Source organism: Notolepis coatsorum (genome assembly GCF_963971535.1).
Source record: "Notolepis coatsorum genome assembly, chromosome: 1".
Classification (NCBI taxonomy): domain Eukaryota; kingdom Metazoa; phylum Chordata; class Actinopteri; order Aulopiformes; family Paralepididae; genus Notolepis; species Notolepis coatsorum.
Window position 1 is genome coordinate 138251103 of NC_140165.1, and position 288358 is coordinate 138539460.

Sequence of the window (288358 nt, forward strand, 5' to 3'; positions counted from 1 at the left end):
TGAAACTGTACAGCAGTTTGTGACGAGGCTTCGTCAGGCTGCCAGAGACTGTGCGTTTGCTGCGGACATTAGCAATCAAATAAGAGATGCAGTGCTGAGCAGGTGCACGTCAGACTATGTACGGAGAAAGTTGCTGGAGGAACCACAACTTATGCTGCCGCGCGCTTTGGAAATAGCGTCGCAGTGTGAACGAGTGGAGCTGCAAATGGCGGCGATGAAGATGAGTGACGGCGCTGAGGGGAGAGAGACGGTGAACCGTGTCTTCAAGAAGGAGGGGCAATTCCAGAAGTGGAAACCATCGCCTCATGGAGATCGTGGAGAAGGAAAAGAGAAATCCAAATCCGACAAAGTGTGCTACAGATGTGGACACGGGGATCATCTGGCCAATGATTCTGCATGCCCAGCAAAAGGACAAACATGCAGGAAGTGTAATGGAAAGGGCCATTATGCCAAAGTCTGTAAATCCAAAGGTAAAGAAAGACAGACTGTGAGATGTGTTGAAACTGAAGACCAGAACACTGGGAACAGAGACTATGCATTTATGGTTGAAGATGATTCAAATACTGAGAGGGTCACATTTGATGTTGGGGGAGTAGATCTACTTATGCTAATCGATTCAGGTGCATCAAGTAACATTGTAGATGAGAACACATGGGAAATGCTTAAGAGTAAAAATATTAAATGTGTTTCTACCAAGGCAGCTAACAAACCGCTGTATACATACTCTTCCAAGGTGCCTCTTCCAGTAATAGGTGTATTCAAATGTCATGTTAAGGTGGGAAAGTGTGACACTGAAGCAGAGTTCACTGTAATACAGGGACGGGGGGAGCCACTGCTAGGCAGGAAGACTGCTATTGAGCTAGGTGTACTGAGGGTGGGCACAAACATAGAAGCAGTGACAGATGCTAAATCTGAAATACAGAGGCAGTACCCCAAACTGTTTAAAGGTGTTGGTAAACTAAACACAAAGCAAATCAGTTTGCATATTGATGAGAGTGTAACACCAGTGGCACAACCCCTGAGGAGGGTGCCATTTCACCTAAGGGAAGCAGTAGAGAAGAAAGTAAATCAGCTGCTAGACATGGACATTATTGAGAAGGTTGAGGGACCTACACCGTGGGTGAACCCTGTTGTAGTTGCACCAAAAGCAAATGAGGACGACATCAGGATGTGTCTAGACATGAGAAGAGCTAATGCAGCTATTATCAGAGGGAGATATCCAATACCCACAGTGGATGAGCTCTTACAGGGAATGAACGGGTCTGTCATTTTCAGTAAACTAGATTTGAAATGGGGATACCACCAATTAGAGCTCACACCAGAGTCCAGAGGTATCACTACGTTTGCAGTACACACAGGTACATACAGGTACAAGAGCTAGTGAACAGTATCAACATGAGATTGCCACAGCTACAGCGGGCATTGAGGGGGTAGAAAATATCTCCGATGACATAATTGTTCATGCCCCAGATCAGGAGACTCATGAAAAACGACTCCATGCAGTTCTGAAGAGATTAGAGGACTGTGGGCTGACTCTAAACAAAGAAAAGTGTCAGTTTAACATGGACAAGTTGATTTTCATGGGCATGTTACTCTCACAGAAGGGCATAGGCCCCACCACAGAAAGGGTGAGAGCAGTAGCAGAGGCACGAGAGCCTGAGAACGCCTCTGAGACCCGTAGTTTTCTGGGCCTAGTGGGGTATAGTAGCCGTTTTATACCACAGTTTGCTAGCATATCAGAGCCACTGCGGAGGCTGACCAAGAAAGACACAGCTTTCATATTCGGGCCAGAGCAAAAACAGGCATTTAGAACGCTGAAAGAAAAGCTAGCTGAGGCCGGCACTCTGGCATATTTTGACAAAGATGCCCCTACTAAAGTCATAGCGGATGCAGGACCAGTAGGAATAGGAGCAGTCTTAGTACAACAACAGCAGCAGGAAATGGTGCCCATATGTTATGTGAGTAGGAGCCTGACTGATTGTGAAACAAGATATTCACAAACTGAACGAGAAGCTCTCGCCTTAGTTTGGGCGTGCGAGAGGCTGCACCCATACATATATGGTAAAAAGTTTGACCTAGTAACAGACCACAAGGCTCTGGAGGCCATCTACAGTCCGACCTCTAAGGGCCCTTTCTCACTCACTCATTCTGTCCGTACCGGTCGCGTACCGCCCTCATTCCGGGTCAGAGTGCGAACCTCCCCCCTCTCCCCCCTCTAGTTTGTGTACACACTGCAGTCTTGGTTCGCTTCGGGTTCTGTTTACGGTTTGCCTTTTGAGCATTTACGCTTGCCGTAGGCGATGATGTCACGTTCAAAAATTTAAACAGGAATGTCTTAACACGACTGCGGACTCTGGATGCTGATATAAAATGAACAAATTGCCAATAAATATGAAGTTATATTGAACCTCTGTTGTCAAGCCTTGTCAATATAACCCACCCCATTTTATCACGAATGGATGGTGTTGTAGAGTCCGCTTTTGAGCGTTTTAACGATAGCGCTAAGCTAACGGCTAAACGCTAGTTAGCTTAGCCTTTACTAGTAACATTGCTGCATCGATTATATGCATTATATTGAATGTCATTGATCTACTGGTCGACCACGGCCGACTGGTTGGGCACCACTGGTCTAATAGAAATAAATGCATTCGAACAAGAAAGTATAGTATACAGCAATGGCTAACGGCTAACGCTAGTTAGCTAGCCTGTTCAGAAGCTAACATTATCCCATCGCTTGTGGCAATTATATTGCATGTCATTGATCTACTGGTCGACCACGGCCGACTGGTTGGGCACCACTGGTCTAATAGAAATAAATGCATTCGAACAATGTATAGACATAGCAATGGCAAACAAAATTGCCAGGCCTAACCGCCCCCACTAGTGCGCACCTGAGACCACCTATTTCACCGGCCCCAGTTCAGCGCCCCCGGGGACGAATCAGCGGGGGGCGGGGACGGGGGACAGCATTCTCACTCAGACAGACACACCCTTTTCTGATGCAAGCCGGGTCTGATTCGACACAGAGCAGTGAGTGAGAAAGGGCCCTAAGCCATGTGCCCGTATTGAGAGGTGGGTGCTGAGGCTCCAACCGTATGAGTTCAGAGTAATCCACATACCTGGAAAGGACAACATTGCAGATCCCCTGTCGCGACTGCTGGGAGAAAGCACGACAGACGGAAACCACAAGCACGGAGCGGAGGAATACGTGCGGTTTGTAGCCACACACGCTACGCCACGAGCACTGACTACCAGGGAGGTAGAGGAAGCCTCAGCAACCGATGAGGAACTCAGTGACCTGAGAAGTGCAATACAGAGTGGATGTTTTGACAAATGCCAAGTGTATGCACGCATTGCATATGAACTGTGTGTAATTGGACAGTTGGTGTTGAGAGGGACACGCATTGTACTGCCACATGCACTCAGAGACAGAGCCCTGGAGTTGGCTCATGAGGGACACTTGGGGGTTGTAGGTACGAAGCAGCACCTCAGGAGTAAAGTGTGGTGACCAGGTATAGATAAGGCAGCAGAGAAGTATGTGAGGTCATGTCACGGATGCCAAATAGTGTCGAGGCCTGATGTGCCTGAACCTTTGAGACCTATAACACTTCCAGATGGGCCGTGGCAGGACTTAGCCACTGACCTACTTGGCCCATTACCGACAGGACACTCGATATTAGTTGTAATAGACTACTACAGCCGGTATTACGAGTACGATATCCTGCAGTCGACCACTGCTGAAAAGGTCATTAACAGCCTGGAGAATATCTTCAGCAGACATGGACTACCTATTTCCATATGGTCAGACTGTGGACCACAGTATAAGTCTGCCCAGTTTCAAGCATTCTGCCAGGAGAACGGAATTGAGCATGTGAAAACCACACCCAAGTGGGCACAAGCCAATGGGGAGGTGGAGAGACAAAACGCTTCACTGATGAAGAGGATTCGCATCGCACAGTCTGAGGGGCTGGACTGGAAGAAGGAGCTACGCAAGTATGTGACCATCTACCGGTCTATTGATCACTCCACAACAGGGAAAAGTCCTGCAGAGCTCCTGTTCAAGAGAAAGATCAGAGGAAAGCTCCCGGACATCATGACACCACAAAGAGACCTGGAGGTCAGAGACACTGACGCCGAGAGAAAAGGAAAGTCAAAACTGTACACAGACAACAAGAACAGAGCAAAATACTCTGATGTGTCAGTGGGAGACCAAGTCTTACTCAAACAAGACAAAACAGACAAGTTTACAATAGTCAGGGGGCCAACACTGATATTGCAACTTAAGTAATCGCTTTTGGGTAGAAGCTGTCAACCTATCCAGTATTCATGTTTAACCCCTTGACATATGGCCTAGCTATGTTGACATCTTTGAAATTGATTTTTTTGGTAATTTAATCATTCTATCATTGTAAGTGGTAAAATCGGAAATGTTTTCACAATGCTGCCAAATTAGTGACAATTTGCTCTGTAATTTCTAACAACTTTGTAATATTATCCCTTAATATATCTCATGTGAAAGTATGATCTTAACTATTGATTAAAAAAAATCAACCAATGGTAAAACAATATCATAGCCCACCACATGGGGTGCTGTGAGTTGATACAGCAAAAAACAGCAGCAATGTCAGTGAAGCAGAGGTATACACTTCAAACTAATGGGTGGTAGGAAGTGGAGAAATGGAAGCAGCTTCAGCATGCTATGAGGAACTTGTGCTGAAAGTTGGGGAGATTCAAGATCTCCTTGTACAGTTTGACAAGGCCAATGAAAACAAGCCAACCTTTACTTTCTGGAGACAGTACATGGACCTTGTGTCTATTCTCCTTGCGTTCATCCGGGCACTGAGATGTGGTGATTGGAAACCTGTACATGTCAGCTTTCAAGAGCATGATGCCTTGGTTTGCTGCATATGATCACACCCATTACACAAGATGGGGTGCTGTGTTCATAGCAGACATTGAGCAGCAGGCACAGACAGCACCAGAGGTCTACCAGGGCTTCCTAGATGGTGATTTTGTAGCCAAGGAGACCAAACACAGCTTCAACGAGGTGCCTTTCGGCCTTCGCCTTGAACACATCAATAAAACGGGAAAGGTTGCTGGAGGATTGATAGGCATCACTAGAAATTATCCAGCAAGAAATCGTTGGTCCATCACCTATAATGAACGTGCATCCTTGGCAGAGGATACCAGATCCCTGTTTGGACTGACACGATGATGAGGAGACACACAAATACTGCCTTCAGTCAAGAATCAAGGGGGATAATAACGATGTCATTAAACTTGTTGATCAGTTTCAGAGATACAACGTCTTCCAACAAGCGCATATGTATGATTTAGTGTCCCTGACAACTGGTGATGTTGCCTCAGAAGAGATACTGAATGACCTTACACATGCTGCAGAGTCTGGCAAAAAAAACAATCACTGAGTTGGTGAAAAACCAACTGGGCATAACGAACACAGACTTCCACGCCAGTCTCACCAAGAGAAAACCGAAAACATTCTCAAGCCTATACAGCACAGATACCAAACTTGAACAACTCAGATCCAAGTGTGTGAAGCCTGACAGGGATATATTGTGCCACATCATTGTATCCATGGATAGTGGCAGAGAGGTCAACATGGATGAGCTTCTCCAAAAAGAACTGTGTGCAGTCCCCCTGTCACTTGCCACCAGGGGTGTAAAGTACTTGAGTACTTTTACTTTGTTACAATACTTAAGTACTGTTTTGGGGGATTTGTACTTTACTCAAGTATTATTAGGTTTGTATACTTGTACTTTTACTCAATTACATTTCAGAGAAAAAAAACGTACTTTTTACTCCTTACATTTTAAATGCAGACCTACAAAGTACAAATCTCGCAGGTCCAACCATTTTAATTAGTATATTTGTTTCTCTGACAGCACTAACGCTAACGTTATTAATCCTGCGGCCGCGCTTTATTTAAAAACAGCCAATCAAATCCCCATCATTGGAAAATTAACCCGCCCATACCCATGCTGATTGGTCCTTGTGCAAGACTAGAAAGCGGGAATCTTTGATTAAACACCTGCTATCAGAAGAATAGACCGCCAGAGTGACAAGCTACAGAAGATGGCCACAAACGATAGTACGAGTGATGAAGAGGACGAAACGGAACATTTCATTGCCCCGGAATAAAAATAAGTTTTTACTTTTACTTTTTAGTACTTAAGTACATTTAAAAGTAGACACTTTTTGACTTTTACTCAAGTGTGTTTTTAGCCAGATACTCTGACTTTTACTTGAGTACGATTTTGAGACGGTACCCATACTTTCACTTAAGTATAATTTCTGGGTACTTTTTATACCCCTGCTTGCCACAACAGATTCAGTGCTCAGGCCTACAAACAAAGCTTACTTAGCCACCATACTACAAGCTTGGGAGGAAGGAAACAGAGCTCAGTCCATCTGTTATGAGAACATGCACCATCATTGATGGAATGGCCTTAGTAAGAGCCATGGGAAAACCTCAAAATGCATCAACCTTCGGGGAATATGCAGATGTGTACACACAGAGAGTGGCATCTAATCTACATGGGAACGTCACCAGAGTGGATATAGTGTTTGATCTGTACCAAAAAAAACTCTATCAAGAGTGGAACAAGAACACAACACAGCACTACTCAGCGAAAGGTTCGCACAATTGTGAGTAGAGATGTAAAGCTACCTGCTAACTGGAATAGCTTCATTGAAATGGATGAAAACAAAGCCAACCTTACCCATTTCCTATCAACTGTAAGATTCTGATCAAACTGGCCAGTATCACGTCTTCGTCTGTTTGGCCCTCCATCCAATTCCTCTGCGTTGTGTACTTTTAATGGTCCTGACGTCTCCGATACTGGTAGATAAGATCCTTATCTCCCCCCGTTAGTGCAATCCATAAACCATAATAATTCTCCACCTCCGTAAGAATTCGACACTTCGACAACGTGAAATACCTTTTTTCTCTAAACTGAAACCTCAGCTCAGATGTTAACAGATTGTATTGTCCTTGAAGAGTCTATTTCTCATGATCTTTCGGTGTGTTCGTCTATCGTCCTTTTGTTATTCAGTCCAATAGTGTTCAGGCCTGGTCGTCAGCCTAACCCTCCTCGTGTTAGCCGAAGCTAATGATGTCGTGGCATTCTTCCTCCTCCCCCCCCCCCTCCGTGATAAGAGGAGAGAGAGTCTCTTCTGGTTTCTTCCCTCTTAGTCTCAGTCAGATTTTAGTCTGCCCTCCACCCGGAAACACCGTTCGACTTATAGATGTTCGTCGTCGCAACGACGGCCCCGCCTTCTGGTTGTCATGCGACGTGTTGTCATGACAACTGCTAACCTTTCACCCATTAAACGTTTCATTCACTGTGGCATTAAAGAGGTCACACCTCTCCCTCGCTCTGTACCGCTCCTTATCTCAGATGTTCTCACAAGGAATGTCAACAAACACCCTCGCTGGCAGTGTATTCAATCCACTGGTCACCGTTCTATCACCGTCTTCCATGCACATTTCACCGTTTTAGCTGTGGTCACCTCCCCCCAATCTATACATCACATACATTGAATAAACCCCGTTTTCTCTCATTCCCCCCTTTGATTCTCAATCAACTTTCAGAATCAACAGACTACTTGGTTTTTCAATTAATTATACACCAAAAATAGACTCATAACAATTAGGGCCCCGCCGTCTGCTGTTCCATTACCCGCATCACACCCAAACCAGAAAGGATAAACAACGGTCATGGAGGAGAGAGAGAGAGAGAGAGACAGAGAAAAACACAGATTGCAACTTTTCAGACGACACACCTAAAACCCTTCGGCCCCCCTATTAGGTACCCCACGTCCAAATCAGAGCGCTCCCTTCCCTCTTACAGTACACCTCCCATCTTGGGCCGGTCCCGTCTTCTAGGGCAAGGGCCCCTTTCAGTGACGGTTCCTTTCCTGAGCTGGTCCCCCTCCCAGGGCGCGGTCCCCTAGGCAAAAATGTCTCCCCTGGTCTGCTACTGCTCAGTGTCTCTGGCTGTCCTCTCCACATCTGCTCCTCCACCGCCGCCATCTCCTCCCTCTCGTCGTGGATCATCTGTGTACCAGGCTGCGGTGCCTGGCCCCTGCTGCTTCCTCCTCCTCCAGTCTGTCTCCTGATCATCTCCATCGCTGTCGGTGTCATTCCCCCCTTGAAAGCAGAAACACAACACCGGCAGTCGTCTGTACATTCGACTTCCCTTGATTTGCTATTAGTCTACCACCTTCTCCACACCTATTATCTATCTTACAGGGCGGTTCCCTGTTTGTTGTCTTCCGGCGTGACACTTGCAGTTTCTGATACCCACTCCGCGCAACTCTTCATCCCAGTTTGACCCCCAGCGCGCGCCAGTTCTTCTGGTAACGTGTCTTCTGAAGACCCTGCCTATCTATTAGGTGTGAGAAGGCCCCACTGGAATTCAAACTCCCTCCTTATTCCATAATTAACCCATTCAAATAACTGCACCATCTTTCTGTGCAATTCTTATTTAATCCATTGTATAATTAAACTCTATATCTAATATTATTATTATAATAATAATCCACTCTCTGTGCTCATTAGATTCACTATTGAATCACTCCCCCACTCCGCCACTAGATGGTAGTATAGGCCTATATCTAAATATTCCCCTATGGGTAATGAAAACTCCCCAGCACTACCCCCCCTCCGCCACTAGGTGGCAACCTACTCCTCCTCGATGGTGTTTTAGTTGACGTGTCACTTCCTGGTTCTTTATCTGTTGTTATCCTAGTGGCCCACGGCCATCTTGTATCATCCTCCTCGTGGCCCCTTTCGCGGCCATCTTGTCTCGCTCATAATGGCTACTCTCTCAAACAAACAAACGCTGCCCTCCTTTTTCAAGGCCTAACAACAAAACAACTGTTTTCTTAGAGTCTCGTCGGCCAAACAGGTCATAATGTTGTCTGCAGGTCACATGACAATAGATGATCTACTAACATGCAAGTACTGAACAGGTCAAAAATAGACTGAATGCCAAATGACGGTAGGTCTGAAAAACGTAGGCAGATTCTCCCGACTCACAGTCCCGCGTTCCCGCCTCTTGCGAGGAAAACAACCCTTATATTACAGACCAACAAAAATGGAATTAACCCCTTAGAACACTGCCTTCCTTCACCGGCCCATTTGTTTTTCATTCCCTGTAGATAAAACCCATCTTGGTTTTTCAAAACACCATGGCTCTCTGCTCATATTATCACAGCTGGCTTCTCTGTCGCTACTTATTTACGGATACACTATCTGTTTGTTTTTATTTGGCTTAAAGGTCCCATGCATTATAAATGTCATTTTTCAGTCTCTAGCATTGTATTATAGTAATAGGAGTTCGTATCAATGTGTTTTAGGGTCTAAATACCATATAGGCGAATTCCTCCGTTTCAGCCCAGCCCCTCTGTGCCTCTAGTAAATCGGGTCATTTTGATTTGAAGTCCCTGAGCACGTCACTGGGCGCTGTGGATAGACACAGTGATGCGATTGGCTCTGTGGTTGGAGCTAATGCCCGCCCCCATTCTACCTAGACTGACTGTACACAGCGAAACCATTTCCTTATACTCGAGAGGGAGAGAAAGGAAGAGAGAGGGAGAGAGAGCACTTGGGGGGGGGGGGGGGACCTGCAGCGAGCCACACACGCAAACGGGAGATTGAAAGAAAGAAAAAAAGAAAAACATTTCCTCATACTCGAGAGGGAGAGAAAGGGAGAGAGATAGAGAGCACTTGGGGGGGGGGGGGGGTGGGGGGGACCTGCAGCGAGCCACACACGCAAACGGGAGATTGAAAGAAAGAAAAAAAGAAAAACATTTCCTCATACTCGAGAGGGAGAGAAAGGGAGAGAGATAGAGAGCACTTGGGGGGGGGGGGGGGGGGACCTGCAGCGAGCCACACACGCAAACGGGAGATTGAAAGAAAGAAAAAAAAAACAAGCTGCCGGCGGACTGTCTTTTTTTTCTCTCTCTCTCTCTCTCTCTCCCACCCCTCCCTCTCTCTCTCTCTCTCTCTCTCTCTCTCTCTCTCTCTCTCTCTCTCTCTCTCTCTCTCTCTCTCTCTTCCCCCCCCTCCCTCCCTCCCTCTATCAGTGCAGACTGTGTGGCACTGTCACTCAAAGTGCTTATGGGCGGAGCCAGGCCATAACAGCCTGATTTCTAGAGGCTGAAAAATGATGGTTTCGAGTACTTGATTAGAAATATAAAACAATGCATTTTTTTGAAAAAAAACTTACAAATGTCTTCAATAGACCAACAGGAATTGTGTAAAGTTGCCCAAATAGTGCTAGGAATAGCACTGCATAGCACCTTTAAGAGATCAAAACAACCATGTGTGCACAGTGAACTCACATCTTTCTCCGGAGCGCTGTTTCTCCTACAGCGCTGGTCCGCCTCATGACCGCTCAACTCGACGCTCTCTCCCAGGGCTGGCCGGCCTTGCTTCGATCATGATTCTCCCACACATTGATGACTGTTGTCCACTGTCGCCCCATTATTGAAAAAGTCTTTATCCGTTGTTCTTATCTCTTGCAAATCCGGCTGTCATCAACAACCAACTGTTCCCGTTGTTTTAATCTCTTGCAAATCCGGCTGTCATCGGCACCAACTGTAAGATTCTGATCAAACTGGCCAGTATCACGTCTGTTTGGCCCTCCATCCAATTCCTCTGCGTTGTGTACTTTTAATGGTCCTGACGTCTCCGATACTGGTAGATAAGATCCTTATCTCCCCCCGTTAGTGCAATCCATAAACCATAATAATTCTCCACCTCCGTAAGAATTCGACACTTCGACAACGTGAAATACCTTACAAGGAAAAGCGTGGTTTTATTTCTCTAAACAGAAACCTCAGCTCAGATGTTAACAGATTGTATTGTCCTTGAAGAGTCTATTTCTCATGATCTTTCGGTGTGTTCGTCTATCGTCCTTTTGTTATTCAGTCCAATAGTGTTCAGGCCTGGTCGTCAGCCTAACCCTCCTCGTGTTAGCCGAAGCTAATGATGTCGTGGCATTCTTCCTCCCCCCCCCCCCCTCCGTGATAAGAGGAGAGAGAGTCTCTTCTGGTTTCTTCCCTCTTAGTCTCAGTCAGATTTTAGTCTGCCCTCCACCCGGAAACACCGTTCGACTTATAGATGTTCGTCGTCGCAACGACGGCCCCGCCTTCTGGTTGTCATGCGACGTGTTGTCATGACAACTGCTAACCTTTCACCCATTAAACGTTTCATTCACTGTGGCATTAAAGAGGCCTCTCCCTCGCTCTGTACCGCTCCTTATCTCAGATGTTCTCACAAGGAATGTCAACAAACACCCTCGCTGGCAGTGTATTCAATCCACTGGTCACCGTTCTATCACCGTCTTCCATGCACATTTCACCGTTTTAGCTGTGGTCACCTCCCCCCAATCTATACATCACATACATTGAATAAACCCCGTTTTCTCTCACAACTGAACTTGAGAATCATGTGCAGCTTTATGATGAGGAAATTGTTATCAGTGGAGGGTTTGAGGATCCTGAAAAAGTCACATCAGCAGCTGGGATTGATGTATCTCCCCTACAAGCTACACATGAAGAAGCGGATACACACATACTACTACATGCAGCTGATGCAACAACAAAAGGGTTTCAGAGGCTCATCATTCAGTGCCGAGACACAGATGTGTTGCTGCTACTACTTGTATTTGCAAACCAACTAAGCCAAGAAGTTTGGATGAAAGCGGGAACAGCTAACAAACCATGATACATCAAAGTCCATCAAATCACACTACCAAATGAGATGCTCGATGGTCTGTTGGCATTTCATGCCATCACTGGATGTGATACTACGAGCTAGTTCACCAGAATTGGAAAAAGGACAGCATGGAAAGTGTTCCAGCAGTACCCGCATCTTCTCCACAACTTTGGTGAGGATAAAGTACCAAGTACCACTTCCCTATCCTTGGCAGAACAGTTCATATGTAAGCTGAGCTCTATGACCTTAAGTCAACCAGCAACTCGATACAAGAAGTTTGCTGTACTCTCTTTCGAAAACTTAAAGCCAATGTTGATACATTACCACCAACAGAAGATGCATTGTCAATGCACCTCAAGAGGGCCCACTACCAAACGAGGGTTTGGAAACAGTCACTAGCGACACATCCACAACTCCCCTCACCAATTGTGGTTGGCAGATGATGAATGGTATGCTGGTCCCCATGCTTCTTACCAAGGAACCTGTACAATCCACATGCGTACAGCTGACAGTGTGTGGATGCAAGGAAAGTGAAAGTCAGTGCAGTACCAGACAGTGTCTCTGTCGCAGAAGAGGACTGTATTGCAGTGGGGCGTGTGGATGTGCTTGTGCAGCGTGGTGCATGAACTCCAATGTCATTCAAGAGACTAACGGTGAAGAAACCAATCTTGATCTGGATGTTGTGGTGCGGCCGCCAGAAAAAAGCACATCAACAACGAGATCTTCAGTGTGCGATGCTCAGCCCTCCACATCAGCACGTGCACTGAGGGCACAGGGGCGTACAGATCGCCGTCTGTAACCAGCAAACCTTGAGTCTGAAGAGCCTTCTAGGTCCTAACGGTATGTACCTGAGATTCTAGACTTACCAAGTTTATTACCTTGCTATGCATCCAGTTGTTGTGCCATTCTGACCTTGTGTCTCTTTCCTCCTCAGTGTCTCCTGTGCCCCATTGGATTCCTGGGCCTGTCCTCATCCTCATAGACACCAGGATTCTAGTGCCCCATGCTGCCTTGACTACACCTTGTCTCATGCCATAGCCTACACGCACACTAACAACACTTCCAACATTCCCATTCTGCACACAATATGCACTACACACGCTTTGCACTCATACACATGGTCAGGGACACATTTCATATCCAGAATTCCAGTTGCACCATAAACGTCCCAGAAATGTCCCTCCCTCTTCCAAATAAACAAGCATTTTGGCTTGAACATGCCTAACCCCTGAGTTGCTCTGGTTCCTTCCGACCCTAACACTGGATACATTTGATTGTTTTAGTTTTTATTTATGTTTTATGTAATATTTTGTATACATACAATGGTTCCATTACTGGGAAGATGATCCTCAGTAATCCACAAAAATATTTTGTCTTAAATCAAATCAAATCAAATCAAAAAGCGGGGCGGCTGGGTAGCGCAGCGGTCTAAGCGCTCGTCACCAAAGCGTGAGACACCGGTATCGAATCCGGCTGTCAGCGTTGCCTCCGGCTTGGACCGGCCGTCATACTGACTCAATTGGCAGAGTCAGTGGGAGGGGAGTCAATGGGTGGTAATCTGGTCATTGTAAACAGCGACTCCTACAGGTCGGTCAGGGTGCCTGCACAGCAAGGACGGGAGATGTCGAGGGTAGTGTGAGCCTCCCACACGTTACACCTTGCTAATGAGAGTCCACGCTGGCAGGTGAAAAGAAGTGGCTGGCTGACTCTGCATGTATCGGAGGGTACATGCAATAGATTTTTCAACCCTCCCTAGGACCGACCAGTGGGGGGCACATGCGAGCAATGACCAAGACAGGGGAGGGGGGAATTGGCACGACTAAATTGGGATGGGAGAAAAACAAAAAAAAGAAGGAGAAAAAGTGGATCAAGAAAAAAATAAGTCAAAAAGCATCAGCACGAAAGGTCACTTCGAGAATCATATAGATTTCCGCTTGGACATAACCTGTGTAGTATTGCACTGTATCAAATTAGTGTGCTCTAACTTGGCAAAAGTACCTAGCATACATTGGAGTCATGATTCCTTAATTATTTGGGCTACTATCTCATGTTTCCAAGCTGATATTCACTCTAAAAACATGTTTTCTTTTAGGCGGAAATTGAATTTTGGACTTTTTTTCAATGGTCTAGCTCTATTTTATCTGACACAGTAACATCCATTTACATTCTGACACTTCTGCAGCCATCCCACTGCTGTCACCTTTCTTTTGATACCAGGATTATCTATATGGCCCTTGTGATTGGGGAGATATTCTATATTTATTGTGGGCATGTCATTTCGGGGAGGCAATCTGAAAAATTTGCCTGAAATGTCCTCTAAAAGTCACAAAATAATTTTTCAAACTTGTCAACCACCCTAGAACATCTTACATAGGTCCCCTCTTACCAAAAAAATATGTTGACAGCTTCTACCAAAACATGGCAGCAAAAGTGTTAACGGAAGCACTTTTCAGGATTGGCCCCCTGACTACAACAGCCTTTGACAAGACACCACACAAGGTTATCAGTAAAGATGGGAACAATGTGGTTGTTCAATCACCAAGTGGAGCAACCTATTCTAGGAACACCACATTCGTCAAGAGATACTACACAGAGGATCCCGCTCCACAATCGTCCAGCAAGACGCAATTAACATGGACTGAGGGTGAGGAGAAAGAAAACACACCTGACACAGAGTCCGATGCAGAGACTCACACTAGGGTGTCCACAACTCCACACCCAAAGCCACACCGCCTATGGCTAGGTATGAGAGACCCCACAGGCAGACCAAAATGCCTCAGAGATTGATGGATTTTGTCATTAAGTAAAATGAGCCTGTCTGGCACACAAAAAAAAAAAAAAAAAAAAAAAAGGTGAATGCCAGATATTGTTATGCATTATTATTCATGTTCAATAATGTTTACATGCATTTACTAATTTCAAGGTGGAGTTTTGTTCATGGTGAACCTTTGTTTATTTTTGATAACAGGTTTAACAGAATTGAAGTATATTCTGTAAGTGAAAAAAAAAGTTATTGAATTCACAGATATTTCTGTATGGTACCTTGGAGTTTATGTCCTAGTAAGGAGGGGATGTTGTGTACTGACGTACCACGCTGTTACGTGGTTACGTCATAGGAGCTGACGCTGTGCGGGAGAATGCAGGCGGAGAGCATTCCGACCCTAACAACACGCACGCACGCACGCACGCACGCACGCACGCACACACACACACACACACACACACACACACACACACACACACACACACACACACAACACACACACACACACACACACACACACACACACACACACACACACACACACACACACACACACACACACACACACACACACACACACACACACACACACACACACACACACACACACACACACACACACACACACACACACACACACACACACACACACACACACACACACACACACACACACACACACACACACACACACACACACACACACACACACACACACACACACACACACACACACACACACACACACACACACACACACACACACACACACACACACACACACACACACACACACACACACACACACACACACACACACACACACACACACACACACACACACACACACACACACACACACACACACACACACACACACACACACACACACACACACACACACACACACACACACACACACACACACACACACACACACACACACACACACCACACACACACACACACACACACACACACACACACACACACACACACACACACACACACACACACACACACACACACACACACACACACACACACACACACACACACACACACACACACACACACACACACACACACACACACACACACACACACACACACACACACACACACACACACACACACACACACACACACACACACACACACACACACACACACACACACACACACACACACACACACACACACACACACACACACACACACACACACACACACACACACACACACACACACACACACACACACACACACACACACACACACACACACACACACACACACACACACACAACACACACACACACACACACACACACACACACACACACACACACACACACACACACACACACACACACACACACACACACACACACACACACACACACACACACACACACACACACACACACACACACACACACACACACACACATCCAGATTCTCACGCTAATGGCATTGAAGAGTTAATAGGGTTTGGATTGAACGTCCAGTACAGGGTTTAGGCCATCTGAATCAGAACACAGTGTTTAGAGTGGGCCTCAGGTAGGACGTCTAGGGACGAAAGAGTATGACATACTGATGAGATGGAATGGTGATACATTTGTAAGGTGCATCCCACCATAATCTATCCTACAGTCGATCCACTTCAGTTACACAGATTCATTCAACATCCTTTTTTTTTATTTATTTATTTTTTGTAAAACTCAAACTGTATCAAAATGCCGAGCAGTTATGAAAAAAAGGGGGGGGTATCTCAGCACCAACATTATATGAAAATACATTTATTTTCAATCATTAATTGGCTATTTAATTTATTTATTTATTTATTTGATAACGATATTATTTAATAAAATCAGTTCACCGATGTAGGGAAAGAAACATGGACGCCTGGTCCAGCTCTTTATGAAACACGGTAGCATGTTATTAAGACACAAAGCACATGTTAACACTGTTAATGGAAATATGCATTTCTGACTCAAAAGAAAGATTTCTTTCTTTTTGTGTTATGAGTGCCTGATTAATTAGAGCTATCCATTGAAAGACCTCCGAGCATGGGAAGGAAGACACACACACATGGACACACACATGGACACACACATGGACACGCACGCACGCACGCACGCACGCACGCACACACACACACACACACACACACACACACACACACACACACACACACACACACACACACACACACACACACACACACACACACACACACACACACACACACACACACACACACACACACACACACACACACACACACACACACACACACACACACACACACACACACACACACACACACACACACACACACACACACACACACACACACACACACACACACACACACACACACACACACACACACACACACACACACACACACACACACACACACATCCAGATTCTCACGCTAATGGCATTGAAGAGTTAATAGGGTTTGGATTGAACGTCCAGTACAGGGTTTAGGCCATCTGAATCAGAACACAGTGTTTAGAGTGGGCCTCAGGTAGGACGTCTAGGGACGAAAGAGTATGACATACTGATGAGATGGAATGGTGATACATTTGTAAGGTGCATCCCACCATAATCTATCCTACAGTCGATCCACTTCAGTTACACAGATTCATTCAACATCCTTTTTTTTTATTTATTTATTTTTTGTAAAACTCAAACTGTATCAAAATGCCGAGCAGTTATGAAAAAAAAGGGGGGGGTATCTCAGCACCAACATTATATGAAAATACATTTATTTTCAATCATTAATTGGCTATTTAATTTATTTATTTATTTATTTGATAACGATATTATTTAATAAAATCAGTTCACCGATGTAGGGAAAGAAACATGGACGCCTGGTCCAGCTCTTTATGAAACACGGTAGCATGTTATTAAGACACAAAGCACATGTTAACACTGTTAATGGAAATATGCATTTCTGACTCAAAAGAAAGATTTCTTTCTTTTTGTGTTATGAGTGCCTGATTAATTAGAGCTATCCATTGAAAGACCTCCGAGCATGGGAAGGAAGACACACACACATGGACACACACATGGACACACACATGGACACGCACGCACGCACGCACACACACGCACACACACACACACACACACACACACACACACACACACACACACACACACACACACACACACACACACACACACACACACACACACACACACACACACACACACACACACACACACACACACACACACACACACACACACACACACACACACACACACACACACACACACACACACACACACACATTACACACACACACAAGAAAACAGAACCCCGCTCTCAGCAGTTGAAGGCTTTACAGGAGGCTCCCACTCCCTTTTTATCAGCCTTCAACAGGACAGGTTTTTGTTGGTTTTAGTTTTGCACCTCAATCAATCGCTAACAGGAAGAGGTTTAATCAGGGTTTTAATGTGTCTGTACAAGAGGTGGGCCGGCCCATTGTCCCCGCCTGAAAGGCCCAATGGAGGGGAGTCCTCTCGCGTTTCTTTACATTCACCTGCTGGGCTCTATTGGGTCTCTTTCAGGAAGAAAAGGACAAGGGATATGAATAAAGAACACAGGCAAAGTGTGGGTCCATGGGACAGGCCTATGGGTTAATCAAGGGTCTACTTGTCATCTCCATAGAGGCTCACAGTGCAGGCGGGTTGTAGGCCTATTAAAGCGCCCTGCTCGCTTTCCCATGGCAATTCAGACCCGCAGCGCGGCACAGACAGGCCCAACAACAGCCGGACAGAGTACAACTATGAGCTAATCATATGCTACTCTAATTTGGGTGTGTGAGAGAGAGGGGGTGTGTTACTGGAAGAGAGAGAGAGAGATAGAGAGAAAGAGAGAGAGAGAGAGAGAGAGAGAGAGAGAGAGAGAGAGAGAGAGAGAGAGAGAGAGAGAGAGAGAGAGAGAGAGAGAGAGAGAGAGAGAGAGAGAGAGAGAGAGAGAGAGAGACAGAGAGAGAGAGAGAGAGAGACAGAGAACAGAGAGACAGAGAGACAGAGAGAGAGAGAGAGAGAGAGAGAGAGAGAGAGAGAGAGAGAAGAGAGAGAGAGAGAGAGAGAGAGAGAGAGAGAGAGAGAGAGAGAGAGAGAGAGAGAGAGAGAGACAGAGACAGGGACAGGGACAGGAACAGAGTGACAAGGAAAATAGAGACACGAGAGACAAAGAAATAGAGACAGATAGATGGACAGACATAGAGAAAGAAAGAAATGCCTTACAAAGGAAAACAAATGGAGTATCTATAGAGGAAAACCCAGGGGAGGGGGCTAAATGAAAAATAAGATTTAACATCTAACATTAAATGTTTATGTCTGTGTGAACTTGTCTTTTTAACAGGCCCACAAAACTACCAGTTACAGCCACACAGGGCTGCTCTAGTGGGGCTGAGTGTCCAGACACACCACACACTGCAACACTGCCATTTACAAGACTTAGACCATATATTGTTTTCATGTTAGTTATTTATATAAATAAATCATTAGCTATGTTTCATGTTAATAAACATATTGAATTAAAGTGGAAAACGTGTTTAAAACACACTCACACGGAATGACGTATGGTTTGTGCATTGTAAAGGTTTGTGTAGCCTATTAGGCCTGTTTGATCAGACCAAAATATGAATCTTATTAACTGTGAAATACAAAGTATTTGAGAGTTTTTTTTTATTCTTCTATAAAGTAATTAGACAATAAAGAATATACTCCCTGATTCTTGTGTATTCAGTCTCATTTAATGATGCTCTGATGCCATCTAGTGAACAACATTGGTAATGCACCTAATCACCAGTGTGTCTTAATAATTCTGGGTGTTTGCGCGCATTCAAATCAGCCAAATAAACTAGGCTTGATTTAAAAAATAAATAAAAAAAAACATATCAACTCCACAAGAGGGCAATACATTATCAAGATGATTGTGGGTACATTTTAGACTACAAATAATTGATGTACAGCCGAATGTAACCTTTTCCTCTTTAGAATATATTTGTTTGTATTAAGTCTATAGCTATTATAATATCTGATACAGAACTGCATGGAGACAAACCTGAAATATTACAGACTGAAGAAGATGAAACCATTAAAATACCCATGAGCTTAATTTTTTTATTTATAAAAACACATACATTACAACGGCAATGCTCTTCAGAATTCCCAATGTGAAGCTGTGCACAAAATAAGTTATGTGGAAATTATAGTAGACCTATATCATAGTATTAATAATAATCATTGGAAATTCAATCATTTTAGCACTTTATATTTATTTGATTCAGATTATTCATTTCCTGCATATTTGACTTAGTAAGGGTCCAATTCAAGCCTATCCACGTTTCCTCACGAAAAGGTTAGGGGCCCACCTTTTATGACATTTACTGGATAAAATGCATGTAATTACCAGGGCACAAAGACTGCTTTGAAATTACAAGAGTGTACTATAAACGTCACATTTGTCAACCTTGTCAGAGGGAATGTAGACTGGTGACTAAGTGCTGATCCACCTGACAGGGTTTTTTGTTGAAGTCCACAGGACGTCTGAAGCTTCCGTGGCTTTCAAGCAGGGAATTGTCACCCTCACTGGAACGCTCTCTAACAAATGGGATGGCAGCAATTATGAGGAATGGGAGAAGGGAGGGTGCTAGTGGTAGTGATAGCACCTCAATACAACACCTCAGCACCCCAATACAACACCTCAATACAACACCTCAACACATCAACACCTCAATAACTCAATACAACACCTCAACACATCAACACCTCAATAACTCAATACAACACCTCAACACATCAATACATCAATAACTCAATACAACACCTCAACACATCAATACCTCAATACAACACTCAACACATCAACACCTCAATAACTCAATACAACACCTCAACACATCAACACCTCAATACAACACCTCAACACCTCAACACCTCAATACAACACCTCAACACCTCAACACCTCAATACAACACCTCAACACATCAACACCTCAAACCTCAATACAACACCTCAACACATCAACACCTCAATACGACACCTCAACACCTCAACACTTCAATACAACACCTCAACACATCAACACCTCAATACAACACCTCAACACCTCAACACTTCAATACAACACCTCAACACATCAACACATCAATACAACACCTCAACACATCAATACCTCAATACAACACCTCAATACATCAATACCTCAATACAACACATCAGTAACTCAACACCCCAATACAACACCTCAACACCCCAATAAAACACCTCAACACCCCAATAAAACACCTAAACACCTCAATACAACACCTCAGCACCTCAACACATCAACACATCAATACCTCAATACAACACATCAACACCTCAATACAACACATCAGCACCCCAATACAACACATCAATACCTCAATACAACACATCAACACATCAACACCCCAACACAACACCTCAATACAACACCTCAACACCTCAATACAACACCTCAGCACCCCAATACAACACATCAGTAACTCAACACCCCAATACAACAGCTCAACACTTCAATACAACACATCAGCACCCCAATACAACACCTCAACACATCAGCACCCCAATACAACACCTCAACACATCAACACCTCAATACAACACCTCAGTAACTCAACACCTCAATACAACACATCAGTAACTCAACACCTCAATACAACACATCAACACTTCAGCACCTCAGTACCTCAATACAACACCTCAACACATCAATACAACACATCAACATATCAACACATCAACACATCAACACATCAACACACCAACACATCAACACACCAACACCTCAACACACCAACACCTCAACACCTCAATACAACACCTCAACATATCAACATATCAACACATCAACACATCAACACACTAACACATCAACACCTCAATACAACACCTCAACCTATCAACACATCAACACCTCAACATCTCAATACAACACATCAATACAACACATCAACACCTCAGCACCTCAACACATCAGCACCTCAACACAATGAGGGGAAACAATGGAGGGAGAGTGAAAATTAGTATTATTTATTTATTATATATATTTTTTAGGTTTATATTTGAGAAATATCTAGGAATACTAATATTAATTTTAAATGCAGCTTAAGATAATTATATTTTCACAAGTAACATGATAATGGCCCATATTTTGGCATTGGCTTAACAATTGGCTTAACGTCTGTCAGTGAGAGCTATTTTCAAGAGTACATTATAGGCAATGTGGAAAACAATCTCTGATAAAAAGTTATTGGAATTGATGATTCGATTAATCATAATTATTTCATTTGGACTCCTTTCAAGCATGTTTAATTAACTTAATTTGCTGAGGGGGAATGCTCAGGGGCTTATTGTGTTTACCTTCACATTCACAAAAGAAACATGGTTCTTTTACATTTTTCTTTTACTGTTCGCAAGGTATATCAGTCCACAGCATGCCAGGGACTTGCTTCAGATGTCTAGAAATTCACCTCATGAATGTAGAATTGTCAATGCCTAGAAGCTTGAGGTCCTTGAGGTGTATATCCAACAGTCTTGATTAAGCCAGCAGGCGCCTTAGAATTTTATGCAGAGAGCCAGATTATTAAAGCTTAGAGGTATTTTGTATGAGGAGCAGGGTTGCTATGCAACCTGACTTAATAAAACAGGTTATCCCTCCCCCACTTCAAGCTCATCGTAGCCTATATCCAAGCTATTCCATCTATTCTGTAATTAGATTAACATGCATGTCCCAACCCCCACCTCCACCCTCCAACACACGCATGCACGCACACACACACACACACACACGCACGCACGCGCGCACGCACGCACACACACATAATAACTGAGGATGTAGCCAATGCAGCCAAAAACTACAAAATGTTTGGCAATAATTAACAGCAATTAAAATGTATCAAATTACTCATATTTGCGCACATGCATGCACACATGCACACATGCACACACACACACACACACACACACACACACACACACACACACACACACACACACACACACACACACACACACACACACACACACACACACACACACACACACACACACACACACACACACACACACACACACACACACACACACACACACACACACACACACACACACACACACACACACACACACACACACACACACACACACACACACACCATATTTCAAGCAACTGGGGCAAAAAAACAATACATTGAAACACATTAGAATTGTTTTGGTGTGATTTAGTGCCTTTTCATCCACATCTACAAGTTACAGCCAACCTGGTCTAACCCCAAAGTAGCTAATGGTTTCTCAGTTATTTCAAGTATATTAGAAATCAGTCAAATCAATTAAATCTCTCTCTCTCTCACACTCACACTCACACACACACACACACACACACACACACACACACACACACACACACACACACACACACACACACACACACACACACACACACACACACACACACACACACACACACACACACACACACACACACACACACACACACACACACTCCATACTGCTACATTCTACTCATACAGTAACTACATTAAGTCTTATGAACACCTCTTTGTGACCAATAAATCAATTATTTCAATTGTTATACTATTCTGCTAAATACTACTGCAAAAACATCTCAAAATCATTGTCGTGTTCATTATGTTTTACACAAAGACAGAAAGACAGACATTCACACGCGGTGACACACACACAGTGTACATGCATGTAACACACTAGTTGATGTGCACACATACATACATACATACATACACACACACACACACACACACACACACACACACACACACACACACACACACACACACACACACACACACACACACACACACACACACACACACACACACACACACACACACACACACACACACACACACACACACACACACACACACACACAACAGATGTGCACATGCATGATGATGTTACACACTAATGTACATGCACTGACTAGTGCACGCGTACACACACATACACACAGACACATCGACTCTAAGACAAAGAGAACATTTTGCCCAGACAGGCTATACATTACTCAGCCTGCAGCCTCTACCTGCATCCATCCCACAGAATGGCCTGGCTATTTGGAAAGGTGAGGACATGGCATATTGATATAAAGGGTCGTTTGGAGGACTTTGCTGGGGCTGTGTACTGTGAAGGATTGAATTTTCACTTGAATGCCTGCTCTCTCTCTCTCTCTCTCTCTCTCTCTCTCTCTCTCTCTCTCTCTCTCTCTCTCTCTCTCTCTCTCTCTCTCTCTCTCTCTCTCTCTCTCTCTCACACACATCTTTCTGTTCTGTCTCTCTCTTTCACTCAGTGATGAGCTGCTTGAATGATAAAGCACAACGTGTGTTCCAGCCATAGTTTGCTGTAGACACCCACACACACGCACACACACACACAAAAAGCATTCCAACCCTGGTGTTGTAAAACATTTCCGTCTGAACTTGAGGGTAAAAAAAGGAAAACAGGAATAAATTAAGTAAAACTTAAAAGGGGTCGTCAGATTCCATCCGATTCTAACTGGTGCCACGGTTGGAGAACATCTTGTATGCATATTTTCCACCAAGAACCATTGGATTTGTCACAAAGAGCGTGCAGTTTCTGCCGAGCCTTGAGCGAGGGCTCTGATTGAAACCTGAATTGAGTTGAAATGTTACAAATCCTGGCAATATCCTAGAAATGCCGGCCGCAGGGCTTCAGAGTTCCCGTTTAGGAAATGCTTAACGCAGTCCATGAATGTTATCTAATATCGGCAAGGTCTGTATCAAAACCAACACAAAGGGGCAGGCCAGTCAAAGTCAAGACCAGGATCAAAGCAGTATAATTCCGGTCCAATACCACAACGGTGGTCAAATCTAGTTAGGACAGTGCTACTGACAGTGTTCTTCAGTTAAATCAATACATACCGGGTCTCACATAATTCTTCGATACCTTTAGAGCACTCAGAGGTAGAGTTAGAACACTACATATATATATATATATATATATATATATATATATATATATATATATATATATATATATATATATATATATATATATATATATATATATATATATATATATATATATATATATATATATATATATATATATATATGTAGTGTTCTAACTCTACCTCTGAGTGCTCTAAAGGTATCGAAGAATTATGTGAGACCCGGTATGTATTGATTTAACTGAAGAACACTGTCAGTAGCACTGTCCTAACTAGATATACATACATATATTCAAGACAAGTTCAAAACAAAGACATAAGGTATATGTCCAAGACAAAAATCCAAGCTTTGTTAAATTAAAGTGCAGTATGCATCCTCAACGACTGGCCTCCAGACCAAGACCAGATCGGAGCTCTAGAGGTATTACATCTGGATAATCCATATGGAATCGGCTCCTGTCTTGAATCACCGTCATCATTCACGTCACATTCAGATTTTCAGAATACACGGCCACGTATCCTGTCACATCAAACACTGAGCTCACAGAGGAGGGGAAAAAAGAAGAAAATCAAACAAATCACCACTACATCAAGGCAGTGCCTGTCTGGCTCTGAATCCATAGAAAAATAAATAACAGTCTGTGATTTGATTGTGCCAGCTTCCCTTCTCTCCAGCCCACCCCTCCCATCCTCTGTGTTTTCAAGGTAAAGCAAAGGCCTGATGTCCCCGCTGATTAGTATGCACGTCACGTAAAGTGGGTCTGTGTTCCTCATTTAGTGCCATGCTGTACAGCTGGGGAGTATGCAAATGAAGCTGGATTTGAATGGAAAAGGAGGTCGACACAAAGCTCAATTAGAGAGAGGGTTGACAGGGGAGAGCCGGGAGTCTGGAGGTGAAGAGGGGGGGGGGGGCCTTGGCTGTTCAATGCCAACCTATGTACACATTCAAACACACAGGCATACGCCCAGTCGCGAGGACATTCTGTTTCATCACGCGAGCGAGCCGAATGGTCTCGGAGAGACGCCGCACAGGGGAGTGGCCATTTTGTTCTCGGGTGTCGTCGGACGCTCAACAGCAGTACAGGATATATCACCTGACCCGCTGTCTGCACAACTGTCCTTGCAGGAGCCTCTGACATCAGCGCTACCACCTCTGGTCACCATGGCAACCGCAGTGAAGTAGGGGGTGGGGCATTTGAATGGAATGAAGGGCAGAATAATTAATATTTCCATATATGGTACATTGCTTTAATGTGTATTGTTTTTGGCGAATGAAGTCTAAATGGATTAAGGTCTCCCGCGTGGCACAAATGATGATGAGGAACATGAAAGAGAGAGAGAATAAAATAAATGAATTTGAAGTAAAAATACACAGTAAGCATCACACTGTAATGTACCTGTACTTTATACGTGACAATAAACTACTACTACCACTACAGTAGGTTTGTTGACCAATTAATTACATTGTATCCTTTTCAAGGTTATTTCCAAAGTCAAAGTTGTTGTTTTTTTATGAAGAAGGGTTAGATCATCATCATCATCGTCATCATCATCATCATCATCACCACCAAAACAGGCCAAAGCAGGCATGCACGCCCCCATCCATATCAACGGGACTTAGAACAAGCGTGTCTCCAGCTTCAAATTCCTGGGTGTCCACATCTCTGAGGACCTCTCAACATTCTCAACAGGACCCTCAACACCTCAACCCTGGTCAAGAAAGCTCACCAGCATTTCTTCTTCCTGAGGAGACTGAGGAAAGTCTCTGTCTTCTCAGATTCTGGTGAACTTCTACCAATGTGCCATAGAAAGCATCCTCACTAACTGCATCACAGTCGGGTACGACAACTGCTCTGCCTCGGACCGGAAGGCACTGCAGAGGGTGGTGAAAACCACCAAACGCATCACTGGTATACATCACTTCCTGTAATTGTGGCGGTGCAGCACAAACTGTGTCTGAGGAAGGCATGCAGTATCATCAAGGACACCTCTCATCCAAACCACAAACTGTGTCTGAGGAAGGCATGCGGTATCATCAAGGACACCTCTCATCCAAACCACAAACTGTGTCTGAGGAAGGCATGCGGTATCATCAAGGACACCTCTCATCCAAACCACAAACTGTGTCTGAGGAAGGCATGCGGTATCATCAAGGACACCTCTCATCCAAACCACAAACTGTGTCTGAGGAAGGCATGCGGTATCATCAAGGACACCTCTCATCCCAACCACAAACTGTGTCTGAGGAAGGCATGCGGTATCATCAAGGACACCTCTCATCCAAACCACAAACTGTGTCTGAGGATGTGATTTCATTGGATGTGCACTGTCAACTAATGCTTGTATATCTTATCGTGTGTTGTCATGTTTGTTTATGTGTTTGTTTAAAAAAAATCATAAAAAAATAAAATACAAAAAACTGTGTCTGAGGTATACAATGCTTGTATATCTAATCGTGTGTTGTCGTGTTTGTTTATGTGTTTGTTTAAAAAAAAAAAAAAACTGTGTCTGAGGAAGGCATGCAGTATCATCAAGGACACCTCTCATCCCAACCACAGCATGCAGTATCATCAAGGACACCTCTCATCCCAACCACAGCATGCAGTATCATCAAGGACACCTCTCATCCCAACCACAGCATGCAGTAGCATCAAGGACACCTCTCATCCCAACCACAGCATGCAGTAGCATCAAGGACACCTCTCATCCCAACCACAGCATGCAGTATCATCAAGGACACCTCTCATCCCAACCACAGCATGCAGTATCATCAAGGACACCTCTCATCCCAACCACAGCATGCAGTATCATCAAGGACACCTCTCATCCCAACCACAGCATGCAGTATCATCAAGGACACCTCTCATCCCAACCACAGCATGCAGTATCATCAAGGACACCTCTCATCCCAACCACAGCATGCAGTATCATCAAGGACACCTCTCATCCCAACCACAGCATGCAGTATCATCAAGGACACCTCTCATCCCAACCACAGCATGCAGTAGCATCAAGGACACCTCTCATCCCAACCACAGCATGCAGTATCATCAAGGACACCTCTCATCCCAACCACAGCATGCAGTATCATCAAGGACACCTCTCATCCCAACCACAGCATGCAGTATCATCAAGGACACCTCTCATCCCAACCACAGCATGCAGTAGCATCAAGGACACCTCTCATCCCAACCACAGCATGCAGTATCATCAAGGACACCTCTCATCCCAACCACAGCATGCAGTATCATCAAGGACACCTCTCATCCCAACCACAGCATGCAGTATCATCAAGGACACCTCTCATCCCAACCACAGCATGCAGTATCATCAAGGACACCTCTCATCCCAACCACAGCATGCAGTATCATCAAGGACACCTCTCATCCCAACCACAGCATGCAGTATCATCAAGGACACCTCTCATCCCAACCACAGCATGCAGTAGCATCAAGGACACCTCTCATCCCAACCACAGCATGCAGTAGCATCAAGGACACCTCTCATCCCAACCACAGCATGCAGTAGCATCAAGGACACCTCTCATCCCAACCACAGCATGCAGTATCATCAAGGACACCTCTCATCCCAACCACAGCATGCAGTATCATCAAGGACACCTCTCATCCCAACCACAGCATGCAGTATCATCAAGGACACCTCTCATCCCAACCACAGCATGCAGTATCATCAAGGACACCTCTCATCCCAACCACAGCATGCAGTATCATCAAGGACACCTCTCATCCCAACCACAGCATGCAGTATCATCAAGGACACCTCTCATCCCAACCACAAACTGTGTCTGAGGAAGGCATGCAGTATCATCAAGGACCCCTCTCATCTCAACCACAGATTGTTTGCCCATATCCCTCTGGGGAGGTGCTACAGGAATCTGCTTTCTCCCCTTAGCTGTCCCCTTGCTGAACTCTGCACCATGGTGACAGCCATGTACTCATATACTCCATATTAGGGCTGACCCGATTAGTCGAATAGTCGACTAATCGATCGAAAGGAGCCGTAGTCGACTGCCAACATCTTAGTCGAATGCAAAACAATATATATATAATTTCGAATTATTTTTTTAATACAAAAATTATAATTATCATTCTTTCCAAAAGTGGCTAACGCTAATGGCGTGCATGCCAGAGAGGCTAACTGCCTAAGAAATGGGCACAGAGGCACTGAAAGAGGATTTCATGCATCTAATGAACACACTAGACTAGACAAATATCAAGATGTATCCATCAGTGGACCAATTGCATGCTTTCGCAGAGGACAAGAGACCTTCAGTCGACTCCTTCAGACATTAAGCACCCCCACAGCCCAAATGGAATGCAAATAAATAAATAATAATATTAAAAAAATTATAATAATAATTATAGTCGACTACCAGTCGACTATCGGCAAATTTCGGCAAATCAAAGTCGACTATACAAATCCTTAGTCTGGGACAGCCCTACTCCATATATACACGTTATACTAACTAAGGGGAAGGAGATCAGACGAACAATTAAGTAAAAAAGAAAAGAAAAGAGGGGAATCAGGCAGAGTCATTAATACATTTGGTGAAGAGGTGAGATTTGAGTTGAAAGTCCAGAGTCCAGGGATGTAGCATTGCGGATGTTGGTTAGATGCCAACTTAATTTCATTGTACTCTGTATTGTGGTTGTGCAATGAAAATAAAGTGACTATAATCTCTAATCTATCGCAACAAATTGTTAAAATAGTCATGTACAGCCTATGAGAAACCCCAGCAGGGCATCAGTACAAATTCAAATTTGTGTCTATGAAAAGCAATCATGTGTCAGTGGCTATAAAGGTTTCCATGTGGCTGAACCACACAAACCTCTTCACTCTGAAGAGAAGAGACGTGAAGGCAGTCTTGATTCGGGGCAGATCAGACTAACTGGATCAGGAGGACGCTGCCATCATTCAGATCATCTGCTGATGCACTTTGATTCCCCAGAACACATAGTCTGTCAGAACACATAGCCACATCATTTAGTCACTTAGACAGTAGCCCAACGTGTCTTCTCTGAAAACCATCTCTCTCTCTCTCTCTCTCTCTCTCTCTCTCTCTCTCTCTTTCTTTCTTTCTTTCTTTCTTTCTTTCTTTCTTTCTTTCTTTCTTTCTTTCTTTCTTTCTTTCTTTCTTTCTTTCTTTCTTTCTTTCTTTCTTTCTTTCTTTCTTTCTCTTTCTCTCTTTCTCTCTCTGTCATGTCATCAACAATAACAAATTATGATATACATGACCTGTGTACACATACCCTTTACACACACACACACACACACACACACACACACACACACACACACACACACACACACACACACACACACACACACACACACACACACACACACACACACACACATTATCTCTCTCGTCATCAATAATCACCAACTAATAGCATCACTCCACAAATTTAATTTAATTTATATAGAATGTCCTATTTCAGATATTTTTGGAAGGAAGTAGCCTACATTTAATCACTTGGAGCATTTAGTGTCTTATCATATTTCAAGACTAGAGCCTTAAAAAACTATTACTATTACAAAAAGCCTTCATGGTCATGTTCATTATTTTAATGCAGCAACCAGTAAAGCCTATGTCACCAATCTTAATTGATTACATATAGCATTCCACTTGCTTATTACATAAAAAAACAGGAAATTATGGACAGTTCCTCTTAAAAGTAAAAAGAGAAAAGAAAAAGAAAAGTTAAACATTTAACAAATTATAAATGTTGATTATTTTCAATTAAATAAAAATGTATTCCCTGAACACAGCCTAGGCAACCCTTTGCTGCGGACTCTTGTGAAAATGTAAAAGAAAGGCTTTTGGTTTGACAAGACAAGCACACACAGATGCACGCGCTATCCGTGCACTCGAGCGTGCATGCACACACATACAGTAAATGTTGCAATGGTCTCTCATCAATAATGCATTGGCACTTCATGTTTATGCAATTTACAGGGCGATACCGAGCGATGGATACTGTAGATGTAAGCCTCTTGTACATTATAGCATTCCACTATAGCCTATCACAGAGAGAGCTCAAACGTAAAAGTTATAATATTTTCCGCATATAGAGAAAGAGATGAAGATAGATAAGTCGCCAGCACATACCTGTTATATCATTATGTCTATGCAGGCTTGAAGGGCTTCATGATAACACCGCACTAAGGAAATAAAACTGTAGCACTGCTGATATGCAAATTAATGGCTCCCGCCGAATGCAAGTACATTTATTATTCATAAATTACTCATGTTTATGCAAATGAGGGTATACGGAAAGGCTGGGTGGGGGTTGGGCTTTCTAAACATACAGTGTGATTCAATTGCTGTTATGTTTTCTTCAATACTAGCACCAAATGACAGTTTTAGCATATCACCAAGCCAATAAGAGAGGGCGGGGTGACTACCCTTCTGAACTGGAAGGCAGGATGGGGCATATAAACATGGGAATAGGCAAATCCACATTTTCATGGCTTAGTCACTGTTGAAATTCCCTGTTGAGTGGCAGGATAGTGTAAGCAGGTAACATGCCTGCAATAAACACACCTTTGTTTGAAGCTTTCATGACTTTTAAGTGACAGGGCAAAGGGGCTTAAAATGCATGCGCACGCACTCACAAACACACACACGCACTCACTCACTCACACACACGGTAGCCTACATGGTTCATAATGTACTACCACTGTGAAAGTCCAGTACTTATATAATACATTCGTTTGGTTTCTGAGGGGGCAAGGTCGTAATTTCGCCTAATTATTTTTGCTTAAAATAAGACGACGACGACCACGGCAACAATAAAAACAACAACAACAACAACGGCAAAACAAAGTATTACTGTTCTCGTTGTAAAACACACACGCGCACGCAGACACGAACACACGCACACACAAACCTGATGGTTGGCAAGTGTTGTGTTGCGCACTGTACCACGCGTTACGGTAAAACCATTGCGTCATTACTAGAGGACGATGACCAGCCAGAAATGCGACGCACAGTTAGATGTTGTCAGATAGAGCTCTCTCTCTTCTAGTTTTCTTATATTGTTTTTGCTGTTCTCAATTTGCAGGTCTATTGACGTTACTGTTTACGCTATCGATACTGTCGGTAACATTATCCTCTTGTCTTTTCGAGTGCTAACGTGTAGCTTATTAGCTGGCAAAATAAAGTAATTTGTGCCACTGCTCGTCATTTATGTTGATGTAAAATCAAGTTAGCTTACTGGGGTCTGTTATCGCCTATTGAGCTAAGAATCTGCTCGCTTCTTTGCAGAACCCATCATGTTTCATAATAGCTCACAGAAAAAGTATTGGATTTTCAACAATGAAGACAGTCTGGATGTGTTGAGACGTGAGGCCAATAAAAAATACCGCGAGAAACTAATTGAAAGTGGGAAGGTAAGCGGGGGGAGAGACGTCGAAGCGACTTAATTGTAAAAAAAAAAAAAAAAAAATTGCTAATTCTCTCGCCTCTCTCTGTATATATCTCTATCTCTATCAAGCCAATTGACTCCTTGTTCGTTCTTGGAACCCCGTGAGGAAGAGGTGCTCTTCAGACACTATGAGAAGAGACTGCTGGACTTGTGCAATGTTTTCAAGCCAGTGATGCCCAAGTCTGTTGTGGTGTGTGTCCTTTCAGTTCAGTGTGTTTGGCTCCATAGGGATTATGACTGAGTGGTGTCTAAGTCACTGCTGTTTTCCTCTACAGGGTACAGCCATCATGTACTTGAGGAGGTTCTTCCTGAACAACTCGCTGATGGAGTACCACCCTAGGATTATCATGTGAGTGATGTGAACCATGGTGTTCTAGTGTGTTTATGTTGTGGCATAATTTAGTGCAGTTTTTTTTCTTCCACTGTCCAACCTGGGACTCTAATTGAAAAAACATGGTGGAACCAAACTCATGAATTACAGTATGTCGTAGATGGATCTTTATGATCAATATAGGTTTAATAGTGAAAACATATAGTACAAAGTACATATAGATTAAATTAGCTTTGCTGAGAGGAGTGTTTTCCAGTGGCCACCTGGGAGAACACTGAGGGAGAGAAGGGGACACTGAGTTTAAGAATAGAGAGCTATTGTTTGGGGCAACCAAAAGGGATTCCTCAACAAAAAAAACATAATTAAAACAAAGACCAATAGCAGGTTGAGTCTTACAAGTTCTCAGAAATACATGGAAGACATACTATAACAAATACAATGGATAAATACTATGGATTAGTGATAGACAGATTAATAGGTTCAGCCCATATCTTGTCATTTTGAAACAATCAGCATTGGCCGATTAACAAAAATGTTAGCTTGTGTCAATCACGCAAGTGTCAACTGAATTTTTTATTTTTATTTTCAATAAATTTATTTAGTTTGATTCATTTGTTCAATAATAAGTGCAGAGTGAAGATCTACTAAGAACATAACATTTATGTGTCTTGTTTGTTGATATTTAGTATTTTATCTATGCAAATACAAATATATTTCCTTTTTATTAAGTCTTTCCTTCCATTCTTCCTCCCGACCTTCCAGGCTGACTTGTGCATACTTGTCCTGCAAGGTGGATGAGTTCAATGTGTCCAGCACTCAGTTTGTGGGGAACCTTCTGCACGAGACCCCGGCCGGCCAGGAGAGGATTCTGGAGCAGATCCTGGAGTTTGAGCTCCTGCTCATTCAGCAGCTCAACTTCCACCTAGTGATTCACAACCCCTACAGACCCATGGAGGGACTGCTCATAGACCTCAAGGTGGGTGGACTACTGAATAGGGATGGGTACCGAATCCGGTATTTTTAAGGGTATCGACGTCGGTACTACAGAGTACCGATTCACGTGAGATCCACCGGTGCCACATTTCGGTAATACAACTAAACAAAAACAACTTTTCTTTTAAGTCCGATGATGTCAACATTTAGTTTACTGCGAAACAAAACCTATGAAGTGTGCTTCACATCAACGTTCACGCGCACAACACACTCTTACCTAGTATTTGACTTGATTCAACAACAAAGCAGTCGGGGCAATGGCAAGCCGAAAACGGTCGCAAGTGTGGTTACACTTTACAAAGCTAGATGCAGACAACGCTTGCTGCAATATTATATAATTATATATATATATATTAACACATTTTTCAAAATAAATAATACTGATAATAAATTATTTGAAGTTTTGACATCTTTTACAACTGAGTTAGGTAGATTACATTTTTAGAGACTAAAGTACCGAAAAAAGGTAGCATTGGGTACCGGGTTCAAATGTGAACAGTACCCAACCCTACTACTGAAGAACCTGGCTTTAAAGGATTCACCAGTCTTAACCAGTGGTGAATTACCTATGCCTAGTGACTTTAAAGTTCCATGGAGTATATATCCATTCCTTTTCAACATCAATGGCAGTGTGAATGGTAGGCTGAGATCTACCAACACATATACTTTAGTTTATACACCTATGAACACAACATTAGTTAAAGACGAGGACAGTCTCTGGTAATGGTGAGAAGTCAAAATTACAGCGGCCCTTTAAAGTTGAATTCACAAAGTGGGAACTTTTCCCATCTAATGACCTCAGAACTCTCACCTCCTTCTGGTGCTTAAAGGGATAGGCTAGTTCACGTTTTTGGAATCTTAGCCCTGTTTCCTACTTACCAATGATGATATTGCTACCGATCAAATGTTGATCAAATTCTTTCTCAGCACAATCCAGGCTGTTCCTCATACTAGCTCCAGCTAGTTAGGGGTCAATGGGCCTCATTCATGAAGCGATATAAGAACAGATTTCGTTCTTAACTAGCATTTCCTCTTATTTTGTTCTTACCTGGGACTCGGCAATGTTTTCTTATTGTTGCTTTTCTCTCAGGCAAGACCAAATTCTAAGAGTGGTCGAGAGCACTCTTACCCAGATAAGAAACATTTAAAAAGCCTACCATTCATAATAATAATAATACAGATCAGATTCAGATTTATATAGCGCTTTTCCTAATGCTCAAAGACACTTTACAAAACAAACAATATAATACAATAGTTTTAGTAGATAAAATAAAAAAATATATATAAAAAGGTGAGAGAGGAAGGAGTTCATGGGTTGAAAGCAAACCATTGGTCAATTGCCCCCAAATACGACTTTATAAACCCAGAACTTTTCAATAATAATTATTATTATAACTTATTGCATGCGTTCTGCTTCTGAAATGGATTACCGTACTTTTCGGACTATAAGCCGCGGCTTTTCCCCCCATTTTTCGACCCTGCAGCTTATATAACGGTGCGGCTTATATGTGACTCGACGTGACCAATCCCGAAAATGTAAAAATCTAAATATTGCTTTTTTGACTGCATTGAAATGTTATTTATCTGTTCCCTTATTTGCTAAACTTGATACAACTTGTAAATGAGTTAATTCTTGTTATTTGTCCGACAGTATTGTGTCCCAATGCTAATTACATATGGTAATTAAACATTAAAACACCTGCAGCTTATAGTCCAGTGCGGCTTATATATGTACACATCATTCAATTTAGCTGCTGTGGCTTATATTCAGGTGCGGCTTATAGTGCGAAAATTACGGTATATATTGCTGTTAGAACAGTTAGATGCTGGCTGCCCAGAGAACGCATATTTACAACCTCTCTTCTCTTCTCTGCTCTGAGTTCACACATACAAGTTCTGAGCACACTCGGGGGTTTAGCCACAGGGACCTTTCAGAGAGAGATGACGGGTGACAGATCCTCTGTATTTCCGAACCTACTGCGCGATTGGTTCTTGACAAGCGCACAGTATTGACAAAGCCTACTTTGCTGGAACGATTTATTTCGCACTATACAGTACGTATACGTATAAGTCTTTATTTGTCATCAGATTAACACACACACACACACATGCGATGAGCGACCCACATGAACACACACACACACATGCACTGAGTCGCGAGTCGTCGTGAGACGTGTGTGTGTCATTTTGAGATCAGTCGCTAATCGCTTCCTGTTGAATGGATCAGACAGGGTTCAGATGCTGAACCACGGCTATTTTACACACGCCTCATTCGCCTTATAAGGAGGTGGCAGGCGTGTCTGTATGCAAATGAATTGAGCGTGAACGCGCATTTGCGTTTAAGAATGAGTGGAATTCATCATGCAATACACCTGGGTAAGCACAGATTTGGACGTTAAGAACGGCTTGATGAATGTGGCGGTGGCTTTTCTTATTGTTCTCTTAACAGACAGGTAAGCAAGAATATAAGAGAAATAATAAGAGAGTATTGTTGAATGAGGCCCATTCTCTTCCGCCTGTACAAGTTGACTGAAGGTAACGTAAGGTTATGTATATAACCAAGTTCTGTGAGTTATGGTGCGCTCAGCACCAGTTGCACTGTACTTCACTTCGTGCACATGCACTGAATAAAAAATTCCACCATGTACCTTTACATCCCAACATTAGCAGGGCATCCCGCCGACGAGTCAGAGGTTCTTCTCCAACGTCTTCAAATGAGGCGCCCCAAGGAGACATCTCACCCCCCTCCAGTGTTACCTGGACGGGCGGGATACCTGTCTCCACCGGGCCTTCAAATAAGAACCCGTCCGCCTCTACCATGTAATCCTCTGTTTCCATCGGGCATGTAGAGACCGACGCATCCTCACTGGGCTCCAGCAACTCACCCCCATCTGCTTACCTTCATAACCAGGTGTGTGGTCACCTACTCGCCTCCTTCCCAAACTTTCACCACAAGGCGAGATCAAGGGCAGCAGCGGCGTCCTGGTGCTGAGCGCACCATAACTCACAGAACTTGGTTATATACATAACCGTACGTTCTGTTTCGTTATGGCTTCGCTCAGCACCAGTTGCACAACAGGAGCTGAGCGGGAGCCATAGCCCGACAAATGTACCCCGCTGAGGCCCCCCACAACCATCAGACCGGGGAGGACCGAGCCCCCCGACCCTCCCTAATGGAGGATACCCCCCCTATTGGAGGCTTACGGGAGGGAGACGGATCCGACCGGGCGAAGAGGAACTCAAGCAACTCAACGCACAGGGTGAGCAGATTGTGGCTTGACCCCACGACTACACACACGCACAACCCGCATGCCACCAGGGAACGAACGAAAGGAACAAACCTTGTTACTGCCCCCAAAATCACGGGGTCAAGAGCAACCCCAACCCCGTGGCAAGGCCGTAGCAGCGGAGCGCGAAGGAAGACCCAGTCCCACTGAAGGGACTGGATCCCCTGGAAAAAGGGGGCCTGGAGAGGTCAATGACGCCAGGCATCAAGACCCCACCAGGTGGTCACTTAGTGACACCGCCCCCCACATCGCCAGCGTATTCGGATAAGGCCCCGCAGGGCTGTACGCTAAGCTTTTTCACTAGGGGCACACTTGCCCCTAAATGAGAAATTTAGGGGCAAAAAATATTTTTTAGGGGCAAATTTTTAAATAACAATTTTACCATTATTTATATCGATTGTTTTTGATTTAAAAAAAAAAGAAAAAAAATTATTTTATAATTTTTTTTTAATAAAATATATATATTATATAATCATACTTGTAGTTGTATTATCTGCGAGACATCGCCACCACGCAACAAGTCTAAATGCTCGCTATATGCAACCAGCCCCACTGTCTGTGTGTACTGAGTAGCCTCCAGCTACGGCCAGGATTCTCCAGAGCTGCAGCTGGGCCCTATACTGTAGCCTCCAGCTACGGCCAGGATTCTCCGGCGCTGCAGCTGGTCCCTATTGACTATTCAGCGTGCCCTCAGCTCGAATACGCATCGACTCAGTGTTATAAGACATTGATATCAGGACGGAGCTATCTGAACTATTTAGTTTAATGGGACGTTTCGTTTTGAACAGTAAGCTAACGCAAGCTATCATGCACTACTAGACTTACTGGAGCATTTGTTGATAGCTATCAGTAGCTAGCCGGCTGGCAGGCTCACCGAGGTCCCAGTGTCCCACTAGAGACTAGTGTTTACAACAGCCACACGGAGACGCCGCAGCTCTCTCCGTGTGTTTGAGTTCAGTTCAGTTCGGCTCACTATAGGAGGTCGCGCGTCGAAAATATGAAGCAATACTAACGTTACTTCATAGCTAAATCAGCCAGTCTATCAGAGTGAGTGCTCAGTCGATTGTTCCCGCTGATCATACCTGCTGAGTGCTCACTGCTCAGCTCGCGTGAGTGACGGCATCGCGTCATCACACGCCTTGGATAATTTAGGAGTGAAATGCGAATCCAAGGCTTGAAAGCACTACTCGCAAGCCCGCCCCCAGATAATATTTACCAATCGCAACGGCCAATTAAAGGGGCAATTCGCGACGATATCATCGCACTGTACAGCCCTGCCCCTCCAAGAGCGGGCCCTTTCCCCCCAATAGCACACCGCCTGGCACACTGACCCTGCAGAACAGGCAGTCAGCATGGCCGTAAGCACTCAAAAGGTTAACCAACGGAAGCAGGCAGCGCACCGGGGAAACCAGGCAGCAGGCTGTAACCTGAGCCTGGAGCACTGCGGACGAGACAGGCGCCAAAGGAGTCAGCGGAAAACAGCCCCCCCGGCGGAAGGGGCGTATACTGGCGTTGTTGATGACCATGACAAAGCCTCCATTAAAAAAAACCCACCCAGAGGGGTCGAGGCAGAGAAGGCTGACATGATTGGCAGACGTCATGAACGTGCAGGGGCACACTCAACCGGGTAACCCGGGAGTTGACTCTGCTCCAACACACCAGGGAATCAACCACCCCCTTGGTACCATATGCGGTGGTTGTTCCTATAACCCCTCAAGAAAAAGGGTTATCCCAGGTCTACGGTATCAACGAAACGTTACTTCGGACCGGGCCCGGCGGCTCGGGAAGCACACAGGGTTACCAGAGGAGGTCCAGAAGACCACCCCAACAGCCCTCTCTCCGCCATGCGTGAGAGAGGAGCGAAGAAAAAGAGAACCAGCCCCTTATGATAGTGCCAGGTACAAAAGAGTACCCAACAAGGGTCTCCATAACGCCTAACCTTGTGACACCCCGGGCCGACCCGGCATTTCCCCCCCGAAAAAAGCCCAAGTCCCTCAGGGTACCAGAACTGCAGATCTGCATCCCCGGCGGACAAACGGGTTAACTGACCTGGACCAGCGTGACCAGAACCAGTCCCGTGCCCTAACCACGCCGACATGCCTACTCCGGGAGAAGGGGCAGATATGCGTGTCGATCAAAAAACATGAAAAGAGGGCGCCACCCAGACGGGCCGATGTGAACCGTGCTCGGTGGCCCACCTCAAGGGCGTGAGACCCCTCTACCTATGTTCTGATCTATTCCGTTAACATCCCCCAGATATGAACGAGAACCCGTCGAGAACCAGTAACAGGTTCTCTGAAGAGGACAAACCCTCCATCCCAGTTGCTTTATAAAAACGCTGTTTTAACAACAAGCAACCAAGGCGTACTAGCTACCCGCATGATTCTTATCAGAAACCCCCCGAGCTAGCACCATGCATGCGTCGGGACACAACCACATCAATGAACAGGCTAATTTAGACCCTTCATTGAATCCTCAAGGCGCCTGGGAGAACCATTTGACACAGCTGAGGATAAAAACTGTTCACATTTTTATATCCAGTCACCCCCACCACAGAGGATTAGACGGAACTCCCCAGAGAGACTTCCCACGTGAGTCATAGAGTGAAAAAGCCATGGCAATCTTGAGTCATGTGACCAACCGACTCAAGTTACACATATCGAGCGTAGTGGAACCCACGCTCTATCCCGACACAGACACGTACATACAGGTCTAACTCACAGAAGCCATCGTCAATAGCAACGTGCGTAGTGACGTGTGCTATGACGGGGGGAAACCCAACACTCAACGCCTGTTTAATAGGAGCAGAGTCAGTTCTTCCTCGAAGGACCAGCAGTGGCGGTGGTGGCAGCAGCAGCCACGGCGGAAGACGCTCGACGACGTGGCAGCCGTCTGACTCCACCGGTGACATCGGGAGGGGGGAAATGAGGTTGGAGCACGGAGCGTTCCTCCTGCATCTCTCTGCACATCGAGGTCATCAACTGCAGGGCCTTCCCGAATAGTCCAGCATCAGATGCAGGATAGCTCCTGCCGCCTGGGAGAGCTGGTCATGTTGTACATCACTCTGCTCCATGCCGCCCGTCAATATCCCGGACATGAATCTTGCCAGCTGTGCGATGTTAGACGCGGCAGCTAGAGATTGTGTTCCGGAGATAAATGACTGGTCGCTCCAGTATGCCAACCGCCTAGCCGATTTCCCTTGAGGAACCGGCTTCCGTAACGGCTCCCACACCACCTCCGGACAGAGGAGCGCGGCCATCGGCCTATCAAGCCGTGGCACGCCCTCCCTCATACCGTCGACCAAACCCGCGACCCGCGTAACTTGTACGTAGGCGGGGGTGAGGCCTATGATGTGGGACACCACCTGGCTCTGACGAACATAGGCCCCCATTGAGGGGAAAATGGGTAGACAACGTCCACCCCTCTCACCGGGCGACGCTGCCATAAATGACCTATGAGATCATCAGGGACAGGAACAGGCAGTGGCTGCGGCAGCGGCACGCCGTTTGCGACTGCCGCCACCGCCATGAGCTCGGGAAACAAAGCCCGCAGTTCCCCCTGCAGACTTTCCTCCACCGAGCCCGCATCCCTCACATACAGCAGGCTTCCACTGGTCAAGGAGCCACACTCCGATGTGGCTGATAGCAGGGCATCCCGCCGACGAGTCAGAGGTTCTTCTCCAACGTCTTCAAACGAGGCGCCCCAAGGAGACATCTCACCCCCCTCCAGTGTTACCTGGACGGGCGGGATACCTGTCTCCACCGGGCCTTCAAATAAGAACCCGTCCGCCTCTACCATGTAATCCTCTGTTTCCATCGGGCATGTAGAGACCGACGCATCCTCACTGGGCTCCAGCAACTCACCAAACCCGGGCCGTTCGCGTCTGCAAGCCACCATCTTGCGACGGGAGCGAGCCGACGCAAAAAGTTTGCTTCTCAAATCCCCTGGAACCAAAGGAACCGGCCGCCCAACAGCGGACGATTCCTCGGAAACAGAGGAACCAGAGCCAGGCCATCACATAGGCGACGGCACCGGTGCACTAGCTCCTTGGAGAGGCAAACTACCCATCGGACGCCTACCGGGCATGGCTGTCAACCACGAGAGAGGCAACAGCCCCGCTCCAGGACGTACGACGGAGGCGGAAATGGAGAACCGCTGGTGGAGAGTGGCGCTGTGAACACGACTCTCCGGAGTAGACATTATGACTTAGGTTTTTCTATCGAATATATGAGAGAAGAAAAAAATAAGCACAATGTAAACACGTCTCAACTTTCTTCAGCTAACGACCTCGTCAAGTGGGGATCTACCGAAGGCACTTCCTTGTGGTGAAAGTGAAGGAGGCGAGTAGGTGACCACACACCTGCTTATGAAGGTAAGCGGATGGGGGTGTGGTCAGACGAATGTTGGGATGTAAAGGTACATGGTGGAATTTTTTATTCAGTGCATGTGCACGAAGTGAAGTACAGTGCAACTGGTGCTGAGCGAAGCCATAACGAAACAGAACTGACAACTACCTTTTGTGCGCTGTGGAGTACATTTCAGTTACACTCAGCTTGTACAGACAGGAGCTAGGTCCCATTGACTTTGCATTAGTTTGTGGACAACTAGCTGGAGTTTTCGCAACATCATTGCAAACAAGAGCTTGCTCTCAATAGGGAGGTGTAGTCTGACGTCACTGGTTGTTCCACCCGTATAGGGATTTATCATTGGGAAAATGGATTATCGGCTATTGTAACTTCTGCCGCATGAACATTGGCAAGCTTTCCATTTTTGCACAAAATGAGTTCCCTTCTACCACTAACATTATTTTTTAAGCATTTTTGGTTGAAATAAAGGTAGTTTTTTAATTTGTCGTAAAAAAAGAACTACATTTACCAGTAGGCAGCCTGTTAGGCTGTCGCCAAACAACGTCATGGCAAGCTGATATCAAGCTAGCTAGCTAGCTAGCGTTAAGATTACCTAGCTAGACGTTAGCAATGTCTACTGTCGTGAACCGTTTTAAATTGGGGCATGTGGAGGAGTTTCGGGAATGAGTAAAATGTGCAGGTCCTCTTCTCAGACCTGTGGGGCAAGCACTACACACGCATCATGCCGGCTAGCAAGCTAGCTAGCTACACGTCACGGCCTGTTGATACCACGATAGCTAACTAACGTTAACGTTACAAGCTCAAAAACCTTATAACTACTACTACTGTAGCAATCCCTCGAATTAAAACAGGATTCTCAAACTGATGTTCACCATTTATTTTCCGTTCCTTCCATATGATCATTTAACACCGTAAGAACTGTGGTACACAAGCAGAAAAAGGGGCGGGTAATCAGACAATATTCTCCGTCACTTACACCCACACACACGTTAGCTACCGGCAGCTCTAAGCTAGGCTAATAACGTTAGCTATAAAAACAGAGCCAACACGGTTAGACACACAATATCAATGTTACACAAAGTTCACAACACACTAACATACCTTTTTGCTTCTTAGTAACTAGAGAATGTTTATAAATATACTTGAAACTTTTCACGCCACCACAATCTCCTTCAAGTAACGCTTCATTACAACGTATTTTCACTCTGACCAAAAAGCCGGGAGCCAAACCGGATGTTAACGTTGCCAAATTGCCGCACAGTACAGTACGTATGTACCAAGCTTCCGCTTTAGTTAACAAAGTAAAGGTCCCCATAACTAAACGGTACAGGAAGTAAGAAAATACAGATAATTAATTAATTACAGCATTGGAAATTTAAGTTCCTTTTTAAATTACAACTAGGAAACTAAATTGGATCCTTTACAACTACTGTCGTGTCCATAAGTTCTCTGGCAGAATACTTTGTGAGGACAAAGGTATACAAAGAGGAGAGAACCATTTTAAATCGGGGCATGTTTTGGGAATGCCGGCTAGCAAGCTAGCTACTAACGTCATGTAAAAAACAATAACGTTATAAATGGGGATGCTCGATATTGGCTTTTTTACCGATATACCGATATTGTCCAACTCTTAATTTCCGATACCGATATCAACCGATACCGATATATGCAGGGTTTCCCCCCCCCCAAAAAATGGAATAATTTCAGGTAATTAACATTACATATCTCTTGTTGTGGAATTAACACAACATTATGCATACTTTTGACAATAAATTAAATCACAATTTGTTCTTACTTGCTTGCCTGGGTAAATAAAGGTTATAGAAATGTAAACAAAACAAAAAAATATATATATATACGGTATATATATTTTTTAAACCGATACCGATATTTTCCGATATCACATTTTAATGCCAATATCAGCTGATAATATCGGTAGGCCGATAATATCGGACATCCCTAGTTATAAACTATACACAATATTGGGTGGCGCAGCGGACATTGCACTCGTCACCAACGCAAGAGACACCGGGTTCGACTCCGGCTGCCGGCGTTGCCTCCGGCTTGGGCCAGTCGTCATACTAACTCAATTGGTAGAGTTAGCCGGTGGAAGTTGATGGGTGGTAATCTGGATGTTGTGGACAGCGACTCCTACAGGTCGGTTGGGGACGCCTGCACAGCAGAGACAGGAAATGGCGGGGGTAGTGTGAGCCTCCCACACGTTACACCTAGTCAATGAGAGTCCACGCTGGCAGGTGAAAAGATGTGACAGGCTGCCTCCTAGTGTATCGGAGGGGACACGTGATGCAAGGCTTCTATCCTCCCTACAACCGGCTAGTGGGGGGCATATGCGAGCAACGTTCAAGACAGGGGAGGGGAGAATTGGCACAATGGAAAAATAGAAAAAGTAGAAAAATAGAAAAAGAGAAAAAGTGGATAAAAAAAATGCTTTTGCAGAGGACAAGAAGCCTTCAGTCGACTCCTTCAGACATTAAGCAAATGGAATGATAAAAAAATTAAATTATACTTTCTTTTTTTAGTCGACTAATGGTCGACTAACAGCAAATTTTGGCCAATCATAGTCTACTATCCAAATCCTTAGTCGGGGACAGCCCTAGTATTTACAGTGATTTAATATGCAGCGAAATAACGTTATACGATTTAAATTATAAATACAAATATGGTAACGTGGTTGTGGCTTTTACAAATAGTGGTTAGCTTTAGAGATAAATGGCTATGATCACCGGAGCACTAGTGTTGGGTGAAACAGATACTAGCCACAGATTCAGGGTCAGTTATTTTCCCATTGTACGAATTGTTAAGCTTTTGGGAACACGTCATTGGCGATTAAAGGGTTAATCGTAAAGGTAGCAAAATAACAACGTTTATGTTTTTGTTCGCTGGGAAACTACACTGCTATTTGGCGCTGCTGACTGACGTCACCACAGCGTAGCCTCCTGCCTGTAGTCACACACAGACCTAGGATCAGATTTCCTAGGTCTGTGTGTGACTACAGGCAGGAGGCTACGCTGTGGTGACGTCAGTCAGCAGCACCAAATAGCAGTGTAGTTTCCCAGCGAACAAAAACATAAACGTTGTTATTTTGCTACCTTTACGATTAACCCTTTAATCGCCAATGACGTGTTTAGACGTCATTCCTCGCCATGCGTAATCTGCCAAATGACGTTTTACAGCGTCTTTGAGATCAATATTTCAAAAATCTGTCATGGCAATCATATTTCACCCACGGAGATTTGACGGGTGCTGTAGATCTCCTCTCAACTCTCCAACGGTTCAAGACCGCCATCTGGTGGCCGATCGGCGAGGTGCCAAAACCGGAAGTGAGCGGCCGGAAGTGGTGCTCACCCATATTTCGTCCGGCCACTCACTATCGCTCGCGGGACTCCATCTTGATACACTGGATATCGATCCGTTGCCAATAACTCGATAAACAACATGATTTGGACGTATATAGTATTATACAACCTGGAACTGGACCAACTAGATCGACATCCCATAATAACGATCTTTTTGCTCCACGCTGATCGCCCAACGCTACGAGGAAGCTGCGGTGAGTTTCAGCGTGTTTGATTATTATTATTATACATACAAACTGCTCTGATCTATATATCACCCATACTACATAAATGATTTAACGTCGGCCACGGACTTATAAACACCCCCCCCCCCCCCTCCGGTCACCAGCAGATGATGAGGCATGACGTTTAGGACCTTGTACAATTGAAATTTTTTATCTGACGTCAATCGGTATCAAACTACATTTGATGATATAATATGTATTTATGGCTATAACTCGCGTTCTATGGAATGCTGCAGAAAACGATAAAAACATTTATACTTTAGACCAGGGGTCAGCAACCTTTTTGACATGGAGTGCCTGTTTGAAATATAGTTGTAACTAGTGTGCCTCAACAATATTCCATGCATCGTAATTTTATTTTTTCATAATCAGGTCTTTTTAATGATAATTTTTACATTATTACATCATTATTGTTATTATTAACAATATTATTATGATGGTTGTATCAACCCTAAATCTGAGTTGGGGGAGGGGGGGGGGGGGGGAATGCAATGCAGACAAACAGCTGCATACAGTGCGACCATTTCACTCACATTTGCCCATTCATTTTTGGACACATCACACACCATCGGTGTGTGTGTACTGTACGTGTGCTGTCATAGCTCCATCTACAGGCCTAATGGAGAACACCAGGATGTGAATGGAGGGTGAATGTGAGGTATATCGTGTAAATAAGTTTTGATTGATCGCAAGACTATAAAAAAATTAATAATAATAAGTTACCAGAACTTAAAAATAGAGTTCAGTTACTGTGCATTAAGGTTTTCAGTTTTCAATCCATAATAAGTTAACAGAAAAATAAGTACACAACCACATTATTTCAACCTAATAAAACTATGTTTATTGTCATTGTTTTAAGAACACAAGTTGACTTGGTAATACTCACATTGAGTAAAAAAATTGCTTTTAACATGTGCAATGTTCAATGAAATAGAAAAATAAATAATACAATTTGTTGATTAATCCCACTGGTCACAATGGTGACCGTAATAATGTTTTTGTTATAAGGCTCTGCAAATGTTACTGAATGATGTAGCAATGTATTTCCAGCTAAATTGAAATAAACAAAAAAAGGGTCTCAATTAAATATGTGGTAGTAAAAAGAACCTGTGGGAGGATTTCAACAAGATAAATGCGACAACAGTGCAAAATATTTCACTATAATATTTCAAAGCAATTTTTTTTTTCTTTTAATGCTGCCCCCTGTGCCTATGCAAATTCCCCCGCGTGCCTATGCAGGCACGCGTGCCTAGGGTTGCCTACCCCTGCTTTAGACGGTATTTTAGTATGAATGTGTGAATGAAAAAGTAGAACGTTGCTACATCCTAAACGATAGATACTTGATGTTGAATGGGCCATAGTAATGTCAATTTAGCAATACAATTTAAAAAGTTATAGCCCTGCAAAGAAGGGGAACATCTCCATAGACTTACAGTGGTGGCAGAGAAAGGATTAAAATCAGAATAATCTCTGGCAGATAAAGGGTTAATTGCGAATATTTTCATGTTGAGCTATAGATTGTGGATAAATACGCACAGAAAGGTACACCATGCCAACGTTAATGCTTTATTTATCTAAAACAAGCCGATTTAGAAATGGTCAATGGGGAAATACATTAAGTGGAACAGAGGGTGGAACAGGAAAAAATTTAAATGACGTAACCACTACACCTCCCTATGATCCATTGAGATTAAATAAAGATTGAATGAGTATGAGGAACGAAATGGATTGTGCTGAGAAAGAACTCTTACCAATCAACAACATCATTGGTATGAAGGAAATAGGGCCAGGATTCCAAAAATCTGAACTATCTCTTATAAGCATTCAAGTGAAGTAGGTTGTGGTAGCTACTAGCAAGCACATATCTGATCCAGCCACCAGAGGTTGCTATGACTACTGCTACTATCATTTCCAGTTGTAGTTTGTGTTGTAGTATATTTTCACCTCACTACAGCAATTCAAACAGCTGAAAGCATGTAGCATAAACACCCAAAACACAGCTGTTTGAAAACCAGACTACAAATGCCACCATGTTTTTATCTATTTATTTAACCTTTAATTATCCAGGCAGGTCAATTTAGAACAAATTCTTATTTACAATGAGGGCCTGGCGAGAGAGCAAAAGGGCCTCTCGAAGGGTAACAGGGAAAGGGGATAAAAAAATAATAGAAAAGAGATAGACAATACATAAGGGAAATAATTCAAAGTAAAACACACATCAAACAAAAAACCAAATAAAATGACAAGGTATGTAATACATGAAGCAGAACAGACAAATTACAGTTAAAAGGCTGGGTGTGTAAAATATTCTGCGATAAGAGTCCTTGAAAGTAGAGAGGAGGATCAATTTGTCAATTTTATTAGTTTTCTGCATCTCGTTCCAACTTCGAGAGCAGCCAATTGGAAGGAGGATTGGTCAAAGGAAGTGTTAACATGGGGAACATCTAGCGAGACATGGTGAGCAGCTCTGGTGTTCTAGGGAGTAGATGACAATTTTATTAAGGTATAAAATAAGGAGGGGTCAGACCAAGGAAGTTTTGTAAATGAGTGAAAGCTAAAAGAATTGAGAGTAATGATGGCCAATTCACAGATGTGTATAAGTCAGAGTATTGTTAATGTGACATCAAAAAAGTAAAAAAAAAAGTTGGGGTGGCGTGGCTCAGGGGTAGAGCGGGTTGTCCAATGATCGAAGGGTTGGTGGTTCGAATCCCGCTCAAGCCCATGTCCATCCCACTGCCGTTGTGTCCTTGGGCAAGACACTTAACCTACTTGCCTCGTATAAATGAATGTGTATGCATGTGAATGAATGTTGGTGGTGGTCGGAGGGGCCGTAGGCGATGATTATTCGCCACGCTTCCGTGAGTCTGCCTCAGGGCAGCTCTGGCTGCAATTGTATCTTACCACCACCGGTATGACTGTGTATGAACGAATAATGGACTCTGTGAAGCGCTCTGGGTCTCATGAAGAGCGCTATATAAATCCAAGTCATTATTTATTATTAAAGTCAGAGATAATGGATGCTGTAGAAAAACCCTGACTTTCCCATTCAGAGGTGTGAGTTCCATGTGGCTGGGCGGCTGCTCAAAATAAAATGTTCCCACTTGGATTTCAGTTCCGACTTGTCATGGATGCAGCTTAATCACCATAGTTGCGTTCTTGCAGTAGCATACCTGCATGCCACTGCTCGCAGAGGAAGTGGTTTGAATGGGGAGGGAGAGGAGTTTTGATAATAAATCGGGTAAAATAATAAATAAGGTAAAGTATATATTCAACACAAGTTGAGAGATGTATCTTATCCTAATGATGTATAACTTATGGGCCATTAAGTCTCTAGATCTAGAGTGTGTTTTAGGCGGACTTTGAAGGTATTGGGAGCTACCAAGTAAATTAAACTTCAATGCAGAGCCACAGAACTTAATGGGGAACACCACTCAAATTAAACATTTGAATGTTATTTCCATGGCCTAAGTCAGACAGTTCAATCAATATTTGTGAACATGAGCTGCTCTCTCCCAAAGCCAGAAACCAGAGAAGTAAAGGTGCTCCCATGTTCGAGCGGACTGTACACGGACTGGACTCTGCAGAGGTCCGCTGGACTCTTTGAGCTTTCATAGTCGAGCGTACCTCAGCGTACCAATTTCCTACATGTCTCGCGCCAGTTTACACAATTTTTCCCACGCTGTTCAACTTCTGTCATGTCGTCGATATCCGATGTCAATAAAGAGTATCTTATCTCCGTTTCCAATATTTCGATAATAAAACTGGCAGTTTTACACACCATTTAGAAAAGCCATTCTCTTTTGCGAGTGAAAAAGCGAGTGGTCAGTGTAAAATGCAGATCGGCGTCACATTAAATGCAGGTCGATGTCAACGCCGATCAGCGTTTTGTGTGACACCAGCGGCGCGGACGTCCGCGCATTAGAAAATTGGACCTTCGCACTTGGAGTCCGCTTTGAGTCCGGTCCGTGTACGGTCCGCTCGACTATGGGAGCACCTTAAGACTCAAACTTGTGATGTTATCTGGTATAAAGTTTGGAGCTGCTTCATTGACAATGAATGGGAGGCAGATTTCTTGTACGTAGTTTGTTGTCTTTTTAAAATCCAAATGAGCTTTATTATATAATGGTGTTCTCAGTTCTGTAACAGAACATGTACCTATGAACATTCCCCTGCGTGCTTTGCGTCATCTATAACATCTTTCCCAATGTATTGCCCATGGAGCAGAGGACGTTCTACTTGATGCCATCAAGTTTGAGTTTTAGCACTCGTTTTTGGATTTGGGATAGTTGCTCATTTTCAGTAGTATCCCCTTTTTTTTTTTTTTATTGGTCTTTTTCCCCCTCCATTTTCCTCCGATTTTCTCCCATCCCAATGTTAGTCGTATGCCAATTCCCAGTCCCTTCCTGGTCGCTGCGCTTTACCCCCCACAGTCAGATCATTTGGGAGAGTGGAGGCTACCACGTGCTTCCTCCGACACACGTCCAGCCAATCACCGCTTCTTTTCACCTGGCAGCGCGGATTCTCATTGAGAGGGCGTAGCGTGTGGGAGGACCACACTATCCCCCTCACGTCCAATCCGCGCTTAGCAGGCGCCCCGACCGAACTGTAGGAGTCGCTGTTTACAACGACCCGGACCCACCCCGCCAGCTTCTCCCACCCTCTGATACAGCCAATTGTATCAGTGCAGACGGCCAGCCAAGCTGGTGACAACCCCGGAGCTGTGAGCTGGATTCAAACAGGCGAACCAAGCTCACAGCTCCGGGGCTGGTGACGAACGCAATCTCAGCTCGACCACCTAACCGCCCAGTAGTATCCCCTTTGTAAGAGCCAAACTGGATAGAGATTCTATATTATTATGAATATGTAGTCAACAGAAAAACTACTATAGGATTAGCATTCCTGTTGAGCCTCTAGTGTCATTAACTCATTAATTGCCAAACCCGAGATAAGTCAGGTTAACTCGACATGCGTTGGCTACCATGCGTTGGTGGGTTTTGATCGTTTTTATTCGATATTTTTATTCATTATTCATCCAGGGACCTTGATGTTACCATAGGGAATGAGTCTGAGATCAGATCGGATTGAGAAGCGTCAAATGCTCTTGATGCATGATGTGTGGTGGATTATGTTGGCGTGTATGTGTAACGTTACTCCACAACGTATGCTGTTGGTGACGATCAAAGCATAAAAAAACTACCCCCCCCCCCCCTTTCATGCATTCATGATGAAACATAATACCTACTATATAGATCTGATTTTGGGAATAGTAGCGTGTCCAGGCAAGAAACACAAACAGTTATAGTAGAATTGACATATAAGCCTATTACTCAGCCTTTCGGGAATTACCCCAGACCACTCTAAAACCATACTTATATTCACCACGGTATAACACGGGAACGTATGGATGAAAAAATGTATTCTTTTTCACATACTGAACGATAGATAGTTGATGTCAAATGGGCCATAGTATTGTATCCATAGCTATAATATAGAATAGTTATAGCTCTACAAACCAGGTGACGCACTCCTATCTTTTAAAGCGTGGCATTGCTATGACGGGCCCGTCTAATAGCAGTCAATGAGTTAATACCATATGCACATCAGGCATATGGCACATTAGTATGAAATGAAAACCAAATTTACACTGGCTTTCCATTCAGGCCAGATCGGACTTTTCACTACTACTCTACTCTTACAACATTTTAAATGGTTTCGCACCGCTCTATCTATCCAATCTTATTTAACGATACTTGCCTGCTCGTGCTCTGCGTTGGCCACAGAGCCTTTGCCTACCGCGCTCCCTACCTGTGGAATAAATGACCCGCCGTCGTCAGGGGCGCCTGCTCTTTCGAAGCTTTTAAATCCTCGCTAAAGACTCATCTTTTCTCTCTTATTCAGCCTACCCTGATCGGGGATAGACCCTTATCGGTCTAGTTCAGTTAGGAATGATGGGTTACTTGCTCCTGTGTCTGCTTTTTGCAGATAGAGCATGCCCATGGGGGCATTACCTTGTGATTTCGGACTTTACAAATAGATTTGATTAGATTTTAAGAAGCAACATTTTATGCTCCGAAACTTGTATGTGGCATATTGTGTTTGAGATCATAGGGATAAAACATTCTAGATATGGTGTAGATTTCTCACCAGTGTGTCGAATACAATTTGTCACCAGTGTGTAATATGAATCACATTTGTCACCAGTGTGTAGATGAATCACATTTGTCACCAGTGTGTAGATGAATCACATTTGTCACCAGTGTGTAGATGAATCACATTTGTCACCAGTGTGTAGATGAATCACATTTCCCCTCGAGGATCAGTGAAAGTGCAACTTGAGACTTAATTCCTCCACAGACCAGATACCCTCTGCTGGAGAACCCAGAGTCGCTGAGGAAGAGTGCTGATGACTTCCTGAACCGAGCGACCATGACTGACGCAGGGCTGATGTTCCCCCCCTCGCAGATCGCCCTGACAGCTATTCTGAACAGCGCCTCGCGGGCCGGCCTCAGCATGGAGAGGTGGGTCAGGGGAGAAGACGAGGGCTGGTGTCTGCAGTTGTACTTCTAACAGGGAATCTAGATAAAGCTGTATTATCGAATGTGGTCTACTGAGAATGACCGCTTATTAAAATGAAAGATTTGAAATTGACATTTTCCATTTTAGTGAATTGGAACCAATTTAGTCTCCATTATTCTTAAAACAAAATTCATGTGATCAGGATATTGAGCATATTACTTTATATTCATTATCCTATGTGTTTTTATTTTTAATGTAACTTGTAGTTATCTGACTGAATGCATGGGACTCAAAGATGACAAAGAGACCCTCTCCAAGATGTACGACGGCATGAGACGTGAGTAAGCTGCAGTTACACTATCATACCACAAGATGGCAACACAGAACTACGTTTCTATCTATAATGCTGAGCAGTTGTGCATGAAATGCTTTAAATATTTGCAGAACAAAATGTGTAAATCACTTTGTCTTACCCAGGGATGAAAAACCTCATAAAGAAGTATGAACTTCCTAATCCGGAGGAGGTGAATGCTTACAAACAGAAGCTGGAGAGGATCCATGCAGAACTTGCCTCAAGCTCAAATAAGTAAGATATGAACTGTATTCATCCTCTCTGCGAGGCAGGGGTTGGGTAGATAAAGATCAGGCCTGCTGGTGGTTGAATCTGCTAAAAATACAAAATTTGCCGAATCATGAAAATGTTGGGACTAGGGACAGTATATTGTGATGACATAATGTGTTGTCGAGCTAAAGTGTTGTCTGTGGAATGGAAATTAACAGCTGGGTAACAAAATTCACATATCTGTATCACAATATAACACTCTGGTAACGAGACATTGTCCTCTATCCCTTTGATTTCTCATATAGAGTAATGGCCAACTTTGTTTTAATTTCAACTTCATTGCAGATATTGTGACATTTTATAAATCCTTTATAATGAATTTAATCTTTAGTCGCGCCTACAGTCACACCTATAATCTGTAAGTCTTTATAGTCGAGCCATATGCCACACCCATGAAGTCACACAAAACTCCCCATTTATCGTACATACTAACAGTTTTATTTAGCCAGATCGTATCTAAGATGCAAAAAAGATTCAAGGTTCAGTATCCGGTAGAAAAATAAAAAAAGGAGCACATCATCAGCTATATGAAATACAGAGAGGAAGAACAACAGCACACACTCCTATCACAGCTGAGGAGGAGACGCAGGTCATACCGTCCCCAGTAGGCTGTTAAAACACTTAGTGAGGTTGGTGAGGTCCGTGTTTTTCATCTTCAGTGCATCGACAGTAAAACCGTTTGGTAAACTCTTGGACGACGACGGGTGGCACAGATCCACGCGTCTTCCAGCCACTCGGAGCGGTCGAGAGGCCGACCCCTTATCAGAGTGATCAGACGGATCAGATCCGCACGCACCGTGACTCACCAGGAGTGAATGTAGAATATGAACTTGGTCGTTGTGGCGGCGACACCATTGACGGCGCGGGTGATTGCATCAAATGCATGAAAGCTTTCATTCACATTCCCAGGCTTAAAGGGAGATTCCGTGAAGTTTCTTAAGAGCAGCATATATGTAGGCCCAGACACTACAGCAGTTTCCATTTAAGGGTTAAACACATGCACAGGACAGGTTACAAATATTTTCTACAAACTCTTGTTAGAGACTAGTGTACAAAGTTTACTATGATTCAACTCTGTTCAGATATCGTACACAAAGCACTTTTACTTCCAAACAAGTGTATAATATCAACAAGCAAAGCAGCATATAAAAGATATAACAAGTCGTCTCAGTGCTATGTGGTGGTTTTTAATACACAGACGGTGCGCGTTGTAAATGGTTGCGGTTTGAAGGAAGAGGTTGAGTCGTGTTGTAAGATCAAGTGGAGTAGGCTAGAGGGTGGTGTGTAGAAAGGGAGTTAAGGCTTGCATCGTCTTGGAGAGAGGTGCTACGTTACAATTCCCTGATGATGCTCGATAATGCTACAATGCTTTGGATTACCTCTCCTCCACTGTCCTAGAAACTGTCCTAAGTAGGTTCCATTGCAGACGAGGTTGAGAAGGGGCTTCAAACTATTTATCCCGGTCCTTCATATCGATGCACCTCAGTGTTCACTGATTGTAACCAACCAAACGTTGGAGAGTGAGTGGAGAAGGTCCAGAATCTTCTTGATCCTCCAATCACAGCTGTTGTGTCCCTTGTTTGTTCGAGGGAACCGACGGTTGTGGTTGGAGGATCAAGAAAGGAGGGTGGGGGTTTGAGATAGGTCCATTGGTCCATTCTGTGGCTGCCTCTAGCTTAGCAATCAACTGGATCTCGGGCCAGGTGCAGTCTTCAGAGTCACCCGTTCAATGCGAAATGCCACTCATCCAAGCTTGACCTTGGCTCAGGTTACCATATTGTCAAGCATTTAGGGAAGGGCTTTGGAAGGAAAGTTGGTTCTCACATCTGCATCAAGACCCCCTAAACAAGGGGCAATGTAAGCCGTATTGCGATTAAACTGCCAGAAATCAAGGCTACATGCTCATCAATACAAACTTGCTTTAGTCTTGGGTCCAGCGATGCATGTGGGCTGGCTTTGGCTGCCTGGCTGTTTGGTTGTCCTCTTTGACTGTTGATATTGGTCCACAATATAATTTACATGACCTGGATGGCAGCAGCCAGTGACAATATGGTGCACTCCGTCCTGCAGAAGATAAAAGTGGACATGTTTGTAAAAGGCAAGCTGATTGGGCATTTCACTGAAATGCCTTTGTTGTGTGTATTGATGTATGACGTGAACTACTCGCTACATGATGTTACAACACAATTAACTGTTACAGCGACGGTACTATATGAACAGGCATGCAGCTACAACTATGCATGGTGTTGGTCATGAGGGTGTTGTGGAAACTAATTGTCAGACAGACTTACTATACCTAGGTGACACAGGACTGTTGACAGTGATGGACTTGGAGGGAGGGGTTGGTGATGCAGGGAGAGAACGTAGAACAGACTTCACCAGTAATGGGGGACTATTATGTATTGCTGCCCCCTCTTAAGAAAAGTGTCTAATATCCACATCTGCCCAGTGTTATGCTAACATGTGCTACCAAATATTAAGAGCTGCTATGTCAGCTACCAAATGTTACAGCCAACGCTAGCGTTAATTTAGTCTTTGATTTAACAAGTGTTAACTGCAACATTTGGTAGCTGTCATTAGCTCCTATTTTGGTAGCAAATGTTTGCGCTTATTCTAGCCAACAGCAAAATAGGATGTGTAAGACGGTTTTGCATTGTGGGGTAGATTAGGAGGACTGATGACATAACATGGGGGCAGCCATATAGTCACCCATTGCACCCTGCAATTCGAAGACAAACTTTGCTTCATACTGTAGATTTTAAAAGATGTGACTGAATATGAATCTATATGCTGTTCTGGAGTAATACGGAAATGTTTTCTTTTTTTTCTCAATGTACTACAGCAAAAGAAAAAGAGGTTATGAGGACGATGAGCATGTTGTGAAAGAACCCCGGATGACTGAAGAGGTAAAACTGATCAAATCCATTTTCAAGCAGCAATATTAGTGTTGGGCACGATTGATTCAATCTCACGTTTCAGCTACTGGATCACAATGGTCTAATTTTGACCTGCTGCTAAATACATTTGTTGGTACTAGTCTATTACCAGGTGTAATTACATTTGTTGGTACTAGTCTATCATCAGGTGTAATTACATTTGTTACTAGTCTACTATCAAATGCAAGTCTTTTGGACTGTATATATAGAATTGTACTACCGTACTTTTCGGACTATAAGCCGCACCTTTTTTCCCCATTTTTTTACCCTGCGGCTTATGTGACTCGACGTGACCAAACCCGAAAATGTACAAATCTAAATATTGCTTTTTTGACTGCATTGAAATGTTATTTATCTGTTCCCTTACTTGCTAAACTTAATACAACTTGTAAATGAGTTAATTCTTGTTATTTGTCCGACAGTATTGTGTCCCAATGCTAATTACATATGGTAATTAAACATTAAAACACCTGCAGCTTATAGTCCAGTGCGGCTTATATACCGTATGTACACATCATTCAATTTAGCTGCTGCGGCTTATATTCAGGTGCGGCTTATAGTGCGAAAAGTACGGTACTCATAGCTTGCAACCATATTCACACGGTGGCCATTTTGCTCTTATGTCATGCTCAGGTTGGCATTCCTTTCCTAACCCTGAGTGGAAAATAATCCTGTGACATGAGCAAAATGGCTGCTGTATATGGTCAACAGTCAGCCATTGTACCATAATCATTAGAATATCCAGTTCTCAAAATTCTAAATCCCATGATAGTTAATGCACCTGAAGAAGGTTAACACAACTTTCTCTCATTCTAGGAGGAGTGGACCGACGAAGACTTGTTATGAATGATCCTGGAGCCAAACATATTACACTTCCTGAGGACAATATATTGAGTTGTCAGCTGTAACGACACAAGGAGGACCAAGACTGCCATTACATAGGATCCACTTTATATATTTTGTTTCACATGATACTGAGGTCATTTTTACGTTTGCTAGCTTGGTTTGCTTTTTTTTTTTTTGAAAAAAATAAAGATATTTTTCTACATGTTTTATTGTGACGTATGCTCCTTTCTGCAAGGTAATAACAGTTCTTATATCAATATGGCCTGAATGTAATGCATCATATATACCTATGAATCAAACAAAACCAACATGATATGGCACTGTATTCAAATACAAATTTCTCCCATTTTTTTGACAAGGAATAAAGGGACAAGGAATAACGCCATTTACTTTACACAAAAAAAACCTGTTAAGTAAGTGCATGCATGTCAATACAATCTAATATTCAAAAAAATTATAATCTACCGTTGTAAACACTTTCATTAACTTGGCTTCTTTGATTATGTGTCTGGCATTGAGAGGTTTCACGGAAGACCGAAGCAAACTACAATAATAAAAAAAAAAATAACAAAAGCTGATACAATTGTTTTAAGAAAAAGAAAATGCACTCATCTCAATTATATACTCATGATTCCAGCAAGAGAATTTATTCTTGATATAAAATAACCATACTTTCTGAAATAATTTTTTCCAATCTAGAATACAAAGAAAAACAAAACAACAAAAAACAAATAGATATAAATGCTAGTTTCAGCTCTTTGTGGGTATTTGTCACAACCATAAAATAAATCAGTCACAAATTACAGTATAAAAAGCATTATCGCTCATAATCCAGTTATAAGAAAAAGACGAGGCGGCAGGAGGGAGAACTAGCCTCTCTTCATGTCAGTTTACTGTCCTCATATTGACAGAGGAGACGGAGACACTTTGGCAACCTGTGCTGTCCACACACACCTCAGGAACGAGAAGCTTCTATTTGAAATCATAATATATTTGGCCTCCGTTGATGAAGGGAATGAAATGTAATGTACGCAAGTCATAGAAATCATGAACAGAGAAAAAAAAAAAGCAAAGGAAATCTTTCCTGTGCATACAGCGGTCAAAGTCACCGTTTTATTTCCTGTTTATAGGTACTGTGTTGGTTTTACGATGTTCGGCAGCTTATTGTTGCATAGCTCTGGTGGTGGAGACAAGGTGGTGGGGGGAGGGCTATCGTAGGAGGAGATGATGGAGGGTGGTGGAGGTGGGGTTGCCATGGTGATGAGGGTAGGACATGCTAGGTTTCCCCTCCGCATGCTCCACTCCGGAGGAGGAGACTGACGGAGGGATGGAGGGAGGAGAGGAGTACTACCTGTTGCTGTTGGATACAGCATAGTGAACCTGCCTCTGCTGGAGGAGCTCTGTGATGGCCAGCAGCTTTTTTAACACATGCTGCGGACAGAGACATGAGACAATTATTAGACAATCGATAATAAAAAAATATCAATAATTTATTTTTTTTAATTGTGACCTATAACAGGGACAGTGGACAGACTTGTCTTTCTTAATTATAATTAAAATAATTATCGATATCAAGTGATATGATAACATTATCGTTATCGTGATATCATTTTTGGCCATATCGCCCAGCCCTAGCTCCACGTCAAACTAAATTTCAGCCGTGTCATGCCGCATGTTGATGTCATCCTCTTGTCGAACATCCTCTCGTCGAACTTTGTGTTGCTAGCGACGAGAAGGATGCATTGCTCCTTGCACTCTTGTTCCCTGTGTACCAGTGACGCTCCACAACCACGTGGTTATGAACAAGAAGCAACCAATCTGATCATGCCCTCAAAACCGAGATTGACGTTTGCTTGCCGACAATAGAATGTTCATTCTCATTTACCATACACTCGTCAATAGGTTGGATAATATGGACCTTTCATGCCAAAAGTTTCCAATATTTTGATTTGAAAGAAAGTGCAGATGTTAAAGTTGGACATAATTTGCAGTTGAAAAAATTTAATATATCTTGATATTACAATAACGTGACTCTAGTCAGAGTAAGAATTCACATGTGTTTTTCCTGTGCTCTACGACATCACTCGCCACTATTTTTTCGAGCGACAATCGCACAGCAAGTTCACAATGAGGAAATAACATGACTTCTACTGATGTATCATTTGTAATATAAATTAATTGATCAATACATTCATTGATCAATAACCTACGTATTATTACCATGCTATCTATGTTAGTTATTAATTAACTGTCTATTTATCTATACTCCCATCAATCGACAATCATGACATTGCATTACTGCTCATCAGCACGCCTTTCAGATTAACTGGTGAAAAAAAAAGTTTAATTGGTAACGTTAGCAAGCTATAATCTCCAGACATGTTTTGGCCATTCGAGATCGTTTTCAAATGTCCAATCTAATACATTTTGTTTGCTCACAAAATGCTTAAAATGTTAAATGTGATTATAATAGACGACTGTTAATGTATAGCAACATGCACAGGGCCGACTGCCTGCAGACAGGCCGTCGGAATGTTCATCTGGGATGAATAAATAATAATGGGTTTATTTATTTATTTCTGTTGTATTGTGCTTGTGCTGCATGATGACATACATAATCAAATGTAAAAAAAAGAATTGCAGACCTGTCCATGGTGCTGAATCTTTAGACCGAAGTTAGGCACTGTGCCAGTGAGAAAGTTGCATTTAATGTTAGTTAGTTAAGAGAATAGAACCAAAATGATCATATACTATATATATATATATCACCAACACGGTGCCTGCGGGCACCAGGTAGCCCCCAAGGACCACATGAGTCGCCCGCGGCAAGCCATGCGCTTCTAATCAAATTTAGCCTCTTTCATTTCTCCATCACCGCAAATCCGCCCCTCAATTAATATCGCCGGGGGGGGGGGGGGGGGCATAATCCCACGGGACAATGCATTGGGAACTTGTGTCCCACGATGAGATCTACTCGTATTATTGCAATATTATTGCGCGGATCAGAATACGGGCGCATGCGTGGGAGCTCGTGCAAAATCACCCAAATTTGTCCATGTCGCGCCACTTTGCTCTCGTCTGCTGGCTCACACCAGATTACAATACACTGGTGAACAGCATGCAATGCCAGTCTTCCCACAAACAAAGAAACCAGATGTTGTCAGTGGCAACATGGCAGGCAAAGTTGAATACAATATTTAAATAATAAATAAGATTGTATGGGATCTCTGGGTGGCTGGCTCAATATCATCCTTGATTTCATCGAGTAGATCAAGAATTGCTTGAGGTGGCAACCTGTGTCTCCGGTTGATTTCGGTCTCGCCTAAATCAAAAAGTGATATTCTCATTCGAAATATTCTTTCACGAGCACGCCTGGCATTACGATGCCTTCGCCTGGCAACAATTACTGCTGCCTGCCAGTGCCATGATCACCTGAAACGCTGGCAATGACGTCCCTTTATAAATGCGCTTAGTTACCACCAGGTCTCTGAAGACGTAAATAGCTTCACTTTAAAGGGGACATGCATTGCTATTCCTTGCACTATTTGGGCAACTTTACACAATTCCTGTGAGTCTATGGAAGACATCTGAAAGGTTTATTTAAAAAAAAAAATCATTGTTTTATATTTCTAATGGAGTACTCAAAAGCATCATTTTCCAGCCTCAGGATTATTGGATGGGCTCCGCCCATAAGCGCTTTCAGTGACAGTCACCTACACAGCGTGATCCATACGAGAGAGAGCGAGAGAGAACAAGCAAGTGAGAGGGAGAGAGGAGAGATGCGTCCCCGACACACACGCAGTCAAGTTTGTGTGTAATGCTCTGACGAGGGAGAGAGAGAGAGAGGAGAGATGCGTCCCGACACACACTCAGTCAAGTTTGTGTGTGTCCCCGACGAGGGAGAGAGATGGCGCACACACATTTACACACACTTGTGCAGTCCCTCCCGCCATCCCTCTCTCTCTCTCGTTCTCTGCCTGTCCAACCCTGTTTGAGGAAGTGTCGGGTTACGATGCGGTCTCTGGTCTCTGCACAATAATGGTTGATGTGGGCGGTGGAGGTGAGTACAACCAGGGGCGGAGCTATGCAAATCAATGCTATATTAACGTCACGGAAACCGTAAAAATCAGAACAGTTGTGAGGGAGGATCTTGTGAACTCGAGACTAGACTGATGAGTCAATATGGTAATTAGAGACACAGACCCATTGATACTAACCTGTATTACTATAAAACCATGCTAAACACAGAAAAAAGGCATTTATAATGCATGTCCCCTTTAACTGCACATGGCAATTAGCGCTGGCCTTTGTGTGTTTTTGACGAGGCTCATTTGCATAGAAAGGGGAACATGTTCCACCCATATTACCTCATTTAAATACCCGCAAATAGCACCAATGCACCGAGACGCAATGTTGCGAGGCATCGCAGTTACCCGTTGCGCTTCCTTTGTGAATAGCAAACTGTGTTTCAGAGATATTTCCGCCGGCATAGCGTCAGAAAAAGCCATGCAATCCCTTTGCCAATTCACCCCTGGGTGTGTCACATATTTGGATTTTATGGTGTTTTTTTTGGTTTTTGATCTCTTGCGATGTTTCTTCTTGACTTGTAGAAGAACTTCTATAGCCCATGGGGGCTATTCCATGTGATCTCGGGCTATACAAATACATTTTTAATTGTATTAGTTTCTTTTCTTTAAAGTGACCTTTTCTTTTGTGTTTAAAGTGACCTGTAGTGTGTTTGTGTGTGAGATAGTGCTTGTGTGTGGAGAGATCAGTGTTGAATGTTCTGATGGCCTGGGGGAAGAAGCTGAGCCTGAGTCTCTGTTCTTGCTGTGTGTATGCGGAGGCGCTTGCCTGACCGCAGCTTGAACAGGCTGTTGTTGGGGTGGTGAGGGTCCTTCATTATTCTGCAAGCTCTGGATTTGCACCTCCTATTGTATAAGTCCTGCAGGGGTGGTAGTGCAATACCTGTAGTATGCTCTGCTGAGTGCACCACTCTCTGTAGAACCTTCCTGTCCTGGGCCGGCCCGTGCAGTTGCCAAACCAGGCAGTGATATTCCCAGTCAGAATGCTCTCTACAGCCCCGGAGTAGAAGGACTGGAGTATCTTCCCCGATACTCTGTACTTCCTTAATTGTCTCAGGTGATAGAGGTGCTACTTTGCCTTTTTTACCACAGTGTCTATGTGTGTTGTCCATGTCAGGTCCTCTGTGATGTGGACTCCCAGGTACTTAAAACGGCTCACCCTGTCCACGATAGCCCCATTAATCCACAGTGGCGTGTGTCCCCTGCTGTATTCTCCTAAAATCCACGATCAGCTCCTTGGTCTTACTAATGTTCAGGGATAACATCAACCTCCTCCCGGTAGGCCTTCTCGTGGTTGTCAGAGATCAGACCCACTACCACTGTGTCGTCCGCAAACTTCACTATGGAGTTGGAGCTGAACCTGGCCACACAGCAAATACAGCAGGGGGCTGAGAACACAGCCCTGGGGGGACCCGATGCTCAGGGTGATTGAGTTGGAGGTGTGTCCACCCACCCTGACCGCCTGGGGCCTGTCGGTCAGAAAGTCCAGGATCCAGGCGCTCAGGGTAGAGTTCAGACCCAGATCGATCAACTTGTCAGCCAGTCTGGTGGGGACTATGGTATTGAAAGCTGAACTATAGTCAATGAACAGCAATCTCACATAGCCCCCCTTCTGACTGTCAAGGTGAGAAAGGGTGTTGTGCAGTACCTCGGAGACCGCGTCGTCAGTGGACCCATTTGTCCTGTATGCAAACTGCAATGAGTCCATGGTACTAGGGAGGGAGGCACAGATGTAATCCTTGACCAGCCTCTCAAAGCATTTCATGACCACAGAGGTGAGTGCCACAGGTCTGTAGTCATTTACAGGGATTAAAGCAAAAAAAATTCTCCTGACTGAACTTTTTTTCAGGCCAAGTCATTATTATTTTAACCTCCACTGTATTTTTTTTTTTTAATAGCGTTAGCGTTTTAAGGGAGCCTACTGTCCTGACTGACTATAGACCCTACTGTTGTGGTTGTTGTGCCAGGCAGGGAGGCTGTGTGCTGGAGAGCGTGAATGCAAGTCTTGTGGCTATCTTCTGATTGATGGCGAGCTAGCACCCTTTTCCCATTACTTTGAACCATGAACTAAACTAGAGATGTTCCGATACCATTTTTCCCTTCCCGATCCGATTCCGATACCTAAGCTTTGGGTATCGGCCGATACCGATACTGATCCGATACCAGTGCATACATAAAAAAAATTAAAATAAAAAATTATAAATTTTTTTTTTATCGATTCCGCACGGACGTTATATGTTGTTGCACTCCAGAACAGGCTCCGGTAACTTCAGTTAGTAGTAAAGGCGCTGTTGTGACTTTTGCAAATATTCAACATTCTCTTTTGAGACTCCGCCTCAGACTCTTATCATTTGGCACTAAAAGCTAAACATTGTCACCGATATGGCTGTCCGCAACATGTCATTAATTGTGTGCGAGAGGTCGATCAGTGACGACGTTAGCGTGAGCTAGGTTAACGTGAGCTAGGTTAGCCAGTTAACGCGAGCTAGATGGAAACAAGACAATGTAACGTTACTGGTGAAAAGTGATTTACCTTGGAATACTCCTGTGCCAACTTGCTGTACTTTGCTTGCAGGTCTGCAGCCATTATTGCTGGATTATGAATAGCCCAAACTTTAGCCAAGGTAACGTTAAAGCTAAAACTAGCTTTTCGGTTAGCTCTACAGCTAATGCTAATAACACCAGCAAGCGAACCCATCAGAGCTCCCCGTCAACACCCCTCTCTCGGGACGATGGCATTTAAGAAAGTATCTGCTGTTAAAATGACAAACAGCATTGACACTTTCATTCACGGTAGATTAAAAACACGTTTGTTTTATAATGCTCACTCAGCAGACCGCATGTGTTGTTGATAAATTACGTCATATGGTATCAGAGCGCAGAATTAGAGGGTACTCCTGTCTCTCGAGTCGCTGAGTGACAATGACTGCTTGGCTCGGCCGCGCCGCGATAGAAAAAAATTCCCTTTTTCATGATATTTGGCACCTCTGATTGGCTAAATTTTGTTTCGATCTGTATGCATCTACAAATCATATTATACCAAGGTAGCCAATTCCGTCAGACTGCGAATCAAATTGACGGATCTCCCCAATCAAATTGACGGAAATCCGTCTAGAGACGGAACGCTTTAATGCCTGCATTTAGGCCTGCTGGGGAGGAGTTTTTTGGTACAGGGAAGGATTATAGTGGACACCTTGAAGCAGGCAGGGACCACGGACTCGGCCAGGGATAGGTTGAATATAGTGGTGAACACTGGGGCTAGCTGGTTAGCACAGGATTTAAGTATTCGCCCTGTTATCCCATCTGGGCCTGCAGCTTTCCTAGTGTTCACCCCTATAAACGCTCTCCTCACGCTGTGCTCCGTCACCGAGAGTGTGTGTTCCTCCCAAGCGGAGGAACTCCCTCCCGTTGCGGTAGTCAGTGACGTCGCTAGCCGATGAGCTAACGTCGCCACTGCCCGACCCAAACCGCGCGTAAAAGGAGTTGAGCTTGTTCGCTAGGGAAGCATCAGCACTCACGATTGAGGAGGGGCTGACCTGTAATCAGTTATTGTCCATAGTCCCTGCCATAAGCCCCCGGTATCGTTTTGGTCCATCTGTGTCTCCAGCCTGCTCCCATATCTCCGTTTAGTAGCCTTTACCTCCATGCGCATACTATATGCTGCTGCCTTGTACTCGTCCATAGCGAGGGAGAGAGAGTGTCCAGGGCTCACTGACCTGCTGTGCTCCCCTCTCGTTGCTCAGAGTGCGGAGTTCGTCTGAGTGTGTGACACAGAGCTCGTGGAGCGCTGCCAGGTCCCGGGACAGATCTGTCCTAAAGTGCTCTGTGGCTTCAGGGAGGTCAGGGACATTCTGGAAACACACACACATCCATACATTTTCGTAAATAGAGTGGGCTCGATGTAGACAGAAATGTATTTGTCAATCTCCCTCTTTTTGTCTACCTCTCTGCAGGTCTCTTTATAATCTCATGCTCAAGATTCATATTCCAAGCGATCTAAAAGCTGTCCAGAGGTGGCGTTTCAATTTCACGACAACCCCAATGGATTTTAACCGTATGTCGCAGACACACTTGAAACAACAAACCACACACAACTCTCACAGGTAAAATTTATAAATATTGCACGCAAATAAATGGCACAAACTCCGTCCATAGTGTTTAAACACTGAACTAATGAATTCAGATTGATGATAATTTCACAGCAACCTTACAGCAAATGGAGGCTAAGACTTTGAACATTCAACTTTCCTGCACACACATTCCTTATGCTAACCCCAGAATCTCTGGCACAATACACAATGTCCAGCGAGAGCTTCTGGGTTTAAGTCAAGTCAAGTCAAGTCAAGAGTTTTAATTGTCACAGCATACAAGTATACAATGAAATGCGGGTGGTCTTGCCCGCGACGATGTGCAATACAGTGGTACAACATATAATAGAATCCAATAAAAAAACAGTGGTACAACATATAATAGAATCCAATAAAAAAACAACATTGTGCAATAAACAGGTAACAGGTAACATGGTGTGACATCTCGGTATCTGTACATAGTATTTACAGAGCATATAGGACATGCTAGGTAGCTTTAGTAGTGCAATACACTGTTCCTGTTGTTATACTAATTTAAAGTAGAGATGTTCCGATACAATTTTTTCCTTTCCGATCCGATTCCGATACCTAAGCTTTGGGTATCGGCCGATACCGATACTTATCCGATACCAGTGCATACATTAAAAAAATAAAAAAAATATTATATAAATTATAAAACGTTTTTTTTTTTAATACAGCTACTGTTTTATATATACTGTTTTTTAGTAATAACTATAAAGTAATGGTATTTATTCAACAGGTGATTGTATAGATTAGTATTAGTATCAGTAATTGAAAACTATCTCAATGAGTTCACCCACGGAAAGGTTGTTGGCACATTAGTTCCACACGGACATTATTCGTTGCTGCACTTGCTTCCACAAGAAGGCTCCGTTTAGTACCAGAGGCTCTGTTGTTGTGATTTTTGCACAATAAATATTCAACATTCTCTTTTGAGACTCCGCCTCAGACTCTTATCATTTGGCACTAAAAGCTAAACATTGTCGCCGATATGGCTGTCCGCAACATGTCATTAATTGTGTACGCGACGTGCAATTGTGCAATGACAACGTTACCGTGAGCTAGGTTAGCTAGCATGAGCTACCGCTATATGGAAAGACTGTAACGTTACTGCCGGTGACATTGTGATTTAACTTGGAATACTCCTTTGCCAACTTGCTGTACTTTGCTTGCAGATCTGCAGTCATTATTGCTGGATTATGAATAGCCCCAACTTTAGCCAAGGTAACGTCAAAGCTAGCTTTCGGTTAGCTGTTCAATGCTAATAACACCAGCCACCAAGCGAACTCATCAGAGCTCCCCGTCAACAGCGCTGTCGGGACAATGGCATTTTAAGAAAGTATCTGCTCTGCTGTTAATGGCAATTGACACTTTAATTCACGGTCGATTAAGCACACGTTTGTTTTATAATGCTCACCCAGCGAAGTATGAGTATATAAAGTATCTACAGAGCCCAACGTCCGCAGTGTTGTTGATAAATTACGTCATATGGTATCGGAACGCAACATTAGAGGGTACTCGCCGATACCGATACCAGCATTTTAGGCAGTATCGGCGGCATTTCCGATACTGGTATCGGTATCGGAACAACTCTAATTTAAAGTGGCCTTTCCTCTTGGCCATAAGTGTGCGTGTGTGCGGCGTGAGTGTGTGCCCGCTCGTGTTAAAGTGGCTGCTAGTGTGTGAGCGTGCACAGCGTGCGTGTCGTGTGTGTGCTCGTGTGTGCTTGTGTGTGGATAGTTCAGTGTTCTGTGGCACTCAATGTTCATTGTTCATTGTTCATTGTTTCACAGAAGACTTGAGTAATTACATTCTGCATGACACGATTTCCATAGATATAATGTATGTAAAAAAGATGGTGACTCACCCCCAACTCATCCAGAAACATGATCATTCTATGTTTGTTGTTTTTAATGAAGGGGTTCACTCCCTCCATGTAGGGTTCCTGTGAGAACAGACACATGCATCAGTCTGACAGGACAGATTTAGCAGTACTTTTAGTAACCTGTCCTGACCACAGCTGGAATGAAAATACATTATGACGTGATATATGAACCAATATATGATTATGATCAAACATGACAAGATGTATCCCTGCACTCCTGACAACCCTCGAAAGTTATAAAATACATTTCTGCTAGGGATGTCCGATATTATCGGCCTACCGATATTATCGGCCGATATAGGCATTCAAATGTGATATCGGAAAATATCGGTATCGGTTTTCAATTTTTTTTTTTATTTACCCAGGAAACCAAGTAAGAACAAATTCAGATTTTATTTATTGTCAAAAGTATGCATAATGTTGTGTTAATTCCACAACAAGAGATATGTAATGTTAATTACCTGAAATTATTCCATTTTTGGGGGGGGGGGGGGAAACCCTGCATATATCGGTATCGGTTGATATCGGTATCGGAAATTAAGAGTTGGACAATATCGGTATAGGTAAAAAAGCCAATATCGAGCATCCCTAATTTCTGCAAATCAATTGAGAGCAAAACTCAAGTGACAGAATGATTCCCTAAGCCTTGACACAGGAGCCTTTGGAAGTCTGCTCATATATCAGTTGTTGTCTCTCCCTGAAGGATCTGTGTTACTTGGCAGAGAAATCACCCTACTAAAAGTCTGTAATGAAAAAACAATGTCGAATTTCACTTACTTTGTGTTTCACTTGTCCACTTTCATGGCAGTAACAGGCGCTACATCTCCTATGCACAAATAAACCTTTAGATGTATTTAAAGAGAATCATACTCCAGATCAAAGATGGCCATGACTTCCTCTCGTCAGCATATTGCTCTGAAACACGACATCACTCACGAGGAGAAGGCGGGGCCATATGCTTGCTCGAAGACGTCCCGGCCATCGCTGAGTTCCTTTACACTGAGATTTTGGGGACTTGCCTTTAACTATGTTCATGAGTTTATTTGTGCACAGGAAAAATGCCCGTCACCACCCTGAAAGACAACCAACATTTTGTTTGGGTAAGTTAAATTGAATGTAGTTTATTTTCATTATTATTATAGACCTCTTTTTTTTTGAGTGAATGCTCAGTGTAGCTAGACAGGAGACAAGATGGGCGAGCAGTGTAGCTAGACAGGAGATAAGTGAGGCTAGGCAGGAGACAAGTGTAGCTAGACAGGAGAGAAGAGTAGCTAGACAGGAAAGAAGAGTAGCTAGACAGGAGAGAAGAGTAGCTAGACAGGAGACAAGTGTAGCTAGACAGGAGAGAAGAGTAGCTAGACAGGAAAGAAGAGTAGCTAGACAGGAGAGAAGAGTAGCTAGACAGGAGACAAGTGTAGCTAGACAGGAGACAAGTGTAGCTAGACAGGAGAGAAGTGTAGCTAGACAGGGGAGAAGTGTAGCTAGACAGGAGAGAAGACAGGAGAGAAGTGCAGCTAGACAGGAGACAATACGGGAGAGAAGACAGCTAGACAGGAGAGAAGACAGGAGAGAAGTGTAGCTAGACAGGAGACAAGATGGGAGAGAAGTGTAGCTAGACAGGTGAGAAGACAGGAGTGAAGTGTAGCTAGACAGGAGACAATACGGGAGAGAAGACAGCAAGACAGGAGAGAAGACAGGAGAGAAGTGTAGCTAGACAGGAGATAAGTGTAGCTAGACAGGAGAGAAGAGTAGCTAGACAGGAGAGACATGTAGCTAGCCAGGTGAGAAGTGTAGCTAGACAGGAGACAAAACAGGAGAGAGGTGTAGCTAGACAGGAGAGAAGACAGGAGAGAAGTGTAGCTAGACAGGAGACAAAATGGGAGAGAAGTGTAGCTAGACAGGAGAGAAGTGTAGCTAGACAGGAGAGAAGTGTAGCTAGACAGGAGAGAGGTGTAGCTAGACAGGAGAGAAGAGTAGCTAGACAGGAGAGAATTGTAGCTAGACAGGAGAGAAGTGTAGCTAGACAGGAGAAATGTAGCTAGACAGGTGATAAGTGTAGCTAGACAGGAGAGAAGTGTAGCTAGACAGGAGAGAAGTGTAGCTAGACAGGAGACAAAACGGGAGAGGTGTAGCTAGACAGGAGAGAAGACAGGAGAGAAGTGTAGCTAGACAGGAGAGAAGAGTAGCTAGACAGGAGAGAAGTGTAGCTAGACAGGAGAGAAGTGTAGCTAGACAGGTGATAAGTGTAGCTAGACAGGAGAGAAGTGTAGCTAGACAGGAGAGAAGTGTAGCTAGACAGGAGAGAAGTGTAGCTAGACAGGAGAGAGGTGTAGCTAGACAGGAGAGAATTGTAGCTAGACAGGAGAGAAGTGTAGCTAGACAGGAGAGAAGTGTAGCTAGACAGGAGAGAAGTGTAGCTAGACAGGAGAGAAGTGTAGCTAGACAGGAGACAAAATGGGAGAGAGGTGTAGCTAGACAGGAGAGAATACAGGAGAGAAGTGTAGCTAGACAGGATAGAAGTGTAGCTAGACAGGAGAGAAGTGTAGCTAGACAGGAGACAAAACGGGAGAGAAGTGTAGCTAGACAGGAGAGAAGTGTAGCTAGACATGAGAGAAGTGTAGCTAGACAGGAAAGAAGTGTAGCTAGACAGGAGAGAAGTGTAGCTAGACAGGAGAGAAGTGTAGCTAGACAGGAGACAAAACGGGAGAGAAGTGTAGCTAGACAGGAGAGAAGTGTAGCTAGACAGGAGAGAAGTGTAGCTAGGCAGGAGAGAGGTGTAGCCAGACAGGAGAGAAGAGTAGCTAGACAGGAGAGAAGTGTAGCTAGAGAGGAGAGAAGTGTAGCTAGACAGGAGAGAAGAGTAGCTAGACAGGTAGGAGATAAAACGGGAGATAAGTGTAGCTAGACAGGAGAGAAGTGTAGCTAGACAGGAGAGAAGTGTAGCTAGACATGTGATAAGTGTAGCTAGACAGGAGAGAAGGGTAGCTAGACAGGAGATAAGTGTAGCTAGACAGGAGAGAAGTGTAGCTAGACAGGAGAGAAGTGTAGCTAGACAGGAGACAATACGGGAGAGAAGACAGCTAGACAGGAGAGAAGACAGGAGAGAAGTGTAGCTAGACAGGTGAGAAGACAGGAGAGAAGTGTAGCTAGACAGGAGAGAAGTGTAGCTAGACAGGTGAGAAGACAGGAGTGAAGTGTAGCTAGACAGGAGACAATACGGGAGAAGACAGCAAGACAGGAGAGAAGACAGGAGAGAAGTGTAGCTAGACAGGAGATAAGTGTAGCTAGACAGGAGAGAAGAGTAGCTAGACAGGAGAGACATGTAGCTAGCCAGGTGAGAAGTGTAGCTAGACAGGAGACAAAACAGGAGAGAGGTGTAGCTAGACAGGAGAGAAGACAGGAGAGAAGTGTAGCTAGACAGGAGACAAAATGGGAGAGAAGTGTAGCTAGACAGGAGAGAAGTGTAGCTAGACAGGAGAGAAGTGTAGCTAGACAGGAGAGAGGTGTAGCTAGACAGGAGAGAAGAGTAGCTAGACAGGAGAGAATTGTAGCTAGACAGGAGAGAAGTGTAGCTAGACAGGAGAGAAATGTAGCTAGACAGGTGATAAGTGTAGCTAGACAGGAGAGAAGTGTAGCTAGACAGGAGAGAAGTGTAGCTAAACAGGAGACAAAACGGGAGAGGTGTAGCTAGACAGGAGAGAAGACAGGAGAGAAGTGTAGCTAGACAGGAGAGAAGAGTAGCTAGACAGGAGAGAAGTGTAGCTAGACAGGAGAGAAGTGTAGCTAGACAGGTGATAAGTGTAGCTAGACAGGAGAGAAGTGTAGCTAGACAGGAGAGAAGTGTAGCTAGACAGGAGAGAAGTGTAGCTAGACAGGAGAGAGGTGTAGCTAGACAGGAGAGAATTGTAGCTAGACAGGAGAGAAGTGTAGCTAGACAGGAGAGAAGTGTAGCTAGACAGGAGAGAAGTGTAGCTAGACAGGAGAGAAGTGTAGCTAGACAGGAGACAAAACGGGAGAGAGGTGTAGCTAGACAGGAGAGAATACAGGAGAGAAGTGTAGCTAGACAGGAGAGAAGTGTAGCTAGACAGGAAAGAAGTGTAGCTAGACAGGAGAGAAGTGTAGCTAGACAGGAGAGAAGTGTAGCTAGACAGGAGACAAAACGGGAGAGAAGTGTAGCTAGACAGGAGAGAAGTGTAGCTAGACAGGAGAGAAGTGTAGCTAGACAGGAGAGAGGTGTAGCCAGACAGGAGAGAAGAGTAGCTAGACAGGAGAGAAGTGTAGCTAGAGAGGAGAGAAGTGTAGCTAGACAGGAGAGAAGAGTAGCTAGACAGGTAGGAGACAAAACGGGAGATAAGTGTAGCTAGACAGGAGAGAAGTGTAGCTAGACAGGAGAGAAGTGTAGCTAGACATGTGATAAGTGTAGCTAGACAGGAGAGAAGTGTAGCTAGACAGGAGATAAGTGTAGCTAGACAGGATAGAAGTGTAGCTAGACAGGAGACAAAACGGGAGAAGTGTAGCTAGACAGGAGAGAAGACAGGAGAGAAGTGTAGCTAGACAGGTGAGAAGTGTAGCTAGACAGGAGAAAAGTGTAGCTAGACAGGAGAGAAGTGTAGCTAGACAGGAGAGAAGTGTAGCTAGACAGGAGAGAAGTGTAGCTAAACAGGAGACAAAACGGGAGAGAAGTGTAGCTAGACAGGAGAGAAGTGTAGCTAGACAGGAGAGAAGTGTAGCTAGGCAGGTGATAAGTGTAGCTAGACAGGAGAGAAGTGTAGCTAGACAGGAGAGAAGTGTAGCTAGACAGGAGAGAAGTGTAGCTAGACAGGAGACAAAACGGGAGAGAAGTGTAGCTAGACAGGAGAGAAGACAGGAGAGAAGTGTAGCTAGACAGGAGAGAAGTGTAGCTAGACATGAGAGAAGTGTAGCTAGACAGGAGAGAAGACAGAAGAGAAGTGTAGCTAGACAGGAGGGAAGTGTAGCTAGACAGGAGAGAAGAGTAGCTAGACAGGAGACAAAACGGGAGTGAAGTGTAGCTAGACAGGAGAGAAGTGTAGCTAGACAGGAGAGAAGTGTAGCTAGACAGGAGAGAAGTGTAGGTAGACAGGAGAGAAGGGTAGCTAGACAGGTGATAAGTGTAGCTAGACAGGAGAGAAGTGTAGCTAGACAGGAGAGAAGTGTAGCTAGACAGGAGGGAAGTGTAGCTAGACAGGAGAGAAGAGTAGCTAGACAGGTGAGAAGTGTAGCTAGACAGGAGAGAAGTGTAGCTAGACAGGAGAGAAGTGTAGCTAGACAGGAGAGAAGTGTAGCTAGACAGGAGAGAAGGGTAGCTAGACAGGAGAGAAGTGTAGCTAGACAGGTGAGACGTGTAGCTAGACATGTGATAAGTGTAGCTAGACAGGAGAGAAGTGTAGCTAGACAGAGGAGAAGAGTAGCTAGACAGGTGAGAAGTGTAGCTAGACAGGAGACAAAACGGGAGAGAAGTGTAGCTAGACAGGAGAGAAGTGTAGCTAGACAGGAGAGAAGTGTAGCTAGACAGGAGAGAAGTGTAGCTAGACAGGAGAGAAGTGTAGCTAGACAGGAGACAAAACGGGAGAGAAGTGTAGCTAGACAGGAGAGAAGTGTAGCTAGACAGGAGAGAAGTGTAGCTAGACAGGAGAGAAGTGTAGCTAGACAGGAAAGAAGTGTAGCTAGACAGGAGAAAAGTGTAGCTAGACAGGAGACAAAACGGGAGAGAAGTGTAGCTAGACAGGAGAGAAGACAGGAGAGAAGTGTAGCTAGACAGGAGAGAAGTGTAGCTAGACAGGAGAGAAGACAGGAGAGAAGTGTAGCTAGACAGGAGAGAAGTGTAGCTAGACAGGAGAGAAGACAGGAGAGAAGTGTAGCTAGACAACAGACATTTCTATTGCATGTTTCCTTGATTGAACCACAGGTAAAAAGGTAAAGGAGCCGCACCTTGGCACCAAACTCCACCAGGTTGGCCAGGTTCTGGACCGACTTAGCCACCAGCGTGAGCGTTCTGCCCGCGGTGGACGACGGAGGGTCTGGAGAGAAACAAGACACACATCAATACAACCTGCAGGGATGTGATCGGCACGATTCAACACAAAAGCACAGGGAATAAAGTAGCAAAACAGGAAGTGTGTGTGTCCTAAAAAACTGGAAACGTTAAAAAGAAAAACAAGTTTCACAGGAAATAGGTTTTGTCTGTGGTGTGTGTGTACATGTGTGTGTGTGGCTCACCAGCGATGATGTTGAACATCCTGGGGTTGAGGATGGCGGGACAGATCAGTCTCAGGAAGACAAAACCACTGGAGGAGCAAAGTGAAGTGTCAAGTTTGACCAATGCAGAGATATTCTACTTTGTCACAATATCACAGATTTAAACAATAACTAAGTGAATATTGCAAGGTTACATTTTATAAAAGCAGAATTATAGCACATCTCATAGTTTTGACAACTCTGTTCAATGTCAAAACCATAATTACAATGAAAAGAAGAAAATAAATAAATAAACTATAAATTGCCATGAAAATGTGTGTGTGTGTGTGTGTGTGTTTACCTGACGACTCTGGTCCTCATGGTGGTGTTTGCGGACCATTTCTGTTGCACAGACTTTTGCAGACAGCCATAGATGAACCTCAGTGTCCTGGATGGAGAAACGATTACTGCTGGGACGTGGAATCGCCTGTACTAACCAACTGACTTACTGCTTGGACGTGTGTGTGCATGATGAGTGTCTGCAGAATGTGTGTGTGCATGATGAGTGCGTGCATGATGAGTGTGTGTGTCAGGGTTTCCGTTAGAGAAAATTGTTGCCGGTCTCCGTGACCTGCAAGATTTCAATCTACCGGACAAATGAGATTAATTCCGGTCATAGTTTATTGAGCGTTAAAACAATTGATAGGCAGGCTATATAAAGAATGTCATCCTCAAGGCATGTAGATTTATAATAGTATTACTTAAAACTAGGCTACTTTTGCGTATACAGTCATTAATATATTCCAAATAAAATAAGTCCCTCGATACTCCGTGCTGCTGCTGACTTGAAATAAAATAGGCCGCGTATGTGGGCAGTCGGTCCGACACTAAACAGCAGTCTGTTATAATCACATTTTTATGAGCTAACGAATTCCGTTATATTGGACATTTGTATTAATTATATCAAGCGAAGAACTGAGAAAGCAGAGAGACGGCAACATTATCGTGGTTTGCGTGACGACTCTCTCCACCTCGCAACGACTTATTTGCAAAGAGTATGGCGCTGCAGAGCAGCTCATTCAGCTGTTATTGGCTCTTTTCTGGGAACCGCACAGCAGCGCCCCCCACCCAACATTGGCTGAAAATGGCTGAATTGGAGTACTGCTGGAATACTGCATTGTGCTGTTGTTGCTCTGGCTCTGCAGCTTCACAAAAGTTCGCACACCCAGCACTAAGCTCTCGCTGACAACGTCGTTGTCATTATTAGAAGCAACGAGGAAACAAATGTAATGATCGTTTCGTTCATCGCATAGGCTATTTAATTTTAGCCTATTTTAATACAATTCAAATAATCAAATTGTGCTTAGACTCAGGGAATTATTTTCACCGGACATTAAGACCGGAGAGATTAAATGTGTCGGACTTCAACAGATTTTGCCGGTCAAATACCGGTAATTACCGGCTAACGGAAACGCTGGTGTGTGTGTGTGTGCATAAGTGTCTGCATAATGTGTGTAAGACAGTGTTTCCCCAAACACAAACAAGTGTGATTTCAAGGCATTCATTCTAAACATACTTGTTTGCGAATTGGAGGGAAATGGGGCTGAAAATAAATAATTCAATGATGACGATGTGTCTGTACCAAACAATGAGTTTTCTTTCCATTAATTGTACAACAATATAACAAGGAAGGCACTGGTGTAGCGTGTGTATGACTGTGTGTAACTGACTGTGTACTTACGGGGGCAGGATCTCAGCGGCCATGAAGATCTTCTCCACCAGCTCATGCAGGATGTTGAGGAGATGAGCCAAGTTCAGGTTCACATCCTCATTTTTCTCCAGTTTAGAAGGATTCAACTAGAAGATGGATAGAAAGACAGGACAGAGAGAGAAGAAAGAGAGAATGTAGACAACTATAATATAATTAGCGGTACGATAAACTTGTAAGTGAAAGTAAATGAAAGTTGTGGAAATAAAATTAGATTGATCTGTGAAATTGATCATTGATATAATAATCAGAATTGACTATCTATTTGATTTCCTAAACATGATGAAAAGTGACGGCTGGAGAATGTGTGTGAGGTAAGAGGAAAATGAGTCTGTCCCGTGGGACTCCTGAACAATATGAGCAATTTACGTGCAATTAAAACCTTAAGAATTAGTTTACTGTAGCATAGATCAAATACATAATCTATTCAGATTATTTCAATTATCAATTTTACAGATCAATCCAATTTAATTACCACAACTTCAATGTCAATCTCAAAGCACAATATATTTGTATATATTATTAATTATTTTCTTATCTCAAGCTGAAGCAATGTTGACGTGTCACGGTAACATTGTTACCATTGCGTCTAGCCGCTGGGCTTGTGGAGCCAAAGCACTCATACATAACAAATGTCAAATGAAAAAACTACTTCCTGAAGACGACTTTCTCTCTGTAACTGCTGCCATGTAAAGGACTTAAGGTTAGTTGAGGTCGCCTCTACTGCACTTAAAAATACTTCCCACATGGAAATAGTGTATAATATAGTAATAGAGTGGTAATAGAGAGTGTGTGTGTGTGTGTGTTAAGGCTGAGCCCGAACGTTCGAACGTTACGCTGGCATTCGGATTTTAATTAACACTTTAATCGCCAAAAACGCCGTATGACGTCTTTCCCCGCCATGCCGTACCAAGTCTTTGATATCAATATTTCAAAAATCTGTGATCGAAATCACATTTCTCCCCCGGAGACTTGAGATCTACTGTTGAGCCCCTCTCAACTCTCCAACGGTTCAAGAGCGCCATCTGGTCGCCGATCGGCGGATCGCCCAGAGCGGAAACAGGAAATGGAAGCTGGTGCTCATTTCAATTCGGTCCGATCACTCGGTAATAGTCCCAGGACTCGAGCTAGACACAACGGATAGCAATCCGTTACCAATAACTCGATAAACAACATGATTTGGACGTATATACTATTATACAACCTGGAAATGGATCGCATATTTCTACATCCCATAATAGGAATATTTCTGTTCCACGCTCATCGCCCAACGCTATGAGGAAGCTACGGTAAGATTCAGCGTTATTTTTTAACGTGTTCAATACTAACTGCTCTAATGATCATATCACCCACACTACATGAATCATCTAATGTTGGCCACGGAATTATAAACGACCCCCCCCCCCCCATCCGGTCAACATCAGATGATCAGTAGTAACTTCTAGAAGCACGTCCATTTGAAATTTTTTATCTCGCGCAGATTCTTATCAAACTGTATTTCATCATCAATATAATGCATTTGGGGCTATAAATCACGTTCTGGAGAAACCTGCAGAAAACGATAAAAACATACTTATACTTTAGGCCGTATTTTAGTATGAATATGTGAATGAAAAAGTATAAGGTTGCTACACCCTGAACAATAGATATAGGAAGTTGAATGGGCCATAGTAATGTCAATTTAGCAATACAATTAAAAAAGGTATAGCCCTGCAAAGAAGGTAAACATCCCCATAGACAAATAGAGCTGGCGTGGGATGGTTTATTCTGAATTTAAGCCTGGCGATCAAAGTGTTAATGGGTTAGAACGGTAAAAAAAAACAAAAAAAAAAGGCGAGTCGAGTCGAGGTGAAGAGGCGCGTCCCTGCGGCGCTCGGCTCAATTATTCAATCATGGCAGCTGCAAGAAGTGGGAAGACGTCACCTGTGTGGAAACACTTTAAATTAACGGAGGATAAGGCAAAGGCTGTGTGTCAAATGTGCGACAAGCACTTGGCATTCCACGGTGGCACATCCAACCTGGCTGCTCATTTAAAAAATGTAAGTATTGGGCCCTAATTAGTAATTAGAAATATCGCCATTCGCCACGTGCAGGCTGCTGGCCTAGTGGCCTGGCCGCCTGGCAGCCTGCTGCGCGAAAGCATGATGCCCTGTTGGCCTGGCCTCAAATAAATATAATAAGAACAAAATTATATATGCTAATAATAATAACAAATTCATTATTTTAGGTACATAAACTGGATCTGGACGGCGGGCCCACCTCCTCAACCACGCAGACACTACTGCAATTTGATGCAAAACCAATGAGCGAGAAGAGAAAGAAGGAGTTATTGGACTCCATTGTGGACTTTATTGCATTGGATATGAGGCCCATAAATGTAGTAGAGGGTGAGGGATTCAGGAGAATGGTTAATGTGATGGCGCCGGGTTACACCATGCCCAAAAGATCCACCGTTTCCAACAACCTAACTCTGAAGTACGGGGCCGTGCGGGAGAAAGTCTCCTTTTACATTGACCATGCCACAGCGGTGGCATTCACAACAGACGCTTGGACGTCGGTGGCGATGGAGGCGTACATGGCAGTCACCTGTAATTTTATTTCTAACGAGTGGGAACTACTGGGATATGTCTTGGAAACGAAAGAACTGGAGATAAAACATTCTGGAGTAAACATCGTGCAACGGCTGGGTGAAGTGGCTGGCGCGTATGACATACCCAACTACAAAAGAGTGGCTGTTGTGCATGACAATGCCAGCAACATGAAGCTGTGTACCGAGACACTTACACAGGACCCAGAAAATTGGGGCAAGGTCCAGGGGGTCTGCTGCTCGGGACACACATTACAGCTGTGCATAAACTCCTCCCTCAAACAGAGCACCATGCATGAAGGGCACGAAATTTACTTTTTGACTCACCGGCCAGTGGCGGGTAGATGGGAAGAATCTACCCGCCAAGCATATTTCTTACCTGCCAAATTTTTTTTGATTAAAAATATATATATATATATTTTATATAATTTTTTTTAATAAAATATATATTATAAAATCATACTTGTGGTTGTATTATCTGCGAGACATCGCCACCACGCAATAAGTCAAAATGCTCGCTATCTGCAAACAGCTCCACTGTCTGTGTGTATACTTGAGTAGCCTCCAGCTCCAGCAAGGATTCTCCGGCGCTGCAGCTAGAACCTATATTCAGCTAGACCCTACATTCAGCATGCAAGGATTCTCCGGCGCTGCAGCTGGACCCTATTGGTATAATGTTATGGTTCTTTGGTCAAATCACATTCAACATGCCCTCAGCTAGAATACGCATTGAATCAATGTTATAAGACATTGATATCAGGAGCTATCTGTAGCTACTGCTAGCCCGCTAGATAACGTTAAGACAATTTAGTTTACTGGGACATATAGATCTAACGTGAGCTAGCTAACGTGAGCTAGCTAACGAGGGAACGGAGGTATTATGCACTCGAGTCGACTATTGCTGGAGCATTTGTTGATATCAGCAGCTATCAGTAGCTAGCCAGCTAGATACCGTTAGACAATGCCTCGTCATGTATTAAACTAAAAGTGAATAGTTGACTGGGTCATTGTTTAAACAGTAACGGTAGCTCATGGAGGTCCGCTCTAGACTAGAGCAGACTGCCTCTGTGTTGATACGAGCAGAAGCCAATAGTATCCCGCTGCAGGGCTGGGCGGATATGACTCGTTGCCACGTTTTTTTTCAAAATAAGAGTATCATACGAACCGAATGTTGCTAACTGCCGGAGCCATCGATATTATGACTGGAGCTGCGCTTGGGGCGGAAATGAGACCAGCACAGATTTTCAAAATAAGAGTATCGTTATGAACTTGATTGATTGATTACACGCCACACGGCAGGCAGACCTCTCAGTGGGAGGCGCCAAACGTAAAAACTGAGCGCCAATGGCGGGTGGCGGGCTCTAAATTCGCCCCCTGCGTGCATCGCACTGTTGCAGCGGGCAGGAATCTGGTAGCGCATTTTAAAAAGAGCGCAAAAGCTACAGCTGCTCTGAAAGCAAAACAAGAACAGTAGAACGTCATAGCCCACAAATTAATCCCAGACGTTGCCACTCGTTGGAACTCCACATTGTCAACGCTGGATCGCTTGGTGGAGCAACGATGGCCAAGAACAGCCGTGTTGTCCGACCCCACCGTCTCCAAAAAGGCGGATGTGTCCTTGTCGGCAACCGTGCCCATGTTAACGAATCTTAAAAAACGGCACTTGTCACCAGATGAGTCGGACAGCCCTGCGATAAAAGATCTGAAAAAGTCCCTGGTCCATGAGATTGATACCAGATGGGAACTGCAACACCTGGAACCTGCCAGTATCTATCTCCTTTCTGCTGCCCTGGACCCCCGGTTCAAACATCTCAAATTCATCGATGATGAGATGAAGGACAACGTATATATCCAGGTTAGACTATTGACTAATATATTCAATTATTAATTAAACTACTCTGAGTCTGACCGATATTCACACAACTATCTTATCATGCCACATTGTAGCCTGCACAAGGCAAGCACAACATCTTCTCCGATTTTAATTATTAATACAATATTTTATTTCCAGGTTGTTCTCCTTGCTGACCACTTGCAACAGCGTGACGCAACCGTGGAAGACGGTGCAAGCGAGGAAGAGGGAGAGGAGACTTGGCTGGACCCCCGCCAAAAAAGAAAAAGAAAACATGAAATAGAAATGTTGCTTCAGTCGGGGGATGAGGAGGAGAGGGAGGAAGGTGGCGGATCTGCAAAAAAAGAGATGGAGCAATACCTCCAGGACAAATCCAAAGTTAAGTCCGGCGGCCCGCTATTGTGGTGGAAGGCCAATTCTGACCGCTACCCAACACTGTCACTGGCAGCAAAACACTGCCTTTGTATCCCAGCCACTTCCACACCATCGGAACGAATCTTTTCTAAGGCAGGATACATTGTCAATAAGATGAGGAGCTCCATCTTCCCTGACAATGTGGACAAACTTATATTCTTGGCACACAACATGAAGAGAGTTTAGGCCAACTGCCGACCCGCGTGAGGCAACGTTTTATTGTTTGGTTACTTATTATTTATCTGCATTGGTGGGCGGTCAGGTGGCGTAGCGGAGATTGTGCTCGTCACCAATGCAAGAGGCTGCGGTCTCGACTCCCGGAGAGTCAGCATTGCCTTGGCTTGGGCTGATCGCTATACTAACTCGTTTGGCTGAGTTAGGGGGAGGGAAGCCGTGGGTGGGTCCTGGGCGTTGTGGACAGCGACCCCTACAGTTCGGTCGATGCGCCTGCACAGCGAGGGTAGGATCTGGAGAAAGGTAGTGTGACCTTCCACACGTTACACTCTCCCGGTGAGAATCTGCGCTGCCAGGCTGGCTGGCTGCCGGCTGGCTGCACATGTGTCGGAGGAAAACATGTGACAGTCTCCGGCCTCCCGGACCAACAGTAGGGGGGAGTGCGCAACAACCAGGAAGGGGGTTGGGAATTGGCATAACGACTAACAGTGGGATGGGAGAAAAATCAAAAAAAAAGGAGGGGGAAAAAGATAATAAAAATTATTTATCTACATTGCTTTGTTAAAAACGACTTATGCAATAAATCCCACGTTTGTTAATTATTATTATTATTATTGTTAATGTATATTTTAAATGTTACAAGTTGTTAATGTTCAGAGTTGAGTGCCGACTTGTTGTTAATGTTTCAATTACTGCGCCTGTTTTTTTGTATGATTGTTTATCTGCATTGCTTTCTTGTTAAACTAATTGTGCAATAAATCCCGCTTTTGTAAATAACTTATTTGATCCTTAAATCAAAAGGTAGAATACCTATCGAATATTCGATCGTAATTTATTTCAGTTGTTTTTTTCCAGGGGTAATTAATCCATAGTATACAGGTGCCGAGTGTCTAGTCAACATTTTTTATTACGATACTAGACAGTAAAGTTAAAATGCACAATAACGTGTAATATATAAAAAATGTTTATGCTTCCTGTTCATCCCCCCCTCTGTTCTGACTTCTGAGGCAATAGAAACATCGCCAAGTGCGCAACGCTCGAACGAAGCCAATTGAAAAATGCACGTAGCAAAATGAATGCAGCAATCAAATGTTGAAATGTATAAAAAAAAAACTATATATATAGATGGGATTATGATATCACAATACTATCCAAATATGCACTGGATAAAATGTATATTACGTTCACACTAATATAACTGTTTAGAATAGAATAGTCTATTGGGTGAGTGCGGCTGGCTTTCGTGTGACATCACGTCCGGGACCGGGAGCGGGAGAGTCAACCAGGAAAATCTATAATAATCACAGATACATTCAGTCAATACTGGATCTAACAAAATGGATTCATGGATTGGATAGTACACATTTATGGAAATTTCAAGCCCGCCAGACCAGAAAGCTTCGGTTATTCCAATTCATACGGCGATGTTCTACCGGGACAAAAAGTGAGTGCGTTATTATATGATATGATGTTTGACTGCCGTCTTTTCCCTTTATTTTCTTCTGAGTGCTTTGTTTAATTACATGTTTACATGAACAGCCACCACTGTAAACAACATTTTTTTCACCGATAGACTATGCAATGCCGCCCTCCGTAGGATCTATAATAATAAAATTAATTAATAAAAAAAAACGAACGTTCGAAAAACCCTGGCGAACGTTCGAACCCTAAAAACAGGGTTCGGGGACAGCCTTTGTGTGTGTGTGTGTGTGTGTGTGTGTGTGTGTGTGTGTGTGTGTGTGTGCGTGTGTGCGCTTGCACACTTTTGAACTTTCTACCTAAGGATACAAAGATGACATATCCACATAAGACATGCTGACCCGGTGCTCACTTTAAAGCCACTTTTTAGCCATTTCAGGGTTAAAGGTTAGGATTTAAATTAAGGTTACGTCTAGCCATGTAATGGTGAGGGTTGAGGCCGAGACAGAATTCTGCAACCTGTGTGGAGGCTGTGTTGTCAGCCGGGGTGCAACAGTGGGAACTCATTTCAAACTAATTTCACCACACAGCACAAATGCCCACTTTGCTGTGGGGCTTACAGTGATGTGCTTGTCAATCATCCTTATTGATCATCAACACTACACAGAGAATGTCAATTAAAAGCATGCACACCATTTTGTTCAGTTGTCTGAAACAGCTCACAAAACAGCCATGGAGCCATTAGCCTGCTTCAGAACATTATTCCCTGGGTCTTTCTTGGGCAGTATTGTATGTCCTTTGATAATCCATGACCAGCCAATCCTTTGATAATCACCAGCCTGTTGATTCTTCTGACGTTTTTCCACCGTGCTGCCTACTTCACGCTGCTACAGTACTTCACATTCATCTTCCCCATTGACGCGCACATACAGTGTAGTGAAAGGTCTTGAGATATGACTTTTCAGGAGAACTAGACAGGAATCCTTTACTCCACATTACTCGTGCCGTCATGTGTTCACTTTATTTACAAATTGTACACATTCACCCTATAAAATGAATACAAAAGAAATAATATATATAAAAAAGATTTGCCATTAAGATTATCCAACTAATTTAACCCTTTAATCGCCATGGACGAGTTAACACATCATTCTCCGCCATGCTTAATCTGCCAATGACGCCGTAACACGTCATTGAGATCAATATTTCAAAAATCTGTGATGGCAATCATATTTCACCCGCGGAGACTTGAGATCTCCTGTTGATCTCCTCTCAACTCTCCAACGGTTCAAGAGCGCCATCTGGTGGCCGATCGGCGGATCGCCCAAACAGCAAACCGGAAACAGAAAGTGGTGCTCATCCAAATTCGGTCCGCCACTCGCTATAGCTCCCGGGGCTCCATCTCGACACACTGGATAATCAATCGCTCGCCCTAACTCAATAAACAACGTTATTTGGACGTATATAGTATTATACAACCTGGAAATGGTTCATCTAGATCAACATCCCATAATAGGAAACTTTCTACTCCAAGCTGATTGCCCAACGGCCCGAGGAGACTGGGGTAAGTTTCAGCGTTTATTATTACCGTGTTCGATACAAACTGCTCTGATGATCATATCACCCACACTACATGAATCATCTAATGTTGGCCACGGAATTATAAACGACCCCCCCCCTCATCCGGTCAACATCAGATGATGAGTAGTAACTTCTAGAAGCACGTACATTTGACATTTTTTATCTGGCGCCGATCGCTATCAAACTGTATTTGATCATCAATATAATGCATTTAGGGCTATAAATCACGTTCTGCAGAATGCTGCAGAAAACGCTAAAAACATATTTATACTTTAGACCGTATTTTAGTATGAATATGTGAATGAAAAAGTAGAACGTTGCTACATCCTAAACGATATATAATTGACGTTGAATGGGCCATAGTAATGTCAATTTAGCAATACAATTAAAAAAGTTATAGCCCTGCAAAGAAGGGGAACTTCTCCATAGACAAATAGAGCTGGCAGAGGATGGTATAAGGATGTACATAAGCGTGGCAGAGAAAGGGTTAAAACAACTACCGGATATCCTTGCACATACGTAACTGGTAGAGTCCTTTCTAAGCAACACCCACGCTGCTCCTCACACTAGCTCCGGATAGTTAGCCACAAACCAGTGCATAATCAATGGGCTCAAGCTCCTGTCTGTACAAGCTGACGAGGCTCGCCGACATTTACCTTGTGTCGACTGTGGAGTAAATTTACCTTGTGTCGACTGTGGAGTAAATTTACCTTGTGTCGACTGTGGAGTAAATCTCAGTGAGCCTCAGTCAGCTTGTACAGACAGGAGCTTGACCCCATTGACTTTGCACTGGTTTGTGGACAACTAGCCAGAGCTAGTATGCAGTAAGTATTGAGGAACAGCATGGAACTGGAATGGAAAGGACTCAAATCAACACCAATATTGGTAATTAGCAATACAGTAAATCAAGTGTAGTCGATAGTCCTCGATAGTATAGCAATGCAAGAATGTGTATGGATATGTGAGTGAGTATGTACAGTATGAATGTGTGTATATGTAAATGTATGTGCATCTATGTGTGTGTGTGTGTGTTTGTGTGTATCTATGCGTGTGTCCCTGTGTGTGTGTGTGTGTGTGTGTCTGTGTGTGCCTGTGTGTGTGTACTCCACTCTTGTGTTACCTCGCAGGACTGCTTGCTCTCCATGATCTTGAGGATGGTGTCTTTGAGTGCGTGGTGCACAAAAGGCGTGGCGGTAGCCTTCATGTACTGCTCCATCAGCGTGCTGGCCAGGGTGGTCGCTCGGAACAACGTCGTCGCCTCGTCTGGGAACAGCACAGGGACACCTCTACTTCAAAACCACCATGTGTGTACAGGGGTTTAAGGATATGGTTGGATTCATTACATTTATCAACAAGACCTCCATGCAAATCAGGGGCGTCAGCGATACATTGATTGGGATCAATACAGTTTGCGTCATAGTAAGTTACAATATTGTATGTATATTTTCAAACCTTTCAATAAATCTAACTTCTCAACCAATTCTCAGTTATCTGAAGAGTGTGTATCGGAGTGAGGAATTCTTGATGAAAGTATTCGTTGTTTATAGACCTATATTTAACCTAATTCTGACGCCCCAACGTAACCTCAACTAGAGGTGAAAATGTCAACCAAAACGTCCTGAGCAACTGTATGTGTGTGCTCATCGTACCCTCCATGTTGATCTCCTTGTCGTTGAGAGTCCTGAGTAGGGGAGCCTCCACCTTCTCGTGTCTGAAGATCTTGAGCAGGAGGCCGGCCAGTAGGGAGCGGTCCTGACCACACACATGAGCCAGAGCATAGATCACATGGAACTCCTTCTGGAGGACCATCTGTGGAGGGAGGGAGGGACACACGCACACACACGCGCAGAGAAAAGGGGAACAGTGTCATCTGAAGTGGATAATAGAGCAGACTAGTTTGCAGCAGTGGACATGACTTCCTCAGAAGCGACTCGGACCTCTTTAAACTCGCTGTACTCCTCCTCCGGCATGATCTTCTCCATGGAGTAGCGGGCGCGCACACGCAGGGAGCCAGGCTCGATGCCCTTCAGAGGCACATGGGAGCTGAGAGGGAACCACTCATCTATCATCTGACCCTTCTGGAGACGACTCAGCTGGCAGCGCATGAACACTGATAGGGAGGGAGAGAGGGGGGGGGAGAAGAATAGCGTAGGTAAGAATAGCGACATCACTCAAAGGAGGTCAAGACAAAATTTGCAATGTAACTTAAAAGTATTTTCAAAATTTTAAGACAGGCTCACAGATGTCACTCTCTTTGCTCTTCTTGGTCTTGTTGCTCAGGCTGATTTCAAACCTGTTGATTTCACTGGACAAGTCACTGAAACCAGAGCAGAAAGATAAACACAGTTACAAAACTAAACCATGAAGTATCCAGGAAAACCAGTGAGGAGAGACACTAGGTGAGATACACTAGTAGCGGAGGGGAGATGAAGTGGAGGACGGAGAGAGGAAGATAATGAGGAGGAGGAGTAGGATGATGAGAAAGATCAAGACGTGATGAGGAGGAGGAAGAGGAGGAGCAGAACGGGGGGAGGGAGGAGGAGGTAGGAACCCACTCGAAGATGAACTCCTCTGTGAAGACAGGGTTCTGGCCCTCTCTGGGGTGTGTTTTGGCCACTTGGACGCTGTTCAGGTAGATGTTACAGTAAGGTTGGTTGAAGTGCTTCACCGGCAGCTTGTGGGCCTCCTCCACGTACAGGACCAGGCTGCTCACCTGAGACGAGACAGAAGGGAATGACTGATCTGTCCTACTAGAGTAACTGTAGTAACTAGCCTAAAATAGAGAAGCTGCGGGGGGAAATGCCTTCAACGTTTATCTCCTGCCCAAGGGTATTGTTGGTACAAAAGTAGTCTAACATGCCTATATATACTGTATGTATACTATGGAACCACACACTATGAATGTATTACATGGCCCATGTCATGATGGTTTTATATAATACCAGTTGAGGCATCACAGAGAAAAAAGTGGCTGGCGACTATCAAGAGGGCACACAGACGCAGACGGGAGAGTTGACCAAAGCAGACACTGGTCCCCCAAGTCAAATCATACGTATGTCTGCTCTACCCATTTCATAACAGGTGAGAATAAGGAAAAAATATTTATATCGTAAATTAATTATTGGCTGTGAGGCTGTAAACAGCAGATACATGTTAGCTGCTAGCTACTTCACCATAATATGGTATAGTCCATTCTCAGTGTATGTGCACTGGAGGCTTCAAGTAGCTTACATGCCTTTTTCGTTCTTATGTTATTACTATTTAAGGCGAGACACTGCAGGTGAATAGTCAAATATACTTTTTTTGTTGATTTTGAGATTTTGTTATATTTTGCTTCCTAAACATGTCTTCTATGAAACGAGTGACAATAAAACGTCAATAACACACATTTAGTTGTTTATTTTACATCATTTTGCCTTATTGCATCCATAAATGTGCACATATTTAATGGGGAAGTGCCTCATTTACATATATAACATACATTTCAGAAAACTTGCAATATATTTTTTCTTAGTTTATATGTACATAACAAATTGGGAAAGTTTCATAGTGATATCTATTCAAATATGTTTTGCCTATTAGGGGGGTACTACACTGTACTACACTGTTTGTAGCCTGTGTGTAGTTCTGTTCAGTTCAATAACATCATTATTATTATTATTCAGTTATCAGGCATGTGTTTAGGTTGTCTATTACTAATGGTTTGATTAGGTATTGTGTTTGTAAATATCTGTTTAAAAAAAAAAGTATGGCATTTTACAATACAGAACTTTGAAGGCGTTTTCCCAAAAATGAGTTTTAAGAGTTTTTCCTCATACTCTGAGCCAGAAATCTCCACTTCAGTAGCACTCACATACACCAAAGCTTCCAGTTCTATTCATATCTATGTTCTGAAGGTATTTACAGAAGGGTTTGTTGATATCGCATTCATACACTGATTTATATCACATTTTATTCCTAAAAACATGGCGAAATATGGAATTTTACCATAAAAAATTACTGAATGGAGTATTTTCTGATTTATGGAGTGATAAAAAGAGATATCCAAAATCCCCTCTGTAATAACCTTTGGCTCTAATATGTCAACAAAATGAAACTATAATTTTGAAAATGGCTTTATCCAATGTTCAGATTTCTGTCCTGGAATTATATGCAAATTAGTGCATATTTAAGTAGATCATGCCTCATTTGCATATTTAAACATACAATTTCAGAAAACTTGTAATACAAAAAAGTCTTGTCTTAATATAAGTAATCAACTGGGGAAGTTTCATTGTGATATCTATTAGTTATTTTTTTTACCCTATTCACCTGCAGTGTATCCCCTTAAAAACGGAGCTCACTATTGCTCGTACACACCAGTTTGTTTACCCCCAAACTAAGATGGCAGCAGTCTCGTGACGTCACAATGTCTTCGAGAATTTTAACGGATCCATGACCGCCACAACCCAAACACAGATACACAGGCAGTGAGAGCCAGTATATCACCTGGGTAGCTCTCATTGCCTACGATACACACATGCAGAACCTCCTTGTGTTATCCCACGTCGAAAACTACTATTCCTGATAACAACATCACACATGAAACAAACAGAGAATAAAAGGAATACCCTTACCCAATAGGTTACTTTGGACCCCAGCTGACATTATTTCTCCTCAATCCACTGACTTCCTTCCTTTCAATGCTTTTTCTGACATCTAATTTACTGGCTTTTCGCAAACTCTTCCCACAAATCCCCAGCTCTCCTAATAATGATGAAGTCGGTCATGATATAAACCCTCTGCATCCCACTTCTACCCGGACGAACCCTAGCTTTCCATCCTCGCTGTTCAGTTTCTGCTGCCAAATCTGCATATTTAAGCCTCCTCCACTGAATCCTCCCAAGGCACAGTCAATTCTATAAAATAAACTATCCGCCGACTCCCATACCATAACATTAGGTCAGGCCTCAAGTTCGTGCTAACTATCTCTCATGCAATGAGTTTTCCTCCCAAATCTATCTGCATCTCCCAATCATTAGCTCCTGTGGGGGAATCTCTTTTGGTTGCCCCAAACAAAACTTAACTTACACCTAAATGAGAGTCAAAGGGCTATGACCGCCACCCCTCGCTACACTTAAGCCCAGTGTCCCCTTGTCTCCCTCAGTGACCTCCCAGCGGCCATGACGAGAGCACTCCTCATTTATAACCTACATGTACCTGGTATATGTGTGTAAACCTATATTGATCACGAAGTTCCGTCTACGACATAATTGACAAGTTGGGTTACACCACAACACTCCCTTTAGGTGGCCTGACTCATGCCTGCCTAAAAACCTACCTCCTCTACATTTCACTCCCTCACGAACAAATTGAATAGCTGCACTCTCTACCCTCTTACATCCTGAACTCACCTGAACTCTTTCAATTCCTGCTGCTAAGCTTTTCAAAACGTCGCCATGTACATGGAGCTTGAAAAAGACTATGCACTATCAAAGTTGCCGTCTCTGAACACAGTGGACCCGATGGGTCCCCATTTAGCCACTGTTGTAGGTGATGGCAAATTGGCAACACATCATAAGTAGCCCTTATCAGGAATTGTATATGATTTTCCACCCAAATACAACTGTCTGACACACATAATATATCTGTAGATGGTATGCATTGTGAACCTGTCTGAGTCTCTTGTTGGTGGTGGGTTGGGTAGGTTTCCTTAGGTTACTGCAGAACGTTTGCAGGCACTTCATCCAGTCCTGCAATTGGGAGAGGAATCAGGCGTTTACATACACCAACCCATAAGACAGATGACTGATATTCATGTGATGTAAATGCACCCAGAGAAAGACAAGAGACCATACCTGCGCCTGCTCAGGAGTTTCTCCTGCGAAGTAGAAGATGTACTGTTCCTCACTGAAGTGCTGTACCACGATCTGGAAACAGTTTGGCCTGAGAGGAGAGAACATACAGCATTAAGGAGAGGAGGAGGTGAGAACAGAGAAGGAGTGGAGGAGGTGGGGACAGAGAAGGAGTGGAGGAGAGCAGAGGAGGTTGGAACAGAGAAGGAGTGGAGGAGGTGGGGACAGAGAAGGAGTGGAGGAGGTGGGGACAGAGAAGGAGTGGATGAGGTGGGGACAGAGAAGGAGTGGAGGAGGTGGGGAAAGAGAAGGAGTGGAGGAGAGCAGAGGAGGTTGGAACAGAGGAGTGGAGGTGGGAACAGAGAAGGAGTGGAGGAGAGCAGATGAGGAGGTGGGGAACAGAGGAGTGGAGGAGAGCAGAGGAAGAAGTGGGGACAGAGAAGGAGTGGAGGAGGTGGGGACAGAGAAGGAGTGGAGGAGGTGGGGACAGAGAAGGAGTGGAGGAGAGCAGAGGAGGTTGGAACAGAGAAGGAGTGGAGGAGGTGGGAACAGAGAAGGAGTGGAGGAGAGCAGATGAGGTTGGAACAGAGAAGGAGTGGAGGAGGTGGGAACAGAGAAGGAGTGGAGGAGAGCAGAGGAGGTTGGAACAGAGAAGGAGTGGAGGAGGTGGGGACAGAGAAGGAGTGGAGGAGGTGGGGACAGAGAAGGAGTGGAGGAGGTGGGGACAGAGAAGGAGTGGAGGAGAGCAGAGGAGGTTGGAACAGATAAGGAGTGGAGGAGAGCAGATGAAGAAGTGGTGACAGAGAAGGAGTGGAGGAGGTGGGGACAGAGAAGGAGTGGAGGAGAGCAGAGGAGGTTGGAACAGAGAAGGAGTGGAGGAGGTGGGAACAGAGAAGGAGTGGAGGAGAGCAGATGAGGAGATGGGGAACAGAGAAGGAGTGGAGGAGAGCAGATGAGGAGGTGGGGAACAGAGAAGGAGTGGAGGAGAGCAGAGGAGGAGGTGGGAACAGTGAAGGATTGGAGGAGAGCAGGGGTGAGGAGATACTTAAAAAAGGCAAGTCTAAAAATACAGCAATACAATTGTAAGATGAAAAATTAAATAAAAGAAACAAAAAACAACAATACAATAAGATTTTTTAATTTCATCAGATTCCATTCTTCACAACTGGCCTCAGGGTAAAAGTCAGGAGGCACACACTGTCTTATCAGTGATCCAAATACCCATCTTAACCTCCAGGGCCCTCATTTATCAATGGTGCGTACGCACAGATATGTGCGTAAACTGTGCGTACAATCATTTCTAAGCAAAGTGTGGGACTTATCAAAATGAACGTGTGCTTGAGATTGTGCGTATATCAGACCGTGCGTACATGTCACCAAGCGGTAGAATATGAAGACTGCAACATGAGGCGGACTTTCTTGCATTAGTTTGACTGACGTGTTCTGTATGACCCGTAATTCATTATGTAAAATAGCGACAGTAGTGTAAATATTGTCAAAACCTATAAATAGCATTTGGAATAGGTCTTTCTTTCCGAATGAATGCAGCATGGTTTATCTATATAGCGTTATCGGAATACTACAGGGTGCACTGACTGCGCTCCGCAGGGAGCTGTTTTCAGAGATAATAGATAAATACATGTCGTTGCTGGTGAGTGTGGTGACACCCATCTCCAAACGCGATTAAATATTGTTTAAAATAAAAAGCAAAATACTATAATTTTGTGTGTCATGTTTCCAAATAAGATTGGTCACAACGAAATGATCGTGGAGGACTCGCTCTCAGTGAAGTTTCAGGTCCGCTTAGTCCATTATTCTACATTCCATGGGGGTGTTTCATTACCATATATGGTTAATTATGGGCAGTTCAGTATGCAAATGTAATTACAATAATGCTCGAACATAGACGATAAGAACATTGGTATTTATCAACACGGAGTGTGCGCACGACCTGTGCATGCATGGTTGTCGGTTGATAAATACAGATTTTTCTGTGCGTAGAGACATTCTAAATTCCGTGCTTAGGAACGAAAATAGAACACTTTCTACGCATTATTGATAAATGAGGGCCCAGGTGTTTCATGTGATGGCACTCTGTTCATGTAGACAATACTCGTAAATTAAACACCAGCTCTGTTTGGTACTTTCAGGACCAATGACCAATCAGAGCTCAATGACGGCACGTTTAAAAAGTCTATCCATTTAACCAGTCTAGCCAAAATAAACCAATCACATAATTGTTTGCGCCATACCTGCCAAACAGACTGTCATGCACGCCGTACACGGAGCACACACTTAGGTCGATCAGCCCTTTGGGTTTGGTGGCTCTTTTCTCACTCTCAAAGTAGATGAGCTGGGCGTCATTACCCTCCAGGATGAAGTAAAGGTTCTTCCACCGCTTGCCTTTGCCTGGAGGCAAGAGAAACCAGACCAAAGCTCATCATGATGGTAGCAACTTGCTGGTCCTCAGGGCTGTTTATGTAGATATGCTTCATATGACATGTTCAGTAACAATGTCGCCTCCCGATTGTCATACAATTGACCCAACTCAAACCCTGCCCTCTTTTCTTGATCCTCAGAGGGGAGCGACAGTTGTGATTGGAGGATCAAGAAAAGAGGGTGGGTTTGATATAGGTACATTTATTTTATTTGTACTCTGAGGCATTCTATTGTACCTGAACATGTAACCCCTGAAATAGACTGGAAGCGGAATGGACAGCTGAATGGCACCCACTTCATTCTGGCGACCATGTTAACGGCCACAGACTGTCCAACACTGGACACGCCCCGGCATGGAGCTCCACGCACGGAGGGGTAGCATCGGTGTCATGGCTATTTTCTCACCAGCCACACAGACTCTATAGAAACACTGGGAGATGAGGAGCAGCAACGCCAGAATAGTCTAAGACACTGTGCCTGGTGTGGCTGCTCCAGCGCCAACATATAACTCTGGCATCCTGCTTCTTCCCATGTCAGCGTTTCAGAGGAGAATCTGTCTGCTATCAGGATGCTGACATCTTGCATTCGTTCACGTTCAAAAATCGCTATTCTCGTTTAAAAGTTACATTTTGTTCAACTCAAGATGTCAAGACATCCAAACAGACAGAATCCATTTGAGATTCTTCAGAAAATATCCACTATTATTTTGTATTCCGTCTTTAAGACCAGAGGAATAACGTAGTTGAATTCTTAATTTGGGTGGTGTTCCCCTTTAACCATGATCAATGTACTAGCTACTAGCTCTTTGCATGAGGTCCTGGGGCACAGGAGGAGTAAGGAAAGGTGTGTATCTTAAAAGGGAAATGCCACCCACTTTAAAAAGGGACACATCACCGAAAAACAGCGCAGATTTATTTTGCACATGATCTCATACATATCCCAAGGCTCTCAACGGTTTTGCACGCATTCATTTTGTTTTGACAGTTCAGATATGAGTTTGAATATGTCCTCCAGTGATGTCATCAGAGGACATGTTGTGTTAATTACAGCTCAATGAAATGAAGTATATGAAAGAAAATAGATATGGATTACAGTAGGGATTGCTATTCTTTCATCTACATCATTTCATTGAGCTGTAATTAACACAACACAAGGATGTGTTGGGATATGTGTGAGATTATGTGCCGATTATAGGGATGCACCGAATGGGAAATTCTTGGCCGAAACCGATACCGAAAATAGAAAACAGTTGGCCGAAAACCGAAAGGCCGAAAATGATTCATAGAATAGAATTTTTTTTACCAATGTTGTGGAACATTATGATTATGGAAAAATATATGATTATGGCAAAACTTAACTTAAATAATAAATAATCACTATTATGGGTCCATAAAACATTTATTCAGCACTTCTGAATGCATACAGTACATTAATTCCATCTTTTCTCTGGCTGCGCAGCGGACATCTGTGCTCTACTGAGCGCACCTTTCTAGTCCCCAGCTGAATGTGCTCGCTTGACTCGGCACAGTAGACGCGCGACAGACAGACAGCGTCAATGTGAGAAACACAATCCCCCCCCCTCTCGCTCTGAATAATATGCATATTAGATCACTCAGTGATTAACCGCGGCATATAGTAAATAAGGATATAAAGCATGTTAACACTTTCTATGCCGGGAAACGTCTTTAGACGTCATTCCCGGCCATGCTCAAGTTGCCGGAGGACGCTTTACATCAATATTTCAAAAATCTGCGATCGGATTCATATGTCCCCTCCGCTGGCCTGAGATCCACCAGCAGGACCCACTGAGCTCTCTGGCGGTTCAGGAGCGCCATCTGGTGGCCGATCGGCGCAATCGCTTAACAGGATGTGCCATAGAGGTTGTGCTAGACGTCCGTAGTACTTCCGGGCACTCGCTATAGGTCCCGGGACTCTGGCTCGTCACGCTACACAGTGATCGATTGCCAATAACTCGATAAACAACATGATTTGGACGTATATACCATTATACACGCTGGAGATGGACCGGGTAAATTTACATCCCATAATGATAAGACTTCTACTCTACGATGATCGCCCAACGGCGCGCGGAGACTGGGGTGAGTTTCAGCGTGTAACGTTACCGTCTTCGATACTAACTGCTATTATCAACATTTGACCCACATTAGATGATTGGTATAACGCTGCCCACGGAATTATAAACGCCCCCTAGCCCATCCGGTCAACATCAGATGACGTGTAGTAACTTCTAGAAGTACGTCTAGTTGGAATTTTTTATATCGCGCTGATTGCCATAAAACTGTATTGCATCATCAATATAATGCATTTGGGGCTATAGATCACGTTCTGGAGAAAGCTGCAGAAAGAGATGAAAACATACTTATACATTAGACCATACTTTACTATGAATATGTGAATGAAAAAGTTTAACGTTGCTACACAATGAACAATACATATAGGACTTTGAATGGGCCCTAATAATGGCAATGTAGCAATAGAATTTAAAAAGTTATAGCCATGCAAAGAAGGGGTACTTCTCCATAGACAAATAGAGCCGGCAACCTATGGTATATCATGAATTTAACCCAAGGCAACCAAAGTGTTAAAGACGCATTTATTGGACGCGTTGCGCGCAGAGTTTACATAGAAACAGCGCGACTCCCGACAGCGTGACATCATCACAAAAACATGTGAGGTTGTTAGGTTGTTTCTGTTTCGGTGATATATTTTCGGTGAAAAAACTCTTCCGGCCGAAAGCCGAAAGGCCATTTTTTGCCATTTTCGGCCGAAAACTTTCGGTGCATGCCTATAAATCAGCATTGTTTTTCGGTGAAGTGCCCCTATACACATCTTTGCTATAAAACGCTGATCCCTTTAACCCAGAAATACACGGTTAAAGGAACAACAATTCATAGGAGGTGTGAATGCGGTCAGTCAGGATATACACAGTAGATATCATAGTACTTCCAAACCAGCATGTGATGTGATACCTGTATACACTATGTATCTGTACTATTGTCAAAACAATATATATGGACAGAGACAGAACCTACAACGTCCACTAGAGATAATCTGTGTGTAAAGACACCATGTACATCCTGTGTACCTTTGTTGAATAGGATGTAGCCTTTCTTCACAATGTTTTTGTAGAAAGCATCTTTTGTCTTCCGTCGGATAGTGTTATAGATTTCCTTTCCATCCACTATGTCGATTACTTGTTCTTGGTGCTAGAATACAATTTTGGAAACAAATCAAACCATTAAACGTTTACATATGAAAGATCTTTCTCAGGATGACCTTACATTATCCAACTTAAATTATTTTTAACTAAGAGCCATAATTTCCATCCTAGAGTAATTTTATAGATTTGAGAGAAAGCCTCAGAGAAAACCTCTGAGAAGAGCTGTGATGTGGGATTTTCACCACAATCTTCCTACATTTGCAGAGAATCAGTCAGTCCAACCCGCAGTGAAATATCCCGGCTTCTTTCTCTGGGATAACTGATGGGAGCTGATGTTGACATTTGAACATTGTGGGGTGGGTAGGTATGATAAAAGTAACAATCACCAGGCAAGGATACAGATATCCTTATGGGCCTAATCTGGTGACAGTGGTCAACCTATAAATATAAATGTATATTTATAATAAATGAATCCATACAGTGATGTTAGCCTGGACGTAGACTTACCTGTACTGAGACAGCATCTTTCAGGTTGTAGCCTTCAACAATCTGTTCCTTCTTGTAATGCTCAATAATGTCATCAACACTGCCGGGGAGAGAGGGGAAAGGATCCGTTTTCACCAGTGACTCACATCACTGAGCCCATCAGTCTCTTAGTCACACTAAGTGCAGTTGACTATCATTCACTGTACTCTTTACAAAACCCAAACTACTGGTACAAATAATCAAGTTAGCAGAACCCTAAACAACTTTTTAGTACATTTGTGCTTAGTCTTTCTCTTTTTATTTTTCCCTCCCATGTTCTTGAAGAAGTTCTTTGCTGAAAATACCATGCATTCTAGCATGTCTCTATACCCCTTTGTTTCAGTCCTGCTCTCGACAGGCTGTGTATGCGTCTGTAGCTTTAAATGCAAATGAGTTGCTGCTCCCCAATGCCGCACTCCGGAACTGTGCGTGAACTCCGGCAAAATTCAGATCAGAAGCCCAGAAAAATCTAACTGGGTTGTGTTATTTCACAGTCTGAGTGTTAGTAGGTCCATCAGAGACCCAACTGTATGTGCACATATGCACTAAAAAGGTGAGTTTTTCATAATATATGAGGGATCTACATTCCTTTGCAGGAAAACAAGTCATTGGGTAATATATTCTCCTTTTGCAATACTATTATGCAACAAATACTATTCTGTTGACGTAACTGCATGGAAAGAAGGTGTGCCACAACCCATACCTGTTGTAGTACCTGCCCCCCATCATGTACTGATTGTTGGGGGTGGGGCAGATCTTAAACCTTTGGATGTTTTCATTGGTGCGAAAAAAGAGGGAGTAGTCCCCAGGCGTGTTGTCAGACGGCCGGACCAGGAAACTGCACACCTGGCCAACTGTAGGAGGGAGGGGGAGAGAGAGACAGAGACAGAGAGAGAGACATAGAGAGAAAGGAGACGGGTGGATGCATACTCAGTGGTAACACTGTGATAAACTGATCCTGATGCTCCAAACATAATTTTTTGCATGACAATGTCACATGTGATTACTAACCACTTGGAGGGCTATTGGTAGGAGGAGAGGGACGGTACCCACCGGTCATCAGCAGGTTGTAGGCCTCTTGCTTGCTGATCTTTCCGTGATACCAGCTGCTCAGGAGATCCAAGAAGAGCAATACATTCAATTAAGTGATCAAAATAGATCCATAACTTTTATAGGCCCGATGTATAATCAAAAATAGAATGAAACAAAAAAAATTGATTTTTTTCATTCTCTGGTTGATTGACAAGAGCTTGTGATATAAGGACACACATTGGAGTTCTGTTCTAACCTAGAGACCAAACTCATTATGTATATATTAGTTATATTATATTATATTATATTAGATCATGGCGGAGAGAACAAAACGTCTGGGTACACTTTACGAAAGTCGATGCCGACAATGCACGTTGCCACAAGTGCAATAAAACATTTGCAAGTATGGGTGGCAATACAAGCAATTTGTCAAAACATCTGTTGTCAAAACATAACATTAGTCTGGAGAAATGCGCAGTTTTCGACTGCTTTGCTTGCAGTGTTCCATCTCCATGCACGTCCACTGCAGGTAAGCCAAGATAATACGGAGTTAGCTAGGCTAATAACGAATTATTACGAATAGGCTAATAATTAAAATATAATTGTTTAGCTACAAATATATTTGAAAGATGACAGCCCACGCCTCCTCCCTCTCCCTCCACCACCGAATACAGGCGTCCCAGCCAAGCCAAGTCCCTTCACCCTAGCAGCTAGGAAGGATGACAGAGGTAGGGGGGGGGAGACGAGTGTCACAGGGCTGTGACCCAGTTTGTTGTCAAAGGCCTGCACCCCTTCTCTACAGTGGAGTCCAAGGGCTTTAGGTAACAACTAATCATTCAGTGTATATATTTTTTTTTATCTTACATTTGTTGTTTATTATAAAAAGTCTATAATTCAGACACATTTAAAACATTGTTGCTGCTGTTGCTGAAGAAATTATATTTATTTATTATATTTATTTATAAAGTTATATAAAAGAACATTGCTGCTGCTGTTGCTGAAGAAATAACATTTATTTATAAAGTTATGAATAATAAAGCAATGTCGATAAAGTACCGAACCGTTAAGCAGTATCTATAATAGTAATATCGATAAAATCCTAACAATACCCATCCCTAGGTAGAACACACATATTTTGAATGCCTTCGGCAGACTTCAAATGAGCCATTTTAATCTAGATTAACTCCAGGATTGCAGATAGATTAATCTAGATTAAAAAGATTAATCTATGCCCACCTCTAATATATATACAGTACACGTAATATTTATATGGTCACAAATAACATGGGTTGGGGGCTTTAGCATAAACACATTTTCCATTGTGAAAATTATTCTCGTCACTCTGACCCACAGGCACATCAGTCTTGAGATTTACTGGGCAGGAGGATGGATTACGTCAGCATATTCATTCATACACAAGTGTTGTCTGGCTGCTGCTCTCACTGAAGCACAACATGAAGACATCATCCATAACTAGGGGACATGGTGAGCATGGGCTGCGTGCTCGGAGACAACCAGAGAGGCTGTACTGACATAATGAACCTCTAATGATAGGTTGTCTAAAAATATCAACTAAGCAGGCATTTTCTTCATGAATGGCGCTCTCTTTTTCAGTCACTGCAGGCATGCAGCGTTAGCAGTGAGGAAAGTATGCATGGAGAACATACATCATTCCACACACCATCCGTAGCGATCAGTTATTGGGCCACTCAAAAGAAAAATAGCAAATGATGAACTCAACACTTACACTTTGCCCTCGTGTGGATCCTCCTCCCGCCCCTGAAAAAAAAGAAAACGGGTCAGACAAATTACTATGTTTAACAACAAAATGCTCAAGTCAAAATGATAGGAAATGGGGTATGACAGTCATTGCCATGGCAGACATTTTATCAATGATGATGCCACCTCTGTGTATTATAGACAAGTCTCTAGATGTTGATGATGTATATCTGGTGCAGAGCCTACTGTAAATAATCCACTTTGAAGTACAGTATCAGGTGGACCCTTGTGAGTATATTTCACATAAGTCACAACAGTGCATTCGGATCAGTCCTGTGCACTGTGTTGTACATTTACATTAGAAGGACTTAGATGCTGGTGTATTGTACCCTGACTTGAGTTCTGACCTTGACCCCAAGTGTGCTGTACTCACTGAATCAATACATAACATTGATCTCTTGGGTATGATATCATAGAATCATGGTACAAAATGTTGTCTAAATTGATGCCAACAAGCAAATATTGAGTCCAATGTCTCACAAAACGATCTAAAATATTTAAGGATGCCAATTGACCCGTCCTCTTTTCTTGATCCTCCAATCACATCTATTGCTTCCCGCTGACAAACCTAGCTTGAAGCAACAGTTGTGGTTGGAGGATCCAGTAAAGAGGCCGGGGTTTTAGATAAGCCAATTGAAAATACGCTTTCAGTTTGACACTATATCACACGTGACGTCTCCACACAGTTCAGTGAGATGAATGGACATCGATGATGTCGTTTATCTAACATGTGATATAGTCCTTCTGAATGTCATGATGCCTCCCCCATATGACTCACCACCTCCTCCACCAGATCCTCCACGATGAGGCCCTGCTCCTCAGTGCGGACATTGGTCACCCACATCCAACCATCATCCAGTTCATTGTGAACGATAAACATGTCGCCCTTCAGGAAGCTGCAGTGACATGGTTTACATGTGGATAATTATGAGGAGAAGACATGACCGAGCATATAGCAGGCTGGCACACAGATCGACTGATAAAACTGACGCCACACTACACTGTGGCCCTCTAGACACATCTCAAACTGAAGGTAAAACACCTGTTGCTCTTAAAACAACTTAAACCGTGGACATTTCTATCTGCCTGGCTCACGTTTGGGTAGTAGTGTCGTTTCAGCGCCAGCAGGGGTCACCTTTGAGACACACTAACATCTAGGTAAAGATTGCATGTTACATGTTAAGCCTGTGGCTGGTCGGTGGACAAAGGGTCATGTTTCAGTGTTTGGCTTCAGACAGATGTTTATCAGATTTGGGGAATGAGGGATAACCAGGACCATCAGGAAGCATGGCGGCTGTAGCTAAACGACAGGATTCAGGTGATGTGAAGGGAGTGGGCACTGGGAGGCCTGGGTGAACACTTCACATGCCAGTTTGACGTACAAGAAAATACAAGGAAAAACTAGGCCACCTTTTCAGAGTAATACAATGTCTTAACCTAATGTCTGTATGCTCAGGAGGACAACTTAGAAAACTTGTGTGTAGCTGAATTGTCGCAAACCAGGTCATGCTGATAACATTATATTGGAACAGTGACTGGCTGGATAAGCAAATGTCACACAACAAGTGTTTGACAAGAACTTAAATAAACTTTTGTACAACACGCACACGCACACACACACTGAATGAGTTATTTCCTCAAAAATGATAAGCACGTCTCTAGTGAGGACTAGATTTAAAATGATAAGCACGTCTCTAGTGAGGACTAGATTTAAAATGATAAGCACGTCTCTAGTGAGGACTAGATTTAAAATGATAAGCACGTCTCTAGTTAGGACTAGATTTAAAATGATAAGCACGTCTCTAGTGAGGACTAGATTTAAAATGATAAGCACGTCTCTAGTGAGGACTAGATTTAAAATGATAAGCACGTCTCTAGCGAGGACTAGATTTAAAATGATAAACACATCTCTAGTAAGGACTAGATTTAAAGTGATAAGCACATCTCTAGTAAGGACTACATCTATATATTGAGAAGTCCTATAACTAACGGTTTCAACTTGATCTAGAACTTGTAGTGTTTGCTAATATCAATATCTGATAGGAAATAAACCTGGGTCAAAGCTGTCCCCAAGCAACGCAATTCTACAGAAACCTTCTATTGGTCAAGTTCAGGCGACACCGTTGGCAACACTTTAATGACACAGAATGGCTTCATTCAAGGACGCACACACACACAAACTCACCTGATCTCATCCGTTTCCGGCACTTTGGTGTATGGAAGGATGGCCCTCACTCGCCTCCTGTCCTCTACAGGCTGTGGACACAAAGAATAACAAACGTATCCTTTACCTCAACCTTTCAGAAAACACCCGTATTAAAAACCTCCCAATTATCTCACAGAATCAAGTATTCCAGGGCTCTACTGGAAAGACAAACCCTCCGGGCGAGTTCACACTCTCTCCTCCAAACAGCTAATTAGCATTAACCCCAACCGTGCTTAAACAGTTATCAGTATCACCCTGAAGGCAGAGGATGAGAGGAACGTGAAGGGAAGATCTGCTCAGTGACTAATAAAAGAATCCGGGCTGCCTTCAAGCCATCTCAAAACATTTGAAATAAAAAAACTTTAAATAACAACTCCCTTGTGGCTCTTCGTTGACCCCGCTAACAGATTATTTCCATCAGGTTGAGCACAAGTTTCCCCCCCAGAGACGTTCTGTTTAAATCGGGCCTGTCCGTCATAAATAATGAATGTTATTAAAACTTCAGAGAAGAGAAGTTCAACGGGACAACAGTAACATTGAGCCTCACCTCCGGGGGAGCCACCGGCGACAGCAGCTTCTCTCCTTTCAGCAGGCACGACACGTAGCTGTAGTAACCGATCAGGTCGGACAGGGACGAGAACCGCCGCCCGCCAATGTAATAGTCTCCGCACATGGCGATTATCCTGCGGAAAGAGGACACACACAACCATGACGGACGAGACGGTGAGGTTACTGGTGAATGTGAGCCGGTCGAAGTGAAGGCACTCAGCCGCCGCGGGGCAGGAATTGACCCGACTCGACTGCTCCAGCATTGGCTTTTTTATTGATATTCATCCAAAAAAACTAAAAAAGTGTTGCGTTGCATTAAACTACCATGACTCTATAGATAACAGTCATTTGTGGCTCGGCTGAGAGCCTGGAAAGTGCTCCAGTAAATGATGACAAGGACAGCGATACGAGTACAGCTCTGTGCCAGCTCCCAGCGGGGGGCTAGTAATCCTAATTCTCCACTCATCTGCTGAGTGGATCTCTTGATTGTGGGGTAATAATAAAACACACTCTCTGCTGCTGCTGCTCCTCGCTTGCGGTGGCAGTAGACGGCCAGAGGCGACGCAGCTGCAAAGAGGAGCCTTCCAAGGACAACTACCTATTGAGATTTAGCTCCATGCTATTAACCTTGTACTCCTAATCCCCTCACACACAAGGGCACCTTCCTCCGAGAAGCAATGATATCATGTCTCTCTCACTCTTCAGACAGTAAGAGAGTGAGTGAGTGAGAGTGTGGCGATGATGTCATTGTTGCTTAATAAAATGCAGCCTAATGAACAAATCCAATGAAATGAGGAAGGATAAACTTGCAGAGCCGTAATGGAGATTGAGATATAAGCCTATGGAGTATGATGTCACCATGGTCCCATTTGCGTTGAGGTATGATATCATCGGACGTGGGTAGGATAATGACACTGTCCTGTGCCGGCATTGTACCTGCTGTGATCCCTTAAAGAGGCAGGTAACCCCAAAATTATTATTTATAAAATATTTAAATGTTCCCCCTTACACAGAGCGCTATCTATCCATCCAGATAGATTTTGTGTGGTTAGCCTAGTTTGAGATATCTGCCATAGAAAAATCTGCCATAGAGTTATCCGCCATAGAGATATATGGCATAGAGATATCTGCCATAGAGTTTTCCGCCATAGAAATATCTGCCATAAAGATATCTGTCTTGGAGTTATCCACCATAGAGATATCCGCCATAGAGATATCTGCCATAGAGATATCTGCCATAAAGATATGTCTTGAAGTTATCCACCATAGAGATATCTGCCATAGATATATCTGCCATAAAGATATCTGTTGTCACTCCAATACAATTGTACTTTGTGCCAAAGTACAAAAAAATACATTTGAGAAATTCTAAATTTCTGGTCTCTTTCCAGAAATCATGACCCAGTTACTCCACAGATCTGGTTGTGAGCAGTTTTATGTAGGAACTATTTTCTACTGAAGTACATCCGCCATACATTATTATAGGGGTGTACTGTAGAAAATAGTTCCTATATGAAACTGCTCACAACAAGGTCTGTGGATTATCTTGAGTAACCGGGTCATTGCTTTTGAGTTTTTCAAATGTATTTCTGAACACCACAAACGGAGCCATTCAGCTCCATTGTACCAAAACTAGGCAAATCACAACTATCTGGATGGATAGATAGCACTCCGGGAGAGGAGGGTGAAGTGCCCTTTTAACTCTTTAAGACTCATGAAACCAGATTGAAGGAGAGAAATTGTGTGTGCATGTGTGTGTGCGACTGTGCGTGTGTCCTCTCAGGTGTAATGTTGAGTGTGTTATTACACTGAGGCTAATGTATCCTGTGATGTTCGGTATCTTGTCTGATGCAATCCAATCCACTCTTGACAGTGAGCAAATGGACAGACGTGTCCTGTCTGTTTGTCTGTCTGTCAGGTAATAAGACACTAAGTATTGTTGTCTGCCGTTTTCTCTCTTTTACTTCTCTTAATCCTCTTACTTTTACTTCCTACGCACCTTTTTGGTCAAAGAACAGTGTCCTTTGCTCTGCTTCCACCCACACACCACTATCTTCTGCTCAACTTTATATAAGGGTAGGGATATATATATTAGGGATGTCCGATATTATCGGCCTACCGATATTGGCATAAAAATGGGATATCGGAAAATATCGGTATCAGTTTTCAACTTTTTTTTTACATTTATCGTAATTTTCGCACTATAAGCCGCACCTGAATATAAGCTGCAGCAGCTAAATTGAATGATGTGTACATATATAAGCCGCACTGGACTATAAGCCGCAGGTGTTTTAATGTTTAATTACAGTCTTCCCACCAGCATTGGGACACAATACTGTCAGACAAATAACAAGAATTAACTCATTTACCAGTTTGCATACCGGACCAACAGGTCAGTAGAGGACGCCATCAACCTGGCTCTCCACCACACTCTACAGCACCTGGAAACCCCCAACACCTACACCCGTATTCTGTTTATTGACTTCAGCTCAGCTTTTAACACCATCTCCCCCAATAATCTGTTCCATAAGCTACAGGACATTGACATCAACCCCACCATCAACCACTGGATCCTCAATTTCCTCACCAATAGAACCCAAACAGTCAAAGTAAACAACAAATCATCCCGCCCTCTGAGCCTCAGCACTGGGGCCCCCCAGGGCTGCGTCCACTCCTTTCCCCTTGGCTCTTCTCCCTCTACACCAACCAGTTCACCCCCCTGGACAGCTCAGTCAAGGCCTTCAAGTAAGCCGACGACACCACCATCCTGGGCCTCATCTCCAACAACGACGAGTCCATTTACCGGCAGGAGGTGGACAGAGCAGTGAGGTGGTGTGCATCCAACAACCTCCTGCTCAACACCTCCAAAACCATGGAAATTGCCATAGACTTCAGGACTTAAAAAAAAACACCCATACTCCCAATAACCATCGCAGACCAACCCATAACCCTAACTGATTCATTAAAGTTCCTCGGCACCCACATCAACAACAAACTCAAATGGGACATTAACACCACTGCCATCATCAAAAAGGAAGTACAGAGTCCAACAACACCTGCTGGTCCAATTTTACACTGCCATAATTCAAAGTATCCTCACCTCATCCATCACAGTCTGGTACGGTTCCACGGACAAACACACTAAACACAAACTCCAACGCATCATCAAGACAGCCTAGGGCTGGGCGATATGGAAAAAAATCATATTGCGATAACGATATGATAATGTTATCATATTTCTCGATATCGATAATTATCGAATTGTTATAAGTATTTATATAAAAAAATATATATATATGTACCGGTATGTTTATTTTGCAGCAATTCTTTGTCATTGCTGCCATCTTTAGTGTTACATCCCCTCACACTCCAGTTCTCAGGCTGCAGCTGGTTTAAAAGCTAAAGTAAACTGGCTTCAGGGGAGTTGGAACAGTTCTGGCTCTGCTAGTTTATTTTCGATCTTTTGGCGCTTTTTTTGGTGACTGGAGTCTAGTTCTGCTAGCACACATAGCCTACTGTGTACAGACGGTTTCAAACTGTATTTTAAATTAGAAAGCAAACAAAATAAATGGACAAGAGAAAAATATATCTCAATTTGGTCAGTATTGTCATTTGGACAAGCAAAGCCATTACTTTAAGTTGCAGGCAAGAAAGACAAGTCTGTCCACTGTCTCTGGTTTTAAAACTGCCCTGTTGCAGGTCAAAAAAAAAAAAAAAAAAAAACGATTTTTCGATTTTTTTTTATTTAGATATTCGATATCGATTATTAAAATATATCGCAATATTTATCGTTATCGTTATATCGCCCAGCCCTAAGACAGCCTCCAAAATAATTGGCTGTCCCCTCCCCTCTCTGGACTCCATCTACACCTCACGCACAGTCACCCGCTCTGTTAAAATAGTCAACGACCCTCTCACCCAGCACACCACTTATTCCAGCACATGCCCTCAGGTCGCTACAGGTCCATCCTAACCAGACACACACGTTTCACAAACAGTTTTTTCCCCACAGCAGTCCGAACACTGAACACCCTGGCCCGCCCCCCTTTGCACAAACGGGCAAGCATCTGTCACCGACCGACACTGTTACTGTAACTGAGGGGTACAATTCCCTGACTGTATTGATAAGTATGGTATCATTAAACCACTACCGCTTTATGTACTTTAATTACTGGCCATACAGTACATGATATATAAATATGATGAACACTTCCCACAATGAATCTGTTCCACACAAAGGTGTAATCAAGTATTTATTGCAGCAAAAGGTACATAATATACTTCTCTGTATTTTACTTTGGATGCGCTTATAAGGCAAAGGAATGTGCGTAGGCAAATCAATAATGAATGTCCATTCTCTGGTTACGCAGGAGGTAATTATACAACCTGAATCTTAGGGAATTATATCTATGGTACACTAGTAATATATAGCGGGAGATACTGGAAGGGTCCCCCCGGTTGTAAGCCAGCAGGGGTAGAGGATCTGTCGGTAGTAGAGAGTCTGGTCAACGATGACTAAGGAGACTCCAAGTACAGGAGACGGTGCAATAGCCTCTTGATCCACAGACGAATACAGCTGTTCTCCGTAGACTGTAGCTCCACAGTGAAGAAAGCTAGCCGGCCTCAGGCTCTCTGAGGCGCAGACTCGACTGGTCTCCTCACAGGGTAAATCCAACACGTGTAGGCGTCTGCGATTCTCCGCTCCATAAATCACAGGACCAAAACAAATATAATCCAGCCGCAAAGGGCTATGTAGTCGTCGGGTAGATTAATCCAGTGTACATGTCCACACGGTTCTCGTCTAGGTCTCCTCGGGTGAAAGCGCCATGAAAGCAGCCCAGCCTGGATAAGCACTCTAGCTGGTACGAGGAAGCGTTGGTGATGCTGGTCACTGTAGAACTTTAGCCGCACGATACACTATACACAAATAGACTATTACTGACTTAATAGAAATATGTCGCACTCGACGGTATAGCGCCAAACTCTGACAATTCAGTTATTAATTCGCACGCGGTCTCAATGCTCTATTTGGGGCCAAACAGGCCATACTTCACCGCACGGAGTATCGTGGGTGAGGCTTCAACTTATTGGGTAACTCTACTTCTGTATTCACCTGCGCCATATTTATATGCACAGCGAACAATCTAGTGCCAACCTCATTTCTGTCTCGTATCCCTGGGCAAGGCCGGGCATGTACAGACATGTCTTGACGGTGGCCTTGAACCTGACTCTGGAGGCATGGCTCTGGCGCCTGTGGACCGCTGTCCAATAGGAGAATGAAATATTATGGTCTGTACTAGGCTAAAGGGACATTCCGTGTATATGTACAAGGAATATACAAGGGATATCAAACGATATACAAATACTATGCAATATATATCAATCAATAAATATATATATTCGGTTTAATCTGATCCTTTGTAACAGTTACCGTGACTGTCCTATATGTATTTATTAGTGCTGTCAGGCGATTAAAAAAATTAATCTAATTAATTACAGGATTTGTAATTAATTAATCTAATTAATCGCATTTTAATCGCATAACTATTTTATGCCTGATATTCTATATTCTATAATCATATTTCAAATTGCATGTGTCCGGATGGCAGAATTCAGTACTGTATCTACAAAACCTTCTGTTTAATCATCTTCCATCTATTAATTTGCTTAGATTTTTCAGGTCTGGTCAATTTGAGCATGGTGTTATTCACAGTCAAAGATAACAAAAAAAATATTGATATTCTCATTTGGTTCATTACAATTTACTCAAAATAAAATTTTCATTCAATCAATCACAGCGCAGATTGAGTGATTGAATGAAAATGTTATTAACAGATTGCAGAATGGGTACAATACAGTACGGCTCAATACACACAATTGTTAAGGGGATGCAGATCAGAGAAAGACTTTCGTCTTGTTTACATCAGGGTCCCCCATTTTCAATTCATAATGAATTAAGTAAGGGTGCAACTTGCACTGTGCAATCCATTCTTTGTGGATCTAGCCCACAGTATTTCTGACACTGGGAATACATTCCCTGAGATTCATAGATGTCCCTAGAATCAGATACCAAGAACATGCAAATGGACCATATTAAAAAAAATCTGTAAATGTGTATTCTACATTCTTATGGAATGAATGATACAAAAAAAATATTATTTAAAAAAAAAAAAAAAAAAAAAAAAAAAATTTTGTAATTAATTTTGAGTTAATTTTCATAACGCGATAATTTGCTGTGTAATTAATTAATCTAATTAACGCGATAAACTGACAGCCCTAGTATTTATGTATATATGTTTTGACGTTTTTGATGTTTGATGTCTGTTTCATGTTTGATATAACCAGTGCTCAACATCTGTACCGAAAACAATTACCACCAACCATCGTTGTGTGGCATTAAAGTATCTTGTATCTTGTTAAGTTTAGCAAATAAGGGAACAGATAAATAACATTTCAATGCAATCAAAAAAGCAATATTTCGATTTTTACATTTTCGGGTTTGGTCGCGTCGAGTCACATATAAGCCACACCGTTATATAAGCCGCAGGGTCAAAAAATGGGGGGAAAAGGCGCGGCTTATAGTCCAAAAATGACGGTATTTAACCTTTATTTACCCAGGCAAGCAAGTAAGAACAAATTATTATTTTATTTATTGTCAAAGTATGCATAATGTTAATTACACGACAAGAGATATGTAATCTTAATTACCTGAAATTATTACGTTTTTTGGGGGGGGGGGGGGACCCTGCATATATCGGTATCGGTTGATATCGGTATCGGAAATTAAGAGTTGGACAATATCGGTATATCGGTATCGGTAAAAAAGCCAATATCGAGCATCCCTAATATATATATACCGGTATACACACACGTGCTTGTGCCTGTATGTGTGTGTGTAAGCCCCCAGAAACCAATGTCTGTTGTATCAGAAATTAATTATCGGTTTAGAAAATGTGTATTTAACCTTTATTTACCCAGGCAAGCAAGTAAGAACAAATTCTTATTTTATTTATTGTCAAAAGTATGCATAATGTGTTTGTTAATTCCATGTGTGTGTGTGTGCGTCTGCTTGTCTGACCTGAAGTGGTTGACCACGCTAGTCATGCTGAGGAAGGACAGGACGAAGGAGCCGGGCCGCCGGTCGCTCTCCCTGATGAGGTAGCTGCCCGGGGTCCTGGCCTGGCGGAGGCGCTCCTCTGCGATGGTCCGGTCCAGCTTGCCATGGTACCACCTACAAGACACACGGAAGGAACCCGGTTCAAGCCATGCATTAACATACCCCTGGTTGGTCAACTCACTGATTCCTAAACTTCTTCTTTTCTTTGTTAATTATTGAACAACACAAGATGGGAAACGGATGTAATCAAATTAACAAATGAACATTAGATTAAAGGAAGTCACATTAAATCTGGCAAATTGATTTAATAGTGGCATATAATTATGAAATATACCTCTTTCTACCTCATCGTACTGTGCTTTTCATCTCTCACTCTTGCTCTCTCTCTTTATTTTTAAATAAACTAAGTTTTATGAACTGTCTGAACTCCACTTTAACTGGGGGACATTGACACAATCAGAAACTGAAAATAAATATGTTTACAACAGCAATTGCATAACAGTAATAGATTAGTCTTTGTTTGCCTGTATTATTTTAAATTTCGTTTTTTAATCTCTCCCTTTTTTATTTTGAACTAAACTAAGATGTATGAACTATGAACTATCTAATCTATATAATTTATTAAAGCATAGTAGGCTAAAGGTGACCGCAGACCGCATATCTAATGATCTATGCATGAAAAGGATTTTTACATCTCAATCAATATTGTCAGAACAGTCTTGTGTTTATACTGGTAAAGTATCTAACGTTCACTATTGGTTTTTTCCCCCAGCAAATATCTTAGTTATAACATGATTGAGTAAGCTAAGCAAAATGGCCAAATGAGATGGCTGTGAGGTAGGTGCGTAGACCGAGCATATTGGTGCATCAATGGAGCGCATATCACAAAAGGGACTTTTTCTTCCCCAGATAACAACAAGCATATTAAAGTATTAAAAATATCTGTGTCCATCTCATTATCTGTGCTTTCCTGAATTCATAATCAAAATCGGGGCTCATCCCTACTGTGTACAGCAGGGAGGGGCAACTGGCGGCCAGCGGGCCGCATGCGGCCCTCACCGACGCTCCATGCGGCCCCAGGCCAATAAAAAAATTAAATAAAAAGATAAGTATATATATTTTTTTTGCATTCGACTAAGAAGAGTTGGCAGTCGACTATGGCTCCTTTCGATCGATTAGTCGACTATTTGACTAATAGGGGTTAGCCCTAGTGTGGACATATTCAACGCTGTTGAAAGTGCCATGCAGCAATATGGGGGGTTTGATAAACTGTCCGCTGTTGTTACCGATGGAGCACTCGCAATGAAAGGAAAACACACAGGATTCGCCGGGCTTCTAAGGCAGAGTGGCGTTGAGTGTCCAATGCTGCACTGCATTATACATAGGGTTGGGCATCGTTTGGATTTGAACGATTCCGGTTCCGGTTCCGATTCTCCATATCGATTCCTGTTCTGAACGATTCTCGGTTCAGATTCTTTGAGGTGCAGGTCACAGCTTATTTCGCAGGAGAATTTTTCTTTTTTTTGAAAATGTAATTTTTTTTCATACTATTCACATTTTCAGTTGACTTGATACAGTTTCATTTGATTGCTGTACTGTAACTAGGGTATTAATGAACAAAGTAATTTTTTTTTAAAGAATCGAAATGCAGATATGTTACTTCCGGTTCCAGAACCGGAAGTTAGGAACCGGTTCCTAATTAGAACCGGTTTTCGGTGCCCAACCCTAATTATACATCAGGTAAGTTCGCTAAAATAATTTTCATCTATTGTGGGTCACTAATAATCAGGGGTGCAGTGGTCATGCCACGCGGTACCACGCCGTCCCAGCACTTTTCTGAGCAGAAGTACGCACACAAAAATGAAACGTTATTTCATCTGATGCAGATCGCATGCACAAACATTGAAGTTGACATTCATTCTATTGTGCGCCAACAGGAGACCACAAGTGTCTCATTAAAGACAGAACCATTATTGACCCACTGTGGGGGAGGGTGAATGTCATGCCAGTTTGATAAAGGGTCAATGGGAGGCATGTAGAATTGCACAAAAAGGAATTTATTATTCTGATGAGTATGAGTATTGCACTTGGCTACTTGTTTACTTTTGTAGTGTTCAAATAACACTGAAATGCATGTTATGGATATGAAGCACTCAGGAATGTTTTGTTTAGTAGCAGGATAAAAGTTTATACATTTAACAAAATCATTTATTATTGCACTTTTGATTTACTGTTGTAGTGAAATGCAGCAGGAATGCTGCTTTGTGTTTGTTGAGCAGTGGGCTTTAAGTTCATACATTTATTTTAATAGAAGCCTTAATTATAATTTGTCATTTTTGTATATATTTGGGTTACACAGCAATACTTTCAAATTCAGCTGTATTTATAAATTCATAAAGTTGAAATTAAGCATTACTAAATGCGTTTGAAATGGAATAAAAACAAAGTTACAACAAATTATAATAGTTTATATGCCTTATTTATCACATCTGTGACTATTATGGGCTATTTGAGTGATGGGGTACTACTGGCGGGACTGCCGATAAACAATGTGGCCCCCCAGATTGAGTGTGGAAATGTAGTGGCTCTCACCATATACAAAGTTGCCCACCCCTGGTGTACAGGCTGATACTTGAAGTTCAGAGCTGAGAGTTGCTATCGGTGAGCCCCTACTAACTGGCTACGTTGTAGGCACGAAAATGCAGCTCGAACTACCTGTTATATTAAATCAATTGATTTCTGTTTAACAACTTGTCCGTGTCCAGTCCTTTCGAACTGCCCCACCGTTCATTGTAAACAATGATGCATGTAATTATATTAACGTTACTGTGTGTTGTTGTAGCTATGTTAATACATTCTGAATGGCATTAACGTTAGTTGGGTATGATAGAGCATTGAATAGCATCAACGCTAGCTGGCTGGCTACAACAATAGAGGATGGTATTCCTCGCTGCGGGACCAATATTATTCTATGACAGCCCCGCCCCCATTCGCTAACCAACCAATCACTGCTACGCAACATCAACGCAAGGTTGTTCAGATTAGATTTTGGGGAGAGGTACGCAACATCCTCACAACACACTCTACAACACCCTCTACAACATGTTGCGTTGAAGTCGTGCTGATGTTGTGTTGCAGTTGCGTTGCAGTCTCTGTAGCATGCAGAGGCCTTAATATAGAGCCATATGAAATCCGCGTTCACGGAATCGCGGACGGAATCGCGGAATTAACCAATAAAAATGGAATCAACTGCAAAACGTGGAATATTGCAGAATTTGGCCTAATCTGGACTGAAATTTCGTTTTTGGGTGGAACGTTTGGTGCACACGCGACCGGGGAGGCGGGGACTCTACAGCGTGTTACACACAACACAGCCGCGGTGCTCAAGCGTCTGGCTGCTTCAGCGTTAACATCGTCAAGAAGCTAAACAATTCCACAATAAGCCCTCAATTCAGAGCAGAACAGTATCCTAATGACTTTTATGCCTCCGGTGATAAGGTGTTTTGCTAATTCTGTCAACGTTCCGTGGACTGGACCCGCAAAAACACTTGCGACACTATTGTGATTAAATAGCTATAACGTTAGGACGTTTAGCTTCTAGCTAAATCTAGTGCACCCATCCATTTGTTTAATGCAAACGATTGTCATTATACACTGCCCTTTATAAACTAAATACACTTAAATAGCTATGTAACGTTATAGGACTATCTATGGAAATGATAGCTTCTAGAAGTTCTAGCTAAATCTGGTGCACCCATCCATTTGTTTAATGCAAACGATTGTCATTATACACTGCCCTTTATAATCTAAATAAACTTAAATAGCTATGAAACGTTACATTACATAGGACTATAGATGGAAATGATAGCTTCTTGCTAAATCTAGTGCACCCATCCATTTGTTTAATGCAAACGATTGCCATTATACACTGTCCTTTATAAATGAAATAAACTAAACTAAAGGTGCCTAAATTATGCATTACTATATTTCATCACAATATAATAGATATAGCTAGGTTACTGACATTGTCATTGTGATAATGTCAGTAGTAGCTAGCTGTATCTATTGTTTACACTTGAAATATGTATTTTTATTTTGTCACAATATTAATTGAAAAATTTTGTGTAAAATTGAACTGTATTTCTGAGTTGCAGCACTTAAAAACATTAAATGGACTGTTATATCTTATTCAATTGTGGACATTTATTCATTCCCACTTATTAGACACTATTTCTGATGGTAAAATGAGCATAAAAGGCAAAATACAGAATTCTGAAATATTAAAATGGAAAAAATGGAATTTGGGAAAAAATTTAATGGAATTTGGAAAATAATAAAACGGATTTCATATGGCTCTACCTTAATACTCGATGTTCACGATATAGCAATTTACTACATCTCACGTAGAACAAGCCACGATACATCAAGTATACTCGATATATCACCCAGCCCTACTATGGGGTAATGTCAGGTGAGGAAGGCGAGGCGAAACAGGCTTCCGTTTGTTTGTCACACCTGGTGAGAGAACAAAGCTTAGAAGGAACCCGCATATAAAACAGTAGAGACCTTTAGCTTTAGGCAGTTCTGCACACAAACAGTCAGACAATGTAGGTCACTCACAACAATGTGGAGAGACCTGAGCGACTCACCGTCAGGGAGCAGCTACTCAAGAATTATTATTATTATATATATATTTTAAACACTCCCATCAGACGGAACTTAGAGGGAGCATTTCTCTCCCGTCATCGCTACGTCAATCGGGCTAATAGGCGGAGCAGCGGGACATATTTGGCTGATGCAATAAGCATGGCGTGCATAATTAAATCGCTTAATGGATTTATGAACCAATGTACTACAGTGTCATTCATCAATTCTGGGCTCTGTGCATCATTCACAAACACACCTGTTCACTCCGACTCGTCCTTCAATAATTTTCCTGTTCCTTTCATGACATATTATGTAATTTCAACATGGAAATAAGGAATATCAAAATAAAAGCAGACGTTGAACTTGATCATGATTATTTATTAGAAAATGAAATTACAGCACTATGTTATCAATGAAATTAATGAATATTATCAACAAAAGCAACAGAATTTTTTCTGTATACACATTTATAAAACTAGGCATATTAGCCCAAATATGTTGCCAGAACATAAAAAAAAGAAAAGAAAATGCGTTCACATGCGCTTTTTCAAGAATAAAAAAAAAATAGACTTAATGGGAAGGTTGTGCTTGTACATTTTAACAGTTCCATGATACGTGGCTGCGTTGTGCTGAGAAACGGGCACAGAAACGCTTCTACTCTGAGGCAAGAATCCGGCCTGTCCACTGTACTTGACTTTCTTGCCACACGAAAGATCAATTTGCGCTTCCTGCTCAGCAGTGGGAGGCATGTTGCGTCATGCATAATGAACGGATCTAGGATCCAGTTGTCCAAATTGTCCGTGCTCTGTGTAATAGTTCCGAAATTGTTCAATGAGCCCTTCTATGTGGCTACAGATGATGGGCTTCAAAATAATTGTTTGCAACATTATGTTCCTACAAAAAGCCATCAAGCTGAGTAAATACCCCCAACTCTCCGTTTGTGGCACTCTAGGAAAATCTGCGAAGTTCCGAGTCCAAGCAGGTCTGTGTCCCGACCTTGTAGTCCCAGCTTCAACACATTGTCAAAGATCTCTACAAGGAAAATCTGCGCTTCTACTCTCTCTGCGCTTCCGACAACAAACCTATCCATTGCAAGTGTCAAGGTTACACAAAAAAGATGAGACGTGGTCTCCGCGAATATATATGCGCAGGATGTAGTGTATTGGAATACTGTGTCTGCCTCCGTTGATGAAGGGGCGAGACATGGCAAACAGCTGCCAGGTGGAAAACTCAATCCAAGTTTTTTTCTTGATTTTTTCTTCTTCCTTTCTTTTGGTTGCCAACGCACGACCCTACTGTCACCTACCCGCGACCCCACTTTGGGTCGCAACTCGTAGTTTGAGAACCGCTGTCCTAGGACAATGGCAGACAGAAACTAAAGCTTTGATTCTCTGATCGCAAATTGTAAGTCCTGACGGATCAATAGCTCTTCGTTTCTATAACAGATAGACATAACAGTATTTTTCACCATTTGTATTTAGTAAGGTATAGCTTTCTTAATTTGTATTTTCATGACACAATTGCACCCTTTGTTTTGTCACTATCTTTTGTCATTGCATTTGCTTGTCATGTAAGCCCAAAATAAATCAGTTTGAGCAGACCTGTCCATGGTGCTGAATCTGTAGGCCGAAGTTAGGCACTGTGGGAGTGAAAATCTTTTCAGACTTCAGAGTGAGAAATTAAGTTGTATTTAATGTTTAGTTAAGAGAATAGAACCCGGCAACCCGCATTCTCATATACTCCAGAATAAACTTTTCATTGACCGTGTTTCCAGCATCTACTCCTCATGGACCTGACGAAACGTTATACATTAAAAGTTTATTCTGGAGCATACGAGTGTGCGGGTTCTATTCTCTTTTATTGTGATTATTACCTAGCCCACAGGATCACCGGAGACACTGGCCATGACACCCTTATAAATGTGTACTGTTTTGTTACCACCAACTCTCTGAAAACATAAATAACTTCACTTTAACTGTGTGTGGCAATTAGCACAAATCTTTGTGAATTGGAGTGTTTTTGCAATGAGGCTCATTTCCATAGTCAAGTCAAGAGTTTTATTTGTCACGGCATACAGGGCATACAGTGAAATGCGGGTGGCCATGCCCGCAGCGATAGAAAGAGGCACATTTTCCACCCATATGACCTCATTTAAATATGTGCAAATAGCACAGACGCACAGAGACGCAATGATGATGGCAAAGCAGTTAGCGCGGTACTTCACCTTTGCGAGTGCTTTGTGAATAGCAAGGTTGGTTTTGGGGCTATTTGCACAGGCATAGCGATAGCGTCCGAAAAAGCCACGCAATCCCTTTGTGAATTTCCCCTGTGTGTGTCTGTGTGTGCGTGCGTTTGAGCACACAAGCCTTACACACAGGAGGACAGTGTGTTTGGGTTTGTTGTCATCAGGACCGTTATGGGAATATTCTTGGTGTCCTCAACATATGAAATAACCTTGTACTTGACCTCGCTTCAAGTGTGGGGGGGGGGCTAAATAGGTGGGGGTGCGTTCAAACTTTTTATTTTCAAATTTCAAAGTGAATGCGTCAGTGAAATGGTTACTTTCGCTGCAGTTATTCTTAGTTTTTAAACAAAGCCATGTGATCATGCAGGTCTGACATATACTGCACAGAATATATATTGTATTATATATTATTGTATTCGTATATATGTATAACAAACAGAATCTTGTAATTTCCAATTTGGCCCTAAATTACACACATTATTTAGTTTCAATTCACTGTCTGTGATTAATTATACAGTCTCTTTAATAATTTAGTTTCAATTCACTGTCTGATTAATTATACAGTCTTTAATTATGCAATTTGGTATTTATTTAGTATGACGTTAGGCTATTATTTGGCGAAAAGCTAAAATGATGATCTTGTGATGGTGACAAATCACATCGTTTTTGATATATGGAAAAACATAACAGAAACTGTCCCCCAGCTTCATTAAATATACAGTTTTGGGGGCTATTTTCCTGTCTTAGGTATGAGTGCGTTCTCACTTCAAACTAACCACTCCAGTGTTGACTACCTTGTACAGGCGGAACAGGGTGCGGTTGTTTGTTGCAGAGCCCAGTTTGATCGGGTGGGGTTTTCTCATCTCCCCAAATGACCGGAACCACGGGGGAAACCCTCCAGGGGTTCCATTCAACCAGCACTAAAACAAGGCAGGTTTCAAAGTTTGATATCGTTGTTGGAGCAACTGCAACACTATCTAAGATCGTACTCACTGCCTGGAGAGAGAAACGAAAGTGACTTGAGAACCGACAACATGCTCTACAAGAAAGGGAAAGTGCGCACCATGTGAAAGCGCCAAAGCGGAAAAGCCACAAAAGCGCTTTACTCGTCCACCTCGCCCATTAAAACCTTGCTGCTTTCTGAATTAAAGCATTTGGAACAACACAGAGCAGCTGAACCTGGCAGACACATGGTGGGGCAGATTTAGGCTAACGTTATAGCGGTGCCTCTCGGAGCAGGAGGCCTAGAGCGGAAAGACATCCCTGTGGCGAGAAGATGAATGGGTTACACTGCTGCAGCTCTTTTAACAGGAGACTAAGGGCTCCCGTCTGGCTTAGAGGAACAGGGGTCTCTCTCTCTCTCTCTCTCTCTCTCACACACTCACACACACAGTAATGAAGTCTGTTATCATGGTGCGGACTGGAGGGAGGCTTGCTGAGGAGGAGGACAGAGGGAGAGTTAACCTCTTAACCCATTCTCCGCCGATGATGTGTTAACACGTCATTCTCCGCCATGCGTAATCTGCCAATGACGCCGTAAGGCGTCTTTGAAATCAATATTTCATATGTTCGTCATGGTATTCATATTTCACCCACAGAGTCTTGGGTGATGCTGTGGGACTCGGCACAACTCTGCAACGCTTCAATACCGCCACCTGGTGGCCGATCGGCGAGTTGCCAAACAGGAAGTTGCACAAACCGGAAGTGGTCCGTCCCCTATTTTCGTCCGGCCACTCGGTGATCGTCCCGGGGCTCAATATAGACACCGTCGATATGAATATTTGCCATAACTCAATAATCAACATGATTTGGACGTGTATTAGTAATATACAAACCGGAAATGGATCGCATCGATCAACATCCCATAATAGCGATCTTTTTGCTCCACTCTCATCACCCAACGCTACGAGGAGACTGGGGTGAGTTTCAGCGTTTTTCTTTACCATTTTCGATACAAACTGCTCTGATCAATATATCACCCATACTACATGAATCATTTAACGTCGGTCATTGAATTATAAACGACCCCCCCCCCCCCTCCGTTCACCCGCAGATGACCAGTCATGACGTTTAGGACCATGTACAGTTGAAATTTTCAATATAACGTTGATCGGTATCAAACTGCATTTGATCATCTAATATATGCATTTAGGCCTATATCTCACATTCTATGAAATACTGCAGAAAACAATAAAAACATATTCATACTCTAGACGGTATTTTAGTATGAATGAAAAAGTAAAACGTTCCTACATCCTGAACGATAGATAATTGATGTTGAATGGGCCATAGTAATTAGAGTTGTTCCAGTATCGGAAAGGCCGCCGATACTGCCTAAAATGCTGGTATCGGTATCGGCCGATGCTGCTCTAATGCTGCGCTCCGATACCATATGACGTAATTTATCAACATTCTGTTGAGTGACCATTATAAAACAAACGTGTGCTTAATCGACCGTGAATTAAAGTGTCAATGCCATTTGTCATTTTAACAGCAGATACTTTCTTAAAATGCCATCGTCCCGACAGAGCGCTGTTGACGGGGAGCTCTGATGGGTTTGCTTGGTGGCTGGTGTTATTAGCATTGAACAGCTAACCGAAAGCTAGCTTTAACATTACCTTGGCTAAAGTTGGGGCTATTCATAATCCAGCAATAATAGCTGCAGACCTGCAAGCAAAGTACAGCAAGTTGGCAAAGGAGTATTCCAAGTTAAATCACAATGTCACCAGTAGGGATGGGTACCGAATTCGGTACTTTTGAGGTACCGAACCGAAACACGTCGGTACTACCGAGTATCGAATCAAGTGAGAAACCGAAAAAAAAAATAAAAAAAAAATAAAAAAAAATATTTTTTATTAATTTTTTTTTTACCTTTTTTTTTTTTTTTTTTTTTTTTACTTTTTTCTTTTCGTGTCAACGTTCACACGCACAATATATGCTTACCTAGGATTTGACTTGATTCAACAACAAAGCAGTCGGAGCAATGACAAGCCGAAACTGTCGAAATTGTAGTTATTTGAAGTTTGGATTTTTTTTTACGACTGAGGTAGGTAAATAAAATTTCGACAGTTTTCGGCTTGTCATTGCTCCGACTGCTTTGTTGTTGAATCAAGTCAAATCCTAGGTAAGCATATATTGTGCGTGTGAACGTTGACATGAAAAGAAAAAAGTAAAAAAAAAAAAAAAAAAGTAAAAAAAAAAAATTAATAAAAAATATTTTTTACTTTTTTTTACTTTTTTTTTTAAAGTACCGAAAAAAGGTACCGTTGGGTACCGGTATCGATTCACAGGTACCGGTACCGGTATCGGTTCAAATGTGAAAGGTACCCATCCCTAGTCACCAGTAACGTTACAGTCTTTCCATATACCGGTAGCTCATGCTAGCTAACCTAGCTCACGTTAACGTAGTCATTGATCGACCACCTCGCGTACACAATTAATGACATGTTGCGGACAGCCATATCGGTGACAATGTTTAGCTTTTAGTGCCAAATGATAAGAGTCTGAGGCGGAGTCTCAAAAGAGAATGTTCAATATTTATTTTGCATCGAAAATCACAACATGCACGTTCTATCTGCTACTAGCTTACAGACTGAGTAGGGTATATCTGCAGAGCCACTGGGTAGCGAGTGGATCATTGGATTAGGGTATATCTGCAGTGCTGCAGCCCCATACTCATTGATTAATGATACTAATACAAATCTATACAGTCACCTGTTGAATAAATACCCTTACTTTCTAGTTATTACTAAAAAACAGTATATATAAAACAGTATCTGTTAAAAAAAAATATATATATAATTTATATAATATCGTATTTTTAATTTTTTTTATGTATGCACTGGTATCGGATAAGTATCGGCCGATACCCAAAGCTTAGGTATCAGAATCGGATCGGAAAGGAAAAAATGGTATCGGAACATCTCTAATAGTAATGTCAATTTAGCAATACAATTTAAAAAGTTATAGCCCTGCAAAGAAGGTGAACATCTCCATAGACAAATAGCGCTGGCGGAGGATGGTTTAGGATGGATATAAGCCGGCAGAGAATGGGTTAACAGGCACCCAGAAAAGTGGCCTTTTTCTTTTTTACTTGAACTTGAGGACTGCATACTTTTTTGGCAAAGCTTAGCTTTATACTTATAACACATGCATGAGCCTGGTCTCCTTTGAAAGATAACATTCTGAAGTTACTAATGCAAAAAAGGAAAATCACTTTTTAGTGCTAATGAAATAGTAACAGAGGTCTGAACTTGAAAAAAACCTCTGTAGTGGTTGCAAGATTCCATATTCCAATATTCCAGCATAGAGGTAGGTATAAGCTGAAAGTGGTTCCATAGCCTGAAGTCGTATGTATTACAGGTCCAGATTTTATAAAAATCTGTTCAGAAATGAGTCTTCGAGAGACGTTTTAGTAAAAACCGATGCTACAAGAAAAAGCTTTCCAAAATCCATTTCCTCATCCACCGCCGTGCATTCAGAAGTCAGACGCTCGCCTGACATATCGTCATGTAACTCAAGAACCGAGGCACGGATTTGGTCGAGTGAGGTGGCGTTCGAACAGCAACAAATAGAGCTTTCGAATGGTATATTATATGTTCGGCGAAAAATGCAGTCCGAGCCGCTAGACGCTCGCAAAGTGCCGTGACTTGCGTTCCGTGCATGACGGCCCGACGCCGGTACCTCTCCTGTTATGAGGTTAAGGGTCAGGGACCGGCAGAAGGATTTGTGTGATGGAGAGAGTATTGAGGAAGACTAGGGGTGGACGGTATGGTCTAAAATGTATATCACGGTATAATTTGAAGCATAGACGGTAACGGTATATATCACGGTATCAGTGTTTCCGTTAGAATAATTTTTTTTGCCTGATAGGCAGGCTATATAAAGAATGACATCCTCAAGGCATGTAGATTTATAATATTTTAACTTAAAACTAGGTTACTTTTGCGTATAAAGTCATTATATTCCAAATAAAATAAGTCCCGAGTCCGTGCTGCTCCCATTGCAAACAGCGGGCTGGATGCTGGATTTGGCTAGAAGCATATGTAGCTGCAGAGCCGCAGAGCCAGCGGCGCTTTCAGGTCTGGTCACAGCTTTCAGCCGTTGGGTGGGGGGGCGCTGTTGAGCGGGCCTGTGAGACCTGAAAGCGCCGCTGGCTCTGCGACTCTGCAGCTGCATGTTATTCGCAAATCCACTGCTGCAGCCGTCCTCCCGTACTCTCGTTATCATAACACTACACACATATCATAATGTTTACAGCAAACTGTAGTTGATCACCAGGTATGTTTTATTAACGTAGAATAATTCATATAAGAAAAACGATAGGGACATCTCTTACCTTTCTCCACTGGTTAAAAATGCCAGGAACTGAAATTGAAACTTGCTGTGCGCCGCGGTGATATGTGTTTATTATGAAATGACAATTGCGTGTTCACACGCCCACTGCGCGAAGCCTCCTAAATAACTTTTTCCAGTTTGCACATATCTATTATCTATGACTAATTCTATCTATTTTTAGGGGCAAATGCGATTGAAATAGTCGCGCTGTGGTTACACGGTATACGTCATTGCTATTTTAGAGCTGCGCTACCGGTTACACGGTATAGTCAAAATCCACACCGTAGAGCAAATTAATACCGTTTATACCGTATACCGTTTATACCGTCCACCCCTAATAAAACATACCTGGTGATCAACTACAGTTTGCTGTAAACATTATGATATGTGTGTAGTGTTATGATAACGACGGCTGCAGCGGGAGCCGGGAGGACGGCTGCAGCAGTGGAGTTGCGAATAGCATGTAGCTGCAGAGCCGCAGAACCATGGGCGCTTTTGGTCTGGTCACAGGCCCGCTCAACAGCGCCCCCCCACCCAACGGCTGAATTGCCAATGGCTCCTGAAAGAGCCCATGGTTCTGCGGCTCTGCAGCTACATATGCTTCTAGCAAAATCCAGCATCCAGCCTCGCTGTTTGCAATGGGAGCAGCACGGAGTCTCGACTCGGGACTTATTTTATTTGGAATATAATGACTTTATACGCAAAAGTAGCCTAGTTTTAAGTTAAAATATTATAAATCTACATGCCTTGAGGATGTCATTCTTTATATAGCCTGCCTATCAGGCAAAAAAAATTATTCTAACGGAAACACTGATACCGTGATATATACCGTTACCGTCTATGCTTCAAATTATACCGTGATATACATTTTAGACCATACCGTCCACCCCTATGTTTTATTAACGTAGAATAATTCATATAAGAAAAACGATAGGGAAATCCCTTACCTTTCTCCACTGGGTAAAAATGCCAGGAACTGAAATTGAAACTTGCTGTGCGCCGCGGTGACATGTGTTTATTATGAAATGACAATTGTGTGTTGACACGCCCACTGCGCGAAGCCTCCTAAATAACTTTTTCCAGTTTGCACATATCTATTATCTATGACTAATTCTATCTATTTTTAGGGGCAAATGCGATTGAAATAGTCGCGCTGTGGTTACATGACGTCATTGCTCTTTTAGAGCTGCTCTACCGGTTACACGGTATAGTCAAAATCCATACCGTAGCGCAAATTCATACCATTTATACAGTATACCGTTTATACCGTCCACCCCTAGTGTGGGGTATACGGTGGACGTCGTTGCAATGTATTGGGGCGGAACAGAGTATTTTATGGTGATATTTAGTACTTTGTAAACAAGGCTGGCTAGGATAATTAGCTTGCACGGCGCTATTTTATAGTTTACGTGCCGAGTGGGTGTGTGGCGTGAATTCTGAGGCCACGGTTATAGTAGCGTGGGGTATACGGTGGACGTCGTTGCAATGTATTGGGGCGGAACAGAGTATTTTAGGGTCATATTTAGTACTTTGTAAACAAGGCTGGCTAGGATAATTAGCTTGCACGGCGCTATTTTATAGTTTACGTGCCGAGTGGGTGTGTGGCGTGAATTCTGAGGCCACGGTTATAGTAGTGTGAGGTATACGGTGGACGTCGTTGCAATGTATTGGGGTGGAACAGAGTATTTTAGGGTCATTAGTACATTGTCATGGGATACACCGCTTGTCGGCTAACTGCTAATGTACACGGACTGATGACGACATCAACTCAAGACATTCGCAGCAGCAAAACAAGTCTATTAATAGCCCGTCCATCGGCGCCGGGCATAAGAAGTTAATTAAACTTGACAGACATATCGACGATAATTATCGATAGTTATATGAAAATAATTTTATAATTTTATCGCGATAACGCTTTTGGCCATATCGCCCAGCCCTACTCCAGCCCCTCCCACACGAATGTAAACACGGTCTAGTCTAGTCTAGTGGGACGGGACCTCCCTGAGCTAACGTTAGCTACCGTTACAAAATGACCCAGTCAACCACTTCCAGTCCAATACATGATGAGGCATAGTCTAACCGAACGGTATCTAGCCGGCCAGCTACTGATAGCTCCTGACATCAACAAACGCTCCAGCAAGTCTAGTAGAGACGTGTATGATACCTCCGCTAGCTCACGTTAGCTGACGCCAGCTCACTGTTCAAAGCGAAATGTCCCACTGAACTAAATAGTTCACTGAGGCGCTGTATCAACGTTATATAGCCAACCAGCAGTAGCCACAGATAGCTCCTGATATCAATGTTTTATAACACTCATTCGATGCGTATTCGAGCTGAGGGCATGTTGTTGAATGTGATCAATAGGGTCCAGCTGCAGCTCCGGAGAATCCTGGCCGTAGCTGCAGGCTACTCGAGTATAGGGTCCAACTGCAGCTCCGGAGAATCCTGGCCATAGCTGGAGGCTACTAGAGTACACACAGACAGTGGAGCTTGTTGCGTGGTGGCGATGTCTCGCAGATAATACAAGTACAAGTCTAATTATATAATATATATATTTTATAAAAAAAAAGAAAAGAAAATAATTATATAAAATTTTAACTTTCTTTTTTATCAAAAACGATCAGTATCGGATCGGTATCGGCCGATATGGCTCACGGCGATCGGTGATCGGTATCGGTGGCAAAAAACGTGATCGGGGCATCCCTAGAGTGAACCCTTTAGAAGTAAATATTTGTGGTCCGACAATGCAATGGGCCCCAATTCAACGTCAAAGCTATCAAATAGTCTAGGGGACGCAAAAACATAATCTATTCTAGAAAAGGTTTTGTGTCTTGCTGAGAAAAAGGAAAAATCTCACGCCGTTGGATTGAGCGATCGCCACAAATCAATTACCCCTGTGTCCTTGGACCAGGCCTGTAGTGCCGTAGAGGCCTGTCTCTGGTCATAGGTTGTGGTGTGACTGGATTTATCAATCAAGGGATCCCAGATGGCATTAAAATCTGCACCAATTATAAATGAATACTCAGGGAGATCTAGCATCGCTGTAGTGAGTAAAGCATAGAAGTTAGCGTCATAAACATTAGGGGCGTAAGCCGCTACCAGAGCAATTTTCCTGTTAAAGTAATCTATCTTGGCAATAGTAACTCGACCATCTGCATCAGAACATATGTCTAATAATTTAATATTCAACTTCCGTTTAGCTACTATAGCTACACCACGGGCCAGGAGGAGGAGCTTATGTTATGATAGACTTTATCCGCCAGCTTTGTATTGTCAGCCATTAAAAGATGCGTTTCGGGGCGGTTAGGTGGCCGAGCGGAGATTGCGTTCGTCACCAACCCCGGAGCTGTGAGCTAGATTCGCCTGTTCGAATCCAGCTCACAGCTCCGGGGTTGTCACCAGCTTGGCTGGCCGTCTGCACTAATACAATTGGCTGTATTAGAGGGTGGGAGAAGCTGGCGGGGTGGGTCCGGGTCGTTGTAAACAGCGACTCCTACAGTTCGGTCGGGGCGCCTGCTAAGCGCGGATAGGACTCGAGGGGGATAGTGTGGTCCTCCCACACGCTACGCCCTCTCGATGAGAATCCGCGCTGCCAGGTGAAAAGAAGCGGTGATTGGCTGGACGTGTGTCGGAGGAAGCACGTGGTAGCCTCCACTCTCCCAGATGATCTGACTGTGGGGGGTAAGTGCGCAGCGACCAGGAAGGGACTGGGAATTGGCATACGACTAACATTGGGATGGGAGAAAATCGGAGGAAAATGGAGGGGGAAAAAGACCAATAATAATAATAAAAAAAATATGCGTTTCACTTAAAAGAGCCACATCAACCTGTTGTCTTTTCATCCATGTTAATACGCTTGTGCGCTTATGATGAATATTAAGACCCCCTGTATTCCAAATCAAGATATTTAAATTAGCCATAGTCTAAACAGGTTGCAGTATGCCCGAGTGTAATTCGTCTGGAGTAGCACACCATAATAGATATATATCCATCTGTTAAGGTCCTGTTGAGATCCGAGCATGAGCATAAAAACAAAAAAAAACACACAATCCCCCATCCCCCCTCCAAAATACTTATCCAGTATCCCCATATCGAGCATATCAACCATAACAACCATATGTAAATTACCATAGGGCCTAGAACTCTCAAACCTACCATAAGTAGATTATTCTCTCAGTGGCTGCTTGCCACACTCCCTTAAAAAAAAATAGTAAATTCACTTAAACCTTATAAGAACATCGCTAAGTTTAAACAAGAAGAAGACAAAAAAAACCTAGAATTGGAATTATTGCAAAAGAAGGGGGGGGGGGGTTATAATACGTGTGCAGTACGTCCACCAGGCCGGAAGAGGGCAATCACGGGTTCCTTTATGGACGCCGTCATTTGTAAATGGTGTGTTCCTCTGCAGGAGATCAGAGTAAGGGCGTTTTCACACCTGGCTCGTTTGGAGCTGTTGATCCGAAACCTGGAGCGTTTACCCGCTATTTCGGTTCAGTTGGGCATATATGAACACAGCAATCACATTCTGTTGCGGAACAAAACAAGCGGACCGAGACGCGACTCGTATGCTGTGAGAATGCAATCGATTTAGCAAACCGACACAATAATAATAATAGTGAGCCGTGGGTCAACGTGGAGCAGCGATGACTCGGTACACTGCCTCGTTGATATTTGGGCAGACGATCACATTAGTCAGATGCTGGAGAACACGCAAGTGTACAGAAAGTTGAGTGACTGTAGTGACGCTGCAACAGCAGCACCGTGCGAGACAACACCTCCTCTCTCTCTCTCCCTCCCTCTCACTGACTCTCTCTCTCCCTCTCTCTCTCTCTGTCACCGAGAGAATGAATGTGGACTGTTCCATCGGGGAGCTTCGGTGGTAATGTGAGTGGCTACAGACCGCTGCACTTAAATATAAACATTAGTCTACCTGGAGACTCAATGAGGTAATTGTAGATGTCGCCATAAGACGCTTCTGGCCATTTAGTGGGATCATTGTTTCATTATCCTGGTCGGCTGAAAGGACACTGGCCACCGAAGCTCCCCCCTCTGATGGAACAGTCCACATTCATTCGTGCGTCATCTCGCGTCTCCAGACTCTGTGGGCAATCTGCGCATGTGCATGGGTAATAATAGGTGCTTTAAAATGGGCTTTTTCGCTGCCGATTTAGTTCTGATCGATTAGGAATGGCTCGCGCCGTGTTCAGGAGATTGAGGCGCATACAAGACTATTCGATCATGTCTCTAGCACCCCCACAGCCGTATCTGCAACCACTTACATCACGGCTCTCATCCACATTCATTCAAGTTCAAGTTCTTTAATAGTTGTCATACAGAAGTACAGAATACTTTCATACAAAATGCTTCTTACTGTTACGCTCCAGAGACTGTGCTAGACAAGATAGTATCAAATAACATAATAACATAATATAGCATGAATTTAGAAGAAGAAAATGAGGTCACAGTGTTCGGTATAGACATATGTACAATGTTCTGAGTTACCATATAATATACAATACACAATACTATGCAGTGTACTAATGTACAGTACTATCTAGTGCAAAGCAGAAATGGGATGAGGTACAATTTTAGGTACAATTTACAGTAAGGTGTACGAGTTGTAGTGCAATCCTTCATCCATAAATATAAAGTGTGGGGAGTGGGTGCTACAGTGTGTTTGTTTAAAGTGGGTGTGTGCTATAAAGTGTGTGGAGTGGGTGCTACAGTGTGTTTGTTTAAAGTGAGTGTGTGCGTGTGGATGTGTGTGCTATGTGCGTTTGGTGGTTGTTGTTGTGTAGTGTTCATTCATTGTTCGTTTAGCAGCCTGATGGCCTGGGGATAGAAGCTACTTCTGAGTCTTTCTGTGCTCGCCTTGAGACTCCTGTATCGCTTGCCTGACCGCAGCAGTTCGAAGAGGCAGTTGTTTGGGTGACTGGAGTCTTTAATGATTCTCTTAGCCTTGCCCTTGCAACGCTTGTAGTAAATGTTCTGGAGGGTGGGGAGCCCCCCTCCAATTGTGCGTTCGGCTGAACGTGTCACTCTTTGTAGTCTGCTTTGGTCTTTTGCAGTGCTATTCCCAAACCAGGAGGTGATGTTGCCGGTCAAGATGCTCTCTATTGTACATGAGTAGAAGTTCTTAAGGATCTTCTGGCTGACTTGGAACTTCCTTAGGCGCCTGAGGAAGTAGAGGCGTTGTCGTGCCTTCTTCACCACACTGTTAATGTGTGTGGTCCATGTCAAGTCCTCGGATATGTAGGCTCCGAGGTACTTGAAGCTGTTGACTCTCTCAACCGGTGCCCCGTCGATGCTGAGGGGGCTGTAGTCCTTGACCCCCGACCTCCTGAAGTCCACAATCATCTCCTTTGTTTTGCTGACGTTCAGGGAGAGGCTGTTTTCCTGGCACCATCCCGCCAGGACCTTGACCTCTTCCAGGTAGGCCCTCTCGTCGTTGGCAGAGATCAGGCCCACCACCACTGTGTCGTCAGCAAATTTGACGATTGTATTGCTACTCCGCTGAGCCACACAGTCGTGTGTGTACAGGGAGTAGAGGAGGGGACTCAGAACACAGCCCTGGGGGGCCCCTATGTTGAGGGTGATGGATGAGGAGGTGCAGTTGCCTGCTCTCACCACCTGGGGTCTGCCAGTCAGGAAGTCCAAGACCCACTGGCAGAGGTCATAGCCCAAGCCCAGGTCCCTGAGCTTGGCTATGAGTATGGAGGGGACTATGGTATTGAATGCCGAGCTGTAGTCGATGAATAGCATTCTCACATAGTTCCCCTGCCTCTTGCTCCCCCGCTCTCTCCTCCCCGATTTCAATGTAACGCGGAGATTCAGGGTTGGGGGGGGGGGCACGCCCCAAAATCTGACCAATGAGTGATAGTTTGCTCGCGCGTGCGTTTGTTTTGGTCCGTGTGAACACAGCCGTGTGAACACAAACGAACTAAGAATCAAGTGCAACAATTGTATCATAATAGTCCCTGAATCGGAACAAAGCAAACGAACTACAGGTGTGAAAACACCCTAAGACTAGGGCTGCAACTAATGACTAATTTGGTAGTCGACTAATCTGCCGATTATTTTTTCGATTAGTCGAAAATTTACCAATGTAAACAACATTTTTTTTTTTTTTTTTTTTTTATTACCTATCTTTGTGAAAGTGGCTTCTCAGCTCTGGTCCAGCTGAAGACAGAGCAGAGGAACAGATTGGACATTGAGCATGACCTCAGAGTTGCTTGTCTACCATCACCCCAGACTTTGAGACTCTTGTCAGGACCAAACAACAACATCATAACATGATGATCCCATAGCAAATTAAAATAATGACTCATGAAACATTTGAATTTGGATCTTTAAGCCACTTTAAATGAAAATGTATTTGAAGAACAATACAGCAATCACTCATAACAAGATAAATAAATTAAATAATACAAATTAAAGTGGAAGTGTACTTTAAATAACTTTTGTTTGCTGTGTGTGAGAGGAGTCCGTGTGTGTGTGTATGTGTGTGTGTCTTACTCTGATCGCTGTGTGAGTGAGAGGTGTGTGTACCGTGTAATTTGTGTGTGTGTCTTACTCTGATCGCTGTGTGAGTGAGAGGTGTGTACTGTGTAATTTGTGTATGTGTGTGTGTCTTACTCTGATCGCTGTGTGTGAGTGAGAGGAGTGTGAATGTGTGTGTCTTACTCTGATCGCTGTGTGTGAGAGAGAGGAGTGTGAATGTGTGTGTGTCTTACTCTGATCGCTGTGTGTGAGTGAGAGGAGTGTGTATGTGTGTGTGTGTTACTCTGATCGCTGTGTGTGAGTGAGAGGAGTGTGTATGTGTGTGTCTTACTCTGATCGCTGTGTGTGAGTGAGAGGAGTGCGTGTGTAATGTATTGTGTGTCTAGTCTGATCATCATCTCCTGCAGGGGAACAATGTTTTCAATGTCCAAAATTTGCTATGGGATCATCATGCTATGATGTTGTCTGGAACCCTGAGAAGCCACTCTCACAAAGATAGGTAGTGCAAAAAAAAAAAAAAATTAAATAATTTTTTTTTTCTTTTTTTATGACTAATCGACGCAACAATTTCTCGTCTACGATTTTTTAGAATCGACGTCGTCGATTATGTCGACTAATCGTTGCAGCCCTACCTAAGACACACACATACACACACACAGCTCCTCTCACTCACACACAGCAAACAAAAGACCTAGAAGTCTGTCTGATCTGACTCATCCTCCTCTCCTCTCCCCTTACAGCTGTTGGAGATGGTGGAGCCTAGTGAGTGGATCCACGTCACCCCCCTGGACCAGGTTAACAGCCCCATCAGAACCACAGTGCTGGGGCAGAGGCTGCTACTTTTAAAACATTATTTGCACATTATCTTTACATTTAAACTTGCACTTTAATTTGTATTATTTAATTTGTTTTCATTATGATTGATTATTGTATTTGTTATTAAAATACATTTGATTAAGCAAGTAGCTTAATTAAGATCCAAATTCAAATGTTTCACGAGTCCTTATTTAAATTTGCTATGGGATCATGTTAAGGCAGAGGGAGGGTGACATTCACAGGTGTGCAGACTTGAGCATGTGAGGTAAAACATGCACTGGAGCCCTGCAAATGAGCCACGCCCACAGGAAGCAGAGATGGAGGGTGTGACAGAAATAATCGTTAGATTAGTCGACTAATCGAAAAAATAATCGACAGATTAGTCGACTACCAAAATAATCGTTACGTTGCAGCCCTACATGGTACCATCTAATAAAGCAGAAACAAGGCTTGAAATAATCTAATAATAATATACTTTAGTTTTACTACCATGCAGACGTTCCGGGCAAGAGTGCAAGACTTCAGAAACACTAAAATAATAAAGAACTCAAACTGGAGTGCTGTCCTAGGCTTTATTATTTACTACACTGAGGATTCAGCAGCCAGCCTTTAGTTGTCTGGTTGCGAGTTGAGCACGCTGTGTCTTATTTTAAAATAATATTTGAAAGGTCAGTTTGTGGTCTTCATTGCTTATCCTGCACAGCTAGACAGGAGGAGCCTGTGTCAACCGTGTGCACCGGACTAACGGCAGACTAAGCAGACAGACACCCATCATGAAGACGTGTCCTCACACCTGCTGTCCGCTCCTTTCTTCACACGTTCGCTCCGCTCTCCTCTCACCTCCTGTCCTCTCCTCACACCTCCCGTCTCCCTACATCTATAGACTACTTCTCGGGCAGCGCTTCTGCATCATCCGGCCCCGACTGTCAAGTCTGGTGTACTCGACAGGCTCACCTGAAGCCTGGAGATCCCCATTCATTCAGTGCACATTTCTGCAGGCCCTGAGACGCATGCAACACACCTGAATGACAGTCTTTTTAATAAAGTTGAATTGGATGTAAATGGTCCAGTGAGTGACTCCCTCCACCTCTATCTGTCATATTTTCATATTTCCATGACTTACAGCGCAGATTGGGTTCATTATGGTGGTGGAGGAGGAGGGTCCTGTCGGCGCGCTCCTGTCCCTCTCCTGTCGTAGAAGCTTGCCGACTGTGCCTCAGTCTACCAATTAAGAAACACCTAGAGAGTTGTATTTGTAGCGTCTACTGCCACCACAAACTTAGAAGTAGGCCACTGTTTAGAATAATTAGGCTGAATTCTAAATGGCTAAAGAGGTTATAGGACGGTGTTATAACTATCTAGCTTAAATCAAAAGCTGGTATTCTGTCTGTCTAACTCTAGTCTCAAAGCTTACCAAACATGTAACATGGAGGTTTCTAGTGTAAACCCTGGCTCGGAAGCACCTTTCTATACCCAATATGATGCTAGGCTATATTATGCTAGGCCTAGGCTATATGATGCTAGGCACGGTCTATATGATTCTAGGCCTAGGCTATATGACCTACCTACCGCCTATTCTCGGATGCTAGGCCTAGGCTATATGATGCTAGGCTATATTATGCTAGGCCTAGGCTATATGATGCTAGGCTAGGGCTGGGCGATAAAACGATAACGATAAATATCGCGATAAATTATTTCCTCGAAATAAACATGAAACGTGGTCGCAAAGTTTCGATATATCGATTTTCCAAGTTTGGCTCCGTTCAGCCTCGGCTCAGCACACTCACTAACAACAACCAACGTTACGTGATGACGTGCTTACGCACCACAGCTCAGGACTCAAGGCTGCTAGGATACTTAGCTTGCACGGCACTATTTTATATATTTACGTGCAGAGTATGTATGTGGCGTGAATTCTGATGCCACGGTTATAGTAGTGTGTGGTATACGGTGGACGTCGTTGCAATGTATTGTGGCGGAACAGAGTATTTTAGGGATATTTATTTAGTACATTGTCATGGAATACATCGCTTGGAAACGAAGCTGGCTAGGATACTTAACTTGCACGCAGGGAGCGAAATTAACTTTTTGACTCACCGGCCAGTGGCGGGTAGATGGGAAGAATCTACCCGCCAAGCATATTTCTTACCTGCCAACTTTTTTTAGATACTTTTTTTTTATTATTATTTTATATAAAAAGATTTTTTTTTAATAAAATATATATATTATATAATCATACTTGTGATTGTGTTATCTGCGAGACATCGCCACCTCGCTGTCTGCAAACAGCTCCACTGTCTGTGTGTATACTCGAGTGGCCTCCAGCTCCAGCAAGGATTCTCCGGCGCTGCAGCTGGTCCCTAAACGCTACATTCAGCATGCAAAAGGATTCTCCTGAGCTACAGCTGGACCCTATTCAGCAGCCCTCACTCATGCGATGTAAGCCAGGGACTCGAATACGCATGTTGTTGTAGGACATTGATGTCAGGAGCTATCTGTAGCTACTGCTGGATGGCGTTGGGACAACGCCTCAGTGAACTATTTAGTTTACTGCGACATTTCGTAGTGACTAGTGAGCTACCTAGCCAACGGAGGTATTATGCACTGGACTATTGCTGGAGGATTTGTTGATGTCGGGAGCTATCCGTAGCTAGCCGGCTGGATAACGTTACACAATGCCTCATGTATTAAACTAAGTGAATAGTTGACTGGGTCATTTTGTAACGGTAGCTAACGTTATCCCACGAAGGTCCCACACTGACTAGACTAACGTCACGGTGAGGCAATAGCCTCTGTTTACATGCAGGCATACAGGGGTAGGAGCAGCAGCAGCAGCAGTGCGCGGTGCGCTGCATGTCTGTGCTGAGACAGCGAGTGAGAACTCCGCTAAAGAATTGGATCATGATTTTCGGTTTTCACATGACTATTTGATTGCCCGCCACACGGCGGTCAGACCTCTCAGTGGGAGGCGCCAAACGTAAAAACTGAGCGCCAATGGCGCTTGGCGCTCTCTAGTTTCGGTCCCTGCTTGCACGGCGCTATTTTATATATTTACGTGCCGAGTATGTGGCGTGAATTCTGATGCCACGGTTATAGTAGTGTGTGGTATACGGTGGACGTTGTTGCAATGTATTGTGGCGGAACAGAGTATTTTAGGGATATTTATTTAGTACATTGTCATGGGATACACTGCTCACTCTGGCTAACTGCTAACGTGCGCGGACTGATGACGACATCAACTCGAGACATTCACAGCAGAAAAACAAGTCTATTAATAGCCCGTCCATCGGCGCCGGGCATAAAAAGTTAATTAAACTTGACAGACATTATATCGACGATAATTATCGATATAGAGTTATATGAAAATAATTTAATAATTTTATCGCGATAACGTTTTTGGCCATATCGCCCAGCCCTATGCTAGGCTATATTATGCTAGGCCTAGGCTATATGATGCATCAGAGACATGTTAATCAATTGTAAGGGTGGTTAAAACGGCTCTTTTTCCATTACTACCACCTGAAATACAGACTTCCATCAATATTCTACAGACCCACTAAGCAAGCCTGAGAGGCCCTGTCTCAAGTTATCAAATTACAACAAATCAAATCATAGATTTCAAACTAGATTCAAATCCAGTGACATATGCGACATAGACTAAATATAGAAAGTATGAATAATATCTAACATTTAGTAATTTACCCAACGCTTTTATCCAAAGCGACAAGTTCTGTACGACAAGTCAGTAGGAAGGGTAAGTAACATTGTTCATCAAACAGTGTTGAACTTGAGTGCTAGTCTTGAGTGCATATGCATGGTAGTACATTATGCATAGTAGTAGATACATTAGGGGTGCACCGATATATCGGTCGGGTATCGGTATCGGCCGATAAGTGCCTTGTTGACTGCTATCGGCCTATAAGCTCAAATGTGCCGATAGCAGTCGCCGATAAATAAGCATCAATGTGTGTAGCGTCAAAAGGCGCAAAAAAAAAAAAAAGTTCACTCGCGACCTACCTGCACAACGCCCGCCGTCCCCCACACACACACGCAAGCTACTGCATCACAGTTACTACTTATGATTAACAAGGCATTCGTTTTGTGGCATTAACGTTATATAGTTAGTGTTACACGGACAATAACATCAGCATATTATTATTACACATAGCAGCAAGGCATTACTTCGAGTCCGTTCATAGCTCAGTTCCATTCCGTTTCTCCTTCCGTACCCAACTACCCACTACTAGTTAGTTAGCACCATCCAGGCATCAACGTGAGCTCCCGGTACGGTAGCTAGTTAGTTAGCACCATCCAGGCATCAACGTGAGCTCCCGGTACGGTAGCTAGTTAGTTAGCACCATCCAGGCATCAACCTGAGCTCCCGGTACGGTAGCTAGTTAGTTAGCACCATCCAGGCATCAACGTGAGCTCCCGGTACGGTAGCTAGTTAGTTAATAACGTTATATAGTTAGTGTTACACGTTCAATATAACATCAGCATATTATTTACCCGAACACAGCAAGTAAGCAAGGCATTATTCCGTTCATAGCTCCGTTGCTCATTCCGTACCAAACTACCCATTCTGCAATCTGTTAATAAAGTTTTCAACCAGACAAATGTATAGAAAGGCTTTGTTTTATTATAACATTTGTTGCAGTAAAATCATTATGTCTCATTTGGTCATGCTGTGGAGCGCTGGTCGGCGGGCCGGGCAGCTAAGGTATTAGCTACGTTAAGTTTGTTGTGATGTGCTCTCGAGTGAGTCGCAAGCAGATCAATGGCGGCATGCCCGAACGTAGAAAATGAATAAACGCTTGCCGATTGGTGGTAAGAACAGCAGGAGGTGGGTGCTAGCGGTGTGGCGTCATTGGCCGAATCGACTGTCAATCAAAATGGTTCCATAATCCATTGCATTGGTTGAAAGCTCTGGTTGAGAGAATAGTATCCCGCTGCAGGCCGCCAGAATGGTTCCATTGCATTGGTTGAAAGCTCTGGTTGAGAAAATAGTATCCCTCTGCAGGCCGCCAGACGATACTGGGAGAGAGATAGTGATACCATAAACATATTTCTTGAGGTTTCCTTTTTTTAAGTAAGTAAAGAGGCCTACAAATACAAACATACACATACAAATATACAGTAGTTTCATAAAAAAAGAAATAAAAAAAAATTACAAATACTTATATACAAATATCGGTATCGGTATCGGCCGATAGTGTTAGTTGAACAATCGGTATCGGTATCGGTGGCCAATTTTCATATCGGTGCATCCCTAATATACATATCAGGATAGTAGGTAGTAATATAGGCAAGGTAGATTATTTAGTAGCAGAGTGCATAATAGTAAAAGACAACACGAAGGTTAGTAGTTTTTCTTTCGTTCTTCATTACACAACTTAAAATAAAACGCCATAACTGTAGTTGCCTGTTTAATGTCAAATCGACTTCTAAATAAATTCATCATAGGCCCCTAATATAAAGTTGTTGCCACACAGACCTTATCAGAGCAGGCCTGTACATTGCGACATATATGTCGCACGTGCGACACTGACGTCAGTCTGTGCGATGAATGAATTGACTTCAGTAGCACTGGTGCGATGGCCCGTGGAGCAAGCAAAAAAAAATAAAGTGTGACGGTAAATTGAATGGACCACAGCGCCACGCTATCCACTTGGTACTTGTAGTCTCGTGCGATTAAAAACAATGTCCCGTCTCGCGTAGAGTCCATAATCAAACACCAAATCCCATAATCCCTAGCGAACAATATCCCCGCGACTAAGTTGCGAGCTCAATGTACACTGACTGGGTGACTTCGACAAGATGAAGCGCTTTTTTAAGGTATTAAATCCAACAAAAGAAGTACAAGATCAAAACCCCAAACGAGCCCGAGAGGGACCACCGTTAATAGAAACGAGACAAAAGGAGAAGATTAACAAGATGTACAGATATAACGCAGAGTGGGAAAATGATTTTCCGTGGATATTTTTTAATGAGGAAGCACAGCTATTATTATTCTGTCACTGGTGCCGGGAGACTCCGGAAAAGATCCGATCAGAGAATCCCTTGACTCGCGGGTAACAATATCCTAAAAAGGGATAACATTAATAAACACAATACGTCCCATCGACACATTCTTGCCCGGGATGCCTTCAACGCTAAACAAACTCCTGAGCGCGGGCCGGCACCCTCTTGCACTCGCTGAGTAAACAGACGACCAGAGCGGATGATGCTGATCTCCGTGAGGTAAAGTTTAAGATGAATGTGGCATATTGCATCGCCAAGGAAGAAATGCTGTTCACTAAATTTAAGCCGCTAATTTTACTCTGTAAAAAGAACTCCATCGTATGGCTACTTAAATTCCCCTCCGGGATCAATAAAGTATTAATTATCTATCAATCAATCTATCTATCTATCTAATAACGAGACAATATGCAAATAAGGTAATAATAATAATAATTAATTTAATTTATAAAGCCCTTTTCATTCATGCAGAGTTCCTTGTACTTAGTTCTGATTAATGCAATAGTGTGTGTGTGTGTGTGTGTGTGTGTGTGTGTGTGTGTGTGGATCTGAAAAAGTGGCCAGCAGACATGATGCTGGAACTGTGACACGTGTGCAGTGCACACACACACACACACACACGCACGCACACACACACACACACGAATAATTATAATAATAATAATAATAATAATAATAATAATAATAATAATAATAATAATAATAATAATAATAATAATAATAATAATACATTTATTTATTTGGTTCCACAAATATGTACAGGTGTTTGTATGCATTATATCTATTTGTTATGTTGGTTTCTAGGTGTTTCTAGGTTGGTTTCTAGCTTTCCCTGTAATCTGAGTCCACACCAGCGCTGCCTGGTCTCGGACTGCTTCATATCGGTTATATGGTTATGTCCTTGTTCTTTTTGTTTTACATTATGGGCAAATAAAGAAAGAATTTGTCTAAAAGCATTTCTTGTTAAAGTTTGGATTTTGTGTGCCCTGTATGCAAGATTCATGTCCCTTGCCAGTCACATACCTATTTAAGTAATGAACTGCACTACTTGTGGTTGTTTTTAGAGATTTTAGAGACGTTTTATACTCGTGCTACAAGATTTTGGCCTGTGCTACAAAACTATCAACCTCTGTAGCACCAGTGCTATGTGCAAAAAAAGTTAACGTACAGCCCTGTATCAGAGCCCTACACACGTGATTTGATACTTGTTAATGTGTGACCTATGATATTCCATTCATGTACTGTGCCAACGTGTGCAGTGATAAGACGAAGGGATGGGAGAGGGTGAGCAGGCAGGCAGGCAGGCAGGGTGATGGGACGAAGGGATGGGAGAGGGTGAGCAGGCAGGCAGGGTGTTGTGATACATGGGCTATGAACATAAGCCATGACAGCGGTGAGAGGACATGGTGCTGTTATCAGCCTGAGGAATGCCCCGTCGTGTCGGTGCATGAACAGAGTGAAGCACCGTGATGCTCTGCCTCTCTCCTTCGCTGGCAGTTACAATGCAGTTCAACTATGCACCAACTGCAACGGGCCAGGGTTACAAGGAACCCTACGGCTGATGAGCGCAGGTTGTGCGATGTTGGATGAAAACATTTGGTTAAAGAGAACCGTTCTAAAAAAAGGGGAGAATGCCCAATCTTAGTCCTGGCCAGGGTTTCTAAAAAGGAGGGCCGGGATCAAAAATAGGTTGCAGGCCTGTGTATGGTGGGTCCCCACATGTTTTGATGAGCCTGGGTACAAAATTATGCGAATACAATTTAACCTCTGATTCAAACGTTTGTAGTACAGTGCAAAAAGCCATGCCCCAACTGATCTACATGTAGCCTACATCACACCTTATTTAAGGTAGTAGTACCACACTAAAGCTTTGCTCCGCCACGTACTGAGAGAGGAATCAAACACCCCTGTTAAGGTAGTACTACACTATAGGCTTATTAGGCTGGTTCAGAGCTCTTCTCCACCACGTACTGAGAGAGGAATCAAACACCCCTGTTAAGGTAGTACCACACTAAAAGCTGGTTCAGAGCTATTCTCCACCACATACTGAGAGAGGAATCAAACACCTCTGTTAAGGTACTACTAGAGCTGCCGCGGTATTGATGTTTTCCTTACCGCACAAATTTGCAAAATATTTCCTACCGCCGCGGTTGTTACCGCACGCACACAAAAAATAAAAAAATAAAGTTTGAATGCATTTTTTTTTTAGTAGTAGTCTACTCTTTATAGCATATAGCCTGCCTCTAGTCTAAATGTCTATCTTTAGAGGATGACTTTGCAGCATGAATATTGTTTAGGATTCGGCAAGCACGCATTAGTTATTGAAAGTGAAACACGGATTCGAAGTTTCCCCTCTGGTCGTGCGCAGTTCACTCGGTGTCGCGGGCAGGGGTGGTTACCCCTAACCCCCCCGACCCTTTCTTATTATTATTACTATAAAGTTACTACTTTATAATAAAGGCATTCGTTTTGTGGCATTAACATTATATTAGTTATACGTTCAATAACATCAGCGTATTTACCGGACCGTAGCAAGGCAAGCAATACTCTATTCATATCTCAGTTCCTTTCTTTGCTCAGAGCGTGCTGAGTTGTCCCATTCTGCGGTCTGTTAATAAAGTTTTCAATCAGACAAGTGTATAGAACGAAGGGCTTTTATTATAACATTCGTTGCAGACAGTAAAATCATTATGTCTCGTTTAGTACTCCTGAGGAGCGATGGTAGTCCACTCCGGCGGAGAGTTAAAGCTAACGTTATTAGCCGTGTTGTGATGAGCTGACATTCAGGACGTAAAAAACGAATACGCGCTTGCCGATTGGTGGTAACACACTGCATGACGCTACAACGTGTGACGCGTCTCTCTTCTGACCAATCAGTGGTCTGCAATGTTTCACGTGACTTTTCTGGTACCCAATAGGGTCGCTTGGAACCTCGATAGAGGAGTAGGGTATATCTGCAGAGCCGCAAGCCCAACGAGAGGAGGGTAATTTATTATTATTATTATAAAAAACAGCGGTGACGCGGTATTCAGCCTACTCTGCGGTGGCCGTGATGTAACAGCGATACCGCGGTAATGCGGTAATCGCGGCAGCTCTAGGTACTACTACACTAAAGGCTGGTTCAGAGCTCTGCTCGCTCAGCCACGTACTGAGAGAGGAATAAAAAAACACCTCTGATTTAGCAGCTTCCACCTACATGGTGACAGACAGGACACCCACCCCTTTTCACTGTCTCAACTAGGGCTGAACAATTAATCAGAATTGTATCAAAATAAAAATTTGGCCAAGCAGTGCAATATCCAAATGGTGCTGCAGAGATGGCCCGGCATACAAAACCATATTCTACAGACTTTATAAAAAAAAATAAAAAAAAAAATAAAAATCATCTTTGTTGGTACAGATCCCTGCCAAACATAACACAATCATGATATTTTGTTCCATGTGTTTTTCAATGGAAATGAGAATAATGAAGCAAATATCAGTCAAAATAATCGCCATTAGATATATTTTACAAAAAATCAGACATTCAGGCCTAGTCTCAACCTCACGCCCAGGTAGTCACCTCATCACAGAGAGCCCCTTTCAACCACCCATTAGCATGAATAGCAATGGCACACATTTAAAGTAGGCTTCAGGAAAGCCTATGGTAGTAACTACTAGGGGTGCACCGATGTATCGGTCGGGTATCGGTATCGGCCGATAAGTGCCTTGTTGACTGCAATCGGCCTATCGGCCGATAAGCTCGAATGTGCCGATGGCAGTAGCCGATAAATATCCATCAATTTGTGTCACGTCAAAAGGCAAAAACGCGTCGCGACCTGCACAACGCCGCCCCCGGCCCCCGTTCTTTCAACCTAAAAGTGCACTTTCTTCAACCTCGAAGTAAACAAATCACAGAACGGTAGCCAGTTAGTAGGTATCAACCTGAGCTCCCGGGACGGTAGCTAGTTAGTTAGCACCATCCATGTATCAAGGTGAGCTCCCGGGACGGTAGCTAGTTAGTTAGCACCATCCATGTATCAAGGTGAGCTCCCGGGACGGTAGCTAGTTAGTTAGCACCATCCATGTATCAACGTGAGCTCCCGGGACGGTAGCTAGTTAGTTAGCACCATCCATGTATCAACGTGAGCTCCCGGGACGGTAGCTAGTTAGTTAGCACCATCCATGTATCAACGAAGGGCTGTACGCTAAGCTTTTTCACTAGGGGCACACTTGCCCCTAAATGAGAAATGTAGGGGCAAAAAATATTTTTTAGGGGCACATTTTTAAATAACAATTTACCATTATTTATATCGATTGTTTTTTATTTAAAAAAAAAGAAAAAAAATATTTTATATTTTTTTTTAATAAAATATATATATTATATAATCATACTTGTAGTTGTATTATCTGCGAGACATCGCCACCACGCAACAAGTCAAAATGCTCGCTATATGCAACCAGCTCCACTGTCTGTGTACTCGAGTAGCCTCCAGCTACGGCCAGGATTCTCCGGAGCTGCAGCTGGACCCTATACTGTAGCCGCCAGCTACGGCCAGGATTCTCCGGCGCTGCAGCTGGACCCTATTGACTATATTCAGCGTGCCCTCAGCTCGAATACGCATCGACTCAGTGTTATAACTTATAAGACATTGATATCAGGAGCTATCTGAACTATTTGGTTTAATGGGACGTTTCGTTTTGAACAGTAAGCTAACGCGAGCTATCATGCACTACTAGACTTGCTGGAGGATTTGTTGATATCAGTAGCTAGCCGGCTGGCAGGCTCACCGAGGTGCCAGTGTCCCACTAGAGACTAGTGTTTACAACAGCCACGGGTGCGGGAGGGAGGAGGAGCAGACGCCGCAGCTCTCTCCGTGTGTCTGAGTTCAGTTCAGTTCGGCTCACTATAGGAGGTCGAACGCGTCGAAAATATGAAGCAATACTAACTTTACTTTTCTTCATAGCTAAATCAGACAGTCAGCCAGTCTATCAGAGTGAGTGCTCAGTCGATTGTTCCCGCTGATCATACCTGCTGAGTGCTCACTGCTCAGCTCGCGTGAGTGGCGTCATCACACGCCTTGGATAATTTAGAGAGTGCCAGATATGCCAGAAGAACATGGCATATCACAACTCTACAACAACTTTGTCAAATCACCTAAAAAACTTAAGTATCGTTGTACACGACGGCGACGCGACACAAAACATTAATAAGGCTATGCCTGTGCTGCTATGACTAATGTGTTACCAAGTTGGCTAATTTAATTGTAATCATCTGCTTTTGTAGGTGCATTGTCTGATATAATTATAAATTAAATATAATATAATTGTTTGCTTGATAGACGAAGGTTGCAACATAATTATGTAATGTCATGTCGTTGGCTGTGAGAGCAGCCCCACTGCACCCAGGCAGCGCAGCCGAGTGAAACCTTGTTGGCTGCGTCACAGTCACGAAAGGGGCTACTTAATTAATTAATCCAATCCACTTTATTTATAGAGCACATTTAAAAACAACAAAGTTTACCAAAGTCCCACAACATAAGATAAAAAAAATATATTAAAAAATTCGCAAAGCTTCGAATTAAAATCGAAGCTCGGCCCAGAAGCTTCGATTGCCAAAAAAAGCTTCGAAGGTCAGCCCTAAATACAAGTCATTTTAGATTGCCTGCTTCGAGATATTTTTTTTTAATTATTATTATTATAATTTGTTTTTTGGGACTTGTACAGCACTTTGTTCAACTTTGTCAGTGCTGTAAAGTTTAAACCTTTTTAAATCTTAGACAAACAAAACACTTTGCTTTCATGAAATATTGTAAGCCGTCATTTGAGGCTTTATAAAAGTCAAGTCAAGTCAAGTCAAGTCAAGTCAGCTTTCACACCAGAGCTGTTTGGTCCGGACTATCGGACCAGAGTTCGTTTTCTCGGATAGTCCGCTTTTTTTGGGGTGGTGTGAATGCTCAGTCGAACTCTGGTGTGGACCAAACACGCAAACTCTGGTCCGCCTGAAAACGTAGGTCACGAGCAGAGCGCTAAATTACTACCTAACGAATCAGATCTGCGATATGAGGTAGTGTCACGAGCAGAGCAATGTGTGTGGACAAGAGGCGGGTTGCTACGTTTACTGTAGGGAGGGGCTTTTAGACACATGTTTTTTTTATTTATTTTTTGATACACTGTAGCTAACGTAAATTATTTTGTTAACGTAAAGATTTTCAATTCTGTATCGAGATCATTATGCCCCTAATAATACAGCATTTTTGTTCAAGCAACCCCAACATTGCAGTAGGCTTATCTAGGGCTGGGCGATAAAACAATAACGATAACTATCGCGATAAATTATTTCCTTGAAATAAACATGAAACGTGGTCGCAAAGTTTCGATATATCGATTTTCCAAGCTTGGCTCCGTTCAGCCTCGGCTCAGCACACTCACTAACAACCAACGTTACGTGATGACGTGCTTACGCACAACAGCTAACAGCCAATCAGTGAAGGAGATGGCCGAGAGCGAAGTAGACCCGGAAGGAGGTAGGACTCACTCAACAACAAGGCTTGCTAGGCTAATTAGCTTGCACGGCGATGTTTTATATATTTACGTGCCGAGTATGTGTGTGGCGTGAATTCTGAGGCCACGTTTATAGTAGTGGGGTATACAGTGGACGTCGTTTCAATATATTGTGGCGGAAGAGAGTATTTTAGTGTCATATTTAGCACATTGTCATGGAATACACCGCTTAGGCTTGCTAGGCTAATTAGCTTGCACGGCACTGTTTTATATATTTACGTGCCGAGTATGTGTGTGTTTTGAATTCTGAGGCCACGTTTATAGTAGTGTGGGGTATACAGTTCGTTTCAATATATTGTGGCGGAAGAGAGTATTTTAGTGTCATATTTATTGTCATGATACTCCGCTTGTCGGCTAACTGCTAACGTGCGGGGACTGATGACGACATCAACTCGACTTGAGACATTCGCAGCAGCATAAGAAGTTAATTAAACTTGACAGACATTATATCGACGATAATTATCGATATCGAATTATATGAAAATAATTTTATAATTTTATCGCGATAACGTTTTTGGTCATATCGCCCAGCCCTAGGCTTATCCTAGATAATATAGATAATAAGATGACAAGACATAAGGGCCATGGAAGGCTGTGCCTAGCCTGGCTGTCTTGATTTCTTTCTTGTACAAAATCCTCATGGCAATATTTGAAGGATGAAAGCCTGACAAAAAATTCCATCACAGAGAAGGAGAGAGATGTACAGACTATCCTCCCAGGGTGCCGGCACTCATCATAACAGCAATTTTCTCACAATTCAGAGATTTTCATCTGGAATGACAATAGGCTTGGGCGGTATGACGGTATTACGGTATACCAGGATATTTCGAAATCCCGCCGGTATGATTCTTCAATACCGTGACGTCACAGACTGCTATTACACTGACACGAAGTTGATTGTAGTGCACAGCACGCGCCAGCAGAGGGTTACGTGGCCATCGTTCTGTGAGCTAGCGTTGGTACCTGGCTGGTGCGGGCTAACTGGCCATCGTTCCGGGAGCTAACGTTAGTAGTAGTAGGCTGGTGCGGGCTAACTGGCCATCGTTCCGGGAGCTAACATTAGTAGTAGTAGGCTGGTGCGGGCTAACTGGCAACGTTCCGGGAGCTAACGTTAGTAGTAGTAGGCTGGTGCGGGCTAACTGGCCATCGTTCCGGGAGCTAACGTTAGTAGTAGTAGGCTGGTGCAGGCTAACTGGCTATCGTTCCGGGAGCTAACGTTAGTACTAGGCTGGTGCTGGCTAACTGGCTATCGTTCCGGGAGCTAACATTAGTAGTAGTAGGCTGGTGCTGGCTAACTGGCTATCGTTCCGGGAGCTAACATTAGTAGTAGTAGGCTGGTGCGGGCTAACTGGCTATCGTTCCGGGAGCTAACGTTAGTAGTAGTAGGCTGGTGTGGGCTAACTGGCCATCGTTCCGGGAGCTAACGTTAGTAGTAGTAGGCTGGTGCAGGCTAACTGGCCATCGTTCCGGGAGCTAACGTTACTAGTACTAGGCTGGTGCGGGCTAACTGGCCATCGTTCCGGGAGCTAACGTTACTAGTACTAGGCTGGTGCTGGCTAACTGGCCATCGTTCCGGGAGCTAACGTTACTAGTACTAGGCTGGTGCTGGCAAACTGGCCATCGTTCCGGGAGCTAACGTTACTAGTACTAGGCTGGTGCTGGCTAACTGGCCATCGTTCCGGGAGCTAACGTTACTAGTACTAGGCTGGTGCTGGCTAACTGGCCATCATTCCGGGAGCTAACGTTACTAGTACTATGCTGGTGCTCGCTAACTGGCCATCGTTCCGTGATTTGTTTACTTGGTAACACGGGTTGCGAAGGAATTTAGGTTCGAGGTTGAAGAAAGTGCACTTTTAAGTTGAAAGAACGGCCCTAATGTCAACGTGTTTCAATATAAGCGTTATGTATGGTGATAACGAGTATATTGTTAGCTCCGCCCCCCCCCCCCCCCCCCCGCTGATGAAAATGAAAGTCATACCGTCATATACCGTATACCGGGGTATTACGTCAGCAGGGTATGACGGTATGAAAAAAATTATACCACCCAAGCCTAAATGACAACCTGTAGCAATGCGATGCCCCACGGGAGACTAACAGACTTGAGAAATGGATTTCTCGGAGAGACAAAACACACATATCCTCTTAATCGGGGGCGGGGACAGCGAGACTAATACAGCTAGAAATCACATCTCAATTCTAGAACTTGTGCAGACTTAGAAACAAACAACACCCAGTACACTCATCACTGGCCGTCTAGAGGGAAAGACGCAGGCAGACAATGGCATTCTTTTTAGCTCAAAATAGCCACTTGAAAAGGGGAATGGGTTTTATAAATTATTTACAGAAAAGCTTTTTGCAGCTTGAGTGGCATCTTTGACCCTGAAATGTAATACAGGATACAGGCTATATGTCAATGTAGGGTCTCTATAGTACACCATTATGTGGTTCTCCCTTACAACTAGCTCGTATAAATACACGTGTTGTTTGAACATTTGGGGGTCAGGGCTTGACCTCTTGTGTTCAGTCTTGGACAGATGGACACAGAGGAGGGATGATGATGACAAGGAGGAGAGGAGGGAAGAGAGGGATGGGGAACGAGTGAGTCTTGAGAGAGAGAACTTTCCATTTGCCAGGGCTACCATCTCTGAGGCAGAGAGGGCAGAGTCAGTTTGTTGTGACTTGATTGAAATGGATCTCTCCATCTCTATCCCTACCTCCCTCCCTCCCCCTCCATCCCTCTCTGAGCTCTCTCTCTCTCTCTCATTAGCTTCTTTGCAAGCATTCCCTCTGTGTTTTCCTGTCCTTCTTGATGGATGCAGCCATACTCAAACATCTCTGAAGACGTGGTCCCGTCAGCCGGCATCAGCGTCAGGCCGACTCAGGCGGTAATAAAACGGCACTACTTCACGTCAGCCGTGCTTCTCGGCGGAGCTACAGGCTGTCATGAGAGGAGGTCTTATGTTTTCTCCACATGAAGGGCAATGTGCCCGTCACACCCACTAACACTAACCGTTTCAAACAAACACGAGAGGCAACGCTCCTCTCCACCACGCTCAATCTACATCGTCTTTTAAGTGAGCACTAAGCCGATGTCAAGGCTTCCTCAACTTTACCATGTGATCGCATTTTATCATGTGTTGAGAACGCAGATTTAGGTCCATGTATTGTACGTTTGAAGTTATAAGCACTTGTAATATGTTTGAGTGATGGAGTTACACACAATCAAGGCAGATTTAAAAGAGGAGTGTCCTGACTGCAAACTGTGCATTTAACAGACATGGAAGTAATTTTGCAGCATAAATTGACCTGCAACTACACAAAGTAAACATTTATGACAACATTATCACCGTAAACACACCGCCGTTTGCCACGAATAAACATATCAGCCTGCAGCAAAGTATTGCAAAAAAAGTTGAAAAAGCACACTGAAGAAAGAGGCCCCAAAAAAGAGATTTTTCGCGACAATGAGAAACCCGTTTCTAACGACCCAATTAAAATTTCACTCCAAGACAAAAGACTAATGGATGACAGATGAGACACGGAGCCGTCAGCCACTCTTCAATCTCCTGTCAGCCTGTCAGTGTGTGTGGGGGGTGGGAGCGGGATAGGGTGGGGTGAAGGGTCTGGAAGCAAAGACGGCTCGCTGTCCCACTTACGCTGAGTTGGCCCCGTGCTGCATCTCCTCCCCACGTGCCCCACGGTCTCACCAGGTGCAGGTTCCTTCACCCGCTCCGCTGCTGCTGCCCAGCAGGTAAACAATAAGTCGGCATGGCCAGGGTGGTCTGAGTGCTCCGGTGCAGGAGGCAGAGCGAATGCAAATCCAAATCCTTATGAGGCATGTCAATTTGACCCTGCTGCCACACCGCTACACTCATCTCCACTCCTCTGGGGGTCAATGAGCAGCTTCCACACAGAGGGTGGAGAGGAGGGATGGGGAGGCACTGGAGGAGTCTTACTAACTGATGTGAAGCAAACAAGGACTATAATCTATGTTGGGTTCTCCTCCTCCTCCTACTCCTCCTCCTGCTGCTGCTGCTACTCTGAAGGGAGAGACAGGTTGGTCTGAGGTGGTTGAGTTAGACTGGAGCCTTGGAGCATGATCTTCCCTCTCCCTCCTTCACTCCCCCCGCCCTCTCTTTCTATTTCTCTCTCTCTCTTTCTATTTCCCTCTCTCTCTCCATCTCTTAGAAAGCCATGCATCATAAACGCGCTGCCTATTGCTTTTAGAGGCAGTCCGAACACGCACACATGCATGAGCACAGGGACACACACACAGGTTTGGTAGAAACTAGGGATGGGCATTTTAAAGAAAAATCCAGATCGATTGATCGCATGCTATACTCGATTGATCGTGTATTACTCGAAAAGGGGGAAAAAACTTTAAAAAATATTAGATTTTTCTCATAGCTACGAGTAATCGATTACTCACGCCCATCCCTAGTAGAAAACATGCACGCAATCCCATGACCTGTATTGGCTCTAGTGTTTACATGTGGTTGTAGCCATGTTTACAGCACGAGACAATCTAACCCTGCTGTGAAGCCCTCTCACTCTGAAAATGTCATACTGGTTATTTGTTAAACCTCCCCCTGTGTGCACACGCATTATTTTGGTCAATGAACAAACGGCAGAGCGTCTAATGTAACACTGCACACCAACCGACCAACCCAATATGCAAATGATGAACCCGAAACCATTTAGATATATTTTATAAGTTTCCAAAGTGGAAAGAATATTAAAAAAAAGTAGAGAACTATGGAGGAGGGGGGGGGGGGGTCTAGGAGCAGCTGTGACACAGGGCACTGCTTGCCTTCACACATGACCGACTGCCACAGCTTGTAACTTCAGTCTGGCCAGGAGAGTGACAGTACAGGCAGACAGGTCTGACACGTACAGATGGAGAGAGATGGAAAAAGGGGCCATCATCCACCCGTCTTCAGCCCACTACACCACCATTGACATTTCATTGCCAAGACCAGACAGACACCCCCCACACACACAAAGGGAGCAGAGACACCCGCTTCTCCAGTGCAGATTTCCCTGCTGTGAATCAGCCTCGCCGAAATAACTTCATTATATCATTGATATAATATGCTCCGCTATCGTCATCATCCAATATTATCCGGAGGTTTTTATTCCTACGAGTGGGCACATCCAGCGCAACCGCTTCCAAGCAGAACCACAGCAATTATTATGCCTTATCTAATCTGGCTGAAAGTGGGCTAATGAGATATGAGTACCCTGTTCTCCTAGCTTAGACAAGACAAAGATTTATCTCTATACGGAATGACAATGTACCAAAACGTATAGGCCTACTAGCCCTGGTTCTGATGATAGTGTAACAACACTTGAATGGCACTGCACACTACAGTAGTGTTGTGATTCGCCTACAGGAAACTATCATGTTTGTAACACTTGGGGTCCAACAGAGCTCAGCTATAGCTGTGTCAGACAATACAAAGTAGCCTACTGGTTTTTCGGTACGAATGCACACATGAAACATCATACGAAAAAACATTACAATCCCCCAAAACTGGGCATTGTCAAACTGGAGTGAAATATTTGGGAGGATTCTGTGAAGTCTTGAAAACAGGATGCAGCAGAAAAGGCAGGGCAGCGTGGGTATTGGAGGGGCATGACAGGACGTTGCATAACGTGCATAACATGCATGGAAAGCGTAGGTCATGCCTTATCAATGTACAGCATGTAAACCGCGTAGTGTTTTATCAGTAGGACTCTCTGCAACCTGTGCAATTATTATTCATGAGGAATAATCTGAATGGCCGATAATGGATTTTTGGGTCAGATACTGATATTTTGAGTAAATATATTATATTTGGAGTAAAACATTTATTTGTACTAGGGCCGGGATATTTTACAGTTGAAATATATATTATTTAGTACAAAATTCTAAATAAACTGTTTGTAATGAGTCCATTTTCCTTTGGATATCTTGTGGTGTGAGAGGTCAACAAGAGACCCCTTTGAAAATGTCCAACTCCACCTGTGGTTCCGTTTCACGTCGTCAACAAAACTAAGGCCAACCCTATGAAGCAAACAGAGCAAAATAAGAAGTCTCATGTTCAGGCTGTCTGGTGTCATAATAAATATAATTGTCATCTTCCTCTAGTAGTAGAATGAGTCTTGGTAATTCTACTTTTTAGTGGCTCACAGCAAATATGCTGATTCTTAATTATCAATGAGAATTACATGAACTGCGGGAGTGAGAACAAGTAGGGCCCTATGAAATCCGTTTTAACTTTTCCTGTTTTCGGATTTCTCTGATTTAATATTTTTTCCTTTGGAAAAAAAAACAATACAAAATTATGTTTTTAACTAACTTTAATAACAGTTGTCCATCTGCAAACAGTGCAGTTCAATGTGCAGTGCCAGTTCAGTTATGATTTATTAGTATTATTATTATTTCATTCAGTTCAATGCAGTTCAACTGCCAGTGCAGTGCAATAACTAAATAATAATTAAATAATACAAAATAATAATTTGTTTAAAAGAAATCAGAAAAGAAACTGTAAAATGTAATTTATTTCAAAGAGATGTCCTTTAACTCATTGACTGCCATGCTGTTTTTCCATCTTTACTCCCTGGCGCCAGCGTTATTGACCATTTTCACGATGTTTGCGGACCCATCATATATTCTATATTATAGCTATGGAGACAATAGTATGGCTTATTTGGCTCATTTGACACTAGGCACTATTTATAGTCCAACAGGGACAAAACAGTTCATTTCTACATACCTTTGTTTGTGCGCTATACCACGCTAAACGAAACATCGGCCCGTTTCACAATAATCCAGGCTGGTTTTCTAGATCCTGAGATATAGTGTATTTTGTGCGGCGTATGCGCAAATCTCACGGCTGCTCGCCTGAAACCTATATTATTGCCTGGTCAAAGGTAAACACGATGTTTCTTCACAAAGCCGGGGGGGTCGTTTTCCAACGCTGCGATCATTACAAACGCATGTTTTAGGATGGGGTTCGGTAAAATAGACGTTACCTTTGTCAGAAGGTACTCCACTCTCGCTCAGAGTCCAAGTGTCTTCAATCAGAACAGGATCAATATATATAACATTAGGTGGCCCTCATCCGTTGTCTTCTTCTTCTATAGTCTGCTCGGGCCAGACTATAGACGGAGCCGAATAGGTTTCCTCATCGGCCAGTTTGACTATAGTATTTTTATGATTTACCAGAAGTGCTGAGTCCAACATAGTCTGGTGGAAACGCTGCTTATCGTCCATAATCATCATCCATTAGGGATGGGTACCGAATTCGGTACTTTTGAGGTACCGAACCGAAACACGTCGGTACTACCGAGTATCGAATCAAGTGAGAAACCGAAAAAAAAAATAAAAAAAAATAAAAAAAGAAATTTTTTATTAATTTTGTTTTTTTACTTTTTTTTTTCATGTCAACGTTCACACGCACAATATATGCTTACCTAGGATTTGACTTGATTCAACAACAAAGCAGTCGGAGCAATGACAAGCCGAAAACTGTCGAAATTGTAGTTATTTGAAGTTTGGATTTTTTTTTACGACTGAGGTAGGTAAATTAAATTTCGACAGTTTTCGGCTTGTCATTGCTCCGACTGCTTTGTTGTTGAATCAAGTCAAATCCTAGGTAAGCATATATTGTGCGTGTGAACGTTGACATGAAAAAAAAAGTAAAAAAAAAAAAAAAAAAAAAAAAATTTAAAGTACCGAAAAAGGGTACCGTTGGGTACCGGTATCGATTCACAGGTACCGGTACCGGTACCGGTTCAAATGTGAAAGGTACCCATCCCTATAATCCATTTTGTCTTCTTCATAATATCCAATAGTTCGCTCTAGGCGATCGCCATTGTCGAACGATAGTTGGCTGTCCTGCTCACTGCTGCTCGCTCCCTACGAGAGTAGTCCCGCGTCTATACTTTCCGTAGCCGCATTTCTGGCAAGACGCTCTCTGATTGGCCGACGCCGGTTTCTACACTGGTTAAGCTTAGGCACTCTTTCGAAGTTGGTTAAGGTTAGAGTTTGTCTTAGAGCATGGCGATAGAACGCCAGGTAGTATGCAGGCTGTTCGACGCGGAAATGGGCAAAGACACAGCTCGTCACGCGATTGGGCAACAGTGGCCAATCAGAGAGCATCTGCCAGAAATGCGGCTACGGAAAGTATAGACGCAGTAGTCCCTAGGGGCGGCCCACACTAAGCTGGCCCATGCATGTTCATAAGGTAGGTGATACTGCCACCTGGCACGATTCAATCGTCATTGCAGGTCCAATCCACACTCACAAGGCCTGCGCAAGTGTTTAGTGTTTAGTATTTAAGAAAATAGAAAAAGGAAAAATGTACTTAAAACGTTAGGGCCTAGGCACTTTGTGTTTTCCTCAGTGAGGGATTCTCTTTTGTTGCTCAGCAGCGTTTTGTACTCGCTGAAGCTTCTCTCTTTATAATATTTTTTTAAGTTTAAATATCAACAACATTATTAAATACCATCAAACTCCTCTGACCTCATCTGGTCTTTCCAAATTCAGAATAATAATTGAGAATTCCGTGTTAATATCACAATTCCGTGAAATCCTCTGCAATTCCGAGATCGCGGATTCCATAGGGCCCTACAACAAGGGACTGTTGGCAGATATTAGAATGATGTTTTAATAGCCTGCCTCTGTGGCGCAGGAGGGATCGGTGTTGACTTTGCCTTCAATGCAATGTTCTTTTTAAAAGTACCAATACCTTGTGTTAACTATTTTCATTTTAAGCTCTTTAAATTCCTTCTCTAACTTTGTTTGAGGCTACCAAAGTAAACTATGGGGTAGTGCTCACAGCGCACAGGAACACTCGAGATTGGTCATACAATGTGAGGGACGAGGAGCTTGATTTTGATATAGAAGAGCAGGGGGGTGGACGGTATGGTCTAAAATTTATATCACGGTATAATTTGAAGCATAGACGGTAACGGTATATATCACGGTATCAGTGTTTCCGTTAGAATTAATTTTTTTGCCTGATAGGCAGGCTATATAAAGAATGAAGGCATGTAGATTTATAATATTTTAACTTAAAACTAGGCTACTTTTGCGTATACACAGGGCTCTACGCTAACCTTTTTCACTAGGGGCACAGGTGCTCCTAAATGAAAACATTTAGGAGCACACAAAGAAATTTAGGAGCACCCAAACATATTTAGGAGCACAGTGAAAATATGTCAAGTAACAGAGTTTATTTATTTTTTTTAAATAATTGTATATTTGTACTGTGCGTGCATGTGCAAACAGGACACATCTGTGCAATAGCACATACCACCAAAGTCACTGGCCCACTGTGTGCGTGTGTGTGTATCATCTGCATGTGCAAACAGGAATGGGACACAGACATTTGAACTATTAATTAAGTGATTAATGCCTACTATGGCAAAGTTGTAGCCAACAACTAGGCCTAATAAGAAAGGCAGTGACATTGAACAAAAAGGAGACACTGGCTTTACAACCAGGGCCATCAGTAGAGGGGGGAGCTAGTGTTGCTCTTTTAGAAAAATAATCCTTTCAGGGTTGCCTATTGAAATACTGTACACCTCCAGTACAGAAACATTGTTTATGTGTTTGCGTGTCAGGTAGACCATTGATTGACAGTCGATTCTGCCAATTACGACGTCACACCGTTGCACTCTGGCCGTCCGGCGATGCAGCTAGACCCTATTGCCACACCGCTTGCACTCTGGCCGTCCGGCGATGCAGCTGGACCCTATTGCCCACCTCTGCGGTTGATAACGCTAGCCAAGTTAGCTGTACACACATACACAGTGGGCCAGTTGTAGGGGTGTAACAATGCATCGCAATGCATCGATCCTACTTTGCAATATTTACAAAACATGACATTGTTTTCGAACTCTAGCCATGGGGAAATGTTTAGCCAATTCACGTTAAATTTGTATGTCTTCCCTCCGGCTCCAGTGGGTGTAGCTTCGCTAGCTACAGTGGGTGCTACAGTGGGTGTAGCCTCGCTAGCTTGGCCAACTTCGCTAGCATGCTGGCTAGCGTCAGTATCTTGGTTAACGTTAACGTTAACCATCACCTCTGTAACATGAGCTGCCTCGCCTGACTTCTCATTCTCCGTTATCTTTCGCGCAAAATAAAAATGAATGGGCTTCTACATGGCTGTATTGTCTGACTCAGACAGTGACGCTGATCGTTACTTTCAGTTTCCAGTCACGTGACCACAGGAAACTCTACTGTGATTGGAACGTTTATGCGGCTGTGAACTGTGGGAATTGTAGTTTTTTAACGATTCTCGCAGCGGAGGAAAAAAAAGGACTAAAGAGGCTGTACTATGCATTCGCCGGCCCCACTCGCACACCGTGCGAGTACTTGATTTTGCAGGATCGCACACACATATTTTTAGGGGCATATGCGTACAGTATGCAACTGCAGAGCCGCAGAGCCAGGGGCGCTTTCAGGTCCGGTCACAGGCCCGCTCAACAGCGCCCCCCACCCAACGGCTGAATTGCCAATGGCTGAATTGGAGTATTGCACTGTGCAATACACAGTGCAATACTCCAATTCTTGGAGGCCCGCTGTTGAGCGGGCCTGTGACCGGACCTGAAAGCGCCCCTACTCTGCGGCTCTGCAGCTGCATATGCTTCTCGCAAAATCCAGCTTCCAGCTCCCGCTGCCCAGCCGTCGTTATCAGAACACGACACACATATCATAATGTTCACAGCAAACTGTAGTTGATCACCAGGTATGTTTTATTAACGTAGAATAATTCATATAAGAAAAACGATAGGGAAATCTCTTCCCTTTCTCCACTGGTTAAAAATGCCAGGAACTGAACTTGAAACTTGCTGTGCGCCACAGTGATATGTGTTTATTATGAAATGACAATTGCGCGAAGCCTCCAAATAACTTTTTCCAGTTTGCACATATCTATTATCTATGACTAATTCTATCTATTTTTAGGGGCAAATGCAGTGAAATAGTCGCGCTGTGGTTACATGACGTCATTGCTATTTTAGAGCTGCTCTACCGGTTACAAGGTATAGTCAAAATCCATACCGTAGAGCAAATTCATACCGTTTATACCGTATACCGTTTATACCGTCCACCCCTAGCAGGCAGTCAAAAGAGAACGTGTCAATATTGCAGGCGATCATGTTTAAATAATTATAGAGGCCAAAACAAATGATTAAGTAAGGGATAATGTATAGCTACGAGGTCATTGTCGCAAAATAATTGACCGACACGGAGTTTAAAATACCGAGGCGCCTCTTACTAACAATATACCTAATTCATTTTACGAGATCAAATGCAGACGCAGTTCTGTTCTGTTCTGTCGCTCCCGCTGTCATCGCCGGCAGCTTGCACTGATGACTGAATGCAGCTGTGCATATGCTGAGCAGCTGAAACAGTGTGTGTCAGTGGGCTTGATTACTCCAGCTGCGAAAAACAATAATCACCAGTGGTTATCGAAAAATAATTCACCGCTGTCGGGGGCTATTGACCAATCACAATCAAGCATTTCGGCGAATGTTAAAACGCCATGTAATAATATACAATTAATTAACTGGCTTGAAGTGAGACTATTGACACGACTAGGTTAACCCATTGCCTACAACCCAACACCCTTGACCAGAGGAGGCATTTGTCTGACGAGGTGCATGGTTTCATAATAGCGGCAGTATGGCTTTTTCAGCTGAGAGTATTGCAGCAATTTCAAAAGGCTTAGGCAAGGAAATTACAGGCATAATTCTAATTAGTGCTCACCAGTCATCAAATCTGTGTAATGACTGAGCCAATCTCATTAATAAAACCCTGCATTGTTATAGCGGTGCTGTAGCATTTGACTAGTGGGAATATTCTCAGCCAGGGAATAGCGTGGTTAGACCATGTGACTTGACCCTGGTGCCGTCTTTGCTGCCCTGTACAGAAAACACTTAGGAAGCGAGGACCTCGGCTAGAGATGTTTCCATGGTCCACTGCTAAATCTGGCAAACTCGTTCACACGGCCGCTGATCTTCAAATCCAACTCTCCCCCCCCCCCCCCACACACCACCTCCTTGGGGGAAGCCGTTAACGATTCAAAATCCCCTCTAATCTTCGTGGAAACTCAAAATCAATGCCTCGTTTCCCAGTTCGCTGTTTGTTTTAGCTCAGGCACCAGCGAATAACATCGGGCCACCTGATGTCTTCCCTCTCTTCGTTAAGCAGTCGTTAGTGTGAAATACTGAGCCCCGCACTGCCACCACCATTGTTTATGAATGAGCTACTGTTGTTCAGAGGTGTGAATGAAACTGACTGCTGCTGGTCCTGCCATTCTACCCCCCCCCCCCTCTCTCTCTCAGGCACGTATACACAGTACAACACACCCTCATTCTCTCTCTGGCATTCTACAAAAGTGCTAAGTTTAGCCCAGGCAGAGTCACACTCTGGAGTGTGGGACCACTTCCAACACTGTGGAAGTTTTCCACCATCACTCTTCCCTCCCGACCTGCACTTAGCAGGCTGCTAACACCACGCTAACACGACACGGAGTGATACAAGCTCAGCCTTGGATGAGGCATAAAACAATCAGTGCCACAGTAAAGCAGGCAGGGAGAGAAATGGCACGGCTGAAGGTTTTATTAAGACAGCCCACTACCACAAATGGCAGATCTCATATAGATGTATAGGTCTTATTATAAGCCTTCAGAAATGGGCTTGTATTAATCAGCCCAAAAGAGTCTCCGCCTATATGATGGTTTCTACAGCACAATACAAATAGGCCTAAAGAACAGTTGATTTAACCCGACGAAAACCCTTAATTGGCAGCACTGCCGTTCGGTTGACTTGAGAGTTGAGCCTGGCCCCAGTGATGCCACTCTGACTGTGGCACACTTGCCTGCGCCTCGTTGCCAGCCTGTGTATCAGATTATGTGTCGTCCCTGTGGGACGGAAACGCTGAGCCTCCGGTCAACAGGCCTGTCTGTCAGAGTGGATCAGTGACACACACACATACACTGTGGGGAGGGGAGTCCCTTGTCTTCTCTTAACTGGGCCACCGCCACTCTCTGAGGAAAGGGTGGGGTCGTCCTCTCTCCACGTCTCTGGACTCCATGGACATCTATGGCACTGGTAGATAAATGCATGAATGAAGTTTGGAGAGGATGCCATTGCCTAGTGGCCCAGGCTTTCTCGGAAAAACACATTTCCTGACGGGGACCCCACTAATTAGGGATGCACAGATACTGGTTACCAGGCTAAAATATAGCATTAGTATCAGAGAATTGCCCCAATAAAAAAATTTGATACATGCCAGAAATCAAAGCAATGGTTCCCCTTTAAGTTAACTCTCTCTCTAATGGAGAAAATGTATTATATCTCAATCATTTTTGTCCAATGATCCTAAAATTACGGTCCAAGTCTATACTCAGGGATTAAAGCAAAAAAAATTCTCCTGACTGCTTTTTTTCTGGCCAAGTCATATTCTTATTTTAACCTCCACTGTATTTTTTTTTAATAACGTTAGTACACGTCGGTACTACCGAGTATCGATTCACGTGAGATACAAAAAATTAAAAATAATAATAATTCTTTTCATGTCAACGTTCACACGCACAATATACGCTTACCTAGGATTTGACTTGATTCAACAACAAAGCAGTCGGGGCAATGGCAAGCCGAAAACGGTCGAAAGTGTAGTTATTTGAAGTTTTGATTTTTTTTTCGCGACTGAGGTAGGTAGATTACATGTTTAGAGACTAAAGTGCCGAAAAAAGTACCGTTGGGTACCGGTATAGATTCACAGGTACCGGTTCAAATGTGAAAGGTAACCATCCCTATTGCCAAAGAATGTGGACACGTTGGTCTTTCTGTCACACAGCCTAAAAGCATGTTGAACCTCATATCATTCAAACCTCCAGGTATGTTATATGGTTGTGTTAAGGCTTAGACCACAGAAGCAATTAATTTTGTCATGTGTAATTTAACCCTTTAATCGCCAAAAACTGGACGTCTTTCCTCGCCATGCTCATTCTGCCAAAGACGCCGTACCACGTCTTTGATATCAATATTTCAAAAATCTGTGATCGAAATCATATTTCTCCCCCAGAGACTTGAGATGTACTGTTGATCCCCTCTCAACTCTCCAACGGTTCAAGAGCGCCATCTGGTGGCCGATCTGCGGATCGCCCAGAGCGGAAACAGGAAATGGAAGCTGATGCTCATTTCAATTCGGTCCGATCACTCGGTAATAGTCCCAGGACTCGAGCTACACACAACGGATAGCAATCCGTTACCAATAACTCGATAAACAACATGATTTGGACGTATATACTATTATACAACCTGGAAATGGATCGCATATTTCTACATCCCATAATAGGAACATTTCTGTTCCACGCTCATCGCCCAATGGCCAGAGGAAGCTACGGTGAGATTCAGCGTTTTTTTTTAACGTGTTCAATATAAACTGCTCTGATGATCATATCACCCACACTAGATGAATCATATAACGTTGGCCACGGAATTATAAACGACCCCCCCCCCCCATCCGGTCAACATCAGCTCATACGTAGTAACTTCTAGAAGCACGTCCATTTGACATTTTTTATCTTGCGCAGATTGCTATCAAACTGTATTTCATTTTTGGGGCTATAAATCACGTTCTGGAGAAAGCTGCAGAAAACGATAAAAACATACTTATACTTTAGACCGTATTTTAGTATGAATATGTGAATGAAAAAGTATAACGTTGCTACACCCTGAACAATAGATATAGGATGTTGAATGGGCCATAGTAATGTCAATTTAGCAATACAATTTAAAAAGTTATAGCCCTGCAAAGAAGGGGAACTTCTCCATATTAAATAGGGCTGGCGGAGGATGGTAAATTATGAATTTAAGCATGGCGATCAAAGGGTTAAAGTGAAGGCAATATTTTATTTACTTCTTTTTTCATATGTATTTATTGTGCTTTTATTAACACATTGACCGCCGGGCCATTGTGCCCATCTTATACCACTCTCTGCCACCGTTAAAAGCCTATGGAGATGTTTACTTTCTTTGCTGGGCTATAACTTTTTAAATTGTATTGCTATATTGACATTACTATGGCCCATTCAACATCGATTATCTATCGTTCAGGATGTGGGAACGTTATACTTTTTCATTCATACATTGTTGTGTTAATACCTTCTAGAATATAAGTATGTTTTTAATCTTTTCTGCTGTAATTCCAAAAACAGTAGTTATAGGCCCTGGCGCATTATGATAGATTATCGATTGGCGTTTCTTTCCCATACACACTATATTAAAAAATTCAAATGTATATGATCGGTATACATTATGCTTAATCATGCGTGGAGGAAAGGGGGGGGGTCGTTTATAATTCCTTGATCATCAGTAACGGCTTTATGTAGTATGGGTGGATATATTGATCAGATGGTTTGCAAACAAGGAAATGCACAATCGGGTTGAAAATAACGTTACTGTTCTCTTACCATGGGCCAATGAGACTGGCGGTGAAAGATCCCAATTATTCGACGCCGATCGCCTACATCCATTTCCGGTTTGTATGGCGCAATAAACACCGAAATCATATCGATTATTGCGTTATGGCAGCGATCCAAATGTACTATAGTGTTTGTCAGGAGTCCCGTAGCAAGATGCGACTGCCGGAGGAATTTCCTCGACGCACCGATGACAACATCCGGTTTTGGCGAGAGTGTAACTCGCCCGACCATCCACCAGGCGGCGGTATTGAGCCATTGCAGTCCCATTTATGGTCCCGCTGCAGCACCGGGGGTGGGTGGATGAATTATGAATGCCATGGCGAAAAAATTTAATATTGATCTCAAAAACGCTGTACAGCGATGTTGGCGGTCAACAAATGGCGGGCAATAATGCTGGAAAGCGTTTTTGGCGACCAATGTGTTAAGCCTCAAATGATTTACACTTTCTTTTTGTTCATGGTAATCCTAATTCCATAAATTTTTTGAGATTTCATGTAAAGGTCTACACTGACATGGGCCTTTTCTTGTTATCTTTTTATAAGCAACCGATTTAATTTTGACTGAGCTTGTAAAGAGGCTTGTTTGTGTTTGACTATAAGCCTATTTATTTTGAGGATTAGCCTACTGCTGTCAACAAATGCATTGGTTTTAGGGCTGACCTTCGAATTTCTTTTTGGCAATCGAAGCTTCGGGGCCGAGCTTCGATTTTAATTTTTTTTATTAAATTTTTTTTTATTAATTTTTTTTATTTTATTTCAGATAATGGTTGAAGAAGTGCGTCTTTAGTTGACGGCGAAAGATTGGACGGGATTCGGCTGTCCTAACTGGGGTGGGTAGTTCATTCCACCATTGTGGGGCAAGGACTGAGAATAGGCGTGTAGGTGGTGTATATGTGTTTGAGGATGATATCCTTCAAACAGGCAATAGTGATGATATAATTTGGGCAGTGCTGAGCTGGGTTACTTTCCTCCAGTGTATTTGTCTATATTATTATTATTTTTTTTTTTTTTTTTTACTTCGATTTTTTTTTTTATGTTCGAAGCTTGTGCCATCGAACGAAGCTTCGAAGTATTTAAGACAGCCCTAATTGGTTTTATTGTGTTTTTTGTAGAGCTGGGCCGCTAACGGCGTTAACGTGCTGCGTTAACGCGAGACTAGTATCGCGCGATAATATAATTGACGCCATTAATATAAAAAAAATAAAAAAAAATGTCTTTCTTTTTTTTACCTTTATTTACCCAGGGTAGGTTCGCTGAACACAGATGCTCTTTTTCAGGAACACCCTGCTCCACATTCACACTGTTCCATTCACACCTGGGAGCTGCCCAGTAGACACCATTGGCCACTGAGCAACTCCACTGGAGCAGTTGGGGGTTAAGTGCCTTGCTCAAGGGCACTTCAGCGGTTGGTGTTCCTGCCGGTCCCGGGGATCGAACCGGCAACCTTCCGGTCACAAACCCGCTTCTCTAACCTTTAGGCCACCGCTGCCCCACGGACTGAACTGAATTGAGTGACCTGACTGGTTTATGGGAGTTTAACACACATGCTGGACTGAAAATAAATTGTTTGTTTTATGAAATGTTTGCTTATGATTTGAATTGAATCCAATACATGGACATTTTGATTTTGAATTGAGCATGACTCTTGAGTGGTTTTTGAATTTATGAAAAAGGTCATTGATTGTTACATTTTAGCGAACTAACCTATGATTTAGCTTGCTCGGTAGTCTAGGCCTACTATTAATAAAATTATTTGTCTACCTTTATGTGGTACAGTCTTAAATGTAGATCAAAAATTATTCACATCAATTATAGCAACCAGACTCTCACATATACTACCTAATATAATTAATTTGGACCAAACGGGATTCGTTAAAGATCGTCTCCTAAGCGACAATGTGCGGCGTACTCTTAATATCATTGATTATGCAGTACAAACAAAGCAACAAATGCTGACATTGACATTAGATGCTGAAAAAGCCTTTGATCGGGTGTCATGGCCCTTCATATTTGGAGTATGTGAGAATTTTGGATTCCACCAAACTTTTATTAAATTGATTAAGGGAATATATAAAGAACCTAACGCAAGAGTAAGAGTGAATGGGACACTCTCTACGAAATTTATTTTAAAAAGGGGGACAAGACAAGGGGACCCATTATCGCCCCAAATATTTGCCTTATGCATAGAACCCTTAGCCGAAAGCATAAGGAAAAATATGAGGATAAAAGGTCTCACAATAAAGGAAGATGAACATAAACTAGCACTGTACGCGGACGACATCATAGTGTATCTTACAGATATATATATTTCACTACCGGAGTTACTCAATGAAATTATAAACTATGGAGTTCTGTCTGGATATAAGCTTAATTTAAATAAAACTGAAGCTATGGAAGTAGGTGACCACTTGGAGAAAGACTTCAAAAAACAGTTTAACTTTAAATGGGACCGGAACAAAGTGAGATATCTGGGAATAACTATACCTAATAACCTAGACAATCTACATCAGTGTAATTATGGAAGTTTGGAGAACTCTGTAAAGGAAGATCTGAATAGGTGGAAAATTGTACCTCTCACTTTATTTGAAAAAATTAATATTATTAAAATGAACATCTTGCCACGTTTTCTATTTTTATTCCAAAACATGCCATTATACATAACACCTAAATGTTTCAACGTTTGGGAGGGGCTGCTGAGAAAATTTATATGGGATGAAAAGAAACCTAGAGTCAAACTCAAAATCTTGCAACAAAAAAAAGAAGGAGGGGGACTAGCATTACCAAATTTAATTAATTATTATTACGCAGCACAGGTAAAACCGATTCTAATATGGATGAAAAACGAGATGAGACCCAAATGGAAGTCAATTGAGTTGAATCTAGTGGAATCACTCAGCACATTGATCTTCTCCAGATATAAAAAAGCACAGATCAAAATACACAATTACTCTATATATAACACATTTAAAATCTGGAGGGAAATATGTAAAATAAATAAAATTAAGGAACAAGAAATGATCTGCTTAAGACAAATAGCATGGGACCCAGATTTTTCTCCAAACAGTATTGACGGTTTTTTTAAGACATGGGAAGCTAAGGGCCTCATACGTTTCTATCAAATGTACAATGAAGGAGTGGATTCTTTTGAAAATGTAGCTAATAAATATGCCTGTCCTAGTAATCACTTTCACCGATACCTGCAAGTAAGAAGCTACTTAAGAGAAAAAGTCCAAATTAAAACTCTTGAAGATCTCCACCCCCTACTGAAATACATGATAAAGACTCAACAAAGCCATAACCTCAAAAACACAACTGGACAAATCTACAAAATGCTCCAAGAAAACAAAATCGAAGATTTAAGCTATATTAAAAATAAATGGGAGAAGGAACTGAAAACAAACATACCAGATAAGGAGTGGAATCAAAGCTTTAAAGATATCTTCCATTACATAAAATCACCCTTTTGGCAGGAGTATGCTTGGAAAATAAATAAGGTACTTTAGAACACCATAGAGTATGTCCAAATACGCACAAAATGATCCCGGCTGCTGGAGGGAGTGTGGGGAGAAGAATGCTGACCATACACATATTTTCTTTACATGTAAAAAAAATTCAAATCTACTGGTCAGATATTCTAGACATAATGGAACAGATGTTTGAGGAAGTGGGTATAGAAAAACATGATATACTCTTAGGAACACGCCCCAAAAACCTACAAAAAGAAGAACTATACATTTTTTTTATTTTGAGAGCTGCAGCACTTAAATAAATTACAAGAGCTTGGAAAAAACTTGAACCCCCGAAAGTAAACAAATGGTTAGAAACTGTAGAGGACATATATAGTATGGAAAAGGTAACCTATAAAATCAATAAGAATGAAAATATGCTGGGAAAAAGATGGGGTCTCTTTAAACTATGGAGGGGTACTAGTTGACAGACAGATCAGTCTTTAAGGAAGATTTTAAGTAACATGAAACAGTGATGATCTACTGATCAATTGTTGGGGAACACCCCTTAGGCCTACAGCTATCCCTACAATGAAAATTCAAGCCTTTTTACTTATTATTATTATTATTATTATTATTATTATTATTATTATTATTATTATTATTATTATTATTGTTATTTTATTTAAATTTTTAGTTTTTTGGTTGGTTTCTTTTTTCTATTAATTTCTTATTTGTTTGCTGTTATTATTGTTGTTGTTGTTTTTCTTGTGTGTGTGTGTGTGTGTGTGTGCGGGGACGGGTAGGGATGGATGTTGGATGTGTGCCGGTCCGGGATCTATGCTGGTGCTCGCCCCTTTGTTTGTGTTTTTGTCTCTTGTTTTTTGTATGGGTGATGGGTACAAAAAAAAAAAAAAAAAAAAGTGTCAAGATTTGGAATATGCGTATGTACATTTGTGTGTGTATGTACGTATGTAAGTATGGACAGGTGCAGTTGTGTATGTGTATGTGGGTACACTTACTATACCTAAATGTAAAATGTTTTTCTTTGACACAATAAAGTATAAAAAAAAAATATGTGGTACAGTCTTATGCCGGAGCTATTGGCCTAATTAACCAATCAAAAAGGTAATTTGATTTGCATTGGCAGGGTTTGGCCCTGTCTGGCACCCAACGGGATAAATATTATAGGCACTATAAGTAGACACCGCTACATAAAACAAGCTGGTCTGCCTGAGTGACTGGTGGAAGAAGGAGAAATAGAGATTGGACTGATTGAGTCAAGCCATGTCACATAGTTCAAGTTTGAAATGCTTCTTTCTGTTTTGCTCCTGAGAGTGTGCTAGATACTGTACTGTACTGGTAATATTATTTATTTGTGTTAACTTCTGAATAAAACAACTTATTAAACACAAGTACATCTTATTGAACATTATTTTGATATTTCATTACCAATTATCATAGCAACACAGCTTTTTCAAACAGTCTGTAATGCATTTTGGAAACGGTCCTCGTCCCACCTGGCCTGAGAAATGTAAGGAGGAAAGAAAAAGTAAGGACTTACTTCTGGTCATTATTTGGGTAGAACACACATATTTTGTGCCTTCGGCAGATTTTTTAATTTTTTTTGAGCCATTTTAATAATCTAGATTAAATCCAGGATTGCAGATAGATTAATCTAGATTAAAAAAAAATCTATGCCCACCTCTAGTTTTTTTTGGCATAGGCAATTTTTTTCCCATTATGCCTACAAATTTTTTATTTTTTTTTAGACATTTTAATAATCTAGATTAAATCCAGGATTGCAGATAGATTAATCTAGATTAAACATTTTTATCTATGCCCACCTCTAGTTTTTTTTGGCATAGGCAATTTTTGTTTCCATTATGCCTACGAGCAGTTTTGTTTTATAAGGCTGTAATTTATTTAATTAGATTATTGCACATTTCACATACAATACAACAGCAGCCCCCCGACCCCCTCCCCCCCACCCCCAAAGATAATTAGTGATGAAACTTCGAAGCCCAAAAAAAGGTATTCGGGATAGCCCTACAATGACTCATTTGGCTCGGTGTGTGTGTGTGTGTTGATGCACGTGGAAGACAAACATCAGACAACAAGTTTCTCACTGTGAAACAAAGACCACAGAAAATCTGTACCACTCGTGTGTAAGTGACAGCTGTGCTGATATGCCTGCAACAGGAAGAGCATGGAATGGAAAAGTGTAATTTGTCGGCCGGACATAGCCTACATTTTCACAGGTTGACCCCATTGGGAATCCAACCCACCTAACCCTGGCTGTACAGTATATTCATGGTATTCTCATGACATGTCTTGCCAAGCAATGTGGAGAAATCCCACAGCTCATTGACCGGGGTTGTCATTTGATGATAATCACCTGCTAGTTGATTCCAATCACCTGTTGTTAGTACTAGCGCCATGCTCTACCAACTACCCGTTGAGCCACACGGGACGGAAGACAAGAATGCACAGGCGAACCGTGAAGAAATCACCGACTCATTGGACTAAATGTGGTATTTCCAGAGCAACATTGCTGCTGGTCCTATAAGCAAGCCCCTCGGATTCCACCTGGGCGTATTTCCAAGGCGGTTGTTCATCATCACCAGCGAGAGGAGACGGGAGGGAGGGAGAGAATGGTGAAACGCCAGCCCCTCCCCTTCCTCTGCGTTCTGACAGGGAGATATAGGTTGGCTCCTAAAATAAGAGCTGAATCCACACTCCAGTCCCAAGCACTTCCATATCTCACAGCATGAGGGCCAGAAATGACAAAGCTCAGCACTTCTCTAATGAGACTGTAACAAATGGGAGGGCCATACTGAGCCTACTATACACACACACATACATACATACAGTGAAATGAGCACCCTTGACTTAATGTGTTCCACACTATAGTCATACAACCTTACACTGTTTGAAGGAAATATAGTTAAAAAATATGAGAATATATTTAGTCTTCCCTTCTCATTCGGGGCCAGACCCAAGATATCTCGGGTTAACTCGCTGATGCTTGAGCGCCAAACCTGAGAAAAGTCGTGTTTTCATCGTTATTTCTTTTATTCAATATTTCCATTCATTATCCATCCAGGGAGCCTGGTGTTATCATAGGGAATGAGTCTGAGATCCCAGAAGTGCAATACCGGCCGCATCCTACCAGGCGGCGGTATCGAGCACCCTTTGAAACTCTGTGTCTTGGGCTGTGCGTTGATTATATAGGTCCGGGCGGACTTTTCCATGTCGGGCAAGGGGAGCGGTTGTCCCGATCGGCTTGAGGAGCGTCAAATGCTCCAGATGGATGATGTATAGCGGATTATGTTGGCGACATGATTGACACCAATACTGGGACTCGCGATCAGATAATTGGAATATTCTTTTTGGGGCACATCCTAGTCAAGGTAAGAGCTATATGATATCAATCTTGCGTTGATCAAAGCATGCCTTCATTGTGATCCGAGCGTATGTGCAGGGGAGGAAACTAACTTTTTGGCTTACCAGCCAACTGGCGAGTATATGATTTTTTTTACCAGCCAAACTGATTTTTTACCAGCCAAAAATAAATCACGTACGTGTCCCCCACCGTCAGCCCTTTCTTCTCATCTAAACTGCAGAGACAACATGGGTGCTTAGCTTGTTAAACTGACGTTACCGTAACCACCAGTCCCCACCCCACCTACCCAACCCCCTCCAATGTACAGTTTCTTCCCCCTCAAATGTATATACTCTTTTTAGAAACTGTCTCTTAAACAAAGTTTCCAACGCCAGGGTCTATGTGACATGCATTGTACTCTTAAACAGTGCTGTATTTCTGTAGATCTGGTATGTCATAAATGTCTGGATGGAACAGTACTGTCTATCTGTTAAAGTAATGGCTTTGCTTGTCCAAATGACAATACTGACCAAATTCAGATTTCTTTTTCTCTTGTCCATTTATTTTGTTTGCTTTCTAATTTAAAATACATTTTGAAACCGTCTGTACAAAGTAGGCTATGTGTGCTAGCAGAACTAGACTCCAGTCACGAGTCACAGTGCACATGTGCTGCGGTTTGTCCACCAAAAAAGCGCCAAAAGATCGAAAATAAACTAGCAGAGCCAGAACTGTTTAACTCCTCTGGAGCCACAGCCAGCAGAGAAGCCGGTTTACTTTAGCTTTTAAACCAGCTGCAGCCTGAGAACTGGAGTGTGAGGGGATGTAACACTAAAGATGGCGGCAATGACAAAGAATTGCTGCAAAATAAACATACATCTGTTGTTTAAAAAAAAAAAAAAAAAAAAAAAAAAAATGTTTTTTTTTTTTTTTTTTTTTTTATACTTATAACAATTCGATAATTATCGATATCGAGAAATAAAATAAAATTATCATATCGTTATCGCGATATGATTTTTTTCAATATCGCCCAGCCCTAACCCTGGTGTAGAAGACAAAGGTCTTTCTCTGGTCTGCATCCCCTTAACAATTGTGTGTATTGAGCTGTACTGTATTTATAGGAGCCAAAGCACTCATAAGTTATACCTTATTTCTATTGGCTTAGTTGCCTACACTGTTAAAGTCTACATTTCAGAATACAATGGGGCTTAGCTGTATATTTAGGTTATTGTATTATATTTAGTGAGAATGTTTATAATGTTTATTTGTATAACCTTACATTGAAACGGCATTAGGAATATTGATTGGATTTAGATACGTTTCGTTTTCTTTAATAGTTGTCATACAGAAGTACAGAATACTTTCATACAAAATGCTTCTTACTGTTACGCTCCAGAGACTGTGCTAGACAAGATAGTATCAAACATAGTATACGTGTAATTTAGAAGAAGAAAAAGAGGTCACAGTGTTCGGTTTAGACATATGTACAATGTTCTGAGTTACCATATAATATACAATACTATGCAGTGTACTAATGTACAGTACTATCTAGTGTAGTGTTGTCAAAAATATCGAAGTATCGATACATATCGATACTGAATATTTAAAAAGGCTTCGATACTCATTTCCCGAAGTACCGATACTTTCTGCAGTATCGGTACCACTGCTGGCGAGTGTTCTACCGCAAGTTGTTGACGCGCTGTTCAGAGCGCTCAGCGTGCTTGCCCCCCCGGCTCCTCTGAGTCCAGCCCTCCCCCTCACAGAGTCACAGAGAGCCGTCTTCTTCAGTTAGTAAACAAACATTTTAGCTGAAGATGGTAAATGCAGAGCCTCCGCAACTTGTGCTTGTGGATAAAGAAAGCAGCAGAAGTGCTGTTTGGAGGTACTTCGGGTTTCAAGTAAACAACGAAGGACAAGCTACAAATGCCCCAATGCTATTTGCAAGCGGTGTTATAGAGCAGTGCCAGCGCCGATCTCCATAAAGAAATGAAAGAGGTTTGTGACAGCTGCTCTTTCAACGTCACTGTGACTGAAGCATTAAACCATTAACTCTAGTTTAATACATGATACGTTGTCTACTGATGGCGCATAATATCAACAGCTGCTTCGTTGTAACGTTACAGCTACCTAACGTTAGCTACTGCTAGCAGTTAGCCCCCTTAGCCACCGTTATAAATACTGCATGGAAACGGAGTAACGTTAACGTGTAAACGTTATGTCGAGGTCATACCAGGGTTTCCGTTAGAAAAAATTGTTGCCGGTCTCCGTGACCTGCAAGATTTCAACTACCGGACAAATGAGATTAATTCCGGTCATAGTTTATTGAGCTTTAAAACAATTGATAGGCAGGCTCATGTCATCCTCAAGGCATGTAGATTTATAATATTATTACTTAAAACTAGGCTACTTTTGCGTATACAGTCATTAATATATTCCAAATAAAATAAGTCCCTCGATACTCCGTCTCCGTGCTGCTGCTGACTTGAAATAAAATAGACCGCGTATGTGGCAGTCGGTTCGACACTAAACAGCAGTCTGTTATAATCACATTTTTATGAGCTAACGAATTCCGTTATATTGGACATTTGTATTAATTATATCAAGCGAAGAACTGAGAAAGCAGAGAGACTGCAACATTATCGTGGTTTGCGTGACTACTCTCTCCACCTCAATGTCACGCGGTCGAAAAGGGCGCTTGTCTATTGGACAGTGGAAATGTGTGTGTGGCTGCGATCCTGTGTGTGCGCGCGCGCGTGTGTGTGTGTCTGTGTGTGTACTGCGGAGCCCAGATCAGCGGAGCCGAGTTTTGACATGGCATTGATCCATTGTTCTATTGAAGCACATTACCTACCACCATCCTCTCGCTAAACAACTTGTAGACCACGGTGTTTTTATGAGTGCCCACAAGTAGCCGTTTTAATAATATAATAAGCCGCGCGCCTCGGTAATAATAATAAGCCGCGTTTTTTCTTCCTTCTTCCCAAGATGCACAGACATAGAGAGAGAGAGAGAGAGAGAGAGAGAGATAGATAGATAGATAGATAGATAGATAGATAGATAGATAGATAGAGAGATTAGATGCAGTGTGCTTGTTTTGCAGTGAGTGCTGCGAGCAGTAATAATAATAATCACTTCATATATTTGGTTCGCGTTTGGTCCGATGAAGCGAACCGAGACCTACGTTTTTAAAGCTCTCGCTGACAACGTCGTTGTCATTATTAGAAGCAACGAGGAAACAAATGTAATGATCGTTTCGTTCATCGCATAGGCTATTTAATTTTAGCCTATTTTAATACAATTCAAATAATCAAATTGTGCTTAGACTCAGGGAATTATTTTCACCGGACATTAAGACCGGAGAAATTAAATATGTCGGACTTCAGGAGATTTTGCCGGACAAATACCGGTAATTACCGGCTAACGGAAACGCTGGGTCATACAATACTACAGTCGACATAAGGTTAACGTTACCCCGTTTCCACCAAGTGTTTAAATAGCAGCAATCTTGTTGAAAATGTAACATTACTAAAATGCTCCGAGCATAGCCTCTCTGTCTCTCTCTGTCTCTCTCCATCTACCGCTACCTCTCTCTCTCTCTCTCTCTCTCGCTCTCTATCTACCGCTACCTCTCTCTCTCTCTCTCTCTCTATCTACCGATACCTCTCTCTCTCTCTCGCTTGCTCTCGTTATCTTTAAATAAAAACTGTTACTAACTGTTCAGTTTGTGAGGTACATGCAACACAGATTACAGTGTTTACATCTGTCTGCTTGAGAAAATACCATGTTCTGCATTTGCAATAAAAATGATTGAAGTGAGATGAACAGTTATTTTTAAATGTGTGATCTAAAGATAAACAAAGGGTTTTAAAAGTGTTATATTTATCTTCTCTTATAGTACCAGACTCGAAGCTGAGGAGAATCAACCAGCAACAAAAGCTAAATTTGTTAAAAAAAATATATATATATATATATATATATATATTTATTTTTTTTGGTATCGAAATGGTATCGAAGTATCGATACTTTTCAAGGTATCGTATCGAAGTCGAAATTCCAGTATCGTGACAACACTAATCTAGTGCAAAGCAGAAATGGGATGAGGTACAATTTAGGTACAATTTACAGTAAGGTGTACGAGTTATAGTGCAATCCTTCATCAATAAATATAAAGTGTGGGGAGTGGGTGCTACAGTGTGTTTGTTTAAAGTGGGTGTGTGCTATAAAGTGTGTGGAGTGGGTGCTACAGTGTGTTTGTTTAAGTGAGTGTGTGCGTGTGGATGTGTGTGCTATGTGCGTTTGGTGGTTGTTGTTGTGTAGTGTTCATTCATTGTTCGTTTAGCAGCCTGATGGCCTGGGGATAGAAGCTTCTTCTGAGTCTTTCTGTGCTCGCCTTGAGACTCCGGTATCGCTTGCCTGACCGCAGCAGTTCAAAGAGGCAGTTGTTCGGGTGACTGGAGTCTTTAATGATTCTCTTAGCCTTGCCCTTGCAACGCTTGTTGTAAATGTTCTGGAGGGTGGGGAGCCCCCCTCCAATTGTGCGTTCGGCTGAACGTGTCACTCTTTGTAGTCTGCTTCGGTCTTGTGCAGTGCTATTCCCAAACCAGGAGGTGATGTTGCCGGTCAAGATGCTCTCTATTGTACATGAGTAGAAGTTCTTAAGGATCTTCTGACTGACTTGGAACTTCCTTAGGCGCCTGAGGAAGTAGAGGCGTTGTCGTGCCTTCTTCACAACACTGTCAATGTGTGTGGTCCATGTCAAGTCCTCGGATATGTAGGCTCCGAGGTACTTAAAGCTGTTGACTCTCTCAACCGGTGCCCCGTCGATGCTGAGGGGGCTGTAGTCCTTGACCCCCGACCTCCTGAAGTCCACAATCATCTCCTTTGTTTTGCTGACGTTCAGGGAGAGGCTGTTTTCCTGGCACCATCCCGCCAGGACCTTGACCTTAGGGCTGGGCGATATGGCCTAAATATGATATCACGATATTTTCTGACCTTTCGGCGATACACGATACACATCACGATGTTTTTCTTTTTTACCCCAAACAATTCATTATGAGGCTTACCAAGACAGTATTTGAGTTTGCAAGCTAACATTAAAGACAAAATAAAATACCCATGCATTTAGCATTTTTATATTAGATTTAGATTATTAGATTATATATTGCATATGAGATATTATATGATTTAGATATTTTGTATGAAAGTATTCTGTACTTCTGTATGACAACTATTAAAGAAACTTGAACTTGAAAACTTGGTACCCGACATGACAAGTTGGCCAACAAAGTAATTTGTTTACTTTCACACTCTTGATGCATCATCTACACTTCTCTAAAGACAATGATTCACCAGTTAAGATGAATGATAAACCATTTTATGTAGCCTATGTCTATAGGCCTTTATAGTTATTATGTTTATATACGAGTAGTATGTGAATGCCTATTGGCCTCTATTAGTTATGTATTGGTCATGGCAATCCACATTATTTGGATTAAACAGTTGGGCTACAATTGATCCTAGATGATGGAGCAGGCTTGCGTGGGACCTCTGACTGCTGCAGTCAACAAGTTGGGACAGAAACTTGGGCAGTAGTATTGAAGGACAACTTAAGGCAGGAAGGAAGTGTGTCCACGGGCCAGTCCGCGACGCTTAAAAAAACCCTGTTGATCTCTCTAGGTGTCAATGAACAATACACAATGGGACATTTTCAGTGATAATAAAATAGCCTTACTGGTTCGTGGGCGGTGCTGACAGGGGGAACACCACCTCCTCTTCCTCGTATTCCGGTCCATCCTGCGTGTCGCTTTCATCCACAGTGCCGAGTCCCCCATAGCCTGGAGGCGGTGGAGGAGGAGGTGGCAGCGGGGGGAAGACTGTGGCCCCGTCCGGGCCTGTGGATGTCGGTGACATCCGGCTACCGGGTCCCTCCGAGGTGGGAGAGGAGCGCACGCCGCCCCCGGTCCCTGAGCTTGTTCCTAGAATAATTGACTGTCCGCCGCCACTCCCTGTCGCGGACTGCACCGGTCCGGCGATATCTCCCCCAGACACGGGGTAGACAATGCTCATATCAGGGAGCGAGTCCGGGGATGTGTTCGACTGTTGGCGGAGAAGGGGAGCTGCTCCCTGTCCCAAATCAGTGACTCGCACTTTACTCGACTTGGGATAGTAGGGGAAGCGGGCCGCCGCCTCGGGCCCTGTGCCGCCCGCCAGCCCTACTGTCCCCACTGTCCCTGCTGCCGAGACCGAGCCCGCATCCTCACCGCTGACCTCCGCGGCCATCATGCTAGCAGCACGCGGTAGAGGGGGAACACGTCCAGAAGGGAGCCTGCCCCTCCCCTCTAATCTCGCAGCACTCGTTCGCCGTTCGAGCTGCGAAAAAAAGCACCACACCACCGAAAGTTTCTTTAGAAAACACGTTTAGCTAACCGGCTAACGTTAGCCAACAAGCTAACTAGCGTCTCGGCTGCAGCGACACTCCTCGCTACTAGCTGCAGTCTCGCCGAGCTAGCAGCCTAGGAACACTTGATGACTTCTCTCGCTCCTCGCTATGTATTCATTGTTTCCCCGAGTTTAAAGTTCATCTGAAATGTATTGTTTTTCAAACTTACGTTTAAATGCCTCGACGGGGGGGAAAAAGCCAGATGGCCCAATAAATGTATGGTTTTTCCTTGTTCGGTCTTCTCCCCTCGGCACCAGTCCACTTGTCGGGGAGTGTTGTTGTATTGTCAGTGTTGTGCGTGTGTAATAACCCCCCCCCCCGTCCTTTTCGATGTGTTGTTGTTTTGTTTGCTTTGAGTTCCCAAGCGGTTCGATAGCCTCCGCGATCGATCCGCCGTTATCCACCTCGAACCTCTTGAATTGGTCCGTTTGTACGTGATCCACCATGTGATAAGATAAAAGTAATTATTTCTTGCGTATACAAGCTAAGTTGGCTTTTATTTCTCGGTTCCAGCAGGGCTGGTTGGCTGGTCTCTCTCTCTCTCCCTCTCCCACTCCTCTCCTGTCCCTGGGCGCGTGCTCGCGACGCACAGACCGAGCCAAGTGAACGCCGAGTGAACAAGCAACACTATGGTAAATCCATGAGATCTGCCATCAGTGTTTGGAGTACCTGGGAGGTGGGGAAATCCTCACAGGCCAAGACTACATCATATTTTTTTATCCACAGCTGGGTTTGGAAGGGACATTGCTTTTTAGTTTTGCACATTGCTTTTTTTGGTGCTTTCTTTGAGCGCCCTCAAGCCTAGTGCCATTCAGCTTCCTTGTATAGGAGTGACTACAGCAGATATCTCCAAAATGTAGCGAACCACACCGAAACGACCTGGATGGATAGATATTACTCTGGGTAATGGGGAAAATGTGTTTTAATATTTATTTATTTATTTATTTATTTTGGGTCAACTGCCCCTTCTCAAGTGTCACAATCAGCTATAACAATGAACATAATGGCACCCTTTTTTCTCTTGACTTGATAGTGGCACTTTGGTTCCTCTAATGAATTATGTCCATGTAGCATGTCAGGCTCATTCTGCTCGCAGCCCATTCAGTGCAAAGCACACCCATCATTTACAGTTCTGAACAAGACAACTAGACTAGAAATGGCGGGTGCACTCTGGGAGGATCCCGGGGCTCAGAGAGACTGAATGATATATCAAACCAACAAGTTGACATCCTTTATACACTCAGTCCACTTCTTGCTTGCAACTGATACTATGGCTTGTGTATTTTTGTATTTATAAATTGTTTGACAAACACACAAAACAATAACATTGGCTTTAATTGATATTGCCGTTCTGCTCTATTAGGTAGATTAGGTTGACAAACATATTGACCACCCACAGAGGTTCTCATCCATTGTTTGTGACATCTGTCGATTCCCCCATTCCCTTTGACCACAAAGCGAGAAGCATAAGGCAGATGTCTCCCTTACACCGACTAATAATGCATAAATGCAATGTAGCCATGGGAACAGAGGGGAATGGCCTGCGTGTGCATCTGTGTGTCATCATCTCCCTCCACCCGTGCCTTTGATCTGATAACACCCCCCCCCCCCCCTAGTCATTTCACTAATGACCACGTCAATACACATTTAGCTACACGTCTTGACTACTGTGTGGCTTAGGTCATACACATCACTTTAAGAGAGGTTGTGAGGGGGTGTGGTGCAAGGACACACAATCTAAACATAATGGATGCACATGTGACAATCCCTTCCATCAAGACCATGTAAGTGCATTTGGCGTTCATCAACGAATAACACTTAGCGTCTGCAATGCACGGTGCTCCTGCCCGGCGTGTCAACATCAAACACCCCTTTTCAACTTCAAGTGTAGTCAAGTCAAGTGTTCCTTTATTAATCCCCTTGGGGAAATGCAGGTGTCATAGCAGCGAGGGGGGAGGGGAGGTACAGACAGAAAAGAGAATAGTAGCAGTAGTAATGGAGTAGAACATAGTAATAATAGTGGAATTAATTTAATTAGTCAGTAATAATAGTGATAATAGTATACATGGTACATGGCTGTTTCTGTGTACCAGATAATTTTTATGAGGTATGTAGGAGAAAGAGGTAGAGGGTGATTCATTTTGACAGGAGGAGTGGGGGAAACGCACAAATAGTAGAATACAAAAGAGCGGCACAGTTCCCACTCAGCAAATCATTGGTGGTGGTGCACACACGCGGCTTTGCTTCTAGATGCTCTAATATGTTTCAATTATAGGATCAATGGAAGGTCTTCACTGATCAAGACTAATTTAAAGCTGCACTACACAGGTCTGCAATTAGTTTATAAAACATTATGTCATATACATGCTATTCTTAATGCCATTTCACACCAGATGTGGGGAAAGAAAAAGCCTTACTACAGCACAAATTTTGTGCGGTATAAACCATGGCCCTCATTAATCCGTATCTCCAGGCACGTGCACACATAGAGGCCAAGGGGTGCCTGAGCACCTGCCTTTTTGAGCCTCATCAAAAAATTGCCCTTTTTGAAAAAAAATAAAAAATAATTTTTTTTTTTTTTTACTGTTACGCATATAGACTGCCCTTCCAACTGAAAAATGTCAGGATAGAATCAAAATATTAGGTAAAGAGAGAGACATGCCCCATATTCCATTGCAGTTTGCACGGCCTCCTCAGCATGCCTCTCCGCGGACCTATATATTTTATGCATAGCGTGGGTGGTGATGATGATCATGATAGAAACCGCTGTTGAATGCTGGTATTACACTCATTGAGGGACACAAAGAAGTCAAGTCCGATGGGATTTGGGAATCTCAAATACAAATCGGGATTGGAATAAAAAATGCATTTATATTAAACAATACAGAATATACAGCACTTCTTGGGGTCTGTAGGGTAAGCACTTATTCCCTCCCCCCTGAACATTTATGGAGATGTATGGGCCTTTTAAGTCAGTGATAAAAGTGTCTTTCAAGGATAAGTGAGCTCCTGCACTGATTATTATAGTTCAATATTCAATATTTGATCACCAAAACCCCCCAAAAAGCATAAAAAGGGGGCCCCCCGCCCGAAAAGGGCCCTTACAAATCGCGCTTGTGCGCTACGCGCGCTCGCTTAATATATACACACAAGTGTAGTGCCCTTTTCAGCCTTTGAGCACCTGCCCCTCTAAAGTCCTGTGCACGTCCCTGATCCACATTACAGTCGACTGCACTGCATCATGGACTCCTCACATGACCCTCCTGACCTCATGGCAGCTTTATGGAACTCCTCCATTGAGAAGAAGATGAGGAAGATCAAGTTTTTTAAGTTTCTAACAGAAGGCTTTTGACTTTTGCTTCAAACTGACATCTGAGAAACAAGATTCTTAGTGCGGATACACTGAAAAGAGAAAATATTATTTTGCCCAAGATAGTCAGAATGGGGAATTTGATTTATAATCTAAAAGAGTTTATTCAATAACCATTATGATATTTAAGTGCCATTATTTACTTTAATTTGATTTCAAACCTTTATTTCCACTCGAAAAAAATCATTGAAGTTGCCATAATTTTCAATTATGTCAAGTTACAGGCAAGTAAAAATAAATAGGTGAAACCACAGATAAAAAAGAAAGAAAGAAATCTGTTAAAACAGTTACATATAGAATAAAAGACAAAACACATGAAATATAAATAAAGCTTACATATTGGAGCAGGGAGGTTTGTGATCATGATTTTAAATTGTAGATAGTTTAGAGTATGGGTTTTTAAAGTGTGTTGAAAATCATTCCAAGCAGTTTGGGCATTAAAATAAAAGGCTGACTTTACAAATTCAGACTGTACTCGGGGGACCTTAAGCATACCTTAAACTGAGGAGACTCAGGTCCTTCAATGTGTGCAATAGACTGCTGCAGTAGTTTTACCAATATAGTAGCCAGCATCCTCTTTTTTGCCGTTGTATGCTGGGAGGGTAACATCAACTCAAGGGACACAAAGTGAACAAGTTGGTGAGGAAGGCTAGCTCTGTAGTGGGAGTTGAGCTGGTCAAACTAAAGGTGGTGGCAGAAAGAAGGATGATAAAGAAGCTGGTCGCTAACCTGGAGAACCCCTCCTACCCTTTCTGTGAGGAGCTAGTCAAGATGAGGAGCACGTTCAGCCACAGACTCATACCACCCTGACACTCCTCTAAACGCCTTGGCCAGTCCTTTGTGTCAGTGGCCATCAGGCTCTACAACCAAGGCCATGGACTGCTTACTGCAGCTGGAGAATTAACGACAGTAGAACTTGGGAACTATTAGAAATGTCTGATTCTTAACCACTAAACCCTACACAGACTATAATGTATATTATGGCCAGTAGGGAATACAGACCCTCATCTTCACCTTTGTGTATACAGTTGAATATTATTTATAGTTTATATTCAGATTAAATGTTTTATTGCCTGTATTTATTTTTACATATATATTATGACAGATGGGGTAACCCTCATCATCGTTGTGATATAAGGTAGTAGCTTTCTGACAATGGCTTCATAGATAAACTAATACCTATGTTAATTTTGAAATGCCAAAGCAGAAGAGCCGCATTACAAAACAGGAATGTTTGTGGGTAATTACATGTGATAAACAACTACACCTCAACAATTAATGGCTCCTGGCCAATGTTCCAAAGCAGAAGAGCAGCATTACAAAACAGGCATGTTTGTTGTAAATTGCTGTCTACAATGATTTATTGCAGGTATTAAACAACTGTACCGCAAAAATGAATGGATCATGGCCAATGTTCTGATGGAGAGATTAAGGCATGACCGGATGGATTCCTTGAAACACGTCAGGAGTGGCAGCTCTGGTTTGGAGTTGGGTGACGTGGTCAAAAGGGCAAAAGTGTAAGGAAGTTGGTGAATAAACGGAATGACTGAACGTGATGAATGATAACGTTCAGAAAATAATGGGAGTATTTCCAGCCACCAAACTTGACGGAAGCAATGGTCAAGTTCCATGAAGCTGCCGTGACGTCATGTGGGTCATGTGAGGAGTTCAAAATGCAACACAGTCGGCTGTACTGTGGATGCCTTCTAGCCATTACCGCCCTATCTTTGGCAACATTACCGTAAGTACAGCACCGGTAACCAACTAACCATAACTTGTTAGCTAGCAACATCCTGGCGATGTGGCAGTCCTTACATCAGCATTTTATCTGCCTCTGTTCTGTTTCCCCCTCGAAATGCTCAATATGTGTGGTCCATGCTCAAACTATTGAGACACTAGGGCAAGTGTTACCAAGACAGGAAGGTAATGGCTAGAAGGCATCCACATTACAGTCGACTGCACTGCATCATGGACTCCTCACATGACCCTCCTGACCTCATGGCAGCTTTATGGAACTCCTCCATTGAGAAGAAGATGAGGAAGATCACGTTTTTTAAGTTTCTATGTAACAGAAGGCTTTTGATTTTTGCTTCAAACTGACATCTGAGAAACAAGATTCTTAGTGCGGATACACTGAAAAGAGAAAATATTATTTTGCCCAAGAGAGTCAGAATGGGGAATTTGATTTATAATCTAAAAGAGTTTATTCAATAACCATTGTGATATTTAAGTGCCATTATTTACTTTAATTTGATTTCAAACCTTTATTTCCACTCGAAAAAAATCATTGAAGTTGCCATAATTTTCAATTATGTCAAGTTACAGGCAAGTAAAAATAAATAGGTGAAACCACAGATAAAAAAGAAAGAAAGAAATCTGTTAAAACAGTTACATATAGAATAAAAGACAAAACACATGAAATATAAATAAAGCTTACATATTGGAGCAGGGAGGTTTGTGATCATGATTTTAAATTGTAGATAGTTTAGAGTATGGGTTTTTAAAGTGTGTTGAAAATCATTCCAAGCAGTTTGGGCATTAAAATAAAAGGCTGACTTTACAAATTCAGACTGTACTCGGGGGACCTTAAGCATACCTTAAACTGAGGAGACTCAGGTCCTTCAATGTGTGCAATAGACTGCTGCAGTAGTTTTACCAATATAGTAGCCAGCATCCTCTTTTTTGCCGTTGTATGCTGGGAGGGTAACATCAACTCAAGGGACACAAAGTGAACAAGTTGGTGAGGAAGGCTAGCTCTGTAGTGGGAGTTGAGCTGGTCAAACTAAAGGTGGTGGCAGAAAGAAGGATGATAAAGAAGCTGGTCGCTAACCTGGAGAACCCCTCCTACCCTTTCTGTGAGGAGCTAGTCAAGATGAGGAGCACGTTCAGCCACAGACTCATACCACCCTGACACTCCTCTAAACGCCTTGGCCAGTCCTTTGTGTCAGTGGCCATCAGGCTCTACAACCAAGGCCATGGACTGCTTACTGCAGCTGGAGAATTAACGACAGTAGAACTTGGGAACTATTAGAAATGTCTGATTCTTAACCACTAAACCCTACACAGACTATAATGTATATTATGGCCAGTAGGGAATACAGACCCTCATCTTCACCTTTGTGTATACCATTGAATATTATTTATAGTTTATATTCAGATTAAATGTTTTATTGCCTGTATTTATTTTTACATATATATTATGACAGATGGGGTATCAGACCCTCATCATCGTTGTGATATAAGGTAGTAGCTTTCTGACAATGGCTTCATAGATAAACTAATACCTATGTTAATTATGAAATGCCAAAGCAGAAGAGCAGCATTACAAAACAGGCATGTTTGTCGTCAATTGCTGTCTACAATGATTTATTGCAGGTATTAAAAAACTATACCACATGAATGAATGGCTCATGCCCAATGTTTTGATGGAGAGATTAAGGCATGACAGGATGGATTCCTTGAAACACGTCAGAAGTGGCAGTTCTGGTTTGGAGTTGGGTGACGTTGTCAAAAGGGCAAAGGCTGCGAGTGTAAGGAAGTTGGTGAATAAACTGAATAACTGAAAGTGATGAATGATAACGTTCAGAAGATAATGGGGGTATTTCCAGCCACCAAACTTGACAGAAGCAATGGTCAAGTTCCATGAATCTGCCGTGACGTCATGTGGGTCATGTGAGGAGTTCAAAATGCAACACAGTCGGTTGATGCCTTCTAGCCATTACCGCCCTGTCTTTGGCAACATTACCGTAAGTATAGGACCGATAACCAACTAACCATAACCTGTTAGCTAGCAACATCCTTGCGATGTGGCAGTCCTTACATCAGCATTTTATCTGCCTCTTTTCTATGTTTCCCCCTCGAAATGCTCAAATATGTGTGGTCCATGCTCAAACTATTGAGACACTAGGGCAAGTGTTACCAAGACAGGAAGGTAATGGCTAGAAGGCATCCACAAGGCACGTGCACACATAGAGGCCAAGGGGTGCCTGAGCACCTGCCTTTTTGAGTCTCATCAAAAAAGTGCCCTTTTTGAATTTTTTTTTTTTTTTTTTTTTTTTACTGTTACGCATATAGACTGCCCTTCCAACTGAAAAATGTCAGGATAGAATCAAAATATTAGGTAAAGAGAGAGAGATGCCCCATATTCCATTGCAGTTTGCACGGCCTCTTCAGCATGCCTCTCCGCGGACCTATATATTTTATGCATAGCGTGGGTGGTGATGATGATCATGATAGAAACCGCTGTTGAATGCTGGTATTACACTCATTGAGGGACACAAAGAAGTCAAGTCCGATGGGATTTGGGAATCTCAAATACAAATCGGGATTGGAATAAAAAATGCATTTATATTAAACAATACAGAATATACAGCACTTCTTGGGGTCTGTAGGGTAAGCACTTATTCCCTCCCCCCTGAACATTTATGGAGATGTATGGGCCTTTTAAGTCAGTGATAAAAGTGTCTTTCAAGGATAAGTGAGCTCCTGCACTGATTATTATAGTTCAATATTCAATATTTGATCACCAAAACCCCCCAAAAAGCATAAAAAGGGGGCCCCCCGCCCGAAAAGGGCCCTTACAAATCGCGCTCGTGAGCTACGCGCGCTCGCTTAATATATACACACAAGTGTAGTGCCCTTTTCAGCCTTTGAGCACCTGCCCCTCTAAAGTCCTGTGCACGTCCCTGTCACAGAGTGTCACATTTCTAGCATATAGCATTGCAGGAAATTGAGAAAATATATTTTAACTTTTTCACTTTCACTTCACCAAAAAAAAAGTGAAAAGGTACTGAAAGGGGCGTGTCCTGAGGACCTCTGTCAAGTTTCTTTATTATTTGTCATACAGAAATACAGAATACTTTGCATGAAATGTTTCTTTCTGTTTCGCTCCTGAGAGTGTGCTAGATAATAATAAAATAGTATAAATAAGTATAATAAGTAAAAAATTTAAAGTCAAGAAGTCAAGTACAAAAATGGTGAGGTATAGCTTAGCTTGTGGTGGTGAGGTGCAATAAGGAATAAGGAAGAGATGTGCAATTCTCTTACCAATAACATAAATATAAAGTGGAAAAAGTGTAAAGTGTGGTAAAGTGGGTGCTACAGTGTGTTGTTTATTTAAAGTGAGTGTGTGTGCTGTGGGTGTGTTGATGGCTTGTTATTGTTCATTGTTCAATCATTGTTCATTGAGCAATCAGGAGGAGGGGTCAGTAGGGGGTAGAGGGCGGGGCTAGTGGGATCAGACAGTATTTAACCAATAATGGAACATCAGATCATCAGACTGCTGGAGCCAGTAGAAAGGCGACGAGACAGAAGGAAACATCACGACTGTTCACACCTCATCATCAGGTGGTAGAACTGGTGGAACCAGCCAGCAGACACAGAACGCTCTTCTTCTCCAGGTGAGGACACACTGGGGGAATCAATTAGTACCACACACACACACACACACACACACACACACACACACACACACACACACACACACACACACACACACACACACACACACACACACACACACACACACACACACACACACACACACACACACACACTCACCTCAAAATAACTCCCAAATTGATGGTACTGCATGTGAGCTCTGGTGGACGTGTTGTCTGGAATTGGCATAACGACGGAGAAAAAGTAGAAAAAAGAAAAAAAAACTAAACATTCTGACTGTGTCTGAGGTTAATTCTTTACAGTAATGTATATTTGTGTACAAATGCATTTATGATCATCACAATCTACCAAAGGGTTTAAAAAAAAATATCTTTTAATTCGGATGTTCATTCTTATCTTACACATCAGTCCAGGTACCTGGCTGCATATACCTTATTGCGGTACTTCTCTTAGGCAGTTCTCAGTGAGGGTCCAATTAAAGCAAACTACAAAAAAATGCTCATATCCAATAGTAGATAGATAAATAGGTCATACATGTAGGTATGCATTTGGTTATGTGGGTGGGTAGGTTTGAAGGAAGGCGGGTAGGTGGTTATGTATTTTTATGTACGCCGTATACAGCATATCCATGTATGTATGTTTGTGTTAACACATATCTTTTGAATGTATTACTGGTATTATTTAAATAATATGTATATTTTTGTATGTTTGATTTTACAAAACAGGGGAAGTTCTCGATAAGCCTATATAGGCTTCAAACTTCTATCAAACTATTACAAAATAATATGGTTATTATGTATATATATATTTTTTTACTTTTGTTTAACTCTGTGTTAATAAATAAATACAAATACAAATGGACAGGCTATGCTGTGCTGCTCTGGTGGGCTTGTTGTCTTTATGGACAGGCTGTGCTGTGCTGCTGCGGCTCTGGGAACTTTGGAACTAACTTTGGAAGTAATTTCATTTTAACGCTCTTGAATTGGTCATTTAAAAAGGTGATATAAAAGAAAGGTACTAATCGTCCACACGACCCTGAGTATGAAGATTAAGATGTTGACTTCCCCACATGCAAAGGGACAGAGGTATTGAATATGTGAATATCCAATATGAAACCAACTTTACCCCAGTGCAAAACATCACAGGCAGTGGAGCACCTTTCAGTGCTTTCAAAGGAGGCATCCATAAGGAGAGAGTTCTTCATGCTCCCAGTAGTTACTACGCAGTAATCTTTTATTTTGCAGCCGTGCATGTGTGTGTGCGTGTGTGTATGTGTGTATGTGTGTGTTATAGGTATTTCACCACACTTGAAATGCATTTGTTATTACATTATGTGGCACATTATTACTTTATTCATAAAATAACTGTGGTAATCAATGTAGTCTTTAATGTAACAACAAGCCTATAATGTAGTTATTACAGTATGCATTCAATATTTGTATTATATTTTTCAGACTATTACATTATGGTATTTTATTACATATTTGTATTACATTGTGTGTAGTTATTACATTATGTGTAGTTGTGACGGTGGCCGATTCAGTCACATAGAACTTACTCTTAAAATAATTGAGGCTACAAAATGTGCAATACGACAGTGTGCAAACAAGCGTGGTGCAAAACCAGCAGTCTAGCATGGGTGAACTGTGTGTGTGAAAGATGCCGTCTGTTTCCAAGCCAGAGAGCGCTGGACGTCCGTGTCCGTCCCCTTCAGACCTGAAAATTACAAAAAGTGAATGGACAGTATGGACAGTGGGTAATGGACAGTACGCCGCTCTTGCAATACTTACACATACAACCGGTTTAACCCGGTCGCTGCGTAGATCAGGAGTACGGCGTAGTGTATCTGCCGACACCCTCCGGTCGAATCATCTGTACGGGAAGCCTGAATACTTTAGACAACAAATGTTTGTTTCCACGTCTCTGATTGGCCAGGTAATTTCTGGTCATGTGACATGTACGCCCAATCGTGGGACCGCAAGTGTCTACACTGGTTAAGCTTAGGGCGGCGCTCTTTCGAAGTTGGTTAAGGTTAGAGTTTGTCTTAGAGCATGGCGATAGAACGCCTGCCCTTGTTTCGACGGTTAAGCTTAGGCACTCTTTCGAAGTTGGTTAAGGTTAGAGTTTGTCTTAGAGCATGGCGATAGAACGCCTGCCCTTGTTTCGACGGTTAAGCTTAGGCACTCTTTCGAAGTTGGTTAAGGTTAGAGTTTGTCTTAGAGCATGGCGATAGAACACCAGGTAGTTTGCAGGCTGTTAGACCCGGAAATAGGCGCAGAACTTGCTGTCCCACGATTGGCGCACATGTCACATGACCTGGCCAATCAGAGCGCAAAACTTGCACCCGGAAACAAACATTTGTTGTCGAAAGTATTCACGCGTACGGGAAGCCCTCCACCAGGCACGTGCACACATGTCCCGTTTGAGCCTCATAAAAAAGTGCCCTTAAAAAAATAAAAAAAAATAAAAAATTAAAAACATTTTTTACCGTTGCGCATATAGACTGCCCTTCCAACTGAAAAGTGTCAGGATAGAATCAAAACATTAGGTCAAGAGATAGAGAGATGCCCCGTATTCCATTGCAGTTTGCATGGCCTCCTCAGCGTGCCTCTCCGTGGACCATTTTATGAATAGCGTGGGTGGTGATGATGATGATGATGATAGAAACCGCTGTGGCGCATACAGTGAGGGACACGAAGAAGTCAAGTCCGGGATTTGGGAATCTCAAATACAAATCGGGATTGGAATAAAAATTGCATTTATATTAAACAATACAGAATATACAGCACTTCTTGGGGTCTGTAGGGTAAGCACTTATTCCCTCCCCCCTGAACATTTATGGAGATGTATGGGCCTTTTAAGTCAGTGATAAAAGTGTCTTTCAAGGATAAGTGAGCTCCTGCACTGATTATTATTATAGTTGAATATTCAATATTTGATCACCAAAACCCCCCAAAAAGCATAAAAAAGGGGGTCCCCGCCCCGCCCAAAAAGGGCCCCCAAAAATCGTACATACACAGGTATAGTGCCCTTTTCAGCCTTTGAGCACCTGCCCCTCTAAAGTCCTGTGCACGTCCCTATCTCTATTCAGACCAGCCGTGGTCACAGAGCGGTTGCACAGCGGTCTTATGTATGTGAAGCCGTTCTTCCCACCACAAGTCTCTGGGATGCAGATGTGTGTACCTCAAGCGCTGCAGAAATCTACTCCGCTTTGCACACATGCACCGGACTTCTTTAGGTGTGAAACCGGCCTTACAATTGTTCTACCTTTTGTTATCATATAAATCTAAACAATCATTGTGTCTAGTGTTAAACTTCCAGGGAAAGAAAACAGGTCACCACTACTACTTAATTTGGTTACCCATGTGTTTTCCTTTTGATTACGGATTGGGCATTTGGGATTAAGACCAAAAAACCTCACACATCTACAGTCAGACCTAAACAGACGTTGCACAGCGTCTCAAAGGTCCTTTGATAATCCATGTCCTATCGCCAGCCTTCATACTCCAAAACAACTATGGTCCCACTGGTTTGAAAAAGGTCAACAAAATAAAAGTCTTCTTTACATTTTATCTGGGTTTCCACTGTGTGGCTGACAGTTGCCTACTTCACATGGGCAGTAGTAGTTCACACGCTCACATCTCAATTAGATTAGATTATATTAGATTCGATGTATAGTCATTATACAGCATTCAACCAGAGTGCAAATTTAACAGTAAAGTGCAATAGTGATATACAATGTACAGGCAGTGATGCGTTGCTCATGGGACGAGATTGCACTCCGTGCAACCAAAGTTTTGTGAGCAGAAGCGCGTGCATGCACACGCACGGATGTGCACACGCGCGCACACAGGAATGCGCTGCACTCGACTGATGCGCCAACTCGCAGTACACACCTGGCTACTTTGCATATCAATAGCGCCGGTCGTCAGGTGTTACATTCCATTCGTAGAGGCAAATAGGCATTGTTTTTAGTCTGTCCTTATGCGAGGGAACATTTATGCGCATGCGCGGGAGCAGGGCCGCCTCAGGGGGTGTGCGAGCAGTGCGGTCGCACAGGGCCTCGCGGGAAGGGGGGCCTCGCACAAAAAATTTAAAAAAAATATTTTTCATTTATTATTTTTTTTATTATTATTTTTTAATTATTATTTTTTTTTTGCGAGGCCCCCCTTCCTGCGAGGCCCTTTTTCATCACAGACCTAAAATCTAGTTTTGCTTATATGCTTATATATTTCACATTAGACACGTTTGTAGAATGTGTCTGACTTGTTCCTGGCTCTGCGGCTCTGCAGCAGACATACTCACTATTGGAGCTCTGGGGCTCTGCAGCAGACATACTATTGGTTTCAACGAAGGGAGGGGTTACATCATGTGTACGCCAGCATGCATCAGCTGCGTTTGACTATTTCGCGCGTGCAGCTTTGGAGGTTATGCTTAGTTATGCCAGCCAAGACGAAGAGGACGGTCATTCGGCAGATGGACTGAAGATGAAAGTTGTTGCATGTTAGACAGTTCAGTCAGGCTAGCCATGTCGGCTTAGCTAAAGGCAGGGACAGCTAGTTAGCTTTAGCTACGTTATAATATCGAGTGCTAACGTGTGGTTCAGTCGGGATAGCCATGATGATGTCGGCTAGTAGCTAGCTTAGCTAAAGGCTAACTAGCGTTAGCTAACCTAGAGAGAGCGCGTGCAGCATTGTTATGCCAAGATGAAGAGGACGGTCATTCGGCAGATGAACTTCGTCAACTCCACGCGGTTGTCTCCATCCTCTTGGACGTTTGGTGAGTTTTTAATGCACTCTATTCTATTCCCGCCGTGGATATATCTCTCTCTCTCTCTCTCGGGAGCCAAACAGGCCGGCTAGCTGTTGTAGCTAATGTTATATTCAGCCAAGCGGGCCGGCTAGCTAACGTAGCTAACGTTATATTGAGCCAAACGGGCCGGCTAGCTGTTGTAGCTAATGTTATATTGAGCCAAAGCGGGCCGGCTAGCTAACGTAGCTAACGTTATATTGAGCCAAATGGGCCGGCTAGCTGTTGTAGTAGCTAACGGTGTGTGGCCTGGTGTCAGTACCTGGCTACTCTATTTGCAGTTAGCCTATTTAGCTGATGTCGGCCATTGGCTCCTTGCTACTTTGTTTTCTCTGGTATAGACCCTCTTCTCTTTGGATTTAAGTGTTGATCTTTGTCCTTTTGGATCTATGTATATTCATGTTGCCTTTGTGAAGTTATCTTTTCCTTCTGTTTTGTTCTTCCATTAAAAGTTGAATATCCTTTAGGGGCTCATCTTTGCTTATCTCTCTCATACATGCTCTCTCTAACACACACACACACACAGACATGCTCTCTCTCTAACACACAAACACACATGCTCTCTCTCTCTCTCTCTTTCTAACACACACAGACATGCTCTATATCTCTCTCTAACACACAAAATGACATGCTCTCTCTCTATATATTTCTCTCTCTTTCTAACACACATATACATGCTCTCTCTCTAACACACACACAAACAGACATGTTCTCTCTCTATCCCTCTCTTTCTAACACACACAGACATGCTCTATCTATCTATCTCTTCAATGCAAATGGGCTTTATTTCACATTCTTGTATTTCTTCCAGTAGTAGGTATAGGAGTTTTGAGTTATTGTCCATGTTTTCAAAGTCTCTTTGGGTGTTTGCAATTTGTGGGAAGTATATGTCTTGGTATAGTGGGCAGGTTGTTAAGAAGTGGAGCTCGGTTTCCACCTCATCTTGTGTGCAGTGGGTCTGTCTTCGCTTGGGAGCCAGGTCTGCCTATGGCGGCCTTTCTCGATGGCTAGGCTGTGCTCGCTGAGTCTGTACCTAGTCAAGGATCTTCTTAGTATTGGGTCAGTCACAGTGCTCAGGTATTCTGCCACTGTGTACTCTCTGTTTAGGGCCAAATAGCATTTCAATTTGCTCTGGTTTTGGGTTGTTTCTTTCCAATGTGTCTCTCTCTCTCTCTCTCTCTCTCTGGCCTTGCTCTGGTGGAGGGTCAGGGGCATTGCCGGGTCTGTGCAGCGATAACACTGTATATTGACTGTAGAACGGGAGCTCTCTCTCGCTCTCTCGCTCTCTCTCTTGCTATATGTTGACTGTATCATGCCCAGCCTTGGGCAGCGCTATTATTTAAGAATATGTTGACTGTATGAAAAAAAAAAAAAAAAAAATTATATATATATATTTTATATATTTTTTTTTTACTTTTTAGGGGGGGGGGGGGGCTCGCATTTCTCCCAGGCGGCCCTGCGCGGGAGCGCACGCACGCGCCTGGGAGCACGCGTGCGGCGTGCACGTGGCGTCATTAGCATGCGTGCAGCCAGTGTTGATATGAGCATCGCAACACTGTGTACAGGTGATTAAACTGGGTATACAAATATATAAATTAGTACTACTGAGTGTAATGCTAATCAGATGTATGTAGATTTGTAATATAATATGTACAGTGATACAGGTTTAAAGGCAGTATTGTTACGTTCCACTCGGTCCTGCCCTCTTCCCCCTCTTATTCCTGGACTTATCCCCCCACATACCCTTGGACTACCCCCACCTGTTCTTGGACAATTACCCTCACTGGTGCATACCCTCCTGGTGCACTGGTGGCTCTTTAGTGTTTCCTTGTTCCTCTGCGTCATTCCCCTTTTACTGTGTCTGCAGTGTGTATCTTGCCCTTCATGTTCCCCTTGTTAGATTCCGATCAATCAGCCAGTATCACCTCTTTATCTGTTTGGCTTGTGTCATCACCTCTTCATCCGCTGACTCTGCGTTGTGTTTATTTCTTTGACGTCTTCTCATACTGGCTGTACAATCTTTGTCATTCCCCTTTAATGCAACTCCGTAACCATAAGTATTCAACACTGGACAGTGTAGTACCTTTCTTGAAAAACGTTGTTTATTACATAAACAAAAGCCTCGTAATCAGATGGAAACCAATTCTGTATTGTCCTTGAAAAAGTCTTTGGAAGAAAACTAAATTCTAATGATCTCTTCTGCTGTTCAGTCCAATGGTGGCTGAGGCCTTGTCGTTAGCCAAAACCCTTCTCCCGTTAGCCGAAGCTAATGATGATGTGTCATCTCCCCTCCCCCACCGGCGAGGGTGAGAGAGAGATGGACGTCTCTGATCCACGTCCGCTCGCGTCAGCTTCGTGTCTAAAATCTAACCCATACGCGGAAGAACACTCACATTATAATAATCATCATCATTATTAATGACAGGCCGCCCCTCTTTTGGTTGTCATGTGACGCGCTGTCATGGTAACTGCTTTCAACCTTTAACACACATTAAAAACGTTTCTAATGATGTCAACCTCTCCCCATCGCTCTGACCACCACCGTCACGTCACCATGCACAGCTACCTCTCTGACCTGGCCCCTTTAGATGCTGTCATCTCCCCAAATAAAGAAAAACCTCGATTTCCTTCACCCTGTTAGTGTTATGTTCCTAGTTTGTTAGATTCCTTGTGTTGATGTTATGTTCCTATCTTGTCTTGTATTTAGTGTCACATCTAGTCTTGTCAGTCTGTTCCCATCCCAGGTGTCTCTCATTGTAATCAGTCCCCTTGTGTCTCGTTTGTCAATTATCCGTGTGTATTTAAGTTCTGTGTTTCCTTGTGTCTTTGTCGGTTCATTATTCTTGTTAGTGGTTGTTCCACTAGTACTAGTATTCTTATTAGCCAGCAGTGTAATTAGTAAGAGTAGGTAAGGGATATATACAGATATAGATATAGTATCCCACAGATATGTAAAAGGATTGTGCAGGTAAGTACAGACAGGTGTGGATATATATATATATGTTAGCGCTGTCAAAATGAATGCTTTAATTTTGGAGATTAATTTAAATGATTTAAAGCATTAAAATAAATTAATCTAGATTAATCTATGGAGTGAAAAATGGGTTGTTTTTATTTCTGTTAGCGCCGCAGATATAAGAAAGAGGTCTAGCTGAGTCAATGTTGATGGTTTTGTTGAACATTTGTATTTCACAGGAGAGAAACTATTCAAAGAAAGCTATTAAAATAGTCTTAGTCTGAATCTAAATATACTTTATTTGTGTTGATTTTACATTAATTCCATGATTTTACTCAAGTAAATATCTGTTACAAGCTTCCATTTTAAATAGAAAAATGCTATTTTTAATCCAGATTAATTACAGAAAATTGTGAGATTAATTAATAAAACAATTGTAATCTATTGACAGCACTAATATATATATATATATAATAAATATATATATACAGCATTAATGTACATGCTATCATACAGAGTTAATCATCCGGGGTCCCAAGCAAAACCCTGGACAGGCTCCAGTATGTTCAAAATTCAGCTGCCAGGGTTCTAACCCGCACCAAACCCTGGCAGCACATCACCCCCACCCTCATCCACCTCCACTGGCTCCCCATCAAATCCCGCATCACCTACAAAACCCTCCTGCTCACTTACACATCCCTCCACGCTCTGGCACCTCAGTACCTTACTGACCTCCTCCACCCCTACACTCAGTCACGGGCCCTGCGATCCACGGACACTGGTCAGCTCTCCATCCCCCGAACCAGACTGCGGACCTTCGGGGACAGAGCTTTCAGTGTGGCAGCTCCCACCCTCTGGAACTCCCTCCCCGCAGAACTCCGCAACGCCCCAACTCTGGACTCATGAAAAAAAAAATGCTCAAAACCCACCTCTTCAACTTGGCCTTTAACCCCTAATTTCTCACTTTGTATGTTGTGTCTGTCCACTATGTTTGTTACTTTTGTTATTTTCTCCGCCCTATGTAAAGTGACCTTGGGTCTTTTGAAAGGTGCTATATAAAATGAAATAATTATTATACAGAGCTCAATCACTGTGTTCAGGCGTGTATCCGGGTCCGGCCCGCCTTACTGTAACATGGCTTGCCTAGTCTTGTTTGTTCTCCAATTTTACAGTCTTTCTTTCATTTGCATGCGGCTTTCCTCTGTGATTGGAGACTATAGGCTTGTGGGAATGTTGGACTGGTTTAACCAGTTTTAATTGAACAGTGTTCAATATTTAATGTAAATCGCTCCTTTAGAAGAAATCCTAGGAGAGGGTGAGCTGAGTGAAGAGAATATAGATAGATAGATAGATAGATAGATAGATAGATAGATAGATCCTTGTCATCATGGGAAACGGCTCCTGACACAGAGGTGGACGGGGCACTCAGGGGGCGGCCAGCTTGCCTTCCCATGGATCCCTTAAGGAGTGTGTTAGTTCTTAGGGTCACTTCCCCCTGTGTTCATGTGGAAGGCGACGGTTCCTGTGACACAGAAGACTGGTGAACTGTAAAACACGAAGACTGACATTGATTTGACAGATCACCCCGTCGGAGCTGCTCCTCTTGGAACACACTCTGTAGGGGAGAGCGGGGTCGGTTGGGACACTTTTGTATCGACACAAAATAATCTTCCATTACTCACAGACTACTTGAATGAAAATCATTTGAGCCCTGAACACAACAATTTATTATGTCCTTTAGAACCCAACACAAACATGAAAGGCACAATTTTGTCAAGCATACAAGGAGTGCATTTCCCCAAGATTCTGCCTCACCAGGGCGATTGGGACTGTGGGTACTGGGTAGGGTTGTTTGGGACTGTGGGTAGAGTTGGTTGGGACAACTTGTTCTGAGCTCAAAAACAGCTGTTGAAATATACATTTGAACACATTGGATCTATAATATCACTTAGATAACCTATGTAAATTACTGAGACATGAAATGTGGTTGTCGTTGAGTCTTCATTTCAGTGGCACTTATCAGCTGGATCTGGTTACCATATAATCACCTCCAAATCATGTGAGTAGTCTTCAATAATCAACACTATTAGCCTTCAATCATCAATTGTTTTCAATAGTCAACATGCTGTCCCAACCGACCCTGGGTAACTGTACCAACCATTCCATGGAGAGCAGACATTCTTTGCACTCCTGTGCTACTGTAATCAACAAAAATTAAGTCAGCCAACAGTAGCATCAACTGAAAATACGTTTTCCAACATTAAGTAGCCTATTTTGTATGTGGTATAACAAAACACAGTATGGTAGAAGAAAAATAATAGAACAGCATGGTGAATGGCATAGCCATAGCTACTTTCTAATTAGCTAAAAAGACACTGGACCTCATTCACCATCATTGTCATAAGATTTATCTTACGACAACCTCCTTGGAAGGTCATAAGAGAAAGTCGACGACAATTACCCCCGGATTCACCAATGCGTGGAGAGGCTAGCCAAAATTATCACAGCTGCGATGCCCAGAATGAGATACGTCACTCATTGACAAACTTGAACGCGTGTTCCAGTTTACTTAATTTGCATACAGACATGCCTCTCCAGCTCATTATAATGCAAGGGCCGTGGGCAAAAAGTTGTTCGGCATTGCCCTGTATTCAACAGGTAGCAAGGAAGCGCTTTGCGACGGATCAAAATTAGATTAGATTAAAATGTATTGTCATCACACAGCACACTATATACCTATAGTGGAATAGACTGTATTAATATTCCAAATTTATGCCGTCTTGTTGCGCGCTCCTGGCCACCTGCCGCAGCGCGTGCACACACACACACGCGCGCGTACTGTAACAGTAGGCTTATATTATTCAAATGACTTGTTTTATTAGGAGATCACAGATACTGCGCTGCCCTATAGTAGTACAGGATTACGTACAGTAGGCTACACATCTTAGCGTGACATCTCCACAGAGTCGGGCGTGAGCGGGCCAGACTCCATAGAGGCGTTTTGAGCATGCGGTGTCCCACAAAAGGCTGCTTGTCATGTTGGTTGACATCGACCTGCATTAAATGTAGTAAACTGGCATGAGAAATGTAGAAAATTGGTAAGCGGTGGTACGCTTGACTGAAACCTCAAACGAATGTGGACATGCCGTGCTGAGCACCTGAAGACTGTGCTATTAAACCAGGAAGTGCAGCACTATGTCAGCAGAGTAGTACCGTAACGAATCATTAAAAAAATATACCGTTAACTGGAATATGTTGTTTCTTTACACATATGTTGGATTATGTAATTGGTTTGTCATGACAAACCAATAAAAAATCGCGCGACTCGGGCTTCATCAGAAAGATCTCTGCCCCGAGAGGCATTCTATAAAGCTGGGAACGAGGTTAGTCCTTCTCAGCCAACCTCAGCGCGCGATTGGCTGAGGTTGAGTAAAATGCCATGGTAAGCCAATCAAAGGTAGAGGTGGGCGGCTTCATCCAGTGTCTGCACACAGTGCGACAACACAAGCCAGTCAACGTGAGACCGCTTGAAACCGTACGTTTTGTTGTTTTGGTGGCCAAATAATCCAAAACTAATCCAACGAACAACACACGCGAGCATTCAATGACAGACCGCGGGTCCACGTTTTTGTTCACTCTAGTCTTGTGTTAGTTGTGTGTTGCACTGCAGTAGTGGAGGCTCTACTCTGCTGACATAGTGCTGCACTTCCTGGTTTAATAGCACAGTCTTCAGGTGCTCAGAGTCAGAGATATATATATATCTGTATGTCATGCATGTCTTAAATGTCATGATTAGATTTGTACATAATCCAACATGTGTAAAGAAACAACATATTCCAGTTAACGGTATATTTTTTTAATGATTCGTTACGGTATAAATTAGGTTAACTGGAGCTTAGTATTGCTGGCTTGCTGAGGGGCTTGTCGCGGCTCATGCGTGGGCGTAAGCGATAACTGGCGGCGATAAGTGGGGCGTAATAGCGTAGGGTCACGTGGGCTTAGTGGCCAATCAGAGGAACCCGGAAACCCAACTGCGTTGTAGAAAGCATACACGCGTCCTGCTCTGACAGCCAACAATAGGAAGTGTTGTAACGTTCGGGGTTCTGTCTTAGGAATCCAACTGTCATTCTGGAGTTATTTCCCCTGGTGGTTGGTATCTGCACTCACTGTTGGTCACGCCCCATTCCTGATGTGTCACTCCTTGTTCTGTCACCACTGGTCGCTGTCACTTTGCTGTCAATTACCCTGTCACTAATTGACGCATTGGAATGTTGGTGTTTGACTATATATTCACTTGTTGTCCTCTCTATTCCTGTCGAGGCTTCAGACCGTGTTTCGTGTGGAAGGAGCTGGAGATACTGCTGACCTTCTCGCTCTTGATTATTTCTCATGTATCTACCTTGCTCTCAAGTTGACGCCTGACGTCTTTCTCTGGATTCCCTGTGCTCTGTGTTCTTACATTAAAAGGCACCACTAAGAAAGAGCAATCATTCTCAGACTCATATTATTTCCTCCTCTACTGGACTCACAATTGCTTACCTGCATTGCAACTGTAACAGAAGCCTCGACCATCATGAGCTCCATGGAGGAAATAAGAAACGAAATGATCGGCCAGCGGGAACAGCTGAGAGCGGTACGCAACTGTCAGTCGGCAGTCAACGTGGAACTGGGTCGGCTAGGAGACCTGACCCTATCCTCCCAGGAGACGGCAAATTCGGCCTTAGCGGCAGTCAACAACACCCGGTTCACCGCTGCCGAGAGGGGAGTTGCAGCTGGAACGCCGCCAGCCAGCTGGGAAGGAGAGCTGGGACCTCCAGACAGGAAAGAGGAGATCCACGAACCGAGACTACCACCTCCGGACCGGTATGGAGGATCTCCAGAAGGTTGTCGTGAGTTTGTCACTCAGTGTTCTCTCATCTTTCAGCTACAACTCCGCACTTTTCCCAAGCATGTGTCTCGGGTAGCTTATATAATCACGTTGCTTACTGGCCAGGCTCTTTCCTGGGCCACCGCCGAATGGGAGAATGCATCGCAAATCTGTAACAGTGTGGATACCTTCACCCGGGAGATGCGTCATGTATTTGACACCTCCCGGGTGTTTTCCATTTATGAGGCCGGCAGTCGACTCATGTCCTGCCGGCAGGGCATTCGCACTGTTGCAGATTATGCTATTGATTTTCGCATTGTGGCTCGGGAGGCGGCCTGGCCGGAGATTCCTTGCTCCGTACTGTTTGCACAGGGGCTCTCAGTGCGCATGCGGGATGAGCTGTCCACCCGTGAGCTACCCGAGCGCTTGGACTTCCTCATCAACCTGGCAATAAAGGTTGATAATAGGCATCGGGAGAGGGAGCGCGAGAGGGGAGCCTCATCTCAAGGTCTCTTCCGCCCCTCTTCCGGTATTGAACACCCCCCACCTTCGCACATAAGAGAGAGCCTGAGTGACGAACCGATGCAACTGAGTGCCCTCAGCCTCTCCGAGGCAGAGAGGTTGAGGCGCATTGAAGAGAAGCGCTGTTTCCGATGCGGCCGCACGGGGCATCGGTTTTCCAGTTGTCGGGATATTCGGGAAACGGGGGGGCCCGCTAAACTCTGGAGGAGTGATAGCAGGTGGGCATTCCTCCACGGTTACTGATGACAATCGTACTTTCTTGAACATTACTATTGGGTGGGGGGGACGTGATTATGAATAACATGGCCTTGGTAGATTCGGGAGCGGTGGGCAATTTAATCCATGAGGGGTTGGCACTTGAGTGGGGGGTCCCGTTGGAAGACCTAGAGGTGCCTATCCCGGTCCACTCGTTAGATGGCCAACCTCTGGGCTGTGGAGTCATTCCCCAGCGCACCAAGCAGCTACGGGTGCAGGTGGCGGGCAATGGGTGGGAATTGTTGTTTTTTTGTTGTTGTGATGTCTCCCTGTTCCACTATTGTGCTAGGTCACCCCTGGCTTGTTGTGCATAACCGTGTATTAATTGGGCTACGGGTGAACTCTCCATGGGAAGTGGAGTCAAGGCTGACGCTGGCGAGAGTTCATCCGCCCCTCCCCCTCCCCCTCTTGTGTTTATCTCCCAACCCCGATTTGGCAGGAGTACCTGCGGTCTATTTTGACCTGGCGGACGTTTTTAGTAAAACACGTGCTAACGCACTACCGCCTCATAGACCTTACAACTGCCCCATTAATCTTCTACCTACCTCACCACCCGGTGGGCGGGTGTTTTCTCTCTCTCGTCCCGAGACTGTGTCCATGAACACTTATATTGAGGAGGCACTGTCCGTGGGGCATATTCGACCGTCCACATCCCCTGCAGGCGCTGGCTTCTTTTTTGTTGCAAAAAAGGATGGGGGTCAGCGGCCGTGCATAGATTATAGGGGATTGAATGACGTTTCCATCAAGAACCGATATCCTTTACCTCTCATGGACACCGCCTTTGAGTGCTTACAGGGGGCGCAGGTCTTTTCTAAACTTGACCTACGTAATGCATACAATTTGGACAGGATTAGAGAAGGAGACGAGTGGAAGACTGCATTTAATACTCCTAATGGGCATTATGAGTATTTAGTCATGCCTTTTGGTTTAGTTAATGCTCCAGCAGTTTTCCAAGCCCTGGTCAATGACGTGCTGCGGGATTTAATTGGGGTGTCTGACTGTCTGTATTTGTGTACTTAGATGACATCCTAATTTTTTCTCGCAATATGGTGCAACACCAACTGCACGTTTGTGAGGTGCTTCAACGTCTCCTTAAAGGCCAACTTGCAGGTTGTATTTTTGTTCAATAAACAACGTGACTAGGGAAACGGTGACTTTCATGAAGAGGGAATTTTTTTTTCGAAATTGACCCAGTTTTAGCGTTTTTATCAAACATTTTGTCGACCAAACCACAACCTCCACACACATGCATATTTTAATCCATGATTCATAACGTGCGTGTGTCATCTTAATGATGATGTCACACAAGGTGCAGGGCAGTGAGGGGCTCTGAGAGTCACAGCAGGTAGTGGCAGGAAGCAGAGAGCCTTGCTACTACTAGCCGAGGAGCTAGTCTCTGTTTCACCTAACACTATTGCTCCGTGATCATAGCCATTCATCTCTAAAGCTAACCACTATTTGTAAAAGCCACAACCACGTTACCATATTTGTAATAATGTAAATCATTGTGTCGTTGTACATATTGTGTTTATAACGTTAGTAGCTAAGTTAGCTAGCTTGGTAGCCAGCATTCTCGAAACTCCTAACATCACCCGGTTTTTAAAATGGTTCTCTCCTCTTTGTATACCTTTGTCCTCACAAGTATTCAGCCAGAGAACTTATGGACACGACAATAGTAGTAGTTATAAGGTGTTTGAGCTTGTAACGTTAGTTAGCTAATAGCTATCGTGGTAGCCCGTTTCGTGACTGTGATGCACCGAGTGCTATCCGAGGGGCTGCTATCGTATCAACATGCCGTGACGTGTAGCTTGCTAGCCGGCATGATGCGTGCAGTGCTTTGCCCCACAGGTCTGAGAAGAGGACCTGCACATTTTACTTGTTCCCCAAACTCTTTTACATGCCCGATTTAAAATGGTTCACGACAGTAGACATAATGCTAACGTTAGCGGGGTGACGTTAGCCAGAGCCATATAGCCAGTAGTACTATGACCCGGACGGGCATAAGGCATAAGTTGCCTCGAGTGACGTCACGGCCCTGCTAGCGTCTGATAAGCTTTTTGATTTGCTCCGTGCATGTTATTCATGCGTGGACCTTTTTAACCCTTTCTGAGTGGCATTTTACCGGCGTCAAATGGAAAAAAATAAATAATGAAATTAGATACCAATGATGTAAACTACCCATAATTGCAGAGTAGGGTTTAACCTGCAAGTTGGCCTTTAAGCATCAACTATTTGTTAAGGCAGAGAAGTGTGTGTTTCACACTGACACCGTATCTTTCCTGGGCGTTGTGTTGACGAAGGGTGATCTTCACATGGATCTGGCCAAGGTGAGTGCAGTCTTGGACTGGCCACGTCCTTCGTCGCTCAAATAATTACAACGTTTTTTGGGCTTCGCAAATTTCTACAGGCGTTTTATTCGCAATTTCAGCGCCTTAGTCAATCCTCTGACAGCTCTCACTAAGGCCTCTCTCCCTGGCTTTGAATGGCTTCATCCTTCTGCGACCTCAAACGTCGGTTTACCTCCGCCCCTGTATTAATCCGCCATGATTCGGAGGCTCAGTCTATTGTGGAGGTGGATGCCTCTGACATCGCGGTGGGGGGGTGATCTCTCAGAGATGTTTAAAGGACGGGAAAGTGCATCCTTGCGCTTTTTTTCCGCGCCGGCTGTCTCCGGCCGAGCGCAACTACGACGTGGGTAATCGGTAGTTGTTGGCAATTAAGTTGGCACTGGAGGAATGGAGACATTGGTTAGAGGGGGCGGCACATCCTTTCATTGTTTGGACTGATCATAAGAACTTGGCTTACATCCAAGGGGCTAAACGCCTTAACGCTCGCCAGGCCAGGTGGGCGTTATTCTTCACTCGATTTCGATTTTCCATCTCCTACCGGCCTGGTTCCAAGAACATCAAACCTAACGCTCTTTCTCGTCAGTTTGATACTCTGGACCGGGAGGAGAAGCCCCATCCTATTATTCCACAGGCCCTGATTTTGGCACCCGTGTCATGGGGCATAGATAGGGTGGTAAGATCGGCTCTGGCACGGGAGCCTGATCCCGGTGGGGGTCCTCCGGGGCGGATGTATGTGCCCAAGGCTGCGCGCTCACGGTAGTTAGGAGTGGATCCACTTCTTAGTGCAGCGGTCTGTGTCGTCGGACGCGGGAGCCCCCTGTTCGACTCCCCCTCGGGACATTCTCATTTAACATTTAACATCAAACACAACGCAGACCCAGTATGATCCGTCACAGTGGTGCCCAGTGACCCGGATGTCCTGAGGGGCGTGAGTTTAGGGAGGTGAGTGTAACGGGGAAGTCCGTGGGTATGTCCACAGTCACTGAAACAGGTGTGTTGACGGGTGACTGTGGCAGTGCGGGCTGGTCAATTAAACTCACTTCCCCATAACAGGGTTAATAGACGCATAGGTACGGTAGTTAGGAGTGGATCCACTTCTTAGTGCAGCGCTCTGTGTCGTCGCCCGCGGACGCGGGAGCCCCCTGTTCGACTCCCCCTCGGGACATTCTCATTTAACATTTAACATCAAACACAACGCAGACCCAGTATGATCCGTCACACGCGCGCAGTAAGACCTCTCGCCGTGTACCAGCGGGTCTCTTCAGACCGCTTCCTATTCCTAAACGGCCCTGGTTGCACATATCCCTGGATTTTATTTCTGGCCTTCCCCTGTCAGATGGGTTCACTGCCATCTTGGTGGTAGTGGATCGCTTTTCTAAGGCGGCCCACTTCATTCCCCTCCCCAAACTTCCCTCGGCTCGAGAGACTGCTGACCTGGTGGTGCAGCACGTCTTTCGGGTCCACGGGTTTCCAGTGGATATTGTGTCTGACCGGGGTCCTCAGTTCGCCTCCAGGTTCTGGAAGGCATTTGCCTCCAGCCTCGGCACCTCCGTCAGCCTGTCGTCTGGGTTTCACCCGCAGTCGAACGGGCAGACGGAGCGCGTCAACCAGGATCTGGAGGGCGTCCTGAGGTGTTATGTTGCCGGGTGTCCGGCAACTTGGAGTAGGAGGTTGGCCTGGGCGGAGTACGCGCTTAATACCCTCCTCTCCTCTTCTACTGTATGTCTCCCTTTCAGTGTCAATATGGTTTTCAACCTCCTCTGTTTCCCGAACAGGAGCAGGAGGCTGAGGTGCCATCGGCCCAGGCACATGTGGCTCGCTGTCGCAGGACGTGGAACAGGGTGCGGACGGCGCTGCAGAAGGCCTCGGTTAAGGCTCAGCGGCAAGCTAACCGCAAGCGTCGTCTGGCTGCGGTTTTCCGTCCTGGACAGCGGGTTTGGCTTTCCACTCGTGATCTCCCTCTCCGGGTGGAATTCAGGAAGCTGGCACCTCGCTTCATAGGGCCCTTTAAAGTGGTTCATCGGGTGAATCATATGGCTTACAAGCTACACCTTCCGGCCTCTATGCGGGTTCATCCGACGTTTCATGTGTCCCTGTTGAAGCCATTCCTCTCATCGCCCTTGTCCCCGCCACTTCCTGCGGTTCCTCCGCCTCGCATTATTGATGGTCAACCTGTCTATATGGTGCAGAGGATCCTGGGTTGTAGGCGGAGGGGTAGGGGGTTTCAGTTATTGGTGGATTGGGAGGGGTACGGGGTAGAGGAGTGTTCTTGGGTGCCTCAAAGGGATATTTTAGACCCCAGCCTGATCGATGATTTCCGGCGGCTGCATCCCAAGGCCCCTAGGTGAACGTCAGGTGCTGTTCGTCGGGGGGGAATACTGTAATGTTCGGGGTTCTGTCTTAGGAACCCAACTGTCATTCTGGAGTTATTTCCCCTGGTGGTTGGTATCTGCACTCACTGTTGGTCACGCCCCATTCCTGATGTGTCACTCCCTGTTCTGTCACCACTGGTCGCTGTCACTTTGCTGTCAATTACCCTGTCACTAATTGACGCATTGGAATGTTGGTGTTTGACTATATATTCACTTGTTGTCCTCTCTATTCCTGTCGAGGCTTCAGACCGTGTTTCGTGTGGAAGGAGCTGGAGATACTGCTGACCTTCTCGCTCTTGATTATTTCTCATGTATCTACCTTGCTCTCAAGTTGACGCCCGGCATCTTTCTCTGGATTCCCTGTGCTCTGTATTCTTACATTAAAAGGCACCACCAAGAAAGAGCAATCATTCTCTGACTCGTATTATTTCCTCCTCTACTGGACTCACAATTGCTTACCTGCACTGCAACCGTAACAAGCGTGTGTGAAGGAGAGCGGCAGGCAGGCAGGGGAGGAGGGATGGAGGGATGGATGGATGGAAGGATGGATGGATGGATGGATGGATGGATGGATGGATGGATGGATGGATGGATGGATGGATGGATGGATGGATGGATGGAGGGATGGAAAGGAGGGGAGGGAGGGAGGGATGGGAGCTAGGAGGGAGGGCATCCCAGCTCTGCTGTTCTGTTTCATGGCTACTGGCCTGTCAGAGATGGGGATGGGCACTGATCTGAGGACCACAGCAGCCTGACTGGGTGTCGACCCGGGACTCTCATCCATATTCATTGTCATATTAGCAGAGCTCGGCCATCAAACACACAGCACATAGGATATTATTCACATGAGCCTTTTGAAGTCATTGGCATTTTTTCAAACATGATGATGACACAGTTTAATGTGATCAGTAGGTGAATTGCAAGGGGGTGGAAACAGTCCTGTTCCTCCTGGTTAAAACAAATGATGAGGTGCATCACCCTGTGTCCTTCAAATGCCACACTAGTCCAGACAAATAATGTTTTCTTATTTCACTATCTGAAGAAAGTCTGTCTGAGTGTGCTGTAAAAACAGAAGTTGATGTCCTCTCAGATGATTAGGTATAGCATTAACATTCCAAATAGGTAATCTTTATTGGTTGTAGATTTGTCTGAAGTCTTGTGTACAAACCCTTCCAAAGTGAACTTCATATATATTGCCAATATAATTTCATCACTTTTTATGCCTTGAATGAGCATCTTTGCCATTTGGGGGTTTAGTTTCAAATGTATTAGCGAAACTTACCAAATATAAGGTCTGTGCCGAACATAGATACACAAGATGCACTACTTTTAATTTATATATATATATTTTTTTTTATCCACTTTTTCTCCCATTTTCTATATTTTCTCCCATCCCAATTTCGTATCATCCAATTCAACCCTCCCCTGTCACGAACGCTGTTTCTTGCCTCCCACAAGCCGGCTGCAATGTGGACTAAGTCATACATAGCACAAGTCCCCTCCGGTACTTGAGGTAACAGCAGTCGCATCTTTTCACCTGCGCAGCTCGATCTCTCAGTGGCGAGGAGTAACGCGTGGGAGGCTCACGCTGCCCCCGACACTTCCTGATTCTACTGCGCAGGCGCACCAACCGACCTGTAGGAGTCGCTGTCCACAACGCCCGATCCCCACCCTTCAGTTTCCCTCCCCGTAATACGGCCAATGTGTATTACTGTGGACGACCAGCTAAACTGAAAGCAACGTCTCCGCATTCGTGGCGAGCGCCTTGCCCACTACGCCACGTAGCCGCCCTACTTTTTATTTATCTTTTGGTGAAGGGGCACACATTTTTATAGGATTCTATCACATTTTCATAACAATAGCACCCTGCGCCGTTTTCATTGAGGTTTCTTACAAATTAAGATGCTCTATGTTGTCCTTTATATGCCGATTATCATTAGAATCTTAAATTGTACCATATGTCCCCCTTTAGACAACATATGTAATGCTACCAGCGCACTTTTGTTAAGATAATTAGTTGGCCATTCTCGGTCGCTATACCGAGGTCAGTATCGTTTAAAGCTGTTCAGATCACGTCGGAGAATATAGACACATCCCAGTGACCTGCGACCTGTGCTAACACTCTTGGGAAATGCAGTGTTGTAGTTCTCAACATTTTCAGCCTTTAATTTAACCAATGCTGCCATCTACTGACAACAAAAAAGTGTTGTCTAATCGTCACCTTGAGAGCTACTTCCGTATACAGCGACACGCGCCCCAAACCCATTCTAGAGATTCCCACTTTTTGCTGGGAGTGGGGCATGGCCGTATTTGGTCCCAGACAATAAGAGTGGCCGCGATTGGTCACCGTGACATAATTTCATTGAGCTGTAATTAAGTGTTTAAAGCCTTGGGATATGTGTGAGGATATGTGCAAAATAAATTGCTGTTTTTCAGTGACGTGCCCCTTTAAAAGACATCAGCTAATATCAGCTTTGAGAAATTTGAAGCCTTTTGTTACACTTAAAAACCCAATCTTATGTGAAAGGCTAAAACATTGGGAAATAGCCTCAAATCGTGTCACTTTGGCACTCTTTGCAATCAAACACACCATCCACTACATGTGATTAATTGGTGCTTGTGTCACCTCAAGGGATGTCGCGGTAAAGTTGGCTAATTCCCTCTACGTCACCATCACTGAGTCCTTCTGCCATGGTCACAGCTTGGGAGTGTTTTCATCTCCTGTTATCCTGTATGGTTTGATTACAGTGTGGATGTAAACACGGGTCTCATTCTCCAACTGACTTACGACAAAAAGGGCTTTCTCTTAGGGCCATTTGAGACCTTTTCGGGGAAGACATGAATATAGACAATATATAATAATATAATATTAATTATATATGTTTTATTGGGATGGATGGTGAATCCCAAAATCTGCCGGAAAAGGTCTCAAATGGCCCTAAGAGAAAGCCCTTTTTGTTGTAAGTCCTTGGTGAATGATACCTATATCATATATATTTATTTTGGGTGCAAATGTCTAAAAACAAGCACTTGTGTACAAACTCTCTCTCTCTCTCTCTCTCTCTCTCTCTCTCTCTCTATCTCTCTCTCTCTCTCTCTCTCTCTCTCTCTCTCTCTCTCTCTCTCTCTCTCTCTCGCTCTCGCTCTCTCTCTCTCTCTGCTCTCGCTCTCGCTCTCTCTCTATCTCTCTCTCGCTCTCTCACACACACACACACACACGTCTTATTTACCACATGTTCTTTCCTACATGTCTGACCCCTCGAACGCATGATGTCTTATTTAAGTGCTTAAGTGGGGGACAATGTGAGGAGAAATGCATACTCATACACTCAGAGTCCCGGTACATGGCACTCACTACACCATACATCTACGTTGCCTTTCCATCCCCACCACGTATAAGTACAGCCACATTGGGGCCTTTTGAGGTGAATAATTCACAGCATTAACATAAAAGTTTAACAGCGAGACTGAGTGACCTGTGACAGATGGCGTGAGTAAAGGTCCTCGGGAGTAAAAGGGCTCAGCGCTTCAACTTTACTTTCATGGTGTTTATAAAAAAAATATCTCTCCATGTCCAAAGTGAACCATATACTGAAATATTTATGTTACGCATACCGCTTTCAATTAGGAAGTGGAGGAGTGCCGTGAAAACACTATGGGGCCTTTCGACAAATAACTTACGCCAGCAAGTTCTCTAAGGATACTGTACACTGTAGAGAGCAGTGAGGGCTACAGTGTTAGGCGTTCAAGAGCCTGCTCACAGAATCAGACAAACAAACACACACACACAAGGCACTGAATAATTTGTCCCGATCGTATTGAAAGTGAACTGGTCCCAACCCCGGCACATTTGCATTTGTGTCCCTTCCTGCACTTATCATTTCCCACTGTATTAATTGGGGTTGGATGGGTTCTCTCCAGGCATTGCCTCGCTATGTGTCTGGTCTGCCCTCCTTGTGTCAAGGAGTTACTAATGTAGCAGGGAGTGTAAAGCGCAACCGCTTCTCCACACCTCCTGCAATACCCTAGGGGAGCTGGGCCAAGCAGATGGTGATACTACCATGGAGCTTTATTAGTGGATCACCGCCGGCTCTTCTATTCTCTCTCTCTTTCTCTCTCTTTTCTCTCTCTCTCTCTCTCTCTCTCTCTCTCTCTCTCTCTCTCTCTCTCTCTCTCTCTTCTCTCTCTCTCTCTCTCCTCTCTCTCTCTCTCTCTCTCTCTCTCTCTCTCTCTCTCTCTCTCTCTCTCTCTCTCTCTCTCTCTCTCTCTCTCTCTCTCTCTCTCTCTCTCTCTCTCTCTCTCTCTTCTCTCTCTGTGAAATACTAAATTGTACGAATTTCCATCTCAAAGGTTGCAGACTGCAGAGAAAGTAGGCTAGTCCTCACTGACCAGGGACCAGGGGTGCGTTGGTCATGGGACGGGGTTGCACGCCGAGCAACCGGCTCTGTGAGCAGAAGCACACGCAGGGATGTGCACGCGCGTGCACAGTAGGAATGCGTTGCACTCGACTGATGCACCAACTCGCCAAGTACTCACCTGGCTACTTTGCATAACAATAGCTCAGGTCGTCAGGTGTGTTCAATACGTCCTCAGATACATTCACACAAAACTTGTGAATGAAATGTGTTACATTCCATTCCTAGAGGCAATTAGGCATTGTCTTTAGTCTGTGCGCACGCAAGGGAACATTTATGCACATGCGCGGAGAGCGTGCATGCGCCCGGGAGCGTGCATGCATGTGGCGTCATTAAAACACAGTACAACCAGGTATGAAATCACCAACGCCGGGGACTAACTCTGTCATGCCTCAACTGCCACCAAGAAGCTTTTGTTCCCTCCATTTTGTGTCTTCTTGACTCCCTGACAGTGTGAGGAGTCTAGAGAAGGCCTGAGCAGATTGAGTCTCCCGGTGAAGAAGACCCACTTTCACTGGGCAGTCGGCTGTTTTTCCCTCTCTTCTGTTTTGTTTTTTTCTCCCTGAGAGCGAGTGGGGAGTTTGCAGCTGCCACTCGATGGCACATATGGGCGGTATGGTGGTGGAACGGGGAGGGGGGGGGGGTGCACATGTCCTCCTCAGTCACCCTTCACACAGAGGGATGGTTGGAGAGAAAATGGGCTGCTGTCCACACGCACCGCGCTGCCACTGCATGTGTTAATCGAGGACAACTTCCACACAAGGGTGTGTGTGTGAGAGGGAGAAATGCCAGGGGGTATAACTGTTACTTCCCCTGAGAGTATCAAAGGGGTAATTTCCGTATTTCAAAATCTGGACCCTATTTTTCTATCATTTGGGGTCTAATTGACTAAGGACAAAAACCCTTGGAATTGGTCCAGTATTGAGGGATATCACTTCAGCCAGCAACCATGAAACGGGCTTCAATGTAACAGGCATTGTGCACCTCAAAGTACCACTAAAACTGCTTATTTTTGCCACTGACTGTTATGGTAAGTGTCTGAAGAGTCTTCTATTACTTACCCAAAACTGAAGTCTCACTCACACAGAAGTTTCACTCTAAAATCCTGCAAAGCATGAGTTGTTGCAGGACGACATACAGATAGACAGTACTGCTACATCTATACATTTATGACATACCAGATTTTAAATACAGTACTGTTTGTGATACAAAAAAGAGTCCAGAAAAGAGAGTATATACATTTGACGTAGCAACTGTACATTGGAGGAGGTTGGGTAGGTGGGGTGGGGTGGGGGGGGGGGGGGGGGGGGGGACTGTACATTGGAGGTGGTTGGGTGGGGGGGGGGGGGGTTGGTAATTTACTGTACATTGGAGGGGGTTGGGTTAGGACATTTGCAGGGGCCAGTTTCGAATAGCAGTCTCCCGTAGGTGTTCTTTGAGAGTGTTTTTGAAAGTGGGTAGTGATTCACATTCCTTTACAGCTTTGGGTAGGGCGTTCCACATTGATGTGGCATAATTGCGAAACGTGTTTAGTCCTTGTTTGAGCCGAATCTGGGTTTAACATGATTTGTGGAGCTCCCTCTGGTGTTTTGATCGTGGTATTCACTGACCTTTGGAAGTATTTTGACATGTACATGGGTACCTTGGTTGTGTAGTGTATCTTGTAGACCAGGCCCATTGCAAGTTGCTGTACTCTGTCGTCTACTCTAAGCCATCCTAGGTTGTCAAAGTGGGCAGGGGTGAGGTGGGTTCTAGGAGTCAGGTCAAGCAGTAGTCTGACCAGTTTGTTTTGAGATGTTTGTAATTTAGTTTTTAGTGCCTATGAGGTGCTTTGGTTACATGAGGTGCAAGCATAGTCGTAGTACCCTTGAATGAGTGCTCCTGCCAGAGTCTTCAGGGTATTCTTGTTTACCAGAGAGGAGATCCGGTACAAGAATCGAGTTTGTTGGTTGACTTTTTTTATTACATTGGATGCCATTTTGTCACAGGAAAGATTAGCCTCTAGGATGGAACCCAGGTAGGTAATTTCATCTTTCCTTGTGACAATATTGTCACCCACTGTAACTGAGAAGCCGTCGGTCTTGCTGAGTTTGTTATTTGAACCGAAGAGAATGGACTCTGTTTTGCCCATGTGTAATGATATTGAAATACACTCTACACCAACACTGCAAATGACAGTGGATAAATAAATAAGAACTAAAGCTAATCGTGTGGATATATCTATAGTGGAATAGACTGCATTAATATTCCATAAGTCTTGTTGCGCCATACACACACGCACACTGTATAGCCTACATGTCTAATGAATGAACAGTAGGCTTATATTATTCTAATTACTTGTTTCATTAGGATTTAGTAGATACTATATGCTCTGCCCTATATGTACAGTAAGTACAGTACACATATTAACGCCGCCAGAGTCAGGCGTACCATGAGCGGACTGGTGGACTGTACTACTATCTGTGATCTCCTAATAAAACAAGTCATTAGAATAATATAAGCCTACTGCGTTCATTCATTACGCACGTAGACCAGGCACGTGCACACATAGAGCCCAAGGGGTGCTTGAGCACCTGCCTTTTTGAGCAAAAAGATTTTTTTATTTTCTTTTTGACATTACGCATAATAGACTGCCCTTCCAACTGAAAAATGTCAGGATAGAATCAAAATATTAGGTAAAGAGAGAGAGATGCCCCATATTCCATTGCAGTTTGCATGGCCTCCTGTTGAGTACCGGTCGTAAACCGAGGTTCGATTGATTATCCCTTCAGAACAGACAACTCTTTCGTCCGAATCCCAGCTTCAAGCAGCGTCCCGCGAAGCGTGAGACATCTAGGACTCAATTTGTCTATAACGTTCAGGGCTTAAACTCAGCAGACCTCGGCTTACACACAGGAACCCCCCGTCCCCTCCAGTAATACAGTTGATTAAATGGAGTTGCGGGGTATATTTTTATTCTATTTGCACTGGGACGGACTCTCTTTAATTAGATGAGGTCCATTTCCCTTATCCGTTACACGTATTTATCACTGTATGGATTTACTTGATAATCCCATTATACAGAATACACCTTTAGTCCTTAATGCATAATCATAAAGCCACTTATTCTATTTTGCATTAATACATAATCATATGTCTCCTATTACTCTACTTGATAAAGCCTATAGTTATAGTTATATCCCCATTATAGCTAGGGATAAAGCCACTTACACATATTATCATTAATCAAAAAATGCATGGGGTGAAGTTACAATGCAAAACACATTTCATGCTTACCCGGTCGTCCGGTCGTCTGGTCAGAAGAAAGGATACAAATCATATTTATAAAGAGGTAATTTTAATTAGAAAAAGCTAGTTACAAAAAGATACTGAAGTGGAAAGCACCCAATTCAGTTTAAAATATGCACAGAACAAAACATCTCATCTCTGCACGGCTTGTGCCCCGTGTCTGGCAGCATTCTTCTCATCTCTCAAAAAAGTCTGTAGGCACCATTCTTCTTCTCTCTCCAGCTCCGTGTAAAATTCTCACTCTTGAAAGGGCAACCGTCCCTTTTATATCCATCTTACAATCTTTCCGATTGGTCTACACACAGTGATGTCAAATGGTCGTCATTTCTGTTTAGCAAACCAGAGTACAATACGTAATTCGTATGAGCTCCTCCTTCTTGATACTAACGTTACTTCTCGTTACCTAGTGGTTTTTAAGTAACAGAAAGTCCCTTATCCCTTCAGAACAGACAACTGCTTTGTCTGTGGGGATCACGTGACATGGTACTGGGCACGAAGCCATCCCTAGGATTTCTTATCAAGCTTCCTAAAATATCTCCTCCAGAAAGCAGTTTTTACCCATCATTCTTTTAGTATTATTCTCTAATGACAGTTAATTCCTATTAATTATAAGCATGCCATTTATGAACTTTTACTGTACACATTAAACATTTAATTGTTATATAGTTTCTTTTTTAAGATCTCCCTCTATAGATTGAGGACTCCCTGTTTTTCAACCAGCAACCCTTCCTCCCCTTCCTGTCTGAAAGGGTTAACATCTTACAGCTCTCTTATCTCCTTCGCTGGGGCCCACATTCCGCAGGTTTCCTCCCTTTTGCCTGTGAAGCACTGTGGAGAACAGACCTCTCTTTATGGAGACATTTAAAGGCTCAGTTCCATCATAGTCTTTCCAGAGTTTAGTTTTAAAGATTTATATAAACTGTGGCATTTCACACATACGATACTGGTATAGGGTTCAATTCCCTGTTCTACCTAATACCATACAACTATTCGGTCTCTCTCTCTTTCTGTCTGTCTCTCTGTCTATATCTCTGTGTGTGTGTGCGTGTGTGTGTGTCTCTCTCTCACACTCTGTCTCTCTCCTTGTGTGTGTGTGCGTGTGTGTGTGTCTCTCTCTCACACTATGTCTCTCTCCTCTCCTTGTGTGTGTGTGCGTGTGTGTGTCTCTCTCTCACACTATGTCTCTCTCCTCTCCTTGTGTGTGTGTGTGCGTGTGTGTGTGTGTCTCTCTCTCACACTATGTCTCTTTCTTTGTGTGTGTGTGTGTGCGTGTGTGTGTGTCTCTCTCTCACACTATGTCTCTCTCCTTGTGTGTGTGTGTCTCTCTCTCACACTATGTCTCTCTCCTTGTGTGTGTGTGCGTGTGTGTGTGTCTCTCTCTCACACTATGTCTCTCTCCTTGTGTGTGTGTGCGTGTGTGTGTGTCTCTCTCTCACACTATGTCTCTCTCCTTGTGTGTGTGTGCGTGTGTGTGTGTCTCTCTCTCACACTATGTCTCTCTCCTTGTGTGTGTGTGCGTGTGTGTGTGTCTCTCTCTCACACTATGTCTCTTTCTTTGTGTGTGTGTGCGTGTGTGTGTGTCTCTCTCTCACACTATGTCTCTCTCCTTGTGTGTGTGTGTCTCTCTCTCACACTATGTCTCTCTCCTTGTGTGTGTGTGCGTGTGTGTGTGTCTCTCTCTCACACTATGTCTCTCTCCTTGTGTGTGTGTGCGTGTGTGTGTGTCTCTCTCTCACACTATGTCTCTCTCCTTGTGTGTGTGTGCGTGTGTGTGTGTCTCTCTCTCACACTATGTCTCTCTCCTCTCCTTGTGTGTGTGTGCGTGTGTGTGTGTGTCTCTCTCTCACACTATGTCTCTTTCTTTGTGTGTGTGTGCGTGTGTGTGTGTCTCTCTCTCACACTATGTCTCTCTCCTTGTGTGTGTGTGCGTGTGTGTGTGTCTCTCTCTCACACTATGTCTCTCTCCTTGTGTGTGTGTGCGTGTGTGTGTGTCTCTCTCTCACACTATGTCTCTCTCCTTGTGTGTGTGTGCGTGTGTGTGTGTCTCTCTCCCCTCTCCCCTCTGCTGAGGCCCACATTCCCCAGGTTGCCTTGCAGATATTAAAGGCTCATTTCCATTTTTTATAAGTAGAGCCAGCATAAAGCTATCTTCCAAAGTTCAGTTTAAAGATTATACTGGTCACATAGGAACGACTCAGGATGTCATTGTCCAAAAGTGTCGCTTGTTTTGTGACACTTTACACCCACTCTGCCATCCTGTGAGGTCTTTGTCCATCGTCAATTGAATAATGGAAAAATGAAGCATATGATTACATGTGAAAAATAGATATATAGGGCTGTATTGGAACGACTCAGGATGTCATTGTCAAAAAGTGTCACTTGTTCTGTGGCACTTCACACCCACTCTGTCATCCTGGGCGGTCATTTTCCATTGTCTTAATAGCGTCTGTACTGGGGGACGAGATGGCGATTGTGGGGTCACGTGGCTGTGACTCTCCACACCCCCTCTGCCATCTTGGTACCTTGTTACCCTGGTAGCCGGCGGGAATACTTGCATCTGTTGTTCCCTGGCTGGACGGCTCGACAGGATAGGAGTCACGTTGTTGCTTGGTATCCGGCGGGAAGACTTGCATCTGTTGTTCCCGGCCGATGCACCCAGGCTGTTGTCGTCTCGGTCATCTTGGTCATCTTGGTCATCTTGGTCATCTTGGTCATCTTGGTCATCTTGGTCATCTTGGTCATCTTGGTCGTCTTGGGGTCGCCCCCTCTGACCTCTTGGATCTCTCCCATAGTTTGAGGTAGGTTGATTTGTCACTTCTCGGGCGACCCCCACGGGTCCCCGAGAATTGTAGCAGCAGTCCTCTATTGAAGTGTGGTTGGCCTGGTCGTGTGACCCTGTCCGTAGGCCTCGCAGGACATCACAGATACAGTCCACAGAGGACTCATTCCTTTTCTCTCTTTCAGGTCCATTCAGGGCTCTCGTCGCCCTGTAACCTGGGTCCAGGCCGATGTCTCTCTGTCCGGTCTGGGAGGTCTAGGAGGTCTGGGAGGTCTGGGAGGTCTGGGAGGTCTGGGAGGTCTGGGAGATCTAGATGAGGACCCTGAGGATGCTCTGGAGCTTGACCTATCCCGGTCTTCCTCCATTTCCGATTTCTGACCTGAGTCAGTATATTCCTTCTTGCCATTCGCTGCGTCGTCCACTGACTCCGGGGGACCCCCCCCCCCCTGTCTAAGAATGCGGCACTGGTTCAGGTTTTGTCCCTTTACCAGCGCACCTTTACCAGCGCACATTGTTCACAGGCCTTTCGGACTGTTATCGCTCTTTGTTTGGCTTTATGTATGAGAATGTTGTTGGTTCTCAGGTATACCAACATCCTCCTACTTCCGGCATGTCCAAGGTTATCATATACCTGTCTGATCATGTGAGTAGCCTCGTCCTGTTAGCAATGGCTAGTTAGCCTGCTATTCGCTCCTATTCGCAATGGCTATTTCAGCCTGCTCGCAATGGCTATTTCAGCCTGCTATTCGCAATGGCTATTCCAGCCTGCTATTCGCAATGGCTATTTCAGCCTGCTATTCGCAATGGCTATTTCAGCCTGCTATTCGCAATGGCTATTTCAGCCTGCTATTCGCAATGGCTATTTCAGCCTGCTATTCGCAATGGCTATTTCAGCCTGCTATTCACAAAGTAGAGTTTTTTCTACTTAAGTTCTGACTTTAAGTAAGCATTTAGTTACTTCAAGTCATGAGTAAACCTTTTTACCGTAATCACAAAAATATACTTTAATTGTGATTCTTTCTTTAAGTAGAACCTTCTACGTTTTTTGACTGTAAGAAAACATTACGTAACTTTTTAGTCATGAGTAACCGCTACTTCAAGTCGTTACTTATCAACCCTCTCTTGTTCCTGATAGATTTTTTACCAATATACTTTTGGCTGTCTGCTGCGCTCTGCAGACCATCTACGTCACCAGTGTTCCAGATCTCGAACATTAGGAAGAGTCTTGGTTGGAGAGGTTCTGCCGATAAGACCAATCTTGAGTAAGGTTGACTCAAATCTGTAACTAATTCTACTCCAGAGACACCTGACAGCAGTTATTTCAGTTAATATTCTTTCGGCTGTTGATACCTATTTAATTAGTATACAGCCCAACTCACTTGAACTCATGTTCTAAGCCCCGGAACCTCCAATCCGTTTTGACAGACCTATAAACCAGTGACTTGGCCGCCTAAGCACCACAGCGTCCTGTATGCTGAGGCTTCCAAGTCTCCACAAATCTGATAGGCCCGTCGGATACAGAGACCCTGATGCTCGCTCTGTCCCCCCGCGTCAAGGTGCTAAGCTCGATGAGAGTTTGCAGAGTCTCAATTTGTTACCCATAGGCGCTGGTGAGTGTACATCTCATGCAGCTGATATGGTTGGTAGGGTGCTAACCTACCAAATGGTTGCTGTCAGGAAATCCCTTCTGAATGAAATAGATTACAAATTCACTTTACTTTACTCTGGGTTTAGAGCAAGGACGGACATCTTTACATATTATACTTAAAATATATACAAAATGCATGTAGTATTCTATGTCATGTTCCTTCCTAAATGACAATAACACTACATATTCTTCCTCTTGACAGATGAGCGGTATGTCAAGTGCAGTTTGCACTTGCTTGAGTGTCACGTGTCAGGGCCCCCGAAGGTAATTTCTCCCTTTGTTGCCCTCATCCCTGCTTGCTGTTCTGGGGTTAGTTTCTCCCCCATGTTTCTCCCGTCAAGTGCAGGTTGCACTAGCTTGAGTGTCATGTGTCAGGGCCCCAGAAGGTAATTTCTCCCTTTGTTGCCCCTATCTCTGCTTGCTGCTCGGGGGTTAGTGCGGCCTACTCGTCTGGAGGTAGGTATAGGTAATTCTTCTTCCGGGATTTGAATTCCTCCCTTGTTGCCTTCCTTTCTGCTTGCTGTTCTGGGGTTAATGCGGCCCACTCGTCTGGAGGTAGGTATATGTAATTCTTCTTCCGGGATTTGAATTCCTCCCTTGTTGCCTTCCTTTCTGCTTGCTGTTCTGGGGTTAATGCGGCCCACTCGTCTGGAGGTAGGTATATGTAATTCTTCTTCCGGGATTTGAATTCCTCCCTTGTTGCCTTCCTTTCTGCTTGCTGTTCTGGGGTTAATGCGGCCCACTCGTCTGGAGGTAGGTATATGTAATTCTTCTTCCTTGTTCTCTCCTTGGTTGTTTTCGGGGGAGGCTCCTGGGAGGCCCCCCTTTTGTCAGATAGCATTATGACTTGGTCATACAGCCTACACTCGATACGTAGCTGGTCTTGTGACCATGCTGCGCATCGGGCTGCCAGTAGGTTACCCCCTGGGACTCCTCCGAATAGCTTTTCAAGTAGAAAGCATGATCCCTGCATGGGTGTTCCATTCATGACTGATTCGGCTGCAACACTGAGAGACATGCTCCCGTCTCGCACCTGTGGGATCAGTCTTTCCACCATGTTATCCCCTGGATCTTGACCAGGGGTGCTTACTCCTCTTTCCATCCGTTGCGCCATTGAGGCCCTTTCGGGGATCTCCAGTCTTTTGAGATGTCTCAAGATGCGAACTAGCTTCTCTTGTGCTAGCTTTGGTTGTGCCAGCTCCTCCTGAGCTAGCATTGGTCGCTAGCTCTGGCTACTTCGCCTGCTGTTAGCTCCTGGCTTTGTTAGCCTGTGGTGAGCTAGTTGGCTCTCGTCTGGCTAGGGCCAGCTCATGGGTGTTAGTACTGGTTTGTTAGCCGATGGTGAGCTAGTTAGCTTCCGTCTGGCTACGGCCAGCTCATGGGTGTTAGCACTGGCTTGTTAGCCGATGTCGTGCTAGTCAGCTTCCGTTTGGCCAGCTCATGGGTCTTCCGTCTGGCTAGGGCCAGCTCATGGGTGTTAGCACTGGCTTGTTAGCCGATGTAGTGCTAGTTAGCTTCCGTCTGGCCAGCTCATGGGTCTTCCGTCTGGCTAGGGCCAGCTCATGGGTGTTAGCACTGGCTTGTTAGCCGATGTAGTGCTAGTTAGCTTCCGTCTGGCCAGCTCATGGGTCTTCCGTCTGGCTAGGGCCAGCTCATGGGTGTTAGCACTGGCTTGTTAGCCGATGTAGTGCTAGTTAGCTTCCGTCTGGCCAGCTCATGGGTCTTCCGTCTGGCTAGGGCCAGCTCATGGGTGTTAGCACTGGCTTGTTAGCCGATGTAGTGCTAGTTAGCTTCCGTCTGGCCAGCTCATGGGTCTTCCGTCTGGCTAGGGCCAGCTCATGGGTGTTAGCACTGGCTTGTTAGCCGATGTAGTGCTAGTTAGCTTCCGTCTGGCCAGCTCATGGGTCTTCCGTCTGGCTAGGGCCAGCTCATGGGTGTTAGCACTGGCTTGTTAGCCGATGTCGTGCTAGTTAGCTTGCAGTTCTGTGAACGGTCTTTTTGACTGCGCTTCACATCCAGTCTCTCCTTACAAACAGTGTCTTTGGGCTAGGGAGCCCTCGCCTTTCTGTGAACGGTCGTTTTGACTTCGCTTCACATCCAGCTCCCCCTCCTTACAAACAGTGTCTTTGGGCTAGGGAGCCCTCGCCTTTCTGTGAACGGTCGTTTTGACTTCGCTTCACATCCAGCTCCCCCTCCTTACAAACAGTGTCTTTGGGCTAGGGAGCCCTCGCCTTTCTGTGAACGGTCGTTTTGACTTCGCTTCACATCCAGCTCCCCCTCCTTACAAACAGTGTCTTTGGGCTAGGGAGCCCTCGCCTTTCTGTGAACGGTCGTTTTGACTTCGCTTCACATCCAGCTCCCCCTCCTTACAAACAGTGTCTTTGGGCTAGGGAGCCCTCGCCTTTCTGTGAACGGTCGTTTTGACTTCGCTTCACATCCAGCTCCCCCTCCTTACAAACGGTGTCTTTGGGCTAGGGAGCCCTCGCCTTTCTGTGAACGGTCGTTTTGACTTCGCTTCACATCCAGCTCCCCCTCCTTACAAACGGTGTCTTTGGGCTAGGGAGCCCTCGCCTTGGGTAGGGCCAGTTCGCTTCCCGTGGGCAAAGCACGAAATTATGCTGCACTTGTAACTCCTCCCAGAGCTCTATAAACATTATGTTACCCTTTAGTTGTGAGTAAACGTTGCTTTAATCACCAAGATAGAGCTTTCTATTCATTTGTGATATCCCCGAGTAGAGCCTTCCACTCGAGTCGCCAGTAGAGCTTTCTACTTTAATTTGAGCCAAATCTGTGATTTAATTTTACTCCAGAGGCTTTTGACAGTAGTCCTGTCTTCTTCGGCCGTTTAGCACCTATTTTGGTTAGTATAAATGCACATCGCCAGGGATGCCATGTTGAGTACCGGTCGTAAACCGAGGTTCGATTGATTATCCCTTCAGAACAGACAACTCTTTAGTCCGAATCCCAGCTTCAAGCAGCGTCCCGCGAAGCGTGAGACATCTAGGACTCAATTTGTCTATAACGTTCAGGGCTTAAACTCAGCAGACCTCGGCTTACACACAGGAACCCCCCGTCCCCTCCAGTAATACAGTTGATTAAATGGAGTTGCGGGGTATATTTTTATTCTATTTGCACTGGGACGGACTCTCTTTAATTAGATGAGGTCCATTTCCCTTATCCGTTACACGTATTTATCACTGTATGGATTTACTTGATAATCCCATTATACAGAATACACCTTTAGTCCTTAATGCATAATCATAAAGCCACTTATTCTATTTTGCATTAATACATAATCATATGTCTCCTATTACTCTACTTGATAAAGCCTATAGTTATAGTTATATCCCCATTATAGCTAGGGATAAAGCCACTTACACATATTATCATTAATCAAAAAATGCATGGGGTGAAGTTACAATGCAAAACACATTTCATGCTTACCCGGTCGTCCGGTCGTCTGGTCAGAAGAAAGGATACAAATCATATTTATAAAGAGGTAATTTTAATTAGAAAAAGCTAGTTACAAAAAGATACTGAAGTGGAAAGCACCCAATTCAGTTTAAAATATGCACAGAACAAAACATCTCATCTCTGCACGGCTTGTGCCCCGTGTCTGGCAGCATTCTTCTCATCTCTCAAAAAAGTCTGTAGGCACCATTCTTCTTCTCTCTCCAGCTCCGTGTAAAATTCTCACTCTTGAAAGGGCAACCGTCCCTTTTATATCCATCTTACAATCTTTCCGATTGGTCTACACACAGTGATGTCAAATGGTCGTCATTTCTGTTTAGCAAACCAGAGTACAATACGTAATTCGTATGAGCTCCTCCTTCTTGATACTAACGTTACTTCTCGTTACCTAGTGGTTTTTAAGTAACAGAAAGTCCCTTATCCCTTCAGAACAGACAACTGCTTTGTCTGTGGGGATCACGTGACATGGTACTGGGCACGAAGCCATCCCTAGGATTTCTTATCAAGCTTCCTAAAATATCTCCTCCAGAAAGCAGTTTTTACCCATCATTTTTTTAGTATTATTCTCTAATGACAGTTAATTCCTATTAATTATAAGCATGCCATTTATGAACTTTTACTGTACACATTAAACATTTAATTGTTATATAGTTTCTTTTTTAAGATCTCCCTCTATAGATTGAGGACTCCCTGTTTTTCAACCAGCAACCCTTCCTCCCCTTCCTGTCTGAAAGGGTTAACATCTTACAGCTCTCTTATCTCCTTCGCTGGGGCCCACATTCCGCAGGTTTCCTCCCTTTTGCCTGTGAAGCACTGTGGAGAACAGACCTCTCTTTATGGAGACATTTAAAGGCTCAGTTCCATCATAGTCTTTCCAGAGTTTAGTTTTAAAGATTTATATAAACTGTGGCATTTCACACATACGATACTGGTATAGGGTTCAATTCCCTGTTCTACCTAATACCATACAACTATTCGGTCTCTCTCTCTTTGTCTATGTCTCTTTCCTTCTCTCCATCTCTGTCTGTCTCTCTGTCTATATCTCTGTGTGTGTGTGCGTGTGTGTGTGTCTCTCTCTCACACTCTGTCTCTCTCCTTGTGTGTGTGTGCGTGTGTGTGTGTCTCTCTCTCACACTATGTCTCTCTCCTCTCCTTGTGTGTGTGTGCGTGTGTGTGTGTCTCTCTCTCACACTATGTCTCTCTCCTCTCCTTGTGTGTGTGTGTGCGTGTGTGTGTGTGTCTCTCTCTCACACTATGTCTCTTTCTTTGTGTGTGTGTGCGTGTGTGTGTGTCTCTCTCTCACACTATGTCTCTCTCCTTGTGTGTGTGTGTCTCTCTCTCACACTATGTCTCTCTCCTTGTGTGTGTGTGCGTGTGTGTGTGTCTCTCTCTCACACTATGTCTCTCTCCTTGTGTGTGTGTGCGTGTGTGTGTGTCTCTCTCTCACACTATGTCTCTCTCCTTGTGTGTGTGTGCGTGTGTGTGTGTCTCTCTCTCACACTATGTCTCTCTCCTTGTGTGTGTGTGCGTGTGTGTGTGTCTCTCTCTCACACTATGTCTCTTTCTTTGTGTGTGTGTGCGTGTGTGTGTGTCTCTCTCTCACACTATGTCTCTCTCCTTGTGTGTGTGTGTCTCTCTCTCACACTATGTCTCTCTCCTTGTGTGTGTGTGCGTGTGTGTGTGTCTCTCTCTCACACTATGTCTCTCTCCTTGTGTGTGTGTGCGTGTGTGTGTGTCTCTCTCTCACACTATGTCTCTCTCCTTGTGTGTGTGTGCGTGTGTGTGTGTCTCTCTCTCACACTATGTCTCTCTCCTCTCCTTGTGTGTGTGTGCGTGTGTGTGTGTGTCTCTCTCTCACACTATGTCTCTTTCTTTGTGTGTGTGTGCGTGTGTGTGTGTCTCTCTCTCACACTATGTCTCTCTCCTTGTGTGTGTGTGCGTGTGTGTGTGTCTCTCTCTCACACTATGTCTCTCTCCTTGTGTGTGTGTGCGTGTGTGTGTGTCTCTCTCTCACACTATGTCTCTCTCCTTGTGTGTGTGTGCGTGTGTGTGTGTCTCTCTCCCCTCTCCCCTCTGCTGAGGCCCACATTCCCCAGGTTGCCTTGCAGATATTAAAGGCTCATTTCCATTTTTTATAAGTAGAGCCAGCATAAAGCTATCTTCCAAAGTTCAGTTTAAAGATTATACTGGTCACATAGGAACGACTCAGGATGTCATTGTCCAAAAGTGTCGCTTGTTTTGTGACACTTTACACCCACTCTGCCATCCTGTGAGGTCTTTGTCCATCGTCAATTGAATAATGGAAAAATGAAGCATATGATTACATGTGAAAAATAGATATATAGGGCTGTATTGGAACGACTCAGGATGTCATTGTCAAAAAGTGTCACTTGTTCTGTGGCACTTCACACCTCCTCAGCGTGCCTCTTCGCGGACCTATATTTTATGCATAGCGTGGGTGGTGATGATGATGATGATAGAAATCGCTGTGGCGCATACAGTTGAATGCTGGTATTACACTCATTGAGGGACACGAAGAAGTCAAGTCCGATGGGATTTGGGAATCTCAAATACAAATCGGGATTGGAATTAAAAATGCATTTATATTAAACAATACAGAATATACAGCACTTCTTGGGGTCTGTAGCCAGCACTTATTCCCTCCCCCCTGAACATTTATGGAGATGTAGGGCCTTTTAAGTCAGTGATAAAAGTTTCTTTCAAGGATAAGTGAGCTCCTGCATTGATTATTATAGTTCAATATTCAATATTTGATCACCAAAACCCCCCAAAAAGCATAAAAAGGGGGGCCCCCCTGCCCTAAAAGGGCCCTTAAAAACCCTTGTGCAGGCTTGGCGCCGGCTGATCTCATGAGGCTTAGAGCACAAGTTCAAGTTCAAGTTCAATGTCATATAATTATAAATGTTTTATATTTTTAAAACATTTTCTTCCCCACGATTACCACTAAGAGCCTAACCTCAAGATATCTATAAAATATTACAAATATTTCCGAATTTTTACCACTTATATTCTTGTTTGTTTGATAGAAGTGCGTTTTTATGAAAAAAAATACAGAAAACGGCATATTCTTCATATTTATAGACGTTTTAGACCCCATATTCCAGCGTGAAAAACGTGCACAAAGTCCTTGTGAATGAGATTCTGTCCTTATATATACAAATGATTGACTAATTCGGTCAGAAATAGCTGAGACGCTAACGTTAGTAACCACTGGTTATTGTTAATATGTCCAGCGGGCGTACAGTACACGTTCTGCCGGTAGATTCTGAAACACAAGCGCTGTCTATTGAAGCACCAGCCCTCTTCCGCATAGAGCGAGCTCAGCGATGAGCCGAGGGGGCGGGCACCCATCAGAGGGATCCGTGATTCAGCTGTGTGACACAGTTGATACCAGAGCGAGGAGGAGGAGGGGAGAGGAGTGGTGCTGCACGCTGCACGCTCGGTTAAATCACACACAGGTATAGTGCCCTTTGAGCCTTTGAGTACCTGCCCCTCTAAAGTCCTGTGCACGTCCCTGACGTAGACTATACAGTACTGCGCCTGTGTGTGTGTGTGTGTGCGCTGCGGCAGGTGGCCTCGAGCTGTATATAATATGATGACAATACATTAATCTAATCTCATTTTGATCGGAAATCCACCCTAAAACAAAACTACCCCTCACTTTAGGAGGTGCAGTTTTAATGATTAACACATCCTGCGCCAAAAACGTCGTACAACGTGTTTCAAGGTCATGCTAATTCTGCCATTCCACGGCGTACGACGTTATTGAGATCATATTTCATTTTTTCGCCATGGTATTCAGAATGCCCTCACGGAGCCTGGTCTGATGCAGTGGGAGCCTGCACAACTCTGCAACACTTCAATACTGCCGCCTGGTGGATGATCGGCGAGTTACAACTGGAAATGGATCTCTGGTGATCTCGGTGCACCGGGCAAATGCGTCCGGCACTCACATATTGTTGCGTGACTCTACACACACATCGTGTATATGGATCGCTGCCATAACTCAATAATCGATATGATTTGGGCGTTTATTATTATTATACAAACCGGAAATGGATAGAGTAGATCCACGTCAAATAAGTGGGATCTTTTTCCTCCAGTCTCATCGGCGAACGGTAAGAGGACGCTGACGGCATTTTCAGCGTGATTGTTTATTATTATTAATCCAAACTGCTCTGATCAATATATCACCCATACTACATAAAGCATTTACTGACGATCACGGAATTATAAACGACCCCCCCCCCCCCCCCGTTCATCCGTGCATGATCAGTCATAACGTTTAGGATCATGTACAGTTGAAATTTTTAATATAGCCTGTATTGGCAACAAACGGCAGTTGATAATCTATATATGCGTTTATGCCTATAACTCATGTTCTAGGAATTACTGCAGAAAACGATAAAAACATATTTATATTCTAAACGGTATTTTCGTATGAATCTATGAATGAAAAAGTATAACGTTCCTACATCCTGAACGATAGATAATCGATGTTGAATGGGCCATAGTAATGTCAATTTAGCAATACAATTAAAAAACGTATAGCCCTGCAAAGAAGGTAAACATCTCCATAGGCTTAGAGTGGTGGCAGAGAGTGGTATGATACGGGCAAACTCCGTGGCAGTTAATGTGTTAAGTACCAACCAGAAACAAATGAGGAACTATGCAGTATATGTTAACAAACCACTGATGGACCATCCGTTAGTCTCAGACCTGATGTGATGATGAGTGCAGGGGAAATCCTTCCAGAATTACTTCTACTTCGCTTCAAAGGGACACATTCAGTAAAGATCTATTTGACTCTCCACTTTCTACCTAACTGCTTACCTCTCATTCTAAAAGTTGTGTCTTTTTTTCTGTAGTTAATTAATTGAAATGAACGCGATAAAGTCCCAGCCCTAATAGCAATACAATAAAACATAACAGAGCAAATAAATGCATACCATTCAGAAAGAGCACAAACTAGCGCAGTGTAAGACTTTCACCCAAAACGGGGGAATCCATTACTTACAATTCTTACAAACACAAAATACCAAACCAAAAAGATGATCTATAAACTAAGGCTGTCAAAGTTAAAGCGGTATTAACGCGTTAACGCACAATTCTATTAACGCCACTATTTTTTTTAACTCACGATTAACTTTTTATAAAAAAATTACAATATTATTATTATTATTATTATTATTATTATTATTATTATTATTATTATTATTATTATTATTATTATTATTATTATTATTATTATTATTATTATTATTATTATTATTATTATTATTATTATTATTATTATTATTATTATTATTATTATTATTATTATTATTATTATTATTATTATTATTATTATTATTATTATTATTATTATTATTATTATTATTATTATTATTATTATTATTATTATTATTATTATTATTATTATTATTATTATTATTATTATTATTATTATTATTATTATTATTATTATTATTATTATTATTATTATTATTATTATTATTATTATTATTTTTAATCCTCTTTTTCTCCTCCTGATTTTTCTGTGTTTTTCCTCCCATCCCAATTTAGTCGTTATGCCAATTCCCCCCTCCCCTACCTGGTCGTTGCGTGCATGTGCCCCCTACTGGTCGTTCTAGGGAGCCCTGAGGTCTATCACATGCTTCCTCCGATACATATGGAGACAGCCAGCTGCTATCTTTTCACCTGCCACCCCATCGACTTCCCTCCCGCTAACTCTGCCAATTGAGTTAGTATGACGGCCGGCCCAAGCCTGAGGCAACGCTGACAGCCGGAGTCGATACCGGTGTCTCGTGCATTGGTGACGAGCGCAATGTCCGCAAAGCACCCAGCCGTCCTAATTATTATTTTTGTACTTCACTCAGGTGTATTATTGATACTCTCATTGATACTATGTTTGTTTCTGACTCAAAGTGTGTGTGTGTGTGTGTGTGTGTGTGTGTGTGTGTCAGTGGCGAATCCTCATGGAAGCCAATGGAAGCCAGGCCTCCCTATGAAAATATGAATTAATATCAAATATGAAATATGAAAAAAAATAAAAAAAATAATAATTATATATATTTTGTATATAGTTTACAATAATAATAAAAAATCATTATTTTTCATGTGTTATTTTTATTTTTTTTAAATGTCTCCCTCTTCTCCTTCTCACTCTCTCTAACACACTGTCAGACTCACTGTGCTCACTGCAGCAGAGGAGACTGGAGAGGAGGCAGGGGGGAGGTGTCTTTCTCCAGCCTCCCCATGTATGTGGACTCAAACCAATACTAGCCAATCAGATTCGAGCTGACTAAAGCCCTGCCCACACCTTAAAACGGGGCTTTCAGCAGAATAAGTAGTCTTGAGTCTACACTGGGATTACTGGAGTGGCATCTAACATGAATCACGTGTCAACGGCTGAACCATAGGTGACGTCATCCCCTCGCGGGATTGATTGATTGATTGATTGAAAATGTTATTAACAGCAGGCACGTTCAGACTAATCCTGTATTCTATTATCAAACATTTAGCACTTTATTAGCCACTTAGTTTTCGCCGGCGGGACATTTATTGAGGACCAACAGCACACCACTGTGGATATTATCTATCTGTCCAGGAGGAGCAAGGAGGACCAGTTTATTGACCAGGTAAGATGCAGTTTCTACAGTAGCTTGGATGCTAAGCTACTAATGTAACGTTATGGCTAGCTTGGATGCTAACTGAGTTGCATGACTGACTTGTCCTTACAGTAGAGGAGTGAAGTGTCATGTTTATTAGACACATCCCTGTCCTTACAGTAGAGGAGTGAAGTGTCATGTTTATTAGTCACATCCCTGTCCTTACAGTAGAGGAGTGAAGTGTCATGTTTATTAGTGACATCCCTGTCCTTACAGTAGAGGAGTGAAGTGTCATGTTTATTAGACACATCCCTGTCCTTACAGTAGAGGAGTGAAGTGTCATGTTTATTAGTCATATCCCTGTCCTTACAGTAGAGGAGTGAAGTGTCATGTTTATTAGACACATCCCTGTCCTTACAGTAGAGGAGTGAAGTGTCATGTTTATTAGTCACATCCCTGTCCTTACAGTAGAGGAGTGAAGTGTCATGTTTATTAGACACATCCCTGTCCTGTACAGTAGAGGAGTGAAGTGTCATGTTTATTAGTCACATCCCTGTCCTTACAGTAGAGGAGTGAAGTGTCATGTTTATTAGTCACATCCCTATGAAGGAGGAGTGAAGTGTCATGTTGCATGATGCTAGTAGTACAGTAATTAGTATATTGGTGCGTCCTAGGGTTAAATGCTACAGTATGCTAACTATTTGGAAAAATAACTGTTCAAAACTGTTCTCTTGGCTTTGTTTTGTTCATAGTAGTAACGCTGCCGAGCCATACTGTACATGGTGACTGCTTGGTTTGACTGGCAGTGGCCGCCGAGCCATACTGTACATGGTGAATGCTTGGTTTGACTGGCAGTGGCCGCCGAGCCATACTGTACATGGTGACTGCTTGGCTTAAGTAAAAAAAATATATATATATATATATATATATATTAATATATATATATATTTTTTATAAAAAAAATGTTGGCATCCCCTATTATTTTACCCACGCGACGCCACTGGTGTGTGTGTGTGTGTGTGTGTGAGTGAGAGATAGAGAGAGAGAGAGGGGGGGTGAGAGAGATGAGGAAGGGGCAAGAGAGAAAGAGCGCTGGGAGAGTGTGTGTGTGTCTGTGTGTGTGATAGAGAGAGGGGGGCGGGGGTGTGAGTCCTCAGCCCTTGTGTGGGTGAATGTAACAAGTTCCTAATGTTTTCTTCCTCCTATTATTTCATGCACACTTTATTCATTGTTTTAAATTATTATTTTCTTTTAAGTTATTTTGTGCATCACTCTGTTTTGAATTTGATGCACATTTGCAATGCATGAGGGTCATCCTTTTGTGTTAAATGGCTGCATAAAGCAAGCATTTGTTGACACTCATGTTGATAAGAGTATTAAAACTTGGAACTTGAAAAATATCTGTTTAAGGTAGATAAAGAGGAGTCTGAAGCAGGCCAAGGAGGACTATAAGAGGAAGGTGGAGAGGAAGCTGCAGCACAACAACACCAGAGAGGTGTGGAGGGGAATGAAAACCATCACCGGCTATAAGCAGGTAAACTGCCAGGCAGAGGGTGATGTGGACAAGGCCAACGAGTTTAACCAATTCTACAACCGGTTTGACACGGCAGCCAGGGCTCGCTCTGCCCCTGTTGACCAGGCCACACCAACACCCCCTCCCACCTCTCCAGCTGCAGCTCCTCCTCCTGCACCATCTCCTCCTCACTCTCTGCAGTTCCGCTCCCTGGCCCCACCCCCTGTCACCTAGCCCCCCCCAGTGACCTAGTCCCCCCCCCCCTGTCACCTGCCCCCCCCCCCCCCTGTGTCACCCAGCCCCCCCCCCCCCCCCCTTGTCCCTTATAGTAGATGAGGTGAGGGCGGAACTTAGGAAACTGCGTCCAGGAAAGGCGGCTGGCCCGGATGGCGTGTGTTCGAGGCTGCTGAAGCTCTGTGCAGACCAACTGGCTGGGCCGCTCCAGAAGCTCTTCAATATGAGCCTGCGGGGCATGAGGGTGCCGGTCCTGTGGAAAACATCATGTCTTGTGCCGGTACCCAAAGCTGGGCGCCCGGCCGAGCTCAACGACTACAGACCGGTGGCCCTCACGTCACACATCATGAAGACACTGGAGAGGCTGCTTCTACACCATCTGAGGCCACAGACTGAACACGCCCTTGACCCCCTGCAGTTTGGGTATCGGGAGAGCATCGGGGTGGACGACGCGGTCCTCTACATGCTCCATCGGGCCTACTCCTACCTGGATGAGCCGGGGAGTTATGTGAGGATTATGTTTTTTGATTTTTCGAGCGCTTTTAATACTATTCAACCTCCCATACTTATAGGCAAGCTCAGGAAGATGGGGGTGGATCCCTCCTTCACTTCCTGGATCACAGATTACCTGACAGACCGACCACAGTTTGTCAGAATGGGCAACTGTGTCTCGGAGACAGTGGTCAGCAGCACTGGGGCTCCACAGGGGACTGTTCTCGCCCCGTTCCTGTTCACCCTCTACACGGCAGACTTCAACTACAACTCTGAGTCTTGCCACGTCCAAAAATACTCGGACGACACAGCGATTGTGGCGTGTGTGAGGAAGGGACAGGAGGGAGAGTACAGGGACCAGGTGGGAGCCTTCAGCGACTGGAGCGAACGGAACGGCCTTCTCCTGAACGCAAAAAAGACCAAGGAGATGGTACTGGATTTCCGCAGGTCGAAACCACCTCTGCAACCAGTCAGCATACGGGGAAACAACATTGAGACGGTGCAGACATACAAATATTTAGGCGTGCACCTAGACGATAAGCTGGCCTGGGCTGCTAACGAGGAAGCGCTCTATAAGAAAGGACAGAGCAGGCTGTTCTTCCTTAGGAGGCTCAGGTCATGTGTGTGGGGACATGTTGTACATGTTTTAACAGGCAGTGGTGTCAAGTGTGCTCCTCTACGCCGCTGTCTGTTGGGGTGGTAATACCACGGCCAGGGATACCAGACGGCTGGATAAGCTGGTCAAGAAGGCTGGCTCAGTGGTGGGGAGGAGACTGGACCCACTGGGGACCGTGGTGGAGAGCCGCACGCAGAGCAAGCTGCTGGCCATCATGGGCAATACCAACCACCCTCTCCACCACACCCTGGTGGGGCAGAGCAGCAGTCGCAGCGGACGGCTCATCTCCCTACACTCACGGACTGAGTGGCACAGGAGGTCCTTTGTCCCCACAGCCATCAGACTGTACAACAGCGTATTATAGTGCGGGGGACCTGACCTCTGACCCACACACCTGTTTTTACACCTGTTTTTACACCTGTTTTTTACACCTGTTTTTACACCTGTTTTTTACACCTGTTTTTACACCTGTTTTTATACACTGTTTTTATACACCTGCTTTTATCTAATCACGCTCTTATTAATATTGATGGGTATGACTTAATTGAATTTTATCATGTACTTATTTTTAATTCATGATGCAGACATAACGTGTAATAACTGTATGGGAACGGTCAATGTCTGTATACTGTTGTGAGCTGCGAGAGATGAATTTCCCCAAAAGGATTAATAAAATATCTATCTATCTATCTATCTATCTATCTATCTATCTATCTATCTATCTATCTATCTATCTATCTATCTATCTATCTATCTATCTATCTATCTATCTATCTATCTATCTATCTATCTATCTATCTATCTATCTATCTATCTATCTATCTATCTATCTATCTATCTATCTATCTATCTATCTATCTATCTATCTATCTATCTATCTATCTATCTATCTATCTATCTATCTATCTATCTATAAAACATTTAAAAAAGAAAATGCGATTAATTTGTGATTAATCGCGAGTTAACTATGGACAATCATGTGATTAAGCAGATTAAATATTTTAATCAATTGACAGCACTACTATAAACACTAAGAACTAGGGATGTTCTTTTTTACCGATATCCGATATACCGATATTGTCCAACTCTTAATTTCCGATACCGATATCAACCGATACCGATATGCAGGGTTTCCCCCGCAAAAATATGGAATCATTTCAGGTAATTAACATTACATATCTATTGTTGTGGAATTAACACAACATTATGCATACTTTTGACAATAAATAAAATAATAATTTGTTCTTACTTGCTTGCCTGGGTAAATAAAGGTTAAATAAATGTAAAAAAAAAAAAGAAAAAAAATTTCAACCGATACCGATCATTTCCGATATTACATTTGAATGCCAATATCGGCCGATATTATCGGACATCCCTACTAAGAACCTTGTAATGAATAAAGTTGCGTTTGACAAATAAATAGCACAACGCTTTGAAATAAATATTTACTAAAACCAGGAAGTTACCCCCAACAAAACAAAAGTCGAACTTGCCCACTTTGCTCCTTCAAAATAAAAGTTATCTGCAGTTTACGTGAAAATAACATAACATCATTGCACTGCTACATATGCACACAGACAAACAGACACAAACAGGCATGCACACACATTACAGTAAGAGAGATTCAGAGGATATTTTTTCTCTCTGTCTAAAGCAGGGCTATTCAACTGGCGGCCCGCGGGCCAGATCCGGCCCGCGGGATGATTCTGACCGGCCCGCCAAAGATTACATGATAATAAAAAAAAAATTAAAAAAAATAAAAAAAAAATATCGTTTTTAAATTTTTTTTTTTTTTTTTTTTTACTTTTTTTTCATGTCAACGTTAACACGCACAATTGAGCCAAAAGTCACTCAATTAATGACAGATTTCATTGATAAATTGAGGGAAAACTTTGCAAGTTGATTTGATGAATTTGACATGTCCAGATAATTGATGCATTTTGTGAGCAACCCATTTGCCAATGTAGCTGCTATTTCCACAAAAGGACAAGAGTTCCTTGCATCACTTCACATTGATGAAGGTCTCCTGCAACTTGAAATAATTGACATGCAAGCATCATCTGCTCTGAAGCAGGCACTTGAGAATGAATCCACCACAACATTTTGGATAAAGTGTATTCATGTCAAGACATTCCCCAAAATAAAAACGCTGGCAATATCTGTGCTAACAATGTTTGGCTCAACATACACCTGTGAATCCAGTTTCTCTCACATGAATGCCATTAAAACAAGCAACCATGCCTCCTTGACAAATGAGCATTTGCATCACTGTTTGCGGGTAGCCCTCACTTCCTATGAACCCTCTTTCTCTGCCATTGCCCAGTCAAAGAAGTGCAATCGCTCTCATTAGATGTGTGTATGTAGGCTAGGCCTGTCTGCCCCCCACCCCCCTGATGTTTGAGAGTTAAGAGTCGACAATAAGTGCTAATAAGATGCTGTGATTTGCTGTTGTTGCACAGACATGAAGCACTTTTTCATAAGCTCAGCTGCACTATAAATGTGTTTTTTTGTTCAAGTGTTGATGTTAGAATGTTCATATGCACATCATGCACTTGTTTGTTTTTTATTTTATTTTTATATTGAAATGTTGAAGAGGAGATGTTGCAGTTGTTGCACATAAATGAAGCACTTTTTTTTAAAAGTATACTACTTTTGCTATGTAGTTAAAGGGGATCTTATAAATGGCCTTTTTCAGTGTTTAGCATTGTTTCCTAGCTATGTGGACTTATATTAATATGATCTATGTCTCTAATTCTCATATTGGCGCATTCTTCCAATTCTCCTCTCACAATATTCACCCTCACTGAACTGAGTCATCTGAAAATGTGCTGATTTGTGATGTCAGAGAGACACTGCTGCATGATAATCAGCTGAGTTTCCACACAGTTCCCACAGTGGTTGGAGCCCAGGCTCAAAACGTGTTTTTGAGTACTTGATTAGAAATACAAAACAATGAATTAAAAAAAAACATATTACAGAGGTGTTCCATAAACCCACAGGAATTGTGTAAAAGTGCCCAAATAGTGAAAGAAATAGCAAAATAGTTCCCCTTTAAATAAAAGTTGTGAAAATGTGGTTGCGTGTTGTGTCAAGTGTACATATATTCATAGCACGGGGAGGCGCCGTGGCAGTCCGGCCCCTGGCCCCTTGGGTTTCTGACAATGTGGCCCCCTGAACAATTTAGTTGAATAGCCCTGACATAGACTGAAACCTGCATTTCTCAACCAAGGTGCCTTGCCTACCGTTTTGCTGTGGAAAGGTGAGTGTCCACAACGGCTAGCTAGCTGTTCTACTTGAATACTGAATGTTAATATTGAATCAGACAATATTGAATACTGAATGTTAATTCAGGTTGACAGTTGATATCATTTGACAGTTGACAGGGGGCTGGAAAGTTGATTTAATAAAAAAAAAATACTAATTTAATCAGATTAATCACTTTATTCAAATTGAGGATTTAGTTTGAGGATATAATATAAAAAAAATTATAAAAAGAAAATGAGAATACTTTTTTTAATTTTAATTTTAATTAAAAATGAAGGTTCGAACGTCTGTTCGAAAAACCCTCACGAAGTTTGAATCACTTTATTCAAATTGAGGATTTAGTTTGAGGATATAAAAAAGAAAAGAAAAAATTATTTATTTATTTACAAAGTTTGAATCTTAAAAACAGGCTTCGGGGACAGCCTTACCATACATATTATTTATATTATTCAAATGGGTCTCAAACATGTTCCGTTCAGTTGTGATGTCATAATAGAACATTCTAGAACATTTGTGATGTCACAGTATGATGTCATAATAGAACAATCTAGAACATTAAATGTTCTAGAATTGTTGAATATATATAGAACACAACATTTGTGTTCTATATATATTCAACAATTCTCTCAAAATCTCATTGTGCATCTTGAGACAGGATAGATAGACTGTCTATCCTACAACACATAGACTGAAACCTGCATTTCTCAACCAAGGTGCATTTCCTATCGTTTTGCTGTGGAAAGGTGAGTGTCCACAACGGCTAGCTAGCTGTTCTACTTGAATACTGAATGTTAATATTGAATCAGACAATATTGAATACTGAATGTTAATTCAGGTTGACAGTTGATATCATTTGACAGTTGACAGGGGGCTGGAAAGTTGATTTAATAAAAAAAAAATACTAATTTAATCAGATTAATCACTTTATTCAAATTGAGGATTTAGTTTGAGGATATAATATAAAAAAAATTATAAAAAGAAAATGAGAATACTTTTTTTAATTTTAATTTTAATTAAAAATGAAGGTTCGAACGTCTGTTCGAAAAACCCTCACGAAGTTTGAATCACTTTATTCAAATTGAGGATTTAGTTTGAGGATATAAAAAAGAAAAGAAAAAATTATTTATTTATTTACAAAGTTTGAATCTTAAAAACAGGCTTCGGGGACAGCCTTACCATACATATTATTTATATTATTCAAATGGGTCTCAAACATGTTCCGTTCAGTTGTGATGTCATAATAGAACATTCTAGAACATTTGTGATGTCACAGTATGATGTCATAATAGAACAATCTAGAACATTAAATGTTCTAGAATTGTTGAATATATATAGAACACAACATTTGTGTTCTATATATATTCAACAATTCTCTCAAAATCTCATTGTGCATCTTGAGACAGGATAGATAGACTGTCTATCCTACAACACATAGACTGAAACCTGCATTTCTCAACCAAGGTGCATTTCCTATCGTTTTGCTGTGGAAAGGTGAGTGTCCACAACGGCTAGCTAGCTGTTCTACTTGAATACTGAATGTTAATATTGAATCAGACAATATTGAATACTGAATGTTAATATCAGACCATATTGAATACTGAATGTTAATTCAGGTTGAGTTGACATCATTTGACAGTTGACAGGGGGCTGGAAAGTTGATTTAATAAAAGAAAAAATACTCATTTAATCAGATTAATCACTTTATTCAAATTGAGGATTTAGTTTGAGGATATATATTATATAAAATTATAAAAAGAAAATGAGAATACTTTTTTTAATTTGAATTTTAATTAAAAATGAAGGTTCGAACGTCCGTTCGAAAAACCCTCACAAAGTTTGAATCACTTTATTCAAATTGAGGATTTAGTTTGAGGATATAAAAAAGAAAAAAAATTATTTATAAAATTATAATTTTTTTATATATTTTTTTTAATTAAAAACTGATTCAGGTTGAGTTGACATCATTTGACAGTTGACAGGGGGTTGAAACTTGTTTCTGTGTTTAGCATGGTTTTATAGTAATACAGGTTAGTATCAATGGGTCTGTGTCTCTAATTACCATATTGACTCATCAGTCTAGTCTCAAGTTCACGAGATCTTCCCTCACTCAACTAAACTGTTCTGATTTGACGGTTTCTGTGATGTCGACATAGCATTGATCTGCAGTAACGCCCCCTCTATTGTTGTAGTGCAGTGTAACCCGACACTTCCTCAAACGGGTTTTCACATGCAGAGAACGAGCGAGAGGGGGAGAGAGAGAGAGATAGAGAGGGACAGCGGGAGGAGGGACTGCAGAAGTGTGTAATGTGTGTGCGCCAATGGTTTGACCTACAATGATGCACAATACATGGTACCAGCCCCCTCTCAGTCATGTACCAGCCCCCTCTCAGTCATGTACCACAGCCCCATCTCAGTCATGTACCACAGCCCCCTCTCAGTCATGTACCAGCCAGCCCCCTCTCAGTCATGTATACCAGCCCCCTCTCAGTGTGTGTGTGTGTGTCTGTGTGTCTGTGTGTCTGTGTCTGTGTCTGTGTCTGTCTGTCTGTCTGTCTGTCTGTCTGTCTGTCTGTCTGTCTGTCTGTCTGTGTGGAAGGTTTATCAAAGAGTTCTATAAGGTATAGATGGTTTCAACTTGACAACATAAACATTCTAAATGGACCCATGTTTACTTCCTGTTTGCCAATATCAATAACTGACAGGAAATAAAAATAGGTGCAGGCTATAATTCCCTAGCAACACAATTCCAGTGAAACCGTCTATTTACTGGCTTGGCTGATGCTGGAGAAGCTGTGCGACTGCCTGGGGGAGGTGGAGAGGGGGAGCTATCCAACAATTTGACAAGGCCACACGTCTGGGGACAGCGAGTGAACTCATTGTCTGATGACAATAGGGCATTAAAGCAGCAATAGTGCCACACCTCAACCTATTTAGACATTTTATATACATAATATCAGACTAATGCAGATACCTGATCTGTGTTTATACTATAGTGTATTACCGTATGTATGTGGTATAGTGTTTATGTAGGTAGGTAGGTAGGTAGGTATGTATTTATTTAGACAAAACATATACAGATCATTATTTCACATATTTGCTTTTGTCAAGGAGAGAAACGAAAAAGCCAATGACTTATTTACATTGTTGTCCTTGGAAGTCAAGGATGCTTGATACAACACATACAACTCATTACAGAAAATCATTCACAATTACATTTGCATAGCAATAATGGCACAACCCTTAATTAATACAAACATGTTCATTTGTTGAGACATGCTAAACTAGCCGTGAGTCTGTGTGTCTCAGAGCACCCCGAGGGGAGGGGGTGGTGGGAGGGGGGACGGAGAGAAATTCCGGCCTTGACAAATTACATTTGCCATCAGCTAGGACCGGAGGGGGAGGAGTTTGGATATGACTACAGTTGCTGTCATAGCAGGGGGATAGGATGTACAATACAGTTAATGATTACATGTACATCTGGTGGACACAAATATAGTGTACATAGTAAATGGTCTTTTGTGTACTGTCTCAGAACTCATGTGAGAGTGGTCAACAAATGTGTTTTTTGTCAGTTGTTTCATTTTTGAGACTTTAACACATCCTGCGCCAATACGTTGTACGACGTGTTTCAAGTACATGCGAATTCTGCCAATCCACGGCGTACGACGTTATTGAGATCATATTTCATATTTTCGCCATGTTATTCATATTTCCCTCACGGAGCCTGGTCTAAAGCAGTGGGACTCGGCACAACTCTGCAACGCTTCAATACTGCCCCCTGGTGGATGATCGGCGAGTTGCCAACCCGGAAATGGCCGGTTCGATCTCGGTGCGTCTCCGAAATGCGTCCGGCCACTCGCATATCATTGCGGGACTCTAGCCACACACCGTGGATATGGATCGCTGCCATAACTCAATAATCGACATGATTTGGGCGTGTATTATTATTATACAAACCGGAAATGGATCGACTCGATCCCCATCAAATAACTGGGATCTTTTTGCTCCAGTCTCATCGCCCAACGGTAAGAGAACGTTGACATTACTTTCAGCCTGTTTGTTTATTATTATCCATGCAAACTGCTCTGATCTATATATCACCCATACTACATAAAGAATTTAACGACGATCACGGAATTATAAACGACCCCCCCCCCCCTCCGTTCATCCGTGCATGATCAGTCATAACGTTTAGGATCATGTACAGTTAACATTTTTAATATAGCGTGGATCGGCAACAAACGTCATTTGATAATCTATATATGCGTTTATGCCAGATATCTCACGTTCTAGGAATTACTGCAGAAAACGATAAAAACATATTTATATTCTAGATGGTATTTTCGTATAAATGTATGCATGAAAAAGTATAACGTTCCTACATCCTGAACGATAGATAATCGATGTTGAATGGGCCATAGTAATGTCAATTTAGCAATACAATTAAAAAAGTTATAGCCCTGCAAAGAAGGTGAACAGCTCCATAGACTTACAGTACTGTCAGAGAATGGTATAAGATGCTGAAAGTGCGTGGCAGGGAATGTGTTAATGAACGTTTGTACTCTGCTCTATGACTCAGCTGTATCAGTGAAATAAGGACATTTATTAACATTGAATGTGAAAATGAGCACATGCCTATTTCACGTCATGTTACATTTCAAAACAAGCATTGCCTAATTTGGAGGTGGAGACTCTATTCTCTGATCTAACTAACATACAACCTTGTTCATCTGATGTCACTTCATTTGACTGTAAATTGTGTTTCTTAGGCATTGTAGTGAGTCATCACTGTAGTATGACAATGACATGGTAACAAACACCGTCTACTTTGATGTGCACGCAATATTCAGATGAAATGACACGACATGTAAAAGCCGGCTATCGGTGGTTGATAGCTAACATTAGCTTACCGGCCAGCAAGCTAAGCTAACCTTCATCACCAGTAAAGCATGTTCAGGGGTAGAAGAGGAAATGTGAACATTTCTGATTAACTCATCCCATCGGCAAGATGAAGTAACGTTTTTTTCTTCTTCATCATGGTTTTCAAGATCACTCGTCTTAACTAACGTTAGCTCGACCATGAACCTGACCGAAACACCGCTGATGGTTATATGCCACTCACTGGGGCTCCACCCCATCTAACTGACATTAACCGCTAGTCTTATTTCCTATTTATTTCTTTGGTACGAGTTTTAAGAAAGTAACTGTGGCTAACTTTAGTAACGTTACTGTAAAAGGCACACGTTGCAGCGCGGTGCCACTGCTGGTCTTGACCGCATTCTCTCGGATCCTCAGATTTCTACAAACGGGTGAACGAACCAGACGGAAGAGATGCAGCTCTTGTGCGTCGTGCTGCTGGTCGTGTTTGCCACCGTGTTTGCCGATGACAAAGATGTCGGAACCGTGGTTGGAATCGACCTGGGCACCACCTACTCATGGTAAGAAATTGTGACTGTTGTGTAGACTTTCAAAAAAAGTAAATGGTACCCATAAGATATTAAGTATGCTTGGCAAAGATGGTAATTTGTAAAGTCTTCGTTATGCATTTGTCTTCTCTAGCGTTGGAGTATTCAGGAATGGCCGTGTGGAGATCATTGCCAATGACCAGGGAAACCGCATCACTCCATCCTACGTGGCCTTCACCGCGGAGGGTGAGCGTTTGATCGGTGATGCTGCCAAGAACCAGCTGACCTCCAACCCAGAGAACACCATCTTCGATGCCAAGAGGTTGATTGGCCGCACATGGGCTGACTCCATGGTGCAGCAAGACATCAAGTACTTGCCCTTCAAGGTGAGGTTCTTAACCATGCCTGGCTTTTAGAGCCTTAGGTGGAATTCCTGCAACCTAAAAGTGGCTAAGAATGTTCACCTCTGAGGCAAATTGCTCAGTGTACCATACTTTTGCCTCCTAGGTTCTTGATAAGAAGAGTAAGCCCCATATCCAGGTGGACATTGGGAATGGTCAGATGAAGACCTTTGCTCCTGAGGAGATCTCTGCCATGGTGCTGGTCAAAATGAAGGAGACCGCTGAGGCTTACCTGGGCAAGAAGGTAACTAAACTCATTCCCAGATAGAAATGAGGGGTTTTGAGTAACAATATTTGAAAAAAAAAATCATACAATTTGCAATGTATCAAACTATGACTATTTGCTTGAAAGAGATTAACCCTCTTCTTGTCTTCTCCTAGGTCACTCATGCTGTGGTCACTGTCCCCGCTTACTTCAATGACGCCCAGCGACAGGCCACCAAGGATGCTGGAGTCATTGCCGGTCTGAACGTCATGAGAATCATCAACGAACCGTAAGTGTCTTTGTGTAGTATCTTTTATCACTCACCATGATTTTAAAGATGAACTTAAACTTTCTTAGAACATCTTAATAACGTCTTGCTCTTATCTCATCCAGAACCGCTGCCGCCCTTGCCTATGGCCTGGACAAGAAGGACGGCGAGAAGAACATCCTCGTGTTTGACTTGGGCGGCGGCACCTTCGACGTCTCTCTGCTCACCATCGACAACGGCGTGTTTGAGGTCATAGCCACCAACGGCGACACCCATCTGGGAGGCGAGGACTTTGACCAGCATGTCATGGAGCACTTCATCAAGCTGTACAAGAAGAAGACTGGCAAGGATGTGCGCAAGGACAACCATGCTGTGCAGAAGCTGCGTCGCGAGGTGGAGAAGGCCAAGAGGGCCCTGTCCGCCAGTCACCAGGCCCGCATTGAGATTGAGTCCTTCTTCGAGGGAGAGGACTTCTCAGAGACCCTGACCCGTGCCAAGTTTGAGGAGCTCAACATGGTAAGAAGACCGTTTCCCATAAGTCAAAACCTGTATATATATATGCACATTTAACTTAAGAAAACCTGCACTTGCAGAACACAACTAAGCCTTTTTCTTCCCATGCTAGGACCTGTTCCGTTCCACCATGAAGCCTGTACAGAAGGTGCTGGAAGACTCCAACATGAAGAAGCATGACATTGATGAGATCGTCCTGGTCGGAGGCTCCACTCGTATCCCCAAAATCCAGCAGCTGGTGAAGGAGTTCTTCAACGGCAAAGAGCCTTCCAGGGGCATCAACCCCGACGAGGCTGTGGCCTACGGAGCTGCTGTGCAGGCTGGAGTGCTGTCTGGAGAGGAGGACACTGGTAGGTCACAATCCAGACATGAGTCACTTTTTTGCGTTGCGATGCATATGTTTCACTGCTTTTGATGCAGTGTAACATGGGACCTGGACACCTTGACCTAAATGTTTCTCATTCTTGTCTTCTAGGTGACCTGGTTCTTCTAGACGTGTGCCCCCTGACTCTGGGTATTGAGACGGTTGGAGGAGTCATGACCAAGCTGATTCCCAGGAACACTGTGGTGCCCACCAAGAAGTCTCGGATCTTCTCCACCGCCTCCAACAACCAGGACACTGTCACCATCAAGGTCTATGAAGGTAAGAGAAAACTGCATGACATATTGATGGAAACCTATTAGGGCTGTACCGAATGTCATTTTGTAACATTCAAATCTTCTATTGAAGTATTTGAACGAAGCTTCAAATGTCTGTCTGTGAGGTTCGCCTCTTCCCTGGACCTTTAGTTCCTGTTCCCTGGACCTTTTATTCCCTGTCTCCTCACCTCACCAGCCCCCACCCTCGCGTTGTCGTTACTGTGAGGTTCGCCTCTTCCCTGGACCTTTAATTCCTGTTCCCTGGACCTTTAATTCCCTGTCTCCTCACCTCTCCAGCCCCCACCCTCGCGTTCGTTTACTCTCGTCTGCTCTTCAGCAGCCCACACCCTTGGACTACCTTATTTATGTGTTTGATTGGTCCGTGCGGAACACACACTTCTAGTCAAGTATCAATTACCATCACGCACCTGATGTGTGTTCTAATTAGCGCCCCAGTGGGCTTTAAATACCTGGATCTCCCCCCCAGTCCTTGTCGGGTCGTTCTCTATCTGTAAGCTCCTACGGGAGATTCCCTATCTGTATCTGTTTCTTTATTCTGTATGCTGTTTCATCTCCGGCGTGAGACGAGGTGCAAGCCTTCGCCACCTGTCGCCGTTTGCCTGGAGTGGGACACAGTACTGCGCTCTCTAATTCTCTACGGGAGGTATTCCAGTGTTCCACTCCAGACCCCGCGCCAGACGTGCTCCTACAGCAGACGCGCACCACTCCAGACTCCGAGCTGATGCGCTCCTACAGCAGACGCGCTCCTACAGCAGACGCGCACCACTCCAGACCCCGCGCCAGACGCGCTCCTACAGCAGACGCGCACCACTCCAGACTCCGCGCTGATGCGCTCCTACAGCAGACGCGCACCACTCCAGACTCCGCGCTGATGCGCTCCTACAACAGACGCGCACCACTCCAGACTCCGCGCTGATGCGCTCCTACAGCAGACACGCACCACTCCAGACTCCGCGCTGATGCGCTCCTACAGCAGACGCGCACCACTCCAGACTCCGCGCTGATGCGCTCCTACAGCAGACGCGCTCCTTCAGCAGACGCGCTCCACTCCAGACGCGCACCGCTCTCTAATTCTCTACGGGAGGATGTGTCTCTCCGAGCCGGCGCGCTCTCCGAACCGGCGCGTTCTCCAAGCCGACGCGCACCACTCCAGACTTCTAGCCGGCGCGCTACTTCTCCAGACGCGCATCGCTCTCTAATTCTCTACGGGAGGATGCGTCTCTCCGAGCCGGCGCGCTCTTCAAGCCGACGCGCACCACTCCAGACGTCTAGCCTGTGCGCTCCTTCTCCATCCCTGTAAGCAGCTCTGGCCCTCGCCCTGTCCAAGGCCTTAACCCTGTTCTCTCTGTCCCTGTCTCCAGCCCGCCTCCGCGGGCCTCTGTCCCTGTTCCCCTCTCCAGTGCCCCTGTTCCTGCCCTGTCCTTGCCCTGGCCCTGTCCTTTAGCCTTAGCCCCTTAGCCTGCTCGCCTCTTAAAGGCACATTGCCCTTTTTCCTTGTTCCGGTATTTTTGTGTTCTCCCTTAAAGGGACAGTGCCGCTTTTCTGTTGTATTCAATAAATGCCCAGTTCTTGGCTTACTCTCATACCTGTCTTGTGTTGTGCGATTGGGGTCGGTTACAAACCATAACAGTACGACCCGACCCGTCGACGACCCCAGCCAGCACAGACAGTGTATGTTGAGTTTGTCCTTTGTTAGCTCCCCTGTTAGCCTGTTAGCTCCCCTGTTAGCCTTTGTTAGTTCCCCTGTTGACTCCCCTGTTAGCTTCCCTGTTAGCCCTGTTAGCTTCCCTGTTAGCCCTGTTAGCTCCCCTGTTAGCTTGTTAGTCTCCCCTGTTAGCTCCCCTGTTAGCCTTGTTAGCTCCCCTGTTAGCTTCCCTGTTAGCTCCCCTGTTAGCCTGTTAGTCTCCCCTGTTAGCTTCCCTGTTAGCCTCGTTAGCTCCCCTGCAGCTTGCCAGGCCTCTACTACCAGCTTGGCCCCAGTCTGCTAGCCATGCCCAGGCAGCTAACCCGGTCCCTCTGCATGGCCTCCACTTTTTGTGTAGCTTTCCCACTGCTAGGACTGCCCCTTCAGCTAGCAAGGTCAGTTTCCCCACTGCTAGGACTGCCCCTTCAGCTAGCAAGGTCAGTTTTCCCACTGCTAGGACTGCCCTTTCAGCTAGCAAGGTCAGTTTTCCCCACTGCTAGGACTGCCCCTTCAGCTAGCAAGGTCAGTTTTCTCCCACTGCTAGGACTGCCCCTTCAGCTAGCAAGGTCTGTTTTCTCCCACTGCTAGGACTGCCCCTTCAGCTAGCAAGGTCAGTTTCCCCGCTGCTAGGACTGCCCTTTCAGCTAGCAAGGTCAGTTTTCCCCACTGCTAGGACTGCCCCTTCAGCTAGCAAGGTCAGTTTTCTCCCACTGCTAGGACTGCCCCTTCAGCTAGCAAGGTCAGTTTCCCCACTGCTAGGACTGCCCCTTCAGCTAGCAAGGTCAGTTTTCTCCCACTGCTAGGACTGCCCCTTCAGCTAGCAAGGTCAGTTTCCCCACTGCTAGGACTGCCCCTTCAGCTAGCAAGGTCAGTTTTCTCCCACTGCTAGGACTGCCCCTTCAGCTAGCAAGGTCAGTTTCCCCACTGCTAGGACTGCCCCTTCAGCTAGCAAGGTCAGTTTTCCCCACTGCTAGGACTGCCCCTTCAGCTAGCAAGGTCAGTTTCCCCACAGCTAGGACTGTCCTTCCAGCTAGCTTGTTCTCTCATGCTGGTCCAGCCCTGTCTGCTAGCCTAGCTCCGGCAGCTAGCGCAGCCTCTATGTTAATGTAGCATTACAGCTAGCATAGGCCCTGTAGCTATCAGTGTCCTCTAGTTACCCCTCAGCTCCTCTAGTTACCCCTCAGCTCCTCTAGTTACCCCTCAGCTACCATAGTTACCCCTCAGCTACCCTAGTTACCCCTCAGCTACCCTAGTTACCCCTCAGCTATCCTGTCCCTCTGCTAGCCCCACTTTTGGTGTAGCTTCCCCGCTAGCTTGGCCCAATTTTTTGTTTGTTGCCTTGTTATGTCCCCTGCCCCTCTGTCTTTATTTTTTGGGTCGCCCGGTGGCTCCTGTGGAGGGGGGAGTACTGTGAGGTTCGCCTCTTCCCTGGACCTTTAGTTCCTGTTCCCTGGACCTTTTATTCCCTGTCTCCTCACCTCACCAGCCCCCACCCTCGCGTTGTCGTTACTGTGAGGTTCGCCTCTTCCCTGGACCTTTAATTCCTGTTCCCTGGACCTTTAATTCCCTGTCTCCTCACCTCTCCAGCCCCCACCCTCGCGTTCGTTTACTCTCGTCTGCTCTTCAGCAGCCCACACCCTTGGACTACCTTATTTATGTGTTTGATTGGTCCGTGCCGAACACACACTTCTAGTCAAGTATCAATTACCATCACGCACCTGATGTGTGTTCTAATTAGCGCCCCAGTGGGCTTTAAATACCTGGATCTCCCCCCTAGTCCTTGTCGGGTCGTTCTCTATCTGTAAGCTCCTACGGGAGATTCCCTATCGGTATCTGTTTCTTTATTCTGTATGCTGTTTCATCTCCGGCGTGAGACGGTGCAAGCCTTCGCCACCTGTCGCCGTTTGCCTGGAGTGGGACACAGTACTGCGCTCTCTAGTTCTCTACGGGAGGTATTCCAGTGTTCCACTCCAGACCCCGCGCCAGACGCGCTCCTACAGCAGACGCGCACCACTCCAGACTCCGCGCTGATGCGCTCCTACAGCAGACGCGCACCACTCCAGACCCCGCGCCAGACGCGCTCCTACAGCAGACGCGCACCACTCCAGACTCCGCGCTGATGCGCTCCTACAACAGACGCGCACCACTCCAGACTCCGCGCTGATGCGCTCCTACAGCAGACGCGCACCACTCCAGACTCCGCGCTGATGCGCTCCTACAGCAGACGCGCACCACTCCAGACTCCGCGCTGATGCGCTCCTACAGCAGACGCGCTCCTTCAGCAGACGCGCTCCTACAGCAGACGCGCACCACTCCAGACTCCGCGCTGATGCGCTCCTACAACAGACGCGCACCACTCCAGACTCCGCGCTGATGCGCTCCTACAGCAGACGCGCACCACTCCAGACTCCGCGCTGATGCGCTCCTACAGCAGACGCGCACCACTCCAGACTCCGCGCTGATGCGCTCCTACAGCAGACGCGCTCCTTCAGCAGACGCGCTCCACTCCAGACGCGCATCGCTCTCTAATTCTCTACGGGAGGATGTGTCTCTCCGAGCCGGCGCGCTCTCCGAACCGGCGCGTTCTCCAAGCCGACGCGCACCACTCCAGACTTCTAGCCGGCGCGCTACTTCTCCAGACGCGCATCGCTCTCTAATTCTCTACGGGAGGATGCGTCTCTCCGAGCCGGCGCGCTCTTCAAGCCGACGCGCACCACTCCAGACGTCTAGCCTGTGCGCTCCTTCTCCATCCCTGTAAGCAGCTCTGGCCCTCGCCCTGTCCAAGGCCTTAACCCTGTTCTCTCTGTCCCTGTCTCCAGCCCGCCTCCGCGGGCCTCTGTCCCTGTTCCCCTCTCCAGTGCCCCTGTTCCTGCCCTGGCCCTGTCCTTTAGCCTTAGCCCCTTAGCCTGCTCGCCTCTTAAAGGCACATTGCCCTTTTTCCTTGTTCCGGTATTTTTGTGTTCTCCCTTAAAGGGACAGTGCCGCTTTTCTGTTGTATTCAATAAATGCCCAGTTCTTGGCTTACTCTCATACCTGTCTTGTGTTGTGCGATTGGGGTCGGTTACAAACCATAACACTGTCGTCATATTTTACGACGTAAGCACGTATTTTTATATTGAATTCTTTTTAATAAATATCCTCAACTAAATCCTCAATTTGAATAAAGTGATTAATCTGATTGAGTTTAATAATAAAAAAAGAATCAACTATAATGAATAACTTGTCAGTTTCGTCAACATAAATAATCCAATAAGGGCACGGTTGGTACGAAAGTGATGGTGACGTCTTGATGGAGTGCCAAGCCAATGCAGATAGGCTACATCATTTATGATAAATGTTTTATTTAAATTTTTATGACGAGTCATATACTATAATATTAGTGTAGCCTAATCTTTATCTGCAACTGTGAAGAAAAACCCCATTGGTTTAAACGGAATGAATAGACACATACAAAAATATATATATTTAAAATGATTATATTTTTTAATAAAAAATTCGAATGTTGATTTAGAATTCGAATGTCAACATTATGAACGAAGCTTTGAACTATTCGGTACAACCCTAAAACCTATACATAATGGCTAGGATTTGAAGGTGTGATGAAACTTTTAACAGTCAATTCATCTTTATTCATATATATATTTTATATAAACATGCCTATAAAAATTATTATGAAACAATGGTTTCATAACTTTGGATTCGGGTTGTAATTTTCATTTCTTTCCCTTCAGGCGAGCGGCCCCTGACCAAAGACAACCACCTGCTGGGCACCTTCGACCTGACTGGTATCCCTCCCACTCCCCGTGGTGTACCCCAGATAGAGGTCACCTTCGAGATTGACGTCAACGGCATCCTGCGCGTCACCGCTGAGGATAAGGTCACGGGCAACAAGAACAAAATCACCATCACCAATGACCAGAACCGCCTGACACCAGAGGACATTGAGCGCATGGTGAACGACGCCGAACGCTTCGCCGATGAGGACAAGAGGCTGAAGGAACGCATCGATGCCCGTAACGAGCTGGAGAGCTACGCCTACTCTCTTAAGAACCAGGTGGGCGACAAGGAGAAGCTGGGCGGCAAGCTGTCCGACGAGGACAAGGAAACCATTGAGAAGGCTGTGCAGGAGAAGATTGAGTGGATGGTGTCCCACCAGGACTCCGACACAGAGGAGTTCCAAGCCAAGAAGAAGGAGCTGGAGGAGATTGTGCAGCCCATCGTCGGCAAGCTGTACGGAGGCGCCGGTGCACCCCCGCCCGAGGCGGGAGAGGGTGAGCAGGGTGAGCAGGAGGAGAAGGATGAGTTGTAGGCAGCGAGATGGAAATGGAAATGGAGATGGCAACTCTCAGCAGCTTTTAGAAGTGGCAAACATAGAAATGGACAAATTAAAAGGTTGGTTCAACACAAATAAGTTATCACTCAATTTGAAAAAAAAACAACTTCATGATATTTGGAAATTGTAAAAGAATCACTGATCCTCAACTGAAAATTGATAATGTAAAAATTGAGAGAGTATATACAAACAAGTTTCTAGGGGTCTTAATAGACCACAAACTCTGCTGGAAACCCCATATAAAATATTTGTGTTCAAAGTTAGCGAGAAGTATTGGTATACTGGGCAAGACTAGATATATCCTGAATCATAAAACTCTATACATTATATTGCACACTCATTGTACCATATCTATCATATTGTGTTGAAATCTGGGGAAATACTTATAAAAGCAACTTACAAAAGATATGCACACTGCAAAAAAGAGCCATACGGGGATAGTACATCATGGTATATATTTAGATCACACAAATAGTCTGTTTGTAAGGAGTCAAACATAAAAATTCATTGACTTAATCAAATTCAAATCTGCACAAATTATGTTTCTGGCAATAAAAAACAAATTACCAAGCAACATTCAAAAAATGTTCACGGCTAGAGAGAGTGTTTATAATTTTAGAGGGACATTAGCTTTAAAGCAACCTACGGTACGTACAACTCTTAAAAGTATGAGCATTGCAGTTTGTGGGGTATCACTCTGGAATGGTCTGGATGCGAATATAAAATTAAGCAAAAATATCAATACATTTAAAGGTAGCTATAAACAAGCACTTATGGACACATATAAGAGAGCGGAGCTTGAGCAGTATAATTTTTTCTCATTTGGATATTTGGATATATAAAAAACTACTTTTATTTTATTTTTTATTTGTTATATTATTTTTATTTTTATTAAATTATAATGTCAAATATTGTAAGGAAGGGGCAGGGCTTGATAAGTTGTTTTACTTCCCCCTGTCCCTTCTCGAACACTTATTGTATGGAAATTAGTGCTGTCAGGCGATTAAAAAAATTCATCGAATTAATTACAGGATTTGTAATTAATTATTCTAATTAATCGCATTTTAATCGCATAACCATTTTATGCCTGATATTCTATATTCTATAATCATATTTCAAATTGCATGTGTCCAGATGGCAGAATTCAGTACTGTATCTACAAAACCTTCTGTTTAATCATCTTCCATCTATTAATTTGCTTAGATTTTTCAGGTCTGGTCAATTTGAGCATGGTGTTATTCACAGTCAAAGATAAAAAAAAATTATTGATATTCTCATTTGGTTCATTACAATTGACTCAAAATAACATTTTCATTCAATCAATCACCGTGCAGATTGATTGATTGAATGAAAATGTTATTAACAGATTGCAGAATGGGTACAATACAGTACGGCTCAATACACACAATTGTTAAGAGGATGCAGACCAGAGAAAGACTTTCGTCTTGTTTACATCAGGGTCCCCCATTTTCAATTCATAATGAATTGTAAGTAAGGGTGCAACTTGCACCGTGCAATCCATTCTTTGTGGATCTAGCCCACAGTATTTCTGACACTGGGAATACATTCCCTGAGATTCATAGATGTCCCTAGAATCAGATACCAAGAACATGCAAATGGACCATATTAAAAAAAAGTATGTAAATATGTATTCTACATTCTTATGGAATGAATGAGATACAAAAAAAAATTATTAAAAAAAATAAAATTATAAAAAAAGAAATTGTAATTAATTTTGAGTTAATTTTCATAACGCGATAATTTGCTGTGTAATTAATGAATCTAATTAACGCGATAAACTGACAGCCCTAATGGAAATAGTCTTTGACTATTTACCTTTTTGTTTTTTAAACTTGTTTTATGTTTCTATGTTCGAGACAAATAAAAATCAAATCAAATCAAACTCTGCATCTTCTTTCCTACCGCACCCTTGCCTCTCTGGTAGTGGCACTCAGATGTACATAATGGACTCATGGTGAGGGGAAAGGTCAGAAAAGGGGGTGGCTTTAAATGCCAAGTTTCAAGGTGTGTGAGATGTTTCTCTTCGCTGTGAAGCAGAGATATTTGTTGGCCCGGTTTCGAGGCTCGCTGCTGCTGTTCTCTCTCAGGCAGTCCTGAAAGGGGTTCTTGTAGAGGGGATGGGGCTTAGTGGGGGTGGGTGGGCCATCAGTGTGGGTTCTGTACAAGGGCAAAACGTGTTCACAAGCAATGTTAACAAGTTATTTATTGAAATTTGGTCAATGTAGAAAAAAGGCTTTCTACTGGAAAGACATTGAAATAAATGTTTCATATAAAATTTGTCTTTGGTTCTATTTCTTTCTTTAATTAAGTGTCATGTATGTCATGTTTTTGGGTTATCAATGAATACTTTGTTTTACATGTATTAACTCTAGAATTGCCACAGTTATTTACAATAGCAACGATAAAGAAGTGCCAACCACATTATTATTATAATAATTCATCCAGTTTTCTTTTAAGTGTTTGGGTTAATCAGAGTGTTTACCAATCGTATATTATTGTTTTTTTTTGTTCCAAGTGTTATTTTTGATTACATCACTAACAAAATAATAAAAGAAAAAAGACTAATTTAATCAGATTAATTACTTTATTCAAATTGAGGATTTAGTTTGAGGATATAAAAAAATAAAAAAATAAAAATTATAAAAGAAATTAGAATAATTAAAAATGAAAGTTCGAACGGCCGTTCGAAAAACCCTGATGAAGTTTGAATCACTTTATTCAAATTGAGGATTTAAGTTTGAGGATAAAAAATAATAATAATAAAGAATTTATAAAATTATAATTTTTTTATTTTTATTTTTTTATTAAAAATGAAGGTTTGAACGTCCGTTAGAAAAACCCTGACGAAGTTTGAATCACTTTAGTCAAATTGAGGATTTAGTTTGAGGATATATAATAATAATAATAATAATAATAATAATAATAATAATAATAATAATAATAATAATAATAATAATAATAATAATAATAATAATAATAATAATAATAATAATAATAATAATAATAATAATAATAATAATAATAATAATAATAAAGAATTTATAAAATTATAATTTTTTTATTTATTTTTTTTTAATTAAAAACGAAGGTTCGATCGTCCGTTCGAAGAACCCTGATGAAGTTTGAATTCCAAAAACAGGCTTCGGGGACAGCCTTGCCAAACATATTTATATTATTCAAATGGATAGAAACATTTGTGTGTATATATATATTCAACAATTCTCTCAGAAGATCTCATTGTGCATCTTGAGACAGTACTGAACAGTACTGAACAGATAGACTAAACAACATAGACTGAAACCTGCATTTCTCAACCAAGGTGCCTTGCCGAACGTTTTGCTGTGGAAAGGTGAGTGTCCACAACGGCTAGCTAGCTGTTCTACTTGAATACTGAATGTTAATATGGAATCAGACAATATTGAATACTGAATGTTAATATCAGACCATATGACAGTGAAGTTATTGAATCTTTTTGCAGTGTCTCTTTTCGGTGTTGCATGCTTTAGATGGTCCCTGGCTGCGCACTTGCCTCAAGGCCGACTGCACATATAGATCAATATTATTATTATTAAATATACAGCTCCGAGGCCAGCTCGCCTCGTTTAGGTGAAAATAAGGTTGTAGCTCATTGTCTACCTTACTACGATAGGAAAGAGGTGTCCTTTGTGTTTTAAAAACATTTAGCTTAAGAATGATTGACCGCGGACATTCAAATCTGTGAATATCTTTCTAACTTTACCTAAGTCTCCCGATACAATAAAGCGAATCTTCATCACAAATCATATTCTCAAAATAATCTGACGGGCAGATATTATTGCTGGCGGACCTATTTCGGCCTGCGTTTAGATCAGTGGTTCCCAACCTTTTTCCCCCCAGGGACCCCCAAACATCTCTGATGAAATTCGCGGACCCCCTCCTAATAAGATACCATAAAATACTTTTATTTTTTTCATTTTAATAACAAACTGCTTATACACAGGCATATGCATCACAATTAGACCCACTATGCTTCTTTGACTTGTGCCTTCAATCAACAAATCTCATCTTGCACCATATGCATTTCAAAATGTTTGGCCAATATTCAAATGCTGTATTCATCCTCTCAAATCAGGCCCTAATGGTGAACGGTTTGCATTTATGGAACAAATCAATGCAACAAATTAAACTAAATATGAGACAGGAAATTCCAATCAGTAGCAGAGAGAATCTGTCCTAGCTGGGTTTAATACCTTTTTTGTGTCATTTTAATAACAAACTGCTTATACACAGGCATATGCATCACAATTAGACCCACTATGCTTCTTTAACTTGTGCCTTCAATCAACAAATCTCATCTTGCACCATATGCATTTCAAAATGTTTGGCCAATATTCAAATCCTGTATTCATCCTCTCAAATCAGTCCCTAATGGTGAACGGTTTGCATTTATGGAACAAATCAATGCAACAAATTAAACTAAATATGAGACAGGAAATTCCAATCAGTAGCAGAGAGAATCTGTCCTAGCTGGGTTTAATACCTTTTTTTTGTCATTTTAATAACAAACTGCTTATACACAGGCATATGCATCATAATTAGACCCACTATGCTTCTTTGACTTGTGCCTTCAATCAACAAATCTAATCTTGCACCTTATGTATTTCAAAATTTTGGCCAATATTCAAATCCTGTATTCATCCTCTCAAATCAGGCCCTAATGGTGAACGGTTTGCATTTATGTTGAATGAAGTAAGAATCCACTGCAGTAAAAATATCCTCACCTCGAGTGGTGGTAGTAAGGTTGACTGACATGAGAATGTCCTGCTTCAGATCCTCATTTTCAATATATTGCACATAAACGATGAGCACAGCCTCGTCTGCGACAGTTGTAGTTTCATCAAGTTGTATGGCAAATGGACCCTTTCTAAGCTTTTCTGACAGCTGCTGCTCGCAATCACTTGACATCTTATCAATTCGGTATTTCACTACATTGTTCGAGAGTGGTACTGATTTTAGTTTATCCGCCACCTGTGGGCCGCACAGTTTCTAAACCATTTTGATGCAGGCTGGTTTGATGAGCTGCTCGCCAATATTGTGCGGTTTCTTTGCTTTTGCAATTAAAAGCAAAAACTCAAAGGAGGCTTCGGTAGCCTTCTGTAAATCACTGCCACCCCTGCTCCACGCTACTCTAACATCAACAGGCTTGTTCGCCTTGAGAGACTGTTCTTTCCTCCGAAAAAAGTCTGGATCCTTCCCAACGGTTTCTGGGTGCTTAGACGCCTGATGTCTCTTCAGCTTGCTGGACTTCAGGCTCGAGTTTGCCAACTTTTCTCCACAAATCACACACTCAGGTCGTTTGTCTGGTCCCTCAGTGAAGCCCATGGTGATGTAATTTTCGCGATTGCTGTAGGTCCTAACTTTTTTTGCAGATGAGCTGCCATCATCTCCTTTTCGTTTGTCACACATTTTCGCCTCTGGCGGCTGACTGCAGACGAGCCGAGAAAGTTAACTAGCGTGCTAGGCTAGCTACAGAAAGTGATACAGTCAACTGATTCGCGTTTTAGCGGCTACCCGGTAGCCTACTGTTAACATTCAAAAATCATGTCTAGATGTTTATTTATTTATCTTTATTTTTTTATTGTAGTGGAGAGACTATTCATGCTTCTGATGATAAAAAAAAAAAAAAAAAAAAACTCAAATCATCTGTGGTCTGGCGGACCCCCTGCGCCCCCTGGCGGACCCCCAGGGGTCCGCGGACCCCAGGTTGGGAATCACTGGTTTAGATAACACTATTTGGGACAGACCATATTAGGCTATTACTTCACATAAAAGATCATGTCTAAATGAAATGCACAAAACAAAAAATGTATGTATCATAACGTGACCCTGGTATAGATCTGTATGCATGTATTTATGTATTTATTCATAACGTTATACATATTCGTTAACGGTAGATTGTGCATGGCTTTTACATTGAAAAACGTCCTTGTCACGTGGTCCCATTCTCCATTCTTCACATCAAAAACGAAAAACGAACTATCAAAACGTCCACGGACCAAAATCGGCCCATTATTTACTCCTTTTTTTTATTTGATTCTGACACCAAAATATGAAAAACAGCTCCGTATTTCAGTTTTTCCCCGTTTTTCCGATTTTGGTTTCAAACGTAAATAGGAAAACACCTCGTATTTCAGTTTTTTTGCTCCGTTTTTTCGTATTTCCGTTTGAAACGAAAAACGAACTATCAAAACGTACACGGACCGGGGATCGTGTAGTCTTTTACCAGAACTCATTGTCTGATGACAATAGGGCATTAAAGCAGCAATAGTGCCACACCTCAACCTATTTAGACATTACATTATACATAATATCAGACTAATGCAGATACCCATAGGCGGCGCGTGCACCGGACATTAGGGTAGGCTATTGTTGTGTTCTGTAATGCATGTTGAAGATGTACTTCCCAAGAATCTCCACTATGGGGCGTAGTTGATACAATGCCCTTATGCCTACAGCTGAAGTGTGCAGAAGAAGTGTATACGCAGAAGGAGAATAGGACAGAATGTACCCTGCCTGTAGCCTACCATGCTAACCTGCTTGACTAAAAGGCTAAAAGAGTAACCTGCTTCCTGAGTCTTATTACTACACCCAGGGCCGCCTCGGGCTGTGCGAGCAGTGCGGTCGCACAGGGCCTCGCGGGAAGGGGAGCCTCGCAAAAAAAAAAAAAAAAAAAAAAAAAATTATTTATTATTTTTTTTATTATTTTTTTTTATTTTTTTATTTTTTTTTGCGAGGCCCCCCTTCCCGCGAGGCCCTTTTTCATCACAGACCTAAAATCTAGTTTTGCTTATATGCTTATATATTTCACATTAGACACGTTTGTAGAATGTTCCTGGCTCTGCGGCTCTGCACTATTCTCTATTGGAGCTCTGGGGCTCTGAAGCAGACATAGGCCTACTATTGGTTTCAAGAAGGGAGGGGTTACATTATGTGTATGCTGGCGTGCGTCAGCTGCGTTTGACTATTTCGCGCATGCAGCTTTGGAGGTTATGCTTAGTTATGCCAGCCAAAACAAAGAGGACGGTCATTCGGCAGATGGACTGAAGATGAAAGTTGTTGCATGTTAGACAGTTCAGTCAGGCTAGCCATCCCGGCTAAAGGCAGGGACAGCTAGTTAGCTTTAGCTACATTATAATATTGAGTGCTAACGTGTGGTTCAGTCGGGATAGCCATGATGATGTCGGCTAGTAGCTAGCTTAGCTAAAAGCTAACTAGCGTTAGCTAACCTAGAGAGAGCGCGTGCAGCATTGTTATGCCAAGATGAAGAGGATGGTCATTCGGCAGATGAACTTCGTCAACTCCACGCGGTTGTCTCCATCCTCTTGGACGTTTGGTGAGTTTTTAATGCACTCTATTCTATTCCCGCCGTGGATATATCTGGCGCTGCTCCGACCGGCTGCCTTTCTGTTCGCTCTGTCGAGACTGTGTTTACTTTTGTTAATATTTATAGTTTTTAGAGTTTTGTTCGTACCAACTGTTGGTGCATTTAACGTATATGACCGTCAGTCACTCATAGACATTGGATTACGGGAAATTTACCAACTGGATTACTCACTGGACCAGCTTTCCGAACCGCATCAATGGCCTGAAGAAATTCTCCGGAGATTAGGACCAGATCCTTTGTTCCTAGATCCCAGGAACAGGGGAACCAGACGACGAGGAAAGAGGGCTGGGATCCGTAACAGGCTGAGATCTAGACGCCACCGTACACCACTGCCCAGTATATTGCTAGCCAATGTACAATCAATTGACAATAAACTGGATGACATCCGAGCAAGGATTCAATATCAAAGAGACGTTAGGGACTGCAACGTCCTCTGCTTCACCGAAACATGGCTCACACCGGAGGTTCCAGACCACGCAATTCAACCAGCAGATCACTTCTTTATCCATCGCAAGGATCGGACATCATCAGAGTCCGGTAAACAACGTGGAGGAGGTATTGCCTTCATGTTTAACAAAAATTGGAGCGATCCAACTAACGTGAAGGAATTATCCAACCACTGCTCCCCAGAACTGGAATATATAACCATCAAGTGTCGTCCTTTCTTCCTCCCGAGGGAGTTAACGGCGATCGTCCTGATCGGAGTGTATATTCCACCGCAAGCCAGCAACAAGGTTGCGCTCTCCAGACTCCACGACGAGGTAAATAGAATACAAGTGGCGAACGTTAACGCCGCCATTTTAGTGCTGGGAGATTTCAATAGCGCCAATCTGAGAAAGGTATTGCCTGACTTCTATCAGCATGTGACTTGCAACACCAGAGGCGGTAACATCCTAGATCACTGTTACACGCAATTTAAAGGTGGCTACAAGGCTCATTCTGATAGTGGCTTTGGTAAATCAGATCACGCGTCCATCTTTCTTTCACCAAAGTACAAACAGAGAATTAAAAGTACTCCTGTAGTCTCGCGAGAGGTGCAGAAATGGGATTTGACGTCAGAGGAGACGATCCGGTCAGTGTTTCACTACACAGACTGGAATGTGTTCCGCGACACAGATAACATTAATGTCTACACGGAAACAGTGCTGGACTATGTTTGTACTAGGGTGAAAGAAACAATCCCCACTACCAAAATGAAAGTTTACCCAAATCAAAAACCCTGGGTAGACAAATCCGTCCGTGAAGCTCTGAGAGAGCGCACCAAAGCATACAACGACGGCCTAGTGGCAGGCAACATGAATGACCACAAGGTGGCGCGATACAACGTAAGGAGGACAGTGTCAGAGGCCAAACGGCGCTACAGGGATAAAATTGAACTCCAGTTTGAACAAGCTGACTCTAGAGCTATGTGGCAGGGGCTCAAAACGATGACAGACTACAAAGGCGCCTCCCTCAAACTGAACAGTGACATCTCCTTAGCAAATGACCTCAATACCTTCTATGCGAGGTTTGATGCTGGTAATAACAACACCAGCTCACAAGCCTCGGCAATGGGGGGGGGGGGGGGTCGGCTGCTGATGGAGGCGCAGTGTTCAGGGTAACAGAGCATGAGGTGAGGCGGACCTTTAAAAAAGTGAATATCAGGAAGGCAGCAGGTCCGGACGGCATCCCCGGCCGCGTCCTAAAAGTCTGTGCCGACCAACTGGCCCCAGTATTCACTGACATATTTAACCTGTCCTTAGAACAGGCTGTCATCCCCACCTGCCTGAAGAAGTCCACTATTATCCCTGTACCCAAAAAATCCAAGCCTGCTTGCCTCAACGACTACCGCCCTGTAGCTCTCACCTCCATAGCCATGAAGTGCTTTGAGAAGCTAGTAAAGGGCTACATCTGCTCCTCCCTCCCCATCAACATGGACCCCCTGCAATTTGCATACCGCCCCAACAGGTCCACGGAGGACGCCATAGCCCATGTGCTGCACACAGCAGCATCACACCTGGACAAGAGGCAGGGGAACTATGTGAGAATGCTATTCATCGACTACAGCTCGGCATTCAATACCATAGTCCCCTCCATACTCATAGCCAAGCTCAGGGACCTGGGCTTGGGCTATGACCTCTGCCAGTGGGTCTTGGACTTCCTGACTGGCAGACCCCAGGTGGTGAGAGCAGGCAACTGCACCTCCTCATCCATCACCCTCAACATAGGGGCCCCCCAGGGCTGTGTTCTGAGTCCCCTCCTCTACTCCCTGTACACACACGACTGTGTGGCTCAGCGGAGTAGCAATACAATCATCAAATTTGCTGACGACACAGTGGTGGTGGGCCTGATCTCTGCCAACGACGAGAGGGCCTACCTGGAAGAGGTCAAGGTCCTGGCGGGATGGTGCCAGGAAAACAGCCTCTCCCTGAACGTCAGCAAAACAAAGGAGATGATTGTGGACTTCAGGAGGTCGGGGGTCAAGGACTACAGCCCCCTCAGCATCGACGGGGCACCGGTTGAGAGAGTCAACAGCTTTAAGTACCTCGGAGCCTACATATCCGAGGACTTGACATGGACCACACACATTGACAGTGTTGTGAAGAAGGCACGACAACGCCTCTACTTCCTCAGGCGCCTAAGGAAGTTCCAAGTCAGCCAGAAGATCCTTAAGAACTTCTACTCATGTACAATAGAGAGCATCTTGACCGGCAACATCACCTCCTGGTTTGGGAATAGCACTGCACAAGACCGAAGCAGACTACAAAGAGTGACACGTTCAGCCGAACGCACAATTGGAGGGGGGCTCCCCACCCTCCAGAACATTTACTACAAGCGTTGCAGGGGCAAGGCTAAGAGAATCATTAAAGACTCCAGTCACCCGAACAACTGCCTCTTTGAACTGCTGCGGTCAGGCAAGCGATACCGGAGTCTCAAGGCGAGCACAGAAAGACTCAGAAGAAGCTTCTATCCCCAGGCCATCAGGCTGCTAAACGAACAATGAATGAACACTACACAACAACAACCACCAAACGCACATAGCACACACATCCACACGCACACACTCACTTTAAACAAACACACTGTAGCACCCACTCCACACACTTTATAGCACACACCCACTTTAAACAAACACACTGTAGCACCCACTCCCCACACTTTATATTTATGGATGAAGGATTGCACTACAACTCGTACACCTTACTGTAAATTGTACCTAAAATTGTACCTCATCCCATTTCTGCTTTGCACTAGATAGTACTGTACATTAGTACACTGCATAGTATTGTGTATTGTATATTATATGGTAACTCAGAACATTGTACATATGTCTATACCGAACACTGTGACCTCATTTTTCTTCTTCTAAATTCATGCTATATTATGTTATTATGTTATTTGATACTATCTTGTCTAGCACAGTCTCTGGAGCGTAACAGTAAGAAGCATTTTGTATGAAAGTATTCTGTACTTCTGTATGACAACTATTAAAGAACTTGAACTTGAACTCTGGAGCCAAACGGGCCGGCTAGCTGTTGTAGTAGCTAACGGTGTGTGGCCTGGTGTCAGCACCTGGTGCTAAGGCTGTCCCCGAACCCTGTTTTTAGGGTTTGAACGTTCGCCAGGGTTTATCGAACGAACGTTCGAACGTTCGTTTTTTAAATTTTTTTAATAATTTTTTTTTTAATAAATTTTTTTTTTCTTCATTTTTTTAAATAATAATTTTTTTTTTATTGTATTATTATAGATCCTACGGAGGGCGGCATTGCATAGTCTATTGGTGAAAAACATGTTCTTTACAGTGGTGGCTGTTCATGTAAACATGTAATTAAACAAAGCACTCAGAAGAAAATAAACAAGCTACTGCATCAAAAGTTACTACTTATGATAAACAATAGCCCTTGCAGTCACGTAAGGGGCTAGATAAACAAAGGCATTCGTTTTGTGGCATTAACGTTATATAGTTAGTGTTACACGTTCAATAACAGGTATTCACTCTTGGTCGACGGGGAGCCGGGAGGAGAGGCGCACGCCTCGGCTCCTCAACAGACCCGTCGGACGGGCTCCCAACACGCCTGCCGCCCGTCCGCCCTACCACCGTTCCGAGGTAGACGGTGGACGGGTCTGTTGTTGTTTCCAACGCAACCACCTCCCGCCATGAAGCTCACGCTCCGTGGCCGAAAAAGGCTGGTATTCATTAATGATCCTTCTGCAGGTTCACCTACGGAAACCTTGTTACCGATTACTTCCTCGGCGGGGAGCTAACTACGGCTCCCCGGTAGCTACGGTAAGTCTGTTGAGGCTTCTCGCAAGCAGATCAATGGCGGCATTGCCTGAAGTAAAAAACGAATAAAAGCTTGCTGATTGGTGGTAACAGCAGAGGTGTGTGACGTAATTGGCAGAATCGCCTGTCAATCAAAATAGAGCTCTGGTTGAGAAATAGTATCCCGCTGCAGCCCGGCAGACCATACTGTTTGAGCCGAGCGCCTCGCATTCACATCACCTCAACCCCGTGCGCATCCTTTATTCTTTTTCACCGAACGTTCGAACCTATTAATTAAAGTCCGAATGTCAGCGTAACGAACGAACGTTCGGGCTCAGCCTTACCTGGTGCGAGGGAGGTGAGCTTGGTGTTTCATTATGAGAATATCTCCATGCTCAAGTCGGCTATAGTCCGCGAGGGACTTGTTGCCGGCACCGCTATGGTAAACACCACTCTGTAGTGGGACGTGTATTGCCTTCTTTTTCCCTTCCCTCTTCGGATGAGAAGAGGAAAACACAGCGGCTGTCTGAAGTGTTGGCCTGTATTGCTTTTCTCACATTGTACAGTTTTTCAGTGGTAGCCGCATAGCTTGCTTCTGCGTTAGCTAGTGGTTAGCGATAGCCGGGTTGAGCTAACTGTTAGCCAGTTAGCTGTTTAGCTACGACGTTAGCTGCTCGTTTTCACTCGGCTGGGAACGTTAGCTTGATGCTATCAGTTAGCCTAGAGTTAGCTGTTAGCTTGTGCTACGACCATTGACATTAGCCGTGAGAATAGCAGGCCCTGGCACTCTGACTACGACATCATCTTTGACAGAAGATGTAGTCGGGCCTGCACCATGACAAGGCGCCGGCCATAGCTTCTTTTTGTCCCGCCAGCGAGAGGCCTTTCGTCAATGTGGAGACCTGTGTTGCGGCCTTTCGCCCTGCGTTCCTTGGTGCAGGTAAGATGTCCATTGGACATTACCCCACTCTTCCTTCCTTCCCCTCCCGAATGTTTTGTTAATAACGATGTTTTTTTCCAGGCAAAACATATGTTACTTCACAACATTTGGAGATACGACATGTGCTGTGTGTGAATTGTCTTGGTCGTTTGTGTAGCTTGGGTAGCGTTGGCCAAAGCTGTGTGTGGCCTGGTGTCAGTACCTGGCTACTCTATTTGCAGTTAGCCTATTTAGCTGATGTCGGCCATTGGCTCCTTGCTACTTTGTTTTCTCTGGTATAGACCCTCTTCTCTTTGGATTTAAGTGTTGATCTTTGTCCTTTTGGATCTATGTATATTCATGTTGCCTTTGTGAAGTTATCTTTTCCTTCTGTTTTGTTCTTCCATTAAAAGTTGAATATCCTTTAGGGGCTCATCTTTGCTTATCTCTCTCATACATGCTCTCTCTCTAACACACACACACAGACATGCTCTCTCTCTAACACACAAACACACATGCTCTCTCTCTCTCTTTCTAACACACAGACATGCTCTATATCTCTCTCTAACACACAAAATGACATGCTCTCTCTCTATATATTTCTCTCTCTTTCTAACACACATATACATGCTCTCTCTCTAACACACACACACACACAAACAGACATGCTCTCTCTCTATCTCTCTCTCGCTGGCCTTGCTCTGGTGGAGGGTCAGGGGCATTGCTGGGTCTGTGCAGCGATAACACTGTATATTGACAGTAGAACGGGAGCTCTCTCTCGCTCTCTCTCTTGCTATATCATGCCCAGCCTCGGGCAGCGCTATTATTTAAGAATATGTTGACTGTATTAAAAAAAATTAAAAATTATATATATATATATATATTTTTTTACCTTTTAGGGGGGGGGGGGGGGGGGGGGGGGGCTCACGTTTAAATCTCGCACAGGGCCTCGCATTTCTCCCAGGCGGCCCTGGGTAACAAAATAAGTTGTGGATGTTGACAGAGTTTAATGTCCAGGCTGCAGCTGATGTGGTTTATACGGTTTATTGTCCAAAGAAATGATGGTTGATAACAGAACAGCGTCTTCAGTGAAAAAACATCCTCTCTCAGCTGCATAATAATACTTGTCCAATCGGTGCCTAGTAAACGTATTCTAGCGATCAGTCATGCAGTAATGTCAGGAAGAATGAGGAGAGGTTGTATTCGTATGGTGGTTTAATTCCAGCTCAATATGGGTTTTACAGGTTAATATTCCCTCGTAACACAGCTACCTGCTAGTGCTAGTGAAGAGCTGCTAATACGCGCGCTTCACGACAACATAACATCCGGTCTCGGCGGTCCGTCCTCCTATATCTCCCTCCGGGGGGAAACAAGTAACCACACCCCCAGCTAGACAGAGAGACGGTTGGCTCTGGTGTGGGGGGCCAAGTGATTGTCGTTGAGCGACAGGCGATCGCATCACCAGGCGACGTCGGTCGCCCGCCGTGTGCAGAGTAGACCACTTAAGATGCATCGCGATGTGGACGATTCTGCATCGATGCAGTGACAGAACATAATTGATTATAAAAATTAAAATTACAAAAATTTACTCTCTTGCTAGCTTTTATGTTCTTTTACAATGTAGCGCTTTGCGATTTGCTCCACAACTATAAAGCGGCCTACAAATCAAATATATTATTATTATTAATACAATTAATAATTAATTAAATATTAATTATTAATAAAAAAATAAAAAAGATTTAAACAACAGATGTATGTTTATTTTGCAGCAATTCTTTGTAGTTGCCGCCATCTTTAGTGTTACATCCCATCACACTCCAGTTCTCAGGCTGCAGCTGGTTTGAAAGCGAAAGTAAACAGGTAAGGCTTCTCTGCTGGCTGTGGCTCCAGGGGAGTTGAACAGTTCTGGCTCTGCTAATTTCTTTTCTATCTTTTGGCGCTTTTTTGGTGGACAAACCACTGCACATGTGCACCGTGAACTAGGGATGGGTACCGTTCACATTTGAACCAATACGGTACCGGTACCTGTTAATCGATACCGGTACCCAACGTTACCTTTTTTCTGTACTTTAGTCTCTAAAAATGTAATCTACCTAACGGAACGTAGACCAATCTCAGTCACTCTTATTGTCTGGGACCAAATTCGGCCACGCCCCATTTTGCCCCATCCAGGCTTTTTTTACCGTCAGCGTTTGGGAATTTCATGTCGACAGGTAGATGAAGTGAAATTATACTTATTTTAGAATATATATATCAAATTTCATGAGTATTCATCTATATTTAGTCATCTAAAGACTATTAGATATTAACCTATGTACCAGTAAAAAGTGGGAATCTCTAGTATGTGTTTTGGGCGACGGTGTTTACGGAAGTGCGGGGGTAGCCTCTCAAGTAGACGATACACAACACTTTCTGTTGTCAGTAGATGGCAGCATTAGTTTAAAATTAAAAGGTGAAAATGTGAAAACTACAACATGAATCCAATTCCCAAGACCTTTAGCACAGGTCACAGGTCACTAGGACGCATCTATTCTTTGACGCGATCTGAACAGCGTTAAACTATTAATGGGACCTGAGTACAGTGATCGAGAATGGTTCATCTAATTATCTTAGCAAAAGTGCATCATTAGCATTATGTTTGTTGTCTAAACGGGAACATAAGATTTGAATGTTATCCGCATATAAAGGACAAATAAAACATCATTAATTTGTAAGAAACCTCAATGAAAACGGCGCAGGGTAAGTTATATTCGCTATTGTTATGAAAATGTGATAGAATCCTATTAAAATGTGGACGCATTTGGTCACAGTGACGTTACCTCAGTCGTGAAAAAAAGTATCCAAACTTCAAATAACTACACTTTCGACCGTTTTCGGCTTGCCATTGCCCCGACTGCTTTGTTGTTGAATCAAGTCAAATCCTAGGTAAGCGTATATTGTGCGTGTGAACGTTGACATGAAAAGAAAAAAGGTAAAAAAAAAAGAAAAAAGTGTAAAAAAATAATATATATATATTTAAAAAATATATATATTTACTGTATCTCACGTGAATCGATACTCGGTAGTACCGACGTGTTTCGGTAAGTACCTTTAAAAGTACCGAATTCGGTACCCATCCCGTGACTCGTGGCTGGAGACTAGCTCTGCTAGCACACATAGCCTAGTGCAGGGCTATTCAACTGGCGGCCCGCGGGCCAGATCCGGCCCGCGGGATGATTCTGACCGGCCCGCCAAAGATTAGATGATAATAAAAAAAAATATATATATATATATTTTTTTTATATATATATATATTTTTTTTTTTTACTTTTTTCTTTTCATGTCAACGTTAACACGCACAATTGAGCCAAAACTCAACTCAATTAATGACAGATTTCATTGATAAATTGAGGGAAAACTTTGCAAGTCGATTTGATGAATTTGACATGTCCAGAGAATTGATGCATTTTGTGAGCAACCCATTTGCCAATGTAGCTGCTATTTCCACAAAAGGACAAGAGTTCCTTGCATCACTTCACATTGATGAAGGTCTCCTGCAACTTGAAATAATTGACATGCAAGCATCATCTGCTCTGAAGCAGGCACTTGAGAATGAATCCACCACAACATTTTGGATAAAGTGTATTCATGTCAAGACATTCCCCAAAATAAAAACGCTGGCAATATCTGTGCTAACAATGTTTGGCTCAACATACACCTGTGAATCCAGTTTCTCTCACATGAATGCCATTAAAACAAGCAACCGTGCCTCCTTGACAAATGAGCATTTGCATCACTGTTTGCGGGTAGCCCTCACTTCATATGAACCCTCTTTCTCTGCCATTGCCCAGTCAAAGAAGTGCAATCGCTCTCATTAGATGTGTGTATGTAGGCTAGGCCTGTCTGCCCCCCACCCCCCTGATGTTTGAGAGTTAAGAGTGGACAATAAGTGCTAATAAGATGCTGTGATTTGCTGTTGTTGCACAGACATGAAGCACTTTTTCATAAGCTCAGCTGCACTATAAATGTGTTTTTTTGTTCAAGTGTTGATGTTAGAATGTTCAGATGCACATCATGCACTTGTTTGTTTTTTATTTTATTTTTATATTGAAATGTTGAAGAGGAGATGTTGCAGTTGTTGCACAGTCATAAATGAAGCACTTTTTGCAGGAGATGTTGCAGATGTGGCACATAAATTAAGCACTTTTTTTGAAAAGTATACTACTTTTGCAATGTAGTTAAATAAAAGTTGTGAAAATGTGGTTGCGTGTTGTGTCAAGTGTACATATATTCATAGCACGGGGAGGCGCCGTGGCAGTCCGGCCCCTGGCCCCTTGGGTTTCTGACAATGTGGCCCCCTGAACAATTTAGTTGAATAGCCCTGGTCTAAAGCATGTTAATCCTTTGAGCTGGAAGGAGCAAAACAATATCGAAGGTTATCCTATAACCCTAGTTATATGAGTATATCGAGCGCTCTGCTCTATTGGAACTGTCCCTTTAATCATATGCTATCATAAAAACTTTCAACCACATGCACGCTCCTCACCTGCCTGGCCACACCCACATCCGCTCACACATAAGCAGGCCATGGCCATACTACCAGCTCCTTCCCCAATCTTTCACAGCCGAAACGGAAGACACGTGGGGTACTCAGTGAGTCAGAGCAGAGCACTCGCTGAACTCATATAACTAGGGTTATAGGATAACCTTTGTTATATTTCGTTATAGCTTTGCGCTCTGCTCTATTGGAACACAAGAGTGGAGCAGAGCGGAAAGCCCGACAGATGTACCAGCTGAGGTCCCCTACAACCATCAGAATACCGGGGAGGATCCGGACCCCCCCGCCCCCCCTAGTGAGGGGCGGGAGGGAGACCGGACCCGAACTGTGCGAAAAGGGAACAGTACCTCAAATGCACAGGGTGAGCAGACTGTGGGACTTACCAAAAAGCCCCAACCCCACGGCAAGGCCGTAGCAGCGGGGCGCGGAGGAGGCCCCAGCCCCAGGCCACATCCCGGGGGCCAGGACCCCCTGAAAAAGGGGCCTGGCGAGGTCAACGAGGCTGCGGCATCGAGACCCCACCAGACGGTCACTGGTGACACCACCCCCCACATCGGACAGGGCCTAAAATAGGTGAAGGCCCTTCTCCCCCTGGCGCGCCGCTCCGAAGCGCCCCAAGGAGGCTTCCCCCCCACAATGTTGTGGGGCCAGCTGGCGCACCGGGGAGACAACCCTCCAAGGAGGTTGATCCCTCAATCCAGGTCGACAGGTCTTAAGAGCAGAACTCGACCTGCACCCGGAGCACTGCAGACTAGACAGGCGCCTAAGGGGCTTACTGTAAGAACAGTATCCCGGCGGAAATGGTGTTCGGTGTGCCGTGCACCATGTCACAATCTCATGGGGCCACGAACCTCGCAGAGTCGGAGTTAGCCAACTCAGCCAGTGAACAAATTCCACCACGAACCCTGACCCTGCCAATTTATTAATCCCGCGGGGTCGAGGTTCAGAGAAAGAGTTTGACACAATTGGCAGACGTCACGAAACATGCGGGGGCATACTCTCGGGCAGCCGGGGTCAGACCCGGGCTCAACCAGAGAGTCGACTCTGCTACCAACACACCGGGGAGACAACCACCCGCCTATGAGAAAATGGTTGCTCCCTTAACCCATTAAGAAACCCCGGAAACATAACTGTGCGTATACACAGGCTATACAATGCAGTTCAAGGCGTTTCAGGTTTAAAAAGGGTTAACCCAGGCCAACAGGTCAATGAGGGCAAGGCCCGACCTGGGCCTGGAGGACCGGGACCTACACAGGGATGCATAGAGGAGTTGACAGAAGCAGCCTCCCCGACAGCCCCCTCCCATCCCCGGTTTAGCAGGGAGGGAGGGGTGAAACGAATGGAGAAGGACCAACCCACCTAACATTGTGCAAAAAGGTACAACATAGTATGGACCAATGCACACCACTGTTAAGGGCAACTCGTAGTGGCATCTATATGACACACACATTCATGACATCAACCCCTGTGACGTCCGGCCCGCCCAGGCATTCCCCCCCCCGGAAAAGCTCAGGGTCCTTCGGGGTACCAGAACTTGTCTGCGCCCCGGTGGACAACGGGTTAAACTGATCCGGTCCGGCGCGACCAGGACAAGTCCCGTGCCCTTGTCACGCCGCCGCCCCCAGTCCTAAGAGGGGGGTAGGTATGCGTGTCGATCCAAAACATCACAGATGGTGCCACCAAGACGGTCAGTACGTGAACGTACCGCTCCCGGTGGCCCACCTAACAGGCGTGAAACCCCCCTGCCAATGTTTGATCTACTCCGTCATCTCCCCCCGGAGATGTACGCGAGTCCTCGAGTCTAACCTAGTGCACTGGCGCTCGGTAGAGACAAAAATCTCCTTCCCAGCCGACCGCATAAAAAACGCCATTTTTATGATGTTGGGCAACCAAGGCTCGCCGGTCCCAAAAAGCGGATTCAATCATTGAAAAACACCCTGGGCCAGTGCTGATCGGTCTCGTAAGACCAAATGCTGATTTATGAAACAGCGTGTATGCTCGTAAAGAACCTGAGAACAGTGACAGCGAATTTCTAACAAGAAAGAGCCCCACAATGTTTCCCCTCGCTGTCTGGGACGAGCAGCAGGAAGCCGGTACTAGAGACACAGACACAGGCTCTTATACGATGAGCCTGGGAATAACAACCGCATCAATTCTGCTCTTTATGTAAGAGGGGAAGACAGCGGTTTTCCCAGAGAGACCTCAACGTGAGTAAAATAATTGAAAAAGGTTCATGTAACAATTGGACTAAGTAGACTAAGACTCTCTGAGGAGGCTCTGAAACTCTCTGAGGAGGCTCTGAAAACTCAAAACAGCCCAATATACACTACTGGTAGGGAGCAGAGCAGAAGAACCAATAGTCTCGACTGCATTGCATCACCTATCCTTTACAATGACAGCGGTCTGTAGCACAGGCCCTGTAACTCACGGACATGTCTCTTGGCCAATAAGAAACCGCGTCTGTGACGTCTTCAAATGGCCGGGGGAATCCTGTGTCCCACCTATCCTAATTTGGCGTGGGAGACAGGGAAATCCCCCCCCCTCCCTGTGACGAGAGAGAGAACACCCTCGTCAGGGAGACTGATAGGTAGAAAGGCACAACCTCTCGGCCAATCAGTTTCGCAAAGGATATAACTATATCCGGGGGGAGGTTTATTCTGTCCACCCCCCTCAACACCTCACCCCTGATACGACGCCATAAGAAAGCAGAGCCGTGACACCAGTTGCATTGCGCGCTACATGAAAGCACATACTTACCTGTAGAGTAAGCTTTACATCATGCACGCCAACCTCAGCCGATAACCTCGTTTGTGTAAAAAACTGGTTTTATCCACAGCTCTGGCTTATGTGTGAAAAAACTTGTCACCTGCTATTTTTTTACCTTTACCCTTAAGCAAAGAAAAAATAACAGACTGAAGAGAGGGACTCAAAAAGTCCTTGGTTCACATGCTACATTATGTACAACTCTGTAAGCTAACAATAGCACACCATTTGATTTGATTTTGATTTGATTTGATTTGATTTGCGGACTCAAATGCTACGTTTTAACCTAAAGACATATTTCATGAAACACACACAACCCTCATCATACAATGAAGCCGTCAAGTTCACTCTTACCAAGTAAGAAAAAACACTGGCTTAGGTAGAGAGAAAGGACATAAGCCCCTGGCTAAGTGCTAGAACACAGGCCTTGCAAGTTATACACAACAGCAACCAAGCATATTTCAGAGAAATCTGCACAAACTCCCAAGCAAGAAGGCGCCCCCAGCATTTGTAGCTGTGGGTTTATATAGCATGAATGAATGAATGAATGAAAACTTTATTTAACAGATTGCAGTATGGGTACAATACAGTACGGCTCAATACACACAATTGGGGATGCAGACCTGAGAAAGACGTTTGTCTTGTTTCCATCAGGGTCCCCCATTTTCAATTCATATAGACATTTATGACATACACAACATACATGACATTTATGGCATAGGGACATATAGGTATTTAGTACTGATACATTTGTGACATAAACGGTATTCAAATATACAGTACTGTTACCCCTAGATCCTGACAGAGTATATACATATGATGGGGAGGGGACTGTACATTAAGAGGGGGTGGGTGGGTGGGAGAGAGATATACATACGGCGGGGAGGGAATATATACATGCGGTGGGGAGGAGACTGTCTATTAGGAGGTGGTGGGGGTTTTGGGCATTTACGGTGGCCAGTTTCGAATTGCAGCCTCCCGTAGGTGCTCTTTAAGAGCGGTTTTGAATGTGGGTAGGGATTCACATTCCTTTACAGCTTTAGGTAGGGCGTTCCACATTGATGTGGCATAATTGCGAAACGTATTTAGTCTCTTGTTTGAGCCGAATCTGGGTTTAACATGATTTGTTGAGCTTCCTCTGGTGTAGTGGTTGTGGTATTCACTGACCTTTGGGAAGTATTTTGACATGTACACGTCATATCCCCCAAAATACAGTGAAGTAAACACACGTTTTGTTAAACAAAAACATTCCCCCCTAGGAGGGACCCTTTGTGTTATCAACCAAAAACATTTGGGGGGGGGGAGTGGGGCATAAGTGGCAACGTGTCCTACCTGACCCCCGGGCGCAGGACGATTGGCCGCAACAATGGCTGGTCCACCTCGTTGACGGGGCCTCTTGCTGGCCCACATCCTGCGGCCGGCCGTGGTGCAGGCTGACGACATCCTCTGCCAGAGATGACGCTGAATCAGAGTGTCCAGGGCCCGCTACCTCCCCACGGCTATCGCTAACGGTTAGCAACAAGCTAACGGCTAACTCCAGGCTGACGGTTAGCAATCAAGCTAACGGCTAGCCCTTACAGGCCCACCGTTAGCTACCGACCAACGGCCAGCTACCGGCTAACGGCTAGCTCTTACCGGCCCACCGTTAGCTACCGGCTAACGGCCAGCAACTGTATTTAGGCTAACGGCCAGAAGCAAGCTAACGGCTAGCTCTTACAGGCCCACCGTTAGCCACCGGCTACTACTGAAACTGCGTAAAGGTGGGGAATAGCGATGCAGGCCTGGTCACTCCAGATAGCCGACTGCCTCTTCTTTAGCCCAAAGAAAAAAGGCAGACAACGTCCGCCTCCCTCACAGGACGGTGTTGCCAGAGATACAGTTTATGCGGGCCGCTGCCGCCTTAAGCTTGGGGATCAAAAACACGCAAGCTTGCATCCCTCGCGCCGGGAGGCCAACCCACTTTCTTTTTGATAGGCGGGGGCCAACGTCCAGTGCGGATGGCAGTGGGCATCCCTCCTCAGAGGCGGGGACTTGAACCCAGACTCGGAATCGGGGCTCCCAGGAAGACAAAGCCTCTGTCTTCGTGGGGCGTCAAACAAGAACTCCCCATCCCCTCCATGCAATCCCAATTGTCCATAGGACGTTACCGGCTAACGGCTAGCTACAAGCTAACGGCCATGCTACAGGCTAACGGCCGGCCATAGGCCAACGGTTTAGCTACCGGCTAATGGTTAGCTACAGCCAGTTACTGTATCTCGGACGTGATGGAGAGGTAACGGAGGAATCCTTGCCTGGAGCCGGCTGTTCTGCGGGGCCTTATGCCTGAGCAGCCGACCCCGCACAACTGACACATGAATGTGAAGCGCCGGTGGAGGTCAGAATAATCCTCTAGACTCTCCGGTGGTGACGACATTATCCTTTCTTTCTCCCGTAAATTAGTGAGAGAGGGAAAAACAAAAGACAATGCCAACACAGCTCCTATAACTAAACTAACTACTGAACTTGAAGAGGTGCTATACACAGACTTCACGGTGGTGAAAGTAGGGAAGGAGCTGGTAGTATGGCCATGGCCCCGCTTATGTGTGAGCGGATGTGGGAGTGGCCAGGCAGGTGAGGAGCGTGCATGTGGTTGAAAGTTTTCATGATAGCATATGATTAAAGGGACAGTTCCAATAGAGCAGAGCGCAAAGCTATAACGAAATATAATGTAAGGTTATCCTAATAATCCTAGTTATATGAATACTGGCTGAGCGTCTTGCTCTGCCTACTGAGATATCATAATCTCCAGCACCTACTGTGCCCGTGGAAACGAAACAATAAGCAGGAAGTGGTCACGCTTACACCCTTCCAAGTTCGAATTCCATACAGCCAAGGGACCTCAGGGCGCTGAAGAGCGAGACGCTCAGCCAGTATTCATATAACTAGGGTTATAGGATAACCTTACGTTATGTCTCATACTGGCAATCGCGTCTCGCTCTGCCTACTGAGATAAAGGGCAGAGAGGACGCGTGGCCACGTCAAATGCACCCCCTGAGGGCCCGTAAGCCCCTGCCAGGGAGGAGGCCCGTCCACCCACCCGTCCTAACGAAGGGGGGGAGGCAGTAAACTACAACCAATGTGTGAAAAGGGGAACCAGGCACCCCAGAACGCACAGAGCAAGCGGGACCACGTGTGACACAGCACTCCGCGGTCCACACCCACACACTCCTGCTAGCCCACCTGAGCCATGTCCATGAGGTAAAACCTAATGAAAGGACTCAGGGAGGACCAGGAGGCCGCAGCGTAGATGTCCTCCACCGAGGCCCTTCCAACAGGGCAGCAGAGGCCGCCATACCACGAGTGGAGTGCGCCCTGACGCCCCCGGGGGGAACCCGTCCAGCAAACATGTACCAAAGGCAATGCCATCGCACAACCAATGTGACAGGCGCTGCTTGGACAGCGCCTTACCCGCGCGAGGGCCACCGTAACAAACAAACAGTTGATCGGAAGCCCTGAGATCCTGCATGCGACTAAGGTAAAACCTTCAGTGCACGGACAGGACACGACAGGCTCGCCTCCAACTCACTAGCGTGAGGAGGAGGGCGAAACGCCTGAAGCACAATATCCCTGGAGCGATAAGAGCTCCGGATATTCTTTGGCACAAAGGTCGGATCAGGCCACAGAGTCGCCTGCTATCGGCCCGAATAGACAGGCGACCGAGAGAGCACATGGCTCACCCACGCATTTAGCGGAGGTGATGACCAAAAGGAACGCAGTGGTAAGACAGATGATCCAATGGCGCCTGCTCAAGAGGCTCAAACGGGGCCCCCAACAGCCTTTCCAGAACAGTTGGAGGTCCCGACTCAGAGACAGAAAACATTCCACAGGCTTGAGACGCTGTGCGCCAAGCAGGAAACGTCCCACGAGAGGGTGGCAGAACAGTGTTCTGCCCTCAAAGCCCACATGACAAGAAGATATAGCTGCGGCATATACCTTCACTGTTGAGGCCGACCGACCATCCAGGATAGACTGGAGAAGGACAGAACCGAGTCCAGGGGGCATGACACCGGGTCCAGGCCCCCAACCTCACACCACTCTCGAACCATACGCCACTTCCCTGCATAAGCCGCGGTAGTGGACGGAGCGCGCGTTCCGGATGGCGTTAACCACAGAAGAGTTAAGACGCATCCCCACTGTTGTGAAGGGCCAGATTAAACCGAATATATATATTTATTTATATATATATATTTAATTGTATTTGTATATTCTCTAATATTCCCTGATATCCCTTGTATATTCCTTGTACAATATGCATTGAATATCCATTCTAGCCTACTGAACATCCCATAATAGTCTCCATTCTACTATTGGTCGAGACCTTGGTGCCAGGCTGCCATACCCCCCAGACCCAGTTCAAACGTACCGCTCAACATGTACGAACAAGTCCTAGTTCCGCGTAGGAATCTGGCTACCGCACCACTAATGGGACTATTTGTTCATAGTGCGTATATATACTGCGCTACTAAAGTAGGACTTTCTTTTCAGTCCAGTTTCTTACCCTCCAATAGAGTCACAGACGTAAAGCCTCCCCGCGACGCCACGTGTGGGAGTAAGGCCAAGTTCGCCTACCATCGGTATTGAGACATCGTGTATATTAATATTTGAATAGTCATATTTGGCACTATATCGTCGAGTTGGACGTAGTCTATTAAGCTAATAATAGTCTGTTAATATATAGTGCTTCGTGCGGTGAGAATACTACCGTAGTCAGTACCCCATCGTTTCGGGCAGAGAACTGGCTGCTTATCCAGGGTGGTTGACCCCACGTGAAGCTGCACCCGAGGAGCCCCAGAGCCGACGAGCGAGTGGACCTGTATACCGGATTATTCTACCGACGACAGCCCGCCTTCCCAGGCACGGATTATGCTTTGTATACGTTGATTATTCCATGGATAAAGACCCCCGACACTGCCGTGTGTTGGAACCCCCCCCCCTGGAGAGGACGCAAGGTGAGGAGACGCTCTGCAAGACGAGGTCGCTTCACGTCTCTCCTCCGTGGACCGGAGGACGCCGGCCCACAAAGAGTCCACCTGCTTTCATCTGTGGTCCAAGGATCGCCGGCGCATTGAACGGCACTACAGTGGGTTCACCTGGGATACCCTTGGCCGGATGAGGCATCCGGACTCTACCCCCCCCCCCCTTCCTACTCCTGTCGGCTTACAAGCGACCGGATTAACCCCCCCTAGTGTATCCAGTCTATAGTCATTGAAGTATCATTGCTGTTATTCCTTAACTATTCCAGGTCGTATATGTACCACCTGCGCCTTCAGAGATTGGACATTCTCTATTGATATACCGACGAATACTCTTGCCATAAAAGTGCATACTAATTCCCATTCATAAATGTGATTGATTTGATTAAGTGCTTGCTCTACACACCATCGCTGTGTAGAAATAAAGACCTATTTCTAATTCGTACATTTGTGTTGGATCCGTTTCATCTACGTGACAGTGTTCATCATAATATATTTATGCCGAGTACTGGGTGGCCGAATATTAAGTACAAAGGTAGTGGTAGTAAGTATCATATCTAGTAATACAGTCAGGGAATTGTACCCCTCAGTTACAATTGGTCCTTCGAGCCGGAGGGTAATTAGTGTAATATTAATATAGTGTTATTAATATTGAAATGGCCTATGATGAACACTCCACGAAACGATCCTCCTAACCAACGCCCGCAGCGCGAACGACGGCTCCCTCAGTACTTAGAGGCTTACGCTGTCAGTCAACAACCTAGTCTTCTACTAACAGTAAACGCGGTAAAACTAGAAAGTAAAAGTATGTCTAACCCCAACGCCCAGACTACCCCGACCATAGAGGCCCCTACGGGTTCTAATGTAACTGACCAAGTTCACGGTGGGGACCAGTGGGAACCAGACATGACTTCACACCCCGCCAGTACTGAAGAAGTAGTCCCCGATGAGTCCCGGGAGGAATACAACGCTACCGAGAGAGAACTCGGCACGGAAGAAGACGGGGGGAGCACCGTGGAGATAGAGCTCCAAGGCTCCGCAAGGAGTACCCCGAGGGAAGGCTCCCTTATACAACCGCCTTCTCCCAGCGAGGCAGAGAGGACCCTACAGCAGGCCTTCCTCATCAGCCTGAACGCCGCTGCTGAACGCGACCGACTGCAGATCCAGCAGCGGAGCGAAGAAGAGCATATACGTCTAGAAATAAGACGCATTCAGAGGGAAGAGAATGTGGCCCGAGACCGAGCAGACAGCCAGCGAGCAGCTGCTGGTGCTCTACGGGACGCAGAGCGCGACAGACAGCAAGCGCAACTAATAGAACAGCTGATCAGACGGACAACACCCTCTCCCTCCGCCAGAGGCTCCAGGAACTCGTCTAGACACACCTCCAGGGCGGCATCCCCTAGCCGAGTAAACAACCCTGAACTTGACCAACAGACGAGGTCTATACCCCCCACAGACCACCTCCCCCCACCGGTCCAAGCGAGACCTAGCAACCGGGAAGGAGCAGCATATCCTGTGGAGAGGCTAAACCAGAGACTACAAGCACTGGATGACCTAACTGAAGACGAAGAGGAAGAGGAGGAGAACCACGCCCGACGACAGCACAGTACTCTACCGGACCAGGAGGTCCGGTACAGCCCAGGCTATACTCCCGCGGAGCTGCGCTACAGACCCCCGACTCTATACACGGGTGAGCACGACGCACGACCCGCACCGAGGAACAGCACCTGGACAAGCGGGCCATGGTACACTGCCGGTACCAGCCCATACCAAGGAGCGGGAGGAGACTCGCCTAGGAGGCCTCTCCCCCAACGCTCGCCGATGTATCCACAGTCAGCGTCATACATTGGCACGCCTATGGTACCCGACTTCACCCAAGAGAACCGGGCCCAGTATACAGAACTCCGCATGTGTCTGGAGACCATGTTGGTGGATGTATTGGATGAACGCCACAAATACGCCATCCTACTGAAGCACTTAAAGGTACCCCGCGCACATAATATAGCGCTCGCCTACGCGACTTCCACCACCCCATACACAGCAGCGCTGGTAGCATTGGACCAGAGGTATGGGCGCATATGGGATTACGTGATCCAGGAGATCCGACACATCGACCGCTTACCCCCAGCAATAGACAATCGAGCACTGGACGACCTGTCCATCAGAGTGCAGTCCCTGGTAGGGATGTTGGGAGCGCAGAGAGAGAAGGGGAGGCATGAACTTTACGCCAACTCAAATGTGGAAAGGATCTTGGAGAAGCTGCCGCCCGCTCGACAGGAGCGTTTTAGGCGGCAGAGAGACCACCGAGACCCGAATGGCCCCGAACCGAACCTCCTCGATCTAGCAGACTTCCTGGCGAGAGAAGTCAGCAGCCTACGGCTAGATACATTCGGACGGAGCACCCCTGGCTCCAGAGAAGGAACCAGACGACTAAATGATGGAAGAAGATCGGTGACTGTGATGCACCAATCGGAGTCAGTACCGAGCAGCAGGAGCCACAGTACCCCCTCCAGAACGGAGAAGTGGAAGATAGTGTGCCCCTACTGTGAGAAAGAACACTGGCTAGCGCAATGTGACTCCTTCCCCAAGCTAAGCGCGGAGGAAGCAAGTCAATGGATAAAGTCCAACAAGCGCTGTTTTCGCTGTGCGCGCTCACACATGGCAGCCGAATGCCGCTTAAAGAAAAGGTGCACCAAGTGCGATGGAGCCCATCTGGACATACTTCACGACAGTAACAGACGGCGCCCTTCACCCGCACCATCCAGCAGCAAAGCGAGCGTCATGTACATCGATCCCGCCAGCAGCAGTGGAGCCCGAGTACTCCTAAAAGTAGTGCGTGTGACACTAAGCTACCAGAATAAAGTCCTGGACACTTACGCCGTCCTCGATGACGGGTCAGAGAAGACCCTTCTGCTCGCCTCCGCTGCGGCCCAGCTAGGGCTGCGGGGAAGCGAAACCCAAATGACAATTCGGACAATAAGACGAGATTTGAAGACGATAAAGGGCGAGAATGTCTCATTCTCTATCGCAGCAAGCGGCCAGCCTGAGCGACGGTACCAGATTACAGACGCTTTCACCAGCCAAGAAATAGGACTGTCACGGTACACATACCCCGTCGCCAAGCTGATGGAGAAATATGTACATCTGCGCAAGTTACCGATCCCGCTCATAGACAATGCTATGCCGACCCTGTTGATAGGCTCCGACCATGCAGACCTCATTGTCCCGATAGACCGGGTTCATACCGGACCCCGAGGCTGTCCTGCAGCAGTCGAGACCCGTTTGGGATGGACTCTCCAAGGCCCGCTCGCCAAATCTCTCAACCGAAGTACAGCCACTAGATGTCTCCACTCCCGAGTCACGGAGGGAGAAACCGCACTCCTGCAACACGTAGAGCGGCTATGGACCTTGGAACAAATGCCCTTTAAGAACGGAAGGAAAGACATTCGCTCTAAAGATGACATTTACGCCATTCACCTCCTCGAGACAGGGACCAAGAGAGTCCCGGTCAACGGCGTGTTGAGATACGCCACGCCACTCCTGCGGCGAGAAGGAATGCCTACTTTCCACGCCAAGACAGACGCCACAGAACGGTACCTGCTGAACACGGAGCGGCGCTTAGCCAAGAACCCCGCCCAAGAGAGTGTATACCGCGCTGAGATTGAGAAGCTCATCACAGCGGGACACGTCACAAAGATGGACATTAAAGAGGCTGACCAGACCACTGAATCGTGGTACGTGCCTCACCACAAGGTCCATCACAACGGTAAAGACCGCATAGTATTTAACTGCAGCTACCAGATCGGATCCCAAAATCTGAATAAAGAGTTACTGCCCGGTCCCACACTCGGCCCCTCCCTACTCGGCGTTCTACTCCGCTTCTGCCAGGAAAAGGTGGCCATCAGCGGGGACATTAAAGGAATGTTCCTGCAGGTGAGATTAGTAGAGGAGGACAAGCCCCTGTTACGGTTCCTATGGAGAGAGAAGCCAGGAGATGAGCACCCAGCCATCTACCAATGGGAAGTCCTCCCCTTCGGAACGACGTGCAGCCCCTGCTGTGCTACATTTGCACTACAGAAACATGTAGCAGAGGACCCAGCAGCGGACGAAGAGGTCCGACACAGCGTAAAGAACAGCTTCTACGTAGACAACTGTCTACAAAGCCTTTCAACCCAGGAAGAAGCCGAGGCTCTCCTGATTAAACTCCGCGCCTCATTGATCAAAGGCGGCTTTGATCTCAGGCAGTGGGCCAGCAGCGATCCGCAAGTACTGCGCAGCCTCTCCTCCGAGGACAAGGCAGCCAGCAGCGAGACCTGGATGGCTACAATCCCGGGAGAAGCCCAGGAGATGACCCTGGGATTGGTGTGGCGATTCAAAACAGATTCGCTTCACTACAGACACAAGCCCCTGACTACGGAGCAGGGAAGGCCGGCGGCGGCGCCGACCACCAGACGGAGTGTGTACACAACACTCGCCCGACAATATGACCCGCTAGGATGTATTCTACCGTACACCACCAGGGCAAAAATGATTGTACGAGCATTGTGGGACAAGGACCAGGGCTGGGACGACCCCATTCCCGCACACCTTGCATCCACCTGGAGAGAGTGGGAGATGGAGCTCCACTCACTCCCAGGCGTTAATATGCGCCGAAGCTACTTCCCACCCACGGTGAGGCCAGAGACATGTAAAATGGACTTACACGTCTTCAGTGACGCCTCAGAGGTCGCATACGGATCAGTAGCCTACTTGCGGGCCCAAGAAAAGGGGGGAGAGATCTACACAGCATTTGTCCTCGCCCGCTCGAGAATAGCCCCACGCAAGCAACAATCTATCCCACGTCTAGAGCTCTGCGCAGCCCTAGTCGGAGCGCACCTAGCCACGCTCATCCAACGTGAGCTCACCATACCGGTGTCTAGAACAATCCTGTGGTCAGATTCCACGACAGTACTCGCCTGGATCAAATCGGACTCATGCAAGTACAAAGTCTTCGTGGGAGTCAGAGTCACCGAGATTCAGGACTTAACCGAAGAGTTAACCGGAGAGACAGAGTGGCGCTACGTTGATACAAAACAGAACCCAGCTGACGTCATCACCCGGGGGATGCCCCTGGATGACCTCACCCGTCACAATGCTTACAGTGACGGCCCAGCATTCCTAAAGCTCCCGGAAGGAGAGTGGCCCACGCCTATCCCGAGGGAAGCCAGTCAGGAGGAGGCTGAGAATAAGAAGCCTGTGTTCTGTGGATTGAGCACTGTTATCTCCGCAGACCCCAACACACTCCTGATGGGGCGGCTAGATCCTGCATTACCCCAGACAATGTACCGGCCTGAAGAAGCGAACGGCCGACGAATGTGGAGGTACAGCCAAGTATTAGCCGACAAGTTTTGGAGCAGTTTCCTACTGCACTACCCACCGTCTCTACAGACCCGCCAGAAGTGGGTAAAGGAGAGAGACAATTTGACAGAAGGAACAGTCGTCATGATTATTGATCAATCACTGCCCAGAGCTATGTGGCCGGCCGGCCGCGTAAGCAAAGTGATCACCGGTGCCGACGGCAAGGTCCGAGCAGCTGAAGTGCTCGTCCAGGGTCGCACTTACACCCGTCCCGTGGCGAGGCTCATAGAACTGCCCCGACTCCCAGACACAATCGATGATGACCATGACCCTATAACCCTATGACTTTGTGAAGTTGACTGACCCCTACAGCAAACCCTTATGTGTAAATAGACAACGCGATTAATCTGTCTCTGCTTAACTGATTAGGTCTGGGACCAATCAGGGGGTGGCTGTTGTGAAGGGCCAGATTAAACCGAATATATATATTTATTTATATATATATATTTAATTGTATTTGTATATTCTCTAATATTCCCTGATATCCCTTGTATATTCCTTGTACAATATGCATTGAATATCCATTCTAGCCTACTGAACATCCCATAATAGTCTCCATTCTACTATTGGTCGAGACCTTGGTGCCAGGCTGCCATACCCCCCAGACCCAGTTCAAACGTACCGCTCAACATGTACGAACAAGTCCTAGTTCCGCGTAGGAATCTGGCTACCGCACCACTAATGGGACTATTTGTTCATAGTGCGTATATATACTGCGCTACTAAAGTAGGACTTTCTTTTCAGTCCAGTTTCTTACCCTCCAATAGAGTCACAGACGTAAAGCCTCCCCGCGACGCCACGTGTGGGAGTAAGGCCAAGTTCGCCTACCATCGGTATTGAGACATCGTGTATATTAATATTTGAATAGTCATATTTGGCACTATATCGTCGAGTTGGACGTAGTCTATTAAGCTAATAATAGTCTGTTAATATATAGTGCTTCGTGCGGTGAGAATACTACCGTAGTCAGTACCCCATCGTTTCGGGCAGAGAACTGGCTGCTTATCCAGGGTGGTTGACCCCACGTGAAGCTGCACCCGAGGAGCCCCAGAGCCGACGAGCGAGTGGACCTGTATACCGGATTATTCTACCGACGACAGCCCGCCTTCCCAGGCACGGATTATGCTTTGTATACGTTGATTATTCCATGGATAAAGACCCCCGACACTGCCGTGTGTTGGAACCCCCCCCCCTGGAGAGGACGCAAGGTGAGGAGACGCTCTGCAAGACGAGGTCGCTTCACGTCTCTCCTCCGTGGACCGGAGGACGCCGGCCCACAAAGAGTCCACCTGCTTTCATCTGTGGTCCAAGGATCGCCGGCGCATTGAACGGCACTACAGTGGGTTCACCTGGGATACCCTTGGCCGGATGAGGCATCCGGACTCTACCCCCCCCCTTCCTACTCCTGTCGGCTTACAAGCGACCGGATTAACCCCCCCTAGTGTATCCAGTCTATAGTCATTGAAGTATCATTGCTGTTATTCCTTAACTATTCCAGGTCGTATATGTACCACCTGCGCCTTCAGAGATTGGACATTCTCTATTGATATACCGACGAATACTCTTGCCATAAAAGTGCATACTAATTCCCATTCATAAATGTGATTGATTTGATTAAGTGCTTGCTCTACACACCATCGCTGTGTAGAAATAAAGACCTATTTCTAATTCGTACATTTGTGTTGGATCCGTTTCATCTACGTGACAGTGTTCATCATAATATATTTATGCCGAGTACTGGGTGGCCGAATATTAAGTACAAAGGTAGTGGTAGTAAGTATCATATCTAGTAATACAGTCAGGGAATTGTACCCCTCAGTTACACCCACCAGATTCACCCTTTCAGCAGCCAAGCCATTAGGGGCTGCCTGATTCAAGAGCTGAATCAGGGCCGGGAACCACACAGCCGGGCCCCGGTCCGGCGCGACCAGGATCAAAGTCCCGCGCTCCTGACGAACCCGCCCGAACAGCTGAGCTATCAGGTGTATGGGGGGGAACGCGTACAGAATCCCGGGCGGCCACGGACCGAATCGGCCGCCGCCCCGGTGGAGACGGGGGGAGCGTACTCCTCCCTGTCTGTTGACATACAACGCTGACGCCGTGCTGTCCGTCCTGATCAGAACATGCTCGCCCATCACATGATGGCCGAGCTGTCCGAGGACTAGAAGCACTGCCTTCAATTCCAACACATTGATATGTAGTGCAGACCGGGCAGCATGGTCCTTGCCAGCTGCCCCCTACTGCGTCGGTCCGACACATCCCCCCCATCCCGTGAGGGAGGCGTCAGTGAAGACCGTGACGTGTGACAGCCTGCTGCCCATGGGGACCCCACTGGTGAGGGCCCCAGGCCCCCCCCCCCCCCAGAGGGCGAGGTCCCCCAGTACTGACATGGGAACCTTCCGCTGCTTCCACTTGACTCTCACAGGGTCCAGTTTCACACTGAAAAACCCACCTCTGTATCCTCCTCATGAAGAGGAGGCCAAGAGGGACCACAGCTTGAGCAGATGCCATAATACCGGGCTGGCGTATCACGGTCAGCGCTGTAACCGTCCTGCCAGGACGGAACCTCCCGGGCGCGCCGAGAATATCTTCTCGCCGCCGCTCTGAGAGGGATGCCCACATAGACCTTGAGCTTAGAAATAAGCCCAAGTACTCCACCCGTTGACTGGAAAGAGGAGTACTCTTCTTCCAGTCTACAGCAAAACCCAGGCTGGTGAGGAATTACACCACCTGCCTGGTATGAGACCTGGCGATCTTCTCTGACCGGCTGAGGACCAGAACGTCGTCCAGGGTAAGTCCTACCTGAGCATGGCGTGGCTCGACTGCCAAGCGCCGCGCGTAGCCCATCGGTCCGCTGTCAAGCAATGAGGAAAACACAGGATAGGACCGCCGTTCTGTCTGGACGTGCCGAGAAGGTTCCGGGGGCTGGCGTACTTCTGGCAAAAGCCCAACATGCGTTATTCCTCCCTACGCTTCGCAACAAAGTTCCACGTGGTTGAAGTGCATATGAGCTGCTTCCGCGGATGGAAAAGAATGAGGAAGGGTGTAAGCGTGACCACTTCCTGCCTATTGTAGAGGCACACACGAGAGTGGCGTGGTCACGTGCAGGTGGGTGCATGTGTTTAGTTTCCACGGGCACAGTAAGTGCTGGAGATTATGATATCTCAGTAGGCAGAGCAAGACGTGATTGCCAGTATGAGATATAACCTCTAGTTTATTTGTACTGCCAGCATTATGGGCCTATTTGTTTGTACGATTTTTACGAAAGTGGGGGTTAACACAAGTTAAGTTGTACTCGGGAATAAAGACATTGACATCTTTAGAGATTATGATGTTATTCATTCATTAATTTATATAGCATCTCTGTTCATCGCAAAAGGAAGAACATCTTTATATGTGTTTATGTGCATGCACCGCTGTGACTGAGACTATGAACAGCATCCAATGAATGTGTGATATGTAATGGTGTAAGTAATGGTAGTAGATGTCTCTTATTAAATGAGTATGCACATATAGATTTTGTATGACACATGTATATTATTTTGCAATGTATAGCACCATTAAAAAAAATAGAAAAAAAAGATGCTTCTCCAGATGGACCCTTGTGGGAATTAAGAGCACTCAAGCACAAATAACATGACATATGAGATTCCACAGATAAACAGACTACCATTACAACTAATGGTGGGCATCAGTAAGATGACTACATCTATATTCAGCTTGAAGTAAAAACCATGACTTTACTGATTTAAAGGGGACATAGTATCTTGTATTTCTTGTATTGACCAGGTTTTGGTGGGTATAGTGTGTAGTACACACCAGAGCGTAAATCATATCCTTCCCTGCCTTGCTAAGCCTAGTAAGCTTTTACTACCTGGGCAGTGCATTAGGTGGGCAGCATTCCTGGCTCCAAAAAACACAGCTAATTCATTCATCAGAGCTAATTCATTGTTTGTGACTATGACATCACACAACAATAATCACAAAGAGCTTGTTTAGGCTTGTTAACCTGAAGACCTCAAACACTTGCCAAACGGCAAGGAGTATCTATGTAATTTATCCCTGATGCCTAAATACCATTCCAGACTGCATACAAAGACGAGGCAAAACCCATTCTCCATAATATGTCCTATTGAAGTTAGAAAGTCTATTTACTTATACTGTATATTCATATATATATATATTCAGAGATATAACGCTCACAGCTTCCCACTTTATAAGACAAGCCAATTTCACTTGTTCTGCCGGATCAATATTTGTAAGAAAAAGTGGCCCACGGATAAAAGAGGAAAGAGCGAGCTGGAGACGCTAGACAGTATATGAAAATGCACTGTGTGGCTCCAAGCCCATATTTGAGGTTTGATGAGCGGATGATATCACCCTGGCATCGTCAGACGGGCGTTTCCTTTTCCCGTCTGGGGTTGCCATGGAAGATGGACAGCAGCTCTCTGGGGGCCAATGAGAGGGACTTAGGGGCACTTCCTGTAAAAAGTTACTTACGAATATCGGCCACATAAATATACAAACTGAACAGAGGAGAGCAAACACATGGTGATAATGACACCATGACACATCTGGGGAAGACTCAGACTAACAAGAAGTAGAGAAACTAGACACTGAACCATCGGCGTATTTAGACCACTATCACTAGGGCACGTGATCATCTGTGCCCCAGTGATGATTTTTTTTATTTATTTATTTTTTTTTTTTAACAAATGTTTTTTTATTTTCCCTTTTTTAACATGATCAAATGATCATTTAACATGATCAAATAATTATTATAATATTTTTTACTTCGCTTTGAAATATTATAGTGAAATATTTTGCACTGCATTTATCTTGTTGAAATCCTCCAACAGGCTCTTTTTTGTAAGTTGACTGGTTTGCACACCAATAATACAGTGCAATAATAGAATAGTAGAATAGATAGTAAAATTATGCAATAGAATGGCCAGAGTAAAATAGTGCTACAGGACAATCAACAGCGGGGTGTATTAGAAGGCTATGGTGAAGAGGTAGGTTTTTAGCTTATTTCTGAAAATATTAAGAGATCTAGCTTCCCTAATGTCCATAGGTAGTGTGTTCCATAACTTTGGTGCATAGTTAGCAAAGGCTGCATCCCTGATTTTCTTTAGACTGTGGCTTGGAACCTTCAATAGACCAGTAGTAGATGATCACTGTTACGTTCTGGACACCGACCTCGGTCGGTGACCACCCACATTCCTGGCATATGTCACTGGGCTTGTCACCTGTCATTTCCCTGTCAATTAGTGCTGTCACTTAGGGGTGGTTCCTGATTGGCTGTCACGGGGGTGTGTGTGGAATGTTGGTATTTGGTCTCTATTTAACATACCTCTCTTCTGCTTGTCCATTGTCAGGTCTTCACTAATTGCGTTCGGGGATAACGCGGACGGTTCTACTTTGGACCTCCAATAAGCTCCCATTTACCTTATCTTACACTTGTGCTTTTAGCACTTGTTCTCTCTTAGAATTTACTCTGTGTTCTTACTATTAAAGTCGAACCTGTTCAAGAGTAAACACTCTCTGTCTCTGTGATTGCCTTCAACCATTGGAATTCACCTACCTGCATTCTGACAGAAGACCTGACCATCAGAATTCCATGGAGGCCATCATGGAGATGCTCCGGACGCAGGGAGCAGCCCAGACACGGATGGAGGAACATCAGCAGCTGGTCAGCGCCGAGTTAATCCGACTCAATGGGGTCGTCGGATCATCCCAAGCGGTGGCGCAGTCGGCGTTGGCCACAGCTCGACAAGCCCAAGAAGGAGTGGCTGGTGTGCAGTCGGCGGCGGGGGAAGCAGCGCTCCACGCAGAGGAAAGTCGGGGGGGGTTCGGGGTCCAGGAGCGGTCCCGCGAACCACAGCTGCAGGCGCCCGCTCGCTATGACGGATCACCGGATGGTTGTCGGGAATTCATCACCCAGTGTCTACTCGTTTTCCGGCTGCAACCACGATAATTTCCATCGGAGACAGCGCAGGTAGCGTATATTATCACACTGCTCACTGGCGAAGCTCTCTCCTGGGCTACGGCGGAATTAGAGGCAGGGGCGATAATCTGCGACAGTCTGGATGCCTTTACCCGGGAATTGAGAAGAGTATTCGATACTTCCCGGGTACTCTCGATCTTCGAGGCTGGTGGTCGTCTTCTCGACTGCCGGCAGGGCCTCCGCACAGTCGCAGCTTATGCTATCAAATTTCGGATCTTGGCTCGGGAGACAGCTTGGGCGGAGAACGTCTGCGTGGTTCTGTTCGTCAGGGGACTCTCAGCGCGGATGCGAGATGCTCTTTCCGCGCGTGAGATCCCCGAGCAGCTGGAAGTGCTGATCAACACCACCATCAAGATGGATAATCGGCACCGGGAGAGGGAGAAGGAGCATGTCAACAACACCCAGCCCCAGGTATGTTTTCCTTCTTCTCCTGGTGTTGATAATTCCATGCATTACACGAGTGGGCCACTGGGTGATGAATCCATGCAGCTTGGAGCGCTGTCGCTCTCGGACGACGAGAGGCAGCGCTTCATCAAAGAGCGACGCTGCTTCCGGTGCGGCCGCACCGGTCACCGCTTCGGCAGCTGTCGGGTCCAGGCTGTATCGGCTCGGCGCCAATCGGGGATGGAAGGTGCGCCGTCGGGCCTCGAGAGGGCGCCAGCAGGTGGGCTCATTCCTGCCAAAACCACGGATTCTCGCACATTTTTTGAGGTGGCGATCAACTGTGGGGGTGACATTAGGGGAACTAAGGCTCTCATTGACTCAGGGGCGGCGGGCAATTTTATTCACGTGGGACTGGTGAAGGAGTGGGGAACCCCGGTGGAGGACTTAGGGGTTCCCTTACCAGTCTATGCCCTGGACGGTCGGCCCCTGGGCAGTGGGAGCGTCACCCAGCGCACAGTTCCCTTACACATCCGGGTGGAGGGTGGGGAGTGGGAATGGGTTACTTTTTTTGTCATCTTTTCCCCCTATTCTGTCATGGTGTTGGGTCATCCCTGGTTGTCGTCATATGTTCGTGTCATTAATTGGAGCACGGGCGAACTCTCAACGGCGGCCGACGTCAAGTCGATCGTCAGCGGGAGTTTGCCCAAACCCTTGTCTCCCCCCCCCTCTTCTCTTTTGTCTCCTCCCTCTTTCTCCAGGATGGTGGGGAGCGTGGCAGATTCTGATCTACCCTCTAATCCCGATTTAATAGGGGTGCCTGAGATCTATTGGGACCTGGCGGACGTTTTTAGCAAGACGCGTGCTAAAGCACTTCCGCCTCATAGATCATACGACTGTCCCATTAATCTTCTACCCGGTACCTCCCCGCCTCGCGGGCGAATGTTCTCTCTCTCACGCCCCGAAACCTTGGCCATGAACACCTACATAGAGGAGGCATTGCTTGCGGGGCACATACGCCCTTCCACTTCCCCTGCCGGCGCTGGCTTCTTTTTTGTTGATAAAAAGGATGGGGATCAGCGCCCATGCATTGATTATAGGGGATTGAATGACGTTTCCATCAAGAACCGATATCCTTTACCCCTCATGGACACGGCCTTTGAGTGCTTACAGGGGGCACAGGTCTTTTCTAAACTTGACTTACGTAATGCATACAACCTGGTCAGGATTAGAGAGGGAGACGAGTGGAAGACTGCATTTAACACACCCAATGGGCACTATGAGTATTTGGTCATGCCCTTTGGTTTGGCTAATGCTCCGGCAGTCTTCCAAGCCCTGGTTAACGACGTGCTGCGAGACTTGATTGGGGTGTCGGTGTTTGTCTACTTAGATGATATCCTGATTTTTTCTCGCGATATGGTGCAACACCAAATGCACGTTCGGGAGGTGCTAGACCGTCTCCTCAAGCATCAACTATTCGTTAAGGCTGGGAAGTGTGTGTTTCACACGGACACCGTGTCCTTCCTGGGCTTTGTGTTGACGAAGGGCGATCTGCGCATGGATCCAGCCAAGGTGAGTGCAGTTTTGGACTGGCCACGGCCTTCGTCGCTCAAGGGGTTACAACGGTTTTTGGGCTTTGCAAATTTTTACAGGCGCTTTATTCGCAATTTTAGCGCCTTAGCCAATCCCTTAACAGCTCTCACTAAGGCCTCTCTCCCTGGCTTTGAATGGTCGCCTAGGGCTGAATCGGCCTTCTGCGATCTTAAACGTCGTTTTACATCCGCTCCTGTATTGATCCGCCATGACGCGGAGGTTCCGTTCATTGTGGAGGTGGATGCCTCTGACGTCGCGGTGGGGGGGGTGCTCTCTCAGAGATGCTTAAAGGATGGGAAAGTGCACCCGTGTGCTTTTTTTTCTCGCCGTCTGTCACCAGCCGAGCGTAATTACGACGTGGGTAATCGGGAGTTATTGGCGATCAAATTGGCACTGGAGGAGTGGAGACATTGGTTGGAGGGGGCGGCACATCCTTTCATTATTTGGACTGACCATAAGAACTTGGCTTACATCCAAGGGGCTAAACGCCTTAACGCTCGCCAGGCCAGGTGGACGTTGTTCTTCACACGATTTCGATATACCATCTCCTATAGACCCGGCTCCAAGAATATCAAACCTGACGCGTTGTCGCGCCAGTTTGATCTTCCTGGGCGGGAGGAGCAGCCCCATCCCATTATTCCACCGGCCTTGATTTTGGCACCCGTGTCTTGGGGCATAGAGAAGGTGGTAAGGTCGGCGCTAACGCGGGAGCCCGATCCTGGTGGGGGTCCTCCGGGACGGTCGTATGTTCCCAAGGTGGCGCGCTCACGCTTGCTACAGTGGGCACATGCGTCATCCCTCACCAGCCACCCAGGGGCAACCAGGACCCTGGAATTTATCCGTAGGAGGTTCTGGTGGCCGACAGTGGAGGGGGATACGCGTTCCTTTGTGGCGGCCTGTCCGGTGTGCGCACGTAGTAAGACCTCTCGACGGGCACCGGCGGGTCTCCTCCGACCACTTCCTATTCCTAAACGACCCTGGTCACACATATCTCTGGACTTTATTTCTGGTCTTCCCCTTTTGGACGGATTCACCACCATTTTGGTGGTGGTGGATCGGTTCTCTAAGGCGGCTCACTTTGTCCCTCTCCCCAAGCTTCCTTCGGCCCGGGAGACTGCTGATTTAATTATACAGCATGTCTTTCGGGTCCACGGGCTGCCAGTAGATATCGTGTCGGACCGGGGTCCTCAGTTCGCCTCCAGGTTCTGGAAGGCGTTTGCCGCCGGCCTCGGCGCCTCTGTCAGTCTGTCGTCTGGGTTCCATCCACAGTCGAACGGGCAGACGGAGAGGGTCAACCAGGATTTGGAGGGGGTCTTGAGGTGTTACGTTGCCGGTAGTCCGGCAACGTGGAGTAGGAGGTTGGCTTGGGCTGAGTACGCGCATAATACCCTTCTCTCCTCTTCTACCGGTATGTCTCCCTTTCAGTGCCAGTATGGTTTTCAACCTCCTCTGTTTCCCGAGCAGGAGCAGGAGGCGGAGGTGCCCTCGGCCCAGGCACATGTGGCTCGCTGTCGCAGGACGTGGAAACAGGTTCGGAAGGCGCTACAGAAGGTTTCGGTTAGTACCCAACGGCAGGCTAACCGTAAGCGTCGTCCGGCTCCAGTTTACCGTCCAGGGCAGCGGGTTTGGCTTTCCACCCGGGATCTCCCTCTCCGGGTGGAATCCAAGAAGCTGGCTCCTCGCTTTATAGGACCATTTAAAGTGATTCATCGGGTTAATCCAGTGGCTTACAAGCTACGACTTCCGAGCTCTATGAGGGTTCATCCGACGTTTCATGTGTCCCTGTTGAAGCCATTCCTCTCATCGCCCTTGGCCCCGCCACTGCCTGTGGTTCCTCCGCCCCGGTTTATTGGCGGTCAACCCATTTACACGGTGCGGAGGATACTGGGTTGTAGGCGGAGGGGTAGGGGGTTTCAGTTCTTGGTGGATTGGGAGGGGTACGGGATAGAAGAGCGTTCTTGGGTGCCTCAAAGGGATATTTTAGATCCCAGCCTGATCGTTGATTTCCGGCGGCTGAATCCCGAGGCTCCTAGGTGAACGTCTGGTGCCGTTCGTCGGGGGAGGGTACTGTTACGTTCTGGACACCGACCTCGGTCGGTGACCACCCACATTCCTGGCATATGTCACTGGGCTTGTCACCTGTCATTTCCCTGTCAATTAGTGCTGTCACTTAGGGGTGGTTCCTGATTGGCTGTCACGGGGGTGTGTGTGGAATGTTGGTATTTGGTCTCTATTTAACATACCTCTCTTCTGCTTGTCCATTGTCAGGTCTTCACTAATTGCGTTCGGGGATAACGCGGACGGTTCTACTTTGGACCTCCAATAAGCTCCCATTTACCTTATCTTACACTTGTGCTTTTAGCACTTGTTCTCTCTTAGAATTTACTCTGTGTTCTTACTATTAAAGTCGAACCTGTTCAAGAGTAAACACTCTCTGTCTCTGTGATTGCCTTCAACCATTGGAATTCACCTACCTGCATTCTGACAGATCACAATGTTTATACTTTGTATATAAGGAGGAGGACCTTGAAATCAATTCTAAATGTTACCAGAAGCCAGTGTAGGTTACTTACTTGTAACTTCGGGTTTGATCCAAGGAGTAAGTTGCCCCATATTGCTCTGTAACATTTCTCTTTTTGTTATAGGACCGACTAGTAGGATTTCAGTTTTGCCCTCATTTAATTTTAGGAAGTTGTTCGTCGTCATCCATTTGTTTATTGCTAAGAGACAGGCGGAAATGGAGTTTATAGCTGTGTGATCATTTGGTTCAGCGGAGATGTACAATTGTGTGTCATCTGCGTAACTATGGAAACATACATTGTGCTTTCTAATGATGTCTCCTCAATGTTCAATGTTCAATGCAATGTTCAATGCAAGTAAAGCACTTTAAACTTTAAGTATGACTAAATGCTTTATTGACTATATATATAGTAACTGTTCCAAAATGCATAGATTTCTATGTATTTTAGGGGTTTGGGTGGCTAGCTCTTTTTAATATAAATGTCAGATTGTTTTATTTATTTCATAGATTTCTATGCATTTCAGGAGTTTGGGGGGCTGGCTCCCCAAAATAATTAAATAACATAACCCTAACCTAACCCTAAAACCGAAATAAAGTTAAAAAAAAATAGTTACAAAATCCACCCATTTTCGCCCACAAACCGGCCAAAACCGGCCAAATTTTTTTCGCGGCCACGCTGCGCGCTCCCGCTTCGTAATTGTTGGTGCCCTTCTGTGCCCTACTGAAGTGCTGGGTCTAGATACGCCCCTGCACTGAACATAGATTATCGAAGTCTATATGACCTAGATGTGAGCATGCACATAGAACTACATACAGGACCTAGGCAGAAACACAATAGCCTACATATAACTGAGCCTAGACAAGAGAAACAATGAAACATGGAACAACTAAACCTGAACAGAGAAACCTAAGTGAGAGGGAGAGTCCATGGTCACAGGGAAGTGGGCAGAGGCTGGTGACAGAGCTCCACTTGTACTGAAAGGGTGTGATGAGCATAGATATAAAACAGTAGATGCAAAATTATGTCATATATCATGGCATAACCGTATGCCATCTTACCTGGATCTCTAACATTTTTTCCTGGGTATTGTTTACAATAGCCACCTACGGGCAGAAACTATGGTATGGAGACTGGCATCACTTTACACACATCAGTATAGAGCAGCGGTTCTCAAACTACGGGTTGCGACCAGGGCCGTAGCCAGGGTTTAGAAATTAGGGAGGTCCATTAATTATTTTGGCCCAGACCGGCCCACCATAATCGGTCGGACACCACCCACAAGTACACCATCCTTGCGGTCCCCTTAAATATGCGTACCTAATGTACTATTCCCCCAAACCACTACAAAGCTGGGTAGTAAGTGCCATGGACAAGTGGACCAGTGCAAGTGGAGCAGTGTACTCACTTACTCTTGGCTGAATCTTGTTTTGGGTGGTGATGTAAAAACACCTGCATCATAGCAGGCTCAGGATGGGCAAAGTAGTCTATAGCCTGTTCATCCCTGTCTGTCTCCTCATCAACCTGGCTTGACTAGACATAAGGAGAGAGAGAGAGATGATTACAATGAACTGGTACATTCAGGTCCAGAATTGTTGGAATTCCCTGACAAAGATGTGCAAAAAGCTGTACAATTTAAACAATACCATACTGGTAATGAGCAAATAGTTGTTTATTCAATTAATGCATGGAGCTGTTCCATCTTATTTCATTTGATACTAACTACTCAGTTCATACAGATTTCAGGTATCCAAATATCAATGATGAATATTGCATAAGGTTTACACAGTTAATAGATCACCTGTTTGTTTTATATTCATGCTCAGAGAGGAGTAATAGTTAGATCTTTGTATGTGTGATTTATATGGCAATTAAATCAATGGTGTGCTTGTTTGTTTGGGGAGTTTGACCCAAACAAAAATTACCGCCGGCCACTAGGGGGTAGTCTCGTTAGTAGTGCTGATCATCTTAGATTATGGACCTAGGTGACGGTCACTCACAGTAACGTGGGCTTATTTTAGCCAACGCGATGCTGACCAAAAACGTTATCATTCATATTATTATCGACATCACCATGGCAGTGATGGCACACACAAACTACCTCAGGTTCCTCCTCTTGCTCACTGTCCCTCCTCTGCCCCTCTGCCTGTGTCTCTGCCTGGCTGGAATTGAGGCTATGGTTAGACTAGTGTATTCCTGGCGTTTTTTATACGTTTTTGACGACGTTTGATGTCCTATCTACACAGAAATGCGTTTTTTGGCGTTTTTTTGTGGATACGGCTGAAACGCAAAATTGTGTTTGCGTTTGGAGATACGCAAAAAAAACGCTTCGACAACAGCGTGTAGTCAGCACGGAGCAGTTGTTGCGAAAACGCCCATGCGCAGTAGATACCATCTGCGTGCCCTTCCGGTGACAACAGTGTGTGTGTTTGGGACAGAGCTCCGTGTCCCAAATAGCTTCAGCTACCATGTGTTGTCAAGTTATTGTTAAGGACCCCAGTCCAAGCTACAACAGTCTGCATTCCCTTAACAATTGTTTGTATTGAGCCGTATTGTATTGTACCCATATGCAATATGTTAAATAAAGTTTACATCCATTCATTCTGCTAGCATTACCGATTGCATGAGCAGCTGGCTAACGTGAGCTATCAGGATTCAGACCCTGTTAGCTCAGAGTTCCTCTTTCAACTTAACAAGCATTAAACAAAATGGCCCAGTCATCTATTCACCTTTGTTTAATACACACAGCGTTGTCTCTAATGTTATCTAACTACTGATAGCTCGCGATATCATCAGTTTTGGTGCTGTCTAAGTAGCGTGAGCTAACGTTAGCTTCTAGCCACAATGCTATATTGTTATAATGGCATACTCCATTGACGTTAGCATGCAGCTAACAATGCTACCGATCGTTTTTTAGACTAAACTATCCGCTCTTGGTGGTCACTTGTGTTGATGTTAGTTTTGTTTCATCAACAAATGACAGGCAGAACACACAGTGAATGTATCCGTTTTGTTTATTGCACTTTTATTAGGCTTTGCTGAAAAATTATTGCTGCATTGAGTAAAATAGGCAAGATGGTGGCGCGGCATAGGCGCCTGCCTTATTGACATTTTCTTTGCTGGAGCTTCCACCAGGAAGTGTATTGGCACATTCGTTCTGATTGGTTGAAATTGCCTTCATGTTTGCCACCTACTGCCACCTACTGCTTTGGCAGTGTACTACATCAGTGTGCTCGGCTGACAAAAACAAAAAAAAAACGAAAGTGTGACTCGAGGCGCATGACGTCGCGGCGATACGCGGCGATACGTATAAGAAAACAATACGAAATGATACGAAAGGTGTAACCGCAGCCTGAGTCTGTCCAGCTCATCTATGTTCTTAAACACAGGGCCCACTGCTGTGGCAGTTTGAGTAGGTATTGCGTATTTGAAGTGGAGCAAGAGAGAGGAGACTCTTGTCATACGCCGCTCAGCCTTGTCCAGAGCCATCTTGGCCTGCCCCATTTTGTATCTTCCCGCCTTTTCCCGTTCTATTGTTTTGACAGTTAATTCTCCTTTCTCATAGTCCAGTATTTCTTGTCTATGTGTCCTCGTAAGGGCAGGTTCGTAATTTTTTGGAAGTAAATTTCTTGTTTGCCAGGTAGATATCAACTTGTCCATTTGTTTTCTGACCTTCTTTCTATTTTGAGGCTCAGTTGTCGCATCAAGCCTCAAATTCACCTGTTCTATAACCTGGCCTGTCGTGTGTTGCTCTTTATCAGTCATGATTTTACTGTGAATATCAGCCGTGAGATAGAAAAAATATAGTATTGTATAAAGAAGTGAGTGCTGGGGGGGGGGGGCGAAGAAAGATCTGTGTGTGTGTGTGTGTGCGTGCGTGCGTGTGTGTGTGTGTGTGTGTGTGAAAGAGAAAGGGGGTGTTTGGGTGTGTGTTTGTTTATGTGTGTGTGTGTGTGCGTGTGTGTGTGTGTGTGTGTGTGTGTGTGTGTGTGTGTGTGTGTGTGTGTGTGTGTGGAAGAGAAAGGGTGTGTGTTTGGGTGTGTGTTTGTGTGTGTGTGTGTGTGTGCGTGTGTGTGTGTGTGTGTGTGTGGAAGTGAAATGGGGTGTGTTTGGGTGTGTGTGTGTGTGTGTGTGTGTGTGTGTGTGTGTGTGTGTGTGTGTGTGTGTGTGTGTGTGTGTGAGTGTGTGTGTGTGTGTGTGTGTGTGTGTGTGTGTGTGTGTGTGTGTGTGTGTGTGTGTGTGTGTGTGTGTGTGGAAGAGAAAGGGTGTGTGTGTGTGTGTGTGTGGATGTGTGAAAAAAGAGAGAGAGAAAGGGGGGGAAACTGTGTGATTTTCTGTTGCTGGGGTAAAATAGAGAGAGAGATTCACCCTGACCAAGCAGCTGGACACAATGATTCACCTGTATTTCAATTTGTTTTGTTTTGTCAATCAATTTAGCATCAATCAGCCAAATGTGGTATTCCAACTAATAATGGAATTCAGTGTAGCATATTAAATGTACTACCTATACTGTTAGACTGTAACAATTTCATTTGTGTATAAAAAACTAATCGAATGAACTGAATGAAATAGTACAATCTATTTATCCAAACTATTTAGCGTGCCTTTGTATCTTGGGAATCAGTACAAACATGCTAAAATTGTTCCTCTCAATTGCACCAGTCCAATCTAGGAATAAATCCACCAGTCCAATTTAAGAATAAATGCCCCAGTCCAATCTAGGAATAAATGCACCAGTCCACCTTTAGTAATGAATGCGCCAGTCCAATATTCCCTAATAAACCCAACCCGTCACGATAGTATCTTAAAGACTCGTATGTTTTTTTAAATGATTGTCATAATAACCGATCAAGCTTCTACCCGTTTTTGGCGGATCAGTTGACGAATATGACAAATTTCTCATTCCATCCAAGCCTTTCTGTCAAGATCCAATTAGCCACCCAACACAATCCCATTAAAACACACTGCTTTTCTTTGAGCATCTGCTCCACATCCACACACAATTAAAACCTATTGATATGATAATAACGTGGCTCTAACTTGGTGTCTTCCGGTTTCCAAAACCCTTCTGACAAAATGACTCTAACGTGGCTCTAACGTGGCTCTAACATGGCTCTAACATGGCTCTAACTTGACACTAACCTGGCTCTAACTTGACACTAACCTTATTGCCTTACAGAGAAGGACTTTTCATTCAACAAGCATCAACACCAGCAGTGGGAAAAATGGATAGAAACACACAATAATTGCACCTGATTAGGGTTATGGGGGGGGGGGGGAAGTTAAATGAATTTGTTAACATTCAAAATTAAGGTATGTAGAATAGTATTGCAACATGCACCTTGCTCATTCATTTTCAATCAAAAGCATTCATTGAGTTCACTTTTATCTTTAGCAATTTTACATTTCATTATGAATTGAAAAGGTCACAAACCCACTGGAGAGCTCCACGGCGCCACACTTCTTATTTTATTTTTTAACCATGCATGCTTATAAGTAGATCGATGTTTTAAAGTGATGGCGCTGCGGTTGTCTCACAGCGGGTCTGTAGGCAGAGAAGGACTTTTCATTCAACAAGCATCAACACCAGCAGTGGGAAAAAAATGGATAGAAACACACAATAATTGCACCTGATTAGGGTTATGGGGGGGGGGGGAAGTTAAATGAATTTGTTAACATTCAAAATTAAGGTATGTAGAATAGTATTGCAACATGCACCTTGCTTATTCATTTTCAATCAAAAGCATTCATTGAGTTCACTTTTATCTTTAGCAATTTTACATTTCATTATGAATTGAAAAGGTCACAAACCCACTGGAGAGCTCCACGGCGCCACACTTCTTATTTTATTTTTTAACCATGCATGCTTATCTTACCTTTTTATAAGTAGATCGATGTTTTAAAGTGATGGCGCTGCGGTTGTCTCACAGCGGGTCTGTAGGCCCACACCCAGGGACGCCAGATTGTCGAGTTTGCAAACTTTGAAACCCGATCGGTAATAAGATTTAAAAAAGAAGTGAAGAATGAAACACTTTTGAGGTAGTTTATTATAAAGAGTGAATGAACAAGGTATAAAAGTGAATAAGGTATAATAGGTGAAATAAGCAAAAGTACTAGTTCTCGAACACAGAGTGGTTTGACCGACCGGCCAAGTGCTCCAAAATGAAAAAAGTGATGAGATCCTCTCCCTCTGTTCCCTTTTCTTCCTCTCTCCATGACACATCATATAATTGGTGTGTGTGCGTGCATGTGTGTGTATGTGTGTGTGTGTGTGTAAAGGGAGGGAGAGAGTGGGAGGGAGATTTATATGTGTATGTGTCTTATCGTTGGTACTTAAACTCTACCTGGCCCGGTCTTCTAATCCCGGGATAATCCTAGGCCAGTCATAATTTAGTCACTTGTGGCATTTCGTGTCAAATTAGTTGAGTTAAGGCTATGTGTTCCGGAGCTGTTTAAATGTGTCTTGGGGGCAGATGAGGATATTACAGCGTGTGTGTGTGTGAGTTTTTATGGTCACTGATAAGAATCTGTGAGTGGCCATCTGGCTAGCTAGATGTTGTGAGGATGGGGTTCTTGCGGAGCCCAATAGCAAAACACAGGAGGAGAGAGAATGGAGCGGTTTAGGGGGTTTTAATATTCTACCCAAGCAGACAGAAATATACACAGTAAATGTACGACAGGCAGGTCTGAATGTCTCTTGGTTTTGGACAGGTGCACTCCTAGTGCAATACGGGTGATTGTCGACACCGGCTGTGTCAGGGGGCGAGAGCAGGAACTCCGTAGAGGTGAGCGTAGACACCGGCTGTGTCGAGGGTGAGAGCGGGAACTCCGTAGAGGAGAGTGTGGACACCGGCTGTGTCGAGGGTGAGAGCAGGAACTCCGTTTGACAGCTCCAGGGGGTTCCAGACGGCTCGCTGGAACTGTGGTCCTTGGGCACAAGAGAAGGTAGATTAGAAACAGGGAATACCAGGAGAGGGTGCCTAGTAGGTCTTCAGACTGAAGGGTCGTACCTAGATAGGCAGTTTAACACTGAGACGCCGGATGACAGGATCTGCCAGGTGATATAGGACCCGCTTGATGAGGGAATCCCTTGCAGCTGATCCTCATCTGGCAGTGTGGGAACGCTCCAGCAGGAAGCCCATGTATGGGCATGTCCGGATGACGGCAGAGGAAGGCACAGGCCCCGATCGTGACAGGACCCCCCCCCTCGACAGGCGCCTCCTGGCGGCCCTCCAGGCTTGTCCGGGTAACGTAGATGGAAGTCCCGGACGAGGTCAGGGTCCAGAATCATCCCGTGGGAGACCCAGCTGCGCTCCTCCGGGCCGTAGCCCTCCCAGTCCACGAGGTACTGATGCCCACGGCCGCGAGGACGCACGACCAGCAGCTGTCGGACGATATAGGCCGGGTGGTCATCGATGACCAGCGGAGGGGGAGGCTCCGGAGCTGGAGGAGACAGGGGGCTGGAGACCACCGGCTTCAGCTGCGAGACATGGAAGGAGGGGTGAATGCGCATGATGGAGGGGAGCTGGAGTTTAACGACCGAGGGGTTAATAATGGACAAGATCTTGTAGGGACCAACAAAACGGGGGGTGAGTTTGCGGGACAAAGACTTAAGTGGCAGGTCTCGGGACGAGAGCCAAACCATCTGACCTGGTTGGTAGTCGGGAGCCGGGGTCCAGTGGCGGTCGGCGAAGCGACGGTTCTGCTCAGCGGAGCTGAGCAGCGCGGCCCTCGTGTCCTCCCATATCCTCCTGCAGCGGCGAAGGTGGTCCTGCACCGACGGAACGGAGATCTCCTCCTCCTGTGCAGGGAACAGCAGGGGTTGGTAGCCCAGAGAGGACTCGAAGGGAGACTGACCTGTGGCCGCGGAGGACAGTGAGTTGTGGGCGTACTCAATCCACAGCAGAAACGTACTCCAGCCGGAGGAGTCCCGGGTCGTTACGCAGCGGAGGGCGGACCCCAGGTCTTGGTTGGCCCGCTCTGACTGACCGTTGGTCTGTGGGTGGTACCCGGATCTTGCCGCCCTCGATGATGTAGCCGAGGAACCCGATGGAAGAGACGTGGAACTCACACTAGGCGCTGGAGGACTCGGCGGACATGCTGGATGTGCTCTTCCATAGAGCGGGAGAAAATCAGGATGTCGTCCAGATAAACAAAGACAGAGCGGTTAAGGACATCATGGAGAACGTCATTGACAAGGGCCTGGAAGACAGCAGGGGCGTTGGTCAACCCAAAAGGCATCAGCTTGTACTCGAAGTGACCGAGCGGGGTCTTAAAGGCCGTCTTCCATTCGTCTCCCTCCCGGACGCGGACAAGATGATAGGCATTTCTGAGGTCCAACTTCGAGAAAATGGTGGCACCTTGCAGGGGTTCGAAAGCAGAGTTAATCAATTGCAGGGGGTACTTGTTCTTGACCGTGATGTTGTTGAGACCCCGGTAGTCAATACAGGGGCGAAGGGAGCCGTCCTTCTTGGACACAAAAAAGAACCCTGCGCCGACAGGAGAGGAGGAGGGGGTAATAATGCCTGAGGCCAGGGACTCGTGGACGTACTTCTCCATAGACTCTCTCTCTGGGCGTGACAGGTTAAACAGGCGACTAGCGGGGAGCGGGGCTCCCGGGAGTAAATCAATAGCACAGTCGTACTGGCGATGAGGTGGCAGGGAGAGAGCCTGTTGTTTACTGAACACAGCCTCTAGATCAGGGCTATTCAACTAAATTGTTCAGGGGGCCACATTGTCAGAAACCCAAGGGGCCAGGGGCCGGACTGCCACAGCGCCTCCCCGTGCTATGAATATATGTACACTTGACACAACACGCAACCACATTTTCACAACTTTTATTTAACTACATTGCAAAAGTAGTATACTTTTCAAAAAAAGTGCTTCATTTATGTGCCACATCTGCAACATCTCCTGCAAAAAGTGCTTCATTTATGACTGTGCAACAACTGCAACATCTCCTCTTCAACATTTCAATATAAAAATAAAATAAAAAACAAACAAGTGCATGATGTGCATCTGAACATTCTAACATCAACACTTGAACAAAAAAACACATTTATAGTGCAGCTGAGCTTATGAAAAAGTGCTTCAAGTCTGTGCAACAACAGCAAATCACAGCATCTTATTAGCACTTATTGTCCACTCTTAACTCTCAAACATCAGGGGGGTGGGGGGCAGACAGGCCTAGCCTACATACACACATCTAATGAGAGCGATTGCACTTCTTTGACTGGGCAATGGCAGAGAAAGAGGGTTCATAGGAAGTGAGGGCTACCCGCAAACAGTGATGCAAATGCTCATTTGTCAAGGAGGCACGGTTGCTTGTTTTAATGGCATTCATGTGAGAGAAACTGGATTCACAGGTGTATGTTGAGCCAAACATTGTTAGCACAGATATTGCCAGCGTTTTTATTTTTGGGAATGTCTTGACATGAATACACTTTATCCAAAATGTTGTGGTGGATTCATTCTCAAGTGCCTGCTTCAGAGCAGATGATGCTTGCATGTCAATTATTTCAAGTTGCAGGAGACCTTCATCAATGTGAAGTGATGCAAGGAACTCTTGTCCTTTTGTAGAAATAGCAGCTACATTGGCAAATGGGTTGCTCACAAAATGCATCAATTCTCTGGACATGTCAAATTCATCAAATCGACTTGCAAAGTTTTCCCTAAATTTATCAATGAAATCTGTCATTAATTGAGTGACTTTTGGCTCAATTGTGCGTGTTAACGTTGACATAAAAAAAAAAAAAAAAAAAAAAAAAAAAATTATCATGTAATCTTTGGCGGGCCGGTCAGAATCATCCCGCGCCGCCAGTTGAATAGCCCTGCTCTAGATCGTGATAAATTGGAGGAACAGTCAAAAAGTCAATAGGTTCGTTGGGAACGGGAGAACCAGTGACTCCCAGTGGTGACTGCGCCGACCGTAGACAAGAGGTGTGACAGTGAACACTCCAGCTCGTGACTGCGCCCGTTGGCCAATTTATTACAGGGTTGTGTAGCTTTAGCCAAGGCATGCCTAGAACGATAGGGTTATGGGGAGAATCAGTGATGTGGAAACGGATGTCCTCGCTGTGATTCCCGGAGAGTTAGCATACATTTGCATAATCACCTAAATGGACAAATCTCAGAAACTACTTGATCAATTTCAACAATGTTGGAGTGGTTTTGGGGGTTATTCGGGATGCTGAATCCATTGATGATACTCAAAATTGCTATATTTACTGGAATTGGCCAAATTTCAACTCATTTTGGTGCATTTTCAGTCAACTAGAACGTTTTAGAGGACACTGAAATTATTACATTTGGACAGCACAGACATTATGTATTCACAATATCTCTACTGACCCAAAATAGTTCCTATGGTAATGTCATATTGTCATAGTACAGTAGATAGGCAGGTGTATAAAGATCTGCGTTGTCAAGACAAAGACTCCGATGTGAAAGGCATCCACTTTTTTATTTACTACCTGTAACATCACAGCAAATTGGAAAAACACTAAAACTGGTCAAACTGTGTTCCTTAATACAATAACATAGCTTAATAAAACAGAAATAACAAAGGAACGGTATTTACTAGAGCTGGGCATAGATTACATTTTCTTATCTAGATTAATCTACCTGCAATCCTGGAATTGATCTAGATTAATCTAGATTAAAATGGCTAAAAAAAAAAGAAAGTCTGCCAAATGCATTCAAAATGTGTGTTCTACCCAAATAATGACAAGAGGAGGAGATTTATCCTCTCCTCTTCATCTGAGG

General features: G+C 44.2%; 3 protein-coding genes across 5 annotated transcripts; 2 read left to right on the top strand and 1 right to left on the bottom strand.

Moving 5' to 3' along the window:
- The first annotated feature begins 31536 nt into the window (after positions 1-31536).
- Positions 31537-55674, top strand: ccnh (cyclin H). Its single transcript, XM_084313078.1, is given in 10 exon segments — positions 31537-31936; positions 32041-32042; positions 32044-32161; positions 32247-32320; positions 33065-33278; positions 50905-51068; positions 51333-51403; positions 51544-51652; positions 54531-54594; positions 55441-55674. Coding segments are annotated over 10 exon segments (963 nt in total). The 5' UTR covers positions 31537-31819; the 3' UTR covers positions 55471-55674.
- A 575-nt stretch (positions 55675-56249) lies between these two features.
- rasa1a (RAS p21 protein activator (GTPase activating protein) 1a) lies at positions 56250-168605 on the bottom strand. Of its 3 annotated transcripts, none has more exons than XM_084313055.1 (25): positions 167352-168605; positions 106163-106315; positions 99083-99218; positions 98515-98585; positions 97108-97225; positions 96298-96329; positions 94572-94624; positions 94222-94372; positions 93501-93579; positions 92919-93039; positions 89626-89782; positions 87377-87464; positions 87191-87271; positions 84095-84252; positions 83780-83856; positions 83477-83649; positions 83189-83348; positions 82660-82802; positions 73486-73601; positions 72106-72192; positions 71787-71854; positions 71499-71587; positions 65532-65609; positions 63272-63406; positions 56250-56901 (listed from the first exon to the last, which is right to left on the bottom strand). In XM_084313055.1, the coding sequence occupies exons 1-25, from the start codon at positions 167900-167902 to the stop codon at positions 56818-56820; spliced, it is 3159 nt and encodes a 1052-aa protein (XP_084169181.1). In that variant the 5' UTR covers positions 167903-168605; the 3' UTR covers positions 56250-56817. The 3 variants fall into 3 exon arrangements, 2 of the variants coding, with proteins under 2 accessions (XP_084169181.1, XP_084169180.1); XM_084313054.1 differs by having other exon boundaries at positions 94530-94624; XR_014619597.1 differs by lacking the exons at positions 56250-56901; positions 63272-63406 and adding an exon at positions 66327-66622 and having other exon boundaries at positions 65540-65609; positions 94530-94624.
- An 8116-nt stretch (positions 168606-176721) lies between these two features.
- Positions 176722-237589, top strand: LOC311240186 (endoplasmic reticulum chaperone BiP-like). The gene is made up of 9 exons (XM_084328729.1): positions 176722-176828; positions 228606-228748; positions 228870-229101; positions 229223-229360; positions 229498-229610; positions 229715-230105; positions 230215-230452; positions 230578-230745; positions 236178-237589. Exons 2-9 carry the CDS (start codon positions 228642-228644, stop codon positions 236753-236755), a joined length of 1965 nt encoding a protein of 654 aa, XP_084184855.1. The 5' UTR covers positions 176722-176828; positions 228606-228641; the 3' UTR covers positions 236756-237589.
- The last annotated feature ends 50769 nt before the right edge of the window (positions 237590-288358 follow it).

Excerpts from the sequence above, each read along its gene's own strand:
- rasa1a (XM_084313054.1), bottom strand. The coding sequence starts at position 167,902 with ATGATGGCCGCGGAGGTCAGCGGTGAGGATGCGGGCTCGGTCTCGGCA. Across the intron at positions 93,580-94,221 it reads GGGGGCAGGTACTACAACAG|TGTTGATGACATTATTGAGC; the intron begins GTATGGGTTGTG and ends TCTCCCCGGCAG. Across the intron at positions 83,349-83,476 it reads AGTACAGCGAGTTTAAAGAG|ATGGTCCTCCAGAAGGAGTT; the intron begins GTCCGAGTCGCT and ends CTCCCTCCACAG.
- LOC311240186 (XM_084328729.1), top strand. The coding sequence starts at position 228,642 with ATGCAGCTCTTGTGCGTCGTGCTGCTGGTCGTGTTTGCCACCGTGTTT. Across the intron at positions 229,102-229,222 it reads TCAAGTACTTGCCCTTCAAG|GTTCTTGATAAGAAGAGTAA; the intron begins GTGAGGTTCTTA and ends TTTGCCTCCTAG. Across the intron at positions 229,611-229,714 it reads ATGAGAATCATCAACGAACC|AACCGCTGCCGCCCTTGCCT; the intron begins GTAAGTGTCTTT and ends TATCTCATCCAG.